General features: G+C 28.3%; 2 protein-coding genes across 7 annotated transcripts; both read right to left on the minus strand.

The window, feature by feature from the left end:
• Positions 1-222: 222 nt before the first annotated feature.
• LOC107439366 (uncharacterized) lies at positions 223-59,678 on the minus strand. 5 transcript variants are annotated; one of them, XM_043049561.3, is made up of 14 exons: positions 59,306-59,678; positions 56,789-56,940; positions 50,653-50,724; positions 50,468-50,567; positions 46,541-46,694; positions 43,279-43,363; positions 40,935-41,214; positions 19,032-24,516; positions 16,009-16,107; positions 14,510-14,614; positions 11,766-11,864; positions 8,854-8,952; positions 6,206-6,284; positions 223-318 (listed from the first exon to the last, which is right to left on the minus strand). In XM_043049561.3, exons 2-13 carry the CDS (start codon positions 56,920-56,922, stop codon positions 6,238-6,240), a joined length of 6,759 nt encoding a protein of 2,252 aa, XP_042905495.2. In that variant the 5' UTR covers positions 56,923-56,940; positions 59,306-59,678; the 3' UTR covers positions 223-318; positions 6,206-6,237. The 5 variants fall into 5 exon arrangements, with proteins under 5 accessions (XP_042905495.2, XP_042905492.2, XP_042905488.2 ...); XM_043049558.3 differs by having other exon boundaries at positions 8,854-8,955; XM_043049554.3 differs by having other exon boundaries at positions 11,766-11,867.
• An 8,845-nt stretch (positions 59,679-68,523) lies between these two features.
• LOC107456509 (N-acetylglucosamine transporter UNC93A) lies at positions 68,524-220,313 on the minus strand. Of its 2 annotated transcripts, none has more exons than XM_071181444.2 (5): positions 220,219-220,313; positions 90,471-90,741; positions 80,551-81,467; positions 76,873-77,140; positions 68,524-68,945 (listed from the first exon to the last, which is right to left on the minus strand). In XM_071181444.2, exons 2-5 carry the CDS (start codon positions 90,682-90,684, stop codon positions 68,716-68,718), a joined length of 1,629 nt encoding a protein of 542 aa, XP_071037545.1. In that variant the 5' UTR covers positions 90,685-90,741; positions 220,219-220,313; the 3' UTR covers positions 68,524-68,715. The 2 variants fall into 2 exon arrangements, with proteins under 2 accessions (XP_071037545.1, XP_042905536.1); XM_043049602.3 differs by lacking the exon at positions 220,219-220,313 and adding an exon at positions 169,644-169,771.
• Positions 220,314-265,915: the final 45,602 nt, after the last annotated feature.

The following is a 265,915-nucleotide window of genomic DNA, read 5'->3' on the forward strand; positions in this document are numbered from 1 at the left end:
AATCCTTTCTATCACCAGTTAATTTCTTCTTAAAGTAAGCAAGTAAATTTGAACTAAAGAAATATACATTTCCTATTTAAAAGCTATAGGGTTAAATTGTAAATGAGACTTTTTAGAAATGTATGAAATTTGATAACTAAGGCTCCAGTTCTGTTTGGAATACAAATCTTCACAATTCTTGGTTTTTCTAGTTGTTTTTTATTGAAATAAAAGAATTGCACGAAAGAAAATATAGACATTTATTTAAGAATTAAAAATTCATAATTTGTTTTACAATTCAAAGATTCGTTGACAGTTAAAACATGTTACATAGGTACCCTGGAAAGGAAAGAGTAAAATAATTTTAATTTTGTTTAATTAAATATGGTTTTTAATTACAGTGAAACCTCTAGGAAAGACCACCTTCCTCTATTTACAACCACTTTTGGGAAGCACGGAATTTTTTCCATAGACTTGGTGTTGAAGAAAACCTTAAGGAGAGACCATCAAAACCTCTCTCAACGATCGGACAAACTTCCACATCAAATGTGCAAAAGGTCAAATAAGGAAACACTAAAAAATATGAGTCGATTCAAATGTATTCAAAATATTTGTGAGGGGGCTCTTATTCAGAGAGCTCTTTTTGATGATTGCTATCAATGATTTAGTTTTAGATTTGAAAGTTAAATTAGAAAAAAAATAAGCATCTTAAACAAACCTAATTTTTTAAAGCAAACTAGTTTTTATGATATAAAATCAAATGCAAATTGAAACAAAAAACATAATTATATAAAACGCTAATACGTATGTATCAATAAAACCGATGATATTTCTTTTCTCGCGTTGGCAACAGTTTTCATTTTTAATTGATAGGCTTCGGCGCGCAAGAGCACGTAGTGAGCATCATATGGCTAATCTATATTATATAAAACGCTAATACGTTTTAATTGATAGGCTTCGGCGCACAAGAGCACGTATCATCATTTGTCTAATCGGGTGAATGATCAAAAAAGTTCTCACAAAATTATCTTCATCGAAGCCGATGCTTTACATCCGGCGTTCAGTACTATTTCATATTGTTTTACAACGCATGGTTTTAGCCCTCAGGTGGGAAAGACTTTAAAACAAAACTTACAACAGTTACTTTTCTCAACAACTGAAATTTAGAATAGTGTGATTAAGAAAAATATGTGAACTGTTTGCAATTTCAAATTAATATTGAAATGCACAGGTTTAGAATTTTCTACAGTAAAAAGTTTTCGGAACTTCAGTGTTCAAAAAAGTATACAAAAGCTAGACGTTAAGAACGCATCCAATGAGCGAGCAAAGCGAGTATCGGATTACAATGCAATCCGAAATGAACTGCGAAAGCAGTTCCGAGGGTTGGCGAGCGCCAGCGAGCAGGGGGCGAAGCCTCCTAGTTTATTTAAAATAGTCCTATCATTCATTATTTTTACACATAGTTATATCAGTAGAGGTCATTTTCATTGACGCTGAATTTTAGTCATCAATAGGGTTTTCATGAAGCCAACACAAGCGACATTTCCACACCAAGAAAATGACACGGAGAAAATTTATAATCGCGAAAAAAAACATGAACCTTCGATAACATTTTGAAGTCAATGTAAGTAACCCTTAAGAATGACCAACCTTCATTAAAGACTATTTTACTGCAAAGCAGGGTGTGGTCGCTTCCGAGAGGTTTCACTGTATAACATATATAGGCAATCATTAAGTATTTTAGAAGCGTCATTATAAAAAACAATTTTAACAGATACATTCATAAATTTCGCAAGCAAAATATTTACAAGTTTAGACAGCTCCTTGTCAGCAAAAATAGGCATGCTAAGGTAAGAGAGTCACGACTGACCCTCTTGTTTGTTTTAATTTTTACTGCAGTAATCTGATTCTAGGATAATGAAAGATGTGTTATATATTAATTTTCATCGGTACACAAATTTTTATAAACAAAAAAAAAATCGAGACATCACAAACCATTAATTGAATTGTTAAAACTATTTTTAATGTTTAATCTGTTTTGTATAATTGGCTGGTGGCTGGGTCGCGTGTAAGCGATTTTTCCCCTTTTTTGAGTTTTAAGTCCCTTCGCAAACGATTTTCCCCCAACAAGCAGTAAATGGCTGAAGAGGAGTGATGTAAGGGATGAGTAGGAGTGACGTAATGGTATGAGAGCCTATCAGAGCTTGCCAGAGGGCGGTGTTTTTCTCCCTCCTTTTTTTCGAATTTTTCGACGCAGAGCGCGTTAGCCAGTCTCGTAATTTTTATCTTAAAAGTAGCACGTTTTTTTAGGTAGACGTTTTAGGGCTACTAGGCCCTGGATCCAGGGACCGGATGACCGATAAGTATTTTTAATTTAGAATTAGCGTATTAAATTATTAATTAATTTTAAATAACAATGTCGAACGTCTTTAATTAACAATGACGAAAAGCGTTATAATGTTAAATTACTTAAAATAGATACTTGATAATCTAATTACGCCGATAATCTTAAACCACGTGCGAATAACTTTTTTTTAAACCCAGCCTAATTTTTTATAAGTTGTTAAATGTGAATTATTTTCCATAATATATATTAAATTGTAGTAACTGTTGAAATTTTGTTTTGGAGATGTTGCACCAAAATTTTGAATTCCTAAGACATTCTAATTAGTGTGTAAAGAAGAATGTTTTATATATATTGTAACCAAGAATTATGTTTTAATACATTTTGTTTTTAAAAGTAATATTTGTCTTTAATTCTGACTATGCCTCGTGCTAATTCTTGGGTAGGAATAAATTTCGTGCACGTGCAGTCTAGTTTCATGATTCTCTAAAATTATCTATAATCCTTTTTTTTAAATAACTAATTATTTCGTTAAATAATGCCAATTATCATTGCTAAAAATTAATTCCAGTCCAAATTGCTGTTTAGATTAGCAGATTAATTTTGCTAACAGTTTTCGAGTCACATGGATGGCCTGCACGAGCACGTTGGAGAAATAGTAAATACTGAATTTAAATGTTAGTTTTAAGGTATGAATATACTAATTAATTTAACATTAGAATCACGTTGTAATTATTTGAATATTTTAGATACATTATTTGATTTTTGATTTAAATTGTTCACAACGCAAAATGTAAACTATTAAATAATCATTCCAATTTCTATACGATCTATTATATTATTATTTTATTAAAGGACATTATAGATTAAAATGGTCCATGAAATTAAAAATAAATTATAACCACGTTTACGAACCAATATATAATTTAAATATAACTCTGGTTAGTTTAACTTTCTTTAACTATAACAGTATGAATTTTTTATAAATTATACCTGAATTACTTTTGTCAATACTGAATACCAATTTTTAAGTTATACCTGGTTTTACAGTATAATTATTATAATAATAAATAATATTTTAAATTTAACACTGAATAAATAAAAGAATAAATAAAATTTTAAATTTAACAGATGTAACATAGCATAAAACTAAATTTCTGTTATAATTCCTGTTAAAAAATTTTGTGTAGAACATTTTGAAATTTTTTTTGTGTTTTCCATTTAGGGCCAAACCTCTTTGACGTATGAAATTCTTTGAAGTATAATCTTTATTTCCTCCCCAAGTATAATCTTTATTTCTAAGTTGAAGATTTTCAAAGAGTCATTTTTTTCATTAAAAATAAAGAGATTTTAGTGTCTAACACAAGCATTGTTCATATCCCTTCTTTCTCCCCTTGTCAGCAAAAATAAGCGTGTCACAAATTCCTCTCAACCCCTAGGTACTTATGTGATATTTAAATGGTTCCAAAAGTTTGTTCTTCCTACATCTCCTAGATGAGAGAAGGCCTCCACATGGATCAAGTTTGTAGAACGACCTAACGAACATAAGCTGAACAATGGGGAAAAATATGAGATGTTTGGACATGACTACAGGATCACATTTCTTGCTTATGGTAACCCATGCAAAGGCTTTCTCTCTTTTTAGCAGTTGTTCGTTCTATTTTATTATTATATATAACGCGAGCTGAATACCCGTTCTTTGGAAAACGCATAAAATATCAATAAATTAGTACTAAATCACACTACAAAAAGATGCCAAAAATTGAGAGACATATAGAACACAATAAATAAAGCAAAAATAATTTTTAATTATTATTATTTTTTGTCCTTCATCCTTCCCTTTTTGTTAATAGTTAATTAGCTCTCAGCAAAGTTATATACATAGTAAAAGGTATTTTAATATTTTTAGCTGAGAGTTCAGTGATTCATTTACAAATATTATATTTTTGCATTTTCACATTTTAATATAATGTTCAACTTTGTTGGCAATACTGAGGGTATAATGAGCAATGATTGTGGAATTAGAATTAAACTAAATTCCATGACGACCTTTATAAGCTTCTAAGATTCTTAATAATTACAAATTACGAGCTACTTGACTAATTTCCCTCCTGTTATCACAGATACTAAGTTGTAAATATTAACACAGTTATAATAATAAATAAGAATAATCATTATTGTCATGATAAATAAGGATAATCATTATTATCAAATGTTAGATGTTTTATTTTAAAAGGGGCAATTTAACGACAATGTTTCCTTCTCTTGATATTTTGCATTTTATAAAAATATATATTGGGTGCTGGATAGTCTAGGATGCAAATAAGATTTTTACATGAAAGTTAATCTCGAACTGCAGATTTTATTGTGCAATTAACCAATATATTTGATAAACAACATAAGGGTGTTATATTAGTTGTAATATTTACTAAAAAATGAGGTAAACACTTGTTTGCTTTCCCAGATTGTGATCAGCTGCAGGTAAGAATTTTTTCTCTCTAACAGAGTTACTCGCTTCGCGTGATTCTTTGATTACTTTAATGCAAAATCATTTTATCGAGTGGTAACTAAAGTTATGTACAAAAATGAAAATTTGCTAGAGATTCCGATTTTCTAAACATCAAAGTGAACGATAATCTGGTGAGAAAAACCTAGGAGGGAAAAATTCACCTTCAAGAATTTACTCATTGACGCTTTTCTAAAACTGCGTTAGTGCAAATTTCTTAACCTTTTCATAGCATTATAAATTGCATATAATAAAAATTACCAGATTTTCCGTATTGGAAGAGAAAAAAATATTGGAATTTTTGCAAGCTTTTTCCATAGGACTCCCACGGGTCAGGAAGAACAAGGAAAACCTGGAATTGTCAGAGAATTCTATTTTGACTCTAAAAAATAGAGAATAGTCAGGGAAGGTTGCAATTTTTTACAAAAACTTGGAAAATTCCTACATCATACCTGGAAAGTAACCAGTCTCAAAATTGTCAGTAGCAGTGATCAGCTATTTAGGTTTAAGTTGCTAAATAATTTTAACATCTATTACAATTATTTTTTATAAAAATTTCACATTTTAGTGAAACTTCCATTCTCATTCAATGATATTTTTTTGCTTACAAAATCTAATATTTGACATTAAAAATAAAAAGTTTTCGAATGAAAAATTGCATTGTATAAATAAAATATGGTCTGCATTTTCATTAAAATTTTCCTGCTGGAAAAGTCAAGGAATATTTTTTTTTTTTTTTGTAATTGAGTGGAAACTTTGCTTCCATTTTCTATAAATTGGAATAATACTTCAATTTTCAGTTGATAGCAAATAAAATAAAAAGTTTCATGAACTGCAAGTTTCAAAATTAGTGCATGCTAAACACAGTTAAAACAAGGCTAATACTACGCATGAGTTTCGTTCAATATTTTCTTTTCACTATTGGTTTCCCCACAGCAGACGGTCTTTAGACTTTGTGGTAAGGAGAGTTCTTTCAAGAGACAAACTATAAAAGGTAAGGTAAATTCTGTTTGCCTGTTACAACAATATCTTTTCAATCGCAAAATTTTTAAATAATTTCTTCATTTCATTTAAGTCGAATTTATAATTTTGATATCCACATACATTTTTCAATTCTTCCAGACATGAATGGTATTTTTGTTGTAAAAATAATAAATGAAAATTTTACATTTTTGTTACACAAAAACATACATCAATGCCTTTATTTTATCCCACTGCATAAGCTTTATTTATCCCACTGAGAAAAATTATTTGTATTTTTTGATTGTTTTTTGAAAGGAATAAAGAGCTTACAAACAGCTTTAAAAAAAAAAAAACAACAACAAAGAGACATTATCAATAATGAAATACAAATGCTTAATAATGCATATACTTGCCATATTTCATTTCTGTTTGTTTCAATGATGGGTCAATCTAAAGTCACTAAAAGTGACTTTTTTGCTCTCAAATTATAACCTACAATTAAAAATACATTTTAGACCAAAAATGGCTAGCACAATATATAATATTGTGGAATTTCTCAAAATATTTTTGTTGTTTATTGACATTAGGCATAAAAAACTTTTTAAAATCAAGTTACAGGTATTTTGATGAAAAAACTATATATTTTTACTATGAGAATGGCTGTCACTTACCAAGCTTCTAAAAACAGCTTGCACAAATCATTTCAGAGTGCTTCTTCCACAAAAATCGAAATTTATTCATTCTTTTTTATTGTTTCTCATTCAACTTTATATATTTAGATTTTTAGCACACTGTAAGTTACTATTAACAATTTTAACCTACCGTGAATATTTTTTATGTGATAAACTTTAATTTGTTCATACAATTCAAAAAACATAGGTTTTATAAATACTGATTATAAATGTTAAAAAGCAATATTTCCTTAAATCAAATAATTTTAAAAAACCTGGAATCAGAAAAGTGTTGCTAGATTTTTTCTATGTTTTTTAAAGAACAGGGGGAAAAATAAAATAAAAATGCAGAAAAGTTTCTTTATTTTTAAACACAATAAAAAAATCTATTGAAAAATATGTTGCTGAACATTAAGAGGAAAAAAAAAGATCTTTTCGAGGAGGAAAAATGATAATTCAATAGCTTTATGTACGGCCTACATAAAATTAAATACAGTGCATTCCCGATTATCCTGGTTAATCACCGGGACAGGTCGCACGGACAATCGAAAAACACGGATAATCCGAAAACTCCTTTTATTAAAGAAAAATTCAATATCAGTACAAAAAACATAAAAATTTGTGACATTTGCATGCATAACATCAAACTAGGAATTTTCCTTATTGAAAAATGTGTAATGCGTCTTTGCCATACATCGATACACATATTTTACGAACCGCAGTAATGTCACCATAATCAAATCCTCCCAGATAATCTAATAAAGTTTCCACAGAACAGCAGAATGAGAAATTATATTTCATTCATTTACTACATCTTCTGCATCAGTTACTATCATCACTATTTGATTTAACAACATAACGATGTCTTCATCAGTCAAATACTGGAAGCCAGGCTCACATGCATCACTTTGAAAACAATCTTTTAAATTTTCTTCATCAAGAATTTCGAAACCTTAGATTTCTTTTGCTTGTTCAAGAATACTGTTATCATATTTTTCTTGAACATCTGAAGAGGATTGTTCATCAAGCGGTTTCATCTTTCCCCACGATCGTAATAACGTAGACGATTTTCCATATCATCCATAACGTAGACGATTTGTTCCACATACTGCAATCCAATAACGAATATTGCTTTCCAAAAATTTGGTAGTGCTATAACTTCATGAATCAAATTTTTTTAATCTTGAAAATGTTTCTCTTTATATTTTTTGTGTGACTCCGGAATAAGCACGGATAATCGAGAGTATACTGCAATTGTTTTGTACAGTTCTTACAATTTATTGTATTTGGTGTTTCAAAGCAGAGGATATTAATCAATATACCTTTTACTTGTGGTATAGCTAGCAGGGAACAAGAAAGAGCATATGTCCATGGCTATAGCATTAGAGATGCACCCAAAATTACAAAAAATAATTTCAAATGAATTCCGCAATAAATTTTTATATCCTTTCAACACTCTCTAAAGTTTCCTTTACTAATTACAAGCCCAATATTTATTAACAATTTTGATCCCATTTACCTAAAAATGGAATAGAATGTGTATTATTGTTGTAGTTTCCTATGCATGTAGGTTTATTACCTTTTAAATAATTTTTTGCAAATTGGAGAAACAATATGAAAAAATAAACACTCATCCTTCAATCAAAAACAAACATCTAAGTGTAGTACAGCCTACATACTTTAGTCACGTATACTGTTCAATTTTAAACTAAATCAAATGAATGATTTTACAATGACGAGTTACAATGATTTAAAATTGTAAAATCTTATTCAATGTGAAATCTAATTAATGAATTTAGTTTTACAGAATATAAACTTATAACAGTTTCAAATAATTCCCTTAAGTTTGACAGTCCCAACAGTAAATTTGGTCCAAAATAGCAGGTACTTACGGACCTAATAATTGAAAATTAGGGTCCTGAAACCCCCCCCCCCATATTTAACCAAATCAAACAATATGTGGGATAAACTTAATAATAAAAGAAATTTTTTTATCTTGTTTAATTTAAAAAAAAATATTTAAGAAGTTTTTTTTTTTTTTTTTTAAATTAACTTGTTTTAAGATTTAGTAAAAATGTTTCAAATCACAAATATAAAATTTATTAAAGCCTGCATGCCATAATGAATTTGATAAATGCTACTCTTAGAATTAGAAAAAAAAAGGAAAAATGACTTAAGGTCATGAAGGAAATAACAGAGTTGTTCAAAGATCTCTCTTCTAACATTTGACTAATTTATTTCTGGAAACAATCTAAGTGATATCAGGGTTATAGGGAAGGACAAAATAACCAGCACTGATTGGAAAGAAAGAGATTAGAAAATTATAATAATAAAAGTCAGGAAGATTCTCCATTCCTTCAGGAAGACTCAAAGATTGTCCAGTAATTTACCTTTATTTTGACTGATTATTTCCTGCTGTGAAGATGTTTCTTGAGGAACAATTTCAGTTTTTCTGGCATTTCCTTTACCTCGTTGTGGCGTTAAAGGAGCTACTGAAACAATATATTGCTTATAAATAAATACAAACAACAGTATATTAATTTTTGAGCATTTTTATTCACATAACTTTTTTCTTCTTCAAAAATATATGTGTAGCCACAAAGTTGAAACTTTGGTCCTATCAACTCTTTTTTTCTTTTTTATGACAAAATTTTTTAAAAGGACAAAATGATTTTACAAATAAAATTTTCTTAAATATGCATTTATATATTTATACCGGGAATATTCTCACAATCTATTTACTCAAGATTCTGTTGCCAATCAATTGTTAGCATAATGAAGAGTTTTTTTTTTTTTGCATATAAATAGAAATAATTTCTGCGCTAATGTTAGTTTTTTTTTTTTTTTAAATTTTTAAGCCAACAACTTTCAGAAAAGGGTAAAATCTACAAAATGGACACAAAATACTAGATAATAATTTAAAAAAAAAAAAAAACGAAAAAAAAACTCAATTTTAAATAAAGAAATGTAATCTACCAGCAACGCAAGAGCTAAGAAGAAAAGCAAATCTGTCAATGGGATCACTCCTTAAAATTTTACTATTGTAAGTCTTTTGATACAAATTTATAAGCATAAGCTTTATTTTACCTACCATTTCTTAAAAAAATAAATATTACCTAATTTACGCTTATTTTGTGCCAGTTCAGCAACATTTTTTTTAATCAATAATTTTATTATTAGAACCAATCCATTTCTAACTATACTAAATTTACTCAGTATTTTCTGTTAAATTCTAGAAAAGTTAAGGTTTTAATCTCTAAGTTATTTATGATTTCTTTAATTTTAATAATATTTTCGATTTAATAAAAATGTTCTGACAAAATTCTTGCCAAGATGACACGTGGTTTTTCTAAGGGACAGTAAAGTATGATTGATTGTTCCACTTAAATGCAAAGAAACTAAAGTAGGTTTAGAATTTGAGGAAAAACCGATTGTTATATTTATCTCCCATCTCCTTAACTCATTTAATTGCTTTACAATAAGGTAAAACACATTGATTTTAAAAATATATGACTAATAATAAATGAGTAACTTTTAAATTAAGTGTAAAAGAGAATAAAAAACTATTCTAATGTCTGATAACTTTTTTGATGAAAATTTGCATGAAAAAATACTTGTAATTTTTTTTATTAGTTATAAATACTTAATTTCAATTGTGTGCGGTATAAAAACAACTACCGAGAACTAAATTTTTATTTTGAGGTAAATAATAAACATTAAATGTAAAATATCATAAACTGAACATTTTTATGATGTTATTTTAATCTTGGATTTTTTCTTTTATTAAAATAAACTTTTTATCTATTAAAATATTTTTGTTTGCTGTAGCGTTTACTCTTTTCAGGTAAATACGAGCCCACAACCATAGTATGACACATTAAATATTTTTAGCTTTCATTATGTTTTCTTTCTCTATTAATTTAATACTGGATTTAGGTTTAACTCTATTTGATTATTTTTCATTGTGTTAAATCTCAAATATAAAAGGTTAAAATGTAAAGCTGGATCTATATAACAAAAAATATCTAACTTTTAAACTTAATCTTAAAGTAAAATTTCTTTGCAACTCAATTTCAATGAAAATCTTACTGACTTTAAAATAACTTATTTCATTTTATGTACATATTAAGTTCATTTTTAATTATTTTAAATAGCTTAAACATTTTAATTTTATATTACATTAAAATATTTAAATCAGAGCAGATTTTTAATTACCAACCTGCAACTTTATTCAATTATTGCCCACTAAATTAAAATATAAGTTTACTTAAAAAAGTATTAAAAGTTTTGAGGACAATCATAATAGTAAAAGTTTCCTGACTGATATGTCGAGAAATTTAAGAGTCACCCCCTTTTCAAACTTACCTATAAGTTAGAACTACTCTTAGAACACTCTTTATCCACTGGTACAGCTTATTTCAATTCTAAAAAGGTGCCCCCAAAATTCTAGGAAAATTCCCCTGTGAAGCATTTATAAACAGATTCAAACAAACACGTTATCTTTTCTACTTCCTATAGATATGCCACTCTTAAAAAGATCCCCCATAAATATAGGTAAAGCAGGATAATTTGAAGCTATGAACATTTCCCTGTCGTAAAGAGGAATCAGCTTAGTAGGTAAACCCCACAGAGATACAAGAGTATCGCCTAGAATATTGCTTCCTTGTGAGGGAAGTACAAATATTTGACATTTTTGAACATGGAAGAGCCTCATATCGATGTCCTAAAATGATTATTTTAAGTGTTTTTTACCTAATAAAATGAATAAATAATAATAATAAAAAAAAAACAAATTTCTTTTTGAAACTATTAAAAAAAAATGAATATAGTTAAAATATTACCATTTACAATGGGGTGTTTGAACCTCCTAAATTCCTCTCTTACCTACATCCCTGAACCCAATCCAGAAGAAAAGGGAACTCCCAGATCAAGTGTTAATAGAAATTTGCCTTTGTGGCGGAACTATCATGCTTTTGCATTAAATGAAGAGGAAAATTACCTATGGTTCAGTCCCCTCCCACGGCAAGGTAAAAAAAAACCATTTAAAATCTCAAATAGTAACATTTATTAAAGCCAGTACGCCTTAATGAATTTGATAAATGCTACTTTTAGGATCAGAACTATGACTATTTCACATTTGACTAATTTATTTCTCGAAACAACTGTAACTGTATCAGGATTGCGGCCAAGGACAAAATAAACAGCACTGATTAGAAAAAAAGAGATTAGAAAATAATAATAATAAAAATCTGGAAGATTCTCTCTTCTTCCAGGAAGACTTAAAGATTGTCCAATAATTTACCTTCATTTTGAGTGATTATTTTCTGCTGTGAAGATGATTCTTGAGGAACAATTACAGTTCTTCTGGGCCTTCTTTCACTTCGTTGTGGCGTTAAAGGAGCTACTGAAACAATACATTGCTTTTAAATAAATACAAACAACAGATACAGAGATAAAAAAAAAGTGTAGTATTTTCTTGGTAGTAAAAAAATGTTAAAATTGGAACATTTTAAAAATAGGAAATAATTATCTAAATTTTCTAAAGGAAAGGGTGCATTTCTATGAAATTTCATAAATGCCTCACTTGCTTGAAAAATTGACGCGTGAGCTTTGGTGTTTCTTTAGGTGAAATTTGAGAACAAACCTAGTTCATCCAATATAGGAAAGGCCAAATTTATATTAAATTTCATGCATGTCCCTTTTTTTTGAGCAATTGATGGGTTGTGTAAGATCGTCAATGTAATTTTGTTGGCAAGCGTAAAGATTACCTGGAATTCGGATTTCGTAAGAATTTTTGATAATAGGAAGTTGATTCTTAAAAGTTAATCAAATAAGAGCTTGTTAACAGCTTTAGGTTTAACACTCTGAACATGTTTAGATAACTAAAATAGGGAGGGAGAAAAACCCTTATTTTGGGCAAATAATAATGCAGTTTATTTCATTCTTCAATAGGTTATGTGAAGAACATTTATTAAGAGATCTGTAAACCAAGCTGTTAAAGGCAGCAATTTTCTGTGTGGGTGGATGACAGGGAGAAAAGTGTAGTGGTAGAGTATTAGTAAATGGTTCTGCAATATACACTTATTTACATAGCTTTATTTCTATGGATAACAAGGATGTCCAAAGAAGGAAGGTGATTGTCAGATTGTTTTTCAACAGTGAATTAAATGCATTAAAGTTAATTGAATGCTCACCTCTACTGTGTAAAGTTCATGATGTATTGTATTAATTTTAACCAAATCTCAATTTTCATGATAAAATTTGAAGTCATATTCTGAGTGTTGGCGGTGTAATGGATCTTGTTTGACTCTGTCAGACAGTTGAATAAATCATTACAACAATAATGAATTTGGAAAAAAAAGATTAATTTTTGACATTACTGAAGAAAAAAGAGGAGTGGTAAAATGGAATTTTTAGGCACAAACTTGCAAAATAGAGACCATTTAGAAAACTTATTGGCAGCCTTACAATTGAAGTAAACCTTTTATTCTTTGATAAAAATAAGCATGATTAGAGAATAAAAAAGAATAAGCTAACTTTGTTTTATAAATTCTAATTTATAGTAAAAATTTGAGAGAATGGTTAATAGCTATTTTGGTATAATTGATGACTGAATATTACACGTTGACATGTAAGGCAATTTAATTTTCAAGACCTGACAGATACTGGACTAGGAAATATTATGTAGTTATATAGCATGACAGGATGTACAACACACAAAAAAAGGGAACTCCTTATTAACTTAACTAATGATGGGATTTACAAATACTATGACTTAATGACTCGTAGTCCTAACTTTAATTGGCGTAGACAGTATTTTATAAAAATAATATTTAGATATTTTATAAAAAAATAATAAGGAACATGAACTATAAGAACAAAACGCAGTATGAGAAAAAAAAATGTCTGTTTCATAACTTAAACTGCACAAATTAAGTAGCATACTTAAAGTTAGTCCTATGGAACATTGAGATTGCATCTTAGAATATAAAAATCTGATCATTAGAGCAAATTAGGCAGCTGCTCTATTTATTCAACAAAAAATAAGTACCTTTTCAGCACTTTTCAAGCACTCAAAAAATATTTTTAAGCACTTTAAAAAAATATCATAATTAGGCATTTATCAAGAGTTGGGAAGTTTTTGACAATTAACAGTTTTATCTTGTTTTAACTGTCATGTCAAAAAAACAAACAAACCCTTTTGGCATTGCTTTTGACAATTGTCAAAAATCATGAAATTTTGAATCATGTAAAACGAATGTTGTTTTCATACATTACAGACTAACAATACGCCGAAATAGATTGGGGTTGAATTAATTATGAAAACGTTGAATAGAACAATGTGAACTGTCTTTTCGCATAATTCGAAGTGAAAATCAACATAGTAAAGGAAAAATATCATTTTGAAAAAGGGAAAATTAAGCACTTTTTAAAAACACTCAATGAAAAAAGCACCTTTAAGGGCTTTTAAAAAACGAAAATCAATACCTTTAAGCACTTTTTAAAAAATGCTATGCACCATGTGCACATAGTATAATTATTTTTGCATTATGTATAATTAAAAAAATATTAAAATGAATAAAAAATAATAATTATTTAAAATTATATTTATAAGTTATTTTAGGATAAACAAATTTTCATAATGGGTGCTGGTATTTTTTATTTGCACAATTAGTTGTGGAAATATGGCACAAAAACAAAATTACAGGGTATAAACTATTGAGTTTTTTTTTTTACTCCTATAGTGAGGGTTAAAACCCAAGTTTGTTTGCAATAAATTACTTCGTGCATGATTTTTCAGTTATATTAATGATTAGCTGAAAGTAGACAGTCTGTTCCAAGCGATACCCTTCTACCTTAAATCAGAAATGAAATACATGAAAATGAGATCATAATTATTCAGGCTACATTTTTTTTGCTGATTACAGACAATTTGATTTAGATCAAAAGGTTAGCAACATTTCAATTGTTTTAATAGAAAATCAAATATATTTCAACATGCATATCAATATGAAGACTCACAATAAAAGTATTAATAAATCTTACGATTGTTCACCGGTGATAAGTTTTTTTTAGGATCATCTCCTTCGTCAGAAGGTGACTTGCTTAAGCTATTATCTTTTTTTGAAGAATTTCTGGACTTGTTTCTGCCTAAAAAATGATAAGAAACCAGATCAAAGCCCCAAGTATCTCATACAAAAAATACAATCTGCTCATTAAATAAATTGAAGCATCACACAGGTATCAGAGGGCAAGTTTTACATAAAATTTTTGCTTTAACCTTTTAAGTGTAAGTATCTGGAGAAGACTGAATGGAATCTATTCCTTCATGAATTGATCATCGATTTCACATAGGCAAAAATTAACAGTTTGTTATACTTTAACCTTTTGAGCTTAAGCACCTGAAAAAGATTTATGAAATCTTTCCCTTTATGCACGGATTTCCCATAAGCAGAAATTAATAGTTTTTTATACAAGAAAGCACATAGGTTTAGTAATAAAAAATTAATAGTTAAATTTTACAATAAAATGGATAAACTGTCTGTTTGTCTAAAGAACTCCCTCACCAGTTGTCGTGAGTACTATTGGTAACTATAGTTGTGAGGTTAAACTATTTTAAATAGGAATGAGGGATAAACATTTAGGAAACATTTCAATTCAAGTTGGCAAAAAAGTATCAAATGCTCCCTTTTTGAAATGCATTTTTACTTGCTTTCATAGCAGCAGACAGTTCCAAGACTGCGACAGGAGTTCTTTAGATAGGAACCTTTTCTTTCATGCACTGGTTTCACATAGGCATAGGCAGAAATAATAGTTTGTTATGCAAGAAAGCAGATTGGTACAATAATGAAAAATTGAAAGTTAAATCTCAAAATAAAATCGACAAACTGGCAATTTAATTACTGTCTGACTAAAGAATATATTTCATCCACATTCTAATATATTTTAGACATATTTCCAGCCTGCGCTTGAAAATCCAAATATTTTGCTATCTTAAAATAGTTGCGTTTTTATACATTCTAATGTGATTGTAAAATTTGACGAGCAACCATGTTGCTAATTGTGTTACACTGTTTGCAAAAACATTGCTATGGTGACTGAGCCAGAGCCAATAACAGTTTTTCCTCCAAGTGAATCAGTTCAGTTTTGTCTTTACTCTGAAGAGAAGTAAATCAGTATTTATATTAATCTGAATTCATACACATGTTATTGGCTAATTTTGAAGAGATTTTATAATTTACAAGAATACTATCTATTGAAAAGAATTTCTTTTAGAATAATGGTTGGAAAAGGAGGATAAACAAGGAGGAAAGAATTTTGTTTAGTTTTGATTAAGAAAAAAAAAATTAATGTGTCATACTTTAATTCTGTAAAAAAAATTTATTTTTATATTTTTGATACTTGTGATCAGATGTAATGAAGAATAAAAAGAAAGAACTTACAGTTATCTAAAATAATGCTATGTAATATGTGACAAAGAACAGTATTTAATTATATATATAAAAAAAAATCAATTGATAGTTTTGACACATTTGGCATCTTACGATTGTTCACCGGTGAAACGTTTTTTTCAAGAGTATCTCCTTCATTGGAAGATGTCTCGCTTAAACTACTAGCTTCATCTGAACAACTTTTGGATTTGTCTAAAAAAGATAGGAAACCACATTAGAGCCCTAACTATCTCACACACACACAAAAAAAGTCTATTAAATAAATTAACACATTACACAGGAATCAGAAGATAAGTTTTAAATTTATTTTAAATTTTGCTTTGACCCTTTAAGTGTAAGCATCTGGATAAGATTGTATGCAATATTTTCTTTAATGCCATGATTTCCCACAGGCAGAAATTAAGAACTTGTTTTGCAAGAAAGCATATTAATTTAATAAAAAAATTCACAGTTAAATTTTAAAATAAATCAACAAACTGGCAATAGAAATACTCTCTGTCTGACAAAAGAACTATCTCATCAGTTGTCTAGAGCAGTGGTTCTCAATTTAATCAGGGATCATCTTTTGGCGGAGCCCCCCCCCCCCGAGACTTAAGAAATAAATTAAAATATTTAATGATTGATAGAAAATTAATAATAAAATATTTAATTAATAATAAAATATTTAATGAATGAATAAAAATGCAATAGTTTCATTACATAGTCTTATCAATAGTTAAATTACGTCAGACAGTTAAATTTACAGGTTTAGTGCAATTAGTTTGCACAAGTTGGCATGCAGTTTTCTAACTTGATTTTGGTATTATGTATAATCTGAATATACATAAGCTAAGACTTGGTTTTCTTTGAAATACAGATGAAAAGGACTGAAATAAATGTTGAAAACTGTTAGTACCGAAACATGATTCATTGTTAAATTTGATTACTTCTATTTCATGAAAATACTAATGTAATTTTCCATAAATGTGTCAAAAATTTATTGTATATATATTTTAAAAACTTAAATTTTTTTGATGTGTATAGGACGCAAAATAAATTTTTTCTTGTTTATATATATATACATATATATATATATATATATATAATAAAACTGAGAGCTTTTCTTTTTCTAAAACTGCTTTGTTTCTACGTCAACTTTAACAGAAATCATGAGATTTGAAAAAAAAACATTTAAATTGGTTTTTACATAGATTTGTACCTTTTTTTCCTCAAAATTAATTTTTTGGTCATTTTCCTTAGTTTCATTTCCTTAGCTAGTCATTTTCCTACCACAAAATATTTTAGTTCACATAACTTGAAATTTAGCATAAATGTTTTCTAGACCTATGTCTAGGGAATAGACAAAGGATTAGTTGACTAAACTATTATTTTACAGCTAAACTAAAAATAACTAAGCGATATGTTTTACCAAATAAGTTGCGATATTTACTATAAAATATCTAACTATTAATATTATGTTTAATGCACAGTCTATTCCTGAAGTTGTGTTTTTATGACAATTATAAAGCAAGAATAATGAAAAAATAATACATTTCATTAAAGCTATCTAATTTTGAAATAGGTAAATTTTTGGTGTGTTTTTTAGCTAGTTCTCGCTTAATATTAAAAAAAAAAAGTTTTTTTCAAAAATTATTTTTTTGTATTCATTTTATGTTCTAGTGTTATAGCCCGGTGGCTAAATGGTAGCGCTTCGCGCTCCCGTGCCACAGGTCCTGAGTTCGATCCTCGGGTCGGGCAAGGTTGACTCAGCCTCTCATTCCTTCAGTGGGTCGATAAATGAGTACCAAGCATGCTTAGGAGCTAAACACTGGGGGTTCCGCGTTCGGCTGACCGCCTGACTGGAACATCTGCCCCTGCACCCCAGAGCCCAAGGTTAAAAAAACTGAGATGGGCACAGTAGGCCATGGCCCTCTATGGGCTGTCGCGCCACTGAGCTTTTAGTTTATGTTCTACTACACACATAAATCCAAATAAAAAATTTCTAAATTGAAAATTTTGCCCCTAAGGTATTTGGAAACCATAAGTCTTTAATTTCATACCAATAGAGAGCAATATTTTTCAAAGAATAAGAATACTTACTAGTGTGAAGATTCATATAAATTAATAAGCAACCGAGCAACTTTTAAGCAACCGAGTAAAGTAATAAATTTGTATTTTCTATATACTTTTTATTATCCTTGTAACCTTTTATTTAGATCCATCTCTTATATATATATGATAATTTATTTCAGGATTTTTCCTAAGGAAAACACTTTGATACTTATACATCACTGTTTTAAATTGTTAAAACACATGAATTGGAAAATATTAATAGATATTGCATTCAATATATCTGCTTGCTTAATACTTTATTACTTATAAAAATTTAAAGTTTAAAAAGATAAAACATCTTTATCTTTTATTATTTTCAGTTACACACGTTACACATCGTTCAGTTCACATCGTTATTTTCAGTTTTTAAACAAAACTAGTAAAGCTTTTTTTAATAAAATATAATGCTAATTTTATACCTAATAATGTTTGGAATTTTATATCTAATAATGTTGGAAGTAACATAAAACTAAATAGTTATAACAAAAATATATGCATTGATTTAATAATAAATATATGTAAAACTGCTAGTAATATTTTATTCCCTACATAATTTTAAAACAATTTTTTTTAAAATAAAAAGTTTATTACAAAAAAAAAAAAATCACAATTAAGTGTTAAATTCATTCAACTCAGTTCATTTTTACATTTCGTTTAAATAAAACTATAAGCTTAGACATTTTATTTTCATTTCTCGTGACTGAATACTAAACTGAATCAAAAGTTTAAAATAGTTCATAACCAAAATCATCATAATAAAAAATAATTTTTTAGTTAGTAATTTTTTCAAATAGACGTTTATTAAAGCATGAAATAGTTCCTGTTTCATCCAAAACTTGAAATTCGATTTTGAGAAAAAATGTAACTTTTTTTTAATTTTTTGAATTTATTTAAACATTAACAGTTATAAAGTATTTATACATATTTTTAAAAATTTATGACTAGTGTATGAAAGAAAAACCTCTGCATAATTGTTTCTAAAAATACAAAGGCTATTTTAAAAAAAAATTGAAACAAATGATTACCTATTATGATAGGCTCTAATTTTGGCATAGAAGAATCTGAATCAGTTTCAATTCTCTTACAGCTTTTAGGAATTTTATTGTTACGTTTACGTTTAGAAGAAGGTTTAATTTTTGAAGTTTCTTCAACTGAAACTTCTCTTTTATTGTATGAATAATTACTTAAAGTACTAAGTGAACTATCACTAGAATAAATAGTACTAGATCTGAGAGATGAATCATTATTCATAGATTTTGCTCCTCTACTTAGAGAATCAAGATTTTTAGTAGTTAAGGGTATAAAATCTCCATCTTGCGATAACAGACATTCATTTTCAGACAAAGTTCCCACTTTTAAAGTTCCTGTTTGAACATCCATTGAACCTACTGTTTGAATGTCTGAATAACTACTAGAAGAAATGTGTGAACAATCAACACTACTTTCATCTAAAATAGTACTAGTTCTGTAAGATGACTCATTATTTATATCACATATATCTTTTGCCTTTAAAGGAAGCTCATTTGATTCTCCGATTGGAGAATCAAGATTTTCATTTGTCAATGGTTTAAGACACTTATTCTGGAATAACAGACTCCCATGTTTATAAATAGAACTGTGGGAAAGAGCTTCATTTTCACCATATAAAGAAGCAAAGTTTGAAAACAGTTTGGGATGAGATTGATGATTTATGTTTTTAGATTTATTTACAATAGTTGGACTAGAATTAGAAAAAAGAGTTCGATTTAAATCACTGTCATTCAAAGCAACACACTGTCTAATTTTTTCTGGTTTGTGAGAAGTATTAGTATCACAGCATTTGTTACAATTAACACTTTTCTCAGTGGAATTAGTGGTCTGATTAAATTGAAATATATGTAGTGGGTCATGATTTCTGATTGAGTCAAGATTTGGATTAAGATTATTATTAATCATTGGTGTAGAAGCATTCGCAGGAGTGAAAGAAACTGATGAAACTAGAGGAGTTCTTTCAAAATTATTAACAGTTTGAAAACCAAATTGTGCCACAAATTGTTGCTTCCTTGATGCAGAGCAATCATCATTACCAGTGAAGTTGACAGTTACTTGTATAGAACAAACTTGATTAGAGATGTCATTCGAATTAATATCGTTATTGTAACTATTTACTGAATTATTAGAATTAATGATTTCAGTAGCTGTGCTAACATTTTTGCAATTAACATTTTCAGTGTTCATTCCACAGTCATCAGTTTGGTTTTTTGTAAAAGAATCATTAAATTGTGATACTGAAACAGAAGTGTTTAAAAGTTCTGGTTCATTTGATGAGACATTGCAATTTGCAAAATGGATTAGAGAAGGTGATTGAAAGTAATTCGTTTCAGTAGCTGTGCTAACACTTTTGCAATTAACATTTTCAGTATTCGTTCCACAGTCATCAGTTTGGCTTTTTGTAACAGAAACATTAAATTGGGACAGTGAAACAGAAGTGGCTAAACGTTCTGGTTCATTTGACGAGACATTGCTTCTTGCTACCTGGATTAGAGAAGGTGATTGAAATTCATTTAATTCTTGGTGAATTTCACTCACCGTTGAGTTACTTGAAGGTGATTGAAAGTCACAGGATTCAGTATTATGATTTGAATTAACAAGGGAAATTGTAGATACATTTTGCATACAAGGTGAATTACACTGCTTATCAGTACGAAATAAATCTGTGACAGCCCCCTTTGTTTCTTTATATAGCTCATTAGCCTTAGCAATATTTTCTGAAGTCAGCTCATGACTAACACTCATTTCTAAATTTGTATCAGTTCCAGGTGGAGTACAATATTGCATTTCCCTATCTGACTCAGAAATTGATGTAAATGACTTTTCAGGTGTAGAAATGTATTTTTGAGCTGATTTACTTGGGAGAACATCGTTTAGCATAACAGAAGGATTAAGACTAGAATGTGAAAAAGAACTAAAACTACGTTCAGATGAAGATTTATGAATATTTATATTTGCTTCAAAATCTTGCCTAAAGGAACAATTCATAGATAAAAATGTATCTTCAGTATTATTTGTAAACTGAGATTGTTGGAAAATAGAAGCTGATTTAACTTCATTATTTTGTTTTGATGTCAGCACAGCAGTAGAAGCACATTTTTTTGGCACTTCATTTCCACCAACAAAATCAGAGTCAACCCCAGATTCTGATATGTTTGTACTACAGAATGACAACGTTCCAGCATTTTGATTGTCATCTTTTTCAGTTCCTTTAGCATCTGACTCATTATCAATGCAACTTTGCGATTTAACAGGTTCAGAAGTACTTTGTTGCAGTATTTTTTTACTTGCCATCAACAAGTCATTATTTAATAATGAGAATTCTTTGTTTTGTTCATTGATATTTGAATTTGGCATTTTCTTACTTTTAGTTTTTGGAGAAAGACCCAGAGCAACATTATGACGATAGATATCTACCGGAAAGTTTAGTATCTCAGACACATCAGAAAAAGTAGTAGTTTCTTCAGATGAGGAAAAATTTGAATCAATATTTGAATTTATTGAAGACATATCAATATTACCACTTGCATCATCATCTAAAAATGAATGTCTTTTTGATGGAGAAAGTTCCGTCGGCACTGTACAATTGTTTGTAATAGTTGTGTTACACTGAATTTCTTTGTGAGAATTGTTCAGGTAATGTGAATCCTTAAATAATTTTTTCCTTTTTACTTTGGGTGATTTTTTGGGTTTATTAACGGTGTTTTCCTTCATTAAAAATAATTCATTATAATTGTTTTCAGAAACAGAAGATTTTTTCTCTTCCGAAATGTCTTTTAATTTATCTTTCTCCTTTGTTTTTTTACCATATGATTCAATAATGGAATTATCATGCTGAATATTTTCGGGATTAGAAAAATTATTAACTGAGAGAATTGTATTTGAATTATCAACACCAGGAATATTTAAACATTCATTAGGCATTTGAAGTTTTTTGCTGAAATGTTTCTCAACTTTTTTACTCTGGCTTTGGTTTTTAATTTGACGTAATACGTTTTTAGATTCAGAAAAGTTTTCGACAGGTAAAATCGTGTCGGTAGTATCAAATTCAGTAATTCCGTTATGTTTAGTAATCTTTTTATCTCGAGATAGCTTCTTTGACTTTTTAGAATGATTTTGCTCTTTTTTCTGGCTTTCAGATTTTGATCTTCTTCTTTTAGTTTTTATATTACAATCTGGTTGTTCATGAAAAACTTTTTCTTGGTCTAAAGTACTTTCAAAATCATGCAACTCTTCAATATTTGAAGTAGATTTGGATCTATTCCTTTCTGAATTTAAATTGCAATCATATTCTTTACTTGATTTACTTATTTCTGCAACAGTCTTTTCAGCCTTTTTAGATTTTTTGGGTTTCTGAGAATTACAAGGGGGTTCAAATTCCTTATTTTTATCAGGTTTCTTTTCTGTTTTTTTCTTGTTCTCCTTACAATTTTCTGATGACTGTTTTAAAATTTTATCTTTTTTCTTCTTTTTATGATTGCGCCTTTCACTTTCTTCATTTTTGCTTTTTTGTTTTTTTGATGCTTTCCCCAGTGACTTATCAAATATTCCCTCCATTGAATTTGATAATAAATCATAAAGGTCTTTATCTATATCTAGCCCATCAATATCATAAAAAGTCCTTTCTGTGGCTATACAAGATGTAGTAGTTTTAATACCATTGAAGTCATTCTGCGTGTTACATGCATTTGATTCCAGAAGAGCTTCAAGTAAATCCTCAGAAACATTTCTTTTTAAACTAGACTTAAATGGAACATCATTGTTTGATGCAGGCATATTTAGCTTAGAGTAAGTGTCCTCTTCTTTTTTTAAGGTAGTTTCGTCAGTTTTTGCTTTCGATTTTCTCTTGTTCTTTTTATGTTCCTTTACTGATCCTTTCAAACGCTTTTCTTTCTTTTTCTTTTTATGACTGAGCCTTTCACTTTTTTTATTTTCAAGTTTTCGTTTTTTTGATGCTTTCTCTAATGATTCTGAACAGCATACAACATTTATTTCATTGCATTTTCCGTCCATTGGATTTAATACTGTATTATGCAGATCTTTTGTCATATTATTGATATCATTCAGGTCATTTTGAACTACTGATTCAAGAAGATCTACATCTAACTCGTCATTTAAATCTTTTGAAATATTTTCTTCCAGAGAGACATTAGATGAAACATTAATGTCTACACCTAGTTTAGAATTAGACTCTAATCTCTCAATCACTGTCACAGGGTTTTCGTCTAGTTTTTCTTTAGATATGTTCTGGTTCTTTTTATGCATTTTTGAAACTTTATCTTTTTCTTCCTTTTTATTTTTCGACCTTTTACTAGCTTCATTTTCAAGTTTTTGTTTTTTGGAGGTTTGTTTTACCGATTTTGGAGATTTTGTTTCACCAGACATTCTTTCAAATGGATTTAGTACTTCCTCATTTAGATGTTTTATCCTCTTATTGGCATCATTAGAAAGGTTTTCTACTGTTGTAAAAGATGTAGTAGTTTCAACACTATTTCGTAAGCTAGCTTTGTCTAATGAATCCAGGAGACCTTCATCTAACACACTATTTAAATTTCCTGAGACATTAGTTGAACACTCATCAATGTCTAATGCTGGTACACTTGCTTTTGAGTGAGTTTCAAATTCATGATTTATTTTTAAAGCAGTTATATCAGGTTTTTCTTTAGATTTTTTCTTATGCTTTTTCTTTTTCTTTGATGATTCTTTTGAAACTTTAGCTTTCTTTTTCTTATGTCTGTCTTTTACACTTTCTTCCTTTCCAAGTTTTTGTTTTTTTGAATTTGATGTCTTTTGCAATGATTCAGAGCAGTGACTAACATTTGTTTCACCAGACATTGCTTGAATAGCATTAAGTACTTCCTTATTTATATTTTGATCTATCATGCTGCTTTTGACATCATTCGAAGGATTTTCTGCTGTTATGCAAGAAGTTGTAGTCTTTACAGCAACCAATCCATTTTGAAAGTTAGTTTTATCTAATTCCAAAAGACCTTTATTTAACTCGCAATTTAAATTTCCTGAAATATTTTCGTTTGCAGTGACATTAGATGGATATTCATCAATGTCTAATGCAGATGCAATTAGTTTTGAGCAAGTTTCAACTCCATCATTTAATTTTAAAGCAGTTATATCAGGTTTTTCTTTAGACTTTCTCTTATGCTTTTTATTTTTCTTCGATGATTCTTTTGAAATTTTAGCTTCTTTCTTTTTATGGCTGTCTCTTACACTTTCTTTCTTTTCAAGTTTTTGGTTTTCTGATACATTTTGTAATGATTCATAACAGTGATTAATATTTTTTTCACTAGGTATTCTTACACTGTTTAAGCCATTTTGTGAATTAGTTTTATCAAATGATTCCGTATCTTCATCTAATTCTGAATTTAAATTCTCTTTTGAAGTGACATTGGATGGAACATTATAAGCATCAATATTGTCTACTTTTAAAGATTTTCTTTTGCAAAAACTATCTTCACTTAAAATCTGTAAAAGAGGGAGTTGAAATTAATAATGCTAACAGATACAATAATAAGAAGGAGACTGTAACTAATCATTTTATTAAAGTAAAAAAAGAATATTCAAACAAATAAAATAAATCTCATTTCAGAGTGAATGTCAGATAGAGTGTTGTGGAAGAATATGTTAGTTAAAAAGTTTTACTGCATGCTATATTTCATTCACTAACGAAAGTTTTAAATTAAAAATGATAATAAAGATTTTTTACATCAGGAATAATTTTCATAAAAAGGGAATTTAACCCTTTGATGTAGATGGAACCCTGGCATCCCTTTTATATACAATAATAAGCTTCATTCTTTACCGATGAATTCATCAAAATCTATAACCTACCATATTTTTCTGCTCACAGATTCGCAGTTTTATGTAGAGAAAAGCATCTTCAATCGTATGAAACACTTTTAAAGAAATAGTCAACATCCATTGTAAAAGTTTGTTTTACTTACTACATTAGCGTTTTTAACTTATAGATTTTTGCAAAATCTATTTTCATTTACATAAGTTTGATATTTTTTCACGGGTGCATGTGCATTTCACCAGAACTGAGAAAAGCGTAAGAAGTGAGCCCATGCAATTGCTTGAAATCTTAAATACGGGAGCGTACGAAAGCTAATGTAAATTTAAGAAATCTCCCTAATGATTACAAAACTAATCATATCGCAATATACATTAGGCTGTGCTAAGCAATGGAGTGTGGAAAAGGGGCATTGGGAACAATGGGTCCAAGAACCTGACTAAAGGGAACATCCAACAAACTTTTTTTTTTATTTCTAATGGCAAGGCAAAAATAAAAATAAATGAACAGGAACAGAAGTAAAGATGACACAACAAATTAACCGAAGTCATTGCCTCATAAGTTCCCTGGCCTTCCAATAAAGCCCAGTCTTGGAGTCGCCCCCAAGGACTGCAAAGTGGTGGTGTCTATTCATAGGGGTATTAGAGTTACAGAGGGGGCAGTAAGGGATTAAGAAGATCTGAATACAGTGAAGGTGATCTGCAAGGCAATCATGTCCGGTTAGAAGACGAAATTGGGCTACAGCGTGCCGACGTGGACTGCCAGGAACCCTCAAAAGATCATCAGCTTTCCAGCGCTTAGATTTTACTCTGTCATTTATTTGTTCACTGAATTGCCCTTTTAAAGTTTGTTTTAAATAAAGCTTCACAGAATGAAAAGAAAGTGGAGAGGAACTCGATTGAAGAATCCTCAAGCCCTTTTTTGCCAGGGCATCTGCTTGTACGTTTCCAAAGAGGCCGCAGTGGCCCGGCAGCCACTGGAGAATCATGCGTTTCTGTTTTTGACACAGTTCTTGTAGATCTTGCCGACACTGGGTGACTTCATTTGTTGCAGCCAGTCCAGCTGAACTGATTGCCTGAATTGCGGCTTGGGAGTCAGATAAAACAACCACTTTGCAAAATTTATCTTCAAAAGTTATTAAGTGCTTAAGAGTAATGCGAATGGCTTCAACTTCATCATCGAAGGCAGTTCGGTGTTTCCCTGTGGAGGCATAAAAGGAGAATAAGTTTGAGAAAACCCCTGCACCCGCCGAGTTGAGATTTTCATAAAAAGAGTCATCTGTGTATAAGAGCAACCACTCCGGTCTGGGTACCTCTTGTCAATAGTTTCTAAAGCATAAGACCTTAGAACCTCTGGAGAGTTGTCTTTCTTGAGAAGCCTGACAGAAAGACTCAGGTTTATTTTGACTTGGACCAAATCCAGTGGATTAGGAGGCTTTGGAATCTCTACAATGTTAGTTGGCAAATCAAAATTCTGCCTGAGGTCCCGAACAAATTGAACAAAGCTTTTTTGAGTTTTTAAATTTCTAGCATTTGTTGGGTAATCTCTCCAAAAAGAATTTATTCTAATTTGCTTTTCATAAAGAATCAGAGCTTTTTCTTTGATTCTATCACTAATAGGTTTATAATACATCAGCAAGAGCATTGCATCAATCGGGGTCGATTTGACTGCTCCAACAAACTAGTAATATTGTTTTTGTTATAAAGTTAAAGTATTTATTTTTATTAGGAAACTATTTGAATTAACCATTTGACGCATATGGGAAATCCATGTCCCTTTTTATATATTTTTTTCTGACACTCTAATTACAACAAAAGTACATTTTGGTATATCTTAATTATAATAAACAGTCTAATAGTAACTACAAAATTCTGTTAGATTTATCAAAATAGTATTTGTAATAAAATATAAAAAAAAGTTGTCATAAAGATTTTTTTATATTTATATCAAAAAGTTTATCAATAATTTAGTTTGCAAATTAAAGAAATTTCAATGATGAATAAAAATTAAAGAAATTTTAAAAATTGTTTAAAATATTTCACCTTTAATGCAGAAAAAGGCTCTGTTTCATGCTGTATTTTATAACCATAGATTATTAGAATGTTAAATATAATATTTTTTACTAATTCTTATCTAAATTATGTAAAGTAATAAAAAAGTATGAAACAAAAAGCTATTTAATATTAACAGTTTGTTTAATCAGAAAAATAAGATGACTTGGAATATCTAAGTTATCATTACCATTAATTTTTTCTGATTTACATCTTGCTGATAGAGATAATGTATTTCTCTAAAAGTTATATGCAGGTCCTAAGTTTAATTTTTCTTCAGTAAAATATAGTATTTTTAAAACATTAAGGATTAAATGAGGTTTTTGTATTTATTCTTTTTTTTTCCTATGGCAGCTGTAATATGGAATTTGTTGAAACAAAATTTGTCAGGTCGAGAAGCTTGCATCTGGCTTTAGGAAACACAGTAAAAATAAGAAGTATCTCAGAGTAAATTTTGCTTCAATGACATTACAGCGAATTGAAAGCATTTTTTTCTTTAAGCAATTTTCAGATAATAATCACATTTGTTTACTATAAATCAAAAGAGAGACATAAAAAGTAAAGATTTTCTTGGTTTCAAGTGATTGCACTACTTATGAATTTCATATTTATATACTTTAAAAAGAGGTTGCCAACGATGGAAATAGAATAATATCAGACTTTGTACTCTACAAAGACTTTGGCATTCATTCTGTTAGATACTTTGTCTCCTAGTATAAAACAAAATTTATAATTTGTTTTCTTCTAAACTTAAAATCTCTTTAATTCCTTTTCAGAAATAAATCTTCCTTCGCTTTGTTATCTTCAACAATATTTGGTTAATCACAAAAATTTCAGGACTTGTTTTTAAAGAATTTAAGGAATTTTAGAATAAGAATGAGCCCTAGTTAATGCCATTAATAAAATTTTTGAATGCAAAGTTTATGTTTATTCTAGAGATTCACCTAACAACATTTTAGGCTTAGCCGAATAAAGAGATTTGGCCAATTCAGCCAATAACAATTTATGTTGTGATTATTCTTTTTACAATTATTATTATATAAAATATTGTCTTCTAAGTTATCCCCAATTGTACCTAATAATAAAACTTAAATTTATAATTTAAAGGTTTGTGTGTATTAGTATTGAACACATGGGGCTAAAAACCATTCAATAATTAATAACATATTTTATTTAATTTGAAAGTTGCAAAGAAATAAACATGTTACATAATATTTAGGTAATAATTATAAGTGCAATTTTAATGGTTTGAAAAATAAGTTATAAAAATATTGCATGAGACATTCATTAAACACTTTTAGCTTTAAAACTTATGAAAACAATAGTGCTACTATTTTTATTATCTACTTGGGCAGAAGTGCTCGTAGAGGACAAACTTAAAAATTTTCTTTCAAAATTATATTTTATTTAATAGTTATAGGTATAATAATAAATTTTTTTAAAAATACAGTAAAACCTCCATTAAGCGGACATTCTAGGGACCGAAAAAACTGTCCGTTTAGGAGAGTTGTCCGCTTACGGGAAGGGTACCCTAATAACGAAGTTTAACACTGTTAATTGTTTTTAGAATATTTTCAAAGATGTAGAAATTATTTAATTTACAATAACTATCTACAAGGATATTTCTTTAAGCTTTAAGAAAAAGAAAAAAGAATATATAAAGAAGTTTCATATAAATACATAATTCTAGATGTAGTTACAGATAAATTAATATAATTTTCCTATTGGCACAGATACTCAAGTCAGACATATGATATCGAATAGGAGATTTCAGTCATCAGTCGGTTTCAATTTATAGGTAAATATAAAGTGTAACATCCCCTTACACCTACCTATCATTGGATGGGGAACATGATTGATACCTTCATGAAAGTAAACCTCCCACTATTCACAGTCATTCCCAGCTAAGTTATGAGGACCTATGATCAGCTATCAAGTGTCTGAATAAGTGTTTCATTTATATCATTGTTTCTCAACGGGGGCGATACCGCCCCCGGGGGGCAGTAGGAGTATGCTGAGGGGCGGTGAACTTGTTTTGGGCAGTAGGGGGCGTTGGATATGTTTTGGGCGTTAGGGGGGCGATGAGCATGTTTTGTCACTTAAATTTAATTTTGAAACTCCCAAACAAAATTATTAAACTACTATTGATTTAATAAATAAAATTAATGTACAACTAAAGTTAAAAGAAAGATTAAATCAATATATTAAATTAAGATTATCCGATTCACCATTTTGTACCAGCAATAAAACAAACTTATGTGATCTATATTCTCGAATTCGAACCAGCGCAAAGCATGAGTCAGTTTTTTTGCCTCTGACTCATACGAGCCATTTGGCGAAATTTGAAATGCATGTGCTTTCAGTATGAATGTTTGGTTTGACCCATGTTTCTTATGAAGGTTTTCGTTAACTTCCTTTCAGTCTTTTCCCCCAGTTTCAATTCAATTTCGCAGTTTACTTGGCTAGGTTCGTGAGCGAATTAGTTCTTTATTGTAAATTATTTATTAATTTTGAAAAATAGCTGATTTTCTTTCACCGTTTGTATTTTGCTGTCTCTAACGATGTCGTTAAACAAAAACAATTGTCGTCAATACAGTGGCACGTACTTGAAGTTCGGATTTGTTCTATCGCCGTTAAACTCTCAACTATGCATGTGTTTGAGGCAATGAAACCTTCCCGTTTGCAGGAGCATTTGCAAAAAATTCATCCTGACAAACCAAATAAAGATCTGTCATTTTTACGAACATCAAGCACAAGTTTCTGATGGCACCTTCGGTCTCAGGCTTACTAGCAACCTCATCACAAAAATGCAATGATAGTTTGATAGCCTCTTATAATATATCAAAATTAATAGCTATGTCTGAGAATCTTTCATACCATCGGCGTAGAGTTGATACTGCCGGCTGTCAAGGAAATTTTAGAAACAGTTTTGCATCATCCAGCTGCATCCAATGTAATAAAAAATATCCCATTAAGGAACGATAAAGTGCACCGGCGAAATAATGAGATGGATGAGACATTGAAGTTTCTTTATGCTAACTTTTGATATCCAACGTATTTTCCCCTCAAGTTTATGAGTCAACTTTGTCAAGTAATGAGGCTTTACTGTTGGCGTACGTCCGGTTTGTTAAAAGAAAAATTATTCAAGATATGCTTTTTGCAAGAAGCTTGATTGTAGAAACCCAATGTGAATCTATTTTTAATACTACAAAAGATTATTTTAAACAGAAAAATATTCCTCTTGTGAATATTATCTCTTGCCATTGATGAAACTCCTGCAATGGCGGCAGCACATCGTGGGTTTATCGCCTTTTTGAAGAGGGATTCTAAGACAGCATTTAGTTAAAAAAAAATCTCAGTAGTCGTTTACATCAGTCATTGCAATATGTCAAGCTCTGCTGTGAACAAAATTCGCAGAAATGCTCTCAACGATTGATTATTCATAAGCTGTGCAAAAAAATACAAACAATGAATTCAATCGTTTGCTATTACACACTGAGATTCGCTGGCTTTTCTAAGTCGCCTGTCTCAATAGGTTTTAGAATCTTTTCGACTTTGTACTTGAGTTCCTCGAAGTCAGAAATGTAGTTCTGAAAGACAAATTGCTAGAATTTAAGATAGAAGTTGCACACAGGATCGATTTATTTGCAAAATTTAATGGTGTTAATGGCCACAAGCTCAATTTGACCACTACAAAATTAGTTTTTCTGCCTTTCTAAAAAAAAAAATTTGTGGAAACAAAATTTTGATCGGAATGAGTTTAGTCAATTTCCAATCTTATCGGATCTTAAAAAGAATAGTGAAATTCCCTCTGACGATACACAAGAATATTGCTAACACCATGAGTCTTTACACATGGACTTTTCCGACAGTTATAAAGATGTTCTGTCCCTGGAAGTCCCTCAATGGGTAATGAATTTTGTGAATATTGAAGCAGCAGAGGTTCAGATTCAGAAGGAATCGGCCGAACTTTCAAGGAATGAAACGAAACTTTGAAATGGTGATGATCTCACAGAATTTTGCTTGGCTTCAAGGTAACACCACTCGCCTGGGCTATGAACTATCATCAAAAAAGTTTACATTGCCTTCCCTTCCTCCTACCTTGTCGAACAAAGATTCAGTGCTGTGACGGATATAGTCACAAAATAAAAAAAAGAGGGTACTTGTGACTTCACCTCACTAAAAATATTGAACCGAATGTTAAGAAACTGGCTCTGGACCATCAAGCACATTCATTCCACTATCACAGATACTTGATTGTTTCGTTGATAATAATTTCTAGAGTAAAAATGATTTTTGGGTGTTTTTTTCATTACCGAATTAAGAGTAAATTACTCATTTTTGTTATAGGTTTCTTTGTTGTATCTTTTTTCCAATACTGTATTTATTTTTATCATAACAAATAGACTGCAATTACCTGACGGGAGAAAAATATCGAGCTAACGTGCACATAATTTTTTAAAAAAAAAACCAAGCAAATTTAACTCCTAAAAAAATTGCTTAAAAATGTTGCTTCTTATAATTCAGCACCCCCTCCACCCTCTTTCTCAAAATAACTAGATTTTTGCAAAAGGGGTGGGGGCGCTGCAATTTTTTTTACTCCTAAGGGGGGCGGTAACGTTAAAAAGGTTGAGAATCTATGATTTATATGAACACATCAAAGATTATATTTCTGTTCTATTTTTTACTCCAACTGTGTTAAATACAGTCTTCAAATTGATAAGAAAATTAAAGAAATTTTCAATGGTGAAGAAGCATTGTGAGCTTTTAAGATGTCATTTTAACTTAAGGGGTCTTATAACCTGTGTGGTCCAGATGAAAAGATCAAAAGATGCCGATGTCCGAATTATTTCAGGAGAGCAGTATCATTTTCTCTCCTTTCTTTGCAACTATAAGGCAAGGTAACAGGAGAAAGATTGATTCTTTAGTAGTGAAATAGCTTAACAATATTTTTAGTTCTGGATAAGGCAAAAATAAACATGTTTTAAAAATGGCTAAAAGTTGTATTTTTTTCCTTGCAATTTAAAGCAGAAATAGATTTTTTTTCAAACTTAGAAAAATTAGTGTCCGCTTACGGGAGTGTCCGCTTTGCAGAGAATGTACATAATGGTTAATTCATAGGAGATTACCGGGGAATTAAAAATATGTCCGTATTGAGAGGCACCCGTTTTGCAGGAGTATCCATAACAGGAGGTTTCACTGTATATGTAATGTGTTACCTGCTAACAAATTTTAACCAATTTCATAATCAGTGAGTGATCAAGATTAAAATTGCCTAGTATAATAAATTATGGAGAGAAGTATCAAAAAGTAAATAAAAGCAGAATTTTTATTAAATTAAAATCTGTGCATATTACTTACACATGCATAGATCCATCATATACCTAAATTCTAAGTATTAATATAAATAATTAAAGTCATACAATTTATTCTAGGTTAATTATTGTCACATAATAAAAAGCTTTCCAGGTTAATAATTAACAAATACAATTTTTTACAGGTTTATTATCATGCATAAATAAAAGATTACTTAATGTCACTTCATTTAATGATACATAGTAAAATGAAAATGTTGTATGAAGCTAAGAATACTAAAACATATTAAGTATAATATTATATTATATACTAAAGCTCAATATGTACAGTCCGCAAAAAAAAAAAAAAAAGATATCACCCTGAATAACTTTCATTCTAATGATCGGATTTTCATGAACTAAGTGTCAATCTTAATGGTTCCGGGGGGTGACCTCAAATATGCTATTTAATTAGTGCTAACTATTAATTAAGTTACGAAATCAGACACAAAAACGTACTTTCTCTGAATAAACATATAATTTTTTTTGCATATTTGGATTCCTTATCTTCAAAATATAGGGGGTAGCCGCAATCTGGGAAATGTGGTCCCCATAGTTTGGTCAGGAGAGCGATTCAAAGTTTGGACCCCTTAATGTTAATTTCGTTTTTTACGTTTTCAGTCATATTTTAAAAACTAATGGAGCAATTTAAAAAAATTGCACCTACTCATAAAACTCATTTATTCAAAGATAATTTCATGAAAAAAATGATTTTTATTAATCATTTATTATTTTTTATTATTTAATTAAAGTGAGGATGAAAAAATTTTGAATTATAAGGTAAGGATTTTTTTATACCATTTTAATCTACATATTTTTCAATTGAAAACTCCAAAGTTTCTATTGTTTTTATTTATTAGAAGATGAGAAAAATTAAAATTAATTATTTAAAAAAAAATAATTTGGCGGCAATGAAGAAATGATTTAATGGGGCGATTAATATTAAAATGTGATAAACTTACGAGGAACTTGACTTAGCGCGAGTGGCGTAAAATTTCATTCATATTTTTTTCGCTAATAATCGTTTGTTAAACTTTTTATTTTTATTTTTTTAAAACTATAAAATACGATATTTCTTTTTTAGTCGTCTAAAATTCTATTTGCAATTTAGCAAAGAAATTTGAATAAAACATTTTAATCAACGAGTGCCGAGTTTTATAAAAGCATGCTTGTGATTGAATATGATTATACACCAGATTTTGCTTATTTAATGTGATTATTTTTTATTTTTCTTCTTCTCAATAACTGATACAATTTCTATAATATACATACGTATGAATAGATTTGGAATAAAATATTTATCAATTTCTTGAATATATTTTTTATAAATATTAATAAAAATACGTAGTCAACATTTTTAAGCATCTCTCACATCATTGCAAATTTCTCAACATCTTATACATCGTCTTAATCTTAAAAGTAATTTTTTAATCACCTGTCTGTGAATGACCGAAATCTGGAGGATGTCGACTTTCACCGGTGAATGTCAACAATCACATAGTCGCTTTGGTGATTGTCTGAAATATTTTTTACAACCGATTTGATATTAATTTATTCGCTGATATAATTACATTTATTCAATATTTTAATACTTACTGACGATAGATTAGAAGAAACATAATTGTAGGGTATACCGGGCAAATGCATACCAGGGAGTGGCACTTGACCTTAAAAAAACATCAGTGTAGGATATACCGGGCAAATGTATACCAAGGAGTGGCACTTGACCTTAAAAAAACATCAGTGTAGGATATACCGGGCAAATGTATACCGGGCTGTGGCACTTAACTAGACCTAGTATATATTTCGGACATTTACCAAAGGTCTAGTCATACTAGTTCTAGTTAATTGCCACTGCCCGGCATACATTTGCCTGGTATACCAGACACTGATGTTTTTTTCAGGGATGAGATTAGCCAAAAGGCAAAAAAGCTGAATTTCCACGATTGAAAATTTACGCAAGCGCAACCCTTTAATAATAAATTCCCTTATAGTCTAATCTAACTAGAGCCCTTTGAAACATTAATAACAGTGAAGTAGAAATATATAGTAACTCCTTAACATACAAAAATTGCTATTTTAGTTTGAAAAATTACATGACAATCAGCAACTGCTTAGATAATTGTTTTTTATTTGATAAGAATTTTGCCTTTTATAGCATAAATAACAGCAATTATAAATAAAATTTTGATAATGAGTTAATTAACTCTTTTTCCAAAAAAAAATTTAATTAAATCCCTTTTTAAGTGATTGCTTTTGTTTGCTATATCTTTTATGTTTGCTATATTTAGTCGTTAGTCCATTTTCAAACATCTTGTGACAAATCCTATTTTTTCTTCTTTGCAAGCACAGAATGTAAGTTTTGAATATATTCCCTTCCAGTTTCTCTGATGTTGTAACACTTACATATACTAATAATCGTCGTTAAAAAAACAGTCACCTTTATAGTAACTAATTAAAAAAAATTTTACTTCTTACAAGAATCGCGATAATTGATCTTAAAATTGCGTAAATATGAATAACAATTATGGATTTCGAAATCACATGAATATAAAACTAGATATACGATTTTGAAAATGAGGAAATACAAACTGGGATATAGAATTTTTAAAACGCGTAAATACAAATCACAATTCATAATTTTTAGATCGTGTAAATACGAATCATGATGCGTAATTTTCAGATTGCATAAATAAGAATTATGATGCATAACTTTTAAAATGCGTGAATGCGAATCCCAACGCCTTATTTTAAAATCACGTATAAATACGAAAATCAATGTTTGATATTATAAACCGCATGAGCAAATCAAGACATTAATTTTAAACTTGCGTGAATCCGAATCGCTATATAGGTTTTTAAAAAAGCGTAAATACGAATCACAATATCGGATTTTTGAATCTTGTAAATAAGAATCACAACGTACAATATTCAAATCGCGTGAATAAGAATCGCAACACGCAAATATGAAAAGCTATGCTTGATATTAAAATCGTGTGAATAAGAATCGAGATATTAGCAGATTCTAGGCTTGGGACCTCTAAAAGGCTTGCCAGAAGCAACGTCGTTTGAACTACAAAAATCGGATCTATCTGGAGGGCTTGTAAAAAATTCGGAAAATCTTATCTGCTGCGAGTAAAAGGGAAGAAAATAGCTATAATAAGTAAAAATGAGAAAGGATTGAGCTATGTAGTTTGAATTTTCTGTTTCTCTTTGAAAATCAGTGAACTTTCTGAAAAAGCGGAAAAATCTCAGACACTGGTGCTTTTTTAAGGTCAAGTGCCACTGCCCGGTATAAATTTCCCGGTATATCCTACACCGATAATTTTTTAAGGTTCAGTGCCATTGCCCGATATATATTAGCCTGATACTCCAAACACTGATGTTTCTTCTAATCTATCGTCAGCAAGGGTTTGTCTAGGTTTTTCTGAGAGGTACCTATTTTGTGAAAATTTAGACATAATTTGTGAAAAATTAAAAATTATATTAAAAAATCAACACAAAAATATGGATTTATCGTTTCTTAAGAGACACAAAAATAAAATTTTAAGAAAAAGTATTTTGTGAAACTACCGTTTTTCCTAAAATTGAATTTGTGAAACTACCGTTTCTCCTAACGTTGAATTTGTGAAGGTACCGCTAAACGGTAGTAAATAAAGCCTGGACAGACTCAGTAAGTATTAAAATATCGAATAAATGTAATTATATCCACGAATAAATTAATATCATCGGATGTAATAAGTATTTCGGACATTCACCAAAGCGACTATGTGATTGTCAACATTCACCGGTGAAAGTCAACAACCACCGATTTCGATCATTCACAGTAACATGCACATCATTAATATAACATAATGACCTCTTCAGCATGTTTTTTTCATATTTTGCCTAAATAACATTTGTCATTCTATAGAATACCTAGGGAAAGTATGTATACCGGAGTTTCATACTTAGCCGGTAACATATATAAGAAAACAAAAATAATCATAGTAGCAGTATTTGGTGGTAAATGTAGCTGTAATCGTATTTGAAGAAAATGCTGTGTGACATTTTATGGTGAATTTGCGAATGTAAGCTTCAGAATGTATCGAAAGATGAGGATGGTATTTGCAAATCATCTTTATCCAAAGAAAGCCTTGTAACCTAAATATCTAGTAAGATGAAGCGATTTTTTAAACAATGAATCTTACAATATGCAACATATTATTTCAATATCTTATTCTTAAACACAACATATTTCAGCGTTTTTAAAATACCACTAAACATTCAGCAATTCCTTAAGTTATAGAAAAAAGAAATATCGTAAATTATAGAAAACCTTGTGAATGCGCATTAGAATTACTATACAATAGGGTGCACAACCTGCGGCCCGCAACCCTCAATTTAAATAAAAAAAAATTCGGAAATTTGAAATTTACGCATTTAAGTTTTTGACGCACCCAATTTCACTCAATGTAGTTTTCGATCGCTTTTTTTCGATGGTTACCTCTACAGATTTAGGCATAGTTTTGAAAATACCATTATTTTGAACACATCATTATTACGATATACGAATTTCTAATTTTAGTTATTACTTTTGACTCTCTTCGAGTGCTCCGATTTTATCGTAAATTCAATGACTTTCCGGTAGTTATTGCTGCCCATTTTCACGTATTTTCTGAAATCGCGATTTTTAAAAAGTTATGAAATGCTTTATTTGTGCAAACTTCATGAAAAATCTAATCTTTTTCGGCAGTTGTTGCTACGCATTTCCGCATGGTTTTTGAAATTTTGACACGATATTATTACGAATCGCGATTAAATAATCGCTCATTTAGATAACCATTTTTTGACGTGGTTTATTTGTGCCAATTTTAATCAAATTATTTGCAAATCAAATTATTTTTCAATTGTTATTTTGGCAATTATTGTTGCACATATCTACAAGGTTTTGAAAGTCCGATATTTTTTATACGCTATTTTGATACTTTAATTTCGCATTTAAATACATAAAATTTTGACGCATTTTATTTACACCAATTTCACCACAAATATAAAGGTATTTTGATAATTTCCTTTGTAGTTATTACTACGCTTTTTACCCGTGATTTAAAAAAAATTGATATTTTTCATATAATTTGACAGCACGCGAGTTTTGAATCGCACATTAAAATAATTACTTTTTATGTGCTGTATTTGTGTCGATTTTTACATAAATATAAGAGGTTTTTCGAACGTCTTTTTACTTGTAAATTAGAATATCCTGATATTTTAGCACAATATTACAACTCTTAAAATTTGATACTGTTTTAATTTTTTTTGGAACTTAAAAAGTAATTACGTATTTTAGCAAAATCGATACCTTCCTAAAAAGAATAAAAATGAAAAATAAAAACAAGTTGTGTACATTTATATTAAACGCGTTCCCCTTTGCCAAAAAATAATTCAAAACACGTGTATATTTCTTTAGTCCCATGAACAAGTGCAAGTTAACATCACACACTCGACCTATTCTTTTTGTTGTTACATGATTTAAAAATCACATGTCGAGATTCGTATTTATACGTTTTAAAAATCATACATTTCAATTCTTCGCGTAATTTAAAATTCACACATCGTAATTCGTATTTACGCGATCTTAAAATTGCGCAGCGCATTTCGTATTAAAAATAACGAGATTTAAAAATCATCCATCGCGATTCATATTCACGCGATTTAAAAACCATATATCGCGATTCATATTCACACATTTTAAAAATCATGCGCTGTGAGTAGTCTTTTCGCAATTTAAAATTGTACATCTCAATTCGTATTCACGCAGCTTGAAAATCACACATTGCGTTTTATATTTGCGCAATTTAAAAAGCACACATAACAATTAGTATTTAGGCAATTATAAAATAACACATCGCTATTTGTATTCACGTGATTTAAAAATATGGAAATGAAGAACACCATCTAGGACAAATTCCAAAAGTGATTAAGTTTTTTGCCCTAATTTAATACTACCCACAACAACAGCTTCTGTCATAAGACTGTTTTCCAGAATAAATTTGGCCTGTTCAAAATTACAGAGCAGTCTTTTAACAAATTCATTTAATGACTCGAAAAAGCATGATCAAGTGAATCACACGATCATGTGAATAAAATTATTCCAATATTTAAAAATTTTGCAAATTACAGGATAACCATTAAGAAATTTTTTTAACCATTTTCTTATGCTATACTTCCACCATTTCATATCATTCATGATTGTACGCTGCGAAATGATTTGTATATCATTAAATTTTAACAGTAAAATATATAATCAAAATAAGTTTCGTTAAGTAATGTAAATGTTACTAATTGTTTATGCATATGTGTATTAATTGTAAATAGAAAGTGTCATGTTAAAAAAATATTCGCCATAAAAAATTTTAAACAAGTATCTTAATAGTTTTTTATTATTAAGGAAAATAGTTTATTCAAGATTAATGCTTTCTTTCTTTCTTCCCTCTCTCTGCCCCTGCTTCCTATCATTAATTTAAAATAAATGTTTTAAAGTTTAAGTATATTCCCCTTCTAAATGCTAAATCTTATTTTCCGCAGATGGGGTTTTGTTTCAATTTTTATCATTTTTAACCCTATAAACTTTCTTTAAATCAAAGTATTTAACTTGTATTTATTTTAATAACTAGAACATTTTTTTAAAATTTATTTCTATGAACAAATTTTTTAAAGTTAAAATTTATGTTAAAATGGACTTATGTATTATGTAATATGACTTTTAAAAAACATGTATTTTTCCATAGTTTTTTAATTATTTCAATTTATCTAAATTTTCTTCTGATTAACTGATTCTGTTTTTTCTTAGAAGGCTCAGTTTTTTCTTAGTTTAGAAGTTTTTAACTTTAAACATTTAAAAGTATTTAATTTTATGCTAAGATATTACAAGGTTAACTTATAAAAAGAATTTAGTGGTTAGAACAATGTTTTTATAACAATTACTACCTAAAATTGCTATAAATATGTTTGTCTAAATACTTTGGGTGTTCCCTTTGGCATGCGGCCCTTCACTCAAAAAGGTTGTGCACCCCTACTATACAATATACATTTTATTTTTCAAGCTCTTTTTTTTCTTCAAACTTTCTTGCCTAGAACACTCGATTAAAGCTGTAAAAATGATTATCCCTAAAATTTTGTATATTGCTATAATAAGGTATGTTAATTTGATTTTAGTATGAAATCCTCGAATTTTTATAACAAAAACAACATAATCTAAATAATATCAGATAAAAAGTTCATGTATTTAAATTCTAAAAACTTAGAAAATCATAAATAATTTATAAATCGATTCAAGTTTTCTTTTCAAAGGAGATTAAAATAAAAAAAATTTTGCTTTTTGGACAGAAATTAGATTAAAAATTGTCTATATCCTAGAAACTTTGAGATATCTCTATTTTCTATTAACTTTGAGATATTTCTATTAAACCTCTCCGAGCAATCACAGAGCACTATGTAAATTTTTTTTTTTTTACTGTCAGAAATTGGTTGCTTAGCAACCTAGTGAAATTAAGTCTTCTTCTTTTGAATTAGTCAATGGGTTACCTTAAAATATTAATTTGCGTTGGCGACGTTTTCTGAACTATCGCCAAATATATAAACCTTTATTGTGACCCAATTTAAGACCCAATTTTCTCAAAATTTTTTCTACCCCCCCTAATTCAAGTGTCTGGATTCCAAATTTGTAAAAAAAAAAATTCATGTTTATTCAAAGAAAGTAAGTTTTTGTGTCTGATTTCGTAACTTAATTAATAGTTAGCACTAATTAATTAGCATATTTGAGGTCACCTCCCGGAACCATTAAGATTGACACTTAGCTTGTGAAAATCCGATCATTAGAACGAAAGTTATTCAGGGAGATATCTTTTTTTTTTTTTTTGCGGACTGTACAGCAGCCAGAGCTTTGGTTATTGGTTGGTGGAGGTTTTGGTATTTGGCACTTCAGGTCATCACCAGATTCATAGCTCGTTTCAGAATTTTTTCAGCTTTTTTGAAACCCTTCTTTCTCGCTCTCGTAAAATGACAGGGTGAGGTTTCGCCCTCTATTTCTCGCTCCCCTGAAATTTCCGGACTGGAGTGTTCAGTAGTAACCCGCCAATAACAATAAAACTAATTCATTTCTTTTGCCCGGGAAAACATTTTATTTCTCATTTTACACACTAGATGGCAGTACCAGGATATTTTTAAGGTAATTGTAGGTAGTTTATTTTAAACTAGATAACAGCATTAATCAAATATATGTATTTGGCAAAATAGGCACTTTTATGACCGTTTTCTTGAAAATTAACCGGTCATTAAGTGGTTAATCTAATTTTCACAGTAGTAAAAAAAATAACAATTTAATTATAAGGAAGAACTTAAAACAAAAACAACAGTGAGAAACTGCCCTTTTGGTATTTACCTATTACTTTTTAAGATAGCTACAATTTAGTTTGTTTTAGCAAAGTGAGCATGACAGGTACATTTAAAGGAGATGCTTACAGATACATGCTTAAAAGAGATCATTTCTGGCATTTAAAACAATAGAAATGAAGTTCATAATAGTTTGTTCATAAGTGAATATAAATAAATGATGAAGATAAGTGCAAATGGCAATTCTCAGGAGAAATAAAGTATTCAGCAAAGGAAAAAAAAATGAATAGCATAATGTTAATTGTATATTACCTCTGACAATTTTCTAAGCAGTTCATCAGGATAGGATCTGGATAACAACTCTCGAGTGAGATTTTGATCATAGTCAAGATTTTTAGAGTCTTCAATATTTTGAGAAGAAAGCCAGTTTTGTATATCACTCGGAACCTTCAATTTTGAAGTGAAGCGAAGAATCTGAGACTTTTCTTTCTCGCATTCAGTGAGCTTAAGCAATCTTCTGAACAACAAAATTACTTTACAATAAGTCTCGGATTCTGCTGTATTTTTGACAGTTTCACAGCATAATGTGTGCCTAGAAAATAAATAAATAAAATAAAAAACTTACTGCAAAGATTATACGACACTTTTCTGTTTGCTTATTTCATAGCATAAATCATCAACAGTATCTAGATTTGAATTGATAATAATATGATTAAGAATAGGAGTAGATAACGGTTTAAAATACTAGCTTTACTGCTATTTACGAGCTAGCAACAATACGATGGGAATATAAAATAGTTAAAAATATATCGTATGGAATCAGACTGTTGGACCTTGGCCAGATACAATATTCATATTTAAACTTTTGACAATCAATTGGGTTTTTCAATATTTAATTTTCCATTCAAGTAAAAGAAGTGAGGAATTTATGTTTAAAATATATTTTAAATGTTAACCTGATTTTTAAAACAATGTACACAAATTTATTAAAATTTAAGATTGCAGATTTAAAATATTCTAAAAATTATCCTAAATTTTGGTTTGTATTATAGACATTTTCCACACAAAAAATTTGAATATCTAAAAGTTTTGTATGTAGATAGTCCTACATATAAAACTATACAATAATATATATGTCTGGTAGCAAAAAAAACAATTTATTTTCATTATAAGCTTTAAAAAATTCATTTTTTCTTACTTCACAGTAAATAAAAACAAATCACAATAAAACAAGTTCATATTGTTCATAAAAACATTATAAAAGTACTTTTGAAAAAGTAAGTAAAAAAAAAAAATTTTTTTTTTACTATGATTTTAGTACACAGTTTTTTCTCTCTCTAAAACAAACTATGAGACATAAAATTATATGAGGTAATAGTTAATTTAAACAAATGTAAAATGAATATTGAAATGAAGCAAATGTAAAATGTATATTTTAGAATTTGTTAATTTGAATTTATTTTCTGATTATCGTTCAAATCTGCGCTAAAATAGAGGACACAACCACCACAGATAGAATAGAAATCTTTAGGGCATTAGCGATTTAAGAAAAATGTTTTCCTTTTTCACTAAATTTATTTCTATTTCATCTGATTGTTACAGATGATTCCCTTTTTGACCTTGAACTTTAGTTCTTTTTTATAATTTATTTTAAAAAGATTAAAAAAACTTTGAAGCAGAATTCTATTATAGATACAACAAAGATGTTAGACTATAGATCCTAAATATATAGATTCTATTATATATTTACGAATTTTATTTCTATGTATTTGATCAGAATATAGAGTTGAAGATGGTTTGTTTTATTTTAAGATTCTTTTTAGAGACATTATAAATAAACTTTAAATTTGCACACATTAACTTATTTTAAAAATATATATTTTTGCAGTAGCACAATGATACTGAAATATCTAAAAAATTGCAGATTAATGTCCACATAAAGTAACACAAATTCACATTAATTTAAATCAAAATGAAAAAATTTAAAAATTATATTTCTCCATATGGTTTTATTTAAACTAAAATTATTTATATAAATAGAAATTTGAATTATTAAAGAAGATTTTCTTCTTCAGAGTACCAGGATTGATAAAAAAAAAAAAAAAAAAAAACATTTAGTTCAAACAAATTAACTCTGAGAAGTTCCAGTGATAAAAATGGGGCAAATAGGTCACTTTTTGCCAGGGTCATTAAGATTTTGCAAAAATTTGTTTAAATAAATTTTTAATTAGTATATATTTCAAAATATTTCTAGTATCAAGTATGCAACCAAATAAAGTTATGTTAGATTAAAAAATGACATATAATTTATTATGTTATAAAATTTTTAAGCTGATTCAGCATCTTGAATGGATATAACCATATACTTCATTCTTTTTTTACTTTTAACACCATATTATCTTTTTATAGGTCAATAAATATTTTCTTCAGAGAGTTTTTTAGATTCTAAAGTTTCTGGAACATACAAAATGAAAAAAAAAAATTTGAATTCTTGCTTCTGTAGGAGCAAATAATTTTTATATGGTTAAAAAAATTCATTTAATAGAAAATAGAAGCTACAAATAACAAAACATTGTAAAGAAATACAATAAAAACCAAGTAAATGCAAAATGATATTAATAGAAATATAAAAAAATAATTAGTAAAAGTTTCTCACTTTAAAATTATACTATAAACAGATATATGCTTTTTCTTCAAGTCACTGGTTAGAAGCAGTGCACTACATAATATATCAACAGCATCTAAGGAAGAATGCAAAATTATAAAAAATTTAAAACAGCAAAATCATAATTAGGACCTGTGCAGTAGTAATTTTTTTTTTTTTATCGTTTAAAGTTCTTAATTTATAAACATAAAATTCAAAAACATTTTCAAAAACTTTACATTCTCATGATGCAATAACTAGTTTCTGATAAATATTGAAGAGAAAATAGAGAAAATCATGCATTTTTTGCAATTTAGAATGACAATCGATACAGCAAAGAAAAATCTCTTCTTAAAAGCCAGAAAACTAAGCACTTTTTACAAACCCCGAATAAAGAAAGCACCTTTAAGAGCTTTTAAAAAACGTAAATCAAAAATAAGTACCTCTAAGCACTTTTTAAACACGCTATGCCCCTGTAAAACTAAACATAAAATTATTTCATATCAAACTTTGCAAATTATTTATCTTTGAATAGGTTAAGTTGCATTTTCTGCATAATACATAATTTATTAACAAATTTTAATGACTACAATTAAAGGAACATGACATACATTTGTCAATTTTAATGCAGTGTAAACCTCTTAGAAACATAATATTACAATTTAAAAAGAAAGATTTAATAAGCTAAACTTATTCTAATAGTGATCTTTCAGAAAATTGAAGGAAATTGTTTAACTGACTAAAGCTTTACAAAAGTCATGTTTACATAATATAAATTAAAAGTCAAATGATATTTTTAGTAAATAATGTTTAATATGCAGCAAATAAATAAATAAAATTTTTTTTTTTGTTGACACAAACATCTATTGACACTCAATCAAAAAACAATTATTGACATTTATTTATACATTTATTGACATATAAACGATCATAAAAAAAAAAAGGCTGGAAAATATGTGAGTACTATTCATCTTGCAGCATTGTCACAGGCTAAGGCTGTTTCTCCAACTCTTCTTCATTATCCTATTTGGTGGTGCACTTAAGCATTGCCCACTGTTTTAGATCCTGCTTTAGGTCTTTTTCAACATTCAATCAGCCATTTAATGAGTGGTCTTTTAATTTATAATTTTTTATGCCAGCAAAATTTATATTTTCTGCTGAATATTCTTAGATTTTTAATAAATTTTTAAGCTTGCTTACTTATCTTCATGGTTCACTTAGAGGAATCACATGCAACTATTAGACTAATATAACATGCAATTGATGCTAGTTTAGTTCAATATGAGACATGCTATTTATAATATTATTGTATAAACTATGGACATACAATTTATCCAACGGTTCCCAAATGTTTTTTTTGTAGAATCTTATGATTCTACAAAAGTTAAAATACATTTTTATAAATAAATAACACAAAGGTGATAAAAAGCAATTAAATTGAATTAACAGAAAATTTAGTAACTTCAGAAAATCAGGTTAATATAATTTTTTTTTTCAAAGTATAAAAGTTTAATTAGATGCAAATAATAGTTTTTAAGTAAATATAGTGGGAAGCAAAAGTAATAAAAATATATATAAATATTATTATTATCATAATAATAATATTAATATATATCTTCTAAGTGTACAAGCATTACTTCATAAGCCAAATACAAGACATAATATAACAAAAAGAATTTTAAATATTGAAGGGACATTTAAGGTAAAAAATGATCCTAGCAAATCACATATCTTTATTTTATTCTTGTTAATAAGAATTGAGAAATGTTATATGAAAAATCTCAAAGATAGTCTTGTGCAGTGTTCTCCCTAAGGGTTTTTTGAAGGATCCACTCCGCCTGCCCTTTGATCCTTATAAATGCACCCTCCTTACCCCCTTTCTAAAAATATGCCACCAACCCTTAAAAACACTACTTTTTCATTATTTTTTTTTCAGGAAAAGGTTGTTCTCTTAACAACCTGTTTCAATGAAGAGACTACTTGTGATTTATTTAGTCAATGACAATTATTTAACTTTAATTATATTTTTCATTCCTTTTTATTAAATTTTTTTTTATACTGTCTAGTTCAGTGGTTTCCAACTGGCAGCCCGGGGGCCACATTCGGCCCGCAAAGCTTTTTTTTTTGTGGCCCACGAACTAAAATATATTAGTAGTAATTTTTTTCCGGACAATTCTTGTAAAAACTCTGTATGGGTTTAAAATACTTTTCTCGTTAATAAAAATCCAATTTCTTCGTTTCTGTGAAATTTAACATACCAGCGATGCAAATTTTTTTCTTCTCAAGTTTTGCACCAAAGAAAATATTCATTCAAATGCAAAAATAATCGTAAATGTTGCTCTTTTTTATTTAATATTTTTTATATTTTGTGAATATTATTTAGCTTGTGTGTATCAGAAATTTTCTCGAAGAAATTCTCCGATTTAACTTTTTGAAACCACCCATTTTGGACGAAAATATTTACACACACACATTTGTAAATTTAAAATGTAAATATCTATTCTCTGGTGGTTGCAGCAGAGAAATCTCAACTTTTTCATTGAACATTTTGTGTGCTACTATGCAAGTTTTAATACCAACCTTTTTAAAGTTTTATATCATAACAATTGGATATCTGTTGCACATTAATTGTTTAATACATAGGTGCACATTAAAGTTATTGTAGCCCGAATTTTTTAATATGCAATTAAATATATTTAAAAATCTACTTCTTATTTCAATTTGTAACTCAATACTTTTGTTTTGTACAACTTGGTAAAAATCTGACAGTAATATTTAATGTTCCTTCAAACATAAAAGAGTCCTACATAAAATTATCCCGTCATTTGATTTGTGTTTTCAATTGTGTCCCCCGGCCTCATGTAAGTTGGAAACCCCTGGTCTAGTTATATAGTTAAAATTTGCATGATATTCGGCCCTAAAGATATTAACATTTATTATTTATGGTGGAAGTACACAAAGGATTCTTTTAGTGATTTTAAATTTTACCATTATAATTATTTTTTTTAAAATGAATACTATTTGTTTAAGAAATGCACCTTTAAATGCTTATTTTCCCATTATTTTCAGTTTAAAAAAAAAGCTTTAAAGTTGTACACTTAATCTTTTTTTTCTTCTTATTTTACTTTCATTCTAAGAAAATTAATATACAGAGATTGTCTTTCAGCTTGCCTTTAGTTATTTTTCAAAAGCTTCAAATTTTTCTGTTATTTTGATAATGAGTGAGAATTACTGAATTTTTAACCAAAGTAAGAATTTCAAGATATTTTCCTACCTGGTAATGATTTGATAGCAGTCAAAATACGACCAATCCAGTCAGATTGTTCGTCACCACCCGTCAAGAAGATTGAGAGCAATATCATATAATGCAAAAGTTGGATACAACACTTTCTATTGGAATCATTTGTTGAAACTTTAGTAGTCTTCACCTTAAGAAAATTAGAAAAAATGCAGAGTACATAAAATGTAAAAATTTCAACTTAACTATGATAAATTTTCGTAGTGAAAATTTCAATTATAACAAGTCTTAAGTAATTATTCTTTTACTAATTGGCTTTATTTCTCTGTTATTTCAAACAATATCAAAATTGACATTTTAAATTTAAACTGTAAAGTAAAGAATGAGGATTTAAATAATTTAAAATGTCTGAAGAAGTGTATATTGTAATGGATTTGCTATTTATTTAAATTAGAATTGAGAGTTAAGTAGCAATGAAACGAAATATTAGGTTTGGGCTGTTCATATACATATTAAGTTGGTGTATATGAAATAACAGATATTCTTTACCCGTGAACATTCGTCTCCCAGTTTTTGTTTTGCTTTCGGCATAACTTTGTTTATACAGGGTGGCCACTCAAATCAGATTTCAAATTTCCCTGATTTTTCCAGGTTTTCCAGGTAAAAATCGTAAAATTTCCAGGTTCGTGTTGTTTTTCTTTTCTCATAAAGTGTAGGATGAGTACAAGGAAAGTGTCTATATTATAAAATATTTTATTCAAAATGTCATTTTTTTTAACATATCATCTTGAAAAAAAATTATTTTGACAAGATTTTGATTTTTTACAACACTAATTTTTAAAAAATTAAGAAACACGGAGAAAATAATATGTTTTGCTTATAGAATATATTGTTTTTATTGAATAAAAATTTTTAATGTGTTACTTTAAGTTGTATTTGCTCAAAGTGTATCAACAAAATGGCAAAAACAGAATGACCAATAAAACCTTGGATAAGCATTGTTTAATATATTTTCATTAAGCAAAGGAAAATCGTTTCAGGTGATTCAATAAATCTTTATATTTACACTGGCTCTCAAAAGTATTCGTTCACTTAGTAAAATTAAATATTAATTAATATACATTTAGTTCTAAAAAATCCTTTTTTTTAAAATTAAAATATGTTATAAAAAAGATTAAAATAAAATAGAAAAATTAGCATTAATGCAACAATTGTAACAATTTGTCGACAAACATTGCTGTTAGCGATTGTAAAAAAAAATGTGTGATTGGTTGGATTGCTAAGAAAAATTAATTTACAGATTTCTTTGAATGGGAGTACAAAAACTTTCAGAAAAAGAGTGCAAAATAAAATCTATTATTATTACATTATAACCAACTAATTTTTGGAGAATTTTTATTAAGTTAAAAATGCAAAAACATTTTGACTCATTTTTTCAAAATAGAAAAAAATTACAACCAAAGCATCTGAGCAAACTTGAGCCACAAATTGATTCAGCCCACGGACAGAATTTTAAAACAGACGCAAATATCCTAACCCCTTCTTCCACGTCCAGCACAATCTTTGCCTTTCCTAAATTGCGCAATCTCATAGTCTCCATAGAGATCAAAAGTTTGTATATTTGTTTAGCAACAATGGGAGAATTTTATGTGGCATTCTAGTTAAACAGTGTTATAATGGAGCAAATTTTGATGCAAGCAAAGTATAGCTAAGTTGATGACAACTGTTTAGAGATACATTTGTGTCTAAAAAATGTGGGTATAATGGATGAAATAATTTAAATTAAGAAAATTAGTAAATAATTTAAATTAGTGAAATTTAAAAAAATATCTAAGAAAAAATTTCCAGCTTTTCTTTAAAATTCCCTGATTTTTCCAGGTTTTTATCCAAATTTCCCTGATTTTTCCAGTATAAAAAAATTCCCTGATAATTCCAGGTTTTCAAGGTTTTCCAGGTGGGTGGCCACCCTGTTATAATTGAACTGTCTAATGCCAGAGTCACTTTTCAACAAATAAATGTTCTCAAAGGTCTTCAATTTTGTTGAGTTTCGTAAGGATATGAATTCAACCAAATGGTAAGCCAAACCCAACCAAAAAAATAAAAAATAAATAATTCAACCAAAACATGTAAATATGAGCTATAACTTGGTAATAATGCCGCACGCAACATAAACGAAACGTTTAGGGAGAATACCACTCCATAAAAAAAAATGTAGTGTTGGACTGAAAATTTCGGCTTGGTGATTTTTCAGGACAAAATAAGCCATGTGGAAAATCCAATATATCTGTAAAAAATAAGGCTTTGAAAGCATTGGTGAAAACAAATTTAACTTAAGCTACAAGGAAACTTGCTATCAGAATGAAAGAAGATCATACAACAATATTGCAGCACTTTTCTAAAGTTGATAAGGTGAAAAAAAATAATAGGTGGGTATCACATGAAAATAACCTGGATCAGTTCAACTTATGCTCATTATTTCGAAACCAATTTCACCAACAGCCCTTTTTTGATGAAATTTGGCAGCAATTGCCAAACTGCGCGAGGATTTCGAGCACTCTATTAATCAATTTTAAAATGTGCGAATCTCTCGAATTTTGGAAAAAATTTCGTCTTCTGCCATTTTGAAAAAGACATGACATCAGCTACACCAAGTGTTGAGAAAAAAAATGAGTCCTTTACAATAAGTTATTTAAAGTTAGCTCTATTTTTAGCTGTTATTGAATTACCAAACTCCCTCATCTACAATTTACAGCAATTTGTAAAAGTTGAAGTCTGTGAAAACTATGCTGGAAGACCTAACAAGAAGTATGAACATGGAAATAACTTCACTATTCTATAACAGAAATAATTGAAAAGCCTATGCTGGCAAATGTAGAGGATAGAAAAGTGTGTGCACAATGCTACAAATTTAATTAATGATTCTGCATAGTTCAGCATCTGTTACAAGGTCATTCAGCACTCAAAACCGAATTAAAACAAAATATCATAACAGATTGATGAGCATTTGAGCAACCTAATGAGAATCGCTGATGAATAAGTAGATATAGAACATTTTCCATGTGATAATGCAGCAAAAATATTCAATGGTTTAGAAATTAGAAGATGTTAAAAATGTATTATAATTAAAGAAATAATTTTTTCCCAAGTGTATTCATGTTTTTTCAATTTTTAGAAATCTCAATAAACTTTTTGAAATCTCACCCCATTTTCGAGAAAGGGTGAGAAATTCTCTCCCATTTTTTTCTGCAATAAAAACACTGTATATATATATATGTTACAACCAAAGTCCGAATTCAGCCACTTCGAGAATTGGCCGGCCAAATCGCAAAATGGCTAAGAACGCTGTAAATTGGCTGGCCAATGTCCGATCTTTTCTTGATTTTGGGAATTGGCCAGATCGCGAAGTGGCATGGGAGGATCAGCCAAAGTTGGAAGAAAAAATCCTTGGCACGTATTATTGGTTCTGTATAAAACTTCATTCTTTAAAAATTACTATCCGCGGTACATGCAGCTCACTGCGGTGGGATGCGGCCATTTGAGACAAAGTAAAAATTTAAATTTTTCAAATTTTAATTTAAAAACTTTATTATTTTTTTTTAAATTAGAAGATTTATATTTTTTAAATAAAAATGAAAACAAAAGGGGCAATATTAGCACATTCCCGCCAGAATTGCAGATGCGCCGCCTACCGGGCATTCTTGAATGAGAACATCATGTTTTGGCCAGAACATCATGGCCACTTCGCGAAATGGCCGGCCAAAGTAGAATATTCACTGATCGTTTCAATTACATCGCACTTTATCCGAGAGGTATGGCCAATTCGAGAAGTGGCCGGACTTCGGGCTTTGGCCGTAACAAATATATATAAAGAAGTATAAAAGAGTAGAAACTCTGATAATGGAATATAGGGTTTACTGTATGTGGTCAAAGTAACAAAATGAATAAATGGAAACAAAAATTTACCTTTTTCCAGTAAGTTTCCCACTTTTTGCAAGATTTCCAACGTATTTGCCACCAGAAATGGAGAAAAAGAGAGTTTAAAATATTGAAAAAATCTTCTGATCTGCAAAAAATTAATAATTAGTTAAAATCTAATCAATGCATAACATTATTAATAATTATTTTAAATAAGCATAATTGTTTTTTACTTTTTTTCATTTACTTCTCTTCTTTCTTCATTTGTCTCCAAATAAATATCTTCAATTTCTTTTTCAACTTTGCTGAAATAAAAAAAAAATGAAAATAATGTACAAAGCTTTACAAGTAGACAGTTACAAATTGCTTTTTTCCAAAAAATTATGCAACAAAATTTGTATTAATATCTAAATTTTGCATCAAATAATACACAAATTACACACAGTACACCCAAGCAAATAATCTGATAGAGGATCACATTACGATTTTCTAAAATAAAATAAGAGCATATATTTTAAAACACACACACAAAAAAAAGACAAAAATAATTAAATGATTAGAATGACTTATAAAGAAAAATTTTTTTTCTTCTCAAATTTATTCCAACATGTATAATTAAATTTAACATATTGTTAAAATCTATGAATGGGAATAAAATATAATGAATGGAAATTGGTAAGTACAATGAAATAAATTTAAAAAGAAATAAAAGAAACGTGAATGCAATACAAAACTTCTTCAGGAAGCACCCTGCATGCATTTATGTGGGAGCTTTTTCATAAAAAACAGTTTAAAAAAATAAAAAAGTTATTTTGCCCTTAAGCCCAAACTGGAAAATACCTAGAAGAAAGAAATTCACATTCAATACATGAAAGGGAATCAAACTGTAAGCCAAATCAATCGTTTAATTTGCAAACCGAAATCAAAAAAAGTATATAAGTAAAAATCTTAGTAATATTGCCATGTAATTACAGGGTGCATAGCCAAATTATTCAACAAAAAATAAGCACTTCTAAGCACTCAAAATATATTTTAAGCACTTTAACAAAATATCATACTTGGGCAGGGTTAGAAAGTTTTTGACAATTGACGGTTTTATTTTGTTTCAACCATCATGTCAAAAAAAAAAAAAAAAACTTTTGACATTGTTTTTGAGAATTGTGAAAATCATGAAGTTTTGAATAATATAAAATGAATGGCGTTTTCATATGCTACGGACTGACAATATGTCGAAATAGATTGGGGTTGAATGAATTGTGAAAACGTTGAATAGAAAAATTTAAACTGTTTCTTTTTGCATAATTTACAGCTAAAATCAACATGGTAAAGGAAAAATCTCATTTTGAAAAAGGGAAAATTAAGCACTTATTAAAAACTCTAAAAGAAAAAAGCACCTTTAAATGCTTCTAAAAAATGAAAATCGAAAATAAGCACCTTTATACACTTTTTACAAAAGCTATGCACCCTGAATTAGGTTTTGAAAAAAAAAGAAAAAAAAAAGAAATAATTTTCTTAAATAATAAAATCTATTGCATATTTTTGATGACGAAAGTTCTTTTTTATTTTTTTGGAGTAAATTTAACTCTATGTTAATTGTTTCGTTATTGTGATGATACATATATTTTTAGCAATGTCAAAAAAACAATAATAATATTAAATAAAAAGATGGGTATATTGTTTGATAATTTCCAAAATACTAATATATAATTAAATAAATTAAATTAGTTTATAACTAGGGCCCTATAAATTATGCGAAGATGCGGAGGATGCGGAAACCCGCATAATTTACAATTTTCCGCGTAATTGCAGCATATCTGTATAATTTTTACTTTTCAGCAAAATGTATTCGTTTACCAGATAAATTTCTCCTTAAGGTTTTTTTTTCAATTGAAATATATCTTCTTTTTCAATTCCAAGAATCTTTTTGGTCAGGTGGTCAGTTCTTTCCAAGAATCTCCCCCCCCCCCCCAGCACATAGCTTCTTATCAGTCGCCATTATCTTCAATAGGAAGCTGGTTGAACAGCTTTCGCGGTGTATAGACAATAGAGGTCACCTCTATGGTATAGACCACAGAGCTAAAAAGTTGGGGAAGAATGACCCTCCCCCAAACTCCAGTCCCACCTCTTTTCTTTGTAGTTCCTGGAACTCCACAAGATATTGCTTGAGGGCCATGCATTCCGCTTTATTCATTCTTCGAGTATGCATGCGAATCTTTTCATTTATTGATTTGAAATTAGTTTAACTCATTTCCACACAAATAGTCACTGTAAACATGTCTCTATCTAAAATTAAAAAAAATGCCATCCATATTTCTGCACAGGATAGATGTAAGCAATATCAGAGTATTTTTCACGCTTCGGATGGAATAATGTTCTGTACCTCGTGTAATATTGCCGTGGATCACACAAGAAAGTGTGTTATCGATAAGCATTTGGATAGTAATCGTCACATAACAAATAAAAGAAAAAATGAACAAGAGGACAGCGAAGTGCAGAAAAAAAAACAAGCAACCGTGTCATCAATGTTCAAGAGAAAAACCGAATGTGCTGAAATGCGCAATCTTTTAAACTTTGAAATTGTTGACGCATTTACGAGTGCTAATATTCCGATTGAAAAACTGGATCACCCCAAAATGAGAGAATTTCTGACGAAAAATATTTCGGGTGCAGGTGCTTTACCTTGTGCTAATTCTCTTCGCCAAAATTATTTACCAAAAGTATTTGAAGTAAAGAAGAATGAATTGAAAGAAATTCTTCGTACTACTGATTCACTCTGCATCGGCTTCGATGAAGGCAGTGATGATAAAGACAATTATGTTTTACATATTTTAGCTGTCCCGCAATTTACAGATACTGCAATGATGCATCCTTATCTTCTTGATAGCATTCATCTTGAAGCTGTACAATCGACTACAGTTTCTCAAGCCGTAGTGCAGTGCTTGACAAATATGGAGATTGATTTCAACAAAGTTTCAGCAATCTTAACAGATAACGCAACTTACATGACTCGGGCATACAAGGAAGTGTTGCGTACTCTACTGCCCAATTCAGTGCACATGACCTGCAATGCTCACATTCTTAATTTAGCTTCTGATCAGTGGCGTGAACATTTTTCAGAGGTTGACAAATTCACAGGAAACTTTAAGAAATTGTTCAAGCATTGTCCTGCAAGAAAGCGCCGCTATTTAAAGTTTTTAACGGATAACAATAAGAAAGCTAAACTTTGTCCAGTACCAATAAAGACACGGTGGAATTCTTGGTTTAAATCAGTGCAATATCATGCTGAATATTGTAATGTTTACATAGAATTTTTTAGCAGTGAAATAAACCTTACTCCTGACACTGCTTGTCTCAATCAGTGCAAAGTTTTGGTGGAAAGCAAGTACGTTTGCAAAGATTTTCAATTCATTGCAGAACACGCTCAGTTATTAATGGATACTCTTCTCTTTTTCGAAACATGTGGTGTATCTATTCATAAAGCTTACAATAAGATTTTTGATCTGCGGTCTAAACTTCGATGTAATTCTCAGGCATCATACTCACGAAAAGATTCGCGCAACGTATTTCTTCAAGAAGTGTTTCACAAAACAATTGCAAAGTTGAATACTTACTACTCTCCAGAACTAGACGTATTCAAAAAACGCGGGCCCAAGTTTAGTCAACCTGCATTAAACTTCATGAAAACTGCTCGAGTTTTCGATCCAGAACAAATAGTCAACCTCAATATTGAAGACGACGATGTATTCAAGAATATTCCAGGAATGAGTGGTCAAGATATAAAACTCGAGTATGCTGCTTACAAAGAATATGTAAAAGAATGTTCAAACCAGGACATAATTAGATTCTGGAATTTAGAGGTAGTCTCAGAGAGATTTCCAGAACTTACAAAAAAGGCAAGACAAGTGCTCTCAGTGCTTCCTAATTCTGTAGATTGTGAAAGAGCAGTATCCTGCTACGGCCAAATTTTTACAAAACAAAGACAGAGTTTGAAAGAAAACGCAGCTTCTGGACTAACTTCTCTCCATTTTAATAAACTTTAATAATTGTTCTGATGTAGAAAATGGATGTACAATACATAAGAAGGTAATTTAGTTGAAATATTTACTGTATTCATTGAAATTTTTTTATTTATTAAAACAGGAAAGAAAGTTGAACTTTTTTAAGAGATTTTTTTTTCAGTTTCAATTGTTTTCTGGGTCATTCGCAACCGATATGCATAATTTTTAAAAGACACCGCATCCTTGCCGCATAATTTTTAAAAATCGCCGCATCCTAGCCGCATAATTTTTAAAAAATTTCCGCATAATTTATAGGGCCCTATTTATAACCCCTTTAAAAGAACATATCATTTATAACCACTATGATAACAATTTCATAGTTAAAAGTCTCTCTTTAAATCAGGGTTGGCAAGTTTTTGACACATCACGGTTTTCACCGTCATGTCAAAAACCCATAGTTTTGGTAGAACTGTATTTTTATTTGAGTTTAACTGTTTATAATTTAAAATTAATTCATTTTTGGGCAATAAAATTAAAAAAAAAGTTTTTAAAAGATACTTAAGAACAGATTCTTGCATTTTCCAAGCATCATTTTGTTTGGCATATTACATTACTGAAGAATGTCAAGATTGATTACTTTCATTCATAAAATCTTGCTTTGAGAAACACATGTACAACACATAAAAAGAAAGCCTCATAAAATAAACTTTTCTTATCAATTTTGCTTTAATTCAAGTGCTTATGTCTTGCCCAGTGTTTTCACTACAGCGCGAGAATCTCGCATATTTTTTTATATACTCGCATTAAAAAATGATTACCGCGAGAAATTCGTGAATTTCTCCCATTTTGAAAAAAATTTCTCATTTGCGCCATTTAGAATAAAATCCGTTTCACTTTTCTTCCGGGATCTTTTATTAATTTCAACACCTGCCCCATTATCTAGCTTCCCTATTTACCAGTATTGCCCAGAACCTTCAAGAACAACAGAACACCATCCTTCCGAACCACGGAACCTCTTTCAGAACACATTTCTCTGCAACCACGTGTTTACCGTAGGTAAGGTTTCTTCATGTAAGACATTCAAATTTTTTGCTCGTTAATGTAAGATGGACAAATACCCTGTAAAGCCAATATCTTCTACTCCGAAACGGACAAATGAAAATGAAACAAATGTGGGTAGAAACGATCAAAACGAAACAAATACGCATTTGAGCATTCTAATGAGAATAGCTGATGAAAAAGTAGATGTAGAACATTTTCCATATGATGATGCATCAAAAATATTCAATGCTTTAAAAATTAGAAGATGTTAAAAATGCATTATAATTAAAGGAAAGATTTTTTTTTTCAAGTCTCTTTGTGTTTTTTTTTTTTTTTTTTAACTTTTGAAATCTCACTTAACTTTTTGAAATCTCACCCTGTTTTTGAGAAAGGGCGAGAAATTCTCACCCATTTTTTTTCTGAGATGAAAATCCAGTTCTGCATCCATTGAAAGAATCTTCTCAAATTTTGGACTCACTAAACTCAGAAATCGACTGGGCAATGAAAAATGCACAAAATTAAGTCACTTGCCATTGTATGCTTCAGCACAGAGACCCCGACTACTAATTTTGTTTGTAATTAAGTTTTGCTTAATGTGCTTTTTCAACTGAATAAAAGTTTTTAACTTGACAAAATAGCAGTAATTCTTGACTTAGAGTTTAGTTTTGTTTAGCTTATTTCTAATATTTAAGAAATGCCAAATTTTAAATTCTGCTTTTTAGTTCTTGAATTTATTAATAGTTCCAAGCTTTTTTGTTTGTTTGTTTATTTCCAACAATTGAAAATTTTGAATCCTTTGCAAATCAAGCTATAAAAATAAAAGTAAATATCACTATTTTCAATAAGTATATTACAATATTTCTGTAAGAATGTGTGTCCTTCTATAAGAATACATAGTTGCAAAATCAATAGCAATCATTAACAACATTCATTTATAACGGCAATTATGTGAAAATAATATATTATCCGCTATATACCATAAATTAAAGAAAACAGTAGGTTTTTGATGGTTTTTACCTGTAAAAACACTGTTTTTACCACTGTCATGTCAAAAACCAGTTTTTGACGGCAAAAACCCACCCTGCTTTAAATGAGTGGAAAGTAATGAAATCAAATAATTTCAAACCATGCAGCAGCTAACTGACACAAATTGACAATTATAATAGTGTCACTAAGTTAATAATAATAGTAAAATAATATGTAGCTTTAATTTGTGTTCAAACACAAATATTTAACAATTACAACAGATAAATGCATATAAATAACAAAAATAGTGATCTAACAGAAAAGATTCCAACAGTGTAATTAAAGCACAATTTATAATACTTACAGAAAGAGATACTCAAAAATGTCAGTATTTTCAGCCTTAAAAAACTTTTCCTTATATTTGCTATAAAATGTTCTTAACCAAGGAAATAATTTCTTTTTTCGTCTCATTAGTTTGATTCTTGAGTGCTTGACCATTATTAATATGAAACACCTCTGAAACACCAAGTTAAAAATTATATAAAAACTAATAATGAAATTAGAGACTAAAATAACACAATACAGCAAACAAGGCGATGCATAAATTTTAAACTTCCTTGCAACTACTAATTCTTGAGAAACCCATCATTTAACCCACTGGCGGTTAAGGAAATGGGCAAAATTGGGAGAATGTTTCTCCCCTACACACAGTTCCCCTATCTATTAACATGGGAAAACCGGTTTTGCTATGCAGAGAAGACTGCAGGTTAAAATGCGACTTTTTACGTGCAGAACCGTCAGTGGGTTAAAGATTAAAAAATTAATAATTCTATCCAGGGATGTAGTGAAAAGGGTATGTAGGAAATGTTTTGCCCCAACTGGTTTTTTGGTAACCCTGTTTATTTTTTTATGGAAATTTGCCCTTTTTGTTTCATTAATTGTAAAATCTGTCTTAAAAAGTTTTAAGTGTAACATCATATCTTGATATTGCAGCAGGCATATTTGATTTGAAATACTAAAGCAGGGGTCTGTTTAGAAGAAATTTGGGTCCGTTAACGGACCTTTCACAAAATATCTTTTCGTAAAAGCGGACCCTTCACAAAATATTTTAACTTAAAAACGGACCCTTCAGATAATTACTTTTCTTTTAGTCGGACCCTTAACAAATTTGCTTATCTTCATTATTATTTTGTTAATCGAATAAACCCTTTCATAGGCAGAAAACAAGAAAGATGGATGTAAACGAATTAAGTTTTGTCTTTGGCAGACGATTCTTCCATTATTCGTCCAAAATTAATATTCTGCGTTCAGCAGTATAGGCTAAATACCAAATATTTGTATGTTGCATCTGTAATTAAGAAGCAGCAATTGTTGCTTATTTTTTAAAATTTAATTTTTTTAATTATAATTTTACAGTGTTGAGCATAATCTTGTATGTCTTTACAATTTAAAAACTCTGTGAAAAAGTTTTTTTTTTTGCAATAACAGACCCTAGTTGCACAAATTCATAAAAGTGGACCCTGGTTGAAAGAATATAAGTAATTTTTTCACAATTTCACGAAAAACAGACCTTTCACAAAATGTCTGGACAGACTCCTGTAACGCCCCACAACAAAAATACATCTCTTTAATAATTTTTTCATCCACTAAACAGAGTTTTAAGCTTTATAAAAATAAAAGAACTTTAACTATATGCAGTAAGAAAAAAAGATGAATTTCCTGTGACACTTCAAGTTAAAGTGAAACCTCTCTGGAACGACAACTCTCTGTTCCACAGTAAAATGGTTGTTGATGGAGTTTAGTCGATCTTTGAGTTTACCTCCATTGACAACAAAATTGTTATTGAAGGTACATGATTTTTCACTAACAATTTTCATTTTAGTTGGAGTCATTTTCCTGGTGCAGAAATGCCACTTCTGTTGGCACCAAGAAAAGACGGTTCGAAAAATAAAATTTAGCTTCTATAAAAATTATACTAACTGATATAATTATGCGTAAAAACAAATGTACTAATTATGAATGATAAAGCTATTCTAAATAGAAAAACAATTATGTTTTTTGTTTAAGTTTGCATTTAATTTTATATAATAAAAATTAATTAGCTCTAAAAGATGAGAAAAGGTTTGTTTGTTTTCTCTAAACTTCAGTCGTAAATACAGGTGGTCTTTCCTGGAGGTTTCACTGTATAATTGTTTTTTTAAAATTCCGAAAATGTTAGAATTCTTCTTATGATATAAAATTGCCACTACAACACCGATTCTACCAAATAGTGTTTAGATATTTTTGAAATATATCAATTAAAATATGTAACTTTGAACTATCTTTCTAATTTGAACCTAACTTTATAACTTAAAAAAAACCTGAATTAGAAAGACCGACATAAGCAATGTAGATTCAAGCTGAGAAATTCTACTTCATAACAAAATATACAAATAATAGTTCATAAAACCCTGATTTTTTTAAAGGAAAAAAAAACCCATCCCAAGTGGTTTTATTAATGAAAAAGCCAGGGGTACAAATACATACTCTTCGAGTTGGTCCTTTTATGTGATTTTTTATTTTAAGAAAGCTGCCCAGAAGTTGCCAAGACTTAAAGATTAGTCTGCGCAGATCATAATACGGAAATCTTCCCTAAATGTCCATTTACTTAAAATAATAGTTTAGTTTTTCTTATTTTGATGGTCTTTGTTTCTAAATTTCGATGTAAATCATTTTCTCATTTATTCTTGCTCACTTTTATCCTTAAGTATGTAGTTTATAAACGATTTAGTTTCGAAGTTATTCTGATTTTTATTGTCAATCAATACAATGCCCGTAAAAAAATTTATTAAAATAAAACATGAATATAAAACAAGATCTAAATATTTCAGAATACACTAACCTTTATAAATTAATTATGGTAGATCACGATGCAGAAATCTCCCCGTAGATTTCTCAGTAAAACTAATACGAAATAGGTATTATCATGAAAATTTCATTTAAGGAAATGCATTAAATGGACAAGTATATACATAAGCATAAACATAAAAACATGCTAACACGCGAAAACAGCTTTTAAAAAAAGTGTTCTGAAAATGTTAAACCTAATGAAACGCTCAATCTTTTGAACTTTTAAGTTTCATTTGTTATCTCATACACAACCATGTATTTTCCTTTTTTTACGAACTGCAAAAATTTAAACTGTTTGAAGTGAGTAATTTGATTCGTATTTTATCTATCAATTATCAATGTTTGTAAATATGTGATGCAATTGTGTTGCCAAATACATTTTAAAAAGTAGAAATATAGAAAAGCTAGCAGTAGATAACAATGTCATAGTTGATAGTGACGTAGTAAAGATGAGGTAAAGTAAGCGTAATACATACTTTTTCGGTGGCAACGAAAACAAGTTGCATTAATTTGTCGATTCATCTTATTAACGGAGTAAAATTAAGGAATGCCCAAACTATTATTTGTTGCTGTAAATTCCTTTAATTATTCCGAAAGAAACATTTTCGCATATTTTTTACATTTTTAATAAAAATAACTGCATTCAGTGTTTTGGTACCTCCAGAAATCCCTTTTTTTAAATAAGTTTTTCCATAAAAAATACAATATCATACAGTTGAGTTTGAAATTGAAATGAAATATAATTCCCAATATTTACTTAAAAAAATGTACAACTTCGGGTTGCCTAGATATAAAGTTGACCAGTTGAATGAAAATAATAACCTCATTGGAAATCATAAGAAATCGCAACGAGAGTTGCAACACAGGCCCCATCGTTTAGATAGCAGGTCTAGGCTTTTGCTGCAGAAAGATTGCTTTCGATTTTGTCGTTTTTCTCACACAGTTTCCTTCACTTTGTTGTCCAAATGGGAACGTTTTTACTGTAATGCCTTATTAAGTGTTCTAAAGTGTGACAAATCTGGACTTTATGCCGGATATTCCTAATTTTTCCAACGGAAATTTTGTAGGATTATCTGGGTTTCACGGGAGACTTGTGGGTGAGCATTGTCGAGGAGAAGGATCACTTGTTTTGTGAGAAGGCCTGACCTTTCACTTTTAATTGGTTTCCATAGTTTTGATAAAGTAATGCAGTATTATGTTGAATTGATAATTATCTCTTTAGCAGAAAATCAATCGTTGTTCCGACAGGGACGCATTCATATGTATACAGACTTTACTTCCGATCAACTTCCCCTACCATGAGCAACTTTCACTGAACGCCATATGCAGTGCACACTTACTACTGCCTTTTATATCCCTGTTTGGTGGCGCTGCTATAGCTGTAATCATTCTGACGGAATCGCACGCGTCTACTTTTCAATTTGCAATCTTTATCGATAGGAAAGAATACTGTTTAAAATTATTCTTAGAAATCGAAGAAAATCGTATTTAAAAGTAGTCAATCCTTGAATTTGGAATTACGTCAAACTTAAGTTTTTACTCAAACTAATGAAATAGAAACTTTGCTGTGGCATTTTTTAATTTTATAATATAAAACGTCAAAATGGAGACTTGTCATGGTATCGCAATATGACTTGAATGTTTTACACAATTATATATCCTCAGTTGCATTCCATGTCGTGTTCTCAATTATTGCCGATAATAGCGAAATTTCTCAAAATCTCTCATGGGCTTGAAAAATCTTAAAGTTTTCACATGCCTTGCCCGCATAAGCATCGACGGAGTAAATCCAGAGCATTTTTTACTAAGAAAGTACAACCGACAGGTGCACACTCTTTTAAATGATACTTTAAAACGATGTTATGAACTTTTATACTAATTATTTTCTTATGAGCAGTGATTAGGGCTAATTTATATTATAAAATAAGTATGGTTAGGGGATAAAAAAAATAAGGTTAGCTTATATACTTAAATTTTTATCGATCTATATAAAATTCAATATTTAGAATTTATCAAACATAATCGATATTGAATTTCATTTTTTTCTTTTCTTTCTGTGCCGCGTATTTCACCCATCCTTTCATAGCAAAATATTTACATGCCCGACCGTGTTTGTAATTCTAAAAAATACATGTCTCGGGTGTGTCGGCCAGGGGCGTACGCAAGGGAGGGGTTTAGGGGTTCAAACACCCCCTTGAGCTCAGACAAAATGACAAAAATAAAAATTTTAGTAGAAATTATGCAGGCTATTATTTTTTAAGACTGAGCATTTTTATTTGCCTTATGCCTACTTTTTTCTCTCTCACGGTATTTCTCAGAATACTGAAAAAATAATTTTCTATAATAGGGTTGTACTTTTGAAATCAAATTCACGTGATACTGTTACGGGCGAGCCCCGATCGCTGGTTCCTTTCTGTCCTGCCAGTCGCAATAGTTTTCGAGACTGGCTGGAATTCGCGAGGTCTTTACGCGATGATTCTGGAATTCTAGACGTTTTGTCGTCTTTGAGACAATTCGAGAATTTTGGACATGCGGTGAAAAATTATATAAAAGGGGAAACGGAGTACAGTGGACTAGTGGAGTTAGTTAGTCAGACTAAGAGGTATCTCTGCCGCTTGTCTTTCGGAGCTCGTCTCTAAGTCTGTTTTGCTTTGTCTTAACAAAAAGCCAAATTCAATAGCCCAACCCGTCGTCGCCACTATTTTGACTAGTTAAGAAATCGGTAACAATACCATTGGAGATACTGTGATCGTTGAAGTTATTCATTCCAGCTCGAAACTTTGAGATTGTAGCATAGTAATTCAACGGGTAATAATAGAATGAATGGATTGGCGCTCTTAAACATTCATAGAAAATTTACCCCAGCTGTAGAAGACATTTTAAACGAACTTGCAAAAAAACCCCGTCCTTTAGATATTACTGTATAAATCAATAAATTTTTAGCGTGTTTGTATACTGGTTTAATTCATTATTTGTTGGTAACTTATTTTTTCTTATTTTTTGGTCAAATTCATTGATATAGAATATTCACATTTATACGGTTATTATTTAGGTAGCTGTTACATTATGAGTAGTTTTTCTGGCTTGATTAAATCCTACTTTTTAATAAAAATAAAATATTTTATCTCTTATTACAAAAAAAAAAATGTTCTTAAACTTAAAAAATCAAATCAAAATTTAACTAAACAATGTTGTCTAAATAAAAAGTCAAAATTGTCTAGCTGTCTAATATAGGGAAATAATAGTGCTTTGTTACATACTCGAATTTCTTTTAGTAGTTTCAGAAAATTATGAGCCCTCTCCTTGAAAAAATTCTGCGTACGCCACTGGTGTCGGCACTATATTTTTTGAGCCCTGACGTGTATAATTATATATATAGCATGAAATGTCACATCGTCATATAAATCGTTAAATGTCATATCGTCAAACTTAAAATTAACTGATTTAATATCATAATTTTTAACCACTTACTAAAATATAAAGCATTTGAAACGAAATATCTTCTTATCTTTTATTTACATGTTAATTTTGAATGTAAAGTTTTTTGACATATTTGAATAGAATGTATTTCAAAATAATTTATTAGACTGTCAAATAGTTATAAGAGAATCAGATTGTACAAAACTTTAAAATACAAAGAATGGTAGGAAAATAGCATACTTCATATTTAAGCTTTTTATTTCTTTAGTTTTTATTGGCGTTTTAAATTTAATAACTATTTATTGTATATATTACGGTGGATGCGATTCTTCTAAACGCGTCTAATAAAAGCTGAAAACGGATTCGTAACTTTTAATTTAGGGAATTAGTTTATTTCGCTGGTTTTCGAAAAAATATTTTTTAATATAATTTTCAAAACCTTACTTATTATCTAATACCCTGTTTCTAGCTTCCACTAGCAGGTTTAAGCCAGCTTAAGGCAAAGAAAGCTGAACTTTAAGCCTTTTGAGCTTAAATCTGTTTCCATTTACATATACTTGAGCTAATTTAACTAAAGCTTTTTGGTTGCGAGGATATATTAAAATTGGGTGAGAAATTACAAGCTTTGTTGTTTGCTTGAGCACAAAAACATCACCTTTGCTCAATTTTTATTTAGCGACCGACTCTTTGCATTAAATGGAAAAGAATGACACCATAAATTTTAAAGTCTTGTTACATTCCCTCATAAACTTTTATATTTCTTTTCAGGCTTAGTAAACCATTTTTAAGATCCTTTGTAGAGTCCTAAAAATATCCAGCTAACATAAGCCTTAATAGAAAAACAGTACAACGAGTTCATGAAAAAAAATTGTTTTATTTTAAGCTCTAGACTAACCCGCTACGAGAATTGCAATTAACTTTTGCTTTGTTGATGTATGGTAGATATTTTAAATAAATGTTGTTTTATAAAAACTGTCTCTTCAGATTTATTCGTTTTCTCTTCATAGCCATCTTCTCTGCGGCAGCCACCTTGACAAAATAACGAGCTTAAAAACTTAAAAATGTACTTTACGTACTGGTAAAAATATACTTGAGGGTGCCCCTTGGCGAAATTGGCGACTTACGTTTGGAGCCACTCCTGTTTGAGCGGAACACCGTGGTAACAGGAATGGCTGCCAAAACATAATGATATTTCAATAAAACATTAGAAAATTTCAACAAAACATTAGCCAAAACTTTATAGAATTGCAATGAGCCTAATATGAGCAAAATTAATATACCCAATAAAATGCATTTTGAATCGAAATAAAAATTAATGGAGTAAGCACAGGAAGAAAAGGAAAAATAAACAACAACTCATATCCTCATTAAGCTTGAATATCCTCAGATTTAGGTACACAATTCTCTAATAGCAGTTAGATACCGTCTAAATTTATCATGAATAGAATCTGTGTACCTCCACACCAGATAAATTCGGCGAAATACGAATCGAAAATGATGTTTGTGGTACCGGACTGACGGTGCGACATCGTCAGATTTTGAGAAAGTTCTTTTTTTCTTTGTTTAAATTTTAATTTGAGATCACTAATGTAGAAACTGTTTTTACCGAGTTTTTGGTAATGATTCTAAAATTATAAATTAAGAGCGGTGATTAACGAACACCCTGCTTACTCAATTGACTATATAAATCAGCTTTTGTATATTTAATGGCCTTTTCTGGCAACCAGCAGGTCTGCTTTTTTAAATAAGTAGAATTTTAAGTTTTCCGAGGTTTAAAATTGTACAGACAAAAATGAAGACAACATGCAAGAAAAATAAACTCACACTGTTCAAGTGAAAGTGGATTTCATTTATGTCTCTTAAATTTTAGTATGGTATCATTGAGAATTTTTTATTCAAATGTTTAATACAACATATGCTAACATTTAAAAAAAAGCTAAAAAAATGTGGTGATTATCTCAATGGCACCGTTTATGAATAAAAAAATCAACGTAGTAACTTTGAGAAACTGACAAACTTATTTGCTGATGAGCTGATGAACTTGTGAACTTATTTTCTATTATTAATTATGCAGGTCAATGAATATAATTTGTAACGCATTTTTGCTCTAACAAAACAAACTTTCAACTTTTATAAACTTGTCTAAGTCAAAAGAATATGCAGTGTTAAAGTTGATTCTATTTAGTCATACAGAGAAGAAAGTGAAATAGATATTTTAGACTTAGAGTTTTGTATCACTAAGAATAAAAGTTCTTTAAAGTAAAATTCAACTGAAACTTCATCCTTATCGAATCTATTTTTAAAACTTTCAATTACTTACATGTAATCTTCGGCTGTTGCCTGGTAACTTAAAACAAGTTCTCTTGTACGATAATTGTCAACTGTACACTGTATAAAATATTAAAACTTATCGCTAGGATCTAAATTTAAATATTTATGTTTTTTCTTAAACATTGGTCAAAATGATAATCAGCTTTTTATACTTTCGTCATATTCGACAAGCTCAATTTTAGAAAGTTTGACTTTTTGATTAGATTGTTCTACGTTTAAAGATGAATTTTCTCTTGCTTTCATTTTCAATTTTTTTTTCGGTAATGTTATCTGACTACAGCATAACATCTAATAATTCGCTATCTAACTTCTGAAGTTCTTCTTTCTTTATTTTTGAATGTTTTGAATTTAACTTTAGCGCCAACCAATTTTTCAGTTTCTTCTGATTTTGTGTCAGCTAAAGTCTGGTTATATAATCATGTAAAAGACCTATCAATAATTTTCCGTTGCTTTTGCAATACGTTATTAATACTGTATATAAAATTAGAAATTCTACTTAATATCACATCCTTGTTTGCCACAAATTTTGCAAGACTTTATATTAATTAAAATTTAATTCTGACTCCATTTTATAAAAAGAAAAAAAAAACCCGTTTTATTTACACATAGTTGTTCTATAATATCACCATAGCAACCAACGATACAAGTTCTAGCTTACCAGTTATTTTACAGTTATTTTATTAGTTAGCTTACCGTTTATTTGGTAATTAAAATGAACTTAAGCTTGCAATGACTTTTATTTAACTTTTAAGCCTAGATAAAATAATTTTGCTTTTAAAGAAATTCTATTTTTAATATTGAGACTTAGGAGTAGAGATTTAACTGATCTAAGTCTTAAATGTGTGTACTCAAATATATAATTTACGTACAGTGCACAAAATAAGAAATGAACTACCCTGAATAACTTTTGATCTAGTGAACGGATCTTCACGTTCCTGAGAAACTGAATTTCAAAAAATTCAGTTATGTGAAATTCGATTTCTCAGGAGCTATTCGACCGATTTCGCTCAAATTTTGTATTTTGCTATGTAAAATTATATTATTTGAAATGATGCAAAAAATTTATACCTTACAATTTAAATTTTTTCGACCATTATTAAAAAAAATAATAGAAAATAATAAATATTTACTAAAAGTTACTTTTGGCACTGCATTATTTTTGGATAAATGAATTTTATAATTGTGTGCAAAAATTTTTCAATTTGCCTTAAAAGTTTTCGAGATATTGCGAAATACGCAAAAAAGTAAAATTAGCATTAAGGGTTCAAATTTCGGACCACTTACTTGATCAAACTATTGGGACTATATTTCCCTACCTTCTATATTTTGGGGGTCAGAATTCCGAATCTATCGGAAAGAAAAGATATGTTTATTCAGATAAAGTGCGCTTTTGTGCCTAATTTCGAAACTTAAAATATCATCTGATATATATAAATATATCAATTTACTAATTAGCATATTTAAGGTCATTAAGATTGAGTCCTCGAACGCAAAGATCCAATCAGTAGATCAAAAGGTATTCTGGGTGGTCCATTTTTTTGGCACACTACACGTTTGGGGCATCTATCCGCTATTGGTACCCAACCTCTAATTTTTTAAAGGTTGTAAGGACCACGCGTTGGCAACTGCTTTACTGAATCGACACCAACACATTCATTCCTAGAAGTCATTTTAGTTTAATTCTTTATTTAAATTAGGTAAGAGCACAAAATATAAAAAACAGACAAGCTCCAGTGCCTTATTATCTTTTTTGATTTTCAATTTATTCTTTTTTGCTATATCTTCTAATTAGCCAAAAATATTAATTAATTACAGCATTAAACTTCAAAATGCGACTTTTGCGATGACTTTATGAATCAGAGTGTATTTAAATGACATACGACTAATAGCAAGCTTTATTTGTGATTTATTTAATGGCAAAATATAATTTTAGTTTGTTGGATGTCCAGATATTTGCCAGTGCACACACCGCACACCCTCGTTCCTTTCGCAGGCTGATAAAAGTGGTTACTCCGCCACACACTGAACGCAGCCAGTGATGCTTGACTTCGGTGATGAAAAAGTAAACTCTAAGATAAGCTAAGAAAAGATAAACTCCAAGATAAAATATTTTCTTTTCTTTATTCAAATAAATTTTTACAACTTAAAAATATAATCGAATTCGTCGCAATATTTGCGATATTACATTTTATATATACACATCTTTATTTTTGAATATGATGATTTACACATTCAAGTTGATTCATATGGCTCCCGAATGGTAGAATTTTTGTTTGAAAATATTTTTATTTCGGCAACAAAAAAATTCTGTTCGAAATGTTTAAATTCTACCTGTTTTTGATCACAACTCATATGAGTTAGAATTAATACATAACATTGTTATTTTTGCTCCATATTTTAGCCGTAATTTTTAAAGTCTTTGTCATAACCAACAATTTTGAATGTCTGAATAACTTTTGAATTAATGACCCATTTTCTACAAAATACAGTCCCTCATTTTTCTCAGCTAATATGTTTATTAATTATTGGAAACAATATGAATAATAAAGTACAAATATTTTCAATGTGTTTAAAACTAAATTTTCCAGTGGAAATGGCAGTCTAAAATAGGAAATAAATCTGTTGAATATTTCTTGATATTTTACCACTTTTTAAAAAGGCTTTTAATTAAAAGTTGTATCTAAAATTAAAATTTTTAAAGAAATATTTCGCCAATTCATTTCAAATTTGAAAATTGTGCAGTTTTCATTATGTAAAAAAAATTCATTCATTATTAAAGGCAATAAGTATTTGTTATGAATTGTTTTTGCAATGAAATAACATATAACGGAAAACAGATGAATATCATCTTGAAAATACCACTGGTGGACCCAAAATTTCTACCTCTCACCGAAACAAAACTATTTATATCATATTTTCTGAAATTGTGCTCCCCCTCCCCTCTATTTTAAGGATCAGAATTCTAAATATACAGAAATAATATGAATCTTTAATCTGAAAAATTATGTGTTCAATTTCATCACTTAGTTAAATAACTGCTCAAACGAATTTGCATATTTAAAAAAATGTTCAAGATTTCCACTTAGTTAGGAAAAATCTGATAAAAAATTATAAAGTTTTTTTAAATTAATTATTTCAATGTTACATAAGTTTTTTTTAAAACTCTTGTTCACATAATTACATTGATTTGACAAATGCACAAAACAGCTATATTTGGCAAATTTTTTTTGAAAAATACTTTAATTATTTTTAAAGCATGTCTGTCTTATTTTGCATTTAATTTTGGTGGCATAGATAAGATTTTCCGAAATGTATAATAATTCTTCGAAATTTTGCTCATCGCTAACTATTTTTAGGATCAGGCTTCGAAATCTGTTTAAAAAATATGAATCTTTAGAACGAAAGATATGTGCTTAATTTCGTAACTTAATTAAATATCTGCACAAACGAATCAGCTTATTCTTTTTTTGTTGAAAAAAAAGGTGTTTAAGATCACAACTTAGTTCATGAAAATCCTGTAAAAGTTATACAGATGTTCTTTCTTTAAATTTTTTTACATTACATAATATTTTTTTTGTTCACATAATCTCCTTGATTTGACAAAACAGCAATATTTTATCCTTTTTTTTTTGAAAATATTTTGGATTCTCTTTAAAGCATGTCCGTCCTATTTTGCACATGATTTCGATGGTGTAGACGGAATTCGAGAATGGTATAAGGAATTATGGAAACAGCCAAAGAAACAGCTAATATTAAGATTTTTATGTGTGAACAGAAATAGTTGCTGAAAGAGTATGCTATGCTCATGCCCAACCATTGAAGTTGATAGTAAACGCTTAGTGGAGTTTGCCAGTCATCAGGATATGCTGTTGTCAAAAATGCTGAAATAGAAAAGAATCTAGAATTAGAACTGTAGTTGGTGCAATGAATAAATTTTTTCAAAAAAATCATACAACATTGCCATAAGAATAATCATTCAAGATTGTTTATGTCAAACTTATTCTTAATGCTATACCAAAATACTGCGACAAAATTGTTACATTTCTTGAATTTATGATTTTTTTATAAAAAACTATACTTGAAAGGAACATGAAGCACTTCAGTCAAATAATATAGGTCTCTCTCTATATTTTTTGGTTCAGTTTAAGTAAGTTTTTAAAAAGATGGAATAAGTAAGTTTCAATTAAAGATGGAATAACTGATATGATTAGAGCCCACGAAAGAGTAACGGAGGCCTTGAGTATAGTACTTATTTAGGGGTCCTAAAGTTGGGACTGATAAATTTTTTTATTGCTTTTATTTTTCATGAAAAGTCTACACCAGTTTACTAAGTATTATTTGTATAAAGCCCTATTATGCACTATACGCACGATACGTCTCAATAGTGCATCAGTCAGATTCGAAATTCGTTTGATTAGCTCCCAACGATTGCGAATCTAATTGGTGTTTGTGTTGATACACGTGATGCATGAAGTACGGACTTCAGAGTTTACACACCGGCATGAATTAATTACATTTTTAATTGAATAGAAAAGAACTGTAGTTACTTTATAATCACAAACAAAACATAAATTGACATAAATGCAGCATTCAATTTTAATGGTATTTTTTAGATCAAAATTAGACTACGGTCATAAAGTCAATAGATTACAAGATTGTCATGTTTGCTACAAATTTACAATAGAGGTTGTAAATTTACTTTGCAGGAAAGAGTTTTGAAACTCTATTTATTGTTTAGAATTCTGAATGCCAAGATATAGCCTTAAATGTTACATCTGTAATTTACCTAGCCGAAGTCCGAGATTTGACCCGGAATGATTATGTTTAGTGTTTAAATAAGCAAGAGAAAGTAGGCTCGCAATTCCTCATTCAGTTGTTAAATTTGGGTTTATAACTGAAAAGGCGCATTTTTTTGCCGTGTCTATTTTCGTAAACAGACATTTCGAACTGTCTTCATTTTCGTAAACAAGCATTTTGAACTTTGTCCATCTTTGTCAACACGCATTTTGAACTTGGTCCATTTTCGCAAACACGAATTTCTAGCATTGTTCAGATTTAAAAACTCACCGTTGACCTTTTCCTTTGCCTACTTATAGGAAACAGCTTTATCTAATGATTGACTTTATGATAGGTTTGCATTGATTTAAAGATCAAAATATTTACTAGAAACGAGCTCGTTCTGAAATAATCAAGTAACTTTTCCCTTTTTTCTTCCAGATAAATTTAAGCAGCCTATAAGATGTAAATAGCACATGTGAATGAGCTCAAGAAATAGTGTGGAAATTTGGTGTAATAAGCCGCTTTTATATGTAGACATCTGCATCCTCAAGTTAAGAGGACACCATATCAAGGTAGAAACTTTTTGTCATAAATTCTTTTTCACCTCCATGAATTTAAAGTATTGAAATTTAAAGTATAGAAAATGTGAGTCCAGTCAAAGCTAGATGATGCTTCAAATACTGAAAAGGAACTTTAAAAATATCTAAATGAAAATAAATTATTAGAAGATAATTTACGATTACATAATGGAGAAGTTCTCTTCCAATAATTTGGTTGCATTTTGATATTTAAATTTTTTTCCCTCCAGCAATTGAAACTCATGGCTTAAGTTCAGTCTGAATTAAATTTTCACTTCTTTAAGTTTTGAATTAGTTATGGAGTTGAAAGAGAATTCATGAGGAATCGTTTCTGCGGTAGTATGGCGTCCTCTTAAAGTCAAGTCATTCATTACTTTCAATCCACCACAGAAAGACCTAACTGGGATCCGCACGAAGTCACAAACATATTGGAAAATCTGGCCCTCTTTTCACACTTACAAATTCTTTAGTATGCTAATCAGAGTCACAAAATTAGTGCCAGTCCTGTACCAATCCTGAAGACAAGCGAATTTCTGAATCAAATATTTGTTTTCAAGGAGGATTTTTTCAGGACGCATTTGCGTTACATGGGGAGGAAAACTGCGAAAACCTCCCATGGTTAGCCTGACGGTAAGAGGACTCTAACCCACGAATCGTCTTATACTGAGGATATTTTACGTCAGCACTGTAGTCGGTGCGAGCCTGCTGCGAAATTCGTATCGAGCAGCCATCGTTGGGAATTGAACCAAGTTCCCCTCATTGGAAGGCGAACGCTCTGTCCCTGATACACCACGGCTTTTGGCATTAATTTATCCTAAGAAAAGAAACTTTTATACTAGAGAAAGTTTAGCGAAAGTGAAATCTCGGAAATCAAAATATTTATTTAAAATAAACGCCGATTATCTTAACGTAGCTGACAGAGGAAAAAAGAATAGCTGGGGGAATGTTAATGTTAGAGGTTTTCTTAAAGCATCTGCTTTGACACTGTCAGAGGAGAATTAGGGCGTCTTAATTAGGAGTAAAGATCGGAGACAATTGATTTATCTTAATCAATTGCGTTACTAGAGCAAATCTGCCAAAGCTGATGTAGCGTTTTCAGAAAATTACCTTATTTGATTGTGGTGTAGTTATACTGTGAGATAAACTATTTTGTATTTACTGGCTTTAGCATTGCTTAAGAAGTTTTGGTCAATTTGTATTTTATAAATTAATACTAGGAGGAAACGATTGTGAATAAGAAAATGTTTTGAATTACTAGTAAATTTATTTTTGAAATCTCTATACTAGTTGAAAGTTAAAACAATAGATATATTAGATCTCTGAAAAAATTAATATTAAATGCATGTATAGATAAATTTTCAATTTTATTTTCAAACTAGCTGAATAATAGTTTCAGGTACAGGGTGAATTAAAGAATAAATAAATTAGTACTAATCAATACTACGAAATTATGCTTAAAACACAAAGGTATATACCGACGCAATCAATAAAGCTTAAATAATTGCGTTTTTTTTCATTTATTACTACATTATTAGACTAAGCAAAACACGATTTTCGTAGTTCGTTCCATCAGAATAAAAATTAAATATATTTAGTATCATTTGGCAAGATAGTCTTGCTCGCGGTCATGATGATCAAAATATACCATAATCAAGTAATTTTCTCCGGTACTTATCCCTTTCGAGGCGTTAAAACTGCTCAGTACTGGTGCAGTTTTAATAATTGCCAATTATATGGATGTAATACATTGTACCTATATTGTACATACACTTTAACATTTGAGTTTAGGGCGAGAAACATTTATCAGTGGTAGCCAACAAAAGCCGAAACTTTGAAAAAAAAAAATATATATATTGTTGGACATTGATGAGGAATTTAGAACGCGACAATTTCTCTACTTAACCTTTAATATACAGTTTAAATTATTTTGTAGTAATGGTCGAAAAAAGTTCTTATTAATCTAATTAATTAAAATACACTGAAGAGCCAAAAAAACTGGTATACCTGCCTAATATCGTGTAGGGCCCCCGCGAGCACGCAGAAGTACCGCAACACGACGTGGCATGGATTCGATCAATATGTGAAGTAGTGCTAGAGATAATTGACACCATGAATCCTGCAGGGCTGTCCATAAACCAGTGGGAGTAAGAGGGGGTGGAGATATCTTCTGAACATCATGTTGCAAGTCATCCCAAATATCCCAGCGATGTCGTAGATTTGATATTTTACCGGATTTCCGATACTCACGGTATACTCGTGAAATGGTCGTACATGAAAATTCAAATTTCATTGCTATCTCGGAGATGCTATGCCCCATCTCCCGTGCGCCGACTATAACACCACGTTCAAACTCACTTAAATCTGTATAACCTGGCATTGTAGCAGCAGTAACCGATCTAAGAACTGTGTTAAACACTCGTTGTCTTATATACGCGTTGCCGATCGCAGCGCTGAACTTTGATTGGCTTATTATTTGCATACTTATGCCTGTACCAGTTTTTTAAAATATGCCTGTACCAGTTTTAATAAAAATGGAAAAAATATTTTCTGAAACTAGGGAAAGTTCTTAGCAGAATTCCATGTTAAAACCGCACCAATTACCATGATACCAGTAGTATGTATTTTTAAAATTATTTAAGCGACAATATTAGTATAGCAAGTTTTTACGGTTCCCTTAAACGAATAAGCAATTTTTCCCGTTAACTTTGCATTTTAGTTCATATATTATTTTTTTAAATTTAAATTAATACATATTACCAACATTAATTAGGCAGCATTAGCATGAATAATAATATGATGATTTTTTACGGTTTTCTACGATTAGCAAGTCCCCAATTATTGTTGATTTTAAATTATGTAGCTTTATAGAAACACGTTTTAAAAGAAATATTATAAACTAAAGAAGCACACGATTTTAGATAACTTAAGAATTTCTAATTTGGTGAACCCAAGCAAACATCACCAATGATATCTTTAAAATATTTAAAAAAATATATAATCGTCTGTTTTTTAATTTAAAACAATGGCTAACGGTTAACCAATGAGAAAATTCTATTCTTCAAGCGACTCTCCCAAACGATTTCATAGAAAATTTCGAACGGATTTTAGGATAGAGGGCTAAAATTGGCCCTTGCAGCTGGTGTCTATCTTTTAGAGTGATAGAAAAAACTATTTTGGAGTTATAAGAGAGACATGCACACAAATAGATAAACTCTTCATTTTACGTTTATATTTAAAATTTTCAAAAGTGAAGGAAATTCCGATTTGATAGGAGATTGTAAATCAGCTTTTATTATGCTACGAAATGTTCCAAATCAACGATGTTGTAAAATATAGAAACAAAGCTATTTTCTGAACGGAAATTAGAAATTTTTGGAAATAAAGCTACGAATGCGGGACTTCATGTAAGATTGAATTGACGCTGTTTTAAGTAAGATCCCGTTAAAAGCTGTAATTTAAGTTGTCTTTGATATCACTTCAAATATCAGGTTGAATGGGCCGGGATAGCCTGGTCGGTAGGGCGCTGGGCCCCTATCCAAGAGGTCGTGGGTTCGATCCTCGCCGGCCGAAGACTCCCCGTGTAGTAAATGGTGACTGATGCACGTTAAATCTGTCGAGTCTCAAAGTCCTCCATTTTCCCACAACAAATCAAAACCTCTGGAGGTACTGATCCAGGAGTTTCTTTGTCTTCTGGATTGGTTCAAAATTACAAGGCTACGGAGTTGAACGTAAGTAGTCGTAAACCCACGAAATTGGATCGGCTGTTCAACGACGGTTATAAAATAAAATAAAATATCAGGTTGAATATTAGGTGGGAATCCATAAAAGGTGGAAATGAATCTACTATGTGGGACTCCGTTAAGAGATGGAATGAAGTTATCTTTTACACATCTTAAGTTAAACCAATGCTTGTTTCTAGTTGAAAGACTTTGTAGTCTAAATGTTAGAAGATGATTGACGTTTGTGTAGTAAGCTCTCTTAGCAAACTGCTGACTTCACTTTGCAATGCATCTATAAGACTGATTGCAGTAAGCCTTGGAAAGAAGGTTGACAGTTTCCGAAGAGGCAGATTTTCCAATAGACCTACGGCAGCGTTTCTCAAACTTGTTTAACCGCGGTTCGGTACGAAGTCTTAAAATTTTTTGCGACCTCATGCAAAAAACCCCATTTATTTACCAAACAAAATTAATTTTTTTTAATAAAAATCAAGTTATTTGTTTATTTATTTCATACACAAAAATTTCAAAATAATTATATTATAAGTATAAATTATAATTATATAATAAGTATAAAATAAGTATAAAATAATTATAATTATTTAAGTATATGATATAAAAATATAAGTATTTAAGAAATTGACAATTATACTAATTTGAAACTTCAGTAAATGAAGTAAACTTCGTTTCCATATGTTTTGTTCTTAGTGTGAAGGATTTCAATAAATATATGAAATGTTTCAAAAGATTTATAATTTCCTTTTGAAAGTCATTGTTTCCACTAAGTCATTTTTTAATTATTGAAGCTACTTTTTCCGATACTTTGAAAATATTTGAACCAAAGCCTTGCTAATTTGAATTCAATCCATTGAAGGCAGCAAATATATCGTACAAATAAAAGCCCTGGATAGATTTAGTGTCCCCCATCTTCGTGACAGCAACTCTCTTGTAACCGCACCACTCATTGTAGGAATACGGAGTTTCAATTCTTAAATGTCACTTTTTATTGATAAATATTTTCGTTTTCTTGAAGATAACTTAAATATTTACTATTTATTCGATTTTCTCTTGCTGAAATTATATTTTATTTTAATTCTATTCAGTGAAAATAGTACCTAATCTATAAGTTAAAACTTCTCCTTTTGCTTTTCATAATCTGCTATGACTTCTTTTTCTAAACTCTTTGAAATTTTTTGAAATCGGTTTTTTATGAGGTTGAAAAGGTTGAATGATTTGAGATTTAAATCATTATGGACATTATTATCAGTTTCCAAAGAAAAAGTTCTTTTGCCAATAGTTCAAATCTTTTTCTTCTTAATCAATACTAATTGTTGCTTGGTCTTTTATGATAAGTGATTTCTGAAACTTCAAGTACAATTAATTAAATTTAAAATGAAATCTTAATTAAAACTTTAGATGCAAATAATAGCAACAAAATCGAAAAATATTTTAAAATTGCTGTTTAATTTTTAAAATACTAAATTAAATAAAAATGTGTTTATCAATTAACTAATAAATTCACTTAAAGAGCATCAACATTTTCTGAAAAATTTGTAACAATTTTTAAAGAGGGAAGCATTAATATTTCTTCAGCACAATGAGAATTCTAAGTCTCAGATAATAATTTGAAAATTTTAAAAGCTGTCAAAGTGGGTTTTTCATTTAACTGGTGAGGAAAGAGTGCATTGTTCTGAGCAGCAATCAATTCCTTTTCCTTAACAGCAACAAAGTTAATCGGCTTATCAGAGTACTCAGAATGAAGTGTGTCTGAATTCCCTTTCAACTTTGATGATTTCATACTTTTATTTGAAAGTTACTGATTGCAAATAACACATAAAGGAAAATTATTTTAACTGGCAATGAATCCGAAGCGTAAATATTCGTTGCAATATTTGCGAGTCCAATTAGCTTTACGCTTGTTGTTTTGGAGCTGTATATCTGCTTTAGGGGATTCAAACAAAGTATCTTCATGATCATGATGTTTAGCTTTGCTCGTATTTGGTTGATCATCATTTAAATTTTTGATTTTGTTCATTAACCTGTTATCCATTTTATAAAAATTCTTGCAACACTTTTTAAGAAAAAAAAATGTAAAATAAAAATCTGGATATTTAACTGAGACTATATCAACTCGATTCTGATAAAAAATACTCAATATTTTATTTCTTATTTTTTCAATCAAAATCACAGAAAATTTTTTGCCTTTCTAAATTTTTTATAATTATTTTATAATCAATTAATGCAAGTTTGCATTAAACATATTGTAATTTTCTGAGCAATTCATAAAACTAATATTTTTTTATAGCAGGAATACAGTAGTTACATAAAGCCATCTTTGGACTGTTTATTTTTTTAGTTACAATATACAGATCATAAAAATATAAATTTTCCAGGTAAGTTTTACGCTGTTTCTAAATTTATCAACTTTTGATTTAGTGGTTTTCATTTTATAAAATTTTCAAAAATGGGATAAATATTAAAATTATTCTGCACATTAATATTTCATACTTATTGTTGTTGGTTATCCTCTTAATCTGGCATACGTCAGATAAGCTACAGGACGTCACTGACTGCATGAAAATTGGCAACAAAAAGAGGATCTGATTGATACATATTGTTTTGTGATGAAGGGGTATTTGTTCATTAAATTGTATTTCGTTGAATGTGCCTTACAAAAAATTCAAGTTGTTTGATCATTGATAAGAAAGATTGAAAAAGCTCATTAGAAAGCTTACTCATTAACAGCGTTTCCCATACAGCATTGCATAATCCCCATCCACCGGCAATGACGTAAAATACAGCGGCATCGTCTTTAACGGGAGTCCATAGCCAAAGAACCATAAGGAGTCCAGATTGACATACAAGTCCAGCTGCCATTATAATGGGTCTTTGGAAATGCTGCGAGAACAAATGTACTCCAATGGAACCTAGTGTATGACATCCTCCTAGGCAGATCATTGTGAATCCAATGGACTCTAGTCCTAATGCACAGCTGATGTAATCCTGACAAAATAAGAAAAACATATCTTAATGATAGTTCAGGCAACAAAGATGCTGATTTATCATAGCAGTAATAAGTTAAATAATAAAAATTTTATAAGAAATTCCCACTACCCTGTTTTTAATAGATTGGTATACATTATAAGTATCTGTTTGGTGTCAACAGACTGTTTGGCAACATAGTTTGGAGCAAAGTGCCTTTCATTTTAATATATTTCTTTTTTATTATAGAAAATCTCTGCAAAGGAGTGTGCCATAGAAACCACGAAGACTCGTTACTAGTCCTATTCAAAATACTTTATGAATCAGTGAAAAAGAACAGAATTGTTAATTAAAAAGCTGTATTTTTTTGTCAAAATTATCTCTTGAGCGAATTTTGTATCATATTTTTCTTAGAAATTACGTTAAAATTAGTTTTCAAATTTTGAAGAAGCTTACAAATTATTTGATTTGTTACCAAAAAAATGTATTATTTCTGAATTTAAACTATCCTTTGACAATTAAATTAGCATAACTTCGGATCAAAATACGTTAAAAAACACTGGCACCTTGAGTGCAGCATTCGTACAATCTATTTTGCTGTAAAACCCTTTTGCAGCATATTTTTTAATGTGAATACTTATTTAATTACAGAGATTCAGTAATTTAATAGTCAATATTGCAGCAAAAATCACGGTATATCAGATTTTCTGTTCCTTAAAATTTTACTGTAACAAATGGATTTAACTGTAAAAAGTATTGACACCTGGAGTGCCGGTACTTTTTATTATAACTTGATTCGGAATTCTTTACAGTGCGAAGATTGAGTTTTAGTACTTAATAATGCCATAACTATAGGTCAAAAGTAATTCTGAATGTTACGTTCTTTAGTTTTGTGGAATGTACTTTTCATTTATTTTTATATAGCAATTTTAATTTCAACGATTTTTATTTTGCGTGGAATAAACATCGTGCTTGCAACGGTCACATTGTTTAACAAAATTAAAAGTCGATATACAATTGGATTGAAATCTGATGAGCTATTAAAATATTTTTAGTCTTTTCATATAATAGGATAATATAAAGTATGATAATTCATTCGCAATTTTTCCTATGTAAAAATATTTATTAAACCAACATTCGTCATAAAACGCATTATCATACAAATAATAAATTATATTAAGATATTAAAACTGTATAGACAAATACCAAAACCCGAATATTAATGTATCAATATCATATTTTTATTATTAAATTTAATCATAAAACAGCCTCTTTACAATTTTTAAAGTAGAAACGCTAAAGAAACATAACTCTTAAAGTTGACAGTATTAAATAAAAGCACAATAAGGTAAGGTTTCTTTCTTTTTTTTCTTAAATCGAAAAATTTTTATTGTAGTTTTCCAGTCAGCAATTCATATTCATTTATTCTTTTATGTTACTATTGAAAAGAGTTTTTGTAATTCCTAACAATAACTGAAAGTATGAAAAGAAATCCTTTCTTTGACATTGTTGCAACGTATACAAGCAAAAACAGTAGACCTTTACAATAAACCTTTCTCCTGGAACTACTAGTTTTAAAAAACTTTTTTGAATCGAATTGTGGGATTAAGACTAAAATGTAAACAAACGACAAGCTTTTCACAGAATTTAACGAAAACTGGGGGTTTAGGAAAAAGTAATTGTCAAAGCACAAAGATTGAGGAAGAATTACGTCAAACTCACGCTATATTGATCTTCTTTGTTGAGTTTTTTATATTGAGGATTGAAGTTAATGTAATTTATTTTTAATTTTTAAGTTGTTAAATATTATAGTTGTTATATGTGGTTAAAAATTTCTTACAGCTTAAGTTGGATTATATGCAATGAAAATTTTTTCTCCTCTATTTGTAGATGCTTAAATGTTTTTTGCTAATAATTTTTTTTGTCTGATTCCTCAAAGTTAATTAAAAAAAGTTTCCAAAAATTTGCTAATTCAAATTTATGGATTTAACACTCAGTAATTTATACTACAGTATACTATATACTATATACAGTATACTATATACAGTATACTATACAGTACACAAATACTACAGTAATTTATTCCAGAACAAGGGAAAAAAGTTCTATGACTGAAAAATTTATTTAAATATTTTTTGATATAACAAATAAAAGTAATTCTCTTAAAAAATGCAGTTATTTTTTTTTATAAAATTGTAATTGATTTTTAAATCAATGTAAAGTAAGAAATTGTCTCCGAAATATTTAAGTTTATTTTGGCTCTAACTTTAAAAATAAAATTGAATGTTTCTAAATTGCATTTGTACATTGCACACTGCGATAATTTTTTATTCTAAAATTACTGGAAAATAGCCGGTATTTGTCTGTCCATCCAATAAACTGTAAATTTTACGGTTAGGAAAATTTCGTTACCTTTACGAGTTTAAAACTGTTTACATCTGGTATGGTTAGAAAATCGTAAATACAATATTATACGGTTTTATAACCAGTTACAACTAGAATGGTTTAAAAAAAAACAAAAACTCAATTTTAACGTACTATTTGTGCTTCATTTGAACTCGGATATGCTAGGTCTTTCGTTAGGTAAGAAGATTAGAGTGGGGCTGTGATTGAGTTGTGTTTTGTCAAGTGAAATGTGACTTAATTAGTTTATCTGGTGGTGTCATCTACAATGCGAGATTGGAAACACTAGACTTTTTGGTATTAAGCAGTTTTTAGGTGCTGCCATCTATGCGTGAATGAGAGTTTTGTATTCCAATACTCCAGGGTCGCTGATTGAGGAGTGAATGACACTAGAAACCCTTCATGTGATGAAGAAATGGTGGAAATATTTGTGTCAGCGCTTGGAATTCGAACTCTCGTTCAGCTGACCATAGGATTGGTAGATTAGCTCTCTCGGCTAAGGAGTTGTACCCAGCTGCAAGGATTTAAGTATTTTCATAAGCTGCTCACCACACACTTATGACTATAAGATTATTAGTAATTCGATGATGGAAAATAAAAATATTATTCTGTAATCCTTATCACTTCGTTTAGCTTTCAACTTTTGAAGAACATGAGTTCGATTCTCATTGACTGTGAGCTTAGTGGGGGCAGAGAAAATTCTATATGTTTAACGATATTAAGAGGAAACAGTCAGTAAACGAAACAGTTACAACAAATAACAATAAATAACAGTTTGGAAAGCTTTTCTTATGATTATTTGTCTGCTTTGGTTGAATGTGGCCAATAAAAATTAAATAAATTTTTATTTTATCATGTTTCCGAGAAATTTCTAATAGTGTATAAATATTCTATATTTCAACGTTTTTGGCACCATTAGCTGTTGTCACCATTGTTTGATGCCAGTACTATGTAGAAAACAGCTACACATAAAAAGGAAAACAATCATTCCAAGCTTAAAAATGTAGAAAAAATGTTTAATTACTTACTCTGGTGAAATCTCCAAAAATAAAAGCTTGTTCGATTCCAGTAAAAACTATCATTAAGACAACTAAACTCACATTTTGATCGATTAAAAGTAATTTAATTTGTCTTAAAGTTTGGTATAACAATGACCTCTCTAAAGGATCTTGTTCTTGTAAAACTTCTAATTTCTCCAACAAAATCACCACTAATAGAACACCTACAGCACATGTAGCAGAAAAAACATATATGAAAATCTCAGTGACTTTTGGCGACAAAAAATTATTGTTTGATGGATTTTTACTTGTTTCACTAAAATCCAATGTTAAAAATGCATGTTTGCATTGAGTAGTAAAACAAGTATCAATTCGACGAGCTACTGTACCAGCATCTTGAATGGTCTCGTTTGACGACGGTTGGCGTGAAGTATCCATCGCATTAATGTACTCCATGACGATTGTGGCGATAAGGTGGCCCCAAAAGCAATAAGACTTTGAAATGATGAAGAAAACTCGTAAGAACCGTTGTTGCATTTTTTTCCTGATGGATTGTGTTAAGAAAGAAAGTCTGGATATGTTTCTGAATAAGTAACTCTTTTGAGCTCTGTATGTAGGTCCAAGTAAGAGCCCAACCAGCATGGCTCCAATAATTAAAATAAACGTGTAATTATATTTGAAAATGATTATGAATATTATTGGAGATAACCCTGATGATACCATTATCCATTTAGGGCCGATTTTTTGTATTAAAATCGGTGCAAAGAGACTAGAAAATATAGCGAAGATATATAAGATTGTAAGTGCTTGTAATCCTGTTCGTGGTGCAGTTGTGCTGAGGAAACTCTGCACAACAGAAAATCCACTGAAGCAAAGTACTATTGCCACACTCAGGATGATGGTGCTTTTCATAACCTTTTTTTCCATCTGTATAGACCCAACGCCATCTAAAAAAGAAATGTAATGCACTGTATTGAAAATTTTGATGTTTGATGTATTGACAAATAAATGTTTATGGAGAGTAACTGCATTTAGTAATAAATTATAAACTCAAATTCAAAAATGCAATAAAAATTATTATAACAAAAAAAATCCCTTTGAGATATGTTTACTACGCTTGTTTGGATGTGTTTCATCCGAAGAAAATAATGAAGTTTTCGTTTTAAATTTAATCTAATAAGGTCAAATGCCCATACTTGGGAAACTCTACAAATTTAGACACTACACCGAGAAAAAAAATATATGGTTAAAACTACCAGAATATGATAAAATATACCGTGTGTCTGAATGTATAGGAACCCCTAATAGTTCTGTGAATTCTATCGAAATGCTTTGGTAATGATTTTGGTAAAATTAGCAATAAAATCTAATTTTTTATAATCAGTGATAAAATTTGGTAAATGTAACATTTGGTAATTTTATGACTATACCTTTTGAGTATAACATAAAATCCATTTATTTGGTTTAATTTTTTCCTTCAATTTTTAATTTTTTAATTTTTATAAACGTGGGGTAATGAGAAGTATAGTTTTGAAAACCAGAATTTCCGGTAAACTGCTATCATAAGAACAGAAAAATAACCAAATAAATAGCTTTAATATCGTATATTTTGGTTTTACTAACTAGAATTATGCTTTTCTTTTATATCCAAATATCTGATTACCATGCAGTACAGTAACCTCACCAGAATTTTTTTATCCGAGTAATTAAAAGTACACTAATGAATATTTAAGATAAGAAATACATAATTAGAAATGAAACATTGAAAAGATCCTTGTATTTTCTAATTACGGTATTAATCGTGCTTAATTAATTTTAAAACTAATTAAATTAAACTACTTTTAAAAATTGTTCTTAGTAATTTATAAAATTTTTAATACATGCTTGAATATTTATAGAAAAATAGAAATAAATAACTACTTTCTATTTCTTTCAAAACTACCACAGAAGTTTTGGTAGAGTTTGATAAAAGTTTGAAAAGAAAAGAATGTATAAAAAAGTGTGCATATTTTTGAACACCAATTAAAATTTGAACCAAGAAAAGACAAAAAAGATATTGAAAAAAGGTGGAACTGGAAACCGTAATCTATGCTTGGATTCTGAAAACATACAGTTGTCGATTAGTGGTTATTAGAAACACTTCCAAGTTTCATAAGGCCAAGCAAACTGGTTTTGACGTCTTTCATCCCTTCTTCCTAGCTAGATATTCACTGTCAGAATTTTCATTTTAAAATTATGGTAAAATAATCAGCAACAGTCTGTCCATCCAATTAACCATAAAGTTTACGGTAAATAAATTTTTTTACCTTTGCGGTTTTGAAGCCGTTTATAACTAGTATGGTTAAGAAACCATGACTACAATACTAAATGTTTTTTTTTTACCATTTAAGTCTACCATGGTTTCAAAATCATAAGAAAGGGATTTAACTGGACATTGGAGATAGTTCAATAGCTTTATAGTGCTGCCATCTATGAGTGAAAGAGGGTATCATATTCTAATAGCAAGGGTCACAAATTGAAGAGTACTGGACACTGAAAACTCTTCATTTCTTGAAGGGAATTAAAGAAATATTGTGGTATTATCGGTGGGACTCGAACTCCTGTTCTGTTGGTTATGCGATCGACAGATTGACCCTTTTGGCTATAACATGCACCCATTTGCAAGGAGCTAAGTGGCTTCATTAGGTAGATCTAATAAACTAGTTAATACGATAAAATTCTGGTTGTTCAACAGTTTTAGGGGAAAGCAGTTAATAAACGGTTTTTCTCACGGTTAACAGTTTCAATAACATCTTATTTACGGTTATTTGATTGTTTCGCTTGAATATGATGAAATAACAATTCAATAAACTGTTATTTAAGCATTTTTTTCCGATAAATTTTTAACAGTGCTTGGCAGATTTTGATAGTGCTTTTAATCCCCCATTATGTAAACCATAATGTGAACTTTTTGTTTTATTTATTTATTTTTTGAAAAGAATTTTAAATATGAATACCCTTAAGTATCTTTTGACAAGGATTCTTAAGGGTGGTCATTTTAGAACATCTTGCATGTCTACATACATAAACTGTGCAAATATTATATCGTTTAAAAGTTAAAATGATTACTTTAAAAAGTGAGCTTTAAAGTAAATTTATCTTTAATATGATACTTGTAGAAAACACAAGTATTTTTTTTTCTTTAGTACTCTTAAAAAAGTATATAATATCTTTTGTTTTAGATGATTGAAAGTGTGTTCCGAAAAAAAGAATTCAGCTTTAAGTCTTATATTCGAATCTTTCTTAGGTTGCCCTGGAGTCAAACAGCTTTTTGGGAAATAAAGCAGCTGTTTCAGATTATTTATAAGAAAAAAGAGAGGATTCGGAGATAAGGAGTATATCCTTCGGCCTTCTTAAATTCTATTTTAACTGTAAAAAAAGCTTGTTTTTATTAGTTACATAACATACCTAAAAGTATTATTGCTACTAGATATTTGTGTTATGTTACGTTATGTCATGTCATACTTAGGTGGCAAAAGAGAAATAATATGTTTCGTCTAGAATTTTTGTTGAATTAACTAGGATGAAACTATAAGAAATATTTAATTAAAAATTAATGTTTGGGTTAGTTCTATATATTCGTGAGATGAAACCTCAGAACGGTTGAATGACAATTTTTTAAAATTTTATTTTAAATCAGATCATTAAATAATTATTCTTTAGCATAAAATAATTATGCATGATGTCAAGTAGCACTATTAAGAAAATAGAAATAAAAAGCAAATTATAGATGGCTTAGGAACCATCTTAGAACCATTTAAATAGAAATTGATCAGCACAAAAACCAATTTAATACTACACAGAGAAAGAAACTACCAGTCTGAACACTATTTTTTAAAACTAAAAACTATTGGTCAAAACTATCAGAATATAGTAAAATTTGCTATGTTACTGACTCTATGAGAACACCGAAAAGCTCGGTAATTTTTACCGAAACACTTATGTAATAAGTTTGGTAAAATTTAACAATAAAATATGGTTACATAATCTGTGATAAAAATTGGTAAATTTAAAAAAAATTGGTAATTTCATCATGATATTTTAGAACATGGCATAAAAAGCATTTATTCTGAAAAATTTACCTTTCAGTTTTGTTTAATCTATTAAATGTGTGGTAATAAGAACTGTAAATGTCAAAACCAGAATTGCCGGTACCAGAATTCGTTTCCACATGAATAGAAAAATTACCAGAATTGTGTTTTTTTACCATATGTGTCATTACTATACAGTACGGTAATTTTACCAGATTGTTTTTCTCAGTGTATAAAAGATTGCTGAAGTCGGACGCACTTTACGCAATTGAATATTTTAAAACTAAACAAATTGGTGTGGAAAGGCTTATATAATTATAATTTTTATACAAAATATGATGCTTCCTTTTTTATTTTTTATTCCCGATGACAGGGTGAATTACAAGGAAAGGGCAAGATGAGAAAAAAACATTGCACAACAAGGAACAAAAAACAGAACAAGAAAAATACAAAATTAACGGTATGATCGAAGTAATTGCGTCACAATTCTCTATACAAAATAAAGTCGCCTACTCATTTTTAAATACGCCACGGTGCCTAGGTACCATTGGAATTGAATTTCGACGAAAACACCGAGAATAGCTATAGCGACGAGAGAGCATGCCGAAGACTGCAGAGCACTTTGCTTGTTATATCATGTACCATAGTAGAAGTAGTAACAGCATTTCGTATTAGGTGGCTAGGCTATTTATTTATATATGATGATGCATACCCATCAAAAAATAATGACCTTTTTAAGAATTGAAGGAAATTGTAGAACAGAAAGACAATCCACTAGATAGTTGCACGATGCTAAGAGAGATTTAGAACAGATAGGCGTGAATGGTTTGAGAGCCATAACATAGGAGGAAAAGAAATTTTGGAGTATAACAGATAGTTGCGTTTAAAAATAATAATAAAAAGTTGAATAAGTAGAAAAAGAAGAAATATAAATAGAAGTAGAAGAAAACGAATAAGTAGAAGAATAAGAAATGGAAGAAGAATGGTAGTAAAAAAAAGAATGGACAGCAGTCGAAAAGTGGATGAAAAGGAAGTAGTAAAAGAAGAAGAAGAAAAAGCAGAATAATAATGATAATAATAATAAGAATAATCAACAGCAGAAGAAGAAAAGGGAGAAAAAAAGGAGTAGAAGAATTACAATAATAAAAAGAATGAAGAGCAGTAGTAGAAGAAAGAGAAAACTATAATAATAATAATAATAAAAATAAAAAGAAGAATGAACAGCAGTTAGAGAAGAGGAGGAAGAAGTAAAAGAAGAAGATGAAGAAGCAGAAGAAGTAGAAGCAGAAGTAGAGAAGCAAAAGCGGTAGTAGGATAATAATAATACGATGAATAAACAGCAGTAAAAGAAGAAGAGAAAACAGTAGAAGAAGTAGAAGAAGATGAAGCAGGAAAAGAAATAAAAGAAAAAGTAGAAGGAAAAAAAGCAGTAGCAGAGTAATGATAATGAGTAGAAGAATGAACAGTAATACAAGAGAAATAAGAAGAAAAATAAAAAGTAGAATAAGAATAAGCAGTGGAAGAAAAACATTAATAATAAAAAGAATGAACCGCATTGAAAGAAGAAGAAGAAAAAGAACAATAGCAGTGAAGAAGAAGATAGTTTAATGTCATAAAAAACTGTCAGTTGGCCCATGAGAAGGAAGTACGGATTTTTCAAAGGTTTTCTAGTTTGTCAACAACATAGCTAATAAAATTTCTGATTTGATATCAAGTAACTACCCCAACTCCCATAATAAATCCTAACATTTTATAGAAAATAATCTAGTAACATTTTCTCGTCTAACTAAATTTCTTTGACAAAAACTTAATTAAAGGATCAAATATTCTAATTTCATCATTAAATAAAAATTAATATTGATTTAATCTCTCTTCTAAAGAAAAACTTTTAATTTCTCGCATAATTTTATTTTTAGATTTCAATAGGGGTGATGAGAAATCGATTAAATTAAATGTAATTACTCCTTCTCTAATTTTTTCTAATCACCATGAAACGGTGAAATGAAACTAATGAGTTTAAACAGAAAGTTTCTTAAAAAGTTTAATGCGAGTAGTTTTAATTTTAAGTCAGAAAAAACAGTAAATTGGAGTTTTATGTCAAACTTTATAGCCTTGAGTGTCATAATTTCTTCCGCTGCACTGATTTTAATTTATTAGAAATGAAAACGTTGGTTTAAAAAAAAAACATAATTTATTCACCCCTGTTTAAAAGAATTGTTGAAACGTACCATTTTTCTTGTTTTAATTTATTTTATTATTTATATTCAGCGCTATTATGAATTCATAATTAAAATATATGCGATTCTATCGATATTTGGGAATAGTTGTGTTTGAATCCATACACAATCCATGAATCCATTTGAATCCATGTTTCATGACCTAGCATCCAATCAAAATCTTATGTTTATGTTTTCGATAGTTGGATACATTAAAATCTTATATCGGATAAATAGTGTAAGTATTGATATTAGACCATTATTATTATAAAAACTTTCCAATACATTTTTTTCAATAGCTTAGTAATAATTTCTAATTTAATAATAATTTCTATTTTCTATAATTTAGGAATATAAAATGTTTTTAATAGCTAGGAAATATATTCTGAATCTTTTTCTATACTCGAGATTATAACAATCATTATAAGTGGGAATATAATGTGCGGAAAAGTTTTTAAAATTATGCGACAAGGATCTTCCCAAATATCTTCTAGATAGCAGTTGTATATTGCAGTTTTCAATATTTGATAGTATTTCCAAACTTAATGTTATTATAGTTACAATGTACTATAGCTTCCTGACAGTTGTAGCAATTAAAATAAAAATCACAGACTATCTAGATTCTTGTTAAGCTTTTGCAGATTCTGATGGATTTAGTGATATCGAGCACTTTTTTCCCCACTGAATAGCTATACATTTGTTGCTACATACCCGGAGAAAAAAATTCTGGTAAGATTACCATATTGTATGATAACTACATTTTTGGTAAAAAAAATAATAATTCTGTTAATAAAGACCAACATACACGGTATTTAAGTCATTCATTTGGCAATTTATTCCTTCATATAGTACCGATTTACCGGAAATTCTGGTTTTTAAAATTATAGTTCTTATTACCTTAAATTTAGTAAAAGGTACAAAACATAAAATTAATTTAACCAAGTAAATGTTTTATAGTTTATTGTTAATTTTATTTGGTTGATGTCGGTAGTAAACTAAAGAGATGGAGAGAAAACGAGAGAGATAGAGAGAGAGAGAAAAGGAGAGGGGGAGAGAAAACGAGATAAGTTATTTTTAAATAATATATAATCAAATTAAAATCTTTATTAATTATAAGCAAATATTATTATTAAAAAATGATTATAAATCGCATATTTATTTTAATTCCTCAAAAATATTAAGAAATTTCTTCTTAAAAAATAAATGAATGAATTTTTTATTTTTCTAGTTTCATGGTTATATTAATTAATTAAGAATAGCACTTGTTTTCTGAAGAAAAAACTTTCTTACTTTATTTTAAAACAACTAGCATAATGCTCTGATAAAGTAAATATTTATTTTCATTCTTTATTTGTTTTCGTAATTTAACTAAATTATTTTTCTAAATCTCATTACTCTGTTTTAAAACAATTACCATAATACTTTAACGAATCAAAAACTCTTTTTATTATCCAATAAATTTTATTAAAACTCCTTTTAAAAATATAAGAATACTGAAGATCTCGTTTTCCTACTTTTATGGAAATACGGTGTCAAGAACAACATCTGTTTTCTTCCGGAAAAGCCGAATCTTTTATTCAAAGTGTTTTTGTTGATGTTTATTTAATTTTGTTTATTTAAGTATTTGCAGCAAAGTAATTAGATAACCTGGTCGACGTAATTGAATTTTTCGAATGTCTGAAATAAATTATCGTTTGAAAATTGTTCTCTCTAGAAGTTCGGATAAAAATGAATTTATTTTAATTGACTTAACAAGTAGTGCACGTGATATTTTCAAATTGAATTTTATTAGAGAGAAGAATTTTCAGAAAAAAAGAGAAAATTTCGAGAATTTTTTTTAAATAGAAGCTTATTTATAATCCTGTTTCTTTCAAATTATAACTAAGATTTTATTGTAAACTATTTATAATTTTGAGTTTCTTCAATGCTAATATGCGACTTATTTTGACACTAACTCAATGAATTGTTGTTTGTTGAAAAAAGAAGAACAGTTTTTTAAAAAATTTCTATATGGAGGAAACATTTCTGGTATAATTACCGCACCGTATGATAATTACATTTCTGGTAAAAAAAATATAATAAACTAGTTAATGGAACCAAAAAATAACGGTATTTTTTCCTTAAAAATTTTTCCTTTCTTATGGTAACGTTTTTCCATAAATTCTGGTATTCAAAATTACAGTTCTTATTACACACATTTAGTAAAAAATACAGAAATGAAAAATAAATTTAACCGAATAAATGGTCTTAATGCTGTACTCCAATGTATCATTACAAAATATCAAATTTTATTACACATAATGAAACCATATTTCATTGTTAATTTTATCAAAATCATTGTTAAAGAGTTCATTGTTAAAATACGTAGCTTTTTAATGTTCCCATAGAGCCAGAAACACGGTAAAATTTACCATATTTTTGCAGTTTTGACCATATTTTTTTCCTCAGTGTAGGAAATGATATTATCCTTTTGTCATTTTCGATTTAAAGATAACGATATTTATCGGAAACATGATCATAAATTTGGATGAAAAATTATAATGCTGAAAATTATTTCATTTTTCAATGACCAAGCATAATTACGAGCAAAGCATAATAACTCGTTCAATTCCTTTTATCTTACATTCTCATTAGTACTCGCATTTTAGCACTAAAAGAAATCTATTCTTTGTTTCTCAAAAAAAAAAAAATCTCGAGGTAGAAAAAAAGCTTATTCGATAGCTTTTAAAAGATAATTGCGCATATCATTATCGTCAGTGAAAGAAATATGCTAGTCAAATACTTCTTTCTGAAGCATCAGAAATTCGTAAAAAATGTAGTCAAACTGATGTCTGCTATTAAAACTGAGGTAACAAAAACGCGTAATTTATTGTGTCAGTTTGGTAAATTTTTTTCAATAAAATCATTTAACATGTATTACTAAAATTAAAAACTCCACTTTAACATACTTGAAAAAGGAGAAACTTATATTTAATTCATTTACACATCTCCTGATTTTCATTTCATATTTTTAACGGATGAAATTTCTCTACACATTTCTTGTAATGGAATCCTCAGCCTATACATTTCTTACAGCAAAATTTTTAATACAATATTGAGCGTTTTGAAATTAATATTATTGCTTAGATAGCGTAATACTCGTACGATAATTTGCTAGAATGTCTTACTTATTATAAAATTTAAAATTAACTTTATTCTTATTTAGTTAGCTGGTTACTGGTTAAAACTTGGTAGAGCATGCATGCAAAAATAAACTTGTTATTTAACATTCTGATTCTATTATTTTAATGCTAAATAAAATTATAAAAAAAGTCACAAATTTCTCATATTTTGATAGGTTAGTATTCGGCGTCCTATAAGTGATAGACGATTTAGAAATGAAAAAAAAAGAATAAAGAAGGAAAGGAAACAAAAACCGGAATGGGAAGAAAAATGTGCGACATGCTCGAAAAAAAAATATTTTTACGGAGTTTCAAAGTTTGTACTACTAAGATAAGTTATTAAACATATACAGAATATCCCATTTGCTTATTATTCCCTACCACAATAATTCTACGTTTTTTGGATTTAGAAATTAGTCCTCAGTCAAATGATTAACTTTTTATGGTTATTTTATAATCTATCGAAATTAATGAGTTAATTGGAAATCGATGAACAAACTCACTTTCACTCTCTTCATCGACATCGTCTTTTTCGTCTCTGCTGGAGGCTGGAGCTTGATCATCAGGTTTAAGACGCACTGGACGTTGGTCACACGCATAATCCTCTTTCATCTCATAAGTAACTTCGACTTGATCATCTTCACGACTACGCTCGGCCATAGCTTGCTCAAGGAGTTGATCCAGAGATTTACGACATCCTGACGAAACAAGATCCATTAAGACAGACTAACTAATCCAGAATTCTTTCGAGTCCGCAGTGCAACATCTTTTCGTCTAAAATATAAACACAGAATTTTTTTAAGAAAATTATTTCGTCACAAAATTAGAAATTTACGAAGCGTAAAAAAATTTTATAGTTGAAAATATGCTTTTATGTGACGAAAGAAAATTTTAATAATATGTTATAAGTTCCTTGCATAACGTTTTTGTAAACTGAGGTAAGCAACAAATGGTTATATACTTTTTAAAACAACTATTTTAGAGTGCATACATTAGATAAGCGAATTTTATTATTGTATCTGTTTTATTGCATTAGATAAAATAATCTGATTATTTGCATAAAGTTTAATTAAATTAAATATCGATTATTATGCAATTATTAGGTATGCATTGGAATATTAATGATTTTGAATGTCGCAAAATTAGATATCAAGTTATTTTAAGTTACTAACTATGTAGTAGAATATAAATTACTTGGCATATAATTGAATTACATATTTAATGCAATATAATTATTAAATGTGTAAATAAAGAAAATAGTATAATTATTATAATATTATAAAATTATTATATAAGTAGATAAGGGATATAAATTATCATATTAGTAGATTAGAAATTTAGGGAAATATAAATTATTAATCATTTTGTGTTAATGAACATGAATTATTAGGTATGTGGAATTAGATATCTGGTGCAATATAGGTATTAGGTATGTATAACGCATTTGTAGTAGAATTAAATATCTAGTGTAATATAATTATTAGACATTCATTGGAATACAATTAATTATTGTATATTTCAAAATTAGATAACTACCTCAATATAAGTTACTAACCATGTAATGGAGTATATATTACTAGGCATGTAGTGGAATTAGATATTTAGTGCAGCATAATTATTAAATGTGTAAATAATGAAAATAGTATAATTATTATAATATTATAAAATTATCGTGTGAGGTGGTTATAAATTATTATATAAGTAGTAGATTAGAAATCCAGCGAAATACGAATTATTAATCATGTTGTGCTAATAAGCATGCACGATGGAATTAGATATCTGGTGCAATATAGGCATTGGATATGTGTATTGGATATGTAGCGGAATTAAATATATCTAGTACAATGTAATTATTAGGTATTTAGTGAAATATAAAAAATTATACCGTAGAATTTTAGATATCTAATGTAAAACAAATTATTAAGCAAGTAAAGGAACTTAAATTACTAGTGAAATTAAATATCTAGCATAATATAAATTATTAGACAAGTAGAAAGAATATTTTTAGCAATGTAATAAAATAATATGAACTAAATAGGTAAGTAAGTAAAGAAATTTAAATGATTAGATATTTACTGGAATTAAACATGCTGTGCTATATAAGTTATTAAATGTGTAGAAGGAATGTATATATATAGAAATGTAATAAAATAACATAAACTAAATAGGACACTTAAAATTCTCAACCACGTTTTTAAATATTTTTCAAAATTTATAGAATTAATAAATTACAACTACAAAATCAATTTTGCATCAAAATCACATACTTTGAAAAAAATAAGGAAACAATTTGCCAAAAATATTTACTGTCATCTAGGGATAAAAATTATTCTTGCCATTGGAAACTCTGCAAGAAGCAGGAAAAAAAAATCAATTTTGCGTTACCCATTTTTTTATTCTCAGACCCCTAACTCAATATGGGCGTGATTTACTAGACTATTCATAACAAAAAGGTATTTATTTACAAAGCAATATCCTAACTCCGTATCCAATATTCTGATGGTATCCTAGAAAAAACTGCAATTTGATTCTGACAAAAGCAGCTTTTATTGGGCAGTAAACTTTAATAAATATTTATTGTTTACTTTACCCTTTAATAGATAATTCACTTGTGGGTTCAGGATATTGCTATGGAGTTAAGAGGAGGATAGTAAAAAGCTATACTCAAATAAAAGGTTGTGAAATATACACGTAATATTATTTAATGCACTTATGGCAAATTTTCTCTGTTATATATATACAGATTATTATTATTTATATTGTCATTAAGGAAATAAAAAGATTTTATTTATGTTTAAATTTTAAGATAATATTTTTTATTTACAATATGTTTGATTAGTACAGCTGATAAAATTACGATGAAATATTAATTTTTTTTTCTTATTATATTGTATATTATAGGGGATCCCACTCCGTCTTTGTTTTGCTTAGCAACCCATAAGACTGCTTTCAAAATATTATTGTCCAAATAGAACGGATAAAAAATCACCGATAAAAAAAAATTCTGGTAAAATTACCGTACTTTATGGTAAGGACATTTCTAGTAAAAAAACCACAATTCTGGTTGTTAAAACCAAAATATACGGTACTTAAACCATTCATTTGGTAAGTTTTCCGATCACATGGTAACGGTTTATCGGAAATCCTGCTTTTTAAAATTATAATTTTTATTAGCCCACGTTTAGTAAAAAATACAAAAAAAAAAAATTTAACCGAATAAGTTGTCTATATGCCATGTTTTAAGATATAATGATAAAATTACCAAATTTTATCATAAATTATAAAATCATAATTTATTGTTAATTTTACCACAAACATTGCCAAAGCGATTCGGTAAAATACCGTGCATTTTGATGTTCCTATTGAGCCAGAGACACGGTAAATTTTACCATATTCTTAAAGTTTTGTACATACTTTTTATTTATGTAGATTATTAAATTGAAATTAAAAATTATTCATTTAAAGATACCCATATTTTTTTATTGTAATATCACAGATTTGATTCCTCAAATTTAATTTACGATTGGAGAAAAATTATACCCAATCATTTTGCAAGATTTTCTTTGCAACTTCATCAAGGTTTTTTTAAATTACAAATTAATTTTGGTAAGTGTAAAAACTAGTAGATATTTTTCAACAAAAGGATTATTTAGTAATAAAGCGAAAAGTTAATTCTTAATATTGTCTTACTTAGAACTTTAAACAGTTACTTTCATATTCATTATTTTAGTTGTACACATTAACATAACAGAATTTCTCATCAAATTATGACAAAATAAAACATTTCTAATCATGAAGGAAATATATATTATTCTATTGCCTAAAATACAATGTGATACAGTAACGGAACAACACCTTTCTCTTGAAGTTTCAAGCCTTCAGTTTTGAATGACAATCAAAATCTAAAATTTTTTAAATTCGGAGAATAATACTAAGAAGGTATAATAAATAAATATTACTGATAGGTAGCCTTAGAAAAGTCTACCTACCAGTAATACCAGTCAGGTAAATATAGTTAATTTTTTTTATTAATTTTACACTGATGACAACCGAAGATGTCGGGATCTTTTCTATTTATTTACGATCATATCAGTTGAATGCACGTAATAATAAGATGAAAATTATACTTTTGAAATATATAAAAACCAGACTCTTTATAGCTTTCCTTAGAAAAAGGAAACGCAATGTGCCAGAAATAAAATAGTACAATCTAATTATCATTTCATAAAGATTTCTCTATATAGATTGCATATAATCACTATAAAATTAATCTTTTTGATTTGAATGTATCTTTTTAATATAAGTATTTAAAAATTAGCAAATTACATTGGGGAATTTTTTTGTTTTGTTTTCTGTTCCATGAGCTTTTTTTAACAGATCTTAAATACTTTCTTATTGCATATTTCAAATCTGCGATCAGTTTCTTTCTCCACATCATACATGCTTTTAAATAAACATTTTAGTCAATGTACAATGTTTAGTCAATGTATCCAAATGTACAAATTTAAAAACATTACATATAACAGCGGGTTACGTATATGTTGCAACAAACTTTTAGGGGAGCTAGGGCATATATAAAGGGTTAAAACCGCATGAGAGTTCATGCCCGGAAATATCATCGAACGCTGGTAGGGACGTTTCCCTATTAAGATCTGTCCAGAAGCTCGTGAATGAAATAGTTCATAAAAGGAGTGCTCTCCAAGAGGTGTATCATGACATTTCTGGGCACGAGTTCCAATGCAATTTTAATCCTGATGATATGCCCTAACTCCTAGAAGTTTGTCGCAACATTTATGCGGCTCCCTGCTGTAGATAACGTTTTTTAGCTTAAACATTTCGACAAAGAATTGACCAAAAATGTCATTTACATAACTGTAGCTTGACGATTTCGGATTTGAAATCAGTGATACGAAAGTATTTAATAAAATGGCATAGGTACTCATGTCTGAGAATGTCATCATACTCCGTTAGGGGTGGTTTCTTATTATGGACTGTTTCTACGCATGTTTTTGAACAGTTTATAATGGGTAAGTGACAACGAAAACGATATTTCAGGCCTTCCCTATGCAATTTTAATCCTAAGGATGTGCCCTTAAAAGTTTGTCGCAACATTTATGCGACCCCCTTTTATTCCTAGTTAACTTTTTTAAACTTTAACATTTTGATAAAAAATCTACTAAAAAAGTCAATTAAAAAACTGCAGTCTTGTGAGAGAAATTGATGATTGCAGATTTGAAATTTGCGATAGGAAAGTATTTAAGATCTGTTACGGAATGTCAAAAGGAAAAAAAAATTGTTTCCCAGCATTATTAATATATGTTACCATAAATATTTACTATTAACCTAAAATAAAATAGAGTGTAGCGTTATTTCTGGTTTTCGTCAATCAATCCATGAATAAAAAGCTGGAGAACTGATTAAAACTATAATTGATAACTTAAAACTACGCATTTAGCATTCATTATTTACCCATTAGTTCTCATATATTTCAGCAAGAAAAGGAAAAAAAAATGCAGGAAAAATACAAACCGAAAGCACATAAACTTTTTATTCTAGTAAAAATAAAACTGAAGTTAAAAATAAAACTATCGTCCTCTAGATTCAAGATTCCATTTTATAATAAAAAATATTGAAATTATTTCCTGTTTTAAAATAAGTAGTTTGTTTCAATTCTAAAATAGTCGTTTTCAATTCCTAGAAAACTTGATTTGAAACAAGCTCCATTAATTAAGAGAAAGTAAAAATTTCACGAAAGTATTTACTACAGATTATAATCGGTACACAAACAATTAGATTTTCTCAATGGACTTCATTAGTGCCAAAAACAAGCTTGAAGTTAACTTTATTGAAGCGACAAATGGTAAATGAGTGCTCTCTATCTTTGCACGAATTCCATCCTAACGTCTCTAAACGAAAGTTTCAATTTAGATTGAAATAAAATACTTTTGTTAACTTTAGAGAAGTTTCATATGCAAAATCTAATCTACCAACCTTAATTACTGGTAATTAATTTGAATTCCTCAATGTTTATTCGTGTTTATTTTAATAAAATGTTTCATACTTTTTGTATTTTTATTTTTTCATCAAGTATTAAATTTTTTCGATAGTAATTATTTTTAATACAACTGAAAAGCTACTGAAATTCCTTGGAAAGAAATAATTTTATTTCCCTCAATCTAATCTAATTAATATATATTTATAGTTTTTTTTTCTTCTTTAAAGCTTTTATATTAAGGGATCGAAAGATTCCATGCCTGATTAGAAGCAAAATAAAATGCAGGGTATTTTCTCAAAAATATATTTAGTTATGACTGATCCTGATCTCTGAATACAAATAATATTTCATACAAGATTCAATATTTACTATATATTAACAACGTATTTTATTTCATTTTACATGATTTTTCTCCATTATTTTAAGCATACTTGAAATTTTTTATGTATTGAAATTTCAGGGTAATTTCTTATAAGAAAGCCTTAATCCCACCTTTCTCGCTCCCGTCAAAATGATTTGGACAACTTTCGCTATCTATTTCTCGTGACAATGATATTTCCGAGCTGGTGTGTTCAAAAGTAACGAGCAAAAAAGATTAAAACAATCTATTTCTTATCCTCGGAATCATATTTATTTCTCAATCTACACACCAGATGGCAGTACCAAATTATTTGTAATTTGCTTAGAGATAGTTTATTATGAACCAGATTTCAGCACTCATCTATTACATATTTGCAATTGACCAAAAATATAGAAATGAATACATATATTACACACACACACTTAATTTCATGAAATTTTTTTTTAAATAAAAAATTGGCACTTTTGTGACCGATTTCTTTAAAATTATACAACCGTTAAGGAGTTAAAGATGGTTTCGATTTTTTCAACAGAATTTTTTTTTCCAGATAACTTTTCTTCTTTAAACGTCTATTGTTTCAGCAGTGCCAGTTGATTGACGTGTGGTAAAAATTAGCACAAGTAAATGCCTTTTATACTGACCTAACGTGGACTTTAACGTTCACGTTAGGTCAGTATGAAAGGCAGTTTAATTGCTCAGTATAAAAGACAGTTTAATTGCAGTCAGTTTAAATTGCTTTGAATTTTAACATTAAAGTTAAAGTTGTTGCTTCTAATATTTCTCCCCAATTGTTTATTGGATTGATTTTTTTGCCGTATAACAACCTTTTTTTAACTCCAAATTTGTATTAAATTATTGTAAAATATATATTATATGATTAAATTTGTCTAAAATCTTATGGTTTTGTTAAATTTGAATTAAGGGAAATTTATTCATGGATAAAAAAAACCTATTGCAAAAGTACAAAAGTAACGCTTTATTTTTAAAAATTACATTAATTTTTATCTCTTTATTTTAAGGGCTTATAGGTTTTAGAAAATATCATAAGATCAAAAATAGAAGAGTTGACAAAAGATATCGTTTGAATTGGATGTAGACGTGATCTTTCAAAGAAGAGATTCTATAAAGATAACGAGAATTTGATATCTTTCGATCTATTAATTTCTTTTCTAGTCTTCATAGATGTTATGTGCTTTATAAAATGTTCTTTTATATCGAATCTAAGAACGTTTTTTTCTTACATTAGTACACTCAATGAAAAGTCTCTTTCTGAAGCCTCGATTGTTGTTTTTATGGTGATAAATATCCAGGTACAGCTTCGAGTTCTACCGTGTTAATGAACCCTAATAAGAGATCCATTTCTTTATTGATTGTTGAATCTTTGTACGGAACTTTAAGTTCCGTACAAAGGATGTACGGAACTTTAAGTTCAACCATGGAATCCTAAGTGATTGAACCGTTTTCAGTAAAACTCCGACTTTATAAATAATAAAGTATGTAAAAACAGTGAGAAATAAAGGGTATAAAAACAATTGTGAGTGTATTGACCAATAAAATACACTTAATTTCAAAAATATTTAAAAAGAGAAATAGAATTTTTTTTCTTAATAATCGAAAAGTAGATTTTATTAAACTCACACTATTGAGCAGTATCTAACTTAGTTTTAAATTTGATTTTGGGTATAACGAATCGAAAACGAAACAAATAAGACACATTATGGTTTTTGGTAAAATGAAAGCTTAACAAACTGTTATAAACGGTGAAAATGGTTACCAGAGAAAATAATACTTAGAAAAATAATATTTTTTGAAACAAAAGCTTTTGCTATTTCCTTTTTATTTGCATTTTAAGCTAAATAATTTCACAAAGACAACCGAAATATTAAATAAAGAGATTATTAATTAGATCTAAATACAAATAAGGTTTCAAAAATCAGTACTTTAAGGTAAAGAAAAATGTCCTAATTCTCAGAACCCCTTTTACCTTTGCACGTAACCCTGGGATTCCGTAGAACACCATTTAAGAACCACTTCTCTTAGACAGCCATGCAGTTTTGAATGGCTAACTTTAGTTCATCTTTAAATGACATTTCTGGTTTATCATCTTCAATCTTACTTTTTCCAGTGTCCTTGTTTTCATATTTATCCTCATTTTCTAACTCTTTGTCTAAATCTGTTATTTTTCTTTTCCTTCGTTGCAGATAAAGATTTTTTAACATTCTTTTTTACTTTGTAGAGCTTATGTGGTTTAAAATCACCACTCAATTCGCTTCCAAACAATAGGGCTATTCGTGATTATGAAGATGGTGCAAAATACTGTTCATATTCGTTCTTGTATTTTCTCTTATTCATTCTATGCAAATTTCAAGTGCAATTTTCAAACATTCACTTAAGTCTATCTTTCGTCCCTCGATTTTATTTCACAAGAACTTCATTATCACTTCAACTGCTAACAAACTATTGTCGCATTGTCATAGACTTGAGACAGCTGTTCTAACTGGCAGCAGTGTATTTACACTATTACAGAAACTTGATTCAATTTTTCTTCAGAAACAGTTCCTGCCTACTTTATATGGATCAAAGTTTTTTTTACGGTGTCTTCGAATTTCAGGAATCATTCTAACGTACCCAATAGACTGTTCCCTTTATAATTACTGTAATTATATACCTATTAAGTATATAATTCCAGTTATATAAATTGGAATTTATACTACTCAACGTTTTTTTTAAATATTTATTTTTGTATGTTTCATTGTTCATAAACTTTTAATATTAAACTATATTTCACTCCTATAGGATTTTGACTTTTTAAAAATATTTTCAGGGGAATAAAATTGGTATATGCAACATGAGTTTTACTGCAATATTTAGCCTTTCTTGCACGAGAGACACAGGGTCTACCTACCAATACAGTGCTCACAAATACCGAGTGATGAAACAGATATTTTTGTTCGGTAGGATTCTTTTCGTAAGAAGAAATTTTTGGAAAAGAGAAATTTTCCAGTTGCTTTACTTCTTAGTGTGTTTATTCTAAAAATAAATACATATGTGTAAAAATTGTTTATGTTACAAATTCTATAAAAAATTCACCCAAGAAGAAATTGTTAGAGGAAAAATAAAGTATTTTTAGTACTCGAGTTTGATTTAATACTATTTTTGGCAGAATTTTCATACAGAGCTATATTGGTTGAGAGTTTTTAACAGGTTTAGGATCTTATTACAATTTGAGTCAAAATTTCTTAAAGCATTTTATGAGACTAGGCGTAGAATGCTACAATCTGTCATTACTAGAATCCAACTGCACACTTTTTTTCTCATTTGATTCAATAGATGACAGAACTATCACTCAATCTAAATCTCTAGATGCCACATTTTAGCTAAACGGCTTTCTTCGACGCATATCGGGACGTCCTGTCAACCAACGGAAATGTTCTGAAATGACCAAGATAAATATTCAGGGAGTATTGCCTTGAAGCTTTATAACGCCTTATAGTTTTTCTAGGGGATAACTTTATATAGATACGTGATAACTTTCACCGGAGAAAAAAAATTATATTGTACAGTTGCGCAATCCAAAATGTTGGGGATTCTCTCCTCTTTCGGCTTCGTTATTAAAATGGCCTGTAATAAATTTGCACAAAAATACTGTCTTTTCTATTGCATATTTTTTGAGTTTGCGTCTTCTTACAGTACTATATTAAATTAGTCAGAAAAATTTCGATTAATGGTATTTCCTAAAATAGATATTTTTTATATAATTAACGTATGTGGTGCTTATTTAACACTATCATTAAAACTTTCATGCATTTAAATTAAGTACTAAGCATATTATACTTATCTAGCCTCATTTATTGCCAGCATAAAAAGATGATAGGAGACGACTGGTACAGCAGTTGTACCCCAAGTTTTTATAGTTATATAAGTATTTGATATAAATGAGACAAATATAAATTTTTTGTTATACCATATTTGCTTTGTCTTCAACAAAACATAATGTATCATGGCATGTTTTTTACTCCTCAAATACTGTTATAAAAAAGAGAAAGACTGTACCAGCCTTCTTCAAAAGGTTAGGAGTTCTCTTCTAACATAAGAAAATGTTTTAATTTTATCATGTTAAACTACGGAGAATCATATGAAGACAATTTTTGATTTAGAAAGTAGAAAATGAATATTTTTTAAATTTTTACTTTTATTTTCATTCATTGAAATATATACAAATGAGCATAGATATCAAATTGTAATTTCAAGGGGGACATTTTAAAACTTTTCTCCAAAGTTCCTAAAAAATATTTAAAACCTTAAAATATAAAAATTTGGAAACAAATGTGCGAAACACATGTCAGTGAGTAAAATGAAACCAAACATATTCCATAATATTAATAAAAAAATAATAATTATTTTTCTGGATAGTTTTCCAGTAGTGTAGCTTTCTGTCATTATAACAACCAAAGTTTTACAAGGAAGTAAATATCATTGCTTTTAGTATCTTTAGAAAAAAATACAGGTGCACTATAATAATGAAAATAAAATTAAAATTTACAATAATTATGATAATTATAATTTTATGGATTTTCTTCTAGTTGATTAAGTACTTAATAAAGGAAATATTATATTCAAATAATTTACTTTAGTTTTCACGAAGGTAGAAAATCTCTTTTTCGCCTGAAAGTGGACCTAAGACTTTACAGATTATGTTTCAATCCAAAAACTTAAATTTTGAATAACTTAAAAAGTATTTTTTTAATTATCTGACTGACAATTTTATTCGAAGTAATTTTCTCTACTTGAATTTGATTTTTATGAAAGAAATGTAGCATTGATAATTTAAGTCAGCTTCATTCAGTCAACTTCAGTCAATTCAGAATATTTCTATGAATTAAATAAAAGGGCTTTCAGACTACTACGCCTTTTTAGTATTTACCTAGTGACCTGAATCTTTGATAAGCTCGTGAGTGAATCCCGTTAATGCAGCTTTCTGTCATATTCCATTTTAACAACCACAGTTTTACAAGGAAGTAAACATCATTGCCTTGTAGTATCTAAGGGGAAAAAAACAGCTGTACTCATGCAAGTTTGTTTTTTCTTAGACGAAGTATTTTTTTCTTTTGATGATTATAAAAAATCCTCACAAACGTGTACAAATAGGGGAACTACAAGTTTCTGTTTGAATTATTCATGAGCCTTAGCTTTGAAGTTAAGAAAATTAATCTATTTAACGGTTTTTTAATGTTTGATTCAAAGCACTTTGCAATTTTTTCCCCTATTCAGCAGAAAATAATGGAATTATGTTATTTTTCCAAACGTGAAAAGTGGGAAATAGTTCTTATTCTTTTAAACTATTGGCTGGTAAAATATTTGAAGTACTGAAAAAATATTTGTTATATTTTTCGGAATATAAGTCGACGTTTCGAGGTCCTAAATTTTAGTGATAGTTGGAATGTTGTCGATTCATGCATTGGTAACGCATTTGCACATAGCTTTTTCAGAAATCTGACTCCTGACATAAAAAATCAACATATATATATATATATATATATATATATATATATATATATATATATATATATATATATATATATATATATATATATATATATATATATATATATATATATATATATATATATATATATATATATATATATATATATATATATATATATATATATATATATATATATATATATATATATATATATATATATATATATATATATATATATATATATATATATATATATATATATATATATATATATATATATATATATATATATATTACCTCTAAAGTACAGAAATAAATCATTTTGAAGATTACCTAGGTAATGTGCAGATTAACTAGGATGATCGTTAAAGTGTTCGCAAATCATATTTCTTTTCTCAAATAAACTGCACAATACTTATGTAATCTCTACAATACCTATTAGGCAATCGTTAAAGTGAAAATAAGATCTTTTCTTGAAGCACAGCACGTTTCTGTACGCATAACTATGTCAACTATGTTAACTATAATGTCTTTTATTTATTTTTTAACATTTAAGGAATCAAGTTGATACAATCAAACAATCAACAAATTAATTGATATAATCATTTATTAAACAATTAAATGACCACAATAGGAAAAAAATGGTTCAAAATATTATAACAATTAAATGATAATTACGAGAATTAAATTAACAAGAATTAAATGAGGTGAAAAATGTTCAGAGGGGAAAGCTTATTTATTTATTTATTTTCTGTTTTGTTTTGTTCTGAGAATGAAGTTCATTTGCTCGTGTAGTGAAATTATAAATTTTTATTTATTTTTTGAATTGAATTTGAAATCACAGTGGGTAGGCATTGAAAGTATGTTTTTCAAACAATTTTTTCTTTTGTGTACAATATTACTACTACTACTACTACTGCTACTACTACTACTACTACTAATGATAAAAGCATTCCCCCAATTGCCTGATGTATGTCAGGGGTTCATGGTGGCTAAAGCTCCACAATTTATTAACCAAAAGCATATAAGTGGCAAACGTAGTCAGCTGTGCATATTTCCTCCCCGGTAAGTTGGTACCCATTGATCTGAAAGTGGGAGGTTTTCAAGCCACCGATGAGAATCGAATCAGATATCTTCACAATGACAGCTCGGTTTTAACCACTGAGCCATAGTGACTCGCATAATGTAATAAACAGCAGCTGAAAAACATCTGCTGTTTATTATTTCAGCATTATTTTTCTCTTTTAAAGAAATAATTAATCTCTGTGATACTAGTACTGTATTAAACATATATTTATTTTATGATTAAAATAAATAATCAAAATGCACATGTGTACAGCATTAAGATTAAACAGAACTAATTCATATTTCTGAAATGAAAGAATTTATGAAATTTGCACCTGTATTATACATAGCTGTTTCGAAATCATAAGAAATCCAGTAGTGATTTACATTCCATAAAGAACAGTATAAGCTTTAATGTCTTAGTTTTAGTTTTTGAAAAAATTGTGGCAATTATATAACTGTAATTGTTGTGGTGTTCACGGATAATTTACTCGTTTCGAAGAAAAAAAGTATAAAAGGAATGTTTTTACGACCTGCTTTTTCACTTTTCCGGATGCGGAGCACCCCTGATTATACTAAAACTAATGTGAGCAATAATTTCCTTTTTTTCACTGAAGTAACTATTAAAAGATCTTTCCGTACATTATATTTGCTCATACCTAAACTGCAATTTATATTTTTAAGTTTGAGTAATAAATTTCGAAAGTTTTACAAGACATTAAACACGTTGAAAAAGGACAGAACCTTAATTTCTTTCTTAAATTGAAAAAATATGGTATTATTCACTGCTTATGAGCTATTAGAAATTTCTCGATAAAAATGGTTAGCTAACTACTTACTTTATTGTCCTTTTACCATATTCAAACATAATAGTCAAACAACCATAAATAAGCTGGTATTCAAACTGTTAATAGAGAGAAAAACCGTTTATTAACTGCTTCAATCTAATACGGTTAAACAACCAGAATTTTATAGCACCAACTAAGTTTACCTAATGAAGTCACTTAGTACATATTGTACATTAGTACACAGCTGAGTACATATTATGGCCGAGAGGGCTAATTTGTCAATCTCATCTTGATCGACAGAACGTGGGATCAAGTCCTAGCGATGCGATGACACCGCAATATTTAACCCATTCCCTTCAGCACATGTAGAGTTTCCAGTGTCCTGCACCTTCCAATTGTGACTCAGGACTATTAGAATACAATACTCTCATTCACTCATAGATGGCAGCACCAGAGGACTGTTAAACACAAAAAAGTTGAGTATTTCCCATCTTTTACGATAGGTAAAACAATTACATAAATTAATTGAACTACATTCCACGGTTCATTTGATAAAACACAACCCAATCACGATCGCACTCCAATGCCCATTACCTCACGGGAAGTCTAGCTCTAATGTCCAGTCAAATTTCTACTTTACGGTTGAGAAACCATGCTAGTTGTAAATGGTTAAAGAACTGTATAGTTTTACTCGTATATCCATGCTTTTTGAACCATACTGGTTGTTAATGGTCTTAAAACCGTTAATGTAAAAAATGCTTTATGGTTATTTGGATGGACAGAGTGCAGCCGGTTATTTTCTCGTAATTTTAGAATGAAAACTCTAACCGTGTAATATAGCTAAACAAACCATAATGTATACTTTTAGCTCCAAAAAAATAAAAATAAATGGAGATGTTTTAATGCTATATACGGGTATCATACTCATGAAAAGAGAGAATTTGAAACGAGGATAATATTACATAACATTTAAACATCTGTTTATCTATTAACTTATAATATTCATTCTCTTTTGGTCATTTCTGTATTATCTTCGATTCAATTGTTTTTCTTTATTATGTCTTGAAAATATGTACATGATTTAATCTAAATATATTTAAAATGCAACTTAACATTGAAATATATCAAATTTTTAAGATTATAATACTTATTTGAATTTTGTAATATTTCCTATTTTGGTTTAAGTTAAAATTAGACTATAAAATCTATGTTTTTTTTTTAGTGTTGTGAATATCATCAAATTAACTTTTTGATGTAGATCTAAATTAATTTGAATAAAAATAGATTTGAATTATTGAAGCCTATATTTTGTTGGCTAAGTAACAGTTCTTTTTTCGATAAAAATGCTTAAAATATACTAATTATGCATCATGTGCGGATTTAATTGCATCATATGTCGAATTTAAATACACTGAAAATCAACTGAATTTTATTTTCCTTCTTAAATTGAGTTTATGATAGAAATTATTTTTTGCTTATAACATGCATTTTGCACGAATTTTAATGCATGCTTTTTATTTGGAAAAAGGAAAGAAAATACAACAATAACTATGCATTAAAGTATACAGATATAACTATCAATACGGAGAAAAAAATTGTGGTGAAATTACCGTACTGCACGACAGAGACATTTCTGGGAAAATAAACCATAATTCTTGTAATAAAATCAAAATATATGGTATTTAAACAATTCATATGGGAATGGTTTGCTCAGAATTCCGGTTTTCAAAACTATATTTCTATTACCACACGTTTAGAAAAATACAAAATTGAGAGATATATTTAAGCGAATTTATTATGTTTATGCCATGCTCAAAGGTATCATGATAAAATTACAAATTTTACTCCATTTACCAAATTTTATCACACATTCCAAGATCCTGTTTTCTTACTTATTTACCAAAATCATTACCAAAGCGCTTCAGTAAGAATTACCGTGTCTTTTGGTGTTCCCATAGACCCAGAAACACTTTAAACTTGACCATGTACTGTAAAGTTTTGACCATACAGTTTTCTTTTCAGTATACTTCTTAAAAATATAAGTAATTTACTCTCCAACATTACGTTTCTTTTAATATTAAATACTTTTTAAGAGAAAATGTTATTTCATAATTCAAATAAAATTTTAAGCAATTTCATACACGGAATTTCTTAAGGTAAAAAAAGAAACCTAATCCGGTTTTGTCTGAATGTTTTAACTGTAACCAAGCATTATTATTATGAAAAAACTAGTGATTATAGTTAATAGCATCTAAACCTCCTATATATCTATAATTATTACAAATCATGTTCATAAGTGTGTGTGTATTAATATATTTTATTATAAATAAAGTTTTACAACAACGTGATTTAAACTATTAATTGTTTCACATTCAAATAAACATTAAAATATATAAAATCTCCAAGTCTGCAATACTTTATGTAAATTTTTCAAATCTTTTCTATATATTTTATAGTTAAGTAAGATTACAAAATCTACATGTTTTTTTATTATTTGGAGTTAAGTTTTTCGTAAAATTAAATTTTTGGCGCAGTCCCAAATAATAAAAAAATGAATCTGAATTATTGAGCCTATACTTTGTTGGCTAAGCAGAATGCGCCAGCTTTTCTATTTTCAATAAAAATGCGAAAACTTCATGAAAAGGGATTTCTTATTCTCCTGAGAATAGGAGAACATGTTCTGCATTTTGAGTAAGGAGAACTATTTCAGATGTAAATGTTTTGAACTGAAAAAAAAGAGAACAGAATAGTTTTTTTTGTTGTTCGCAAAGAAAGAGTTTACGATGAGTTAATGTTCACAAGAAGTGTTTTTTAAAGGGAATGGAGATTTTAAATTAAAGTAAAAGTTTTTACTGTAAAAAAAAACGCTTTTAAAGTTTATTTTTAAATAAAGCAATAATGCTGCAACAATTAAAATAATTATGTATATTTTTCTGTTAACTTTTCTTGCGCTTCAAATAAATATTTGGCCTAAGTCTTTAATTTAATCATTGGAATTTCATTTATTAAGAATTTTAACCTAATAGTTTGAGAGGGCCCGAAATACATTCTAGTAATTAGTTCGAAATATACATTGTATCTGAATTTTTTCTTTGATTTATTTAAATGATTTCTTTGAATTACAATGGGGACATTTTTGTTGCCTTTATGCAAATACTTAATCTTGCTAAATTGGGAGGTTTTAAAATATGAAATTAGTTTTTCTCTTAAAGTTGCAAATTTTTCTTTAAATGACATTTTAAATCTATTTGAAAAATTTTATACTCAACAGAGGGTCATGAAAAAGGGTGCGAAAACTTCTAGGGGAGTTAGGGCACATAATCAGGGTTAAAACTGCATAGGAATCCATGCCAAGAAATATCGTCGTACGCTGGTAGGGACGCTTCCCTATTATGATTTGTCCAGGAGCTCATGAAATAAACAGTTCATAAAAGGGGAGAGCTGCTAGAGGTGACACATCTGGGCATGAGTTCTAATGAAATTTTAATCCTGATGATATGCCCTAACATCTAGAAGTTTGTCGCAGCATTTATGCGGCCCTCTGTTATACATAACGTTTTTTAACTTATTCATTTAGACATAAAAATAGACCAAAAATGTCATTAAAAAAACTGTTGCTCGAAGGTTACAGATTTGAAATCAGCGATACGAAAGTACCTAAGATCTGTTATAAAATCTCATGAAAAAATTGTTGCAGAAAAAATCGCAGAAAAAATTGTTCCCCAGACATATTTTTTTGTGTGAATATTTTATACTATTGTAACATTTGTTATGAATAGTGAAAAGTTCTCAAAATATCCATCAGAAATTAGGAAATTTGTTTAAAGAAGCATTATTGTTTTATCTTCATATACAACTGAACACATTATTTTTTAACATTAATTAAAATTTCGATAGTTTAGTTTAACTTCAATATTATTTGATAAAAGCATTTAAATATTTGGTAATATACTGATATAGGAAGATTGATACAATATTCATAATATATTATATTGTATTGATAATTCATAATATATTATACTGTATTGATAATTCATAATATATTAACAATTTTTAATGTATTAATGAAAGATAGTTAATACTGTATTGGTAACAGTTAATTGATAGTATACTTGATAAACGCAAATTTTAAGTTCAAAATTTCATAATTTCTTTGCTCTATATTTTTAAAAATGTATACCTTGTTTATTTCATATTTGTATTGTGCTTATCATATACTTGCTGTGTTTGTTTCTCAAAGTTTTTTCGTTGCTTTCTTTAAAATATATCGTAGTAAAATACCAAATATGTTCAAATTGCAAATTCAAATCAGTGAACTTCTTCAGTTTTTCAAAGACCTCTTTTAAGTTGAAAAAAAATCTTCTCGGAAAAAGCATAAACTTAAAAAGAGAAAAAAATTAGATATTAGATTTCTTTAGTGCTTCAGATGTATCATTTTAAAAATGAAAATAAAAAGAAAAATGAAGAAAAAGTATTCTAACCTGCAGTTTACTCAGGAAAATAACAAAATCAACTCTGCTCTCGCTTTTTAGTTGAGATATACATGTTTTTTTTAACCATACGAAAGAGAATTAGCAGCACTATATTTTAATACTACTAAGTCACAAAATTTTTAAAATTTTGTGTCATGGGCTTTCATTTTATGAGGTACATACACTTTAAGTATCATGATAATAAGAAGTAGATGATACTTTATTTAAATTACGTAAGTATAAAAACGTACTTAATTTTAATACCTAAATAAGCGTACCTTTTTCTCGTCGGATTCGTAATGCTTAACTTTTGGGGGATGAGCGAGGTTTAAAAAATGTATCACCAACAGTTTATTAGTGAATGAAATAATTGTGGGTTAAAACTTCTGTTATCTGTTGTAAACATTTTTAGAAACATTCTTTGATATTAAGAATTTGCACTGTAATGAAATTCCTGATCTAATTTCGGTTAACAGTTCTGGCAATGAAGATGACGGTAGTTTTAATTGTGAAATCAATTTTTACCGTGCTTCGTTTTAATCCATTTCGTTCATTGAATAAATTATAAAACTTTGCTCTTTCATACCCTTAAAAATATTTTTTTTCAATAAATATAAAGTAAAAATGCGCTTTTTTGTCTTTGAAACGCGTGTGTCTCCTTTGGAACTACCGTTACCATTGAATTAAGAGAGTCACCTTTGAATTAAATATCCTATATGGGTTTTTAATTCAACTTAGTTTACATGTTCTGGTGCATTTCTTGTAACATGCTTTTAATGGTGAAAAATGTTTTGAATCAACCTAATAAGAATTAAACTATGGCAGATTTTTTTTAATGTGGGACATTATATTTTAAGTTTTTATAGCATTTTATTTTTAAATAGTTTTATGAAATTATTTTACGAAAAAAATATTTTAAATTTTTTGTGAAATATTAATGACTTTCTAACACGCTGTACTGAATCTTAGTTGAAGATTCGCTGTTTTTTTTCTTTTTCATAAAAACTCGAAACTATGAAGCTGTGGTAAATACGTAAATTACTGTTTTGATCAATAGAAGTAAAGTAATTAACGAACGTGGAAGATAACTTAATTAGAAATGAGATTTGCGTTAATAACGTTATGATAATGTGCTTAGGTTCTATTTTTTTGCTTCGAATAAAAAATATTTAACAAGAAGTTTTCTTAAAGAAATTTGCTGCAGATGCAGAAGACAGCCCTAAATGCACCAACTTGGCTAAAGAATTTAGGAAAGAAACTTAATAAAACTTAATTATGATTTATAGTTGAAATATTACATCGAGTGGTTATATTAGTATTTTTCAGTTACCATGAAATTACACTACAATTATTTATTCTGGCAGTTACAATGATATAACTAACTAAGCATTATGTAAATAAAAATGCATTTTTAAAATGCATTGTAATTCCTTCTTATAACCCTTCTATTCTTTAATTCCTAGTTGTAGTTTCGTTTAAATTATGTTAATTTATGAATTTTACATTATTATGTATATTATTTTGGTTTCTTACATTCTTATAATGAATGAAGTTAGATGATGATAAATGCCAGTAAGAATGAATCATTTCAATACAACAGCAAAACGCTTTTCTTCTTTTAAAAAAGAAATAAAAATCAAACTTTTATGTTTTAATGATTTATTTTTTATAATATAGCTTAAAGAAACTAATCTAATGATTTCAAATATTTCTACAGCAGGAGTGTTTTTTTAAATCTTTTTAGAAGTTTGATTTTTATCAAATTTGCTTGAGAATACACTGAGAAAAATTTCTTCACTAAAATTACCTTAATGTATGATAATTTCATTTCTGATACCCCCCTCCCCCTTAATTCTGTATAATGAAACTAAAATCTACGGTATTTAAACCATTCATATGGAAAATTTTCCGTTCTTATGGTAATGGTTTACCGCAAATTCTGGTTTACAATATTATAACTCTTCTCACTGCACATATACATGACTGAAAAGTAAATTTAACTGAATAAGTGGTTTTTCTGCCATGCTGTAAAAATTTAAGAATTTTATGATAAAATTCTTAAATTTTTTCTTGATGCATTACAGCACTGCAGAAAAACCGAAACACCACATATACAGAATGTTTTCAGTCATATTATCATCATATTTAATTGGTAATTCATATTCTCATCATATTTTATTGGTATTATCATCATATTTTATTGGTAATTTTACCAAATTCACTACCAAAGGTCTTTGGTGAAAATTACTGAGTTTTTTGGGTGTTTCCTAACACAGTAAATTTTGCAATATTCTGTTAGTTTCGATCATAACTTTTTCTCAATGCAAAGTTAGATTACTTAAATTATTTATTAATTAAGATTTTAAAACAGTTTTAATTGAATGAAAAAATAATAAATGAATTTTGAAAAAAATAATTATAATTGCAGTCAATAAATAATAAAGAAAGGTTATTAAAAAACGCTGTCAACAAAAAGAGAAACAATCGATGATGAGCCTGAAATGTAGTTGCTGGTGTGACGAAAAAATCCATGCGCTTTCAATTTGCTCAGAGACAATTGAAAATGAGCAACAAAATTTTCGTCAAATTTGTAACTACATTTCAGACCTATTATCATTTTCCTACCCATTTCAACGCATTAAGGCCTCTGAGCATTAGCTGCATGAAATGATAAAATTTTGGTCAAGATTCGTGATTGATCCGAGGATAGAGCAATCGCCTACCAATTAAGCAACCGATATTCGAATCCCAGAAATGGCTGGTTGATTCGAATTCTGCTCTCGATTTGCACCGGCCACAGTGATGACGAAAAATATTCCTTGTGCTAGACCGAGAATGGGTTAGAATCCCCATATCGTTGGATAAGCCGTGTTTTTTCCCCTCCATATGCGGGATATTCCTATTTTCCTAATGAAAATAATTTAAAACTTCAGAACTGGAAATTGGTAGCCGCAAACTCAAAAATGAGTTTGCAGTATAATCCTGGTTATAAGAAATGAAATAGAAAAGGTTGGCCAAACAGTGATCCGAACATTAATTCACTTTCTGACATTAATTCACTTCTGAGAGGCGTAATGAAGAAATCGATTACAAAGGGTTGGTGTTTGTTGATTTCTCTAGAATATTGAGCTAGAGACAATGAACAGCAGTGTTTAGAAACGTTAAAAAGCTAATAAAGGTAATAAAACCGAATGTACAGGTGGTCTTTCTTATGGAGTTACCTTATTGCAGAACAAGACCACACACAGCTAAAGTTACAAAGAAACTTCTGCAGAAATCGTGGAAAATATTTAGCCACTCATCTTATTGGTAAGATATTTTCCTATGCGAATTTCATATCCCTTATGAGCTAAAGAAAATCACTATGGTGACATCGATATCAAACTGTCTGACAAACAAACTGGCCCAAACAGCAAACAAGGATTTTTTCGATCATTGCGACCATGGCATTGCGTCGACAAGTGTCGCAATTTATAAAATATCTTATTATATCGTAGACAATACTTTGATTTCAGTCAATAAATTGCATGAATTAGTTCGATACTAGTTGAATGTACTTAATATTTCAAAAATATTAACTATCTCTTAATGATTAGCTTTGAGTTATCTTTCGTTAAAATTTATTTGAATGTTACAAAAGTCACTTTTTGTCAACTAAATAGTTTTTTGTTATCCTTTTACCCTTTCGCTTAAACATAATTGTCACATTTTGCCGACAGAGATATTTTCTACACATTAATGTCTCAAAAAATTCAAATTAATGCAAGAGTTTGATGCGGTTCCGGAATTTTCTCTTATACTAATGCACAGTTTTTCTTGATTAATGTGAATTCCTGCACCCCCGGCGCAGAGGCATCTTTCTGTCTTCAAGTAATTACTGGAGACGTAAATACAATTATTCGGCCCGTTGAATGCTAAACTCAGTTATCACTAGGGAACCCTGAATACAATTTTATTTTAGCTTTCGGTTAGATAAACAAAATTTTATGACGATTACAAATTCAAATCACTTTACACAGTTTAACAACTCAAGCCCTTTTCTAAGATAAGACGACGTTAAAGAAAAATACTTAAAATCGTGTTAAGAATTTAGAAGCATTTTTTTCATACTTTACTAAAGATTTCATATACGTTTAAAATTAATTCAAAGTTCACGGAAATTTTATCAAAAACTTTGTCTGTTTTGTTAAGTATACTACTTTTTTTTGTCATACACACTTATACTGTTTTGTTATATATATAAGTGTATAACAAAACAGTGAATGTATGATCTGATATTACTGATATTATTTTGTAATCAAGCTCAAGACTTATCAAGCTTTTATAATCAATCATATTAATTTACACCGTAATATGATAATAATTGAAACAATATTGAGGTTGCAGCAAGCAAACGCAAACTCAAACTTAAACAGTTCTAAGCATACAATTATGGATTAATTAGGTATGCCGAAAATGACCGACTATATCAAATATTAAGAAAAAAATGGAAGAAAAATGACTTGTACGGGTTTGCAGCTTTCTGAAACGGAAATGAGCTTACTTATTTTTATCAATTTTAAAAATGATGCGCAAAGTTTGTCAACAGAATGCGATGCTGATTGAAAAACCTTAAGACAATGTTTTCTGGTGAATGTCAGAATATTTTGATTGCAATATTTGTATAGGTATTTGGAAAGATCTATTCTAAAACTATGTCATGCTGTTGCTTTAAATTGATAACATTGTTTCCCAATTTTTTTCATTGAGTGGCGCCATCTGTTAATAAAATTTGTAACTGATTTTGGGAATCTATGAAAATTATGGTTGGTTTCGCAACAAACAGTACATTTATGTCTCCTTAATTTTTTTTCCTTTATTTGATTTTTTTAAAATCATCAGCATTTGAAACATTCTGTATTAATATATAACACCTATTCATATATTAGAAAAATACTTTTTTAAACCATTTTGTATGCATCAATTGCTGCAGAGATATCTTAAAATGCTTATCATGCTTGGCAGCAAGGCTTTCTGTAGCCATGAAATAACTGGAAGAGGCATTTTGGAGATCATTTACATTTTCTAATTTTTATCTGATTAGAAAATTTTGTACTGATCAGAATAGATCCAAAATATACGATGTTAAAACCAGTCATTTAGTAATTTTTCCGTTCATATGGTAATGGTTTACCGAAATTAATGATTTTCAAACATATAGTATTATTACCACACATATAGTAAAATGTACAAAACTGAAAAGTAAATTTAACCGAATAAATGGTTTTCATGCTATGCTCTGAAGTATCATGATGAAATTGCCAAATTAAAAAAAAAATATCACATATTATATAACTGTATTTTATTGTAAAATTTATTGAAATCATTACCAAAGCGCTTCGGTAATAATTACTGAATTTTTTGGTGCTCCCCTGGAGCTAGAAACATGGTAAATTGTATCACATTTCAGTGGTTTTGAAAACTTTTTTCTCTGTCATAAGCGTTAGTGATGAATATTTGTTTAGAAAAAAATATTAAGCATAATATAACTACACACAATTTAGAGATATTTTTAAGCAATAAAATGTTCAATTAGTTATTTAATTTCCTTTTTGTTTTCAGTTGCATCTTTCCTATTCGAACGAAATATAAGATTTAAAAAACATTTTTGCAAGTTTTTGAAATATTAATGATTTTAACTAAACTAAGACAAATTGCTTAAGTACGAAGTAAAACGAATATTCTTTTAAACTATTGATAATTTAAAAACCAAAAAGTATTTAAACTATCTATTTTGTACAGAAAATGGAGTACTGAGAAGTCTTTCTTTTAAAAATAAATTTTGTCTTCCTCTGGTTTTATCCTTGACTGTCCCTGACAAGACAAATCTATCCTTTGGGGAACAAGTTTATTTCATTATCGCGTCGGAAAATAAATAACTTAAATACGCTTGAGTGGCATAAATTCTAGAAATAAAACTTTGTTGGCGTTTGAAATATTTACACTAAAAAGAATATCTCAGCTGTAACTTAGTTATGCTTTAGACTGAATATTGAGTCTTAGTGATAGATATGTATTAAATAAAATTAGAGACTTTCAAACTCAGAAAGGAAACTAAATTCAATTCATTCATTTTCCCTTTTAAAGTGTATAATAAAAATGTCTATGGTTTATGCAGAAATTTCCTATTAATTATTTTATTTTATAAGAAATATTATTATCAAATAGAAGCTCGACTAAACAATTGACTGTAATTGCAAGAGCAAATTTCTCCAGCTCTAGCTAAAAAAAGTAAATGCAGGAGGAAAAACTAAATTCAGTGAGCTTGCTTAGGGGATAGAGCTTTTCTCTTTTCCATGAGGTGACCCAGGTTTGAATCTGAAAGGTGTCTGGTTGATTTGAATGTTTCTCGGCTTGTACTGACCTCAGTGTTGAAGTAAAATATCCTGAGTGGTAGACAGACCATAGATTAGAATTCCCTTGCCATCGGACTATCCATGGGAGGTTTTCGTGGTTTTCCTCTCCAAGTTACGCAAATGTGGATAAGTTTCATTAAAAGTCCTCCACGTAGGTTAGTTTGTAACAGTGCTGGATCCAAGAGTTTTCATGTCTTCTGGGTTCGGTTCAAAATTACAAGGATACGGAGTTGAACATTGAGAGTCGTGGCATAAAATTGGCAATTGTTTTTACTATCTACATTTAAACTTTAATTGATTAGCTTTCGAAAACGATTTAAAATTTTCTTCTCCGATTTCTAGAAATGAAATTATAGCTGTTTTTTCGTATGCTGACAGACGAGGATGAAACCGAAACTATAATGTATTACCTAAAACAGAACTATAAAGTTTTTGTTTATGCGTTGAGTGTTTTAATATTGTTTGAACAAATTATATTAATAATATTAAGACAAATAAAATTCATTTTAAACGTCAATTTTTAAATAATGAATTTTTATGTAGTTTAAATTTACTCGCATGTCAGAATTTCCATGCATTTTAAGTGCAGTTTATGAAAACGTTAATTTCGAGAAAATTTCTTTACGCTGATACAGATTTCAAGAAAAGTTTATGATGGAATTCTTTGAAACTTTAATCGTAGATTTTAAATAATGTTATCTATGTTTTGAACTAAAAGCTAAGGAGTAAGCTTGAATATTTATTATTTTTTTAAACAAGTTTTATGTATGACTGTTTAGAATTTTTCTTTAAACAAATCAACATAGTACAATATATTTAATTCTATTTCATAACATATAAACTTTAAAAACATAAAAACATCAAAACTTTATTTCAAAATACAGTAAACCACAGTATTGATTTAGAAAAAAAATTATTTTGAAACTCGTGCTCTACATTTGTTGTAGAGCTGCTAGCGTGTTATGAAAAAGTTAGTAGTTTCTCAGTTCATATTTTATAAATTTTGAAAGTTTAGTTTAGAATTATAATTTTAGGACTCCGCTTACCAAAAATAAAGTTAAAATATTAGTTATTACTATTTTCAAAAAAATTACATCATACCCTGTCTGGTACTTTAAATAAATGCACAACATATGAATAATATATAATAATTTTTTTTAAAAATTCAATCCTCCTCATCTCTTAATGCATTTCACTTAATGATATGACACCATTCGAAAGCGAATCTCATGCTTATAAATTACAAATACACTCAAACCCCGTTATAACGAATTGGCAAATCCATTAATAAGTCCACTATAAACGATGGTTCCCTTTTTCCAAAATCTTTGAAAGCATATTTTTTTAGCAAAATTTCATCAGTATTGTTGGAAATAATGATTGATATTTTTTTTAATTAAAAGTAATTATTTATTCTTGAGCTCTTTACATAGACTAAACTCTTTGTAACAATTATTTAAATACTTACAAAAAGTCTAATATAAACAAACTACCAATTTCTCAGCTGCATAATGTTTACTATAAATATATAAAAATTGGGTAAATAGTAGCTTGGAGGGGTAGTTCTAAAAATGTTCACTATAACATATTGCTCACTATGTCCCCCTTTCATTATAGCGGAGTTAAACTGTTTATATAAAACTGTTAGGGGTGATTTGGGTTAAAACCCATGGACATCTTTTCAATCAGTGGTTGCGTTTTTTTTGCATCTTCCGTAATTACGCACGAAACATGTAAAATATAGAATGGCTGCCATTACAGCTTACCACCTTAAAAAGACGCTAAAGATTCCAAATGGCTTAAATCAAGACTAAAAGAAACTGTGGGAGTTTTGGTTTTCTAAGAATCAGTAACAAATGCTTGAGAAATCCTTAAATAATTGAGGATTCTTCAAATAAATAATTATTTAATTGAATTAAATAATCCCTTAACCAATCGATTAGATTTATAATTAAGGATTATTCAATTTAATAATTAATAGTTAATTCAGAACCTTGAATATTTACAAATTTCATAATTTTGTAACAAAAAATTAAAGTTGCTTAATTCAAAAATATTATTAATAGTCAAAGATATAAAAAGCTGTTTAATGAATAGCGATATTTAGCCGATTTTGAAGAACTTTCCACAAAAATTTGTCCAATGTAGGAAATAAAGTTTTATGAATTAGTTATAAAATGTCTTAACTTAAGTGTTAAAATTACATCAGAAAAAAATGATGGTCAATGAAATTTGATTGCATTAAGAAACAACTTCCTTCATTTTGAAATTTGTTTTAAATATTTGGAAGAATTTTTGAAAGTATAGAGAGAATTTTTTAAAAGTTGAAAGAAATTTATAAGAATAGAATTTTTTAAAGAACTGAAATATTTTTTTAAGGATTTGTAAAATATTAATAATGGATTTGTATTAATATCATTGCAAAATAAATAAAGAATGTTTTGAAATGTATTTAAGTTTGTTTAAGAATAAATATTTATTGTTTGGGCGTTAGCTTATTAAAGGTATGAATTTCGACCCATCATCATATTTAAGTATCTTAAATATTTAAGAAACTTCAAAAGGAAATTATTTGCATTCGAATCCATGAGGCAATAAGAAGAGTAATTTGAACTGAGACTAATACGAAAAGTTTCACCTTCTTTTTAAGCTGGAAGAAAGAGGAAATCAAACGATGAGTATGAATAAAAAATCAGAGAATACGGCTCAATTTGTTTAAAAAAAAAGATAAAAAAATAATTTGACAGCAAGAAACTCATTTTTATAGTTTTATCAATATTCGCTCTCCGAAAGGGTATTTTTGAAATAAAATATCAATAAAATTCAATTCAAAAAAGGAATACAAACTAGACAGTTTTATCTTTCGAGCGAATATAAACTCCATCTGAAATTTATGAATTGCGATTTTGAAGTTGACAGCTATCTACGTATAATCACCGTTAAGAATTTGCAATAAAATGACAGGACTGAATATAATATGTAATTTTCCATGAAACTTCGGGGAAAGGTTCGAAATGTTTGAACAAAAATTTAATATCCTTTCAACATTTCTTCTTCGATAAAATTTTTGAATAATGAAAGATAGTTATTTGCTATGCTGAAGTTTCTTGTTTGTATATAATTATTTTATTTAGATGATATTTCACAAGCAGTAATGTCAATGCATAAAAAATATCTCAATGAAACAAATCTTTCATGGTAAGAAAGAGCAATATAGTCTGGAGACAGAAAAGATTTGTTTAGAAATGTTTGAAATATACTTTTATTTGTAATCGGTAATAAATTTTAAATGACTGAATAATTTTGATGTTAACTAATTTTTGTCCATTCAATATGATCACTGAATTAACTGCAAATTCCTCAAAATTTATTTTGCTTTCGGATAATTTTTTGCAAGCACTTTGGGAAAAAATTTTCAGAGAATTTAAAAAAATATTTTTATAAAATTAATAAGGCTTTTTAAAAAGTTTAATGGCTTATTGCAATTTTCTTTAGATCTTGCATTGGTTTTTGAATAATTCTCTCAAATGCATTTTGCTAGTTCCTTAAACAAATTATTTCGCAATTTCATAAAGAAGTTCTTATGAGTAGCATTAGAAGCATTAGAAGCAGTTTCACAACTTACTATTAGACTTTATCTTTCGCAACTTATTATTATACTTTATTATTAACTTATTGTGTACTTTCGTAATTTCATAAGTAAGTAGAAATCGTATTTTGATAATGCAAAAATTATAATCTGAAATTTAATAAGAATTATAGAGTCACTAAAATTCTTTTGATATGGCTTAAAAATATGTGTTTAAAATAAAAAACAATTGTTTGAAGTTTTATTGATATAGAATGATCCTTTACTATGATTTCCCAATTTTTCTGAATTTTAATTTAAAAAAAATATTAGATCATTTTTCTTTTTATTTTGTTTTTGATGCTTGTTCAAAAAATAATTAAATTAATAATCAAGTCCACTTTGCATTTTAAATAATGACATAAGATAAATATTACTTTTTTAATATAATAGCATAAGAATAAAACTTCTTCAAATCTTTTTTCTTTCTTTTTTAAATCTTTCTATCACAAACATCTTTTACTATTTATTACCAAGCAGTATTGCTTCATTAAATGAAATTAAAACATTTTCGCTTCAAAGAGTTTATTAATTAAGATAATTTATTTTGTCAAATTATCAATTAACCATTTTGTGTAAGCAAGTAACTATGTAGATAAATTTCAAAATGAGATGCATAGTGTAATTAGTGCAATAACATACTAATTTAACTAAATAAATCATTAGAAACATTTTAAATACCAAATGCTGCAAATCAATTTAAAATGAATCTCTTGATGTTACGAAAACGAACTGTTAACTTAAAAATAGCAAAAGAAGGTTTGCTGTTTTAAACATTTAAGAGTGCTATGCGGTAGTGGCGATGTAGTACAGTTCGCATAAAATGGAATGGTTGGTTCTTCACGAACTAGGACTCAATCTTAATGGTTCGTGGACCTAACTTTAAATACGCTAATTAATTAATGTAGACGATATTTTAAGTTACGGAATTAGGGCTCAAACTTATTTTCTCTGGGTAAACAAACATTTTATTTAGAAGGATTTAGATTTTTGAATCTCAAAATATGAGCGTAATTGCAAAAAGGAAAAATAGTTAAGAATCGTTTAGTCAGGGGAGAGATTGAAAGTTTAGATTCTTTAATTTTAAATTTATTTTTTGCGCATTCTGCCATCTCAAGTGGTATTTTTAATTGTTTTTACTCAAGAACTATTTAGCTATTTCACTCAAATTTTAGATTTTGTCATTCGAAATATAGATTAAATTGATAAAATTTTTTCCCCCAACCATTTGTAAATCAAATATTAAAAAAAACAAGAAGTAATTAAATTTTTCTTATAGAATTATCATAGAATAAACAAGTTTGTAATTGTGGAGAAAAGTTTTGATTCGCCGCAATAGTTCTGGAGAAATTGTGGAATGCTTTAAAAGTGAAATTACTATTAAGATGTCAAAACTCTCATTTCGCCCCATGCCTAAACTATTGGGATCATATTCTCGAGATAGTGTGGTTAAATCCCCTCCCTGTATATTGAAAGTCAAGAATCTAAATCCGTTGTAAAAGAGAAATGTTGCTTAGAAAAAGTACGTTTTCTTAATTTCATATATATATATATATATATATATATATATATATATATATATATATATATATATATATATATATATATATATATATATATATATATATATATATATATATATATATATATATATATATATACATATTATATACAGATTTCTTTATACGCATTATGTGCATTTTGTTTGGTAAAATTACCTTCCATTTTTCATCTCTACCTTTTCATTTTAAATTTCTCAGACTAAAAACAAAAACATGAAAAGTTAAACTTATTAAGTGTCAACAACAAGCGTCAAAAATGACTGTGAAGCTTTTATGAAAAACAGTACATAAGAATATTAAATACTTTATCTTTTGTTGCTTTAAAGTTGTCAAGTTTAAAGATATAAAAAGATTAATGCCTTTATATTTCTAACCTGAATCATATTTATTCTTAAGGTATAAGGTTCTAATAACATTCAAAACTTGCTTAAACTTGCTTATGCACGTGGTTTAATAGTTTTTTTATTTCTAATTGCATAATCATACTTATATAGTATACTTATCTTGTATAATTATATTTATGCATTTATTTTTTATATTGAACATTTATACGTTTATTTAAAAAACATCGCTTTTTGTAAATAGAGAAAGGAATCCTGGTAAAATTATTTCACTGTATGTTAATGACATTTCTGATAAAAAAAACCCCGCAATTCTGGTCAATTAAACTAAAATATACGGTACTTAAACCATTCATTTAGTAATTTTTCCATTCACATGATAACGGTTTACCGAAAGTTATGATTTTCGAAATTATAGTTTTTATTACCACACATTAAAAAAATTACAGAAACTGAAAAACAAATTCAACCGAATAAATGATTTTTGTGCTATGCTCTAAGGTATCATGATAAAAATTACAAAATTTACGAAATTTTATCACATATTATAATTTGCATTTTATTGGTAGTTTTTCAGTTTTAGTTTTCTTAAAGTGCTTCGGTAAAAACTTCAACTTTACTTTGAGCCAAAAACACAGAAAGTTTCACCATATTCTAGAAATTTTGAACATACTTTTTTCTCAGTGTACTTTTTTTTGACTGAAAACTCTCTTATTTATGTGTATAAGTGTTGTTAAGATCAACTTTTGGATCCAATGTTACGCAACTACATATTAAGAATTAAGAACTGATAAGTCTTAAATATCTGAGTACTCCAGTATGACATACCACTATGATTACACCTCCTGGTAACGAAATCTATAACTTCGGGCATATGAGCTGAACTATCTCCAAAGGGTTACAGCCAACATGTTCTACTGTCGTTTCGGTTTGATTTCTGATCTACATCCACACTGTTCCCTTTATTGTGGTCAGTTTATCCTGGGGGAAACTCACATCTTCCATTCATTGACTGTCAGCAAGCCATCAAGGGAAGAATGAGGAAATGATTTCTTTAAGTTTATGTTCTTGTTCCTTTTGTCCTATGATGTCAATCTTTTGCCAACGGAAACAGAAATGAGTGCTATAACACTGGAATTCTTTACATTTTATATTTTACGTTTGAATATTTTATATTACTACGTAAGGTAAAGATTCAAAACAAAGGCAAGATATGTCTCACAAAAATAATAGAATTTAACGAACAAGTTTTTCAGACAAATTTTGATATAAATTTATATAAATTATGAGGAAAATTTAAGAACTCCAAAGGCAAAATGCTGGTGTAGCCAATATTATAATGGAAATATAACAACGAAAAAATTTCTTACAAAAGATCACAAGATTCTAGATTTCGGTAAGATAATTACTTTCATTTCAACCATTAAACTTGTGATATTTAAGTGTTATGATCCAAATCAAGGTAACAGAATAAAGGTTACGGAATAAAAAAGCACAAGATTATAGATTTCGGTAAGATAATTACTTTCATTTCAACCATTAAGCTTGAGATATTTACGTGTTATGATATAAATAAAGGTAACAGAGTTTGGTTTAGAACAAATAATTTCAAATGAATGAATATTTGAAATGTAAAATTTCAAGAAACTGAAACGGAAGGAAATACTTGATAATGGAAAAACTTTGTTAGCTTCAAAAACTAAAAATTAGTAAGACCAACAAAACGAGCACGAACGTCACGTATGATGGATTTTGAGATTGAATGTCTTTGCTTAGAACGTTCGAAATAGGTTGACCTTTTTCACCTTGATAATTTTCAAATCAAGTAGAGTTTTTCCATTATTAATATAGTGAAGGTCTTATTTGAATTTAAACTCCATCATTGATTACTTTGAGATAATGAGCCTTAAAGTCAAATGATTGCATTATTTTTTCTATCTTGTCCGGTAGTGTGTTGTAGTTGGCAGCAGAAGTAAGCTGAGTGTGTATTTGTTTTATCTGAATTAGTAAAAAGTACACCAAGGATCACTTTATATAAGACCGTTATTAGACCTGTGTTCAAATAGGTTTAAAAAACCTGGGCTATTGTAAAATCACAAGAAAATAGACTAGCTATCTTTGATAGAAAAGTTTTGATAACGATTCTGAGTGTAGTGAATATTAAACTAGAAACAAGAAATAAATTCTTAATAATTAAAAATAAAATATAATAAATAAATGTGTGTTTGCAGAACAGTACTTCATCAGGGGACACACTGCCTGCAAACACACAGGAGCCTTTCTGTTGTTAGTGGATTTAACCAAAACTAACAGTGCCCCGAGGCCCCTTAATAAAAAGACAAGAATTTTTTTTTTACCGCAAATAAATATCATTATAAATTTGAAAAAGAATCACACCTTAAAGGTACAAATTTTAAATCCATAATTGAATGAAACGCCTCCTAAAAGCACAATTTAAACAAATCCAAGCAAAGTAACAGTTACGGTTAATAAAAGTGACAATATTCCGAATCAGTAGGAGAAAAAAATTCAAGTGCTGACACCTGTGAAAGAATTCCTGAAAAGTAAAACATCTAATCAATGAGCAATAAAAATCCAAGTGCTGCCATCTGTTTTGGAAAATAATTTCATTATTTTTAATTATTTTTAATTATTAATAATTTGTGTCTTATTTCTAGTTTATATAATACAAATTTGGTTTCAGCTGCCTTGTGCGCTTTTTTAATTTGAATTAATAAAGTAAAGTTTCAGTGTGTTTATTTTTCTCTTAGTTATCATTATTAACCTGGTGAATTATATTGATTTCGTGATTGTAGTGAATATTAATAATACATAGGAGCACAGATAAAATAATAAACTGAACAGGTTGTAGAGAGAGGGAAGTAAAGTCAACCCTGTTAGGGTAAACCGCATCAAACTTGCTGGACACATCTGCCGAATGGACCCATCTTCTTTAACGATGTCCAGAATCTTTAATTTTAAACCAATGAAGCCTGAATCAGAGAAATGATCTGAAACAGAGCCAGTAGCAGAGGAAGATCAAGGCTAAAGTAGCTTCACTGCAGTAATGAGGGTTTTAAAGCTCTGAGAGAAAACAATTGAAACACTCTGACTTGGAAGAGAGTAGAATGGAAGAATATTCTGAAGATGACCTTAAGCCACAAAGTGGTTCCCGGTAAATAAAAAAAAGTTATTTGTTTTAAAACAAAATAAAAATAATTTGTATAAATATGGAGGCGAGGCTAACTTTATTTTTTTAACCAGTGAAGTTGCGTGCAATATAATCAGATTTCAAATGTAATTGGGCACAATTAAGTTACGACATTCATTAGCTTATACATTGAATAAAAAAGTCAAAAAGATTTTTACTTTTAAAAAGTTTGAGAGAAGATTCATTTTTAGCCTAACTGAAAAATGTTTTCGAAGAGAAAGATATCATTCAAGTATACGAAAAGCGAAAATCAATCACCCTCAAATGCAATCTGCTGCCGAGCGATTCGCAGAAGTTTCAAAACTTTGATAGGAAAAAAATTCTTAAAAAATAAATAAAAAATGGCCAAGAAGATAACGTTTCTAGACGTATATTTATCTAAAGATATTATAAATTCCTTAAAAAAGCTTAGACCCGTTTTTAATATCCAAACTTAAATGCAAATATCGTCTAAATTCATAATGTTTTTTTTTTTTATGAACAGCTTATTAGAAATTCAAGCATTTTGAAATAATAAATTCATTAAAAATTAAGCTTCTGACAGAGTATTGGCTGCTTCTACAATTGTATTTATGCATAATAATTTGGTTTGGCAAAGTATATCTACAGTAATGAACCATTAATTCGTGGATTTTTTTTTTGTTGGTAAAATTACCATGATGCATGGTAATAAGATTTCTGGTGAACGAAACTATAATTCTGGTTAATAAGACTAAAATAAATGGTATTTAAATCATTCATTTGGTAATTTTTTCGTTTATATGTTAATAAGTAACCAGAAATTCTGGTTTTTAAAATTATAGTTTGTATTACCATACGTTTAGTAATAAATACAGAACTGTAAAGTAAGTTTAACCTAATTAATGGCTTTCATTTTTTCGCGGAAACATGAAACTTTTAACTTTTTTGTTGTAAGGTATCATGATAAAATTACCACATTTTATCGCATATTATAAAATGATATTTTATTGTCAACTTTAACAAAATCATTACAAATGCGCTTCGGAAATATTCAATATTATACATTTCACACCAAAAATAATGACTATGATACAAAATACAAATTACGGCATGATTTTGTTGGCATGAAGCAATAAGAAATGTGAAATAATATTATTTTCTTTAAAAAATTAGTAGTATTTTAGAAAATTATTGAAAAACTTTTATTAAATCATTATAATGGTTTTTACGTAAATTAAATTGAAGCAGTCGAAGCAATAATGCAAAAACTTAATTGCCATGATCGACGATAAAAAAAACACATATTTTTCTTCCGTTAATGTTTAATTTTCAAAACTTAAATAATTTAAAGAAAAAAAATCTAATTTTGAAGTATTAAGCTATAGTTTTTAAATAATTTATCAATTGAGGAAACTTAAAATTAATAAAACATATTTCAAAGAAGCTTTATTATGTTTTTTAATTAATATTTTGAACTAATAGGCATATATAAATAAAATTTTAAGAAATAAATATTTTCAGTTGCATAAGTTTAATTTCGAATTTATTTATTTTAAGAAGTCAATAAATTAATTTAATTGTATTAATGTACACTGAGAAAAAAAATAGTCAAAACTACCAGAAAATGTTAAAAGTCACTGTGGTTTTGCTTTTTTGGGATCACCAAAAATCTCGGTAATGTTTATCATTTTGGAAAAAATTAACAATGGAATACGGTTTTATTATATATTATAAAATTTTGTAAATGTGGTAAAATTTGGTCATTTTATCATAATACCTTAGAGCAGACATGAAAACCATTTATTTGGTTAATTTACTTTCAAGTTATATATTTTTTACTATGTGTGTGGTAATAAAAAACTGTAATTTTGAAAATTCGAACTTTTGGTAAGCCGTTACCATGTGAACTAAAAAATTACTAAAAGAATGGCTTAATTACCGTATATTTTGGTTTTATTGACCAGAATTATGATTTTTTTTTATCAAATATGTCATTACCATTCAGTGAGATAATTTTATCAGAATTTCCTTCTCTATGCACTACAAGGAGTGTTTTTTTAAATAAATGAATAAGTGTTGAAAATAAAAAATAAATATATAAGTATAGGTATACAAGATAAGTATACTATATAAATATAAGTATACAATTATAAATAAATATATAAAGAAACACAAGCGGAAACAAGTTTTGAATGTTGTTTTAAAAGTAAGTATGATTTAGTTAAGAAATATAAAAACATTAATATTTTTATGTCTTTAAACTTGACAACTTTAAAGCGACAAAAGATAAAATATTTAATGTTCTTATGTACTGTTTTTCATTATAGCTTCACAAGTTTCAGAATGTTTCTCTTAATTTAATTTTCGTTTAATTAAAAGTGTTTACTTTAAAGAATAATAAGTTAAAATATTTTGATTCATTTATTTCATATTACATGATGATTTTAGCGAAAATGATCCTTTTCCTCTCTTGCCTTTGTTATCACAGTTCTTTACGAATAAGTATACTTGAATTATAGTTGAAAAATTATTTTATGAATTTCATAAGAATTTTTTTCCCGCTGACATGTTTGATTTAGATCACATTATACTATAATTTAGGCGAAAATTACTGATTCTTTCTCATGATTTAATTTTTATATTTTTTTCGAGAATAAGTATATGTAAGTTATACTTAGGAAGATTATATTCCGTGTTAATTTCCATAGAATTTTATATATATTTTTTATTTGATTCAATTCACATCATATTGTGATTTAAGCGAAAATTAACATTTCTTCCTCATAATTTGCCATCATGAATTTTTAACAATGTGCATAAATTACAATTAAAAAATTATTTTCAAGCGAAGATAAGTCAAGTTAAACTATCAAATTAAGTTTAAGAGTTTTTATAGGAATTTCATAAAAAGTTCGCAATTTTGCTACATTCTGATTTATTTAATTTAATTCATAATACATTGTGACTAAAGCTTAATTAACAATGTTCAAAAAATGTACACTAATCGAAGTTTATATACACCGGAGAGCCACTACATTATGACCACTCAGTTAATATCATATAGAACCACCTTAAGCCTTCAAAACCGCTAGCACCCGCAGTGGCATTAATTCCACAAGGTGCTGATAGGTAGTTCGAGGTATCTGGTACCAAGCGATCACCAACTGGTCCTGCAATTCCCTCACATTGCGAGGGGGTAGCGTTCAGGTGAATTTGGGGGCCAAGACATGACTTGAAAGTCACTGGAATGTTCCTCGACGATTCGACCCTTATGACATGGTGCATTATCCTGTTGGCAAACACCATCCCACGCAGGAAAAACTGCTGCCATGAATAGGTGAACCTGGTCTGCAACTATGTTCAAGTAGCTTGCAGACGTCAGGGATTGTTCTATAAGGATTATGGTTCCTAATGTGCTCCATGAAAACATTGTTCCTGGGCGAGAAACCATGAAAGCCTGGGTGAGCCCATTGTTATTGATGGAGGGTGGTCATAATGTATGCCTCTTAGGTGTATATGTTCTTAACTAATACATAGAAACTTTTGTTAATGTATGCTTTTTAAGATATAATTACACGTGAAGTTTGAAAAGTATTACAACTGGAACAATAATTTTTAAATTTGTTTTAGATAATTTTTTTAAATGGTTTTTACTATGATATTAAGAAATTGAAATGGTCTCCCATCTATTGCTTTCAAAATTATCTCGAATTATTTTCATAAATTTTTCATGTTTGAGAAATAAATTTTTCCCGCAGCAATATGAATTCAGGAAAAGCATTTTAATAGAGTAATGTCAGTTTATTTATTTACTTAAAAGAACATGTACTAATTAATCTGATTTTTCTAAAAAAGAAATGATGATTTCCTTTTTTTGATTTTTGTAAGAATCAAATGAAATTGTACATATTTTTTAAATAAGTCTTTTAAGATTCCAATGCTCTTAAAAAATACATGAAAGAATTCAAAACACTTTAAAAAAATTTCAAAACTTTTCAAAGCATGCATATTGTTTCAGTTTAGAAATTTTTTTTGAAAATCTTGAAAATCTCAGTTAAGTAAAGAAAAAAAGGTTGTATTTTGTTTAATCAAAATCACCCAAAAAGAGTAAAAAAATACACACAAGGCTTTCAAAAAAACAGAAATAATTTACTCTGATTAAAAAGGAGGGAAAGCTTATTTAAGAAGTAAGAAAACTTACTATTAATTAAAGCATTTTATTTAACACTTAATTAAAAAACTTAAAAGTTTAAGTATAAAAAAGTTAATATTTTTTTAAAAGATTTTTTTCATTCAAGAAAGTTAAAGAATACATATAATTTACAAAAAGCTATTAAAAAAGTTAATTTGAATAAAAAATGAACTAAGCTGGTTGCGAAACTGATTCTCCATATTATTTGTTATATGTGAAATAAAAACCTTATCAAAATATTAAGGAAGCAATTTTTTTGATTTACAATGAAGTTAATACCGAGTTCATTTCTTTTTTAACTCATTCTCAAGCAATATAGTTTATTATATTTAGTTTAGTTAGAAATCATTAAGATATATTTAAGTGGACATATTTAAACAAAAAATAAATCGATGTGAAAACTAAACAATATCACTTAGTGTAATAATTCGAATTTATTTGAACAAAATATTTTTTTAAGTTGCTCTTATACTTAATGTTTTCATTGTAGTTACTTTTGGTAAATAGTATTTTTTTAAATATTCTTTTAATTTTTTCTATTTTGCTATATCAGCTAAAATTTGGCAGTTTTATAATATATTAACTAATAAGTAAATAACTATTACCTGATTAAAAGCTTCTAAAATAAAAAATAGGAAATGACAGTCGACATGTTTAAAGCACCCAAAAAACAGACGCCTATTTTCAAAACTTGATAGAGTGATAGAAGGCGATTTGAAATATAGAACGAAAAGTTGCTAACAATAAATGGAAAAATGAATGTTAGAAACAAAACTAGACATACTAACAAACTAAACTAACAAGAGTAGCCGAGAGAGAAAAAAGATAAAGAACATTACAATAAATACACATCGGTCATAAAGGGCAAATCAGGGTAAAATGCATTTCCACGGGTTATAGAAAGTTTGTGAGGAACTAACGTTGTTAACAAGGGAATCAGCATTCATATGAATAAAGTAAGATTCCACGGCATCAAGATGAGCTGATGTGACTGGGGTGGAAATGATTTTGGCATTGCTGAAATTATATTTTTGTCCAAGATTCAAACAATGTGGAACAAATGATGAATTCACGTTTTATAGTTTTGTTTCTTATCTTTATTTTCCCCTCTTTCGTTGGCGTTGGCATCCTTTCGTTTTATATTTCAAATCACTTTTGTTTCTTTTAATTTAAACCTGGCAAGTTTTGAAAATGAGTACCTGTTTTTTGAATGCTTGAAACATGTCAGCTGTTATTTTTTATTTATAAATTTTTGAAGCGAATGAAGCTTCTAATCAGGTAATATTATACTGTTTTAGTTTCTAGGGTTTACTTTTTTAAGTAAATAAATAATTTGTATCTAATTTAAAAACATCGAGAGTTTGTTGTAAAAATCAAAAGGGGTGTATCAAAAAGGATGTTACAAAATATATTATTTTCAATATATTACTTAAATAGATAATTCTCCTCTTAATATTTTTTTAAATCCATTTCCTAATGCAAAGAGTTTTTAAATTTATGATTTATTTTATTTAATACGTTCGAACAAGCAATAATTGCAAATAACTATTCGAAATTTTAATATGCATGACAATTTGTTTTAAGTGTTGTTTAAGTACTCTGAGACTTTTGTAATACATAAAAATGTGCATAATTTATATTTTATGCATGAAGTACACTTAATGGGCTCTTAAAATTTGCAGAACCTATAATGTTTTCTGAATAACAAATTTTAACGATAAAATATTTTAATGCGTCTCATTTTCATCAACGAAAGTTTAAAACTAAAAAATGGAAAACGAGAAAATTCGAAAATAATATTTCAACGTGAGTAGATTCATTTTATTTTGAAATCCATTATATGTAGAAAACGAGTCCATAACACACTTTTTTTAAAAATCATTTTCTTTCTCATTTCTAATTTAAATATTTTGTTGTTGAAAAAAATAGAAAATATTAAATTAAAACTATTAGGGTAAAGAATTATCTAGAAAATTAAAAACTAGTTCTTAATTTTTCTATTATTATTTTAAATCCATGTAACTGAAACAAATAAGACATATTAAGACGAAATTCTAATAATTATTGATTATACGGAGAAAAATATTATTTTATTTATTGACCAGCTGACCCAATTCTGAGTTCACGACTACCAATATTCAACTCTGTAGCCTTGAAATTTCGAACCTAACTCAGAAGACAAGAGAATGTCTGGCTCTAGTATTGAGTTAAATTAGCCTTCAAAGATGACTTTTTGACCAAATAAAACCACATTTGAGCTACATGGAGAGGAAAACCATGAAAATCTACCACGGTTGTCTCGACGGAAAGGGGATTCTAACACATGAGCAGAATTCGTATGGACTAATTAAAGTTGGGTCGCCTCATAGAGAGGTGAGTGTTATAACTCTTGACTCTATATTTTGCAAAATTACACTCATAAAATGATTATCTTTATAAAATATGATTGCATTTTTTCTAATATACTTGGTGGCTTCAGCGTCTGTGCTCACTTCGGTTATAAACCCCCCGTTTCTGTTTCTTATTCATCGTTGCTTTTTTCCCCTATTTAAGTTATTATTTTTCACATAAATAAATAATAATTTTCTAACAAAGCATACAATTAGTGTAACTTTATAGAATTTTTTTTTCAATAATTTAATCGTAATGAAATGAGCGATAACTTAGATTTAAAAAATAATAATATATACTGAAAAAAAAACTGTTACTTAATAAGAAGTTAATGAAATGTTACAAAATTTTAATGAGACTGTTATCAATTTAAATTGATAATATTTTTTTCCCTCTCTTATAATAAGTTTTTTTTTTGTTTAAAGAAGTTCAATGGAAATATTAAAATTTATATCAGGCTACATCTAATTTCTCTAAATTTCTTTGTTTTTGAAATCAACTCATGCGGAGGTTTAAAAAATAAAGTTCTCGAGAGAGAAAAATAAATTTTCTGCAATAAAGCTTAAATGTTAATATTTTAAACCAAAAACTGAGAAAAATTCCTGAAAAAAGCATTTAAAGAAATGCCAATAACTTTCGAAAAAAACCCTTATGTTTTACCAAATAATAATTGCTCTTTCATCATATCTAATTTTAGCATGAGTTGAAATTCTGTGATTTGTAGAGCAGCCCACATGGCTGTTTTTATTGCAAGTTTCATGAATAATCATTCCCAAATTAATTATCAATTTTTAAATTTATTTTACATCCCATTATGTTTTCAGGTCATTTTCCTATACACTAACGTAATTTTAGGTTTCCAAGCCTAATAGCTTTAATATCAATAAATATATTACATGTAAACCAATATAAATAGTTTCAACATAAATAGTTTTGTTATAAAAATATAAAAAAATTTAATGTGAAAATGAACAACCAAAGGAGAGGTTTTCGATTTTTTTTAAATATAGACATATTTTTACAAAAGGTATATCAAGCCGTAGTGGCTCAGGAGATAGAGCGTTCTTTTTCCAATCAGGTGAACTGGTTTCGAATTCCAGCGATGGCTCGTTGACTCGAATTCCGCACTCAACTAGCACCAACCACGGTGCTGGAGTGAAATATCCTCAGTGGTAAACGGATCATGGGTTGGAGTCCCCTAGCAATCAAGCTAACCAAGGGAAGTTTTCGTAGTTTTTCCCCCCACATAAAGCAAATGCGGGTTAGTTCCATCAAAAAGTCCTCCACGATGGCAAGTTTTTCCCAATACTTGTTCCTGGAGTTCCCTTGTTTTCTGGATTGGATTCAAAACTACAAGGCTACTGAGTTGATCATTGGTAGTCGTAAACCAAAATTTGGTCGGCTGTTCAACGACTGTTATAAAAAAGGTATGTCAGTGGCTTAGGTGACAGAGCTTTCCTCCCAATTAAGTGACCTGGGTTCGAATCCCAGCGATGGTTGGTTGATATGAATCTTTCCCGGCACGCATCGACCACAGTGCTGACAATGACGTTTATATTAAAAAAGGGTATATCATTACATTTTCAGTGAAGAAAATGATTATTTTATTTTCTGTTAATTCACTTTTCTGCATGCAAAGAATTAAGAATCATTTTTGATTAATTTGATTGCGTAATTTATTTTGCCAGGAAAATAACTCAAGTAATTAACTCCTTCAAGCATTTACTATCTGGCTTTTCAATTAACAATGACTGTGTCTCAACAAAACAGTTTATCTTTATATTTAAAAAGAGGTAATGTATTTAGAAACAGGAAAAATTTAATGGAACTGCTTCTTTGTTTGATATTCTTCTTTCTTTTTTGTTAAAACTCAAAACGATGGGGGGGGGGAGGGAGTGAAGAAAAATATCAACGATCATTTGTCTTAATTTAGTTACAGTCCTTGTTTAAAACGAAAAGTTTCTAAGCGAAAACTTTTACTATTCGCAGGAGAGTAAAATATTAAATTAATTTTAATAAACTTTATTGAATTTTATAAATTATTAACCACATGTTAGTAATGATAAAGCTTTGGTGAGTTTCTTTTTGAAATACAATCCAGATTTTTAATTTACAACTTCTTTCGAAAGTGTCAATAATAGTTGAGTAATTGATATTTTCAAGTAATATTAGGGAAATTATGTAACTCTACAAAAAAGTTTTATTCTTTATAGCAGATGGAACTAAAACAATATTGAAAGTTTAGAATTGATGTTTGGTAGTTACGGTTTTGTTTACCAATTAGATGGGTTTAGATTTCTTATCTTAGAACAATTTTAAAGTAATAATCTTCTCAAGGTTTAATCTTTTTAATTTAATTATATTTAAAATTCAGTATTTTCACGCGTGCGAAAGTAATTTATGCTTATAATTCAAAAAAAAACCCAGTTTTTTTTTATAAATAAAAGGGCACATTTGAGATTTTCAAATAATTAATTACCAATTTCTAGGTTTGATTTAAAGTTCCCTAAATAAGGCAAAATCTTCTTCAATAAGAAGTAAGTGACATTTATTTTCGAACTTGAGTTAACATCAAACGTTATATTCTCACAAAGTGAATTTTCACAAATAGTAAGTTGTAGGATTTAAGTACCAGGTAGAAAGTAGTTGTATTTGTCAGTAACTGGTCACTTAGAAGTTGTAAGTTTCTACTTCAATTAAAATTCCCTCTAAGTATAAAAGACAATTACTTCAAAATCTCACACTGACTTTACCGAGAATTTTAAATAGTACTTTACTTAAAAAAAAACCATATACAATTATTTAATGAAGACGCATTCAGTTTAAAAGTTGAAATTTGAAAGTTATTTTGCCAAACGAAATTTTCCAAATTCGGAGTGGATGCATAAAAGAAGGAAAATTTCTAAATGTAAGCCATTTTTAGATTATTTCGAGAAATTATTTTCAAATGGAATATTTGTTTCACTTTTTATAAAAAATTACTTTTGTCATTTTTAAGCCAGGGACAGCAGTTTAAGAATTAATACTGCATTTCAAAAGTTTTTGGAAAATTTATGGAATATTTGTCTTACAAATTTTAGAAAAATTACTTTTAAAAATAGTAAGACAATTTATTCAAGCTTTCATATAGCAACGGAAAGGAAAGTTATGAAATATTTGTTTGACTATTGTAAAAAGAACACTTTCACATTTATAAGCTACAATGTAAAACATTTTTGCGTAACAATAGCTACCAAAAATGGTGGCTAAGTTGTTTTCCACTACTTAAAAACTCAAGGATGTTCCGGGTACTATGAATCGGTTAGAATGTTCTTTTACACTACTTGGTGTAAAGTAGCCACTGCCAGCCACCATGTTTGTTATTTAGAAACACAAAAATTTATAATTACAGTAAGTTATGGTACACATACGAATCGGTTAAGTTACTTATGACGAGACAGTATAAAGTTAGAATCAAAAATTTAGGTTGCATGCTCACACTATGTAAGCACATAAAAATTGTTAATTAAGAATGGCAACAGCGGTTATGTTTAGTTCGAATGTAAGAGAATATATATTAAAAATTAAGAATGGCAACAGTGGTTATGTTTAGTTTGTTTTTTGCGATATAAAAATTTGTAGAACGTCGATATGAAATGTGCGTGAATGTAGTAAGTTAAGAGTGCACTTATATCATCAATAAATATTTTTTTTGCTTTCTATAAAGAATTTATTATTTTTAGATTAACTACACAAGAAAACAACTAATTCTTAAAATATAATGAGTTTGTAAATCAAAGAATATGAAGACGAATTCGAACTAGGCTTTATAGAACAGGATCGGATAAAAATTTTGCATTGTAAAACTATTTAATACAGTTTACAGAGACTTGAAAATTAAAATATAAATATGCTTATTATGCATCTAAAAACATAATACATATTTTTAAAGGTGAACTGAAGTTTCTGCAGATGAAAAGCAACATTGAAGACAGCTGTAAATGCTCCCCAACTCGTTATCGATTGTAAACAACATTGCAGATGAAATCGAAACGTGCCAAGATATCAGTTTTTGGAAGCGAAAATGATTAACGTATGGTGTAAAGGCGAGTGATCTTGGTGTAAACTTTTTGCATTTTCGGTGTTTTAAGCTTTCATACACCCTTAACATCGAATATGAATGTTTGATTTGGCGTTAACTTGAAAAAAAGTTAAGCTAACACTCGCATTTGAGAATGAACACATGTAAAGTCTTGCACTTTTTAGGAGTGCTCAATTCCAAATTCAGAGAGGTATTACTATAGTTTTTACAGTATACTTCCCAAGTACTGACAATGAACTTTACCGGTCTTCTTGTAATGGCATTAACGAAAGTTATATATCACAATTTCTGAATGTTTAATGTTATGAACGCTAAGCAAACGATAGTTTAATTTCAGGAGAAATTAAATATTCAGAAAAAATTAATAAAATATATCTAAATTTGAAAAACAATTTTAAAAATCATTATTTTATACAAATCTTACATAAGGAATTAATTGGAGCTTACATTCTTTTCTCAAGAAATGACGATAGCAAAAGTAATTTAATATATTTCTAAAGTGATTTAGTATTTCAAGAGATTAAACTACAAATAGAATGAAATGAATAGATGAAAATGAAGACTAATCACTCTGTCTTACTAATACTCGGGAAACGTCTCTCGACTGAAAGTAATTTATCTAATGTAAATTAGAGCAGATCATTATAGAGATCAATAGTTCTGGCGACTAAATTGATCTCATAACTTCTGAGAAAGATAAAAATGAAAAAGCTAACGATCTTAAACCCTTAAATATATAGAAAGTCTTAGAAATTTTGCATGATACCATATATAATTATAAGTGCAGTATACAGCGTTATTTTATATGAATTTTAGTTATTAACCTAATTTTTTTTAAGATTTTAGTTTAGTTTGCTATTTTTTTGAGTTCAATAGAAGATTTGAGTTAATTTGTAATTTTGAGTTAAGTTTTAATTAAAAAACTAAAACAGATTGTGTTTGAACTCCATCAATTCAAGCACTGTTTAAAATATTTCCAATTACCATATCACCGAATCAAAACAAATGATGCGGCATGAAGTTAATTAAAATTGATGTATTGAAGTTAAAGTACACAGAGAAAAAAATATGTTCCAAATTACAAGAATACGGTAAGATTTACCGTGCTTATGATTCATTAGAAACACCAGAAAGCTTGATAATTTCGAAGTGCTTTGGTAAAATTAACAATAAAATATGATCTAACAATCTGTGATAAAATTTGGTAAATGCATTAAAATTTTGTGATTTTATCATTCAGAGCATGGCATAAAAACCATTTTTTCAGTTAAAATTATTTTTCAGTTTCGTATTGTTTCTGTATTTTTTATTTATTTGTTGTTTGTGGAAGTTTTGTACTTGTCTTGTTATAAGAGCTGTAGTTTTGAAAACCAGAATTTCCGATAAGACGTTACAATATGAATGGAAAAAATGTCAAATTAATGGCTTAAATAAGTTTAATTAACCAAAATCATGATATTTTTTTTACCAGAAATGTCATTGCCTAGCAGTACGGTAATTTTACTAGAATATTTTATCCGTGTATTTAACTTAAATTTAAATATTATGCTTTGAAGATTTTGTTTTTTAGTCACAAGTATAATATTTATGCGTACTTATAATGACTGAAGTGTTCCTTTACAGCTTTGTTTGGTTATGCTAAAACAAAACCATGAAAATTACTATACGCAATTATTGACACACAATGAATTGTGAAATATTTTAAAATTAACAAGAAGGATAGTAATCATATTCTTTCGTATTACTCAAATATTTTTTCATTCGTACAAATACAGCTATTTCAATTTTCATGTCATTATTCTCCATGAAAATTCGAGTATATTCGTTTTGGAGCTATTTTGGAGCAATTTTGCTCAGTTTTGAGTGAAAGTTTTACAGTGAAAGTTTCTTAATTCGAAACGATTAATTACAGGGAAAGTTTGCTATTTGAATTCAATTAATTAGTTAATCAATTTGAAACATATTTATATCTGGCATCTAAATATAAATTGTTGTCTTTAGATCAGTTGCAATGAAAAGGCAATTTACTAAAAGCTTAAAACCTTCAAAATTTACTTGATAATTGATGGAATTGGGAATGTTATTTTTTACCTATCACAAAAATTACGATTTTCTGGAAGAATTTATCTAAAATGCTTATTATATATAGAAGGAATAGGTAGGTACTTACTTTTATTTCTCTTTTATCGTCGCATAAGAACTGAACTATGGGCTATTGGCGACTATCTGGAAAACATTCCTGAGTATGTATAGGAATGTATGTATAAGTACGAATAGATATGTATAGGAATAAGTCGTTATCGAATATTTATTGAATATTAATATACCTAGAATTTTCGAATATATAATAATAAAAGTTTAAAAATAATAAAGTTGAGAAAATTATTTAAATTTTAAACATTTACATTAAACATTAACTAATACATATTATGTATTAATTAATTCCCTTTTTTAAACTATCTAATTTATTTGTAAAATCGGTATATTAAAACATTATACTTCCAAGCAAAGTACGTCAGTTATTTTTCATGTTTTTATAGAATAAAAACTAAAAATTCACCATTTCTTTTTAAATTTTATTATTTTAAAATTTTTAGTATAACAATGATCTTTTTATTAAAATTTTAAATTTTTGTCAAGTGCTTTATGAAGTGTTTTTGACTTGCTAGCAGAGAAGTTCAGAAATATTTGAAAATTTTATAATTGATAATGAGAGATAATTAAGGTAATGAAGTTTGTGCGAAGATGAACCAAAATTGAATGAAACAATTGGTAAAAGGGAAAAATGGGTGGTCCTTTAAAATAGTATATTTTCCATTTTGAATCCTAACTTCATTAAATAATTTTATTTTAATTAGATTTATGATGTTCATATACTGAATTTCTCTAAAATCTATCAATCTATTTAAACTTACTGTCAAAAAATAAGTTTTGATGTCTGAATTATTGCTGTTAAAAAAAATCTTGATCAAATTTGTCCAAATTTGTATCTCTAAAACAAAAAAAGTTATTTAAAAAAAGACTTTTAAAGTTTTTTAATAATATCAATAAATATCTAATACACTGTAAAAAATTTCGGATTAAATTACGGTTAAACTAGCTGCACTCATACTTATTATCGTAAAATCCATTTTTACCAAAACGTGTTACGGAACAAAAAAATTTGATATAAAGTACTTTTTACTGTAATAATTACCCTAAAATCAACGAATCACTTCAATTAAAAAAATACTACTGTAAAAATTACGGCATGATATTTTACGGTAAAAATTGATTTTACGCCAAAACGGATTTTATGGATGATGCATCCTAAGTGCCGGTACTTAATACCGTAATATGATCCGAAACTTTTTACAGTGTAGTTTTAAAAAATAAAAACGTATTGTTAAATTTTAAAATATTTACATCTTTCTCCTAATAACTCAGAACTAATGCCTATAATCAGTAGTTTCAGAGGTTTTCTAGTATTCAGTACTTTTTAGTAGAATTGGAATTTTCGTTAACATTAAGACAATAAAAATTTAACGTTAATTTATGCTTACCCTCATAAGATTTTTTTTCGCAAACAAAATCAGATTTATCCTTCGATTATACTTCATAGAGCTAATTTGATTTATTTTCGATAGAATTTAAAGCAATTTATGATTAATATTATTAGTAATAATTAACGAAACTTTAACAATAGTATTGTTGATCAAGAAATAAGAAAGAATGAGGAAATTATGAGTGGAACAGCATACAGAAAGCTCAAATAGTTCCGCATTCTTTTAATTAGAGAATTCTATTATTTCCAAAATATTTGAATGAGAATGAAATAAAGAACAAGGTATTTTCCTCATAATCGAGATTAAAAATGCAGCTTTTGTTCAGGGAAACAGGAAATATTCCAGGATATAATAGATATACTTGTTTTTATCGATAAATTCGCCTTTCCAAAATGATGACATAGTTCGTACGTCTCTTGGGAGAAAAAGTATGTTCTAGTCTTCATTAATTGGGTTTTAGGAGAAATTAGTCAGACTATTAGCGCCAAAGGAAAAAAGTTGCTAGTTATTTTCATGGAAAGAAATCGAACATTCTTTTTTCTATGCTTTATAATTAACTAATGGTGAGAAAATTGGTGCAAGTAGTGGAAGTAAATAACTTACTGCTTATATTTTTATTTTTATTGTGTCATTTTGTGTTAAGTGTTCTTATCTTTTCATATTTTTTCATGTTTTTATCTTTGATGACCGCAATGATTTTCTTTATTGTAATCATGTTTGATATATCTTGAATGTAAGGTGATTTCAATTAAACAAAGTATTTAAGAATTTATGTTGCAAATACTATTTTCCAGATCATTATCATAATTTAGATATGCATTCTCCAAACAAAGGAGCATTTCTCCGTGTTTATGGCAAATTTCGTTAAATAATCCATTCTTTCGAGGAAATTTTTGAGGTTGCTACTAGAGTTCCCCCACCCCTCTGTTTGAGCTAGGGACATGCTTGTGGAGATCCCTAAACGCTGTATTTAGGAAATGACTTGTTATAATAATTAGGAATTAGAATTTTTTTTTCTGTAGACTGTTTTAAATTGTTAAGGGGAGATATAGTCCATAACACGCCCAGCTGATGTAATACTTTACAAAGTTTATGTAAAAATGTTTCGTTTTAAAATAATACGAAGATAGGAAACGGACATTATTTGCCTATAAGGAATTGGAGTATTAATGCTCAATATCCTTATTTTTATTAATTCTTTGGAAAATGTAAGGGTATAATATTTTATAAACCTTTATAAAGGTATAATATTTATTAACCTTTATTCTAAAGGTATAATATAAATGTAAACATATAATATTTATTATTAAAAAAGGCATGTAAACATGCATTTCTATCCAAGGAAACTATCTTAAGAGGCCCGATTGTCGCATGAGAAAAATACCAAACGCATTCAAGTTCATGCAAATTAATAGAGTTAAAATCCATTTCCGTGTTAGCCAACAGAATAAAAATTTTTCCTCTTCAGAAAGTTGAAACTGTAAACCGGGGAGAAGGTATGTAGTTATACAAACTTTGGTTGTGCAATTTGATCATTTTGATTTTCCTAATATTTTGGATGTTTCAATAATCCTTTTTATTTAAAAATGTTCTGTTGATGGTACTGGAAACTACGTGAATCCGACTTCAAGATGAACTTGGACTCGTCGGAAAACATCACACTAACATCCATATTGCATGTTCTCTACTCCAGGTTAATTGCTGGAGACAGTGAGTTGTCGTGAGTGAAACGTATTTAACAGGCTTGCCAATATTGACCAATATTTCTCAAACGTGGGTAAACGTTGACCAATATTTCTCAGACGTCGGTTTATCTTGAAACTGAGGTATCCGTGGCTGTATATAGCTGACAAGATAGGTTGGGTGTTTTTTCTACTTCTTTTGGCAGTTATTATTATATACCGGTCTTCATTGGGTGTTGTAACTTGCTGTGTTGTAAAATTTTCATCAATTTGGAAAGGTTATCAAAGCTCAGATATGATACTTTGGGAAGTTTCAAGTTCCTCGGATACTTTGATCTGAGTACGCCCCCATTCCAGGCTGCCGATAATTCTAAAAATCATTCACATGCTGCTTCCTCTGTGTCATAGCTACCCAGTTAAGGCTCTGGGTGCCTGACGGAACGCGTGTGAACAATTTTGCTTCGTTGCCACTACTACTTAGATATTATTTCTTATATTTCCCATCTCTCTCCTCCTCTCTTACACTTTCGTCATTGTGACGTACTATCACCGTCATCTGGTGACTTTTTATAATTTACATACAATTCTTGAGATAATTTTGTAGGTGAAATTTTTACTTTAGAACTCAATTTTCCGTGATTTTGAATTATCCTTAATTTATGGGCATGGGTGTTTTTTACTAACAAAATTCTTCGTATTTGATGAACCAACAGATTAGAATCAAGACTTATAAATCCACAAAACGTAACATGTTTTTGAATTCAATTTTTTTTCAGAGTAACAGCTTAGGACGTACCTTTTTCCACATTACGTCTAATTTCAAATAAACTCATATATATATATATATATATATATATATATATATATATATATATATATATATATATATATATATATATATATATATATATATATATATATATATATATATATATATATATATATATATATATATATATATATATTGATTTCTGATACTAAAATGATGTTTTAGAGTTCTAGAAACAGAAGATTCTACAAATGATCCATTTTCCTAGTGTTAGTCTTTTGTAGTAATAATATACACAAAAAGACATTTGTGTTTAAAATGTAAATGCAGATTCTGGAATTTGAAAAGTAAAGCAAAACTAAGATAATCTTTGTATATTTTTCTGATTGTAAAGTTTTCAGAAAAACTGAATGTAAAGTTTTCTATTAGTTTATCACTAGAGAACAGCAGTTGGTCAAAGAGAGGCGAAAATATTTGTGTTCCAAACCTACAATTCGGAATTCAAACAATATTTCGCAAGATGCATTGTTGACTTATGCATACCCGATTCAATTAGTTAAACACGTGAATAGTCTGCTGCTACATAATGAATAATAGAAGTAATTACACTACCTTATAATAATAGTGGAAGAAACACTTTCAGTTTTTGACATTTAATTAAATTTCTCAAGAAGTATTTAGAAAATTAATTTGTCATTTAAGAAGTGTTCAAGTTCATGCGATGTTTCACATTTAGCAATAAGGTTTTAAAGTTTTCAGTGGTTTGAGGGACTGACTATAAATTATGCAAGGAAACAAGTATTTTTGAGCACCCTATGATAAAAATAAAGCATACACTTGTGTAGTATGGTATACTACATATTAAATAAAATCAATTGTTAATTTTAATTTAATTATCTAATTTCATTATCTAATCATTGTTAATTCTAATTTAATTATCTAATTTCATTATCTAATCATTGTTAATTCTAATTTAATTATCTAATCATCTTAATTTATGTAATCATCATCATTCATCTAATTTAATAATCATTTGTTAATTGTTATTTTGTTAATAATGTATTAAACGCTTAAATAATTGTAACTGTTAAATTTGTGATAAACTTTTAATTGTATGTTTTTTAATTTCTTCTTTTTACACTTGTAATTAATGTTATTTAGTTATCAGTATTCAATAATTCTTTGCAATATATTTCATGTAATATTTAAGTTTTAAGCCTCAATTTGTTTTGTAACCTTGGGAAAGTAATCTTTCTCTGCATGTATGTTCTTCCTTTAAAAGAAGATTCCTCCTTTTGTTACTTGCTGACAGCAAGATGTATGTCCAGTCAGCAAACCCCTATTGTTGGATGGAGAAGGAATGTCAGCAAGTCCTCTTTCCCACGTTTCGGCTTGCATCAATTGCAAAGCGCCCCTTTTGATCTTATGATGGCGCCAAGAATGTTCCAGAACATTCCACAAAATTCTTTACCAGGTGTATCACCACTTTAGACAACCCCGCTTCATGTTTGGCATGGAGCTTAACAATTAATTTCGCCAGTTGGCCAATATTTGCAGCTCTGTGATTTGCCCCTCTGATCCTTCTTCAGCCAACCGAATGGTTATTCGCAAAAGTTTAATTTTTTTGGCGAGAGTTTTCTCCCCTATCTTCATAACGAAGAAATAGTCAGTCGTTGCTTTGTTTTCAACAACGCTGTATGTTTTTCTCTGTATTCGGCTGAAGCCGATTTATTTTTTGTTGGCATGTTTGCTAACATGTCCAGTTTTTTTTTATAATGCCTTCAATTGTGAAATAAAAGTTACTTTGCATCTTAGAATATGTATCTGGTGAGTAATTGTACAGTATAAGTTGTTTTCTCTTCCTTTTTTTTCAGCATGCTCCTTTGTTGCGCTTACCTGAATAATTGCACCCACTTCCACTGTTAACCACTTATACATTTTCGGCCTTTACATAATTAGTATCTAAATTTTATTTAATCTTAATTTGACTTAATGTTAGTCACCCCCCTTTTTGATTTAGCCACACCACATAATATTTGGTGCCGCGTTTGCAACAGTTGACATGCTGAAAACTCAATGATGCACCTCTTTTCATTCGATCATTGTACTTATGTTTATTTTATAATTATTTTAAATGTTTTTATTTGAGATGCATCATTGGTGAAAAGGAAATTTTTGAATAGTTTAGATTATGTCTCCATTTTTTTTATGTTTTAAGTGTGCACTTTTATGATGGTGTTTTTTATTTCATGTTTTTCATAAATTTATTTAGGGGTAGATAATTGAAATTTTTTTTATCTAAGCATTTTTTTAATTTTTGGTATTTGAATATTTTAATTATGCCAAGGACTAGGCAAGCAGACCCTCAGAGTGAGGTTATTCCAACTTCAAGAGAATATCACTTTAATATTGACCCATTTTATGGGGATCCCAGTACTTTAAACTGGTTTTTGTCCCAAGTAAGGGAACTTAAGGCACTTAACAAATGGAATAATCAGGCAGCCCTTATTTTCCTTAAGTCCAAATTAAAGGGTTCTGCACTTACCTTTTTTGCAACTTCTCCTAGTTGCCTAAGCCTCAATTCTTTTGAGGAAGCAGTAAAAATCCTTCAAAATTTTTTTTGTGCAACAAAAAATGAAGCCTCAGCTATTGCTGAATTTAATGATCTAAACATGTTTCATAGTGAAACGATAAGAAATTTTGCCCATAGACTTGAGTCAGCAGCCCATCAGGCATATGCTTTTATTAATGATGCAGCTGCATTAAACAAAATTAAGTCAATTCAATTCTTAAATGCTATATCTCCTAGCATAAAGACTCAACTAGCCTTTGAGGATCCTTCAGATTTCATGGCAATTGTAAATAAGGCAGAAATAATATCTTCCTGCTCTGCACCACATACTAATGCTGCAGTTAATGTTCTAAATAAAACCCAAAATATGGACCAATGCTCTGAAATCGAAATGCTTAAAGATCAAATTAAGCAATTGACTACTATTGTTCAAGAGGCAGTAAATTTATGTCCTCTATGCAAATCTCCTGACCATTGTCTAAAAAATTGTCCTCAATTCACAACATCTAATGTGAGAACCCAAAATAACAATGCTAGACAACGAGTTGTATGTCATTTTTGTGGGAGAAATGGTCATATTATGGCTCGATGTTACCAATACTTGAACTTGCAGGGTTCTGGGCAAAATCCTAACAGAAGTAGTGGTTCAAGTAATAACCGAAGACCACAAAATCAAGGTCGTCCCAATTTAAACTAGTGTCGGGACCACATTGTAGACAAACTGTGGTCCCTTTTCAAACTAAACGAACCCCTGTTTCTGATCAGTCTGATCAACCTTCTGAGTATTTAAATCACACTATGGGTGATGGTAAAACAAAAATATCTGAATTTTTAAATCCAATGTCTAATGAGACAACCTTGTTTAATTTATTTAGTGAAAACAAATGTAATTTACCACTTATTGATATAATGTTTGGTGATAAAAAGTTCACATTTTTAATTGATTCTGGTGCTTCTATTTCATTAATGCCTAAAGATATTTTTGACCAAATTAAATTAGTCACTAAGGTTAAATATTTATCTAGAAATGTAAAAATTTCTACATTAAACTCTGAACTTAATTTTTTATCGTGTGCTCAAATTTCTTTTAAAATCAGTAATAGTCAGTTTAAGCATCATTTTTTTGTATCTAAATTTAATACTTCTCATTTTCAAGGTATCATTGGATATGATATAATATCCAAATATAACATAATTATAGATTCTAAGAATAATGAATTGATTTTTGACTCTTTTAAATTACCTTTTGCTTTACCTTTGTCTGAACAGAAAAATGTTCAAAATATAATATCACATGTTCATTTAACTAATAAGGTTGTTATTGATCCTAATGAAAGTGTTTTCATCAATGTCTCTACTGATAATGACAAATTTTTAAATAATGACATTTTGTTTACTCCCCTTATTAATCATAATGATTTATTGATGCATCCAAGTGTTCATAATTTAACCCAAAATTCATTTCATGTATTAATATATAACAAAAGTGCATCACCAATTCATTTAAATAAGTCTTGCAAAATTGGATCAATTTCTAGTGATTTTGATGTTAAAAATAATCTTGATAACCAAAATGTCAATAATGAGTATGTAAATTTGATTCAAGCTTCACCTGAAATGCTTGAAAGACGAAAATTAGAGTTGTCTATTAATGATTTTTACCTTGATAATTTAAATGAATCTCAAAAACATGTTATTGCTGATATTTTATTAAATAATTATGCTTGTTTTTCAAAATCTGTTGCCACACTTGGCTGTACCGATTTAGTTGAACCTAGTATTAAGTTAAAATCCAATAACCCTATTAAAACCTTACCTTATGATATACCACAAGCTTTACAGGATATTGTAAAAAATGAACTCACTGAGTTAATGAATGCTAATATTATTGAAAGAAATGTTTCTAGCTGGGCTTCGCCCATGGTTTTAGTAAAGAAAAAAGATACTGACTCCTCTAATCAAAACAAATATAGACTTGCTTTAGACTTTAGGTTACTTAATTCCATAATAGAAAATTCAACGTACCCTCTTCCCAAGATTTCGACTCTAATTAACAATATTTCTCAATTTCAATATTATTCAAAAGTAGATTTTAAAAGTGCTTATAATCAAATAATGGTACCTGATGAACTTCAGGAGGTGTTAACATTTACTACACCTTTTGGTACATATTCTAACAAACGACTACCTTTTGGTCTCAAAACTAGTGCCAGTACCTTTCAAGCTTTCGTTGACAAAATTATTGATGAGTTAAAAGCACATGGTATTGAGCATATTTATGCCTACCAAGATGATTTTATCATCTGTGCCAATGAATTTGATGACATGATGGGTAAAGTTAAAGCTGTGTTAAACATTTTAAGTAAATATAATGTAACTCTTACTCCCTCTAAATGTAGATTTTTTGAACAAGAAATAGATTATTTAGGTTTTCGTATTGCCAAAAACATAATTTCACCTGTTGAATTTAATATTGCTAAAATCACTAATTTTGCTGCTCCAAAAACAGTAAAACAAGTTAAACGATTTCTAGGTTTATGCGGATTTTATCGCTCATTGATACCCAACTTTGCAGAATTAACTGGTGTTTTAACTGATCTTACGAAGAAGAATATTTCATTTAAATGGACCCAACAGCATCAAGATGCATTTAAATCCTTACAAGATATTTTTTTTAACAAGCCGTTTGTCAAATTACCTGACTTTTCTAAGAAATTCTTTTTAAACACTGATGCAAGTAAAATGGCAGTTTCTGCTGTGTTATTACAAGAATATGAGGATGGTTTTCATCCAGTAGGTTATTTTAGCAAATCATTAAATAAGGGTGAGAAAAATTATCCTGCTATAAAGTTGGAGTTGCTCGCCATTGTTAAGGGTATAACAGCATTCAAGTACTATTTATACAACAAATCATTCACAGTTCTATCTGATTCGAAACCCCTTAAATACTACAAAAAATCTACTTCACCTGCTGACATTATAACGCGTTGGCTTCTTTTATTAAGTGAGTACACTTTTGATTTTAAATATGTACCCGGTTCTTGTAATGTTCTAGCTGACTATTTTAGTCGATGCCAAAATCCTGATTTAAGAGAAGACTGTAATTTTAATGATTTTGATAATACTGAATCCCTAATTGTACCTTTTTCTGATCCTAAAAATAATGAGTTAGTGTGTGTTACTCAAACTGACCCTAAGTTTGAAATATCTAATGAAACCTTTAAGGACAATCAAACCAAAGATCAAGAACTTAATGATATCATTACTAAATTAAATGATAATAACTTAAACACTAAAATTATTGATAAATATTTTATATCCCCTGATACTAAGCTACTCATGTTTCATAAAGAATATAATAAGAATGATTATGCTGATTTAATAGTTGTGCCCAAGTCTCTCAGACCTAAGGTTTTGGAAATTACTCATGTATCTCATACAGGTGTCAAGAAAACTTTTGAGTTATTGTCAAAAAGATTTTATTGGAAAGGCTACTATGCTGACACGTTAAACTATGTGTTATCTTGTGATGCATGTATTCGCATCAAGCATTATTCTGTCAAACCAGCCCCCTTAAAAAATGTGTACATACCTACTCGCCCTGGGGATTTTATTAGTATTGATATTGTTGGACCTATTAAAGATACTGGGCATGTGTTAACTGTTATTGATCACTTCAGTAAGTTTACTGTATTATATCATTTAAGGAACTTAACTGCTAATACTATGGTCCAACATTTGTTAAATTATATGTCATTGTTTGGTAGAGTTACCATGATTTTAAGTGATCTTGGAACTCAATTTAATTGTGAAGTGTTTCATACTATAAATTCTGAACTAGGTATTAAGGTAATACATACCACTTCAGGGCACCCTCAACTGAACTCAGTTTCAGAAAGAATAAACACTTCCTTAAAATCCTCATTGATTGCCTTGCGAGAACAAGGAATTTCTATTCAATCTGCCCTCTTAATTCACCAACAAATCTATAATAGTGCTATTCATCCTGCCACAGGATATAGCCCTAACATGCTTCATTTTGGTCGTGAAATGAGTATTTTCTTTGACACATACCAAAATTCTAACAATAAACTTATAAGTTTAGACCAAGCTTCTTATGTTTCTCAGGTTTTAAATGATCTAAATAATTATTATAGTAATGCTTATACTTCTTTAAGGCAGAATCAGACTGATCAAAACAGTAAGTTTGAAAGGAAAGCTAAACTTCGTAAATTCGAAGTAAATGATATTGTATATTTGAAATCCAAAGATTCTTTTAATCCCAAATTCAATGGTCCATACACCATCATTACAAAACATAATGATGTTAATTTTAGTATCCAATTTTTATCTAATCCTAATGCTCCTGTGTTTAAAATTCATGCAAACCGTCTAAGGTTAGCCCCGCATAGAAAAACATCTCTGTGTGCTACCAGTAATAAATTACCTCAACAAAATACTAGATATTTTCTTCGTTCACATGTTTAATTCAAATAACTGTTTGTGTGATTTTGCTAATGTTTTGCTTGCAAACCCCCATAAAATTTTGGGATGTCTCTGCTACGCTGGCGTACATGTGACATCTTATCAGGCCTGACAAGATTTTTTTTGGGAATGTTGTGATCGAAACGTTTGTTTCAGAATCATTAATTAATTAATCACTTTCTTGTTTAATTTTTTATCAACTCAGGGCAATACTTTTTACCTATTTTCTTAGTTTGTTTTCACTCAACTATTCATGTAAACATTTTGTAACTTAAGTGACTTTAATTATTACTTTGGATTTTTTCTAATACAATTAGGTTTTCCTTGTTTATTTTGGAATGTGGTACTATACAAATAACCTTTAATGCAATTTTAATACTGCATTTAATTTTAAGTAATGGGTTTATCCCAATCTTCTATGTGTCATTTTTATATGCATTTTCATGCAACCTTTTTTGGAGACATGTTCTAAACCTTGTTGGTCTAACACAAAGTCTAAATTTTTTAGTGTACATTATTCTCATTTTTTGTTTATACTTACTTGTCTATAAGTATTGTTTTTATGCATATATCTTTGTTTGAGCTAATATAAATTGTTTTCAATATTTGTATGAACATATGAGTCAGAACTTACTACAACAACACAAACTGTACTGCTCGGCTCTGTCTTCTGGTGCTACCTTGAACTGTCTTCATCCCTGATGTCTGTACCCCTCATCTGGACTTTTGCTAGTTGTCGTTGCCAGACTTTATCTGAAAGTGGTCAGTGTATCTGCTACCTTGTACTGTCTTCATCCCTGATGTTGCTATCCCTCATCTGGACTTTTGCCAGACTTTATCTGAAAGTGGTCAGTGTATCTGCTACCTCGAACTGTCTTCGTCCCTGATGTCTATATCCCGTATCTGGAGATGTCTGATGTGTGTATTGTCTACTATCGGCTCCTGAGGCATGATCCTGCCGTCTTATACTGAGGTAATCTTGGCCTCTTATTTAATGACAATGTTTCTTCGTTCACATAGTCTCATATCGTGCTCCTACTGGTTTCATTGAACTCTGTGTTTTCGTCAAATTAGTGGCAACTCAATGTCGGTGTTTCATAGTTCACCGTGCATCATATATGGTTGACTTCTGGATTCACTGAACTGTGGTATTTCGTCAAATTAATAGCAGCTAAATGGTTGGATGTGTTGTTTGAGATCAAGGTGCACAGCTACAGGAGCAGTACATATTTTTATCTGTCTTACTTGATTAGTTCTTCTTGACATGGACTCCCTCCCAAATTGTGACTTTTCACGAATTTCATTCTCAAGCACTAATACTTTTGCTTTTCAGATGAATTTTGTAAACCTTTTTCCTTTTTTGTGTATATATATATTTTTTTTAGACTTTGTGTTGCCATTATTCATTGAAAACAACTTAACATCTCACCAAGTTTTTTTTTTTTCAGTGTAGTGTATTTGTGTGTTGTCAATTAAGTATTTATTCAAGTTTTTTTTGTTAATTTTTGTTGGATGCAAATTTTTACCTTTTTCCCAGCTTCTGATTTTTGTCTTCCCATTATTGCATTGGATATATTAATTGTTTTGGCATTTGTTTATTTTCAGATCCTGCTGTCCTGAATTTAGTTTTTGTACAAAAAGGCTTCACCTTTTTTTCTGTATCTGGGGGGAATATATGTAGTATGGTATACTACATATTAAATAAAATCAATTGTTAATTTTAATTTAATTATCTAATTTCATTATCTAATCATTGTTAATTCTAATTTAATTATCTAATTTCATTATCTAATCATTGTTAATTCTAATTTAATTATCTAATCATCTTAATTTATGTAATCATCATCATTCATCTAATTTAATAATCATTTGTTAATTGTTATTTTGTTAATAATGTATTAAACGCTTAAATAATTGTAACTGTTAAATTTGTGATAAACTTTTAATTGTATGTTTTTTAATTTCTTCTTTTTACACTTGTAATTAATGTTATTTAGTTATCAGTATTCAATAATTCTTTGCAATATATTTCATGTAATATTTAAGTTTTAAGCCTCAATTTGTTTTGTAACCTTGGGAAAGTAATCTTTCTCTGCATGTATGTTCTTCCTTTAAAAGAAGATTCCTCCTTTTGTTACTTGCTGACAGCAAGATGTATGTCCAGTCAGCAAACCCCTATTGTTGGATGGAGAAGGAATGTCAGCAAGTCCTCTTTCCCACGTTTCGGCTTGCATCAATTGCAAAGCGCCCCTTTTGATCTTATGATGGCGCCAAGAATGTTCCAGAACATTCCACAAAATTCTTTACCAGGTGTATCACCACTTTAGACAACCCCGCTTCATGTTTGGCATGGAGCTTAACAATTAATTTCGCCAGTTGGCCAATATTTGCAGCTCTGTGATTTGCCCCTCTGATCCTTCTTCAGCCAACCGAATGGTTATTCGCAAAAGTTTAATTTTTTTGGCGAGAGTTTTCTCCCCTATCTTCATAACGAAGAAATAGTCAGTCGTTGCTTTGTTTTCAACAACGCTGTATGTTTTTCTCCGTATTCGGCTGAAGCCGATTTATTTTTTGTTGGCATGTTTGCTAACATGTCCAGTTTTTTTTTATAATGCCTTCAATTGTGAAATAAAAGTTACTTTGCATCTTAGAATATGTATCTGGTGAGTAATTGTACAGTATAAGTTGTTTTCTCTTCCTTTTTTTTCAGCATGCTCCTTTGTTGCGCTTACCTGAATAATTGCACCCACTTCCACTGTTAACCACTTATACATTTTCGGCCTTTACATAATTAGTATCTAAATTTTATTTAATCTTAATTTGACTTAATGTTAGTCACCCCCCTTTTTGATTTAGCCACACCACAACTTGTAACTTATATCGATTAGATTGTTGTTTTCAATAACTGCATAAAATTTCGTAAACTTCGCTTAAATATTTATGGAGATATGGAATATTTTGAAAAAAACAACAAAATATTTTTTGTCTTACATTTTTTGCTATAACTTTAAAAATATTTCATTAAATTAAACAAAATTTCCTCAAAATTTAAAATTAATTAGAAAATTATTGTTTTAAAATTTGAAACATATTTGTTGAAAACTGCGCAAGATATGAATATTTAAAGTACTTCTATTACACCGCGTTTCCACAAAGATGAAAAAAATATTTCTATTCATATTTTTGTTGTGAATCGTATTTAGCAACTAATGAAAAAAGTCAATAGTTTCAAGCAATTTTTTCGTATATTTTAAAAGAAAACTCGAAATGATAAGGTGTTTTATACAAATTTAATTTTGTATCACAAGACAAAAAAATAATAATATAATAATCGTCCATGTATCAAAATGAGGTGGTATAAGGAAAAAAATGTGAAAGAAAACATATTTTTATGGGGAATGATCCCCCAGAATATCCACGTCATTTTTAATAAAATTTATTTCATAATATAAAATGATACTTCTGCTAAACCCCTTAATGTTTCGAACCTTCTTTTAGAATGAGTAAAAACTACTTAAATTGCTTGAAATTTCCCACATTCTTAAGATATTCAAATCAGACTTTTTTTATTAGTTATCATATACGATTCGCCAAAAAATTATGAAATTTTTTTTCCTCGCATACGTTGCGTATGCATGTTTAACTTTATGTATGTTTATGCATTTAACTTATGTAGCACGCGCATTTAAAAGAAAAAAAAATCTTACTCGCACAATTAATACAACAATTATGTATCAAATTCTGTGTCAAAATATATTTTCGAAGTCATTATCAAACTCTAAGTATGTATTGAACCTAAAGCTAATATATCGTATTATAAGCTATACATTAAAATTTGAATCAAAAATTATTTTAGAAGCTATTATTAATCCATAAGTACATATTAAATGTTTAGCTGTTGTAAGCTATCTATTAAACTTTGTATCAGAATTTATTTCAGATGCTTCATTTTATTATAAGTATGAATTAAATTTTAAGCTATTATATTATATAAGCTATATATTAAACTTTCTATCAAAATATATTTTAGAAGCTATTATGTATCAAACTTTGCTAGACAATTCCGATTTTACCTTCTATTATTTGAGCATTAATAATAAATATGCATAAAAATTAAATGTCAGTAATGCACAGTAAATAAATCAACTGATGAATTAATGTTAAAAATGTGTGAAATTCTTAACACACATTTTATAAATGTAAACTTATACTACTACTAGCTGTACCCTGCGTGCGTTGCAACGCTTTCAGTTTGAATTTAAATTTTGTATTTAAGTGTGTAAATGAGATTTGCGATTATGACTTGAATAGAGAATTGTATTTAATGGTGAAAAAACCAGTGATAGTCTCAACAGTTAATTCTCTAGGATATCGTTAGTGCATTTTCAAACAGACATGTATGGTGATGCACACCGACCATGAAACATATTTTGGATGATGATCTGAAATAATTCTGGATCAATGGCGTCATGAATATTTCTGCTGATATGAGCTGACCAATTTGTCCTGGTGTGAGTTTTTGAATAAGCCAAATCATGTGGCAATTCTCTTTTTCTGCCGTTCAATAGAATGCATCAAACACCGTGTCTCTCTAAAAACATGACTTTTCGCAATAAAACCAAGTTTAGAGCTTAATATTTGTTTTAACTCACGTGTGATAATGCATCATGAAGATCCGATGATGTTGCCTAAGTTACTAAAGCTCTTTAATTTTAGCTCAAGTAGGATTGCATCTGAATGTAATAAATAACTCTAGCTGTCCATATGCGCACCGATACTTGTAGCAGCACCGAATGAAGTCATTTGGAAACACGAATGTACTGACCTATATTCGGCAAGAAAAGTTTCTATTGATTTGCTTGACCCGATAACAACGTTGATAATGGCTCGGCTGGCGACGTTAAATCTGGTAGTTACACTTTGCCTCCAGAACAGCAAATTCCAGCTGTTTCATTCTTAAATTTGAGAGCACTACAAAACATACATAATTGATCCATTTTTCCGATGATGACGCTTGAGTGAAAGACTATAGTTGGTTGTCGGATCATAGTGAAATGCACTGAGATTCAAATCAGAGTATTGGCAGCGTCTGAATAGCGAGGTGCGTTCTTGATTGATTTTTATTCTTGCATCCCGTTGCTCTGATGTTTCCGACGAACGGGCTTGATAAGTGCGTAGTTGATTTGTTAACAGTCTTCTTTCCCGTTGCTCTGATGTTTCCAAGGAACGGGCTTGAGTAGTGCGTAGTTGATTTGTTAACAGTCTTCTTTCCTGTTTCTCAGGCGTTTCTAAGGAACGGGCTAAAGCATTGTGTTCTCGATTAGCTTCAAGTCTTTCTTCCCGTTGCTCCGATTTTTCTGAAACACGGTTAGTTCTCTTCTTGCGTGCTTGAGATGTTGATCGACTAAGAGCGATTCGTTTAGGCTGCATATTTTTGCAAATATTCTCTTTCAAACAAAAAGAAATGTAGAAGTTGACAGTGGTCGCAAATTTGCTAATTCGAAAATTCACGTATTTATTTTAAATAATAAAAAAGCAATAAAAATGAAATAAATTAAATAAGAAATATAATAATGATAAAATTTAAAACAAAAATCTATTTTTGGTAAAAATATACTTGTGGGTGCCCCTTGACGAAATTGGTAACTTATGTTTATCACCATTCCTGTTTGCGCGGAACACCGCGGTAACAGGAATGGCTGCCAAAACATAATGATATTTTAATAATACATTGGAAAATTTCAGCAAGACATCGGCCAAAACTTTATAAAATTGCAATGAACCCAATGTAAGCGAAATTAATAAACCCAATAAAATGCATTTTGAATCGAAATAAAAATTAATGGAGTAAGCACAGAAAGAAAAGGAAAAAAAAACATCTCACTTATTCATTAAGCTTGAATTTCCTCAGTTTTAGGTGCACAGAATTCTCTAATAGCAGTTAGATACTGTCTAAATTTATCATGAATAGAATCTGTGTTCCTCCATCGCCACATAAATTCGGCGAAATACGAATTGAAAATGGAGTCTGTGGTTTCGGAATGGCAGTGACATTTTTTTCTAAAGTCCTTTTTTTATGACTGCCCACATACCTTCGATCCTATTGATCAGAAGCAAAAGTAACCTAACCAGCCGGTATCCAACATAGAACTAACGGACTTCTGAAATTACATATACCGTTGAACATTTAAAAATAACGCTGAAATTTAAACGAATCAGAATCACGATTGGGATTCAACATCGGTCAGCTTGGAGATCAACCGCTATCACAACTTGGTGAGAATCAAGGGGCACCCTCAAATATAGTCTACTCCTATTTTTTAAATGAAATAATTAAAATGAATGTGAATTCGCAAACTTTGTAATAATAAACAATCTAATAGTTTTCAAATGACAACTGTCAGCAATGAAAAATTGCATACTAAATTGAGCTAAAATTGCATACTAAATATAAATAATTATTAAAAGCGTGCAAGATGAATAAAATTTGCTTTTGCCTTCATTTTTATTAAACAGTTTTCACAATACTAAATCCGTGATACGACCAATAATTACGAAACTTATTCTCGTTGATTTTACTTGCTTGTGCTCACCTGAAATAAAGAACCGAATTATGATTAAATATTAAAGTATATGTAATTTACTTTTCTAAAAGAATAGAGCTATAAGATAGAAAATATCACTGTTGTTATCTTCAAGATATTTGAAAACTGATTCGGGTACAGCAAAATTTAAAACAATGGCTAAATTTTAACCAATCAGAAAATTCCATTTCGATTTTCGCTGATACCGCTGGAACGGTTTGTGGCAGAATGTTCTATTGTGAATCTAAACCATTCTCGAATCCTTCTGAAGGTACACAGAAAATTTCATTTAAATCAGTCCAGCCGTTTAGGAGGAGTTCAGTGACATACACACGAACAGACGAAATATATATATAAAGATTAACAGCAGTAAAAACAAACTTAAGGGTTTTTCAAAAAAGTAAATGTTTTTAAATGAATTTCTGCTTAAGATTAATAGTTTACGATTACTACGCGTAAATAGAGGGTTATTTAATTATCATATTCCTTATACGTTTTAATGTCGAGAGTGAAATTTTAATCCCCAAGAATGATTTTAGCAAATGGCCGCGATTAATTATTCTTATGAGAATCCATCGAGTTGAGTGATTATTGAGCTGCATATTAAGTTCAGTATATTAGGAAACTTTCAAAAGTTTTATGATGTTTCGAAACGATAGTCTCTAAATTCAACTTTAATGCTTCAAGCCGTAGTAAAATTAATTGGAAATTAATTTTCAAATTAAATAATTCGCCCTAAACACTATTAAAGTTTTAAATACGGCTTAAATAGCTGCAATGTGCAGGGCTTAAAATACACGTTTAGCTTATGGTGGTCGATTTGCAAATGCAATTAAAGTTTATAAAATAATAAAAATGAAATAAATTACTGTTATATGGTTTGTTTAATCTTGTTTGGTTAATTTAAATAAAATAAAAATACTTTTTTTCATTTTAATTAGTAAGAGAGATATAAATGGAGTAAAAAAATAGGTGATATTTTCGAATATTCTAGTTGAAAAATTTCAAAGCAAAAATTTCAAACGCGCATAAATGAATTTTATTACTGGTTTTGAGATTTAGTGAGATATTCTCGTTTCTTATATCGAACGCAGCAATATACTGTTCCATTCTCTAAAATTAACCTTTTGAATATCCAGTACACTAATCTGAACAAATACTACTTCTCATTCTAAAATCTTTTTTTATTTTATTTCAAATGGCAGATTATGAACAGTTACAACAGAAAACAATGAAAGAAAGGACGAAGAGTACAACAAAAAATGCTGAAACAGAATTCATTAATCTAACATACATCTAGCCTCCCAATAACTCTCTGCGAGAAAAGTTTTGCCTAGAGCAGGACAGTGGAGTATAAGTACGGAGTCCATGACCACTCCAGAGCTGCACAGAGTCATTCTAAAATCTAGTATTTAATTTTATCTTATAGCTAATATAAAAAATCATTCAGAAGTTTGGATTTGGTAAGTGTAAGGAACTAGAAGATGTCGTGTTCGTAAACATTTGTAATTAGTTTAATTTTGTGAATGCATTGGATCAGTGAATTAAATGCAATCATGTCTCTCTCTCTTTCAGTTGGCGATAATAACATTAAATATTCCACTGTAGGTCTTTCTCCCAATGTGCAATAAACACTTTCCGTGTACATTTTATACAGCACAATAGATTGCAGCTCATAGAGAAGGTATTGTTTTACGTTTTATCGTTCCTTTCTAAAAATAAAATTTATTAATTGTTTTTCAATTTATGTATTTTTAAAAATATAATTACTGTAGTAATAAAATTTCATGTGTTTTAAATTTGTATTTTACTGCTGTTATTTATATTTAAAATTTTGTTTTTTGAATATTTACTTATTTGTTTTGATTTTTGACTTTTTTAAGGTAAAATGAATTTTTTTAGTTTTGAATTAAGTATAAAAATACTTAATAAAAGTAAGACATTATTCAAGTGTTTTTTTGTATGTTATATCCATAAATATCAATTAAATAAGTTTCGAAAGATATTTTGTTTAAGGAAATTCTTCTAGTATCTCTCGTATAATATATATAAATTAGAAAATGATTCAAATTCTTCTAATTATATATTTTTTATCATGAGCTGAGTTAAAAGTATGGTCAAAACCAGAATATGGTTCATGGCAGACTCTAGGAACACCAAAAAGGTCGGTAATATTTACCGAATAGTTTTGGTAATGAATTTGGTATAATTTACAGTAAAATATGATTTCTTAATTTTTAATAAAGTTTGATAAATATGGTAAAATTTAGTAATTTTAGCATGGCATAAATTTACCATTAAGATTTGTATATTTTACTAAATGAATGAATGGTAATAAAAACTATTATTTCAGAAACCAGAAGTTTTGATAAACTGTTGCTATATGAGCCGATTAGTTAAAAAATGAATTTTTTGACTACCATACATTTTAGTTTCATTATCTATTATTTTACCAGATTAATTATTATTTTACCAGATAAAATTACCAGGTAAATATTATTTATTCAGAAATGTCATTATCGAAAATCGGTAATTTTGCTAGACAGTTTTTTCATGTGAATTCATTTTGAGGAAATTTCATTAAAAATATTACTTTGAGTTTGAAAGGAAAAAATTGAACAAAATTATAAACTGTTGAGATAGCAGACTCTGAGTAAAACCTATAAAAATTTCCTACACACATTTTCCTTTTGTTTCTGAACCATGAACGAACTGAATTTTTAAATTTTTTATGTCTCTGATGTACAGTGAGCAATGTTAAAAAAATGAAATACGAATAACTTTCAATCTAACAATTGGATTGTCATGTACTAAGGCCTAATATTAATATTTTGAAAGGCTAACCTTAAGTATGCTAATTAACTAGTAGAGACGGTGTTTTAGTCAAAATCTGACAAAAAACATACTTTCTCTGAATAAACAAACTTTATTTTCGATGAATTTGATTTTTGACTCTCAATATTAGAGAATATTGTATTTTGCTGTAAACAATTCTTCAAAACATCTAATATGATGGAGTCGTGCAGGAGTTTTCTTTGATAAATATTTCAAAAAAAAAATTTCTTTACACATTTCAAAATGTAATCTATCGACTCCGATAAATCTATGCATTAAACATAATTTGCACAGAGAATTAAATTTTTTAAAATAAAAATTTAATTTTCTACTTCACTGTGAAAGTATTAAAAATATATCTTAAACCTCGTAGGTCAAAATATTTCAAGCTTCAAAAAGTTCCTTTTCTTTTATTCAAAAAAAAATGACGTTTAAAATTGATAAAATATTGTCTTCTAACAATATTTCGATATATGGAAACTTGCCAACTTGACCAAGGAGATGTTTATCCTTCTATTTTTATGAAATGAACTTTAAAAATTGTACAGAGAGTTTCACTTAGGCTTGATTTATTGTTTTAAATTTTTAAGTCAATCAGAAAAACAGTTAATGTTAAAAATGATAAACTTTATATACAGATATTTTAAAGTTTACTTTTAAAACTTGTTAAATTTTATTTATGTGTAGCTTTTGACATAGGAAATCAAAAATCAAATACAAAAAAGTAATTACCCAATTTTCTACTGTAAACTTACTTAGAAAATGAACTAAAAGAGTTTTAAAGACAAAATTCGTGTTTCTGACCATTGTCTACACTTTTAGATATTTTTCGGAAAAATGGCTTTATAACAATTTAATAATTCTTATTTTATCATATTCAATCAAAACAGTCAAATAATCAGAAAAACATGGTATTAAAACTTTTAAGAATGAGAAAAATCTTTTTGTGACTGTTTTCTGTCCGGTTGTTTCACCGAATTTAATACAGTTAAACAACCAGAATTTTATCCGCGTCAGCTAGGCCCATCTTATGAAGCCCCCGTTCTGTAGGTCATGAGAGTAGCAGACCAGCCTTCTGTTGTTGTTGACGTATGCCTGTTTAGGCAGAAGGAGTGCGATTGTTCTTGTTTTTCAGTGGCACCATCTATGGCCAAGAATTCGACTTCTGCCACGCCATACATCACACCCGTTTATAAGGCGGTCCCATTCATACATCCATTCATTCATCCACAGATTGTAATTTTGACCTGAATCAGAGAACGATCGATCTCCAATCCATTACTCCCAGAGGTATTGATTTGTTATGGGAGGACTTTTGCGACTCGACGGATTTAACGTGCATCACTCACTTTACTACACGGGGAGTTTTCGGCCAGCGGGATTCGAACCCTCGAACTCTCCGACATGGGTCCAGTGCCCTACCGACCAGGCTATCCCGGCCTTAGACAAACTTCCTCGTCTATAATATATACCCAGCTGTAATATATACGCAGCTGCAAGAAACTATTTGACTTCATTAGGTGGGCCTAGTTGGTGCGATAAAATTCTGGTTGTTTTACCGTATCAGGTGAAAACAGTTAATAAACGGTTTTTTATCACAGTTAACAGTTTGAATACCGTATATCAATAAAAGAAATTTTTATTTAACCATTTTTTCCTAGAAATTTCTAATAGCGTACTTTTTTTCTCAGTGCGTACAATATTTTTTTTTGTTGTCAACGGTATTTGATTTTCCTCTTTAATAAAGGATAAACTCGCAAAAATTTGCTTTAATATTTCATTGCTTATTATATTTATGACTCCAAAGAAAGAAAAAAAAACTTGATTTTTTCATTGCTCATTATAAATGGAAATTCTTTCTAAAACAACAGTTGTTTGAATAATGAAGGAAAATGAGCTAATGAAAAAAAGCCGGCGCGCTCTCTAATTTCAACGTAGAGGATTTTTTTCTGGTGTTAGGTAAATATATTAAAAAAAAGTACCCCTTAAAGTTGAAGCAAGGGAATTAAGCTAAAAAATTTGTCTCTTAGATTATTATAGGAGGGAACAGCTAGTTTCCTGAAATATCTTATGAATTTTTTCGAGCAATGTTGATTAGTTTTCTGAAAATATACCATTTAGAAATACAGTATTAAAAATTATCTTTAGTTCAGGATACGAAAAAATGTATCTTCGAAGTTTCATTTATTTTATGTTTAGTACACTGTTAGACTTTTCCTTCTGAAATTACGGTAATATAACCGGCAGTAGTCTGTCCATCTAATTAACCCTAAATTTTACGGTAAATAGCTTTTTTTATCTTAACGGTTTTGATACCGTTTACAACTAGTGTGTTTAAAAAAACCATGAATACAAAACTATGCGGTTTTTAATCCTTTAAAAACAAGTCAGGACCACATTGTGTACCCCCTATGAGGTCTATAATTATTTCCTCTGGTAGGGTACACTAGCACCCGGTAATATAATACGTGGTTCAATTAAAATATTATGGGTCAATATTAAGGTCTGATATCGGGCCTTGCATTATTTAATATGACTTCGAATATTTAAAGCTCTTTAGACGACGAATTTCCTCATTTTAAAGCTTTTCAGAAGACTATTTTAGATATACATGCATAATAAACTACACGGCCACACATTGTGTACCCCCTATGAGGTCTATAATTATTTCCTCTGGAAGGGTACACTATTACCCGGTAATATAATACGTGGTCCTATTTGAATATTATAGGTAATATTAGATTATAGGTTAATATTGTAACTAGCATGACACACGAAACTATTCATACTTGAAACAGCACGAAACAATTAAATAAATTGTTATTTAGCCATTTTTTTTACTGAGAAATTTCTGCCAGTGCTAATTTAGTCTCAGCCCATTTCTTTTTTCCTTGTTTATATTGAAATCGAAACAAAAAAAATAACACCTCAAAAAACGTTTGAAATGTTTTAATTTTACAAATATACCCATAATTCTTTTGTTTTGCTATTTTATTTTTTAAAGTTTTAAAGAATTTCACAAACATAATTAAATTTAGTTGCTTGTTTGGAGGTGCAAATTGTAACTAAATTAGATTAATTTTTAATTATTTTTAAAAACAACAACCTTCATAAGATAAATTTGATTACGCTTTTCTCAGTTTATATTTACATTTTTAATTGAATTGGGTGTATTTTAAAAGCTACGTTTAATATAGCTACTTCATAAATGCTGCAAAATTTTAAGTTGTTATCTGTTTATAAGTTTAAAACTTTACTTTTTAATTATTCCAACTATTTAAACGAACATTAAATATCTTCTGCTTTAAAACTTGGAATGAAATTTATTTTACTTGAACGCCATTCTTAAATTTAATTATCTCTGAATTAATTGAATTATGAAGTAAAGTTTTGATAAATTAATAATTTGTTTCTTGTTCAAAGTTCCAATAAAATTAAATATTATCTCTTTTATTTTTTACGTATTTTTACTTCTGGGTAATTCACAAATTAGTAAATAATTTTTAACGTACAAATATGTTATCTTAGATGGCTCGTAGGGGTGAAAATAAAATAAGCTAATTAATTGACGCAAATAATTTTTTCATTTACAAAATCAGATACAAACAACGTATTAAATACTCTTTCTGCAAATAAACATTTTTTGATAAATTAAAGAACAATTCACAAAATTCCTGCTTTTTAAAATATGGTAGGTTAAATAAAATTTAAAATAAATACTCTAAATTGTTTAGTGAGGAGAGCAAATGAAAATCCTCCTCCCCGTAAAGTTACCGCGTTGCTCTTTACTTATTGTAATTTGTTTTAAGTTTTATTTTTTAATTTATTAATATTTTATTTAAAACAATATTAAAATTTGTACATCTTATAATTTAAAACTGTTTTGAGTTGGATTATTACTTGAAGAACGAGTTTTATAAATACGAGCAAAAATTATTTGATTTTCTTAAAACAGTTCAAGAGATATTGTATTTTATAATTTTATAGCTGGAGTTGAACAGCCGACCCAGTTCTGAGTTTACGACTATCATTGTTCAAATCCGTAGTCTTGTAATTTTGAGCCCAACCCAGAAGACTAGGAAATTCCTATCTTCTTCTGACAAAATAGTCTTCCCGGAAAACTTTTCTTGAGGAACTAACCCGCATTAGCGTTACATGGAGAGTAAAAAAACGAAAACCTCACACGGTTGGCATGGAATTATAACCCTTGACCCGTCTACCACAGACGATATTTCAAGTTAGCACTGTGGTCGGTGGGAGCTGGGAGTAGAATTCGTATCTATCAGGCACCGCTGGGATTCATACCTGGGTCACCTCATTAGGAGGTGACCACCCATGAGCTCAGTTCAAGAGATGTGGCGAAATACGAAAAAAGTAAAACTAAGATTAAAGGGTCAAAATGTTGAACTCTGACTGAAGTATTTGAGCCATAATTTACTCTGTCTAACCACCTACAGTTTAAGGGGCAACTATTTAAATCCAACGAATTTGTTATCTAGAGAAAACACGGTTTTGTGTCTGATTTCGAAATGTGAAATATCGACTGCTCAAATTTATTAACATATTTAAAACTAACTAACTAACTAACTCAGTGGCGCGACAGCCCATTAAGAGGGCCAAGGCCGACTGTGCCCATCTCAGTTTTCTTGACCTTGGGCTCTGGGGTGCAGGAGCATATGTTCCGGTCAGGTGGTCAGCCGAACGCGGAACCCCCAGTGTTAGTTCCCAAGCATGCTTGGTACTCATTTTATCGACCCACTGAAGGGATGAAAGGCTGAGTCGGCCTTGCCCGGCCCAAGGATCGAACCAAGGACCTGTGGCACGACAGCGCGAAGCGCTACCGCTCAGCCACCGGGATATTTAAAACTAATTACTTGAATTATGCAAATACCTTAAATGTTTGAAGATCTTATTAGATCAAAAGCTAGTATGGTATTCTGAATAATATTTTGTGCAATGTGAATATTGGAGTACATGTATGCCTCCTTATTGTGCAAATGGCTTATTTGCAATTGATCTTAAATTGAATAATTCAGTACGTGATATTGCAAGGATTGCACTTTAATCACTACTTTTTGACGCATATTTTAAAACTTTTTAAAAATACCTTTATAAGAAACACTAATTAATAAAACACTAGAGTTAACTAGTAGTGAAAGATGATTTTTAAAACGAGAAAAATGAGATTAAAATCAAATAAACTTAGATTATTTAATATAAATCAATTAATGTGGAATGAAATCGAAGAGCACTTAGATTAACTGACTGGAAAAATGAGATTAAAATCAAATAAACTTAGATCATTTAATATAAATCAATTAATGTGGAATGAAATCAAAGAGCGCTTAGATTAACTGACACATTTTTTGAAACAATTAAAGTAGAGGAATACATATATTGTCTTTATTACGCCGAAATTCTAATATCCTACTTTGTAGTACATACACGGAGAAAAAAATCTGTTAAAATTACTGTATCGTATGGTACTGACCTTTCTGGTAAAAAATGTAATTTCAGATAATAAAACAAAAATATATGGTATTTAAACTATTCATTTGATAATTTTTTAGTTCATATAGTAGAGTTTATCCAGAAATTTTGTTATTCAAAATTATAGGTTTTATAGTTGCATGCAAACATGCAAAACCAAAAGTAATTTCAACCGAGTAAATGTTTTTTATGCTATGCTCTAAGGTATCAAGATAAAATTACCAAATTTCCCCACACATTCGGCATTTTTTATTTCCATATTATAAAACCATATTTTATCGTTAATTTTACAAAAATCATTACTAAAGCGTGTCGTAAAAGTTAAGGAGATTTTTGATACTCCTATAAATTCAGAATTCACTTTGAATTTTATCACATTCTGGACGTATTGACCATTTTTTCTCTCAGTATAAATTTTCTATCAGCATTACATAAATTGTCATTAATTTGTTTTAGTTTAGGGTAGAAAAATTTTGTAAAGATAGTGCTCAAAGAATATCATGCTAGAAAAGAACTCTGTAAAAGTCAAGAAGATAAATTTGTTTATTATATACTCCCATTTTAAAGCAAATAAGAAACGAAACTGAAATTTCTAAAGTTATTGAACAGATTTCTTTTAGTCGGGTGAATCATAGAAATCTTGCTAACAATGTTCACAGAAGTGTAAACTGAATTAACTAGAAACTTGAAGCAATCTAAGGGGAACAAATTACGTCTTAAATCTGAACTGAAGCAAAAAGAAATATAAATAGATAGTGTATTGATTCAATTATATTTGTTTTTATATTTAACTGCTAAGTTAAAATTGGTAGTTCTTGTTAGTGTATTATTAGTAAATTATATTACACATTAAGAAGTATTTAAATTAATTTACACGAACGTCGAAAAATACTTTTCCGTTACTGTTGTCTTTAATGATATAATATTTACATAAGTTATTATGTTTAAAATGAGAACTGTAACTATTTATATTAAACACTTAGCCTAAAATAGATGCTATGTTAGGTTATATTATAACCTTGAAAAAAACTTGGTAATTAAGAGTTAATTTTTTCCCTCGATCTTTTACAGGGCCGAATGATAAACGGTGTAGAGTTGTATGCAAGTTTTAACATTTTGTTTAAAGTTTCTGTTAATAAAACCATAGCTTACTTAAATAGAAGTCATTTGCATAAAAATAAACATAATAAAGGCAGATATAAATGAACAAAATATAGGAAAGAAAATATAGGAGAACAAAATATAGGAAAGAAAATACATATTATCGTCAATAAAGTACTGCTAAGCAATTTGGATGATAAGTTTAATTTTCACTTGACATACAGATATTCATATAATGTTTTTGAATAAAGTTTTGATAACCCTTATAAGCGACACGAGGTATATTTTAATAAGAAAATGTCTAGAAAAGCTTGTATTTGACTTTTAAAAAGCTTACTAAAATCTAACAAGCAATCAGTCACACCAGTTTTACCATTTTGAACTCTTTTATTATTTAAATTTTTTTTGACAACAATTGTTTAATTTTTTTTATAAAAAAATGAATTGATATTCTTCTTCGAATCTGTAAACTAAAACGAAATGATTTTGAATCTTAAATAGAATAAATATCCTGAATTTAGTGAACTGAAGTTATAACTTAATACAGAGGATTTGAAAAAAGACTTTTTCTCTCTAGTAGAAGCACTTTTAACAACAGACCACCAGATAAAAAAATTTAAGATGACTTTCTGACTAAGTTATAAAAGTAAGTTAACCTAAAAGATTTTATATTTTCAGCGGATGACAAATGCGATTTCTAAAGTAAAAGAAAGATCAAACGTAGAGAAGAGAAGGATAAAAGTAAAAAATATTACTTAGTGAATACTGGAATTCACCCAATTAGTTGGAGCAAAGACTTTTATCCAATTTTTTATTCCATAAATCCCTTTACTATTAAAATGGATTGCTATATACTTATTCAAGTACATTTTCCATCCATTTTCTCTCTTTTTTTAAGAAATTTTAATGACTCACTTAATGTGAGAAAGTCGGTACACAATATCTTTATAATGAATCGTGGTTATATTGTTTTCAATTTAGTTTAAAACTCTTTTGCATCCAAAAAAGATATCTTTCGAAAGTTTTGAAATATCTATCCAAGAAAATTAGTTTATTTATTGCATAAGCTGCAAATAAATGGAACTCATGAAATAAGTTCAAAATGTAGAGAAAGCAAGGGAAAAATTACAGAACAATGAAAAAAGGGGAAAAAAAGAAAAATAATAATAAAAATAAAAATAAAAAAAAACCGGAAAAAAATTCCGGAAAAAAGAACAAAATTTTTAAAAAAAATCCAGAAAATAAAAGATATAATATAATCGGATATAATCGTGTGAGCTGAGGAAAAGATCATATCATTTATTTTCCGAATTTTTTAAAAAATTCTTTGTCCTTTTTTTCGGAAATTTTTTTCCCGGTTATTTGTTATTTTTATTATTACTTTTCTTTTTTCCCCCTTTTTTCATTGTTCTGTAATTTCCGACATGTATATATATATATATATATATATATATATATATATATATATATATATATATATATATATATATATATATATATATATATATATATATATATATTTTTTTTTTTTACTTTATTTATTTATTCATTTTTTTATTGTGGAACTTTTCTAGAAGTAAAAATACATATCTTTGAAAGTCTAAAGTCAGCGTTGCTTAAATTATTAATATCATGATATCACGTTATGAAGTCAGTAAATGCAAAAACAATATACCTAACCATGACTTATGATGAAGAAAAAATTCTTAAGCAACTTCATTTGATAAAATGAGTTGAAAAACAGAACAGAAAATTATAAAATATTCAATGTCAGGAAATTCTCGATCGATATCAGGATTCATACTATATTCAGGATTCAGTTAATTTCATACGCTTACATCAAAAGAATAAGCAAGTATTGATTATTTCTCTACTCGTATTTTTTTATTATGACTTAAAATCCTGTATATTTTAGTTTTGGTTTCAATACGTAAGTATACGAAGCGAATATTTTATTTTTTATTGCCTTAATTATATCGCTAATGCAATTTCTATGAACCTATTAATCATTTATGAGAGCTTAGTCATTGGAAAAGAAAATGAATGATGAATTGATCCGTTACTGATCTAAGTTTGTAGAACGCAAGCATTTTGAAGATTTCCCAAGGAGCCTATGAACTACTTATTTACCATTTTCCTTCAGTGATGATAAAATTATTCTGTTGCAGCGGCGCGGTTTATTTGAAGTTGATGTTTAACCAGTTCTAGACTTACTTTCATTATGTGCTGTTAATTGAAATGATAAATAACAAATGATTTATTACGTACTGTTCATGGAAATCTATTTATAATTTGGCACGTAGGGAATAAATATAATAATTTGCATATTTGAAGGAAAGACAAAATCGATTTTGTCTACCTTTCAAATAATTAAGTTTACATTTGTTAAAACTATTAAATCTCTGGTTGTTTTAAAAAATGTTAAATGTGATATGCTAATTTGAAAAAAAAATGTTACGTAAATGTTTTAAATTACTTTCCATGCTAATAAAAGAGTCTGGTCTAAATTACTAGAATGTGGTAAAACTTAGCGTGTTTCTGACTGTATGGAAACACAAAAAAGCTCCGTAAATTTTAAGGAAATGATTTAGTATGTATTTCGGTAAAAATAAAAGGGAAGATAGGTTTTTATAATATGAGATAAAATTTGATAAATGTGGTAACATTTAGTAATTTTACTATGATACCCTAGTGCAGGGATGGCGAACCAATGGCGCGCGTGCCATATATGGCACGAGACACAATATTTCGGTCACGCCACCGATCACATTTGTTATTACACAATGAATTGCTATTACACAAATGTTATTACACTATGATGCATATGTAACAATTTAATTAAAATTCACAAAAACAAGCAAAATAATAAACAATTATTAATAAAAAATTAACAATTAATACTAAAAAGACAATCAATAACCATAAAAAACAAGCTAACAATAAACAACTAGCAAAAAAAAATTAACAGTCCTGCTTAAACTAACATCTTACAACCTAATATAAGTTATTTGTCATCGAATCTGCAACAACAGAAGTCACACTGATGTTACTTTAAGTTGTTTTAAGACATGTCAAAATGTATTTTTTTTCAATGCAAATAAAGAGTTTTGAGTTGATAGTGTTAAGTATTATTATATTCCCAATAATCACGAAGTCAAAATTATTTGACGGCACGTCTATGACCTCATTAAACAATTTTTTAGAAAAAAATGGCACGATGGTGTATAAAGGTTCGCCACCCCTGCCCTAGAGCATTGCTTGAAAATTATGTATTCATAGGTTAAATTCACTTTTCAGTTCTTTACTTTTTACTAATTGTGGGGCAATAAGATCTATAATTTTGAAAACCAGAATTTCTGGTAAGCCCTAATTATAAGACTGGAAAAACTACAAAATTAATGGTTTAAATATCATATAGTTTGGTTTCATTAATGAAAATTAGTTTTTTTAAGTAAGACTGACGTGCTGCTTACTAGTCTTTACCATACAGTACTGTAATTTAATCAGAATGCTTTCCACCGCGCAAAATAAACTATGTGTTTTACACAGAGTTTACTTTTTCTCGCTTCAAGTATGTTTAAAATAGTTAACGAGTCGACAATATGAAAATTTTCTATGTAAAACACTTAGTAATTTCTTTAAAATTTATTTGATTTTGTAAAATATTTAGCAGCACGACTATCAATAAAGTTGCTTTTGTTGCTTTTAACAAAATTAAAGCACATTAATCTTACAGGTTCTAGACATATAAACGTTCTAATGTAAAATGAAACCAATATTAACTGAAGATATATTGTTTAATACTATGGGTATACTGTATACTATTTGTAATAAATGAAATATTAGAAGCATTATTTTCAAAACTATTTTTGTTGAAATAGAAATGTTGAAACTGATTGAAAACGCAATTCATGTGCTAAAAAATTGCTATGAAATTCCATTTTTTAAAAAAAATTTAATACCAGATTTTTTTGCTGTTTAAAAAAATGTTAAAAATATTTTTCGCTCAAAAAATTAATTTATAAATGAAATTGTAATTGCGCAAAATTTTGTGATTTTTCCGATACTAATTTTATGAAAAATTGTTCTCGAATTTGGCACGATTTTATAGTCAATGTTTTTCTTTTTTACCTGAAGTATGAACAAGTGGCATTATTGTTGTTTTAAATAACTGCATCAAAACAGACAAAATTGAATCACTTATGATTTTCCTGTCTCAAAGTCTATCAGCGTTAATGAAGGCATATGGCTAAAATGTTTTTTAATGGAGAAGTTATTTTTATGGCAATAATATTATTTCTAACATTGAATTTGCAATGAATAGAACGTATCTGTAAAATTCCTATTGAAACTTAGTTAATTGCTAAATATTTATTGAAACTATCCTAAACTTAGTCCGTTTAATATTATATTAAAAAAAGGAAACGTATGTGGGTGCATGATTAAAGGTGTAAGGTGTTCGCTTTGTATATTCGCTGGTTCCATTTCTAATTGAGACCGTTTTTTAACTTTTTCTTAATATATATTTTATATATGAGTAATTATGTATAATAAAATAAGTATATAAAGAGAAGTTCATTTTTAAATGTATTTACACGTTATAGAACACGTTTATATTTAATTACTTCTAATGAGACACATGTGTCGTTTTAAATTAGTATCGTTATATTTTTAGTAACTAAGAATATTAAAATTATTTCGAAAATAAATCATTTGTAATGTATAGTTTCTGAGGAAAGAAAAATATAACTATTTTAAATAGTTTCTGAGTAATTTTAAGTAAAGCATAAATGCAAATTTTTACATGTTCTTTGAAATTCATTGTTGATTTACTTACATATCGATAAAAGTTTCAGTTAAGAATAAGGAACACACTTACATATTTAATTTTTATTTAATTAGTAGGTTTTACAGCATACTCCCAGCCACACGCTAACCCACATGAATTGCCTTATTATTCAAAATTATTTTTATTTATTTACGATAAACAAATTTGAAAATCAAAATGATAAAATATTCAATTTAAAGATTCTAAAATGTTATATTTTATTAAGACAGGTTTGGTCTCAATATTGTTTGGTCCAAGTAAATCGAATGATTTTGCTTGGTCATTATTGCATTTTCCCCTTCAATCCAGTTTCATTATTTCTTTTATATTCTGTATTTTTGATTGCAGTTAAAAATAATTTAATATTTTAAGAGATTAATCTCAGAGAAAAAGTATAATCAAAACTACCGGAATACGGTTAAATTTACCTTGGTTCTGAATCTATAAATCACCAAAAAAACTCGATAATTTTCAACGAAGCGCTTTAGTAAAGATTTCGGCAAAATTAACTATAAAATAGGGTTTTATAATACGTGATAAAATTCTTTAAATGCGGTATAAATTTGGTAATTTCTTATTATACCTTAAAGTATGGCATAAAAACCATTTATATGGTTAAATTTACCATTCAGTTTTGTATTTTTCATAAATGTGTAGCAATAAGAACCATAATTTTTAAAACCAGAAGTTCTGATATTATGGCTATAATGTGAACGAAAAAAAAAAAAAAAGAATAAGAACTGTATAATTTGCTTTTCTTATGATTATGATTATTTTTACTAGAAATATCATACAGTTTATTTTTACCAGAAATATCATATATCAAATATCATTACCAGAAATTCTATCGAAGTACGATAAATTTACCTGATTTTTTTTTCTTCAGGTGCTTAGTAATTTTAAATAGTTGTTTTGTATTCATTGTTTTAATTGGTGCGTTAACAGTAAATAAATTCATTAAAAAAATAAATACAACTTTTAAAAACTAAATATTACTTATTTACCATTTAAAAATAAAATAGAAACTCAAATGACAACTCTAAATGTCAACTGGGAAATTTTTATTTCAAGTCTATAATTTTGAATATTACTTTTTATCTTTGATCTTTTTATCTTTGAATCTTTTTAAAAAAATAGATGAAATTAAATAATAAGTTTAATATTAATACTATTATAAGTAAAATAGTTAAAGATTACTTGAAGAAATGGATATTAAATATTTCTGCATTCAAAACATACCAGAAAATAGAACAGTTAAATAAGAGATAAATGCATATTTCACAGGAAAATATCATAATAATTTTATGTCAACCTCATATTTCCAGATCTTTTCTGTTAACTGAAGATTTCAGCATATAATTTTTGTGTGCAATTAAAATGCCCCAGCAACAATGAGAAATAGTTTTAGGACTATTATATTCGTTTTGTTTCATAGAGATATTAAATTTTACAGAATAAACAGCAAAACAATTATATTTTACAGAAAATAAGAACGGAAAAATTGTTTATAAAAATATAAGGAACAAATTTCTGATAAAATAAAAGAATTGCAATAAAATATTTTAAAGAACGTGTATGTAAAACTTTATGTATAGTAGAAAAGTTCCAAAATTTTAAATAGCTTAAAATGGTAAATAAATCACAAATTCAAATATATTAAACAGTCTAACGTACTTATAAAAACATTGATGAAACTTTTAGTTTTAAAAAGAGATGACACGCACCAATAAATAATTGATTTCACGTAAGATATTTCGCAATAAATTTTTTATATGCTTCGTAGTCAAATAATGACAACAATTACTTTTTCATATTTAGATCAACAATAAAAAAAAATCAACGAATTTAACTTACATGAATAGATCAGAATTTCGCAGGTGGAAAGTCTTCAAAACTTACAGAAATTGAAAATTGCTACAGTCCATAAAAACTGCGCTTTGCGAATGAACAGTGCCTTTAAAGACAGCTTTCTGGCATTACTCAGGATTTTACGCATGCGCTGTGATGATCTTTACCCTATCATCCCCCAATTTCCCTTACCTTAATAAGTGAGAAAGGCATGCTTTAGCTGGATTACGTGTAACTAGAAAAGCTTAGTATTTTTGTTTACCAATAGCTGTGAGGGAGCAGGACATAAACAAGAGTTATTTCTAAGAAGAAAAATCAATAAATTAGAAAATGATTCAAGGAAAGGAAATAATTTATTAGAAATGTTTACTGTAAATTATTTTTTTAATTCTCTTCCATAAAATCCTTTTCTCTTCATGAATTGAACAAATTTATTGTATTTTTGCTATATTAATTGTATACATATACTATCTCCATTATATATATATATATATATATATATATATATATATATATATATATATATATATATATATATATATATATGGGTCATTCTCACGAAAACTGTCATTTTTCAGTTCATAAAATCCCAAAAAAGTAAAGTGAATAAAAAGCTCTGAAACTTTCTATATTAATAGAAATATGTAATGGCATTATAAAGAAAGTATATATCCTATAAATTATACTTAATATTAAAATTAATTAATTTTTTAAATAATTAATTTATAATTATTAATTTATAATAATTACTAATTAATTAATTAATTTAATAAATAAATTAATTAGTTTAATAAATCAATTTATTAATTTATTTTTCAAATTAATTAACAAGTAAATTAATTATTTTCACTATTTAAAAAGTGAGGGACTGACACTAATAGTGAGGGAATGATATTTTATTTTAATACATGTTTTTATCTAAGTTACATCTACCTAAAGTTTGAAAATTATAACATACTAAGTATATCTAATATTTATTATAATTTAGTCTTATATATTTAATAGTTTTTACAGGTTTGGGAAATAAAATTGGCTGGCACGATTGAACAAAAAAAAATTTAATAATATACTCATCTTGTATCATTCCCTCACTTTATACACTAGTGAGGGAATGACGAATTCAATAAAATTTAAAAATAACAGTTAGGCTTTATTAATTTCTGAAGTCAATCACATACAATTATATTCATACAAGAAAGCAACATATAATTATCCACTTTCTCGATGAAATTGTATTTTATTTTACTCTAAAAAACGACATGAGGGAATGACAAATGTAAAAAATTTTACCTGGTTTGATTCATTCAAATTTATTCCACAGCAAAGCTTCTTTAAGTTGAAGATGGAAACATACTGCAATTTTGTTCTATGATGCCAGTTGTTAACTTCTGAAGTTTTTATTAAAATATTTTTATTCTAAGATGATTGCAGGTGATAAGAACATTGTTGTGAGGGAATGACGCGAAACACTGGGGACAAAGTTTAAAATAGTGCTGTGTTAATATTTTTATCAGAAATTAAATTTAAAATTTATTTTCTGAATTCTATATTTCAATATTCTCAAATAAAAAACACAAATTTGTAAAAAAAAATTTTTATATCAGAAACAATTTTTTTCTTTTTTTAAATCAGCAGTGGGACAAGTGAGGGAATGACATTTTGGTATATTTTTATTACCTAAAATTAATAAAAAATAAAAATTGATAATTTTATTTTTATTCTTTTGTTAGCTTGCATTCTGAAGGACACTTTCCCTGAAAAAATTTTTTTCGTAAGTTGTAAAACAAACATAAAATATACTGGGGACATGAAAATGACTGTTTTTGTGAGAATGACCCATATATATATATATATATATATATATATATATATATATATATATATATATATATATATATATATATATATATGTGTGTGTGTGTGTGTGTGAGTAGGGACTAGAGAGATAATGTAGACAAACGGAATTTTTTTGTAATTTATCACTCACAAAATATAGTCCACTTTTTATTAATTGTTTGTAACAAAAGGAGATATTATTTTATGAGTGAATAGGCTTATAACTAGGAGCAAAAAATATAACAAAATTACCATGCTGTTTAGTAATGACATTTCTGGTAAAAAGAAACCATAATTCTGAATATTAAAGTTGATACATACGGTATTTAAACATTTCATTTGATAATTTTCCATTTCAAATGGTAATAGTTTACCGGAAATTCTGGATTTCAAAATTATAATTCTTATACTATCTTTAGCAAAAAAAATCGAAACTTAAAAGTAAATTAATCGGAGAAATGCCATTGGTTTTATGCCATGCATTAATGTATAGTGCTAAAATTACCAAATTTTACCATATTTGCCGAAATAATAATAAATCCTATTTTATTATTAATTTTATCCAAATCATTACCAAAAAGTACCATGCTTTTTGGTGTATCCGTAGAGTCTTAAGCACGTTAAATTTTACCACATTTTGTAGTTCTAACCGTACTTTTTTTTTTACCAGTTTTCCGATTTTAATAGTCACTTTGGAACAGAAAATGAACTTAAAAGAACAAATGAATACGTAGAAATGAATACATAACTATTATGGACACGATGGTTTCGTGAATTTCGATAAAATTCAATAGTGACTGTCAATTCACATTAATGCTAACAGGAAATTCTTTTTGAGTTACGTTTTACTTTTTTAAGTTTTTTATTGTTAATTTTATCAAAGGTATTACCAAAGTGCTACGGTAAAAATTACTGAGTCTTTTGGTGTTCATATTCTGGTAGCTTTGACTATACTTTTTTCCTCAGTGTATGTAAAACTTTTATGTGTGAACTAAACAGTGTAAACAGTGTATGTATTTATGTATGTACTAAATGTATGTACTATTATGTATGTACTAAACATATGTATGTACTATTATGTACTAAACAGTGTATGTATTTATGTATATGTAAAACTTTTCCATTAAAAATCTTACAATTACACTTGATATTAAATTATACTTGGTTAAAATTTCACTTGACATTCACTCAGTACAGTGTTTTTAGACTTGAAAAAGTTACATAGTGGTTTTACCTTTTTAATCACTTGCCAGACTGAGGCTAGTGTGACAAAAAACAGCTATTTTTTGAGAAAAGATTAGTAAAGTAAGTTTACTTCAAAATTAGCTTAAGCATCATACAAGATGAAAACTAACGTTTAAACTTTAATAAAAAATACTAAATATTTTCAAAATAATAATTAATAATAATTAACAATGTTTTCAAAATAATAATAGTTACCTTTTAAGTTGTAAATTAGTTCAGAACTCATAAAAAAAACTAATATGAAATTATAATAGCTCATAATTATTAAAATGATTATAATAATAAATTGCTGACTAAAATATGCAATAAGACAGTAAGAAATTAATTCAAATGAACGTTTTAGTTAGTTTTCAAAGCAGAATTCTTGCTCACAATTAGAGGAATATCCGCCATGCTTTCTTGAAATATTGCGCTTTTTCAAGTAGCGTGCTTTTTTTAAAATATTATATTTTTTTAATTAGCATGGTTAAATAGCTACATAAAAATTATTAATAACTAAGGAGTTTTATTTCTTATAAGGCAATGATGATTGTTAAAAGTTTTTTCTTAAATTTGAATGGTCAAATTAAAATTGAAAATTTGTTTGAGTGAAAAAATATGAAACTTGTTTCTAAATGAAGCACAATTTTCTAATTAAAGAAAGGTAAAGAAAAAAATTATATCATTATAAATTTCTCTACACTTCAAATATTATATTAATGAACATTTATTATTTTCGTTCTTCAAGTTATTGTTTAATTTATAAATTGCGCGTAATTTCCTGACTAAAGACATAATGAAATAATTTTAATAAAAACATTGACAGCAAACAAAAAATAAACGTAGCTTCTAAAAAGTTAGTTTCATATGTTCTATGAAGATTAAAAGTAAACGCAGAAATTAAATTGTTATTTAAATAATACTTCTTAATGTTTCTTTGAATTAAAGTTTTCAATTAACTTTGTTTAATAGAATTATGTATCATGGGTTTTTATGGTATTTCAGCGTATTTGTTAACTTAATCCTGTTAATTCAAGAAATCATAGTTTAGAGAATTTATTCACAATTGAAATGGAAATAAGAAGCACAAGATATAAAGAAGACCTTAGTTTTTTTTATTTATTACAGAAAGAGGAATTTCCTGATTAAAATGCACATATTTGAAAAATAATGATGAAATATTCAAATGGGAAGAGAAATAAGAAAATGCAATTGAAATGCATGTAAAATAAAAATTGGGAATTGATCTTTTTTTTTGATGTGGCACAATTCTGCCAAAAATTATATGTACTGTTTAAATGAGGGGACAGCTGATTGTTTTTTTTACATATCGTGACAAAAGTAAGTATAAAGTACACCGAATTGCAGTTGTGTACAGACTATAAATTAAAGATTGTAGCGGCAGTTTTATTTCATACTTAAGCCTTTATCAAAATAAATAAACACAAGGTAAAAAAACGACAATACAAAATCTTACAAGCTTTAATTTTTTTCTAAAAATATATGAAAATTACTTGTCACAATTATACACCATTACTCAAGTGTAACAGGATTGCAAAATTAAAAGCACATAAAATATTGTTGAGCATGAATTAATTTATTTCTCTGTGAAAAATTGATTGAAAAATGTTTTGCATTTTATTACGTTTCCCCAAAACAAAAATCTTAGATAAATATTTTGATTACTGTTTTATATTATGCAAAATACACATGATGTTTGGGCAAGAGTGCCAGAGATTTATATATTATAATAGCCGAAGTATTTGGTGAGAGGGGATCAATGTGATTGGAAGAAGATTGGATTAAAATTTTTGAAATAACTTAAAAGTTGTGTGGGATGGCGATCGCTTCTAGAGATAAAGAGGCGATTTAAGTCTTTCTTTAATCACGTAACAAAAGATGATTTAATGAAGAAAATGTATCTATGTAAGAGTACGTGGTAAGGGTGCGCGTAGTAAAGGTGGTTAAGACGAATTTCGTTGAAAAAATGTAAGAAAAGAAAGAAAAAATGTATTGAATGGGTGTATTGAAATTGTATGGGTGTATAGAAATTAAAAATATTGATTTGATTGAAATTAATGATCGGTAGTGTATATAATATTAAAAAATGACGAACCTATTGTTTTCAATGAAACAAACAGAGACTTTCAATTAAAATATGTATTGCGAGAATAAGCCAGTCACATTTACGGTGGCTCAGGGGATAAAGCGTTTGCCTCCTGCTGAGGTGACCCAGGTTCGATTCCCAGCGGTTACTGGTTGATACGAATTCCGCTCCTGGCTGACGTAAACAATCATCAGTGATATACCGATAGCGGGTTACAATTACTTTGCCATCGGGCTAACCGTGGGAGGTTTTTGCAGTTTTCTTCTCCATGTAACGCAAATGCAGGTTAGTTCCACCAAAACGTATTCCACGAAGGTTAGTTTGTCTTAATGCTTTATTCAGGGATTCCCTTGTTGTCTGGGTTGGGTTCCAAATTGCTAGGCTATGGAGATGATAATTGATAGTCGTAAAAGAATTCAGTCGGCTTTCTAGTATTGGTTACAAAATAAAATAAAATAAAATAAAATGCTGGTTATGAGATAAATCTACATGCCAATAATTTAATTAACTTCCAGTAAATTATGATTTTTAAGTTTCATACAGATAAAAAATGCAGGTGTAAACCGATTTTAACTAGTTGTAATTTATTTTATTTCATTATCGGCCAATTTTGAGCAGTTGACCAGTTATGAGTTAACTCAGCTTTGTAATTTTGTAACTTTGTAGTTTGGAACCCAAACCAAGAAGACAAGGGATTTCCTGACAAATATACTGACTTAAAACAAACTGGCCTTCGTGGAGAAATTTTTAAGGAAATTTTCCGTTGCATGAAGAGAAAATTCACGAAAGCTTCCCTGTTAGCCCGGGGACTCTAATCCTTGTTCCACCCACCACTGAGAATATTTTGTGTCAGCACTGTGGTTGGTTCAAGCCGGTCGTTAAATTCGTATTGAGCAGCCATCGCTGGGATTTGAACCCGTACCACTCCTTTGAGTCACCCATTGAGGATATTTTACTTCATCCCGGTGTGAGGCGGGGGTAGAATTCGTATCAACCAGTCACAGCTGGGATTCGAACCAGATCTACCTGATTGTGAAGCCAACTTTTTATTCCCTGAGCCACCACGACTCCAGTTATAATACAATTCGCTTTGGATAGAAGAAAAAGGAACTATACTTTTCTTTATTCTCTCAACTGGTCAAACTCTTTATAGCTTTTTTAAAATACAGCCCGCCACATCAGACATTCTGTTGTGACCTAGTAGAATGACCCGGTATTTAATCCGCCACAGTAAGTTTCGTCATTAACATTTTAATATTTATATCGCAATTAAATTCTACAAAATAATAATTAAAAAAAAATAAAAATAGCTGATGCGTACGCAACAAAAAAAAAACATTTTATTAAGTAATGATATGAATTTTTTTTTAAAACTTCAGATAAGTTACTTACTCTTACTTCTCATGCTATTGATATCCCACTCATCAGGTTTAAAATTGAAATTTTGCGCGCATTTCTAAGGAGTACTCAGGAGGGAGACAAAAGAATCGAAATATTTGGAATATGCTCATAAAAGCTATGCAATTAAAGTCAATAGCTAATAAATTTCTAAAGAGTGACCTTTTCTTCCTAAATAGGCTACATTGGCGCTTTGGATTTAATGGAACAATACAAAGTAAAATGAACCATGATTTATGACGTTTAACGTTATGATGACAAGCAGTTGCTATAGAGCTGCAATGGTTCAAGGTGTAGAGCGTTTGTCTCCCAATGAAGTGACTCGGTTTGAATCCCAGTGGTGGCTGGTTGTTACGGATTCTGCTCTCGGCTCGCAATAAATACAAGGATCGTATGAAATCCCTTACCATCATGCTAATCATGAGAGGTTTTCGTGGTTTTCCTATACATGTAACGCAAATGTGAGTCAGTTCCATCAAAAAGTCATCCAAGAAAGCTAGTTAGTTGCAATGCCTCTTCGAGGTTTTTCCTTGTCATCTGGGTGGATTCAAAATTACAAGACTACGTAGCTGAACATTGATAGCCATGAACTAAGAATTGGGTCGGCTATTCAAAGTCAATTATATGTAATTTTTTTAAAAAAAAAAGCAGCTGTGATATAACGTTCAAAAAGAAAGTCTTTTATTGCAAACACAATTCAAGTTTTTGAAATTTTCTAAAAGAATTGTATAACTAAATGCTTCAAATAGGACAAAATATACTGACAAAATATTGCAAATAACTATTGACATCGGAAAAATTGTAAGTCTAAGTTGTAAAAAATTCCGAATAAAATTACGGTAAAAAGTACCGGCACTCAGGGTGCCAGTACATTTTTACTGTAACATCCATTTCCACCGGAACATGTTACGAAACAAAAAATCTGATATACCGTAATTTTTACAGTACATCAGAATCACTAAGATTGAAGAAATATTACTGTTAAGGTTATGGTAATATATATTTTGGGTGATGTACCTAAAGTGCTGGGATCTTATACCGTTATTTGATCCAGGAATTTTTGCGGTGTAATAAGTTTTGTTAAAGTATTTATTTCCCTTCCTATTTAAAAATTAGTAATAATTTTTAATAACTACTTTAATCACTCAAAACTTTCATCTCAAAAGCAGAATTTTTTAAAATTCTTATCTTGAATATACACATGCAATTAACCCCATTTAATTTTATTCATCTAAACTGAAAAAAAATTTCAATATTTCAAAACTATAGAAAATTAACAAAAGGTAATCGAGGTAATGGCCTTTTTAAACACTTTCACTTTATTAACTCTGCATTTAAAATATTTCTAAAACAAATGAGTCGGATAAAGCTATTCGCATCAGTTTTGCTACTCTAAATCATGTCATCAATTGAGAGCAATTAACCCTACAAAGACAACATAACGCAGTATTTTTTTTAAATTTGAGTTCGTAAAGCCTATGCCATTAGGCGTCCTTTCACGTAGAAAGTTCTCTCAATTAAAAACAATATTAATCGATCAATTACGAACAGATGGTACCCAGCTTCATTTCCCAATGAAAAACATAAAACTTCATTGACTTCTGATGTAATGACATTATTGATTGCAATTTAAAAAAAACTCGATGTCAAAGTTTGTTTCGCTAAAAAGTTGTGTGGAAATTTTTATTTCTTATTTTTGAAGAGTTTGGTAAATTAAATATTAATTACTTAGAAATTAAATTAAAAAGTGATTAAGTATGAACCGTCAAAACTTTTTCACAATAAGTTTCTTTTGGATTATAAATAATGCAATAAAATTGTTAGCAAATTTAATCAAGACTTAGTTTATATTTAAAATATACTTATAATGCTTTGAAAATACACAGATTTTTATTTTTAGAAAAATTTATAAATTTATTCATGTAACTGCATAAATAATTGTTTAATGTATTAAAATAGAGTAGCAATACTAAATAAATAATGTTTTTAAACTTATTGTTTAAAGTTTCATAAGAACATGTGCTAATTTTTGGAGCAATTTTGTTCAAAAACTATCAATTTTGTTTTTTTTTAAATCGATTTTTACTTTTATAAAATAATTTTAAAAGATAACAAAATTTTATTGAATAAAAAAACATTAAATTTTTTAAAATAGTTCTTTTAAGTTTTAAAATTAGTTAAGGGGATCACATTTGAAATGCGTTTTTACAGGGCAGTTCACAAGACCGCAGACCCACTAGCATGACTAAAAAATGAATTGTCTCAATGTATTGAAAGTTTAAGCTTGAGATTTTGCTGTCAATGTTCTTTACACTTTTAGAAACTTTGGAGTGTGTTGAAGAATATTATAATTCAATTTTAGGTGCATCCTTAATACACTGCTTAGTTGAATTATAATATTGGATTTTTTTAATTTAATAACTATTAAATTACAACCACAGCAACAACTACAATAAACCATATAGGGACCAAATGTATAGAGAAAAAGAACATAGAGAGCAAGAGAAACAGCTGTAGCGGCAGTGTATAAAACCAAAAGAGCCCAGTAGCAGTTCACAAGAGAACGTTTAGTTAAAGTACAGCAAATGATGAGACGGCCACCATACATGACCCGTCCCAGTTAACAGAAACTGCAGATAAACTTGAAATTATGCGAAAATGGTGCAAGTGTTCCGAAAGACATGGCCAGTGGCGAGATTAAACGTAGTGTGTGTATTATAGATAATGTGTATTATAGATAATACAGATAATTTGTCTTTTTAAGACTTTTAAATTGCCCTAACATCGAGATTCGTTTCGAATTCTTTAGACTTGGTATTTCTTATTAATCAATTTATTGTTCTAAAAGATACACAGGAAGTAGATGTTTGTAGAGTGAGGCATCTTTTTGGTCAGTAAATCGGCAATCCCATTGCCATGGATTCCACAATACCCAGGGATCCCATAACAAACAGTGCTATTTTTCAGATAAACTTTGTAACAGTGCCCAACATTCAGGGACCATGAAGAACAGACTAAACTTGATTATTTCACAGAATCAACTCAAATAAAAATATGGATAAACGTTCACGTTTATTTGAGGCAGCAAAAATTTGCAAAATACTGAAATAGTTCATATTATGGTTCAAAATACTGACTATATGGTTCAACGTTAAACAAATATTTTGACAGATAAAATAGGTAAAATAATGCTTACATGTGTCCCTTGTCTCCAATATCTTATGAGAATACGTAGTTTTAAATGAAAAAAAAGAGTAAAAGTACTATTAAAAGAGCTTAAAAATGGCACTGACTCTAAACAGGGTAAGAAAATCTATTGGAGCATTTGAACCATTATTTGGTTCAAATTTGCTCTAATATTATTGTGGATCGAGCACAGTGCTGACGTAAAATATCCTTAGTGTTAGACGGATAATAAGTTAGAATCCCCGTGCTGTCAGGCTAACGCGGGAGGTTTTCATGATTTTCCTTTTCAGCTATCGAAAATCCGAGTTAATTAATAAATCTTAATGTGGAGCTAAGTTGAACCATCTTATTGTAATTCTTAAACTTGATCATAAGATATTATACATGTAATTGAATGGAACCATGGTTGAATTTAATGTCTAATTAAAACCGCCTCATTGTACACCATATTATGTTTCAAACGTTTAACCGGTTTATTTGAAAGCGTAAAATGGGGAAAAAATATCCGCACAAATTTTGGCGGTTTCCAAACCACCATCACAGCATTTTGCATGAAGAAAAAAATTTTGGTCAAATTACCGTACCATATGGTTAAGACATTTCTGGTAAAAATACCATAATTCTGGTAAATGATACCCAAAAACTTAGGCTCTTAAGCCATTCGGTTTGCTGTGAATTCTGGTTTTCAAAATTACAGTTCTTATCACCACACATTTAGCAAAAAATGCAAAACTGAAAAGTAAATGTAACTGAATAAATTGATTTGCCATGCATGGATTGAATAAATGACATGCCTTAAGGTATCATGACAAAATTACCAAATTCTACCATATCTATAAAATGTTATCACATATTAGGAAACCATATTCTGTTGTTGAATTTTCTGAAGCATTTCCAAAGCAATTCCATAAAAACTATCTAGCTTTTTGGTGTTCATATAGAGCCAGAAACATGATAAATTTTACCATATTCTGATAATTGTTACCATACTTTTTTCCCCGGCATGACTATCTAATACCTCACAGTGTTTTCTGAATGTTTTCAAATAATATATTGCTTAGAATCTAAGTAACGTAACTGCTAACACATAACTTATAATTATTAAAACTTACCTTTCAGTAAGAGATTTCATTCGGAGTATTTAAAAACACATTATTTCTTATTAAGATATTTCTCAAAAGACATCAAAAGTCATGACCTTTCAGAATTATGATGAGAGTTAAATACTTAACTCATACATAAGATTAAAGGGATATTCTTAAATGAAGTATTTCCAATTTTTAAAAAAAAAATGGAAACTTAATTAGAGATACTTTCAATAGAGATAACTTCAAACAGTAATATTTTATTCTGACTTTTTGATAATTCATTGCAAAGATACGGAATTAGGTTAAGCTTAAAATAGATAAAAACTCCCTTTTTTCATGATCAAACTCTTTCTTATACGTTACATTTTATTAGGAATTTATAGTATTTCGCACAAACTTTTCGCATCCTCTCAAATTGGCCGGTCTCTTTATTCGCATAAACAGCTATTTGAAAATATATGTGAAGCAGCTTATAACCTAATTTCTAGTGACTACAAATCAGAATTAAATCTTGAATAATTTATAAATTTAGGCCATAGATGGCATTGACTTCGTTAATGTTCCTGGATGACTAATGCTATTGGGAGGAAGGGAACGAATAATACCGTTAAAAATTTGCCCCGTTTGTCAAATTTCTAAGCACAAATTCTTTTTATGTAATAAAACATTTATTATTAGTATGTGAAATATAAATCTAAAGATGAAATATTAAAATATACTTTGTATGTACCAAGTTTATATGTGTTTAGATATTTAAATTAACACCAATGATAGTTAAATTTAATTTGAAATATTCCATGATCCTTATCTATGAATATTTTAGTATTGAAATATTGGTTCAAAATGAATCCGTTCATAATTTTGTAGCAGTTATTGGGAATAATTTAAAGTAGAAATTGGAAAAGGAGCTACAGAAGCTAGGAAACACATGAAGAGATGAGAAAATGGTATTTTTGAAATAGTTTATTTTTATATAAATGAACAGGTGTTCCCACCCCCACCAAAAGGTCACCTTACACATACTAATTCCACGATTTCTCAACAATTAAATTATTTCTTGTTGATAAGCATAATGTTGCATAAAAATTAGAAATTAATTAGTTAAAAGATCCCCATTTTTCGTTTACTAAGTTAACAAAGGTTTATTTTCGATTATATTGTGATTAAATTTCAACTTAATACTTTTGCCTGGTTTTCAATGGGTCTTCACCCACAAATTTCTGTTTTATGTTGTCATTTTTTTTTTGATTAAAGTTTATTAATTACGTTTTCGTTTAAGAGATTATTTAGAAAAAGTTTGAACTGTTACTTGCAATATTACTTTAGAATTTTCGATGATAGTTTTCAATATATATATTTAATTTTTTTAACACTTAACAATATTTAAAATATTTGTAAATAAGTCCATTAAAAAGTAAACATAACTTATTTCTAGAGCTCTATGCTAACACCAAAAACCAAAAATGTTGGTAACATTTAACGAAGTGCTTTGGTAATGATTTCAATAAAATTAATAATAAAATATTGTTTTGTAATAAGTGGTGAAATTTGGTAACTTATGTGAGGTTTGGTAATTTTATCATGATACCTCAGAACATAGTATAAAAGCATTTTTTCGGTTAAATTACTTCTCAGTTCTATATTTTTTACTAAATGTATAGTAATAAGAACTGTAATTTTGAAAACTAGAGCTTCTGGTAAAACGTTATCATATGAACGGAAAAATTACCAAATTAATTTTAATGCTGTGTATTTTTGTTTCATTAATCAGAATTCCTTTTTTTCGCCTGAAATTTATTTGTCATACAGTACGGTAATTTTGCCACAAATGTTATTTCCATGTATATATTGCTGGTAAATATCATCAAAAAGGACAAATAAATAATATGTATTTAAATACCGTTAAAACGTTTTTCAATTTAATGCTGATCAGATCTATGGATATCTAGACCTTTTTTAAATTATCTAACAAACAAGTTATCGAGTTATGTCACTGTTCCTGTTTAAGGAGAAGGCATCAAAGGTAACTTCTCAACTGTCTTTTAACCATGTATAACGAAAAAATATTATATTTAATTAAAAAATTGTTTTTTAATTAAACCAATTTATTAAAATAAGATTGATGATTTTTCCGGCCAGGTGGCCGAGCGGTTAGCGTGCCTGACTGCGAAGCCATAGGCTGCGGGTTCGAATCCCGCTCTGGGCATGGATGTTTCTCTCTCTCTTTGTGCTGTCCTCTGTTGTGTGTGTGTATGATGTGTGAATGTGGCCCACCCTATAAACGGGTTTGTGGCAGTGTGGCGTGGGCAATGTTGCTCGCCTCCGTGACTTTGGTTCACAGGTGCCCACTGGGTAACGCGAAATGAGCAACAATTCTGGCATAGTATAGGCAAAGATTCAAATTCAGTGCCTGCCATTGGAAAAAAAAAAGATTGATGATTTTTGTTTGTTTATTTTGCTCAGTATGAGATACTGAGGTCACTTGAATAATTTATTAAGAAAACATTTCATAAATATTTCTTGCAAATCAAAAATTAGATTTTTAAAAGATTTTATTTTTTAAAAAAAATGTATCTTTTTAAGAAATATGCGAAGAAAATGTAACTAAAACAAATTCAACCTTACTAAAGTCGAGCAGAATTAAACTTCTGAGGCAGCTACTTAATTGCTAAGGGAATTGCTAATGTCGACTATAAATCCGTAAAAACATTTAAAACAGATTTTAAGAGCTTAACCGAAGATATTCTTTTTATTCCAATGAAGGAATAAAAGAACGTGCTTGAGTAAGCAAATTCTCTCTGGCGATAAAATCCGCTGAGATTTGCTTAATTTTTCTTTTTCATTCCCCGGAGATTTGAAGGAACAACTGGAGCTCCTTGAGGAATAGTAGGGTATTTTTGGTATTATTTAGAGTGGGAGAAGTATCAAGAGTTCTGTCTAAAAACAAAAGATAACTTGATATTTTCTTCTTTTTTTTATTAAAGATATGTTAAAATCTAGATCTTTTCAATTTTGCTTCATATTTAGTTTCGTTTAAATTTTGTATGTTTCGTGTAAGATTTTTTTAAAAACTTACAAATTAATTCAGGAACTAACTCAAAGTTTATTTGTAGTGAAAACTTTTCGTGCATGTCTTTCTTAAATAGGAATATAAGTATTTTATCATTATTTAATGAGTTTAATGAGTAAAGTGTTGATGTAAAATATTTTACTGTTTATACTTTATTGTTTAAAATAGTCTTGAAACTCCAAAAAAATACTTTACTAATCTCAGCTAGTGTTATGGAACTACATTTGTTATAAAATACATTACTATTTTTAACAAGTGTTAATGAACTACAATCATGCTATTGATGTAAAATTCTTTACTATTTTTAACAAGTGTCAAGGAACTACTATCATACTGTTGTACTTGAAACTACAATCGTACTGTTGTAAAATACTTTACTATTTCTAACGAGTGTTAAAGAACTACAATTGTACAATTGTTGAAAAGTACTTTACAATTTTTCAACGAGTATTAAGGAACTACAATCGTACTATCGTTGTAAATTATTTGAAACTGCAATCGTGCTATTGTTGTAAAATACTATTCTTAATCAGTGTCAAAGCGCTACAATGGTACAATAGTTAAAAAATATTTTACTATTCTTAATAAGCATTTAAGAACAATATAAGTAATACTTTTACATTTCTGTAACTTACACACGAGCAAAACCTTATTGTAAAATATCTTGCTGCCTGTACACCATCAAATTGAAGAGATACAATCATTTTAAACTACTTAAAGTAGGATTATTTCTCTAAAATATTTTACGAAACGTTTAAATGTATGTTCTAACATTCTTATAAAAGTATTATTAATGTGTCTTAACCCACTAAAGCATATTTCAAAGCATAAAAAAATTAGGTATTTTTTGGAATTTTTAATATTATCTATTTTATAATTTTGTTAAGTATTATAAAAACAAAAAAATAGTTTAAATAAGTTGAAGTAAACAAATTATCTGTATCTAATGAAAGAATAAAAAATCCATTAACGATATTGGGTAATAAAATATAAATTTTTTGAGTGAAATAGCTAGCAAAATGTCGCATAATTTAAATTATACGTAAATTTCTTTAATATCTTTTTAGTAAAAGTGGAATGGTAAATGTTCGTATTTCTTATAAATCAAGTGAAAGTATGGTTAGTTATGCAATTTTAAGGAAAATAACCGTTAAAAATGTTTTTTAAATTTATTCTTTTAAAATAGGAATGAAACTGATAAGTTTGGTTTGAATTAAATGAAATAAATTTTTCTTTACTCAATACAATAGTTGTAAAATCACTACCTAACGATTGATAATGCAGCTCTTTTTATTTTAATATTTGACTAGAAAGTAAGTTTCTCGATGGAGTCGAGAAAAGACTTGTTAGTTTGCTTAATATCTTAGAAATTATATTATTTGCATCAACAAACGCTTTAGTTAATACAACTGTAGCAATATTTTTACACTGAGAAAAAAATCGTGAGCAAAATTACAAGGTTATGGTAAAATGTACCGTGTTTCTGGATCTTCTGAAAGAACCAGAAAAGATCGGTAATTTTTTCTGAAACGCTTTGGTAATAGTTTTGGTATAATTATCAATAAAATATGATTTTATAATATGTGATAAAATTTGGAGAGTGTGGTAAAAATTTGTTAATTTTTTCGTGATATCTTAAAGCATGGCATAAAAAATGAAAATTTTCATATGAAAATTTTTGGTAAACCATTTTCATATGAACTGAAAAATTATGAAATGAATAGCTTAAATGCTATTAACTAGAACTTGGTTCTATTATCCAGAATTATGATTTTTACTTTTACCAGAAATGTCCTTACCACATATAAATGTAATTTTACCAGAATTGTTTTCTCTGTGTTACAATTATATTTACAATTTTAAGAAATTTTTAATTTTTGCCTTTAAAACTGTACAAATTTTTCAACAAATGTATTTACATTTTGTGCTTTAAATTTAGCAAATTTTAATTAAATTATTTTTCTTAAAAAAGTGGCAGTACTTTTTTAACACAATTGTTACGAGACAAAATATTACTGAAATTTGACTGATTATTAATACACTAAAAGTTTTTAATAAATCACGCCACGACACGTTTTCGGGAAAGACATTGCTGCACTCTCTTATCTTATAAGCTCTGTGAAATTTGGAAGATGCCCTACTACTGAAAATGCAAATGAGAAGCTTTCGTATACCATAACATCAAATAAAAGAAATCTTTAGAAAACAAGATTAATTTTACATAAGTCATAATTTTTTTAAAAACATAAATAGGTGTGCCAACGATTTACTCAATTTATATTAGCATGCCACGTATATCATAGAAGACCTTAGGAACTGAATCCCTATTTCATTAGCATTGTTTATCATAATGAGAGAAAACTGTAATAGGGGCAGATTATTTGGCGCCATGGCTGTTATATTTTACTTTTTATTGCCAAGTTTCATCAAAATTCATTGCTGCCAGATGGCATAAAGGCAAAATCGTTATATTGATTTCTTCATCATTTTCTTGTTTAATGTGATTCCCACTCTTTTTATGACTCCTTAATTATGACTCCTTCTCTTTTTAAGGGATTTGTTGCGTTTTTTTCCTCATAAAACTGTTGCGTGTCGGAATAAAAATACAGCAAATTTAGATGTTTAGTAATTACTCTTTCGATTCGAGTCAATGAAAGTCATCACAATTTTTTGAAACTATTTTCAGTGCTTGAAAATAAATAACTTTAAAAATTGAAATAATATTAAAAAATTAAAAAAATTTAAATTAATATAGATGTTAAATTAAAAGGAACATTTTTTATATATATATATCGGCTAGTTTAAAAAGAATTGTAAGTTGAATTTATTAAGAATTTCGCAATTATCAAAAGCTTTTACTTTGTCTTTAGTCTATCGTTCATGATTTATTAAGACACTTATTTTATTACACACACTGAAAAATTCCGGATAAAATTGTTGTATAAAGTACCGGCACTTAGGGTGCATGATATGCAAAATCCATTTTACCGTAAAATATATTTTTACGGAAAAATATTATACAGTAATTTTTACAGTAATATCTATTTCATTAGAGTGATTTAATTACCAGAAAATCTATTTTTACAATAAAATATTATACCGTAATTTGTAAAATAATAGTTATTTATTTACACTAATTCAGTACTATTGTGGTTATTATTTCTGTAAAAATTACGGTAATCAATGGACATTATTTTCAAAGTTATTGCAATCTGTAATAATAAATAGAATGTGCGCGAATCCATCCTATAACTTCTGAACCGTTTTTGACAGGTTCTTTGAAATTCGAATAGCGGATGCAAGAGGCAACTTTAGTCCCCAATTCTAAAATTCGTAAAATTTTTTAATTAATTCATTCAGAAGAAGCCATTGAAAAATTATTTTTTAATCTTCGTTTAACATTAGGCATTCTTATAAATTAAACTTTAGCCGATTCTGTTTTTTATTGATATTTTTTATAGATATTGCCATACTAGTGATGTTTGCTACCTCATAAAAAAAGAATTAAATAAGCATTCTTTAAAAAATAGCTATATTCATTCTTTGTGCTTGATAATCTCAAGTATTAACATGGATGGTAAGTGAGCAATTTGTCACCAAAATAGTATTACTAAAGGTACCTGAAAACACTTGTTTTGGACAAGTAACTTAATTGTTACATATCCGACTGTTTAGCTAAACTCGAATGGACTGTCCTGTAAGAAATGTTGCTTCTGGTTGGACAGAAAATGCCCTCTATGTCAAACAATAGTTAAAGCTGTCTGCTGTGCTTACTCAATGCTTCTGCTTCGATTTGGACAAATGCAATTTAGGAAATTAGATATTTGCTTTAAAGTATTAAACATGATTTATCATTACCTGATTAATTATCGTCACCTGATTGCAATCACTTTGATACATTATATAAATATGAATTAACGGTTGACCTGCTTCAAGTGATTAAAAACAGAAATTTTCCAGAATTGCCAGATGTGAATGAGAAGAAACAGAAGTGATTTGAAATATAAAACGAAAAGTTGCCATGGAAAAATGAAAAAATAAAGGTGGAAAACAAAACTAGAAAAACCACAGTGGCCGAGATTGGCAAATCAGGGTAAAATGAGTTTCCATGCTGTATGGAGAGATGGTGAGAAGCTAATGTCGTTAACAAGGGAATCGGGCATTCATATGGATGAAAGAAATTCCAGAGCATTAAGATGGGCTATACTATTAATCGCATCAGCTCATCTTGATGACCTCGAATCTTGTTTTATTTATATGAATTTCGTTTCCTTTGTTAACGACGACAGTTTCTCACCACCCCCACATAGCACGTAGGAATGCATTTTACCCAGATTTGCCTTTCTTGGTCACTTTGGTTTTTCTAGTTTTGTTTAATATCTATATTTTTGCATTTTTCGTTTTCAACTTTTCGTTTTATCTTTCAAATCACCTTTATTTTTCACATTCACACTTGACACTCACAAGTCTTGAAAATGGGTACCTGTTTTTGAGTGCTTGAAATGTGCTCACTATTATTTCATAATAACAGTGAGCACATTTCAAGCACGTGACTTATATTTTTGATTATTATTTTTGTAATGTTTAAATATTATATTACACATTGCATAATTTAAAAAACAATTATTTCAAAGATTGACCGTTAAGTTTCCCCTACATATTTTCTTGATGCCAAATCAGTAAAAACAAGTTGTAATTTACTTGTCCTTGCAGATGAAATAATTATTGAATATTACAAAACAGACTAGACAAAAAGAAATGCAAGAAATTATATTATTAAAAAATTGCCTAGAAGGCAACAAAAAATTATCTACTCCAGGTAGAAAATATATGTTGATTTAATATTTTAAGAAAAACTAATAAAAGTGTTAACTTTTCCAAGGATTTTTTTGCATAAAACGTTCTTTCAAAATATTTACTGTCACTATCCCTGCTTTCTTCTTAAATGTTCAGATTGGAAATTTCAAAAATATTTACACAACAGAGCCTATTGTGAGAACGACATCTGCGTTCCCAGAACAAACTAAGCCTATTTGGCTGCATTGGGGAGAAAACATCCTGATTTCCTCCTCCATTAAATCGAGATTTATTGACCATTGCGAAAGATGTTTCCCTTTATCCCAAAATTTCATCAGGTGTTCTGGAAAAGGGAAATAGTCCCATTTCCTTTATCGACGTGCAAAGATGCACTGAAAGAATTCATCTATATCATACGACATTGCGAATAAACATGACTAGCGTATCTAAAATATGTAAGTTTCTAAGATAGTAAAAAGGAATATATTATGCTTATAAATTGTTAGTGGTGCCTTTTGATATATTGAATGGTAAAATTATTAAACTTTCAGGTGATTATAAGATTATTAATGTTGATTTTCGTTGCATTAAAGTACTCTGTGAATGGTAAAACCATCAGTTATTTTGAGGAAAATAAGTTTATTATAATATCGCCTTAAATAAAATAGTTCTTGGCGTATTTTATTATATTAGATTGTTCATGGAAAGGTAAAATTCATGCATTTATCTTATAGATATAAATTATTAATCATGCCCTCATTATTCTAGAGTGTTCACTATACATTGTTCCAATAAACAATTATACATTATACAAAAAATTAACTTTGTTCCAATAAATAGGAACTTATAATGATGCCTTTACATTAATGTATTCATCTGATTGTGCATGTTTTCCACTTTTCAATTATTTTATGACAATGAATGTGATTCGAGGAAAGGATAATAAACGGATAATTTTATTGTTTGAATTTATTTGATGAGTTAGAGAGGGTAAAAGCGCTAAGACATTAACAGTTGTAACCAGGATGTAAATTTTGGGGGAATTCGTCCTCACAAGTTGTAAAAAGCAACACTAAGGATGATCTTATTCTTGTTTCATTGCCAAATGTTCATTTTCGACTTTTCCAAATTTTAGCCTATTTTTATGCTCCTCAAGCACTTCTTAACTACACAGATACTGAGCCTCAATTTTGAAAAACAATGAGAGGAAGAGGCTAGAAAGAGCTCGTGCAATGAATTTTGCAAACTTTCTTGCGAGATCTTTGCGACATCACCAACGAAACAAATTTTTTTTCGACCCTCGAAGTTTTGCAAAGGATATAGAAAAGTGTGAAGACTCCAATGCATTAACATTTGGAGCAAGTAGGGTGATTTAGAGGGATTCAATCCGCTAATTTTTTTTAGAAAACGTTATCAAAATTGGTAGTTTTTAATAGTATTTTTTCCTTCAACTATACTAATTTTTTCCTACCTAAGCAAGCAGGCTCCCTCCCCTTTTTTCCCATAAAGATCCTTATTAATAGAAATATCTAGCCACAAATTTAGCTTAAAGTAGATGATTCACTGCACAAACGCTACCTGGCTTCTCTGCATCGGTTAATTTCAGCAAAAATTGTTGTTAAATATTTTGATTATTACTGAGTATTTGGGGAGACGGAAATGAAAAGCTAGAAGTTGGAATATGTAGAATATAAATTAAAAATTGCAAGAAACAAAGTAAAGCAACCTTTTTATTTTATTCATTATTATTATTTTGCAATTTAAAGGGGCAAATCACTTTTGAAACCTCTCTCCTTGCCAAAACTGTTGACGTCTAAGAATTTTTCATCTCTCTAGTTAATCAAAAAAAAAATAATGATTAAGTTTCAATGGAGTTTCAATGCCCTAGCAAGAAAGTTCGGACAATTTACTGTACGAGGGCTTCCTAACCTCTCCCCCTTACTTGCTTAGTTAAAATTGCTATTTAATATTTTCTTTATTATAGGGTGTCTAGAATATGTAGAAAATAAGTATTATAAAATAATAGGGGGAGTATAATTTATAATGTTTTTTTTTTCACGATTTAGGGAGAAAATTTCCTAAAACGTTCCTCAAACTTTCACAAGTTCAAAATAATCTGCCTCTCCAAATCAAACTCATAGCATAAAGCTATCAGATAGGGAAAAACAATGCAGCATTGTCAAAAAATGATAATTTGGGAAAAATTGAGAGTCGTTTAGAATTCAGTAAGGCATTTTACATAAGAGAAGTCGTTATAAGAGGCTATTGAATATATCATATTGGGCATGCTGAGGGGCCTAAAATAAGCCAGTTTTAAAAGCAACGTACATATCAAACCAAAGAATTTTTCTCCAAGATTTCTAGTGCAACCGCCTTTATGCGGTTATGAAACTGTGATCTTTCATAAAGCTTTGCATCGATCCATCATTCTCCTTTCATTTTCCCTATCCTCTACGGCTCTTGGCATCATTAAATTTGTATAAGGCCCTAGAGTGATGTTTGTATTTTAATAGTGAGAAAATGCATTTATGTATGAGGTTTTGTCACCCCTATACATTTCTTGAAGTACCTTCACTTTTCATGGCAAGCTAAAATGACAGCCTCAATTTTGTTAATTTTTCCTTCTTTCAGACGGAATATTTTGAGGAAAAAAAGGTTTTGAAGATATTTTCTTTTGAAATAAATGGAATCTTTTTGAAATATTGGAATTTGTATTAAATTAAATAAAAATAAAAATGTGTAAATATATATATATATATATATATATATATATATATATATATATATATATATATATATATATATATATATATATATATATATATATATATATATATATATATATATATATATATATATATATATATATATATATATATATATATATATATATATATATATATATATATATATATATATATATTAAAATATCTATCAATATATATATATATCCCTAAAGTTTAAGAAGTAATTTTGATATTTTTATCCAACATACTCTAAAAATTGGCAAGGCTTATAATTTCGAAAATATTAGGAAATGAATTTACTAGTGTCAAAACATAAAAAAAGTTGTTTTTTTTATAAAAAAAAAAGCTATTAATTAAATTTTTTAAATTGAAATTAGTTTCAGAAAGGAAACAATTTTATTTTTAACCTCGAAAAAATCAAATTCGAAATAAAAATAAATATCTCAGATTTTTTTTTCTTTATAAAATCATTATTTTACTTCTATTAATTATTTTAATTTTTTTAGGCCAAAACAAATATAATTCAATGCAATAAGTTTTTCTTGTAGAATGTTTATTTTGATAAATGTGCTTAATTTGCTGGTTTCAGAAAAAAGATATTTGCTTTTATTTACGATGAAACTGTGTAGAAGAAAAATTATAAATGAGTATTATTTGCTTTTTTTTCACATATAAAGTAAGAAGAAAGATATTGAAAGATGATTATAGAAGCGTGTGATTTTTTAAAAATCTTTCAGAGTATTTGCGTTTCTTCAATTGAGCAAAAATAATTCAAAAGTAAAACAATTTTATTGTAATAAGTACATGTTTTTTTCCGAATTTTTTATATTAATTAGAACAAAGCTTTTGTGAAAACTGTCAAAAAACTTCAAGAGGCGTAAAAGGAATTGTTATCAATAGCAAGAACGAATTTGAGCTTGTTTCTCAAAGGAAAACTGATTAGTTAATGTTTATTTTAATACAAATAATTGCATAAAATTAAAACTTATTATTTCAGATTAATAGAATAAAAAAAGTTTCCTCAAAAGGCTGTTTGAAAAAGGCTTATATAAGCCATTAAGTAGACATGTTTAAAAATGTCACAAAATTGCGTTTTAATATAAAATATATCACAAATGTTAGAAGCAATCTCACTATTGTTAGAGTTATTATTAGAAAAAACATTATAACATAAAGTAATATATCAAAACAGCTTTGTAGAGTGAGTAATTTCACTTATAAAAGAATTCAATTCCTTAGAGTAACATAAATGTATTATTCAAATTAAGACACGCTTAAAATATATGCTTAGAATAAGAACGTTATTGCAGCTAATCCATTTGAATCTGAGAACGTTAAAATGCTTTTCAGCTTTTGTTCACATGATATATAAGGTCATTATATTTCAGATAGCATAAACAAATCAAATATATTCTTTAAGAGAAAATGTCCCTATTTTATAGCTAAAATAAAAACCCCATTTAGATTAAATTCTTTGTTAGTATACTGAAACATGGTCTTATATCCAGACTAACGTTTTGTTAAAAGAATTAAAATGTATTTTAGAATTTATGAAGTTTAAAAAGAAAAATGTCAGTTTTGGAAACGAGAAAACGTATTTTAAAACAAACTAAAATTTAGTTTTTTTACGACTAATAATTCAAATAAAGTGTTTGATACATATCGAAATAATCTCAAAATCTGCATGTGTTGCAATTATAAGCTTCTTTTACAAAGTTAGCAAAGAAGGGCATAACTATGTTTATGAAGGCAAAAAATCACTTATTAAAAATTTCTCAACAATTAGAGCAATCTTCTTTTTTTTAATAATCATTATAAACAAGAATGAAGCAACAAACAACGAGTAAAAACCCCATTATTCCCAAAACAAAACACGTGAAAAGTGAGCAAATGCTTTGTGCATTTTAATTAATTTGTGGCTTATGGCTTTCAGGCACAGTTAAAGTCAATAACTGATTAATAGGTTTTTGGTTGAAAGGTATACTAGTATATATTAAATCCATAAAAGATAAGAAGATCGCCTAGCAATCATTTGAGTTTCAATTGTGCAATAATTGCGCTGAAATATACCTTCCAACAAAATAACTAAGTTTATTATTAGATTTAAAATTCTAGATTATCGGTCACCAGTCGCTAGTAGGCGACCATTACATAGAAAATTGCTACCAAAATATCAAACTCCTGTCGCCAAAAGTAACGACCATGTCACATGCCTAATATAATAGAATACAATGTACGAGATTTGAGTCTAAAGTTATAGATGACAGCACCACAACTTTGCTGATCACCATTCGACTTACTGGAATACAATTTTCTGATGGTTTTTACTTATGAATTTCGGACAAATTATCAGAAAATGGTTAAGTAAGAAGTAGAAGTTCTTGGGAATTGAATTTAGGTCTAGTAATATTATTTGGTTTCAAGGATTTTATTTCGTTTAAAATTCTCACAGCATGAAATATTCATACATTTTTAAAATTCTTTCATTATTACAAATGTTAAATAATGATTGCTACAAAACGGAACATTGTTCTTTTATTTTCAACTATGCCAAATGGATTGTTTCAATGCCCATTATTTCTATTATAGTTATTGAATTGAAACTGGTGAAATTACCGACACGTCCGGTAAAACTACCTTTGAGTATATTAATATATTACTAATTTTCTATTAAATAGTATGGTAATAAAACATCACTTTTCTTATAATTTATGATATTTCTGTAGTTCTGATCATACTTTTTATCTCAGAACACGATATATCTGTATTATTTTCCATCATTTAATATGATATTTGAATCAAACACTTGAAGAACTCTAGTAATCGAGATTATTATGCTAACCTATTTTAACGTAGAATAATCTTGTCTCTTACTTTACTTAAAAACCATATTTTGCTTTCCTATTGTTTTAATCATCGACTGGTTGTTTTCTTTTTTGAGTTATTTTATAAATTTTTTCGAAGATTTTATTCACCCATTACTTTTGAGAAGCAAAATTGATTAAAATGATCCTAAATTGTATTTTAACAAGGTTCAGATTTGCTGGGTTTTACTGTATAAAAAACATCACTGTTTTAGAGTAAGTAATCAAAGTAAAAATATAAAAGTCACTGATTATTTACGAAAACTGGAATCCATTGGGAATGGAAGAAAATATAACGGAGATAAAAGATATAGTTAAGGAAATACATATACATGAAGACATTTTCGTCTCAAAGCAGCTTTAAAAAGAAAAAAAAATTATACTCTAGATTTCTAACACAGCAATGTATCATTTTTACTACGATCTGAAATCCGACATCTATCAAACAACACGGATAGATTTTGCACATTAAAGAACAAAAACATAAATAAAAGATAATAGGAAATAGCAGTAAACATTTGTAGTTGTTTGCTATGGGCAATAAATTTTTTTCCGAATAAGAAGAATTTAAAAATTGTTATGTGTGGTTCGTATTATTAAACAACAAAATTTAGTATTTAATAAAGACTAATAACCACAATGCAAAAATGATAGCAACAGACATATAAACAGCAAAAATTAGTTTTTCCCCCACGAGAACTTAACAGTAATGACTTAATATTTAATAATAATTTAAAATTATGATATAATTACTTTGCAAATAATTTGTTAACGTGTTTGTTATTAGATAGTTTTAGTATTTTATGAAACCCCTAAGAGCTTGCACGAACAGTTGTTTGGATTGTGTCTTTGATTTTACACAGCATTTTTTCAAAATATTTTAATTTAAGCAGTGCTTATGTCATATTTATGCACAAAATAAGTGCAATAGAAATTTCTTTATTATTATTATTTACTGTTAATCATACTTCCACGAGCAGAAATATGCTGAGCATACTTTATGAAGTAAATTATTGACTCAAACAGAAATTTTGTTCAAATCTTACCTTGTTAAATCTTAATTTTAATATATTTTGGCACCAACACTGGGTTTGTTATAAAGCTAATTCTATTCTCAAAACATATAAATGAGTCATTTTTTAAAAAAAAGACTTTTTAAAGTATTATTTCCTAGCAAATGCCATTGCAAAGTACAAGAAGAAAATAAAGTGGTTGTTGTTGTTTCAAATGCCAATTAATCAGAAGGCCTGCTTGGTGAAAGCAAGTGAATTTAGTTCAGTGAATGCACTTCTTGCTTTTTAGAGGCGCCACATATGGCCAACGATCAATGCAAGATCGATCAATCTAGGAATACTGAATTGGAGATCAATCAGAGAATGATCACTCTACGATTCAGTACACCTAGAGGTATCTATTTGTTATGGGAACTTGTAGGACTTAGTGACCCTATGGATTTAACCTGCATCAGTCACCATTTACTACACTGTCAGTATTCGGCCGGTGGGGATCGAACTAACGATCTCTTGGTCTTGGGAATAACGCCCTCTAACCAGGCTATTCTGGCCCAAAAAATTGAGGTATTATCGTATTTTGGCTAGCATAGTAAGATTTGATGAAAACCGTACGAAGCTTCCAAATTTGAGTAAATTACTGCTATAAAGATGTTTTAAAACTCATGTGAAATATATTTGGCACTTAGCTCAAGGTTTGATAAATAATGAAGTTTAACTTTTTACTCGTGTAACGTCTACTTAATATAAAATTTAATGCAATTTAATTATTCTTAAGAGAAATAAAAATACGATTAAACTTATAAAATTATGCTTATAAATATATGCTTATAAATATATATGCTTAATTATGCTGGTTATAAATTGCAGGATGGAGTGTTATGGCAGATTCCCTCTTTTTAGCGTAACAATAGTAAGTAGTTTTTTCGATTTGGTTTTTTATTTTTTTAAACATAGTTTTACTCTTATAGGTTTGATAGGTCGTTTTCTTGAAATAAACACGTCGTATTACCTCTTATTAACAGTAGTTAAAAGCTAAACTAAACTCAGTGCCTTAACAGCACACGGAGAGTCAAGAACTACTGTGACTATTCCAGTTTTCCTGACCTTGAAATCCTAGATGCTCCAGTTGGGTCCAGTTTTTGGTCCCCAAACATGCTTTATACTCATTTTATCGACCCACTGAAGGGATTAAAGGCTTGCCCATTCCGATGATGGAACATTGGATATGTACCACGGGAGCGCAAAGCGCTACCACTTACCACATATAAAATGCGAATGTAATTCCGAAAATCATCCCTCTATAAGAGTGTTCCTTTTCCAAAAAAGATGTATTCCTGTTTTCAACCTTTTTGCATTATTTTCGAACTTAAATGTGTTTTGCGCTTCTAATCGATATGCATGAAAAAATGATTGACCTTTTTCATACGAATGTATTCTGAGTCTTTTCACTGTTCTTTCAACGTTATTTTCCCTTCACTGTTTGATTTAGTTGCTGTCACATGGTATACTCCGATCCCAATTCCATGGTATTGGATATTGGTATCGGATGTATTCTAAGTCTTTTCATTGTTCTTTTAACGTTATTTTCCTTTTTTTGTCTGATTTAGTTGCTGTCACATGGTATACTCAGATCCCAATACCATGGTATTGGTATCGGATGTATTCTAAGTCTCTTCACTGTTCTTTCAACATTATTTTCCCTTCACTGTTTGATTTAGTTGCTATCACATGGTAAACTTAGACTCCAAGACACGTAGTTTTCATAAATATCATACATAAAAGCTTTGTTTTGAATCGTCTTATAGGGGCATTTATTGCTACAATGCAAATTATTCAATAATTATTACCATTAATGCAATTTTTTTCGAATACTAATTTTAAAATTAAGTAAGGAATTCAAATTAATATTTAAGTGGAGAAAAATAAAGCCGGATGAAACACCATAAAGGAAAATGGGAATAAGAGTATCAAAATCAGTTTGATTGTTTTTCGAAACCTAAAATTTTTTCTAATAGTTGACTTTCATCTTCAACTTCTTACCTTCCAGCAATTAATGAAACAAGTTTAAATATTTAAAATTTTGATTTCTTCAGTAATTATTTGTCAGATTTTGTCAAAGTTTTTTTTCTCTTTTTTCCTCTCTTAAACATTATTTATAAAACCTACTGGGATTGTTTTTTGACACAATGATTGGCAAAACATTGATTTTACTGTGAGGAAACAGTATGGCCCAAACAACCAAAATATGGTGCATTTACCGCATTTCTGGTTCTATGGGCACACTAAGATTCTTAATAATTACCAATTATTAAATTTTACCAATTATTTAAAAGTGTTTTAAATGATTTTGGTAAAATTAATTATAAGATATGGTTTTATAATACGTAATAAAATTTGATAAATATGATAACTTTTGGTAGTTTTATCATGATACCTTAGAGCATGGCACAAAAACTATTTATTTGGTAAAATTTATTTTTTAATATTGTATTTTTTATTAAATGTGAGGTAATGAGAACTATAATTTTGAGAACTAGAATTACAGGTAGACCGTTACCATATAAACGAAAAAATTACCTAATTAATCAAATACCATAAAGATAGATTTTATTTCGCAGAATTTTTTTTAACCGGTAATTTTATCAGAAATTTTCTCCGTGTAAGGTTTCATATTAATTGTGGCGTACGATGCATTTCGTGTATAAATGATCAGATATATAGGGTTAAACATGGAACAAATAGTAAGCCCTAAATAACAAGTGTAGTTCTTACTGCTATTACAATTTCTTGATCAATAATAGTGGCTGAAACATTTTTCTAAATTAGCTGGAAGAAATAATTTACGTTATGGTTAAAAAATAATATGGTTGAAAAATTTAAATTAAATAAAACTGTACAATATTAAATACAATATTAAAATAATGTTTGTAAAATTTCAAAAGATATTACATTTCCATGCCTGTAAAATCTGATAGATAATAAACATATAAGTTTGCATGCAAAGATATTATTTAAATTTAAAGCTCCCTAATGCAAAAAAAGGCAACTTTAGTTACCTTTTAGTTTACAACAAAAAATATTTTATCAAGATATAACATGAAATTAAAATAAAAAGTGTATTTTAAATATGCTAATCTTCTAACTAGAAAGACGAAAAAACCAAACATGAACTAACTGTCGCTCAAAAAATTTCAATGCTTAATATTAAAAGCAAACACAGCTTTATTATACATTTTAGAAAATTAAAAGTTTTGCAATTTTTCAATTATAAAAATTTGTCGTTTTTCAATTATAAAAATTTGCATTTATGATTTTCTGAGTGCAAAGAAATTAATTTCAAAAGTAAGTACATCATTGAAATATGTAAAATTTTCTATTTTTTTAGTTGAAAAAAATTGCGCGTGGAATATTCCAGCTAGGTTAGTTCTTTCAGAAAACCATGAAGTTTTTTATGAAGCATATGAATTCTTCTCGTACAATCAGAAAAAATGCATTTTGCGATAATTACTGTTTAATTACCCTAACTATCCTCTTTTCACAAAAAATACTTCTTATTAAACAAAGTCAAAGGTAATTAGCTAATGTTAGTTAGTTTTCGATTAGCACTAGATATTCTGACTCATATTTAAAAAAGTAACTAAGCAATCTTTGCTTTTCCAATGCAATGTTTGTAAGTGAAGAAATTATTGGTTAAAGGAAATCTAAGTAAAAACTGGAACGGAGAGAAACTAAATTAAAAAGTGGAAATAAAGGAATTTGAAAGAACGAATTAAAAAGAAATTGATTTAAAAAAAAAAACTGAAAAATATATTAACTGAAAAAAAAGACGGGAAGAAATACAAGCTTAGGAGAAGAGGTGAACAAGAATGAACTAGAACGACTTGAGTATTATTAAAAAAATGGCTTCTCTTAACATTTTACTTGGATCTATGATAAAAGTTTTTGCGCGCTCCTTATATCTAAAAAAATACAAAAGATTGAAAGAAACAGTTGCAATGTTTTTTTTTCTTTTTTTAAAATTCGAAAGTAAAAATTGCAGAGCTTAACATAAAAGTGTCAGAAAGAAATTTTTTGCAATATTTTTAAAGTAGCAACACGAAATACATAAAAAGGCATCATACTAATATTTTATCGAATCCTATTTCTCGAATCTTGCTAAAATGTCAAAACTACTAAAAAATGCAAACTAAAAATTCCTTAGATTGTTCAAATAATTTGATTTAGTGACTTGTTGAAACACATAGCAACTGAGAAAGGCAATATGAAGATGTTTTAAGCTATTTCTGTCGTAAGGCATTACTGAAACGCATGAAGGATAAATTTTAATAAAAAAATGAAAGAAACATTTTTATATTTTCTTGATTCTTTGTTCTTTTATGTGAGTTTATCAGAAAGCTTGCTTGGAATTTACATTAAATTAAAAATGAAAAATGTATAAATGAATGAGCAATATTTAGTTGCTTATAGAAACTAATTAATTGTAATTACCTACGCATAATGTGATAATAAGTTTTTTTTGAAACAAATAACAAACTGAATTTTAAAATTTTCAATTACATTTATTAAGTACATTTTCAGTCACAGTAGCTGTAAGAATTGTTTTAAGGAATTGTTTTTTGAGTAAGACCTCAGACAGTTGTATTTTGATGAAAGTATGTGTTCTACAGCATACTTGTAGGTATGAGTCTACCGATTATTTTCCCGATTTATTGAAAAGTTTACAACATGTATAGAAAATAGTATTAACTGAAATAAAGTAGTTACTTCCATTGCATTTACGATTGTTTTGATTGCATTTATAGTTTTCCATGCATTTAATGCTAAACTATCCTTTAATGCTATCATTCTTTTTTGCTTATCATTCTTTCTTGTATAAATTGAAAATGAATGATTTAAATAGTCTCTATTTAGGTTTCTTTAACCAGAATTATGTTTTGATTAATCAGACATGTCATAACCCTAAAATAGGGTAATTTTACCAGAAGTATTTTCTCCATGTAGTATTTATTATTGCTATTTGAGTATAACCTAACTTTTCACACTATAACTTAAATGTTTTTGCATCAGCGTAAAATATGCATACTTCTGTGCCAAATTTGATTCTTTAAACTAGATATATTCTTAACAAAAGTTTGTAAAAGATTATTTTTAAAGGAATTGGTAGAGCATATATCAGTAATGTTAAATTTGACCATTTTTATGTACCTTTTCTAAGAAACTACTTATGATATCGTTTTGAAATATTTAGGAAACATTTGAGATTATATCAGTTGTATGCTGTGATAATGTTTTAGTACTAACAAGAATACTTTTTAGCTATGAAAGAGATCATTTCAGCTATGATTGCTCAAAAATGATGAAATGATGATCTCAGTTCGTAATTTTTAAATTAAAAAAACATTCTGCTAAAGATATGTATTTACAATTATCACAGTATAAACATGTATTTGTAAATACTCTGTGAAAGAAATCTAAAGCAATATCTTCGATGCTGAGAGAAGGAACATCGAAGAAGGTCAGTTTTAGCATTATTGATATACCGACTCTCCTTAAGAAAGAAAGGCAGGCCAGAAAGAAATTAATAAATATACTAAATTATGAGAAAAATTATTAGGAAAGACATTGCTTGAATAAGCATAATTAGTAATTGCTTAATTCAATTTTGCATGAATTGAAGAGTAAAATTTATGTTTTATATCGTTTGTTTCATACTTTTCCTCATTGCACTCCTCCAGACTGAGAGGAATTCTTTTTCATAGACATAGATATTTCGGTTTCTTCCATTTCAGTATTTTTTTTCCTGCATCTCCTTTATCTTCGTTAGTTGAGGTGAGAATAAACTGGCCTTAACAAGGAAACATACTCAGGTCTGTAATAGCCTGTGGGAGCCAGAGAACAGGAGAAGATATCATTTTGCTCATTCTGTCTGCTCTAACATTTTAAGTCGCGAAAACAAAAACGGTAACAATGTTAAGTCAGCATTTACAAAATGAGATAAAAAGTATGGTCAAAATTATCAGGCATGGTAAAATTTACAGAGTTTGTGGCACTATAAGCAGTAAATGCTCGGTAATTTTAATTCTTACCCAAGTGCTATGGTAATGATATTGGTAAATTTAACAATTAAATATGGTTTTATAATATGTGAAAAAATTTGGTAATTCTATCATCATAAATTAGAGGATGGCCCAAAAACCATTTATTCGGTTAAGTTTACTTTGAAAGGATTAAATTATTATCGACTCTGTCAACCTTCATCTCTCAAAGGGTACCTCACGATAGAATAGAGTTATCATGACTTATATACTAGTGATTTGGTATTTAATATTTGTAGTGGTAGTTATACGCCACATTACTCCTCTTCCAGAATTTTATCTGTGATAGAATTCGATGAACGATTACCGCTAGTTGATTCATGCTGATTATAAATGTATATCATTTTCGCTCATTATATTTTTTCTTCATTTAGCTTTTGCTCATTATTTTTTCTTATTTTTGTTAACAGCATTACGGTCATTTTTTTTTCTTCAATATTGTTTATTAACCTGGAGACTTTATTTACTTCACCGGATTTTTTCTTGAGCAGTATATTTTTAAGCAAATCAACTGTTTAATGTGGATCATCCATCAATATTAGCAAATTCTTATCACGTCCGGGTCACCATTGTGGGGATTTAATCTCAGACTATGTCAACCTTCATCTATCAAAAGGTACCTCAAGATGGAATAAGTTAACATGTCTAATATACTAATGATTTGGTATTTAATATTTGTAGTGGTAGTTATACGCTACAACATTTCAGTCTTGTATTTTTTTACTAAATATAAGTAAATAAGAACTATAATTTTGAAAACCTGAATTTCCGGTAAACCTTTACGACAGAAACGGAAAAATTACTAAATGAATGGTTTAAAGTTTGGTTTTATTACTAGAAATGTAGTTACCACACAGAACGGTAAGTTAACAAAATTTTTTTCTCCGATGGATTTTTCTCCTTAAACATTTACTCTAAAATTAAAAATTATTGTATCAAAACTCAGTAAAATGTAAATCCATAATATTTGTAATTTAAACCATAATATAGCAAAAATTTTCAAAAACTTTAATAATCTGTTGAGGTTATCCATGTTTTCTTACAAGTTAAACCATTCTACCGTATAATAAAATTAAAAAACAAAACAAAAATATGGTCCAAAATAGCGTTAAATTAAGGTTGCAACAATTTTGAACCATATTATGGCTCAACGTGCTCCCAAATTCCAATCAGTATTAAAACTCTGAATAAGCACTACGCTGTGCAAAATTAAATTTGAAACTAGTTTTCAAATATATTCTCCACGTAAAATGGTCCAGTTTTCCTTTAATCTAACTTTAGAAGTAACAAACAGTTCAAAAACTGAACAAAGAACGACGGAAGCAGAAAGTTCTTTTGATAAAACATTTAACGATAATTTATCTCATGTAGTTTGAATTCAAAATGTAAATCTTTGAGATGAGCTGCAACAACAAAAAAGTTTTCATTTTCTCAGAAGAATCAATATCGAAATGCATGTTTTCGAAGTGAAAACATCAATAACAACTTTATTCAAAATACGAATAATCAAGTACTTCCGCCTTTCTGTTCAGCGAGATATCTTTCTGGAATTTATATCATGTGATTTTGAAGTTGACAGTTGTTCCATTATCATCACAGTTGCGATTTTACGACGAATTGAACGGAGAAAAATGATTTGCATTTTAGTTTCGTGACATGAGAAAGATTGCAAAAAGATTTATTAAGTTTTTCAAATATTTTTCCGAGATCTTATCGAAATTTGAAATCGACTATAATAAACCATACCATATCTTAAAGCTGAATTCACATTAAAAAACTTCACTTAGCATATATTTAGATAATGTTCTGCCAAAATTGACTTAAATTTATGAGAAACTACTCATCTCAGAAAGTTAACTTACGTCTAGAGCTCTTTCAAAAGCTTTTAAAAGACTGTTTATGTTTTCAAGGAAAAAAAAAATTCGTAGATCAAGTATTTCATCATGAGTATATTTATATAATTAAGTAGTTAATTTAAATAAGTCAATTAAGTAGTTGGTAGTTAATTTGAAGAAACAAGATAGTTCTCTCTACCATAATATATCTCTACCATAATATATCTCTACTATAATATATCAAACATAATTGATTACATTAATATAGTAGTGGTCATTTTATGACCCAATCTATAAGTTTGATCCAATCTATAAGCGTCTATAAGTTTGTTCATATTCTATAGCAAAGCATTCTATAAGTTTGTTTGTCTGCTGCATTCTATAGTTGATTCCTTAACCCTTTAACAATCGGTTAATTTTCAAGAAAACGGTCATAAAAGTGCCTATTTTTCTTGGCTTTTATGTTTGTATTACGTATTTGATTAGTGCTGCAACTAGTTTAAAATAAACTAACTATCTAAAATTACCTTAAAAATATCCTGTTACTGCCATTAGGTGTGTAAAATGAGAAATAAAATGTTTTCCGGGCGAAAGAAATGAATTAGTTTTATTCTTATGTGAGTGTTACTACTGAGCACTCCAGCCCGTCAATATCACGGGAGCGAGAAATAGTGGGCGAAAACTCACCTCGTCATTTTCACGGGAGCGAGAAGGAAGGGGTTAACTAGACATCAGTTCATCCCATTTTTTATTAGGTACCTGAGTTTTCCATCCATATCTTCCTTTTGTGAATCATTATAATGAATTTTCTTGCTCTTTTCTCCCAATAAATGTTTTACCAGTTACAAGGGTCATAGAAAGACCCCGAGCGTCCATCAGTTTGTTCTACAAATAATTTTAATTCTCGTTGCTGACGAGTTAAATACATTATTTTTCGTTCCCAATTAAATTGATTTCTAATTGTTCAAGAAAGTTATGACCCAATAAGTATAAAAACTGCTTTGCTATCTAATAAAAATGAAGCATGTATAAAAACTGACGACGTTATTTAACTTTGTATGAAAATCAAAGACCTTGCCATGCCACTTATTAGTGACCAACGACAACAAACGTGCTGTTAATTCGCGCTTGAATTAGGAACTGCAATTTCAAATATTAAGCAATTTTTGCTCTGAATCATCAAAATAGAAATTAAAAGCTTTCTCAAAGAGAAATTTTCCTCCATAAATCGAGAACTATTAAAATTAACTATTTGTGGCCAGTTTTTTCCCAAGGAATATATAACTTTGGTATTTAACTATTGTCTCCAGGAAAACGAAATATAAATAAATATTACTATCTACATTCATGTCTGCATTAAAACAATAATATCAAACATAATTTATATTGTAATTATTAGAGAAGTAAATATTATCATGTCTTATAAATTTTATCGCAAAATAAATGGCAAAAAACTTCAAATAGTAAACAATAAATATTCAAAGTCAAAGGATTAGATTTCCAATTAATATTATAACATTTTTAGCAGCGTATTAATGAACTTAATTCTGGGTACTTCCATGACCCCCGCGAGTCATAATGTTCGCTCAGGTTCTCAGTTTAGTTATATAAATATACTTGTATTTGTATATGAAGTTTAAATAGAGTGCCTATTTGATGCTAAAAGGCAAACAGATGATATAAATAAATGTTTTACTTTTTATTTTAATTTTTTTATTTTAAATAAAAAGTTATATATTTTAAATAAATTTCTTTATTGATTAATTAATTTTTATTTAAAAATTATTGATTAGTTAATTTTTAATAAAAATTTATTGATTTTAAATCAAATGAAGCATATTAGGAAAGTTATTATGTTAATTGAATTTAAAAGGTCATATTTGTTTACTTAGGTGATGAATTTACAAAAAAAAAACAAAAAAAGAAAGAAAAAAAGATGGTGTTACATTAAATGTGAACTTTGTTAAGTTACAATGCATAAAAAAAACTGTACAGAAATTTTCCAAAAAAGAACATTATAAAAGAAAGTTAAGATGGAGCTTTGTAAGCTATTTTATTTTTTTGGTTAAGTTTTTTTGTTTTTAAGTTTTTTAAGTGAATTATTTCATGCAAAAGTGATAATTTACAGGAAGGAAAAACTGTTTTTTTTAAAAAATTCTTATGATAAGTGATAGATTTTTAAAATCATCATCTAACTATTAAATTGGAATTTTTGAACTTTAAAGGGTGCCAGAAACAAGAAAAATAAGAGATCACTCTACAGTAATCATTTTTAAATTGTAAAGGTGTAGAAGTTAAATGTTTGTAGAAAATATGAATATATGAACCCAAAACCAGCTTGTTTTCAAACATTCTTCGACGATAGCTTAATCGAATTTTCCAGCAGAAATAACTAAAAATAAAACGAAAACTATAAGGTTCTAATTAAAATAAAACAACTAAAAGTCTGATGCATACGTTCAAAATTCCTTCAATTTCATGAAGAAATATTCAGCTCAAAATGCTAGTTTTCAATTAAGTTATTCAAAAGGCTTAAAATTTTATGAAGTAAATATCAATTTCATTAAAAGAAGAAAATCCAGACAAGTTTAAAGAAAAAGAGATAGTGTTTTGTCGAGAATGATCAGTTAAAGAAAAACAGTTTGCGAGTAGAAAATTCTCTTCAAAATGTTGAGATTATAGTACACATCGAAATCGAATTTCGATAAATTAGATAAGGGTAGAGTCAGTAGCTGTGCAACTCTTTCCTCACAAAAGTGGACTTTTGGGCTGAGTTCTGTTTATTTATCAAATTTGAATTCCAAAATAACGATTGAGTAACTTCAAATAAAAACTGATGGAAAAAGAAGAGCCAAGTGAAACTTCTTAATGTTACACCATTTTTTATTTGAAAATCTTTTTAAAAAAAAAGTAAGTATTCTTTATAATTTATTCAAGCAAGTATGTGAACGCCACAGATTCGTACGAGCTTATTTCTGATAACTAAATTATGAATTGATTTTGATTTTTTTAAATAGCTAAAAATTTAATCATTCATAGTGGTACCTACGGATCAAAGTCGTTGCAACCTTAATAAGATACTGAATTTAGACATGTTTTCGTGAAAGTGGAATCATGGTATCGTATAATCAAGTTTTTCCCATAAATGACCAGATATTAAAAGTGACGATATATATAAAAAACACAGAAATGAAAAAAGTGGTATTGCATATTTTGTCATTAGAAATATAAATTCATTTAACTTTATGTAATATATTTCCTTCTGTGGTCTACAAATACATTAAAAGAAACGACTGTGTAGTGCACATGGAGGATATCGTACGTCATCACCAAATATAAATATATGCATTTTATTAATGTACTATTGTTAACAGAAATATGAACAGTCGTTTCTGTTAAACAAACCCTAATGCTGAAACACCACTTTTACGACATTTTTTTAAAGAACAAAGAGGTTAATAAGCACGATAATATTACAAACGCTATAATATATCTGAATACGGGATTTATACTCAACCAAGTGTATGAACTGTTTACGAAAATATTTTGATAAATATGGGGCAAACGTAAAAGTACTCTGAAAAAAAGTATCGTAGAAACTACCACTAATAATAAGGTTTCGTACTATATGTCAGAGACTTTCTCACCCGAAAATACCAACGTTGGTACGTATACATCAGGGCTAAAGAAAAGACAAGGGCTGGTTCATTCCTTTGAAGAAGCTCTTGCCGCGCCAAACCTCCGATTTTCCCCTGTGACGTCACTTTGGCGCAAAGCTTGAACTTTTACTTCAAGAACGGAGAGTTCGGTCTAACTAACTCTCAACTAAAATTGGAGTATTCCTTTTTGAGATATATTGCAAGACTTTCGTTGCTTTTTTAATGATTTTCCTCAGTCTTTTAAAGTGAATTATAAGAATTTAAAATTATTGACGAAATGCCAGTTTGTGCGATTGCAACTTGCAAAAACTCTGATAGAAATGCAAAAGGAAAAAATATAATTTTCCATGCTTTCCCTAAAGTAAATGTACAACTATGTAAAGAATGGCTTCAACGTTGCAAACGAAATGACCCAGTTAATATAAAACATGCACGAATATGCAGTAAGCATTTCTTGAAAGAAGATTATGAAGATGATATGAGAAATCGTTTGCTTGGATTGCCGATTAGAATGATTTTAAAATCTTCTGCAATAACAAGAGTAAATTTGCCATTTTCTTCTTTACCAATAATTTCTTCTCGGCAAGAAAGATTGGATAAACGCAAAGTGTTGGTTCGTGCATTGGACAGATTAAAAACTCTAAGCCCAAAGAAAAGCAATTTAAATACAAGGAATGAACATTTTTTAAGCACAACAAATTGTGATAAATGCTTTAAATTAGAAACAGAAGTTAAAGTACTGAAAGAGAGAATTGAAACCTTAGAAAAGGATTTGAAAAATAAAAATAATGAAGAAATGAAGTTTAAAAAAATAACAGTTCAGCGTATGAAACGGTGGAACGCATCTAGAAAAAAAATTCTGAAAAAAAATTATGAGCAAAGAAGGGAATTGTTGAAATTGGAACAAGCTTTAAAGAAAATGCATAATTTAGAAAACAGTGTAAAAAAAGTATTTACAAGAGGTCAAATATAATGTTTAATGAAGGGTACTTCAAATGTTAAATGGACAACTAAGGACATTTCCCGATGTATTATTATACGTTCTCTTTCTTCAAAAGCATATGATTTTTGGAAATTTAAAATTGGTTTACCTCTACCAAGTGCTAGTACGTTAAAGCGATGGTGCGCAAAATTATCTTGTGCTCCAGGCTTACAGAAAGATGTTTTAAATTTGATTAAAAATTGTGCAGAAAATGCATGTGGATTAAAAAAAATATGTGTCCTTAGTTTTGATGAAATGCATGTCTCCTCAGATATTTGCTATGATGCTGGACTTGATCAAATCCTAGGTCCTTTCAAAAAAGTTCAATTGGTTTTGATTAGAGGACTATTTTCAAAATGGAAACAACCAATTTTTTACGATTTCGATGTTACAATGAATAAAGTCTTACTTTTCAAAGTCATAGAAAGCTTGGAAATAATTGAAATCGATGTAAAAGCAATTGTTTCAGATTTAGGAGGATGTGGGACACTCTGGAAGAATCTCCAAATAACAATTGAATCATTTTATTTTTTGAATCCTATCCGACCATCGTCAAAAATTTTTGTTTTTGCTGATATGCCTCATTACGTAAAGTTACTGCGGAATCATTTTTTGGACTCTGGATTAATTTTAGATGATGGAACTTTTATCAACTCAGGAATTGTTGAAGAAGTATTGAGAAAAGATACCGGAGAAATAAAATTGTGCCACAAACTAAAAGAGTCATATCTATTAGTCAAAGGTAATGATAGACAAAAAGTTACACCAGCAAAGGTGTTATTCTCTGCCACTACAGCAAAGGGAATATTAAAGTTTACAGGAAACAAAAAGGCACACGATTTTTTTAAATTAATCGATGATTTTTTTTGATGTGATGAACAGCAAGAGCTTAGAACCCCCTCCAGCAAAAAGTATGAAAGCTGCTTTCGGAAATTTAAATTATTTTCAATCTCAATCACTTGTTCTAAATGAAGTCCGAGAAGTTATAAGCAAAATGAGAGTGCGGGGTAAAAAATGTCTACTTCCATTTCAAAAAGCAATTATTATTTCTATATCTTCATTATTTTCATTATTAGAAGATTTAAAATCCTTCGGAGCAAGATACATTTTAACAACCAGATTGACTCAAGATGCTCTAGAGAGTTTATTTAGCCAAATTAGAGGTCTTGGCAGGTTTAATGACCATCCAAGCCCTACTGAAGTAATTAAAAGATTTAAACACCTATTAATTGCCAATAAACTACCTAATCTTTCGTCAAAGGTGTGCACAGAAATAAAAAATTTGGAAATAAGTTGCTATTTAACTGCGGAATTATTCGAAAAAGCGTTTGAAAAAGACACATCAAAAATATAATTTCCGAAAATAATGATATTTTAGACAACATTGAAGATTTAATGCATGACTTAACTTCCATTCCTATGTCTTGGGATGTTGAACTTAATTTGGGAAACAAAATGATTAGTTCACAAGAAAAAGAAGGTCTAAATTATATTGCCGGATACATAGCATTTCGCCTTAAAAATATTGATTCAAAATTAGGAAAGCCATCTTCTCAGTACATCCAACAACAGGGGAGCAACACGGAATGGATAAATCTGTTATCTAAGGGAGGATTATTTGTTCCATCAGCAGAATGGATGGAAGTGTGTCAGGAATTTGAGAACATTTTTCAAAGTGTGCATGGGACATTTTACAGAAAATCAATCATTAAAGAACTTATAAATGAATTAGAGGAACGATATCCTACAGTAAATAAAGCAGCAATACGCTTATTTTGTCGTCTAAGAACTTTTATAAGAATTCGCCATGTAAACAGAAACCGACCCGTTACTTCAAAAAGAAAGGCAGGCGAAAAAATTAAAAAATGGATAAAGTCAAAGAAAAGTAAAACTTAAATGAAAAGTAAAAGTATTAATAGTTAAATTTCTTCTCATTTCATAACAGATAAATAAGTTTCGAATGTAGTTATTCTACATATTTATGGTTTTTTAAAAATTATATTCTCTAAAATATAAACATCTATAAGCAATTGTAAAATTTCCAATACTATTATGAAAATAAATTTATTATTTTATTTCAGTAATTAACGTTTAAGGTTGTAGTTTCCTAATGATTAAGTATAAACAAATTACCATTAACAGCTTATTTTAAAATCAGGATTCTAAATTTAACAAAACTTTACAAATTATTGTTTTCGAACAATATGTAGCTAAAAAAGTTTTGATATATGCTTTACTTCTTTGTAACAGTAAAAGTTAAAACTGAAAATGTTAAAATAAAGTATTTATAGCTTCATTTACTACAACTAGTAAAATATTTTTATAAGTTTAAAATGGTATTTATTTAAATGTTACGGCCAGGAAAATTTTTTTGAACTATGTTTATGACAAAAATATTGTGTTAATTGTGTAAAGTTTGAAGGCTAATAACCAGAAAATGTCTAACTTATTTGTACAGAGAGAATGATGCGAAGTTATCATATCTTTGCTTGCGACCTCCGAGATCTGTGTACACAGTGACGTCATGAGGAGGAAAATCGAGCTTCAGCTCTGAGAGCGGAGTGAACTAGCCCTTGTCTCTTCTCTTTAGCCCTGCGTATACATACTGTTTGCAGATTGTTTACTGTTGAATACAAGTTGGCGAGAGTTAGTTAATGCTTTCAATGCAGTTGAAATATCTATGTATGTTTTTTTTTTGCGCAGTGAGAATATTTATATTTTAGTTTTTAAGTCTCTTTAAATTGTATCAAATGATTTTATGATGTATTTATAATTATATTTCTATCTGCTTCGGTTCTGTTAAGACAAGTTCAAATTTGCTCTAATATCGTGTCAATATTACGCTTATGATTGATTGCTTCATTTACAAACTAATTTTATTTCAAGAACTACTAAATATATGCACCCCAAATTAATGATCCAATTCTCACTTTATATTGTATTGTAAAAATAATTTAAATTTCTTTCATGTTTATTGTATCTTACTGTAATTGTACATATTTCTGTTACTGAATGCCAAAAATGGTGTCATCTACTTTACTCCAAGTAGTGTAAAAAAACTTTCTTGATGTTTCCCTTCGCCAGGATTAAATTTCGAACTCGACACCACTTTCGTGTAAAATAATTGCCCTCATTTTTAGTGTTAAAGTTTACTCAAATTGCTTATAGTGTATAAAAACAACTAGTACAGTTAAAATAATTATTCTTTAAATCTGCTCTACATATTATATGCGTTGATTTTCATGTAATCTCCCTTTCATCTTTCAAAATCATTTCTTAAATTTACAATTTGAATTTTTCCCCATTTTTCTGTCCGAAGTTTGTAGTTCTTTCAGCAGAGAAGTTAAATTATTAAATTGGTTTAAACAAAAATTGAAAAAAAAAGCATTGATTTTACATTAAAAATATCAGACAGTTTAATAGGCGAGGATAGACTATTGCATGCATTTTTAAAGTGCAGCTTTATGCTAAAATTATTATAAAAATTAAAAAAAAAAATCCATATAAGCTATAATATTTACCTTAGTTTTAAAAAATAGTTGAGAAAAACTTTAAAACTAGGAAATAAATTTACGGGTTTCAAGGTTTGAACGTGGTATCATATATTGTAAGCAAAGAATATCTAACCCTTTAGCTACAAAACTTTATTATGTATATTTTTTGAAACTCATAGACTGAAAAACAATTATGTTTACGAGATTTAATGAGAGCAAGCGCAGTGGAAGCAATTGGAAATAGTTCTTTTGCAAAATACAAATCGCTAAAATATTTTTTCCTGTATTTCCTACAATTCCTTTAAAAAATAATAATTTCATTTTTAGTATATTTTCAGAAACTAAGTCATTCATACTATAACAATTTTACTTCTCACCCTATTTATGAATAAATATTCTCCAAAAAATTATGCTTCTTGTCGGGAACTCTTTAATCAACACCCTTCTTTCAAATACTTCGTAATAACTTGTTACATTTCCTCATTATATCGATTTTGACGAGTTGATGAGGAAACATTATCTTCGCAAGGGTAATGGCTTTCAAGTTGGAAAAGATAATTACAATGTCTGAAAAGTTATACAATAACATCATACTAAACAAGCAATTCAGATGGCGATAACAGAATGGATATTTATGAATATGTAATTTATTTATAAAATAATTAATTTTACTGAAAATATAGTTTTAAAATAAGTTTGTAAAATATATAATATAAATATATTTGTAAAAATAATATTTAAATTAATATTGTTTATTATTATCTATATTAGTTACTATTTAGTTACTTAATACTAACTTGGATTGCAGGTAGAGCACAGTATGATGTTTTAGAATCGTATAGCAACTCTTCGGTGGAAATGTCATCGTATGCCTTTTGAAACGACTCTTCGTTATGAGCTAGCTGTTCGCGTGATTTTGAAGGGGTACTTTTATTTATACAAATTATCCTAATTTGATGCTAATTAAAATTGTAATTACTGTCAAAAATTGCAACTAAATAGGACAATAAATAGCTGTTTTATCACAGTTTAATGATTTAGTGAGCTTGGTAAGTTAATCACCAAATCATTTAATTGTGTGAAGCAGATATTTCTGGACCTGTTTGAATGCAAATTTTGGCAATAATTTCTAGAGAATGTTAAAACAATATAAAATAAAGGTAATTCAGATAAAAAAAAGCATAGTTATAAGTGTTCATGAATATCCAGTTCATAATAATAAGTACCTAGGGACAAACGACGATATTTCTGAGCGTGTGTTGCTGAGCAGTTTTCAAACTTTATGATGTGCTCTGACTAGCCTCTTCGTTTGTAAACATCTGTACTGCATAATAGTACAGAACATAGTGAGTGTCATAGCAAAGTAACGTCTCTGAAACGTTTTTGCAAAGTTTTAATAATGGTTACAAAGACCAATTGTATCAGATTTGTGAGAAAACTCATTGTTTATTTAGAATTCCTTAATAGACCTTGGTGGGTTAACTTCTTACTGACGATCCCCAAGAGAAAAGGTGTGAAAAATGGAGTTACTGGTTTAGAATACCAAAATTCTACTATGTGTCACAAATGAGCCACTATCCCTTATTGGTCTATAATGTAAATTTTTATCATTTTTTTTCAAAAATCACCGTTACTTCCTCAAAACAGAAAGATTTGATTAGCGAATCTGTGGATTGCATGTTAATAAAAACACACATTTACTTATTTATTTTTTACATTATTTTATACCTTTTTGAATTAAAATAGTTGATAAAATAAATTATGTTAAATCAAACTTGTTTATGATCAATTGTGTAAGCTTTTATTGGAAAACTTTAAAAAGTCTAGACTCTTTATCCTCAACAACATCTCTCCATTTTACTAAAAAAACTTAACAGTCTTAATATAATTTCTGTAGTTTAAATTCTAAATAATATTTTGGTATAATATATTTTAGAAGTTTTGGAAAAAATGCTACGAAAGTTAGGGTTTAATATTTAAGCATTCCCTAAATCAAAAGTTAAGGGTGCAGTAAAAAGCTAAACATAGTAAAAGTGATGTTTAACATTGAAGTAAATTGAATAAAAATGCAATGAATTATCAAGCACTTGAGCAAAAAAAGGACTGTGTTTTGAAAATATCATTATGAATATTTTTTTACAGTTCAGATTGGTTGGAAATCTGAATTCACCTCCTTACTAAGGTTGTAGAAAATTTTCATCCTATTTTAATTCAAAGGAATCGTTATTATGGAGTCCTAAGTGGATCCAATTTTTCAGAAAGTGTTTGTCTCTTGATTTATTTTAATTTTAATTAATATCTTTGGATAAATATGCTCAGATATGTATTTTGTCAATTACAAAAATATTAATAATAACTTTTTAAATTTTTTTTTTCGTTATCCCTTTTAAAACACTTAATTTACATTTAAAAATTTTAGTTTATCAATATCTAGTTCAGTAAGTATTTATGCATTAGCTCTTCAGTAAACACAGTATTTTGATTCGATCACTTAAATCAGATTAAACATAGTGATGTTGCATTTGAAGTTAAAGCTGTATTTTTAATTTAATATAATTTGCATGTTTTAGTTTATTTCTGTTATTTTTGAAATAAATAACTTTAATCGAGAAAAAAGCTTTTTATCCAATCTAAGAATTAATAAATTCTTCTTCTTTGTAAAGTTTTTAGGAGCGAAAAATTAATTTTATCTTAAGTTTACAATTTAATTATATAACAGTTTAGTTGTCGCATATCGGAAATAAATTTAATTTGGTGGCAAATAAATTTAATTATGTCTCGCTAAAATTTTTCATTGAACTGAAAGGGCTGAAAAAGAAAGCTTGATTTTGTTAATTTAATATCCTTGCATTATTATTTAATTCCGTTAAAATCACATTAGTGTTGCTCGAAAAAATAATTATATCGACTTCTATCTCGTACTCCAGGTCATAATTGATACAGTTACTGATGATGAAAAGATATTGGAAAACAATAGCAATTTTATAAAAATAGAATAAATACAAAGGTTTATTTTTAATTATAAATAACATTTTGTAATCAATTGAAATTTATCAATATTAAAAAAGTAGGGTCGATTGAAGATAAGGTTGCTGAAATGTATAGGGGTGATTTTGAGAAAAAAAATCTATAAAATCTTTCAGTCGAAATAGGTTTTTTGAAAGAACATTTATTTTGTGCAAGATATATCACATTATTAACATTCATTACGAATCTATTCGAATCAGAGTTTAAAAAAAATATATACTTAGAGCATTTTTTATAAAATCATTATTTATAAGATCATTATTATTAGGCTTTTAATCTTTTGCCCTGATATATTTAAAAAATGTTATGAAAATTTTTTATTTAGTAAGAATTAATAAATATTTCTAAGGAAATACACAATAGGCAGAAAAAATATTTTCCGTCAGAAAAGAAATGAAATTGTTTCATATTACATTATGCTAACTATATTTTCTAGCAGAAATAGTGACTTCCGTATAAAGAAAAATGAAGTTCTTATTAATAAGAAATCTTACGGCCTTATAAGTTCATTAAATTTTTTTTCATAAACTGAAAACTTCCGAAGTATGTATAGCAAAACTAATTTTCAATTCTGTTAGATACTCGGCATGTTTTTGAGACTTATAATTTCAAACCATTAAAACAGGCATGTTGTTTTAGAAGAATAAAGTTTTTAAGTCTAGTTTGTAGTCAAGTTACTAGCCAATACTAATTATAAAGCTTTTTTTAGATGAACTATGAAAAATGTAATTTATCCGAAAAATACAAAAACTCCGTAAAAATACTAATTTGGATATAAGTTTATTCATGGTTATTATTTTAATTATATTTAATAGTTTGAATTGCGTAATTGCATTTTATGTTTGAATTCATATTTAAAATATTGCATAAGTTGGTAATTTTTCAGTTGTAATCGCTAAAATCAAACCACAATATAAACTATTTAGCGACAGTCAGCAAAGAAAGAATTGATATCACCACACATGTAGCGTTCATAATGAATATTATAAATCAAGAACAAATTTAAATAAATGTTTTAGATGAAGGTGGTCATATCACGTATGAAAAATTTTTCTTTGAAGTGTTCAGCTTGAGTGTAAAAGTTTTAAATAGCGTAAATAAATTCAGAATAACTTTATTTGCTAATAAGCCGAATGAATCGTAGAGTTTTACACAATGCATTAAATTTTGAGAATTTTTTAATAATTATTTTAAGTTATAAAATTTTAAAATTGAGGTACAAAAAACAACATAATTCTGTTTAATTAAAACCGAAGTATAACGTATTTAACAATTCATTCGGCAAGATTCCCTTTCATATGGTAACTATTTATCGGAAATTTTGGTTTTCAAATTACCATACTTATTATGACCATATTACCAGTTTCTTATTACCATACATTTTGCGAAAAATACTAAACTGAAATGTAAATTTAGTCAAATAAATGGGTTTTATGGTCTGCTAAGGTGAAATGATGAAATTACCAAATTTTAGCACATTTACTAAGCTTTGTGACATGTTATAATAACATATTTTTTGTACGTTCCACCAAATCATTATCCTAGTGCTTTGATAGAAATTATCGAGCTTTTTGTTTTCCCATAGAGGCAAGAAGCCCTGTAAATGTTACCATATTCCGGTAGTTTTTACCATACTTTTCCTTTTTTCCATTTTTATACTTTAATATTGACAAAGAACCAATGCTGTGCTACTAATGTATTATACATAACATACGCTTATAATTAATTGCATTTACATTATATATAATATATATTAATGTCTAAATAGCAAAATATTGACTTAACTAAATTGTAAAAATTATATACATTTTGTAAACCTTGTTTACACTTTGGCAGACCTAGAAAAATAATTGATAAAGCATGCGCTACAAAAGAGAATTTTTCGACCTCTTTGTTAATTGTTTTTTCATAGTGGTAATTTTCTTTTGATATCGTCTTTTTTGATAAATTCGATGTTTAAGTTGTAGGTAAATTTTATGGATATGTAATTTGTTTTGAACATATATTTCTATAGCAGACATATTGGATCTCATTATATGTTTTTAGTTTCTCTAATAACGTTTAAGTAATAGAAAACATACTCTCGTGGCGTTTTCTTATCGAAATATTTTCGTTCATAGCACTGAGAAAAGTAAAAAAATTTATAAAATATTATAAATAATAAATTGATTATATTTCTGTTTCGTAAAAATGTGACCTATGGAAATTTTTATTCTATGGAGAGAGATATTGAAATGTTTCAAACATGTATTGAATGTAAATTCTAAGATGAAACCATTGCGAAGCAAACTTGCTCTTAGTTTAAAAGTAAAAAGGAAATTTCAATACTTTCTTTTAGAAATATTTACTTTCATGTCACGATTTAAAGAGAAATATTTTTTTTTCAAGTTGATCTTAAAATTGGTTCGAAAAATATTTTATTCAATATGCTTCTACTTTGGTTTATTTCAACATTAAAGTTTCATGCTTTTTATACATTTCATGCTTACAAACAATTTTAAGTAATGAAAAACAGTAACATTTATTTTTGCTTTTGGAAAATTTCAAGAAGTAATTTTATCCAGTTTTTGTTTAACGAAATATAGTGAGAATATTAGATTACAATATATCAAATTCATAGAAAAATTAGTAGTTAATTTTTGTTTCATTTTCTTCCTACCATATCATGTAGAAAATTAAGTCTTATACAAATTCACATTACTTGAAACTTATATGATAAATTAAGTTACAATTTCTGCATGTGGATTCGAAAAATGTTTTAAAAGTGATAAAGCGCCAATTTTGAGCATAATGATAGTCTTGGGCATAAAAGGTTTTGAAAAACTACGATGATTCGCCCCCTGCTCTCAGACATCCGTGGTTTCTCCTCATTCACTTTTTTTCTCTTAAAATTCGATATTTAAAAAATTTATTTTTGTTGTTCATAAAATGTATAATTATTATAATTTCGCTCATATTTTAATCGTGATGAAATAACCAATTAACTGTTTTCCTTAAAAATAATCAGATCTTAAAAAATAATATATAAGCTTAGGAATACAAAATGTGTGACATAATACGAGGTAATTTTACTTATTAACAAGATATAACGTAACCACAATATATAACTTATACCATATAACAGTTTGAAATTGGAAATGGTTTTTATTTCTTTTGCATTTAATTTTTTTTCGTTACTTTTGACAACAGGTCAAGTGTTAGTTTATAACATGAAAATCTCGAGAAAAAGATAAAAATTTTCTACCCCAATAGGTAAATAATCAATATTTAATGGGAAAAAAAGTGAAAAATCGCATTATATTCGTAAATGAAAATTACTTTTTCATCACATCAAATTTTAACTCCGTAATTCCATTTCAGTGGCTTACAGATCAACCAAACATGGTATTTTTTACAGAAAGTTTAACACTTGATAATTCTCGAAACAATAATCGAATCTAAAGTCACATATTCCATCAAACTCCTTGAATAATTTCTTTATCCACCTTCGCAATATTTAGTTCCTAAGTCTAAGAATTTTGTACAGTAAAGCAAAATGTAGCATAACGCAAATAAATAAATGAATAAATAAAAATATATAAATAAATAAAAATAAATAAATAAATAAGAATAAATAAATAAATAAGAATAAATAAATAAATAAATAAATAAATAAATAAATAAATAAAAATAAATAAATAAATAAATAAAAATAAATAAATAAATAAAAATAAATAAATAAAAATAAATAAATAAAAATAAATAAATAAAAATAAATAAATAAAAATAAATAAATAAAAATAAATAAATAAAAATAAATAAAAATGAATAAACGAATAATAAATAGATAAATAAAATTAAACAAAAAAAATTAGAGAAAAATCTGTGAAAAAAGTAATTAATATTACAATAACTTTCGAAAAAATTGAAGTTTTGAAAAAAACTCAGTATTAAGTTCATGAGCAAATGTGGATCTTCCACCATACAGAATGTAGCTGAATTCCTGGATCCTGTATAGCTGTCCACATGGTATTTTTTAAGTAAGAATTAACAGTTAGTAATTCTTGAATTAATGTTAATATTTCTTGAATTAACTGTTAATAATTCTACTCACCATTGACTTTTTACGCACTATTGTAGTTTCTAAATCTTAAAGTTTTTGCACAGCAAAGCAAAATGTAACGTTAAGTTGAAGATCCAAAACAGCGTCAGCGACTCTTATGTCCTTTATAAACCTTAAACAATATCCATTTAAAGAAAAAAAAGATATATATATATATATATATATATATATATATATATATATATATATATATATATATATATATATATATATATATATATATATATATATATATGTATTTCTTCAAATAAAAATTATAAAATAGAATTAAAAATATAATTTTCAATAACCATCAGTTATGTCTTGATTCCTTCACAATAACCATTTCTGCATGTGATCACAGACAATGTTTTAGATATGGGGATGAATATCCTATTTTGAGTATAACAATAGTTTACAGTTCAAAATTTTTAAATGAAATATGTTAATTATCTTTCATATTCCTCAAAAACATAAATAAATAAATAAATGCATTTTTTTCAAAGAAAAATTTGAAAATACTGTGCTTTTTAATTTTAAGCAGTAAGTTTTTTTAGGATGTTATGCGATATTTAAATAGATTAATTTACAGTAGCACTGGCAGTTTACCGAATTATTTGTACCTTTTCTTCTAGCAAGTAAAACTTTAATTAATTGTTTCACATGTTCACAATTAATTATTCCAATTTTTATAACTGAATGATACAATATTCAGATAACTTATCAGAGCAGAAAAAGTAAAAAAAAATTTATTTTTTTCTTCATTTGCGTAGAAATTGTTTCGAAAACGTCATAATTTTTTGGATTGAAAAAATGTCTTAAGATTCTTGTTTCTAACGTTACTGTCCATAAACGAAGAGCACTTAAATACATTCCACTAGGAGGTCAACGTCACAGCAGCTCTTTTTTGAAAAATTCTTTTTGTCCTAATCACAGCAGAGGAGCCCTCTATTAACGCTAAAATAAGAAGGTTAGTTTGTGCTGGGTATAAGATGAGTTGGCACTCTACAGTTTATTGTTTGTGTCGCTATACTGTCAGAGACTGTTATATTTTTGTTTATTTCTGTATATATTCTATCAATGATTATAATTAGGGTTCTAAAGGTAAGAGATTCTTGCTTCATTTAAATAAAAATTATTAAATGAAGATAGTATTACTTGAATTCTGTCATGCAGAAAAAATAAAATAAAAAGAAGCAATGCGTCTAAAAATTCATAATAAAGATTTTTATATATCAAGCAGTTTTGTCTCATAATCTTCCGACTGCAATTTTTTCTTCAAAAATAAATTTTATTTTTATCAGTTTTTTGAAAATATAATTTCACCCTTGTAAAATTTAATTCTAGCGTTTTTTTTTTGTAAAATAAATACTTTAGTTAAATAAAATTACTTTAATACCTCTTCTTTTACGAAATAAATAAATCGATAACAAGTAGTTTGAGTTATTGCCAACGCGCAGCGCTACATACGTTTAGTCGGAAATCGTTTCCATTTTACGAAATTATGAAGAAAGTTGCTTTTGAACATGATCTAACATTAGAGTGGAAACTCTTTGAATAGTTCTCAGTGACAAAGTCATTAATTGTTTCATTTTATGATATATACTAGGATTTACAACTACAGTAATTTATGATTTTTTCTAAATGCTCGGTTATATCTAAAATGCTGCATGTATGGTTCAATATACATCAATTTTTCAAAATTTACCTTATTTAGATCTAGGATTGAATTTAGCTAGCATTTTAAAATCAGTATTTTCATAAAGTAATATTTAGAATGGTTTTTATTCGAAGTGGCATGATAAATTAAGTTTTTATTATTATGAGTTACAGATCACGAAATTTTATTTTAAAATAATCTTTTCTTAATAATAACCTTTTCTTGAAAAATAAGTGCAAAATATAATTGGATCTTATCATTTTCTCCTTTTAAACAAGGTATGCACTTAATATTTTTAAAGGTGACATGCTTAAAATACTTGAATTGTGGATATTAAATTTATAAATCTGATATTCAATTTTCATGTTGTTTTTCAACCATTTTGTGTATTTTTTAAACATAACAAAAGCAGTCTTACCTGCTTCCAAGAAAGATCTTTATAAAAGACAGAAAGCTAAACCAACTATAGATGACGAAACTGCATTTGACAGGTGAACAGTGCCTTTAAAGACAGCTCTTGGGCATTAACAGAAAATCCCCGCATGCGCAGAAGTAAGCTCTAGTCCAATCATCCCCTTTCGCTGGTTTAATAAGTGAGAAATGCATGCTTCAGTCAGATTACATTAAGGTTGAAAAGCTCCGTTATTTTGTTTACTCGCTGCCACGATAGCTAAGAATACGTTAGGACACGATTAAAGAGATTAAAATGGCTTTTCGAGTAATGGTTTATTGCTTCAGAGCTGCTGGTTGTGACAGTGATTCCCAGTTTTTTTTTCTAATATATGTTTTCTTTTAATAGATTTCTTTATTACTTAATTTTGTCAATAAAAATTGTTGAAAGAAATTCAATAAAAATCTATTTATGCTTATTTGTGGCTGTAAGGTAAGAGATGCGAAAGTGAAAAATTTAAATAATAATAGTACACTCTAAAAAAAGTGTGGATCAAATTGCAGTATAGCGCACCGGGACTTGGGTGTATCATCCGTAAAATCCATTTTTACCGTAAATATTATTTTGTAATTATAACAGTAATATTTTTTTAATTAGAGTGATTCAGGGATTTCATGGTAATTATTACTGTGAAAATTACGGTATATCGGATTTTCTTTTGTTCCGTAACATATCTCGATAAAAATGAATTTTACGGTTAAACTGCGTGTTTTTACTTTGAAGTTAATATTATGAACATTCACTTTTCACTTTTCATTCATTTCATTTCACTTTTTTCTTTTTTAATCAGTAATTCTTTTCAATTTTAATTCTTAACTTCATCAATGCAATGTTTAAATAAAATGATAGTTTTATCGGATTCGGTGCTTATTTTTTTAATTTTTAAATTTTACAGGAAGTTGGTAATTTATCAAAATCTATTTTATTTTAAATAAGGTAAAATATTTCTAACGTATTAGTGATTGTAGACAAAAATGCATTTGAAATTGAGGTTTACTAAAAGTAAAAATGTAAAACCCACAGAACTTAGAATAAAGAAAAAAAAACTGTTTTCAGTCAGATTGAGCTTGCTTTATTTTATAAATGGTAAAGCATTTCCAATGAATTAATGATTGTAGAAAAATCTACATCTGCAAGTGCGTTTAGTAAGCCCAATGGCTGCGGGTTCGCTTCCCGCTCAGGGAATGCATGTTTTTCTCTATGTGTTGTCCTCTGTTGCGAATGATATGTGAATGTGGCACACACTATCAACTGGTATTTGTGGCAGTGCTCGCTTCTGATTACACGACTTTGGTCGCAAGTTGCTCACCAGGAAATGCAAAATGAGCAACAACTCTGGCATAAGTTTTGTCTCGTTAAGTTCTTTGCCTGCTGTTAAAAAATATAAATAATAAGTAAATTAAAAGAATAATGAGTAGCGAAAAAAGTAAATTTGTTACAAAGAAAAATCAATTGAGCTTGTTATGAAACCAAACGAGTTGTTTTTAAAATACGCATAATGCAAGAAATAAATATTTTCTGTTTAGTTATATGTTTTTTGTTTAGTTTTAACTCTTTTCATGCTTTTAATTTTAATTTCTTTACAAATATATAACTGATTTCGTTAACCTTTTGGGATTCAACTTTCAAAATTATATTTTTCAACAATGTAAACTTTTTTAAAATCTTTACTGCTTGCAATTATTTATTCCTTAATATTTTAAAATATATATATATAATTATTAAAAATTATTTTATCATGAAACAATTTTTAGGAAAGTCAGTTTAATTAAATGATTAAAATTGCAATAAGGATCAAGCAATAGAATTTTGAAATAAGAATCAAGGAATACAGTAAAAAAAAACGTAAAATGAAAAAATGATTATTGGTTTTACAGTTCTACTGATTAGACAGCGAGGACCACATTTCTAAATGTACACTTTTTCTATTGTTAGAAGTTTAGACCAAATTATGTTTATTAACGGAAAGTGCATTCTTAAAAAGTATTATATAGAAAGTGGGCATTTGTGCCTGAATTCGTGACTTAAATTATCTTTTCTCCAGATTAACTAGCAGAATTAAGCAATGGATTTCAAATCATTTAGACTAATTCTTACATTTAGTACGTAAAATTTATTTTAGTACGTAAAATTTATTCCGTATAATTATTATCAATTTTTTCCCCAACCTCTGCACCTCGTGTGGCAATGCTACGATTTAGTCTTTTAAAATCACTATTAATTACCCTATTTTGGAATTAAAATGCAAAAATATATGGCTCTGAACAACAAAAAGAAAACTTGTTTTTTTTATTTGCCACCTACACTGTAAAAAACTCAGGTTCAAACTATGGTAAAAACTTCAGACACTTTGAGTGCATCATCTGTAAAATCCATTCTACCATGAAGTCAATTTTACCGTAAAATCAATTTTACCTTTGAATCTATTTTTACCGTAAAATATTATACAGTGATTTTTGCAATAATATTTCTTTTATTAGAGGGGATTCAGTTATTTTACGATAATTATTACTGTAAAAATTACGATACATTAGATTTTTATTCCATGACATGTTCCGATGAAAATGGATTTTACGGTAAAAAGTACCGACACTCTGAGTGACAGTACTTTTTTTAAATTGATATGGAACTTTTTACGGTATACTGCGATACCTATTTTAAATGCTATATCTTGATCTTATTATGTGCTATACCTATATAAGTGCCTAATTGTATTAGTTAATTATTACAATTTCGGTTGTTTTATTGAGAGGTATGTAGAATAATAAATTGCTCTAAAAATCTGAAAATTTCAAAAACAAGCAACACAATAATTTAATGCTTCAGTAGTAATAAAAAATAATTAACTCTCTGTGTATAATTCAGATATTTAGTACAAATATAAATTAAAACTATAAATGAAAGCTAGAAGAAATTCTGTCTAATATCACCTGCACCATTTCTGGAGGTAATGAGGGAGAAATCTTCCACATCAATTACTTTAACCTCAATAAGTGACCTATTAACTTTCCAAAAAGAGTTTACTTTTGTGGAAAAGTTCATTCAAACATTATGTTGCGCCATTTCGTCCTTTTGAAGGTTTATTGTAGTGGAAAGCTTTTTCTCATAAAAAAATAGTGATTTATGTTTGTTAGTTGTAAACAGCTGGAGGAACTACTAGTTAGACCAGTTGTCTACACCGTTAATATAAAACAAGGGTAAACTTTATAATAATATATCTATTGAGGTGAAATAAAAAAGGCGAGAAAAAAAATAATTCGAGAAATATTACTTATGACTCAAAAATTAAAATGTGCCATTTAAAAATTATTAAAATTTTTTATGAAACAAAAAATATTGATACAAGCAATACAAGGTTTAGGGAGATAAATGTTTAATATTTATATATCTCGATGAAATTAACACATTTACCAAACTGTATCACATTTAAGAAACCATATTTTATTGTTATATTTACCATAATAATTGCCGAAGCTCTTCGGTGAAAATTAATTAGCTTTTTAGCGTTCCTATAGAGCTAGAAACATGGTAAGTTTCATATTCTGGTAATTTTGACCATACTTTTTTTCTCAGTGAAGGTGGTGCTAGTGACACATGTGGTAAGAAGATGTTTTGTTAAGATTTGCCATGGAAGTTTATTATGTAGGAAAAATGATATGGAAGTTGTCGTTAATCTGTCATAAATAAGCTGCAGTCTGTCATAAATGAGTTACAGCTTTACGCTGTAGTGGGCTAAGTTAATGAAGAAGAGTAGACGTATGTATGACTGTAAGTACGTTTTTTGATGCTCTTTGGTAATGAAGTCACACACTGAGGGTCATAACTTCAAAATAAAGCTTTAATTTTAATATGAATGTAACATCTAAAATAATAACTAAGTAAATCTAAAGGGATCTTAAAACTAAACCTAAAAAAATTATATCTTAATTGCAGACTAGCCTTTCTAACAGATGAGAACTGTTCACAATCTCTTTTCATATCTTTCACATAATAAAGGAAGCACTTTGCGTATATATTATCTTTAATTAGTTAGAAATGTAATCTTTATTTATAAATTTAGTTCATACTGCGCAGTAAAATGCCTTTATGAAGCCCATTCAATTTAATAAATATTTTGAGATTTTAATACATCGTCATCCGGTCTTATGATTACTTCTTGTGGTGTCAAGTCTAACAAAGGAGTATAAATATTATAAATCACATGACATGAAATAATAGCTATATGCTGTGTTTGTACTAAGTGCACACTTGTCTTTTGAAAATGAAGATGTACATATTGTAAATAGTAGTTCAATTTCTATACTCATTTTTCAATTTTTCATAATAAATGCAAAAAATTTGAATGATATCACCCTTATACAGAAAGAATATCTATCTATTTATCTATCTATCTACTGTTTTTTTAACCTCAACAATGCAGTATTTGAGTATTTTCTTAAACATTTAAAAAATTGATCACAATGTTTTTTATATTCTAAAAACTTCAGCTTTTCTTCATATTGACAATTTGCACCAGTTTAATTATGAATAGCAGTTAAGAACTTAAAACAAATATAAAATGTCCTCGCCGACAGGCTAATCGTGGGAGGTGTTCGTGGTTTTCCACTACCTGAAACGATAATTAAGTTCCACCAAAAAGTCATCCCAGAAGGCTAGTTTGTCGCAATGCTTGATCCAGGAATTTCCTAGTCTTTTGGATTAGTTTCAAAATTACCATTAAGAATTTGCAACTGTTATAAAAAGAGATTACTTCTCACTGAGAATTATAATTTTATATCACTGAAGAACTTCAAAGAATAGCTTTATTTTTTCAACATAAGTTCAAGCTGAAACAAAAAAGAATCTTTAAGATTATTTTTTGCCATTTTAAATGACATTGAAGGTATCTGCGTGTTCAATTGACAAAAGAATTTTTACAGTGACTGTTCAGTGATAATAATATAAAAACTATTTTCAGATTCAAACTGCAAAGGTGTCAATTTTTAAAAATTGAAACATAGAAACAAAGCAGGCTTGTGTATGATAATGTATCAAACTAAATTGCTACGAGTATAGCTGTGTGAAGTTTTTACTTTAAATAATATAATTTATGTCTATTATTTGCTACGTAAAATATAAGATCAAATTAGAAAAATTAACTTTAAATTCTCAAACTTCTTTCTTCTCAAGTTCTAACATTTTTAAATTATTGAGAGGAGTTTTTGGTATCTTAATTAAAATAATTGTTTAGTATTTAGTATAACTAAATATGCAATAAAACTAAAATATGCAACCAATGAATGTAAGTTTTTGAATGACAATAATAAAAAATAAATTGCTACTAGCGTAATCTAGCTTAATTTTAACACAAAAACTGAATATATATTTATTTTTTTGTGATAAAAGCAATAAAGCATTAAAAAAAGAGAAAATAATTAGAAATACATTATTTGAATATTTTTTCGAAACAAATATTTCTTCAGAAAATTTGTATTAATAATATTGAAGCTTCTTTAGTTCCCAATTATACGCTGATATTATGTAATATGTTCTAGAAGAACAACAACAATTGTAGTCTTATGAATAATGATCTAAAACTGAATTGCTTTGTTTGCTGCTCTGAATTGCTAATCATTCTTAGTTTTCCCACTAAAAACAAAACTATTTCCGTTTATGTTTTGCTTTAAACAAAAAATATAAATATAAAAAAAGACAAATTAGCTTTAAATAAGTTCTTATTTTTAAAACACATTTCAGAAAATTTATTCAAATGTCGTTGAAATTTTATTTTTAGAACCAAAATATATGTTGATTGCATATCAGAACAAAAATACAATGTTTGTAAGAGAATTAAAGTAAAAGAAGATCTTAGAAACTTACAAGAAGAGTGGGAGATGAAGCAGAAATTTTAATGAGTATTCCTTAACTAGGAACATCATTCCTCGAGGGTTAAAAGAGGAGCAAATAATTCTCGACGCTTTTCGTCTCCAGAGGGTAGTCATAGTTTCTGAAGCATATATTTTAGGAAAAAGAAATATTTCCTGAATTTTTTAAGAACTCTATGCAAACATATACATCTGTATCTTATATTTTCAGAAGTTTCTAAAAACAAAAAGTTAAAACCGAAAGCGATTTATTTTTAAACTTTTAAAAAAGAATATATGTTCCAGATCAAAACTTAGTTCTTAATGCTTATAAACTAACTTATAAACACATTAATTCGTAAGATCATTTTTTTTAGTTCTAGAAATGAAACATGCCTTGATTTTTAAATGATATTTTTTAGCAAATTAGATCCATCAAGAATTTTTCAGATATAAGTATTTTGAACAATAATATATTTTACGTTTCAATTACATTCTTGATTACACTGAAAAATAAAATATTGTATGGTCAAAACTACCGGAATGCGGAAAATCGTAATTGTTTCTTGCTCTATGGGAACACAAACACATCGAAAACAAAGCTGATAATTTTTACTGAATACATATATATATATATATATATATATATATATATATATATATACACCGAAGAGCCATTACATTATGACCACCCTCCATCTATAACAATGGACTCCCCCAGGTTTTCATGGTTGCTCGCCCAGGAACAATGTTTTCATGGGGCACATTAGGACCCACAAACCCTGACGTCTGTAAGCTACTTGAAGATAGTTGCAGGCCAAGTTCATCCATTCATGGAAACAGTTTTTCCTGCGGGGGATGGTGTTTACCAACAGGATAATACACCATGTCATAAGGGTCGAATCGTCATGGATTGGTTCGAGGAACATTCCAGTGACTTTGAAGTCATGTCTAGGCCCCCAAATTCACCTGACCTTAATCCAATAGAGCATTTGTGGTCCTACTTGGAAAGCCAAATTCGTGCTGCCACGCTACCCTCTCGCAATGTGAGGAAATTGCAGGACCAGTTGGTGAGCGCTTGGTAACAGATACCTCAGACTACTTATCAGCACCTTGTGGAATAAATGCCACGGCGGGTGCTAGCAGTTTTAAGGGCTGAAGGTAGTCCTATATGTTATTAGCAGGGTGATCATAATATATATATATATATATATATATATATATATATATATATATATATATATATATATATATATATATATATATATATATATATATATATATATATATATATATATATATATATATATATATATCTGTGGTGCCAGTTCCTGTGCTGTAAGCTGCAAGTTAGACCCCGTGCGAATTTCCCTAAGACACGAGAGACACGGGAGCGCGTTTTGGAACTAACCAAAAAGAACACGCTTATGGATTCCAGAGAGGAGTAGCAATAATAGTTTTCTTTTAACTTCGCGAAGACGAACTCATTTATTTTGTGTTATTTATGTGTTTGTTTATCGTACATCTTTATGTAAATTTAGCGTTTAGTATATGTTTTGTTAAAGTACAGTGTCTCTTATTCTGAAAGACTACCAGTCATGCCGTCCCCACAAAATCAGAATTGGGATCGAGAACAAATTGATGGTGAAGAAATTAAATTGACGGCTAGTAAAAAAATTATTGGTGAAAAATTGGATACTGAATGGTTTCATTCTTGTGAAAGTAAGTAACGGAATGGCGTTGTAATTAAACTTTCGTTTCTTTTTTTAATCTCATCTCTACAGCTACAATTGGGGTACGTAGACTTTTATTCATTAATCAAAAATGATTCTTAACGATATTAAGCAAGTAAGCAAAGCATTGAAGAATTTTAAGAATGACAAAATAAGACTTCTACATAAATTTATTTTCGATGTAGAAGGCGATCGTTCAAACAGAAAACGATTAAGAAATTTCACTGGTTTCAATTTTACTTTAGACGGCGAAGAATTTCAAAATAAATTAAAAAATATTGAAAAAGAAATCACTCTTAACCAACTAATAACTCTTTCCAATATTCTAAACATTTCATACGAAGGCAATGAAACCGAAATTGCAAAAAACATGTTGACCTTATAAATGGATTTGAATAAACTGGCAGAGCTGGCCAACAACGCCAACGCGTCTAGTTCTGAGTCAGACGAAGACATAAACAATCCTCAAAGTGAAACTGAACCTTTGAATAAAGAGAAGGAACACAATATTCCAGTGCTGTGCAATGAAGAAAACAAAAACAGTAATTCTTGTTGAAAATAAAAAAAATAATTCCTGTAGAAATTTTGAATTTCAAAATGTTGCTATTAATTATTCTGATATCGAAAGTACTATTTCTAAGTATAATGCAGGATCGCATGAAAATATTGTTCATTGGATCGAACATTTCAAAAATATTTCAAAATTGTTTAATTTGTCTGATTTACAAGAATTTATTTTTTGCCAAAAGATCTCTTGGTGGTAACGCTTCTTTATTTGTCAGAACTGTATCGGAAAAAAATTCATGGCGAAAATTAAAAGAAGCTTTAATTAATGAATTTTCTTTTGAAATTAGTTCTGCTAATTTGCATGATATTTTGAGTAGACGTAGAATGAAAGATTGTGAATCGGCTCAAGAATATTATTTAAAGATGAAAGAGATCTGTAATTTCGGAAAAATAGATGCTGCTGCTTTTATGCATTATGTAATTAAGGGGATTAACGATAAGCATAAAAACGAAATTGTTTTGTACGGCTGCAAAAATTTGTCCGAATTTAAAGAGAAACTTAAAGTTTATGAAATAATAAAAAGTGATTCCGCAAAGAGTAAAAGTGCTTTCGATAAAATCAAAACAAAACATGACTTTGATAGTAAATATAATTCTTATGATAGAACAAAAGCAAAATATGATGATAGGTATAATGTAAGAAAAGATGTTTCAAATAGAAATAAAAATAAATATGAAAATAATAATGGAAAGATAAGGTATAATACTCATGTTGAAACCTTTATTAATAAATTGTGTTACAATTGTGGTTCAAGAAATCATATTTCAAAATATTGCATACATAAAGATAAGGGTTTAAAGTGTTTTAAATGTGAAGCGTTTGGACACAAAGCTTCGCAATGTCCAAAATCAAATGCAAAAACGGAAGTTGCTACTTTAAATGTTAGTGTAGAGCCAAAGTTGTTTAAAATGGTAACGGTTGATAACTTAACTGTGAAGTCTTTGATTGATACAGGAAGTCAAGCCACTTTAATCAAAAGATCAATTTTTAATAATTTAAACTCCAAAGAACTATTTCCATTTAATTCAACTCTAAATGGATTTGGTAATTCAAAAGTGACTCCGTTAGGTTATTTTAAAGAAAATATTAAAATTGACGATTTCAAATGTTTGGCTGAAATATGTGTTGTAGAAAATGATATGATGCCTTATGACGTTATTATAGGCCTTAATGTTTTAATGCAGGGTGAAACAATTATCAATGAAAAGGGTGTCATAATTAAAAATAAAATTCTGTGTTTTGATGAAGTAAACTATTTGTCTATTTTACCAATCGATCTTACTATATCTGATGAGGTTGAAATTAACATAGATCCTTGTGTTCCTAAGGTTTCAAAAAATAGGATACAACGATTAGTTTTAGATTATGCGCCAGATAAACTTAGGACAACTAATGTGGAAATGATCATTTTGGTTAAAAATCAGGAACCGATATTTCATCAGCCACGTAGATTGCCGTTTTCTGAAAAGAAGACTGTTGAAGCTCAAGTCGTTGAATGGTTAAAACAAGGAATAGTAGAGCCTAGATCTTCCGAATATTGTAGTCCCGTTGTAATAGTTAAGAAAAAAGACGGATCTCCTCGTATATGCATAGATTATAGAAAATTAAATAAGATAATTGTCAAAGATAGATTTCCCCTCCCATTAATTGAAGACATTTTAGATAGACTACAAGACTCGAAAGTTTTCAGTACAATTGATCTTAGGAACGGATTCCTACATGTCGATGTAAATAAAGATAGTAGAAAATACACTTCATTTGTGACAGATGAAGGACAATATCAATTTCTTAAAGTTCCTTTTGGACTTTGCAATTCTCCCGCCGTATTTCAAAGATACATAAACATTTTCCGAACTTTAATTAATGAGGGTATAGTTTTACCATATTTTGATGACATAATTATTTTGTCTTACTCCCTCGAAGAAGGTATTGAACGACTTAATCAGGTTTTGAATATTGCTAGTGAATATGGACTTGATATTAATTTCGCAAAGTCCCATTTCTTAAAGAAGCGCATTGAATTTTTAGGTCATGTGATAGAGGATGGAAAAATATTCCCATCTACCTTGAAAACCAAAGCAGTTCTTAACTTTCCGGAGCCAACAAATTTGAAAAAAATTCATTGTTCTTTGGGATTAACCGGATACTTCAGAAAATTTATTCCGAACTATTCTAGAATAGCTGGACCTCTGAGTGACCTGCTAAAGAAAGATCATAAGTTTAAGTTTAGCATTGAAGAAAAGAAAGCGTTTCATCAATTAAAATCTTTGTTAGCCCAAAATCCTGTTCTTTCAATATATAACCCTAAATACGAAACCGAATTACACACAGACGCCAGCTTAGAAGGATATGCTGCCATTTTAATGCAAAAACCCCCTGATGAAAAACATCTTCACCCCATTTACTATATGAGTAGGAAAACGACTGATGCTGAAAAAAAGTATTCCAGCTACGAACTTGAAGCTCTTGCTATCGTAGAAGCCCTTAAGAAATTTCGCATCTATCTATTAGGTATTCCATTCAAAATAATTACTGACTGTGCTGCTTTTGAAAAGACTATGTCAAAACGAGATTTGATTTGTCGACTCGTGTAGCTCGTTGTGCACTTTTGCTGCAAGAATTCAACTACATAATTGAGCATCGTTCTGGAAATAAGATGGCTCACTTAGACGCCCTTAGCCGATCTCCAATTAATGTATTTTGTGTTACCGTCTATAATATTTTACCAAGACTCAGGTCAGCCCAAGATAAAAATACTGAAATTAAGACTATAAAAGAACTACTTAAAATTTCGAATTATGAAGATTATTGCAATAGAAATGGAATTTTGTATAGATTTGTTGATGGCAAAGAATTGGTGGTCGTGCCAGAAAATATGCAAATCGAAATTATAAGAACAGCTCATGAGAAAGGGCACTCAGGAATTAAATATACGGAAAAATTACACACATATATATATATATATATATATATATATATATATATATATATATATATATATATATATATAAGTTCAAAATGAAGAATAAAACAAAGAAAAATTATAGACATATGAAAAAAAGGGGGTGGGAAATAATAAGTAAAAAAAACAACAAGCAATATTTTATTTAAAAAAAAAAAAGAAAAAAAAAAGTGAAATGTTAATTAAAAAACCGGAAAAAAAAAGATATAATCTTTTCTTCAGCCCACACGATTATATCCGCAAAACAGAGTGCTTTCTGATATTGTATCAATAAAGCCAAAGCAAAATATATTAATACAATAGTGTGAGGAGCACTCAAAAAATTTTTTTTATAAAATAACTACATAAAAATAGATCATAAAAAGTAAATATAACATGTAAAAACAGATAATAAAATAAAATAAAAAGAAATAATAAAATAAAAATAAAAAACATTAAAAAGGGGGGACTATAAAGCGAGTAGCAAAATCATAACAACTTACATGGACAGTTATTTTTCAAGAATGATTTAGAAATGTTTTCGCAGAAAGATTGCCAGATTACAAAATATGAAAACAAAAGATGAAAACAAAAGCGCAAATTGAGTGTAACAAAAGGGTTCTAAAGTGTCGTTCTTACTGCACTGCTGAAGTGATTTGTTATTCTGAGTTTTGATTTGTTAGTTACCAAGGATGGGCCCGAAATGGATGTGCACAAGGTAATATTATACTGGATAATTTTAAAAATTGATCATAAATAGTTTTAGAAGATAGATGTTTATTTAAGAAAAAATATAAAATAGAAAAGAGAAACATAAATTGCCTGCTTTGCAAATAATTTTTAGCCGCGGATTTGCACGATATGGATTAGTACATAGAAAAATTATTTAAACTATCAAAGAAAAAATTTTAATAGATAATTTTCAACACGGATTTGCCCGAAATGGATTTGCACATGGAAAAATTAACAAAGAAAAAATTTTAGCAGATAATTTTAACCACGGATTTGCCCGAAATGGATTTGCACATGGAATTGTATAAATTAATAAAGAAATTTTTAGCAAACAATTTATCCACGGATTTGCCCGAAATGGATTTGCACATGGAAAAACTGTATAGATTAACAAGGGAAATTATTTAGCAAAGGAATTTTTAGTAAATAATTATAACCACGGATTTGCCCGAAATGGATTTGCACATGGAAAGATTAACAAAGAAAAAAATTTAGTACATAATTATAGCCACGGATTTGCCCGAAATTTGCACATGGAAAAATTACATAAATTAACAAAGAAATTATTTAGTAAATAATTTTGGCAATGAATTTTGGCCTGAAATGGATTTGCACATGGGAAAATCATAAAAATTAACAAAAAAAAATGTTTAGAAAATATATCCACCAAAATATACGATTAATTCAATGATTTTATATAAAATTTTATTACATTAGTTGGGTATCCATTGTTTTTTATCAGATTTTGAAAGAGTTTATCGATTTGTATTTTGGATAAATAAATATTACTACATATTCTTTTAATTCTGTTCATTTCATTAAAAGTGGTATTTAAATAGATGCTCCTAGAAACATTAGAATTCCAAGTAACTAGTTTATTAATATTAAAATTAAAATCATTTCTTTTATCGTATAAATCAACAAAGCAGATATTTTCAACTTTCATAATACCCAAATCCAAAAAATTGAAATTAATATTATCATCATGATTACGAAGTAAGATTAATTCCTCAGGGTATATATCACTCAATAAAACAGTAAAATCTTGGAAATTAAAGATAATTAAGTCATCAATATATCTAAAAACAAATTTAATACTCAGAGTAAAATTTTTTTCATAATAATGCAAAAATAAGTTAGCTAAGAGAGATGAATAATTAGATCCCTGTGGTATTCCATTAATTTGAAGAAAGATATCCCTTCCATTGTAAAGATAATTACTAAAAAGACAAAAATTAATCAGAATTTCCCAATAATCAAAATCGCAACAAAGGATATTTTTAAAATCATGGTAATAATTCAAAAGGACATCTTTTAGTTTAGAAAGGGGAATGCTATTGAAAAGATCCTGGAAATCAAAAGTCGCAATAGAATTAATTTTATTATGTTTAATGAAATCTAAAATCGGTTGATTATTAGTGATTATCCAAGAGAAACCTTCTTTAGTAATATAGTTAATAATCTTATTTAAGTAGTTAGAGAAATAGGTGCCAGGTTTAGTTAAATAAGTATTAGACCCACATGTGATAGTTCTAAATTTTACTGGAATTTTAAGAAATTTAGGACTGATAATTAAGTAAGGAAATTGTATATTGCTAATTTTAATTTTTAATCACTTATAAAAAGCTAAAATTTTTTTAATGACAATATTATTATTGAAATTACTAAGTTCAAAATTTTTACTATTTTTTAATTCCGTATTTAAAAGTTCAGCATAGAATTTTTTACAGAATATAGCATAATTATTGTTAGTTTTGTCTATGGGAGTAATTACAAAATTTTTTTGAAGTTGCTTAATTGATTGAACAATATTAGAAAAATTTGTTGAATTGTTATTCTTATTTAAATTATCCTTATTATTGAAAATAAAGTTTTTAAAGTAATAATAAACTTCCCATTTCCATTCTGTTAGCATACCTAAAGGTAAAGAGAATCTATTTGATATCTTTAAACAAAAACTATTGAGATCATTAAGAAAGTATTTTAGAATCTTATTGATTGATATATGGTAAATGGGTCTAAATTTTGTGCCTTTTATTAAAAAAAAATTTTTGTAAAAAAAAAATTTTGTAAAAAAAATTTTGTAATTACTCCCATAGACAAAGCTAACAATAATTATGCTATATTCTGTAAAAAATTCTATGCTGAACTTTTAAATACGGAATTAAAAAATAGTAAAAATTTTGAACTTAGTAATTTCAATAATAATATTGCCATTAAAAAAATTTTAGCTTTTTACAAGAGATTAAAAATTAAAATTAGCAATATACAATTTCCTTACTTAATTATCAGTCCTAAATTTCATAAAATTCCAGTAAAATTTAGAACTATCACATGTGGGTCGAATACTTATTTAACTAAACCTGGCACCATTTTCTCTAACTACTTAAATAAGATTATTAACTATATTACTAAAGAAGGTTTCTCTTGGATAATCACTAATAATCAACCGATTTTAGATTTCATTAAACATAATAAAATTAATTCTATTGCGACTTTTGATTTCCAGGATCTTTTCAATAGCATTCCCCTTTCTAAACTAAAAGATGTCCTTTTGAATTATTACCATGATTTTAAAAATATCCTTTGTTGCGATTTTGATTATTGGGAAATTCTGATTAATTTTTGTCTTTTTAGTAATTATCTTTACAATGGAAGGGATATCTTTCTTCAAATTAATGGAATACCACAGGGATCTAATTATTCATCTCTCTTAGCTAACTTATTTTTGCATTATTATGAAAAAAATTTTACTCTGAGTATTAAATTTGTTTTTAGATATATTGATGACTTAATTATCTTTAATTTCCAAGATTTTACTGTTTTATTGAGTGATATATACCCTGAGGAATTAATCTTACTTCGTAATCATGATGATAATATTAATTTCAATTTTTTGGATTTGGGTATTATGAAAGTTGAAAATATCTGCTTTGTTGATTTATACGATAAAAGAAATGATTTTAATTTTAATATTAATAAACTAGTTACTTGGAATTCTAATGTTTCTAGGAGCATCTATTTAAATACCACTTTTAATGAAATGAACAGAATTAAAAGAATATGTAGTAATATTTATTTATCCAAAATACAAATCGATAAACTCTTTCAAAATCTGATAAAAAACAATGGATACCCAACTAATGTAATAAAATTTTATATAAAATCATTGAATTAATCGTATATTTTGGTGGATATATTTTCTAAACATTTTTTTTTGTTAATTTTTATGATTTTCCCATGTGCAAATCCATTTTAGGCCAAAATTCAATGCCAAAATTATTTACTAAATAATTTCTTTGTTAATTTATGTAATTTTTCCATGTGCAAATTTCGGGCAAATCCGTGGCTATAATTATGTACTAAATTTTTTTCTTTGTTAATCTTTCCATGTGCAAATCCATTTCGGGCAAATCCGTGGTTATAATTATTTACTAAAAATTCCTTTGCTAAATAATTTCCCTTGTTAATCTATACAGTTTTTCCATGTGCAAATCCATTTCGGGCAAATCCGTGGATAAATTGTTTGCTAAAAATTTCTTTATTAATTTATACAATTCCATGTACAAATCCATTTCGGGCAAATCCGTGGTTAAAATTATCTGCTAAAATTTTTTCTTTGTTAATTTTTCCATGTGCAAATCCATTTCGGGCAAATCCGTGTTGAAAATTATCTATTAAAATTTTTTCTTTGATAGTTTAAATAATTTTTCTATGTACTAATCCATATCGTGCAAGTCCGCGGCTAAAAACTATTTGCAAAGCAGGCAATTTATGTTTCTCTTTTCTATTTTATATTTTTTCTTAAATAAACATCTATCTTCTAAAACTATTTATGATCAATTTTTAAAATTATCCAGTATAATATTACCTTGTGCACATCCATTTCGGGCCCATCCTTGGTAACTAACAAATCAAAACTCAGAATAACAAATCACTTCAGCAGTGCAGTAAGAACGACACTTTAGAACCCTTTTGTTACACTCAATTTGCGCTTTTGTTTTCATCTTTTGTTTTCATATTTTGTAATCTGGCAATCTTTCTGCGAAAACATTTCTAAATCATTCTTGAAAAATAACTGTCCATGTAAGTTGTTATGATTTTGCTACTCGCTTTATAGTCCCCCCTTTTTAATGTTTTTTATTTTTATTTTATTATTTCTTTTTATTTTATTTTATTATCTGTTTTTACATGTTATATTTACTTTTTATGATCTATTTTTATGTAGTTATTTTATAAAAAAATTTTTTTGAGTGCTCCTCACACTATTGTATTAATATATTTTGCTTTGGCTTTATTGATACAATATCAGAAAGCACTCTGTTTTGCGGATATAATCGTGTGGGCTGAAGAAAAGATTATATCTTTTTTTTTCCGGTTTTTTAATTAACATTTCACTTTTTTTTTTTTTTTTTTTTTAAATAAAATATTGCTTGTTATTTTTTTTACTTATTATTTCCCACCCCCTTTTTTTCATATGTCTATAATTTTTCTTTGTTTTATTCTTCATTTTAAACTTATCTAATGAGTGCTGTTTACTTGCAGCTTAAGCGCAATAAATGTTACTTATTGTTTTTCTTAACTTTCTTAGTGTTTTCTTGTATTTATTTATTTATTATATATATATATATATATATATATATATATATATATATATAAATCGCCTATAGATGAAATATCCTTTTTTTTCTCTATTAGATTAGAAATCTCTGACATTTTTAGTCTGCTGATATCAATTTTTATTTGAGAAATTTCTTAATCCTCCTAAAGATGCCAGACGTTCATCTTTAGGTGGAAAAATTTATTCAATTATTCAATTCTATTAATGGAATAAATTGAACAATTATACAAAGGAAGTGAATGTTTTAATGCTTGAACTGATAAAATTTTCCATTTTATCGCCAACATATTCCAATACTCTTGTCATAAAAGTCAAATCATTAGATTGATTTTTCATTCTAATTTTTTTAATGTGACTTCAATTAAATATGTGATTTATCCAAAGATAATTATTCATCTCTTAATAGGAAACAAATGTAAAAAGCTGAAAGGAAAATACTGTAATTTTGAAGATAAATGACAAAGGAGAAGATTCAAGTTTCTTTTATATTACAATGGCTCCTTGTTATAACGATAACAATTTTAGAGTTAATTAACTAAAAGGGTTTTAATGTAACTTTCAATTTCATTTTTAAAAAGTTATTCTCAGCAGCCAAAGTGTTCATTAAGTTCAATAAACTACGAAATAAAAACAAAACTAAAACAAAATTAAGGCAAACAGTGATGTAAAACTTCAAATATCAGATTTAATTACATTTTGTCCTAGATTAAAACTATCAACAAAAATATAAGAACATTTTAATCAAACAAAAAGGAGACTTTTACCATTTCATTTAATATTTTGTAATTGAAAATTTTAACTTGTTTTTAAAAAAATATAATGGATTTTCAATAGTGAAATGTAATATACTCTGAAATTTAAAAACTGGGAAAGGTTTAAATGAATAGAGCTTTATATAAATATAGCTATGTCGCAAGCGTTTTAATGACAGCATATATTAAAATGTCGGTGTAATTTTTTATCTCTGCACATATTTGAATTCTCAATAATTGCTACTTCGGTCATTTCAGTAATTTCGATAAGATGATATGATCTGAAATCTCAAGATATATATATATATATATATATATATATATATATATATATATATATATATATATATATATATATATATATATATATATATATATATATATATATATATATATATATATATATATATATATATATATATATATATATATATATATATATATATATATATATATATATATATATATATATATATATATATATATATATATATATGAGAAATTTCGGAATATTAGTAAAGATACTGAGATATTTGTAAAATATAATATTTTAGGAAAATTATTTCATATATTCAGAAGAAAATTCTTAAATCGTTAATTTTACATTGATCAAAATCGCATTTTGTGATAACGAGCATAGTAAGAGGAAGTCCAAAATAACGATAGTTTAAATATCAGAATCAGGTCAAAATATTTAGCAAAAGGCCTTGGCCTACCCTGGGCAGTCTTGCAAATAAGGTGTTATGCAATAAGAATAGTATAGCTTTAGCATTAAAAAAGGAACTAATATTAATTAATACTTATTCTCTAACAAAATTATGATGTATACAAATAAAACCACAAACAGTTTAAGCATTTTTGATAACTTTCCTCACTTTTTTGAATTAAAAGAATAATTGCTCAACTTATTTATTTATTAAGTATTACGTAATCTTTTAATTTTAAAGTAAACACATATAACAATATGTTTTTCTTAAAAATAGAGTTTTTTCTTCTTCTTTTTTTTTGTAGTCAGTGTCAGCAGCATTCCATTGTCAAGTATATTAAATTAATTTTATCAGGCATCAACTTCTTTTTCTTTAAAATTACTCTTTGTAAAAGCTATCACGTATCTAATGAGGTGAATTCTTTAAAATGAATAAAAAAATATGCATATGAAAAATAGCTATTTCTTATGATTTTTTTTTCATGTTATTGAAAGTGCTAAATTTTATTTTGATTCGTAAAGAAAAAATCAAATTTTTCTTTATCGCATAAATTGATTTCATCATTTTTTTATTTATTTAAAAAACAAGTAATTCTTTTTCATGAAATTGCTTAACATATTCATTTAAATATGTTTCTTCATACTTCCTGTTAGAGTGTTAAATTAAGTTTCTTAAAAATGATAATAAGACTTTTTTATGCAACACATTTTTTCTACAAATGACACCTCATCTTATAACTTTTATTTTTGTAAGTAATCTCGTCGCAATTTTTTTAATTTTTTTTTTACAAAAAATCCTATTATTTCTGCATTAGTTAAAGGAACTACGTTTTTTTTAATTTTACATTTTGATGATGCATTATAACTTTTCACAATTTTTTTCAAAAGAAAAAAGATTATAGACTTAGTAGAAATGTAAACTTATTTAGAATCCCCATAAAATTTTGGAATTTTGAATTATAGTTCTGTTTTTCCATACTGAAAGTTCAGTTTTGAAGATTTATTTTTCCTTTGAAGATCAAAACATAAAAAAAAAGATTAAGATTATTTGATATCTTTGTGTAAATGGAATTTGAGTTAGATGACAAGAAAATCTTGAAGCTTTGATTTAAAATATGTATTAACGTAAACCTTTCTTATATTTGTATTGAATGATATATTTTTCGTTTTCTTCAAAATAAATCCATCTGAAAGACAGAGCATTGGGAAATCCAAATTTTTTTAAGAAAGTCATATTTACTGTTTTTCTTCTGTTTAAATTTCTTTTAATGAATAAAAAGAAACAGTCTGCATAAAATATTCTTTTTTATATCCTCATGTTTAAAATTTTGTATGTTGTTTTAAATAACAGCTGGACTCATGGAAAAAGTTTATGAAACATGTCGAAAATCTTACTACAAATCTATGTTAGAATATATTTTATTAAAAAAAGAGAGCTTAAGTTCAAAAATTTACACTAAGAACTTCTTTTTGGTATAAACAATAAACAGAGTACCATCCTGAATAAGTTTTCGTCAAATTATCGGATTTTTACTTAACTAGCAAATTTCAACCTTATAACCTTCGATCGTTACTTAAGACATACTTTTCTGAGGATTTCAAAGTCATTTTTGAAGTTTTTGAAGCCACAGAAACAGATATACTACAGATTCGATTCTATAATCAAGAATAGTTTTCATTCTTGATACACAGAAGGGCAAAAATTTAACAGGAAGGTTCAGAAGAAATGTGTTTAGAGAAACAAAGGAAAAATTGAGTGAGTGCGGAAAACCAATGGGGATCAATCTTGATCAAGATAATCGAACAAAAGAGGAGAAATAAGAAATAGGTGGGGGTTAGATTTAAAACTCCTATTAAGCAAGATCAATAAATTAAAATAAAGAAGTTTTCCACAGATTAAAAAACAATTGCATACAAGGAAGACCATTAACTGAATAATTAGAATTTAAGAAACCTTAAAGAAAAATTTAGAAGCTTATTCGTCTTCTACCTGAAGGAACCCTATGCTCGGAACAATATGCATTAAATAGAAAAGAAAAGGAGACATTTAACATCATAGTCCGTAAAAATCTTTCAATTTTTTACAGAAAAATTAATTCCTACTATGCTGTATTTTTATCGTTATTAATTGGGAAGGAAAAATACATCTTTTATATGTTATTACACTAATTGTTTTCATACTTTGTTGAGATATAATTAGCTACCTTTCATCATCCTACTCCTCTCTCTCTTTATATATATATATATATATATATATATATATATATATATATATATATATATATATATATATATATATATATATATATATATATATATATATATATATATATATATATATATATATATATATATATATATATATATATATATATATATATATATATATATATATATATATATATATATATATATATATATATATATATATATATATATATATATATATATATATATATATACATATATATATATATATATATATATATATAAATACATATATATATATATATATATATATATATATATATATATATATATATATATATATATATATATATATATATATATATACATATATATATATATATATATATATTACCGTTAAAGTGTGAAATAAGCAATTTATCTAAAATGACACTTGGAATTACAAAGAACATTATTTCTAAAATAAAAACATTTTTTGTTGACACACTGGGTTTTACACGAACATTTGTTAAATAACACTTTGAGCTGTAGCGGTACTTCTTCGATTTTAATTCATTTTTTTTCGCAGACACTGAACTGGGATCGGGAATAAAATTGTTTTATGCTGCCGTTTCTTGTGCCCAATTGGAAAATCCTTCTTCGGTTATTTTTATGATGATAGCTAAAATAGATTTGGCATCACCTTTTCCTCTTTCAACTTCAGGCACTGGGATACGGATGATAAACCCCACAAAAACCACTATTTTACACTTTAACGGGCTGCAGATCGTTATTCTATGAAATAACTAGTTAAACCTTGAAATACAAGAGAGTTTTACACTTTAACGGACACGATCAGTTATTTCATGGAATAACTAGGTATTCTATAAAATAACGGATTTCATACTTTAACGGTAACATATATATATATTAAAAATCTAGACAGCTAAGATTAAAAAAAGAAACTCAACTGAAACAATTCCAAGAAAGTAATCTAAGATCAAATACAAAACTTAGAATCAAAACTTTTTAAAACTCTTTGTATCATATAGCATAGTTTGAATGACAATAAATAAATTCGAAATGTTGTAAATATTTATTCAACGAAGCCTTATGTTAGAAAGACGTTTGCAACTCCCGAAATTATCTCTGATGCAAATGTTATGTCTGATGTCTGGGTTTCCTTTTCGTTAAATTGAGATGTATTAGACACAATGAAAGAGGAACCTATTTTCCTATATTTTGATATTCCTAAAGCTTTTCTCGAAGAAGAAAAATATTCTACTTTCCTTCATTTCTCTTCATTTTCTTCAGGGAATGTAGCTATAGATTTTATCACAACTTAGATTAGATATATGTTCTTAGTATTTATTAAAAATATTATTATTATTATAAGAAAAAATTATGTGGGCTGTTATGATATTTTGCTGTAATTAAGATGAAATGACTCTCATAGATGAAATGAAAAATTTTAACGGTGTAATCTTTTAGGTGTCTATCCCTTATGATGAATAATACAAAGTATTAATACCAAGTATTAATATATTCTAATAATACATTGGAAAATAATAACAATAGCACAAAGCAGCAATTCGATTTTCTATATTACTGGTATGTATGGTTGTTGCTTAATGTGGGATAAAATGTAAGACAAATTAATTAAAAATGAGAATTTAAGGATGGATTTAAAACATTTTTATATAAAGTGAAAGTTGAAGGATGAAGTGAAAGCTAAAAAATAAAGTGAAAGTTGAAAAATAAAATAAATGTTACTAAATGCGCATGACTGTTTAAATTTAATCTCACAAGTGAATTCACTTTTTTAGTTAAGGTCATTAAATGTCGTTGCCAATCCTGGCATTGCAACCACTATTTATCGGGTTTGTTACACTTATAGCTGTCAGAGTACATGATACAAATACACTCGTTCTGATCCGAGGTGCAAGAATCATTTTCTATTTTCGGAAACACTTATCTTTTGCTGTAGTTACAAAACTTCCTCATGCCTGCATCACGTTTTCCTACTTTTTCAAGCTGCTGACGATCGCCATTTTTAAAATTTCGCACCAAGTTTATTTGAATGCTTAAATAAATGAATCGATGTGAAATCAGTGAAATACCCTAATCAGTGTTGACTAAGAATGACAAAATTAAATTTATTACTTAATGATTCATAATAAATTAATTTGAACAACGTACCAGAAAAAATGATTTTTATTCTTTTTCTGTTCTTCGAGAAATCTTGTGTTCTCAATACTTTTACTAGCCATGAAGGTATTAATCTCCACCTAGTAATATCAATCATATCTAATTAACTATTTTATTCCAAATAAAATTTTTTTGTAAGCATTATTTTTGTTAGAGCTATACGCAGGTAACAATTGTTCACATCTTTCTTACATAATAATATTTTTAAAAATACTTTGATTTTTAAAGTTAATGATGAAAACAGGTAGTTGAAACAAAACGTTAAGTTTGGTTACATTTTAGTTTTTGAAGAGAGTATATTTAATAAAGATAAAAAATAGTTTCATTTTTTAAAAAAAAATTCCATAGGTGAAAGAAAAAAGAATTATTAAATGTAACATGAAACGCATCCAACTGGCAATAGATTTAGATTTACGATGGCAGTTAATGAAGCATAAGTTGTTTATGTGGGTATAAATATAAGAAGAGAAAACTTTTATTTTTGAAAGAGGAAAAACTGTTTCAACAATCTTAAGGAATTGCATGCTGTTAGTATCTTAAAGATTAAAGAGGTTTTCAAGACCTTTCAAAAATAACTGAATGAGAGTGCAAAATGTTTTAGATTTAAAATATATTAAAAAAAATGTTATTATATGTTTCCCACAAATTCTAAAAAGTGGAAACAGAAATGTATAAATCAGAGATTTTTTAATCCATTTGTGTTCTTAAAGAAAATACATCTATATGAGAATTAAAAGTGACCAAATTTCTAAGCTTGAAATAATATAATGAGAAAAAAATTTCTACTGGTACTAAAGTGAATTTATTACTATTATAGATCCAAGGTTACACTGCGTGCAAAAAAAGTTACTGATTGAATTCCGAAAGCATAAGGAGGAAGCTAATATTTACTATGGATAATGTAATAAAATTGTGCTCACAATTATCAGTAGTAACTTGGAATCCCCTCTAAATTTAATAAATAAGATAAGTTATTAAATATTCATCGAAATTATCGGTCTATTTATAGTCTTTGATTCTTAATGGGTAATGTTATAAATTCAGATTCCTTTATGTGAAACGAGGACTGAATTCGAAAAAATGAATAAAAATGAAATAAAATAAATCTTAAAAATCATCAGTGCACAGTGGGCCAGCATCCAAAGTTTCGTGGCCAAAATTAGTATTTCGCTAAAATTTGTTTCAAAATTTGGTTTTTTTTCATTTAGGGTTTTCATGTGCAGGTAAATTAAATTCATAGTTGAAATTTTGAAATACACTAAAAATACCAACAAAAAAAAAAACAAGATGGAGGCTGAAATATGGCGAGCAAAAAAAAAATATATATATAGTACGTTTAAATAATTAAATATAGCATTGAAAATATGATAATTTTTGTAATTTTATATTAAAAATGAAAAGTAATATTACAAAAGTAATATTATTTCCGAAGTAATATTACAAAATAACGCGAAAACATGAAAAAAAAAACATAATTTTTGTTCTTCGGTATATTTAGTCCACCTTTGCAACATGGGCAAAGTGGGTCAGGTTTTTTCGAAAGAAGAAACATACACCATAAGACAACAGAAGAATACATAAGACAACAGAACAGAAAAAAGTTTAGCTAATTACCCCGTGGAACTTTTTGGAGATAAGTCTCGAAAGTGATTCAAACATTGTAAAATGTCAAATGATAAGATATGAACTAGAAGTTTGTCAAGAGTATTAACTAATCCAACAAATTGAAAAATTGTACTATAATTTCAGACTAATTACTCTGATAAAATTGTAACAGAAAGGTGAAATTCCTACATATATTTCTGAAATATAAATTTAAAAGTTAAACTTAAAAAAAATTTCTTAACATATTTTTCACTACATTGTACTCTTGTCGGTTCAAAAAGTAAATTATAATGTTTGGAATTATTATGAATACTTAATTTGGGTGATATTAAAGCTGCCAAAACATATTTTAGTTGAAATATAATTTTTGACTTTTGGCCAAAGATTATAGTCTTCTGGCTCACTGTCCAGTGTAGTGTAGGGAATACAGAGCGAGAGTATACCGGGCAATGGGTCTTTACATTAAAACACAAGGGTGTACGGAATACCGGGTAAAAATGAGTGAAAAATAATTATCATACTTCTTCTACATTATTATCCTGTTTAATCAAGTTAATTTTAATCATAACCACGTCTTTTGGGCCCTGTTACATAAATGTATATTAATCTGAATGCCCGGTATATACTTGCTCTTTATATCCTCACTGATATTTTTTATGGATAAGGGTCATTGTCCGGTATTTTCTATACTGTCCTTTTATTTAATTAACCGATAAACTTGATTTTATCATTTGGTAAATTAACCAATGAGTTTGATAAACACTCAATAATTTATCCAACCTACTAAACTCCTGATATTCACCGAGGACTATGTAAAACCATCTGATTATTCATATTTATCCTATTCTGCATTGATTGAATAACATTTGATAATTTCATATTCTACTTGACGAAAATTCTTTAAACATTTAAAAAAATTTGAAAAATATTTAAATATAGTTGAAACGCAAAAGGGAATTACAATAATAGTTACATGAAAAATTTTCTACGCGTTTAATTTAGTTTCAATCTCCAAATTTAATCTTAAACTATAACACTACTAAAAAATAAACTTGCTAATATATGTTTGTCCCATGTCAAACTGCAGAACAGATAGCATAAAAACAGAAAAGAGCACGAAGATATTGAACCAACTACCTTTACGCTTTGAAAGTTTGACAGAAGGACAACACCCACGGCAACGGAAACACCAATATTATATGGTTGTTTTACTTGAACTTCACATTGTTGCATTGTTATTCCACTAACCACTGTAAAGCGTATATGTAGTGAGTTTTAATCCTGCTACAACACTCAATGCCTATTCCTGCTGTCTTCGTGCAGTCTGTTTTTAAAACAGAAAAGAGTTTTGAAGCTGATCCTTGCATTTAGAAAGAAACCCAACAATGTACTCAAATAAATGAATCCTACTACTTCATAAAAGATGAATAAAACAGTCACCAAAATGTGTAGATCTGAGTTTAGCATCTTTAAAACACTTTAATTAAGCATTTGAAGCCATGATTCTTGTCCCTTTAACCCTTGTTACAATTGAGAAATTAAATAAAAATAAGAAATAATTAACAATCATCTAACTTCTATCAAACATTTAAATAAACTACCATTTTAAATAAACAGTAGACGTGTAAACAGATTATTACCTTTCTATTTGGAAAAAGCATAGACTTCAAAAGGTTCAAATTACCAAATAAATGTTATTATGAGAGACAATTCTGAAATTCATTTTGTTAATTTTCAGCATGATACTTTAGAGAATTCCACAATAATCAATTATTTGGTTACATTTAATTTTGAGATTTGTGTTCGTTACCAAATGTTTTGTAATAAGAACTATAATTTTGAAAAGCAGAATTTTCGGTTAACCATAACAACATTGAACTGTAAAATTACCATATGGATGGTTTAAATAACGTACATTCTGGTTTAATTCTAAGAATTGTGGTTTCTTTCATTAAAAATTTCTTTACCATACAAGTTTGGTGGTTTTGCCAGAATCTTCTTCTTCGTGTAGACTTCTGTACTAACACACGTTGTTTTTAATTACTATAATTAAAAACCTTTCAACATCATGTATTGAGCGCGCATACCTACCATAATTGGCGTTTTAGTGTTGAATGACACTAGTCATTGTTTGATTTAGCATTAGAGAAATAAAAATATAATATAACTTTCCAATGTAATTACAGATTCTAAACACTACGTAGCGTTAAAAATAGAAATTATATATTACAGTCAAAATAATATTCGGATTAATAGTAAATAGTTTAATTAGTTTGAAATTGACATAAAGTGGATGATGAATACATTGAATGAATGAAACTTGAGTGGAATCTGTATTCAGAACTTTTAAATGAACTTAATACCATTGTATTTTTTAGAATAAATGACAGTATTTCTAAAATTATTAACTTAAAAAAAATAGACTAATGATTTGAAAAAACAATTTTAAAATTTCTCTAAAAATAAAAACAACAAGCGAAAATTTCAACTACATTTTGATAAAACTAACGTATTGAACACCCACCTCTGTAATATATCATTTTATACTTTCGAAATCGTTTAGTGTTTAAAAAAAGAAAAAGAACGATTTTTAGTCTAGTATTAACTCTAAAACTTGGTACAGCTTGAACGGAATAAGATGATAATTTTTATGTGTTGAACCAGATTATAAAAATATGTTACGATAAAAATAGCAAGTTTACTTTCCAACTAATTAATATCTCTATTAGCAGTGAATTATTAACTTTGAATTCAATTTATGCGATTAATTTCGTAATTGAAATTATGTTTTCGATTAAGCAAAAATGAATGGATTTAATAAAATGATGGAATAAAGTACTTGGATGATGAATACCTTGAATGGATTCCTCTTGAGTGGATTTGAAATTCATAACCTTTGAAAGAATTTAACACCACTCTATTCTGAGAATTAAATAATAGTATTTATAAAATTCATAAATTTAAAAAAACGGAAGATTTGATAACGAGAGAGTAAAATTTGTCTTAACAATAAAAGTGAAGAGCGAAAACTATCATAAATTATATTACCATTCAATTTAATGGTGAATAATTAGATCTCAATGGATAATTAGAACTGAAAAATATTTCAAGTCCTTTTCAATTTAATATTCATTTTATTTAGGATATTTTTTAATATTTAAACTAAAATAAGGAATTTAACCCCATTAATTATCCGCAAATGAAATAAATATAGATTTCTATTTTATTTGATTAAGCAAATTTTTCTTATAATATTAGATAATTTCTAAATCGTTTGCTTCTTGTTAAAAATGAAAATTAAAAGGCTTATTATCGTTTTCACCTTAAGAAAATTTTATTTCCAAATTTGAATTCAATTATTTAGTTTCTTTTAGATTTTATCTTAACTGTTACTTTTTTTTCCATGAAAATTCAACAACATTTGTAATTTTTTATTGGGGAGTAAGTGGTTAAGTTCGATAATTAATTTTATATCTCGATAAATTATTAAAATTCGTTGATTATTAAACAGACAATTACGAATAATTTCCCTTAGTAAGAAATGCTTTCAACCAGAATGGGATACCTACAAGTGACAGAGTGTGGGCGTCTCACTCCTGATTAGTGGTTGAAACATGGCTTTTATTTACGTTAGTAACTGTTCTATCCATTCTATTTCGAGAAAGCCATGCCCCCCAAGTATTAATTCTCTTAAGTGACACATTTTAAATTCTTTCACAAGATTCTGTCTCCAATATTTTAATTCTTTCACTATATATTTACACTGAGACCTAACACAAAAACAGGCACAAAGCCGTGAGGAATATAAACAAACTAATTATGCATCAAAGTTGACAAGGTACGCAAAATAAAAATATATCATGATTACAATAAAATACATAAACAAATAATGAATCTAAGTTAAGTAGACGAGAAGGAATTATACTTCAACTAATTCGATGCGCGATGCGGCTTCGTATTTAATTAACTTACCGTTAATTAGCATTCTAACTTATGCAGAGGAACTTAGCTTAACTTTAATACGCCATTTTGCTGATAAAGATTAGCTGACGCTGACGTCATAGGGCACATGGGTGGGAATTGGAGGTCCTTTTCTTCTTCTTGAAGTGTAAGTACCCAATTGCTTACAATTAAGGAATTAATAATTCTTTGGAGCAACATTATATACTCTCTAGTTTTAATGTCACTACTAAATTAAGTTGTCGCGAAGTATAAAATTTTAATATTTTCCTCTTCCATTAGATTTATTTATAAAAAGAACTGAATGGCACAATTTTCCAAACATATAACGTAATTTTAAAATAATTCTAAAAATCAAACATCATTAAATAATGAATTTGTAATGGTCAAAATTTAAGGAGAATTCTAAGGCATAAAATAGCTGTTGTTACTGGGTGAATAATTGCTTATAAAAAAATTTGTTTTAACACTATAAGAATTCCTGATCAAATAACGGTTAAAAGTACCGTATTTTATTTTTGCAGTAATATTTATTTAATTAGAGTGATTGAGTGATTTTACGGTACTTATTACTGCGAAAATTACGGTATATCAGATTTGATTTTTTTTTATTTCATAAAACATTCCTGAAAAAAAGTATCGTCACCCTAAATGCCTGCACTTTTCACCGTATTTTGATTCGGAATTTTTTACAGCTTAGAAATATGATAACCATCATAAATTTTTAGGTATTTAATATTTTACTAAACATTTTCCACACTGTTCAAAGAGGAGGTTATAAATACACAGTAACGATGTACATAATTCAGTTTTGATTAACGAATAACTAGCTGTTTTTTGTCTTTATGTTATAAAAATACCGTTTTAAATAATGAGTTAGTTTCCTGAATTGGAGTTGTTAGAGTTCGATTCATGATGTTCTGATATGTTCCAAAACAACAATAACCAAAACCGCTTAATCAGTTTTCATCTTAACAGAAGAGTGGAATAATTTCCTCCATCTCTTTTTGCTATAAACAATTTTGGGAGGAATTAAAGTGTTCTGATGACATACTTCGTTTGTAATACAAAATATTTACATATGTTGTACAAATTGTACTTTTTACTATGATTTTTAAATAAAAATAAAAATTCATTTGAAATATACATTTAGAATTTAATAATCTGATTGGCGCATTTTAAGCAGAACTAACGAACTAGATTTCAATAGGAATGTTCCGTAAGTTTCAAAAAAATCATGAATTGTATTTTAACATTCTTTAAGATTTTAACTCTTTTGTTGTAATTTTTTTCTCATAGAATATATTTAAAATATTGATAAAATAGTGATTATTGAAGGAATTATTATTAGAAAAAGATAATGATGTCACGGTAAAAATATTAACTAGATCTCTCAAAAGGTCAGATGTCAAACGGTTGTTAACTTTTTAAAAGTTGATGGAATTTGGAATGGGATTTAAACACTCGTTGTAACGAAACTCACTCACTTATAAACAAAAACTCTAATTAATGAGATTCGAGACGAGGGCAAAGGTGATGCTGAAATTTGTTACACAAATTTATTTTAATCTAGTATTATAAACGTATTTATATTATTTTTAGATAAAATTTCAAACTTACTTACATACGAAACATAATTCATTAAAAATAAATGCAATTTTGAAGGGATCAGAAACTATTTTAATATAGTTTAATATCTCTTTTAAGAAAACTATTCATATTTCATATAATGATTATAATTTAATGGTATTTTGTGATAAAGTCATCTAGGAATGCGTGTTTTTTTAGAGTATATTCAATACTATAGCTTTAGACATAGCTTCTATTTATTTTTGAAAATAATTTGAAAAATACAAACTGTTATCTGCTTTTACTTACGCCTCTGAATCAGACACAAAGCCGCGTATTTTTCCTTTAAAATATTGCATTTATAAATCTCTAAGCAGTAAATCCTGGAACTTTAAATAGATCTTTTACACACTGTTGGAATTTTGTCTCTAAAATTATGGTAAAATAACCGGCAGCAGTCTGTCCATCCAATTAACCATGAAGTTTACGGTAAAGAACATTTTTTACCTTTACGTTCTCAAAACTGCGTGGTTAAAAAACTTGCATGGTTAAAAAATCATTATTACAAAATTGTATGGTATTTAACCATTTACAGCCAGTATGGTTTCAAAATTGTTAAAAAGACTGGACGTGGCAGAGAGTTTAGCAGCTTTATGGTGTGCGTGAATGAGAGTATCCTATTTTAATATCGCAAGGTCACAAATTAGGGAGTGCAGGATACTGATAACTCTTCATGTGTTTAAGGGATTGGAGGAAATTTTGTGGTGTCAACGCTGGGACTCGAACCCTGGTTCTGTCAGACATGAGATTGACAAATAGTCCTCTCAGCTACAATGTGTATCCAGCTACAAATAACTAAGTGACTTCATTAGGTGGGGACTAGTTGGTGTGATAAAATTCTGATTGTTTAACCGTATTAGGTGAAAGTAGTAAATAACTGGTTTTTTCTCCCAATTCACAGTTTGAATACCATTTTATTTACGGTTATTTGGCTGTTTTGTTTGAATATGGTAAAATAACAATTAAATAAATTTTTATTTAACCATTTTTTCCTCGGAATTTCTAACGGTGTAGTTATCATTGTAAAAATCAGCTATGATATTTTTTTAGATTTGTATGACAATTTTGAAAAAATAAATAAATAAATAAAATAAAATAAAAATTCATTTAAAGTTTATTTTAGATATTCAATGCAAAAAAGGCTTATTTGAGCGATGCTGTATGTAATACACTTCATTCCGAGCAAATAAATTCTCGTCTTTATTCTTTATTATCTCATATGGACATGGATGTAATATTGCAACTTTTTTATTCATTAATTAGTTCCTTATGGGTCAGAAAAAGCAACGATTGTAATAGCAAAGCTGATATAATCCTTTATTAGAAAGTATTTGTTTTTCATGAAGAGGTAGGCCCGATTTAATTTTAAATTATTGCTGAATGTAGAAAAAATGACACTAATTTTGCTTTTTGCGAAATTTTATGCTCTGTTAAAAAAATGATTCACGCTGTTAATATTATGACTTTTTGGGAGAACATTGTATTAAATCAAATTATTTTGGTAGTTTTAACCAAAATAAAATTTATTATGTTTTTTTAACTAACATTACCTTAGTTGAGATGAAAAAACTTCGATACTCAGACTTGGTTATGAGTTTTTTAAAATAAAATTTTGTAAGTGTAACATATATTTCTCCTTGGGTGCTTTAATTCAGCGGAAATGTAATGATTTTCAAATGAATAATAAATGGCTATAATTTTTAACATTTCATTGTTTATTTATAAAATAAGCATAAAACCAGAAATATTATGTGCGGAATCACGTGTGAGTAATCAAAATAAAAATGGAAAATTAATATATTTTGTAATAAAAGTAGTGTTCGATTATCAGATTTACAAACCATACTATTTCCAAAAGGTTACAATACAACTGTGGATTCTAATTTGTTGCTTCGTTTTCTAAACTTCAACAATAATTAAGTCAAATTAATATGAAAAATTAGTATGGAAACCAGTAAGTGATTAGGATTTTTTTTAATTTCCTTAAATAAGGTGAAAAAAATACAAATGTGATTTACAATCAGCTTCTTTCAGATAGTGTTATGATAAAGTTTAAATCCTAAGGGAATGGAAGCATGCTTAATTAGAAACACAACTAAATGCATCATGGCAGGACATGCATGATATATTTTTTAAATAAATAATAGAATTTAAGAATAGCAGTGTGCACATAGACTATAGGAATACTTTTTTAAAGCCATAGAATAATATTTTCTCCCCAAAATGTGTTTTTTAAATAACAGCATCGCATCAACCTCTTAGTTTTACCGCCATAAATGATACTTATTTATCAAATTCAAGCATGTTTTTGACAAGAACATGAAAAGTTTGAACTTTTAAGCGTGAAACTTCGGAAAACTATCATTTTGCTTATCTGAAAAGTTTCAGGTACTGACTCTAAGCATATAAGTGAAATGAGTTCCATACTGGTGATAATATGTTTATTGTTATAAGGAGTATTACAATATATTACTTTTATTTCTATAGTTTAGTCAATTACTAAAATACTGTCTGTTTTTTCTGAATTTGTTTTTGATTACTTGAATTTTCATTTAGAATAATCTGAGTTTTATTGATTTCAGATTCATTTTGCTTTTTTTCTCTCTTCAAAATTGGAAAAAAAAGAAATTAATTTTCAACAAATATTATCAAGAAAAAAAACAAATATTAAATATTTATAGGTTTGTGGAATAAAGTTAATATAATACGAGTAATTTAGTATATAATTAAATAGAGAAACCTTAAAAAGATTTTCAATTCTCTACATTGAAAAATTGAAAGCACCCGCGCCACCTCTGTTATTTGATGTTCTACTTTAGGTTGCATTTTTTTTCAGAGCAAAAACTATTGTACCTAGAAACTTTGCATAACGAAGTTGCATAGAAAAATGCACAGGTATTACTATGAAGAAAAAAAATATTTGACAACTAGATCAAGAATTATTAAATGTTAAATTTCTTAAAAAAATATCATATGGGCCTATCTCCAGACCATAGAAATGCAACTACAAAATTGGAATTTATCGAGATAAAAAAGCCATATTTATCGATATCTGTTTATGAACCAAAATTAAACATGAATTAAAAATATTTGATAATTGGATAAGTAAAAAATTTAAGTATAAGGTAGACTTACGGGGAATTCTAGCTTACACTCGCAATTTCCCTTATGCATATTAGGTGGCAATATAGTGGTCTATAAAGAAAAGATATGTACATCAGAATATAACAATGGAATATTTAGAAGTATCTTTTTTAATAAAAAGGAAAATCATTAGATTTGATTATAAGAAATTCGTCCATTCAAAGTTAATATGTTTGCATTTTGAGGAAATCCATAATATTATCCACAGGTTCAACAAATGAAGACGCGTTTTACTGTCTGCGTTAACTGTTTTCTTTGACAACATTTTCAATCTGTTGTAAAAAAACAGAAGGAATAGATAGAACTCGAGCTTTTGGCATGGATAGGCAACTAGGATAAGTATAACTTGATCACCAGGAAAAGATCTTGACAAGTGATAGTTTTGTTAACGAAGCTTTTCATTATTACAATATGGATGAAAATAATGTTTCATTTAATATTCTGTTTGATAAGGCAAGTGGATACCTAGCTCCCTCCCCCTCCGAGAACGCATATCAATATCTTCTTGAAACCATGTTGCCCAGTCGTCTTTTTGCTTTCGTCCTTAATAAAAATAACAACAGATATTTACAACAAGAATCAATTAACAAGTAATAAAATTAAGAAAAATGATATCTAAAAATCGTAACAAAAATGCATCTTTCTATTCACATTCCGAGAAACTTATGAAAGAATAATGAATATTATTTTTTGAAGACGATTGTTTCCTACAGCAAAACAAAAGTAAAAATTCTTTATCTTGTATTTTATTTGTTAAGAGCATATCAGCAAAAGACCCGCCATTTTTAGTGGTTCAATAAAATCCAATGCAATAATTCTATGATTCAATGATACATACTGTAAAATATATTGGGAAATAAATTTCTTCCTGATGTGCTTAACTTTTGAAAGCATATTTTTATAATTTGATAACGAAATTAAAAAGAACTATATGGAGTCGCGGAAGATCATTTAAATTTTATTCCGTAATGACCTTTTCTTAATTTTCAACGGAGTACAGAAGAAATTAATTTAATGTCATGTATGAAATACGTATTAGTTCTATGAGTTGTGTGCTTAAGACAAGGTCACAAGTATTTCAGACATGATTTACGTTAAAATTTATGCGCGCCCATCTCCCCTAGATAATGTTTGGACACATTAAACACTGTCAGAAATACCCTTATGTTATTGTTTGTTTGGTAAGATTAATTTCTTCAATTATCATTAGAAATGAACTCAGATACCGTAATTTTTATTATTGTTATATTTTAAGAAATTTATTAACTATGTTCCTTTCTCCCTGATTAAAACTACTCAGTAAAGTATTCCAGATCAAATTATGGAAAAATGTATTTTTACCGGAACATGCTACGAAACAAATTATTTGATATATTGTAATTCCTTACAGTAATAGTTGCCGTGAAATCACTGACCCCCTCTAACAACATAAATATTGCAGTTGAAATAACGGTATAATATTTTTTGGTATAAGCGGATTTCTCGAATGATGCAACTTTAGTGTTGGTACTTTATATCGTAATTTGATCCAAAATTTTTAGAAGTACAAGCATTTGGATACTATGGTATTTAAATACATCTCGTACATTCTTGTACAAAAATAATAACATTTGGTTTACAATTCAAGTACAAACTAGCACTCAAAGCTAATACAAAGGCTTATCTGACTTAAAATCTCATAATTCAAGGTTCAAAACTGCCGACCGGACTGTGTAGGGGTCAGGGTACTGGCCTAGCGTTGAAAAGGGTGTGGGTTCGAATCCCGGACAAGGCATGGATGTTCTTTCATTCTCTGTACTATTTGTCTTTACTGTGGGAGCAACGATGGCCTAATATGGTGTTCCTGAAAGAACAAATCTATCCTTCAGATGCCTGTGTAGATGAAAGAACATTTCCCTGGTGGGCATTGGAAAAAAATGGACAAGACTTGAAAGGAATATTAATGTTTAAAATTTATATTATTTTTGTTTAAAATCTATATCCATTTCAAAATAAATAAATGAAGAATGAACTATTTATTCGCATATAAAAAATACAACAATAACTAAACACTTGTTTGAATAATTTATTTTATCATCATTTATTTTATTATCCTTTTATTTATCTCTTTTGAATTTCCTAATATATTTTTTTATTCATTTTATAAAATAGTTTATACTTTACAGATATTTTATGATATTTCACATTAGCTAACGCTTTGAAAATTTTAAAACTACGCCTTATTTCCTACTGTTTTAAGGAATTCATTTTCTCTTACTTCAAAATTACTCTCGAAACTAATCCCGAAAGAAGCTTATAATATTTTTAACTCACTTTTAATACAGGTAAAAAGAAAACTGAATTTAGCTTTAAATCAATTTGCTGTTTCGGGCAGTAAAGTTTTATTGAAATTCACTTTTTTCATGAACTCAATGAAAGATAATTTAGTTAAGTGTCTTATAGTGCTAAAAGAATATATAATCCAAATGGCTTCAATTTTTCCTAAAAGCCTCTTAAAAAATCGCATTATTTTTATATTTTCCCTGCCAGACAACTTAAAGAGCTAAATTACCATTTTTTATGATAACAGCTCTTCTTGAAAAAAAGGGAAATAGTTTCAATTTAAAGAATGCTTTTAGAATTTAATATTAAAATTTTATGGAATATATTTATATTTTCTTTAATGCCAGGGTTTATAACACTTAAAAAAATTAAGTTGCTTAAAATTGCTTAAAAATATATTTTGCTAAAAAACTTTTTTTTAGTTTTTCAAAATTTCTTTTTAAATAAGGATTAAAAAAACATTTTTTAGTTTTGATGAAGAAGGACCAAATCCAAAATAGCTTTACTTAGACTCAATTTAATTCCACTCTAAAAAAGAAAATTAGAAAAAAAACATGAAAAATTGAAAAACTTTTCTGTGCTAAAATATTCTTCCAAGTACTAAATAAGTAATCCCAAGAAGCTGAAGTGATAAGATATTACTTACTGAAAAACTTCATTCGCTTCAGAAATATATAAGTTGGTAATAACAGTCGTCTTGTTTCAAGCTCTCCAAAATAGATACCCATTTTTACGCATCACTTTTGTTTCATCTCATTCACGCCTGCAAGTTTTGAAAATGAGGGCCTGTTTTTGAGAGCTTCAAACATGTCGACTGTTATTACCAACTTTTATGTTTGTTTTTGAAGCGAATAAATCAAATAATACTATCTTAAATATCACTGGAGTTTTTTGTTTAGTTTTTTTTTAGCATTTTTGTTCTTTTCTATTTACCTAGGCTACTTAAAGAAAAGTGAACAGCAACTTTACACGATGAATGTTTTTCCATACATTTATGAATGGGAGCAAAAAAAAATTCCCAGAAGTTTAAATATTTATTAGGAATGAAGGACATGATTGTTGATAATGTTTTTTAATTATTTTACGTTGGCGTTTATATATATATATATATATATATATATATATATATATATATATATATATATATATATATATATATATATATATATATATATATATATATATATATATATATATATATATATATATATATATATATATATATATATATATATATATATATATATATATATATATATATAAATGGTATGGTTATTGCAAAGCGCAAGCAAATTTATAAATAAATAAATAAAAAAACTCGTTGCTTTGAGGACGCTTTTTACTTTATCATTAGTTAAAACTCGTGGTTCTGCATTGATAGGCATCTGAAATTTCAAGCGCTTGCATTTAAGAATTGAGTTACATAGATTTAAAGCTAAAATAATCATGAATGTAGGAAGCGCAAAGAAATTTTTTTTTGTAATTTCATCATTACTTGAGGTTAAATGAGGGCGAAAAACCAAACCTCATAACAATTTTTTATTACATAAAATGAAATAATGTTTTATTTAGAAAGGATCCAGCTTTCGAAAGGAAACATATTATTTTACTTAATTAATTAAAAATTATAGGAATATAATTTTTATTTTATAAAAATGTTCTCTTTCAAATTGCCTCTCTAACCTTTTATAAAAACAAACAAATTATAAGAAACAAACCTAAACATTCCACAATTTTGCCTAAAATAGGCCAATCAAGAAACATAAATAATTTTGAAATTGCCTTCATGCAGAAAAGTGAAGCCTTTACGCTGTAGCCCTGTGTGTGCCAGGGAGTCATGGGTGCTATGTTTCTACGGAAATTGCAAATGTCATATTTATAATTATGTGATCAGCATTATGCGTAATGCTGCACAAAGAAAACAATTACGGTGAAATTACCATACTATATAGTAATGACATTTCTGGTAATGAAATCGTAATTCTGGTTAATAAAATCAACATATACGGTACTTCATTTATTCGGTGATTTTGCCATTCATGTGGTAACAGTTTACCAGAAATTTAGGATTTTGAAATTATAGTATTTATCACAAAACATTTTGTTAAAAATACAGGACTTAAACGCAAGTTTGACGATTAAATGGTTTTTATTCTACGATCGAAAGTATCAAGATAAAATTTGCCAAATTTTATGCCAAATTATGCAAAACTAGTTGTGTAAAATTATATGCCATTTACCAAATCTTATCTCCCACTGTAAAGGCATTTTAATTTTAATTTTACCAAAATCATAACCAAATTTCTTCAGTAAAATTTTCTGAGCTTTTTGATGTTCCCATAGATACAGAAACGCAGTAAATTTTACCATATTCTGATAATTTTGACTGCACCTTTTTTCTCAGTGTATCTTTATTTACCAGACATGCTAGTACCCTTTAATATGAAGCTGAGTGGCTTTATTTGGTGTATTCATGTTTATCATAACATACGTTGAACTCTAAACCAGTTATTTTTAAAACGCCTTTCAGATTCTTCGTTAACTGAATATCAAACTAACACAACTTAAGTTATTTTTAATAAATACGATATGTTTGTTAACGAATACGGCATCTTGTCAACAACTAAGCATTCAACCAAAAATTACTGGTATAATCATCTAACAGAAAAAATATTAATTTAGTGCATTTGTTCTGATTTACAGATATTTAATAATAATGCTTAAATGTAACGACAAAATTTAATTAATAAATAGCATTAAAAAAAACTCTTTAATTCTTGGAAAGAAAATCATACCTAAAATATCACAAAACATATATATATTTTTCACACCCACTTAAAAAAACAAGGAAAGGCATAAGAGGATTATTCAAATGTTTGAATTTAAGTATGGAAATCCTATTTATACATAGTCTTTATTTAAGACGGATTGGCGGAATATTTTAATTTATATTTTTCATATTTGATTACAATCCTGCTGCTAAATCATAAAAATTATGAATTTCCAGAAACGGATACTGAAAAAATGAATTTTCGCCTTGAATTTATACTCATATTAATCAATGTTTTCTATTGGTAATTACATGCTAAACGCGTGAGTTTAAACTTTAAATTTTTCTCACAATCACATAAATTTTGTCATGAAACTCCATGAATACCAGCTTATATTACGAGATATAAATAGTAAATAATCAATAAAAGGAAATGATGCACAAAACTGCAAGACATATGCCGGCATAATAGGGCTAAAAATTTTTTTTTCTTTGGCTGTTGGTTGCCTTTTCTTGTACACGGAGAAAAAATTCTACTGAAATTACAATACAATGTGGTAATGACATTTCAGATAAAAAAATATATAATTCTGACTAATAAACCTAAAATATACAGCATTTAAACCATTATAATTTTTCTGTTCACATGATAAGGGTTTACCAGAAATTCTGTTTTTCAAAACTAGGGTTCTTATTACCACACGTATAGTAAAATATCCAAAACTGAAAAGTAAATTTAGCCGAATAAATAGTTTTCTGCCTTGCTCTAAGGTATCATGATAAAATTATCAAATTTTACCAAAATTTATCGCAGATTATAAAACCTTATTTTATTGTTAATTTTACCAAAATCATTACTAAAGTGCTTCGCTAAAAATTATCAAGCTTTTCGGTGTTCTCATGGAGCCAGAAGCATGGTTAACTTAACCATATTATCGTTTGATGGAAAACCACGAGAATCTCTCACGGTTACACTGATGGAAAAGAGACTCTAATCCATGATCCATCTGCCACTGAGGATATTTTACGTAAGCACTGTGGTAGGTGCGAGCTGGGTTCGGAATTCGCATCGACCAGCCAACGCTGGGATTCGATCCCGGCTCACCTCATTGAAAGGCGAATGTTCTGTCCTCTGAGCCACCACAGCTCCTCATAAAATATTTTATTTTATTTTATAACCGTCATTGAACAGCTGGCGCAATTTTTGGGTTTACGACTACTAATGTTCAACTCCGTAGCCTTGTAATTTTGAACCAATTCAAAAGACAAGAAAACTCCTGGATCAGTAGCCTCAGAGGTATGATTTGTTATGGGAACATGGAGAACTTTTAGACTTGACAGATTAAACGTGCATCAGTCACCATTTACTGCATGGGGAGTCTTCGGTCGGCGAGGATCGAACCCACGAACTCTTGGACATGGACCCTGTGTCATTAAATATTTATAAATTTCTATTGAAAACTCCTTCCTTGGTAAGTCAAAAACCGGTGGTTTTAAAGAGTTTTAAAGTAGCCAATTAGATCCGCCGTGTCTTCGTATTTAAACAAAATGTAGTGTAGATAGGTCAAAATTGCTGGTTTGTATAAAGTATATACATACACTCATGCATACATGTAAATATTCTGTTTTATAAATCTATATTCAAACGTTCAAATTATTTCCGACAATATACGTTTTCTAATATTTTTTTAAATTTACTCTTTGTTAAGTATTATAGGGTCAGTTTCAATTTTTATATTATGGTGTCAATTTTTCTAACTGACCCTATAACAGTCGACAAAATTTCTTGCTTGACTTACTTGATTTTTACAGTCAGTAAATGTTGGAAATTGTTGAAACAATAAGCATTTTCGCTGTGATATTGCATCATCAAATTGATAGGAATCCAAGAACGTATGCTCATTGGGTGTCGAAAAGAATATTAAGTCTAGGAAAAAAGAACTTTAAAATCTGAGAAACCACAGTACAGAAGCGCATATGTAACAAGACAGGTTTGATTGCGGGAATAAACAAAGAGATGGGGGAATAACGATTGTTAGAAATATCTTCATGTTCAACTTGCACATAAACCTGCTTTGATGTTCATTATTCACAATCCCTCCACTGTAGTTTTTATAGTCTTATAGTATTTTTGCATTTCGCCTTTTCAAGTAATTATTTGAGACTCCCAATTAGTATACTGCTTTGTTTTCATTCTTGATAAGGATTCTAAAAATACTAATTAAGGACTATCTTTAAGTATTAGTCTATACACCGAAGAGCCATTACATTATGACCACCCTCCATCTACAACAATGGGCTCGCCCAGATTTTCATGGTTTCTCGCCCAGGAACAATGTTTTCATGGGGCTCATTAGAACCCATAATCCTCATAGAACAATCCCTGACGTCTGTAAGCTACTTGAACATAGTTGCAGATCAGGTTCACCCATTTATGACAACAGTTTTTCATGCGGGGGATGGTGTTTACCAACTGGATAATGCACCATGTCATAAGGATCGAATCGTCATGTATTGGTTCGAGGAACATTCCAGTGACTTTCAAGTAATGTCTTGGCCCCCAAATTCAGCTGATCTTAATTCAATAGAGCATTTGTGCTCCTACTTAGAAAGCCAAATTCATGCTGCCACGCTACCCCCTCGCAATGTGAGGGAATTGCAGGACCAGTTGGTGATCGCTTGGTACCAGATACCTCAGACTACCTATCAGCACCTGGTGGAATCAATGCCACGGCGGGTGCTAGCAGTTTTGAGGGCTAAAGGTGGTCCTACATGTTATTAGCAGGATGGTCACAATGTAATGGCTCTTCGGTGTATAACTTCTTTTGTTTTGGATTGTTTTCTAAATAAATTAAATTTAGAATAGGGCAAGGTTGCCACAGTAAAAAAATATTCTCAAATTTTGCTGTTTTGTGGAAAATTTTACATGGTTAAAATATTTAACTTAGTCCTACTCTTAGCAAACTTATATCATTAAAGAGAAAAGCCAATTATGTTGAATTTTTAAATTCAAGCACAATCACTAAATATCATTTTCTAATTTTGATTCTCTAATTTCAGACTTTCTGAAATTTTAAATCAGATTCCTTTTTAGAACTAACTTAAACTTAGTTTTTAAATTACACATAGTGATTAAAATAATGAGCAGGAAAAAAACTTTTCATTTTCAAAAAACGTTTTTTAATTTTCAACAATGGTTTTTTTTTCTCGTTTAAACCATTTTATTAATCGTGGGTTAATTGTGGTTTTTACTTTTTATTCTGTACTTAATTTTAACTTTTTTTCAAAAACTTTTTTTCTAGTTTTTATACAGTAAAATTGTATCTTTATCTTAATTTAATTAAATCTTAATTTTATTTCAAAGACGTAGGGATTTTAATTAAATGAAAATCTTAATTTAACGAAAGTTTAGTTTCAGGTGCAGTAATGCCAATTAAAAGCTCTTGAGCCAAAAATGTTTATCATTCCCTCTATGAAATCCTAATTCAAAAACAGTTTGATCTTAACTAAACGAAATTAAACTAAATTTATTAAAAATGTAATCGCAATTCATAAAAAATTTGAATATTAATTTATTCTAAATTTCATGATAATTTAAGAGAGTTTAAGGAAACATTTTGTACAAAATTTATCTGAGAAAGTATTTTGATTTACTTTGTAAATAAGTTATTCTAAACAAAATTTTAAAAAAAGTAAGAAAAAAATTAATATTTCAAAGACAAACTTCGTAAATACAAACTTTCAATTAAACTTCAATATTTTAGAGCTAAAAGTAGCACAGAAGTTTTGGATTAAATTATTTATTTTTTTGTCACTTAATTCATAAGATAAATCATATGGATAACATAAAAAACAAAGCTTAGAATGAAAAATTGCTAAATATTAAACGCAATCCTTAAAGAAATAAAATATTGTATTAAAAACTAATCAGAAGATATAGCAAAAAATTTATAATTTTTTTTAAAAGACGAACTCCCCAAAAGCCAATTATCATAAATGAAAAATATTTTTAGAAAATATAAATAATTAAGTCATTCTAAAATCCATTTTTGTATCATTTTAAGCAACTTTGATTTATTGAAGAAACTGAAACTAAAGAAGTGATATTAGGAAACATGATATCTTCAAAAAATATATAAAAAAATAAAAAAATGAAGTTGAAATGACGGTCAAAAAAATCATTTATATTCCTTAGGCTGGATATCAGCCAGAAGAAAGAATAAACGCTTCGGGTTACAAATGATTTTTCTCATTTAACAAAAGAAAAGTGAAAAATAATGTATTCGGGAATGTAGAAATAGCTTTTTATTCAATACAAGGAGTTCAGAATGATTAAAGATATTTAGTATTCATGAAATAATAATACGAAGATAATTTTTTAAGCAAATAAATCTTTGGAATCTAGTTTGTGTCAAAATAAAAATTTATTTTCATAAAAATTTACAACAACTGTTATCTACTGTTAGAATTTTCATTCTAAAATTACGGTAAAATACCGACAGTAGTTTGTCTATTCAATTAAACCTAAAGCTTACGGTTTAGGAATAATTCTTTACCTTTACGAGTTTGAAACCACATACAACTGGTGTGGTTAAACAACCATGAATACATACCGTTATTTAACCATCTACAATAAGTATGGTTTCAAAATCGTCAAAATGAAATTTAACTGAACAATGAAGTTAGGTCATGTTAGACTTTTTGCTAGGTAAGATACATTGGAATTACGTTATGGTTCACTTAGATTTTGTCAAGTGAATCGTGGAATGTGGTTTAATAAGTTTATCTAGTGGTGCCATCTATCATATGTGATTGAAAATAAAATTTTGTCTTGACCATCCCAATGTTTCTGCCTTCTATGCGTGAATAAGAGTTCCGTAACTCCTCATGTGTTGAAGGAATGGAGGAAATATTGTAGTATCAACGCAGGGATTCTAACCTCCAAACAGCCGGTTATAAGATTGACAGGCTAACCTCTTGGCAATAGCATGCATCCAGTTGCAAGGAGCTAAGTAGCTTCATAAAGTGTTCATCATAAAATTACTACTTTACGTTTATTAAGCATCGATTTTTAGTTAGGCGCTCAATGATAAAAAATAAAAATATGTATTCGTAACCTGTAAGTTTAACTATTTTGTAAATCAGTTTTTGAGGTGAATGCTGAGTGCTAAATTTTTCATAGTCATTTTCTAAACTTACCAAATTGGTTACTAAATGTTACAGTTTCATTTTCCTAAGTTTCGTGATGAGCTAAAAAATAAAAACATTTAAATGAAAAATAAAAAGATGGCAAATAAAGATCATATTGATATTCCTTTGGCTGAATATTTCCCACAAGCAAGGATAAACACTCTAAATTTTCTCTAAACACTCTAAATAATCTTTTACCCCTTCATATTTATTAGTAATAGTAAATTTAATATGAAAATAATTTAAAAAAAGAAATTCATTCTGGATGAGCGTTAACATTGAAATGGACATTTATTGTAGTCTTGTCTGATAGCAATATTGATTATCACAATGAATTTATAACTTAAATGTCAAATTTGTTTTAGCTGTTGTACACCGAGAAAAAAAATTATGGTTAAAACTACCAGAATATGGCAAATTTTGCAGTGTTTCTGAATCTATGGGAATGCCAAAAAAGCTTGGTAATTTTTACCGAAGAGCTTTGTAATGATTTCGGTGAAATTAACTATAAAATATAGTTTTATAAAATATGATTTATGAAATATGTGATAAAATATAGTAAAAGAGGTAAATTTGGTAATTTTTCAGTGATACTTTATAGCATGACATAAAATTTGTTCGTTCCATTTATTCGTTTAAATTTATTTTTCCATTTTGTATCATTCACCAAATGTGCAGTAATGAGGAATATAATTTTGGAAACCAAAATTTCCAAAGAACCGCTATCATTTGAACGGAAAATTACCAAATCAATGCTTTAAATACCGTATGTTTTGGCTTAATTAATCAGAATTATTATTATTATTATTATCTGAAATGATTATTTCATACATTACGGTAATTTTCCCTGAATCATTTTCGCCATGTAACTTGTTAGAAATTCTGTTTATTAGTTTCTATCGCACTAAGTAAAATAGTTCCACAGCAGCCAGCGTTTGACTTAATTGTTCATAGAGATTAAAGCCAACAAGATTGTAGCAATATGGTTAGCATTGTTAACCAAACCTTTTCTATTCTAGCAAGCTGGTACTATTACCAGCGCTGACAGAATACCAGTTCTACACAATGACAGCTATTTTGTCTAATTACTGTGCCATCGCGACTCGACGTATTAATTTTTAAAAATGTATTAAAACGTTTAAGAAAAAAATCACCAAATATTTTAATTACGCTTTCAATGCACATCATACGAAATATTTTCTTTTATGTTCCTGACTGTTACTTACATAAACAAAATATTAAATAAACATAATATCTGCATTTAAATTATTAATGTCATATTTATGCCTTTATTAAAATTATTTTTTAATAATGAGTAATAATTTTGAAGTATATTATGAGCAATTTAAGAGAAATTAAGCGCGTGGACAGTAAGTAATTATTTATTAATATTTCTTTTGCAATTAATGAAACAGACTAAAAAATTAAATTTTTTTCTCAGAAAACCGTAAAATAGCACTTCTTAAACGATTCTTACTTGCCTCATTATTTATAAAATACATTGTTTTTCATCAAACATTTTAAAAATATATTTTTAACCATTCTTGCAGTTCTTATCCACAATTATTTGTTTATAATATGCCAATGGATTCTCAACATATACTAGTAAGAACACTTTTTTATGCAATTTAGCCGGTCATGATTTTGCAATCAAACTGATATAAAATAATTTTATTATATAGTCGGCGTTTAAAAGTTTACGGCAGAGTTTAAGACTAAAATTGTTGAACTCCGTAGCCTTGTAATTTTGAATCCGGAAGACAAGGGAATTCCTGAATCAATTATTGGGAAAAGTTTGCTTTCATGCAGTACTTTTTGATGTAACTGGTGCACATTTGCTCCACATGTAGAGGGAAACCACAAAAACCTTTCACGGTTTGCCTGATGACAAGGAGACTTTAACCCATAATCTGTCTACCACTGAGGATATTCTACATTGACACTGTTGTCGGTGCTAGCCGGTTACGGAATTCGTCTCAACTAGCCATCACTGGGATTCGAACTTGGCTCACCTCATGGGGAGGCGAGCACCCTGTTTGTTTGATTCAAATAGAACGTTCTTCTGATGTGATAGTTAGAAGGAGACACCATGTAACGCATTTAATTAGGGTTGTTGTGTCTCGGAGGATGAAGGTTTCTCCTCCCATTGAGGTGATCCATGTATGAATTCTGCTACCGGCTCGCACCGACTACAATGCTGACGTAACATGTCCGCAGTGATAGACAAATCATGGGTTAAATTCCCCAAGCGATCAGGCTAGCCGTGATTGGCATTCGTGGTTTTCTTCTGCATGTAACGCAAACAGGTGTTAATTGCATCAAAATATCCTCTACGTTTGTCCAATGCTTAATCCAGGAGTTTCCTTGTCTTCTGGGGTCAGCTCAAAACTACAAGGCTAGGGAGTTGAAAATTGATAGTTCTAAACTTAGAATAGGTTTGCCTGTTCATCACCGATTAGGAAATAAGATAAAATAAAAAAAACCCTCTTAAATTCCAGTTAAAAGCGAATAGTTTTAAAATATTGTGAGTAATCTGCTATAACAAATGATTTTCTGACACTCTAACTCAAACGATGAACTACCTCGCACTTATAATATCATTAAAAATAAGTTATTTCAAATAAGTAATCAATTGCTGTGAAATAGAACAGCAAGCTATGTTTTGATCTTAGTATCACATGTCCCATTGATTAAAATTAAAACTAATGGCCCTGTCTTATTACCCTCTCCCATTGGAGGACATTTAATGGCTA

Source organism: Parasteatoda tepidariorum, chromosome 8, assembly GCF_982258835.1.
Source record: "Parasteatoda tepidariorum strain Cologne lab strain chromosome 8, Ptep-v5.0, whole genome shotgun sequence".
Classification (NCBI taxonomy): Eukaryota; Metazoa; Arthropoda; class Arachnida; order Araneae; family Theridiidae; genus Parasteatoda; species Parasteatoda tepidariorum.

What these genes read in the sequence shown, in the direction of transcription:
- LOC107439366 (XM_016051935.4), bottom strand. Translation starts at nt 56,922, where the DNA reads ATGGTCAAGCACTCAAGAATCAAACTAATGAGACGAAAAAAGAAATTA. An exon ending in ATTTTTGAGTATCTCTTTCT is followed by an intron (nt 50,725 to 56,788) that starts GTAAGTATTATA and finishes TTTTTATTTCAG; the next exon opens with CAAAGTTGAAAAAGAAATTG. An exon ending in CTTATCACCGGTGAACAATC is followed by an intron (nt 11,868 to 14,509) that starts GTAAGATTTATT and finishes GTATTGTTTCAG; the next exon opens with TAGCTCCTTTAACGCCACAA.
- LOC107456509 (XM_071181444.2), bottom strand. Translation starts at nt 90,684, where the DNA reads ATGGATCTTGTTTCGTCAGGATGTCGTAAATCTCTGGATCAACTCCTT. An exon ending in TGTCGATGAAGAGAGTGAAA is followed by an intron (nt 81,468 to 90,470) that starts GTGAGTTTGTTC and finishes TTTCTTTTTTAG; the next exon opens with ATGGCGTTGGGTCTATACAG. An exon ending in TTTTTGGAGATTTCACCAGA is followed by an intron (nt 77,141 to 80,550) that starts GTAAGTAATTAA and finishes TTATTTTGTCAG; the next exon opens with GATTACATCAGCTGTGCATT.